At 36.2% G+C, this 236,413-nt stretch overlaps 2 protein-coding genes across 8 annotated transcripts in view; both read left to right on the forward strand.

The window, feature by feature from the left end:
- Positions 1–21,065: 21,065 nt before the first annotated feature.
- Positions 21,066–183,536, forward strand: LOC150083636 (phosphatidylinositol-binding clathrin assembly protein LAP-like). Of its 6 annotated transcripts, XM_090377400.1 has the most exons (19): positions 21,067–21,330; positions 33,203–33,345; positions 45,641–45,716; positions 58,174–58,276; positions 80,036–80,075; positions 87,591–87,647; positions 89,954–90,065; positions 99,807–99,913; positions 109,729–109,770; positions 117,218–117,303; positions 119,388–119,544; positions 141,395–141,436; positions 146,497–146,830; positions 148,469–148,549; positions 158,385–158,595; positions 172,823–172,949; positions 177,163–177,264; positions 181,007–181,208; positions 183,328–183,536. In XM_090377400.1, exons 1-18 carry the CDS (start codon positions 21,201–21,203, stop codon positions 181,199–181,201), a joined length of 2,145 nt encoding a protein of 714 aa, XP_090233526.1. In that variant the 5' UTR covers positions 21,067–21,200; the 3' UTR covers positions 181,202–181,208; positions 183,328–183,536. The 6 variants fall into 6 exon arrangements, with proteins under 6 accessions (XP_090233529.1, XP_090233528.1, XP_090233532.1 ...); XM_090377403.1 differs by lacking the exon at positions 177,163–177,264 and having other exon boundaries at positions 21,066–21,330; XM_090377402.1 differs by lacking the exon at positions 148,469–148,549 and having other exon boundaries at positions 21,066–21,330.
- Positions 183,537–220,660: 37,124 nt separating this feature from the next.
- The window catches only part of LOC150083637 (uncharacterized), a 164,242-nt gene continuing 148,489 nt past the window's right edge, over positions 220,661–236,413 (forward strand). The window contains exon 1 of one of the 2 annotated variants that reach the window (XM_090378095.1): positions 220,661–220,904. The gene's annotated coding sequence lies outside the window, so the exon portion shown is untranslated. Of the gene's footprint in view, positions 220,905–228,074; positions 228,101–236,413 lie in introns of those variants that run through there. The other variant, XM_090378096.1, reaches the window with a different exon arrangement.

Consider the following 236,413-nt stretch of genomic DNA (forward strand, 5'->3'; position numbering starts at 1 on the left):
TGCGTGTAGCACAGCGATATCGTCACCATCCTACCCACACTGGGCGGAAAAGGTCCGGGTTCGAATCCTATCGAATCCTATCGAACTTGAATAGGCTTTTTTCACTCTGTGGCTGAGTCAGTCGGTCTCAGGCGTAGATCGCGTTTCCCCCCCCCACCCAGAAACTCTGGTTTTTTCGTCCAGCAGAACAGACAAATCGAGCAGAGAACACATGTAATTTACAGATATAATACATATATGGGTATATGTAACAAATTACCGGGCGACCCTAATATAATAGGGGTTTTTTTTTTTTTTTTTTTTTTGTAGGTTTTATCCACAGGTACTAACAGTCCCACCAAATGAAGATGGAAGCAGAAGATTTGAATGTCAGAGACCGACCGGACTTTGACGAAATTAAGTCCACTTGGCTTGAGCGTAACTCGAATATCAGTTCCATTAGCGTTTTAGACTCCCAGGTAGCAAGCTGAGCTTGCATACCTCAGAGAATGTCTGTAACAGCCTCAAGGACCAAAATTCGATCGAACATGTGTGGGACGCCTTTAAGCGACGCACTGCACGCCAACAGCCAACTCCTTGGTCACTTGATGAGCTAAGGTCTGCAGTGGAAGAATGGGATTTGTTACCACAGAATCTTATAGACACCCTTATATCGAGCATGGTTCACCGCTGTCAGGCCTGTTTAGCCGTTGGAGAGGATCATACACCGTACTGATATCATGTGACCATATTTTCGAGCATCTTGTATCTACTTCTGTAATGTGATCTTATTGGTAATTCTTATACAACGCCTATAAACGTCCCTTATAGCTGTCCGAAGTTTCTTGCTGTCTCTTCATTTCATCATTATTCAATGGTACATCACCATACCAAATTTTGTCCTGTTTCATCGCAAGCTGCACGAGTTACACCACGTTTTTTATGTGTTCTGTTAATTTTGTCAAGTAGTGTATTTTCAAAGAACGTAACCCTTTTTAAATGATTCTGTGTAACAGTTTGGATAATGGGCTAAAGTAATGTGCGAAGCTATTTTAGATAACCTAAAGATAAAAACGTGGCATACTCCTTAAAAAATATTCACCATCACTGTTCTAATACAATGCCATTGTGCAAAACTTTGAACAAATTGCGAAGCAGGTCGGGATAGCATATGAAAGAAGAAAATGAGACCAGAATAAGGGTATCGTTACCAGCGATCATCATGCCTTTGTTTTGCTAGGCACTCTTTGTTCCTTGTACTTACTGGATAGACAATACCGACTTCATCAATTCCAGCAACACGCTAACCCAGATCACAAATCTCCCTTATAACGATTAGCGCTGAAAATATTTATATTTAATATACTTCACCAACTGGCATCTTTGTAGCTGTTGGACCTGTGTACCACAGATTTTTTTTATTTAATCAAATTATTTTAATTATATTTCTGTGATTCATGCTATCATTATTGTTAATACTGTCTATCTGAGAGGAAAGTTATCTTTATGCTATCAAAATATTCGTGGTGAAAAATATCGGAGTATATTCTAAATTCACACACAATACTGAATGAAAGAAATAAAATTTACACATTTGTAAAAAAAGCTGTTTTCCATCGCTCAAGTCTCCAGAGATTTAAAAATTTCTCCTTTCTTATTCTAGGACGTAAACTTGACTTTCTCAGTCTTTCAAATATATTGTACACAAAACTGCAGATATTCGTATTATGTTACAGGGGTGAAAAGATTTTTCGAAATTTCATTTGTTATTTTTATTATTTATTTATTTTATTATTATTGTTCCTCTTATTATTATTATTATTATTGTTATTATTATTATTATTATTATTATTTCAAACCAAGACTTGACTTTTGGAATAGCAGTACAGGCAATTGTAAGGCCTATAGAGGGCTAATAACGTTCTCTAGTTATTAATCTAATGTAATATGTTTTCTTTATTTATGTACGTATTTTGAATATAAGAATTAATTAAAATATACGATAACTGAGCGCTCATTTTGTTTTCTTAGGAATAATATAATTATAAATATAAATATGTTCGGCAGTTATTAATTCGCATGCACTCAACAAAAAGAATATAAAGTACATGTATAATTGAATTTCTTAGTACTTGCAGTGAAATCGTAATTCTTATTATTCAAATCTAGTTTATATATTTACTTGAAATGAAACTGAATATTTAATATGTAGTTTCAAGTAAATAATTTATTTATTTTGAAAATGAAGAATAAATGAAATCATGATAAAAATACAAATTTCTTCTTACAGCCAATCGCGCGTCTTTGCAAATATGGCTTTCGTATGACGAATTATCCACAAGATAACATAAAAAAATCACTTACAGAATTTTTATATTAGAATATTAATCAACCAATGAATAAATGTGATAGCGAATAATATATATATTATTCTATAATAATAATATATAATATAGATACTATATTTAGCATTAGTACAGGCATATGATGAAAGAAAGCAAGCTTATATAGCATCAGCCAAAAAAAAAAAAAAAAAAACCTTCCCGTTTCACTCATCCATTCACTCCAAAAGTTAGTTTAGTTCAGTCTTGAATTTATTTAAGCTGTCAACTTCCACAACAACAGATGGAAGTTTGTTCCAGCAATCAACTACCCGTAAGGCTAAAGGCAAATTTCCACACATCTATTTTACAACCGTCTTTCTTCATTTGAATTTATGTCCCCTCAGGAGAGTATCTGGGCAAGAGGAAGAATCCCATCAGCATTGAGCTTGCTCAAACCATTCAAGGTCTTATACACCTCAATCAGATCATCTCGCAGGTGCCTAGTCTCCAGACACTGCAATTTGCAGAACTTAAGCCTTTCTTGGTAAGAGCAACTCTTTGTTCCATTCACCAATCTCGTTGCCCTTCTCTGTACTCGCAACCCTACATCTTTCCTAAAGGTTTGCATGCAGTACTCAAGGTACTGCATACAGGTTTGCCGTGCTGAGTGCTGCATACAGGTCCAGACCAGTATGAAGTACCTTTACTTGACCATTGCCTCATACAAAGGGATAATCACCTCCAGTGGCGTAACTATGCCAATGCAGCCAATGCGGTGCATTGGGGGCCACGACCAAAGGGGGGGACACTGCCCTCTTGCCCAAAACAGAAAAAAATTTGAGTAAAGTGTAAGTTTTTTAGTTATGTTTATGATAAAATTTACTATGTCTACGAACAATAATTTTTTTTCATAGCTGCTGCTTCCAGGGCAGTTTTTAAGGTTTTTTACTCTTACCAAAACAAATATTTTCAGGGGAGGAGCCAACGCTAAATTTTGCATTGGGGCCCACTTTTTCTAGTGACGACACTGATCACTTCCTTATCCCTGCTAGCAAAATTCCTATATATCATTGACAAGACCTATGAGCTACTCTTGCAGCCCGTCTGCACTGTTCAGAAAACTTCATATCTGACTGCACATTACCCCCAGGTGTTTTTTTATTCTCCACTAGCCTGAGTGTAGTACCGAATAGTTGGCATGTTACTCTGGGGTTACTGCTACCATATGCAGCACTTTGCATTTGTCAATGTTAAACTTCAGTTGCCACCTCTCAGCCCATCTGCTCAACTTTTCTAGATCCTCTTGCAGTAGCGTACCGTCCTTACTGTTATTAACTTGTTATTAACGTCCTTACTGTCATAATAATAATAATAATAATAATAATAATAATAATAATAATAATATATAAATACTTCCTAATAAACTAAATATTATGAATAAGCTTATAAATCTACTATAGTTTATGATTTTTGTTAGGAAAAGTCATAATGAGAAATACACCTATAAATTTGGCTTACCTATCAGCAATTCGGACATGACTGAGTAAACAGAATGTCCATCATTTGTTCACCTTCTGGGTTTTGTGGTTGCTTCCTTCCTGCTTCTTTTAATTTTGTCAGGAAGCTGCGATATCTGTTTCCTGTTCAGCACAGGCAGTTACACATATGCAGAAGGCGCAGTTAAACGTTAATGAGAGGATTTCGGAAAATTACCATTACTGTGTTTTTCTGCTTATAGCCAATATCACAAAATTTGTTATATTGAAATAAAACGGGGTTAGACGTTTAAGAAATTAATCGATCTCATAGATCAATTAATTTCCTATTCTGCATTACTCTTTCCTTTTCCTCTTCCAACCTAAAGTAGAGTTGCCACCAATTTGGGTTTCACCCTGAGTCTCCAGACTTAAGCATGTAATGTTCGGTCTCTGTATTTTTGTAATATCTCTGGTCGTACAATGGGTGAGGAAAAATAAAATTTCCATTTTATTTTATGGCGATTATATAAATTTTCCTACTTACCCGTGAGGAAATTTTATAATTTATTTATCCCTATTTTGTGTTACACTTGTTGGGAGATAATAGCAAGAAGGGAGGGAGAACATATAAGCCAGAGGCTTTTTAGGGAGTGTTCCCTTTGAAAAAGGTACGAATAACAATATAAACAGATCTGAAATTGTTCAGGTGTTATTCAACAGATAAATCATAAATAAGTTGGACATATTTCTACATTTCATTACAGATACCTTCGAAAACCAACCACGTGTCACGTGGTTTACAACAATTTATTAACAGTAAAAATAATAAATTTCTTTTAAAATTAAAATTCAAAATGCAAGTATAAAATATGCAATATTCAAACAATATTACTAATTTTACAGCAAACTTATCAGAGAATTATTGAGGAAAAATTATAGTTGAGAATTATAGTTGGAAAAAGGCGTGGGTTTGAATCTGCCATTAACGCGAGGAATTTTTATAGACTTTTTTTCCTTTCTTTTCTCTCTCTCTCTCTCTTTACAACGTCGTTGCTGAAACTCGAGTTTTTCATCAAACACAAAAACAGACAAATCGACCACAAAATACATGCCATTTACACCCGCAATACTCTGATGCCTCCATAAGCCTTGGTTGCTTTAGTGCTTATCACAATATACAGTAATGTATATAACTTACGAAATTATTTAATACTTCCATCATATGAGATGGCAATAAAGTTCAGACTGGTGCTGTTGAAGTACCTACGCTACTCACACCCTCATCTGGCCTTGGCAGTTTTTGCTTCTTCACAATGACACTTTTACGCGGTTCTGTGGAGCTGACAGATACACGCTATGTCCACTATGCAATTGCAGTCATGTTCGATGAGCTTAAAAATAAACGGAAGTAGTGTTCTGAGTTGTTGTATTTCGAGTTTCCTCCAACAGATGGCGATATAAAGATTGTCCAGTATGCTGACAGATTGCAAGTAACAACCACTTTAATTAGTAGCGTTAACGTTCTGTGCGGCGATTTGCAACGAAGGAATATCAAATTTTGCTCCAAACTGGGAAAATATGGAGAAACGTACGAAATATTAAAAACTGTTAATGGTGATGAACCGTTAAATCATACCAGTGTGCTTAAATGCTATAAGCGGTTCAAAGACGGACGTGAGAACGTTCGCAATGATCCAAGGAATGGCAATGTGAAGACATTTCTGGCGAAAAATCGTAATATACAGTCAACCACTCTTCCGTTCTTCTCAGCAGCATTCATAGCAATCTGGAATTACAACAATGAGAATTGGGATAACCTGCATGATTTCTGTTCCATTTTTCCTTGGTCAGATTACTATTTTAAATTTTCAACCCTAATTTTTGCTAAGTTCGGGCCATTGAAATTATTCTTGTAGCTTTACCCTTGCTGGTAGCACAATGGTTATAATCACAATAGTCCCTACATCGTATGGAAAAAAGTGTGCGTTCGAATCCCGAGTGACACGAAGAACCTCTGTGCCCTTTTTTCACGATTGAGTTAGAAGGTCTCAAGCAAAGATAGCAACGTTTTTTGATTCTGGAATCCTGGGATTTTCGTCTAGAAAAATTATCAAATCGATTAGAGAACCTACATAGTTTATGGGCATAATACATATGGGTGGAGGAACTCTCTTGAGTAAATCTAATATGAAAATTTTTAACTTTATTCTTGTAGATCACTGTCTTTTAAACTATTTCGAATACGTGCCTCATCTAGTCAACATTCATTTACTGCCCCATTCTAATTCATTGAACTAATTTCTCCCTCTTCTCATTTACCCTTCTATTTCTGTTATTTGGAGCAACTTTCCTTCATGTGTATTTCACGAAAATTATAATCTATAAAAATTCAATTATATTGTATCTTCTGTCTTCTGTCAACAAGTATCTTCTGTCTTTTCGGCCTTTAGCTCAAACACGTTTCAGATACATTTCGTGTTTAGGATTTTTCATTGAAAAGAGACCATTCCACAATTTTTTTGCTGTTTTATTCTGCAAAATTCTTACTTGCACAGTACATAGTATAGGTGTGTTGTATGTGAACATACCCTAGTAGCTCATATAAGCACCTTTCTATTCCCACTGGATGAAAAAAGGGCAGTGTTTGAATACCGTCAATAACACAAGGAATTTTTATAGACTTTTATCACAAGATGCATGAGTAAGCCAGTCTCAGACGAGGATTGCATGGTTTTTTCCCCATGAAACTCGGGTTTTTCGTCCATCAGATATGAAAATCGACCTCAGAACACATGCAACTTACAGACATAATACGAGTATATATACAGCGCAAAATGATCTACGTTACGGATGCTCCTAAATTCAACAACAATGGCAAAAATAACCTATGAATATAATTTAATGTCACAGTCAACTGTCTTGCATCATCTAGGAATAAGAGTTTAATCTCAGTAAAATTCTTGGCCTCCATATGTTGACCATTGCATAAGACAATTTCAGTTTTCTATACATTAGCATTAGCATTTGTAGAGGCAAATGATGCAAGAAAGCAAGCTTATACAGCATCAGCCAAAAACGTAAGCCGTCAACTTCCACAACGACAGATGGAAGTTTGTTCCAGCAATCAACGATCCCCTGACTAAAGGCAAATTTTTGCACATCTATTTCACAACTGTCTTTCCTCAATATGAATTTATGTCCCTTAAGGCGATAAATCTGGGAAAGATAAAGAATTCCATCAGCATTGAGCTTCTCAAACCATTCAAGGCCTTATATGCCTCAATCAGATCATCTCGCAGGTGCCTAGTATCCAGACAGTGCAATTTGCAGAACTTATGCCTTTCTCCGTAAGAGCAATTCTTTGTTCCAATCACTAATCTCGTTGTCCTTCTCTATACTCATTCCAGCAGCTCTATACCTTTCCTAAAATGAGGCCTCCAGACCTGTATGCAGTACTCAAGGTGTGGCCTGACCATTTCCTTATACAATGGGATAATCGCCTCCTTATCCTTGCTAGAAAAATTCCTGTATATTATTGACAAGACACCATGAGCTACTCTAGCAGATTGTCTGCACTGCTCAGAAAATTTCATATCTGACTGCACAATTTCCCTAAGGTCTTTATCATTCTCCCCTTGCTGAGTGTAGTATCATCAGTTGATATGTTACTCTGGGGTTACTGCTACCCATATGCAGTACTTTACATTTGTCAATGTTAAACCTCAGTTGACGCTTCTCAGCCCATCTGCTCAATTTTTCTATATCCTGTTGCAGTAGAGTACTGTCATTGGCAATGCTGCCAACCTTCGTATCATCTGAAAATTTGGATCTTATGCCTGATATACCTTCATCAATATCATTAATAAATACCGAAACAACAATGGTCCCAACACCGAAACCTGAGTAAAAAAAAAAAAAGTAAAGTGCAGCCATTATCAATCCACTGCAGGATGGAAGCCTCCTCAACAATTCATGCTGAGGGAAATGGACCATAAATCTGCCACGCTGGTCCAGTGCGGGTTGACAGATCGACCGTATTCAGCAGTCAGGGGCTTGAACCCCGGTCTACTCAAAGAGCGTGTGCTACTGCACTCCCGCTCTTGCCCACTCGGCTACGGAGGCCGTACTGAGGGTCTCCCCTAATAACATTAGTCCGCGAAGAGCAGTGTCCATTGATTACCACTCTCTGTCTTCTTCCACCCAACCATCCCTTTATCCATAGCCGCAATTTTCCTTTAATGCCATACTGCTCCAACTTGTACAGTAGTGTTCCACGTAACAGTATAAAAAGCTTTCCTGTAATCCAAGTATATGATATCAAATTTATTTTTTTGCATTCAGTTCCTTTATGACCTCATTGTAATATCCAATCAAATTTGTCAGACAAGACTTCCCCTTAATAAATCCATGCTGTATCTGAACTATAACTTTAATATTGTCTAGATGAGTCTGTAATGTTTCTTTAACCAGTGCCTCCATTAATTTCTCCAGATCAGAAGTTAAACTAACAGATCTGTAATTACTTGTGTCACCCTTTGATCTCCCCCCCCCTCTGGAATTGGGGCCACATTCGCACACTCCAGTCCATGGGGACACTCCACTGAGTCCAAGGAAGCTCTCATAATCATGGCTAAGGGTTTGATTACTTCCTTTAATATAACTGGATAGATCCCATCCACCCCAGGTGCCTTTCTTATGTTTAACTTCAACAATTTCTCCTCCACTTTGCTTTCAGTTATTTCAAAATCATTTATCTCCTTACCAGATGATAAACTTCTGGGATTCCCTTCCCTGAATAACTCCTCATGTGTGAATGTAGTTGCAAAATACTCATTCAGTTTGTCAGCTACATCAGCAGGGTCCTCAACAGTCGAACCATCGATATCAAGTGGACCAACACATGCTTGCTTCACAGGTTGGAATTCTGTAACAGTTGCTGTTTCATTCTGCGATAATGTTATTCACTTTTTCCACAGTGACTTTGTCTCTACATGTCGTGGTTGTCCACTACGAGAACAATTGCACGGATTAGCGTGTCCATCTTCTGTGGATGGTATCTCCTTGCCAAACTTTGAAAGACGAATACACGGGAAGATTGCAGTAATGATTTCCCTTAAGATTATTATAAAAACGTGCTTGCATGTTATCTTCTGCATTATCTGTAATCAGGAAAATTGTCATATTCTCAAAACTATGCCTGACTTATTTTCTATTGCTTCTATCTGCACAAAGCATGGATTCGACAGGCAGTTGCCTTAGTTCATTCTGCTCCATTAACTGTGCTGCAGGTGACAGCATTTTAACTATACAGCCTCTCTAGTCTAGTATGCAAATAGAACTAACTTAAATACCAAAAATTCAATAACCTCATGCTGTTTCTGATGAGCTTTCATGGAGGTAGTCATATGGGACTGCTGGTGCAGCAAGATCATTTTGGGAACACTATCATTGGTATAATAAGAACAAGAAGTATATATACTCCGCCTAAAAATTTGGAAATACATCTAATTTTTTCTTAATTTTTAAACTTTTTGTTAAAATAGGACAAAATGGTTTACTAATTTTTATTACAAATATTTTCCATTATGTATAAAATCACAAATTTTAAATAATTATATAATATTTATTATATTATTTATTTTAGAATATATTATTTCAGAATTTCTAGACTATTCCAGAAGGTGTAGATTACTCCTGAATGCGGTAGATCATTGCAGAAAACTCTTGAACGTTATAGACGATTCTAGAATATTCTAGAAATTATGAGTATTGTTTCAATATTACAGAAGATTGTAGATGATCCTAGAGTGGTTTTCAATAATATAAATTGAAGAATAAGAGCTGTAACTAGTAAAAGTGTTGCGTGATAAAGGTAGCAAGAAACAAAGAACTGAGTAGTCAGAAACAGAAGTGTTAATAATACTATATATAAAGAAAGTTATTCCATGATAAGTATTGGAAAAAAAAACTAGGTGTTTCATTTAAAGGAGTACAAACTACCATTCGACGATTCAAGGACACTGGCAGTTTAAAGGACAAACCACGATCACGACGAGCGCGTGTAACAACGGAAGCACAACATGAGACTATAACACTGATTTCTAAATGCAATCAACGACTTACTGCACCTGAAATCCGAGCTGGGTTCAGTACGAACAGAGGAACTCCCGTATCCACATCTACTGTGAAACTGCGTCTTAAACAAGCAGGACTTCATGGTCGTGTAGCGGTCCGAAAATCCTTATTAAAACCTGTCGAAGGAAACGGTCAACTTGGGCTATGAGCCATCAACATTGGACAATTGCAGAGTGGTGAAACGTACTGTCCTGGCGCGGGGAGCACAGACAGTATCGTCACTGTCCTTCCCACACCGGGTGGAAACGGCCCGGGTTCGAATCCCGTCGATGACGCTAGGAACTTTAATGGGCTTTTTTTCACTCCGTGGCTGAGTCAGTCAGTCTCGGGCGTAGCCGGCAAGTTTTTCCACAGAAACTGGGGATTTTTCGTCCAGCAAAAGAGGCAAATCGACCAGAGAACACACGCAATTTACAGACAAAATACATATATGATTATACATTATAAATAATGGGTAGCTCTAATATAATAATTTGATTTGAATTTGACGAAACGTACTATGGGCTAATGAATCCAAATTTGAAATTTTTGGATCTATGCATACAGATTATCTGAGGTGATCAGCTGAAGAAAAATGGTGCCACATTCTTTAGTGCCTACAGCAAAGCACAATGGCTCTTCTATCATGATCAAGAACTGCTTTCATTTTTCTGGAGTGGGTGACATAATCATAATTGAAGGAATTTTAAGAAAAGAAAGCTATAAGAGCACTCTTCAACATTAGCATTAGCATTAGCATTAGCATTAGCATTAGTAGAGGTACACGATGCAAGGAAGAAGCTTATGCAGCTTCAGTCAAAAAAAAAAAGATTTCATCCCTCCATTCGTTCCAAATACCTGTCCAGCTCAGCCTTAAATTTATTTAGGCTATCAACTTCCACAACAAAAGATGGAAGTCTGTTCCACCAATCAACTACCCGCTGGCTAAAGGCAAACTTCCGCACATCTCTCCTACAACTGTCTTTCCTCAATTTGAATTTATACCCTCTCAGGTGATTATTCTGAGCAAGAGAAAGAATCCCATCAGCATTGAGCATGCTCAAACCATTCAAGGCTTTATACACCTCAATCAGATCAGGTGCCTAGTCTCCAAGCACTGTAATCTGCAAAACTTAAGCCTTTCTTCGTAAGAGCAACCCTTCGTTCCATTCACAAATCTTTTTGCCCTTCTCTGTACTCGGTCCAACAGCTCTTTATCATTCTTAAAATGAGGACTCCAGACACGTATGCAGTACTCAAGGTGTGGCCTGACCATTGCCTTATACAAGGGGATAATCACCTTCTTATCCCTGCTAGAAAAAATCCTGTATATCATTTCTGTATACCACTGTCAGTGTATTACCACAGAGTTGATACATTACTCTGGGGTTCCTGCTTTCCATATGTAGTACTTTACATTTGTCAATGTTAAACTTCATTTGTCACCTCTCAGCCCATCTGCTCAACTTTTCTAGATCCCGTTGCAGCAGCATATTGTCGTTAGTGTCATTAACAACTCTGCCAACCTTCGTATCGTCTGCAAACTTGGACATTAAGCCTGATATACCATCATCAATATCATTTATAAATACAGAAAACAACAAGGGACCCAACTCAGAACCCTGAGGGACTCCACTAACATTAATCCACGAAGAGCAGTGTCCATTGATTACCACTCTCTGTCTTCTCCCACTCAACCAGCTCTTTATCCATAACAGCAATTCGCCTCCAATGCCGTACTGCTCCAATTTGTGCAGCAGTCGTCCATGTGTAACAGTATCAAAAGCCTTTCTAAGATCCATATATATGATATCAAAGTTATTCCCTGCATCCAGTTTCTCTGTGACTCCCTCATAGTGGTATCCAATCAAATTGGTCAGACATGACTTCCCCTTAACAAAACCATGCTGTGTCCGAGCTATAACTGAAGTCTTGTCTAGATGATCCTGCAATGCTTCTTTAACCAGTGCCTCCATTAATTTCCTTGGAACAGAAGTTAAACTAACAGGTCTGTAATTACTTCTGGGGCCCTTTGATCCTCCTTTGTGAATTTGGGTCACATTTGCACATCTCCAGTCCATGGGTACCACCCCTGAGTCCAAGGATGCTCTCATAATTATAGCTAAGGATTTGCTTACTTCCTTTGCTGCCTCCTTTAATATAACTGGATAGATCTCATCCACCCCAGGCGGATGAAAATATCTTCAACAATTTCTCCTTCATTTTCCTCTCAGTTATTACAAAATCACTGCCAGAGTTTAATTCACCTCTGGCATTCCCTTCCCCGAATAACTCCTCATGTGTGAATGTAGATGCAAAATACTCATTTAGTTTGTTAGCCACCTGAGTAGGATCATCAACAGTTGAACCATCGATGTCCAGTGGACCAATCTGATTCATCCCCTTCCTTCTAGAGTTTACATAGGTAAAGAACTCTTTGCTGTTTTTCTTTACATCCATAATGCAATATCCTATAGATTTAGATTTTGCGCAAGAAATTTCACATTACACAAGACAATGACCCGATCCACAGCTCTAAGCTTTTCAAGGACTTTCTGGGAACTAAACAACAGGAAGGGGTATTGCAAATTATGGTGTGGCCACCCCAATCGTCTGACTTAAACCCAATAGAGCTTTTATGAGATCATCTAGACTGTCAAGTCCATGAAGTCTCCCCAGCTTGACAAAATTTATTGGAAACCTTGCAGATCACTTGGAATAATGCTAGTCATGACAATGTTATAAAATTAATCGTCAGGATGCCACGTCTGTGTAAGACAGTGATAAAACCGTGTGTAGCATATTTTGATGAAGAATCTGTATTGTTTTTAATATTAGTCAGTCCAAAATTTTTTGCTGTAACTCTTTCGATGCTAAATAAAAATCTTAAAATACTTTGTAGTTTGTTGCGTTTTTTTGTATTAAACCTCATATTGCCATAGTTAATTTCAAAAATATTAACGAAAACTGTTGTCATGCGCTGAGTCCAAATTTTAGGAGGGAGTGTAACTCTGGCATATTGGCAACATTGCTGGAGATATTTTTTGTTTCAATATTTTTGCTGTAAATCTTTCGATGCTTAATAAAAATCTAAAAATAATTTGTAGTTTGTTGTTTTTTTTTTTGTATTAAGCCTCATATTGCCATAGCTAATTTCAAAAAAATTAACGAAAACTATTGTCATGCAGTTGTGAGTCCAAATTTTAGGTGGGAGTGTAACTTTGGGCGTACAGACAACATGGGTTGGAAACCCTCCCCTTGTGTGACAATACCAGGCTTATTGCCTACGGCAACAATGGCGAACGCTTTACGAGAAAATTATGCTCAAAAATGTATATTAACATGTGCATCTCATTCCCTCCTCCTTCTTCCACAAACTGACCATGGATAAGTGTAAACTGTCGACCAGCGTGATTTGTGCCAAAACAGGAATCGTGATTGGCACCTCTGGAAACCCCCCAGAGAAAGTAGTCCCGTCTCTGTACCTGCTTTTTTAACTTAGGTGTTCCCCCCCGCACGTGACAGGAGGGAATCCCACAAATTTTGCTGGCCCACTGAGAGCCGTCTAATTTAGTTAAGGACTTGTAGTAGGCGAAAGTCAGCTGCCATTCACGAACCCCATCAAGTGAAACAACGAAACTCTCGATAATCCGAATCGGCCCGTTAATTCGGATCTCACTAGACGTGGAGGGAAAAGCCGACAAAACTAAAGAAGTCATGCAGCAGAGTCAAAACGACGATCCCATCATCATTGAACAGCAAGAAGTGGAGGACCCCGTTCCGGGGTTCCCAGACAGGGAAAAAGAAAAAATAGGAAGACAATGCCTAAGTTGGAGTGGGGGATGCGCTCCCAGACTGAACCAAAGGAAACACAAGTAAACCCTAGAAGCCAAAAGGATGCCAGCGAATACAAGCAACAAGAGCCACCGCTGGATCCCACATCGCCGGAGGGCAAAGTATACGCAAAATCGCTGTTCCTTAAAGCTGCCCTGGAAACCCTGTTCAAGGAACAAACCAACAGGGTAACCACTGGGGTTGGAGCAAAAATAGTGAACCTATGGAACAAGTTGGATACACTCTTGGTAGAAACATACCCCGAGAGCGAGAGAGTAAATGCAAGACTCCAGGCATACATTGACTGTGGGGAAACCAAATGCTACAGCGTGTACCCACCTACGCCCAAACGCTGAGGAACAACCTGGCACAACCATCAGTTAACATGGCAACGAGGCAGCCCTTACTCAAGACGCAGAACTTGATGGTCCTTCGACCGACCGAAGCGGACACCGCCCAAACAAGCGAAAAGCTCAAGACCATGGTGATGAGGGAATAAAGGAGGACCTAAATCAAGTTGATAAGAAAGACCCGAAATGTCGGGCTTATAATAGAGACTGACTCAATGGAAGATGTCCAAGCAATAATCACAAATCCAAAAGTTGCCATCCTTGGACACTCAGCTGAACCGCCAAGGAGGAAGGAACTCTATCACAATATACGATGTGGACAAAGAAATATCACCCAGCGAACTGACCGTGTAAATAATCACCAGAAACCTCAGAGATATTCCCCCAGAACTGCAGAACCAAAACCTAGTGCAACCCAAGAACTCGACCAACTCAAGAACGGGAACAAAAAAGAACTGGGTCATTGAGCTAGCCCCAGCAGCATGGCAGGTGTCGAAACACCACACAAGGCTATATATTAAATGGGGTTCCCACTGGTTCAGGGAGCACGCAGCCGTACCAAAATGTTTCAGGTGTTGCAAATTTGGTAACACCACACATACATGCAACCAGACAGACCCACCTGCGGCCACTGCTCTTGAAAAGGTCACGAATTCAAAAATTGCCCCAACAAAGACCAGGCCCAACATGCGTCAACTGCAGGTCCTTAAAACTCGAATACTCCCACTCCATCAGGGACCCCAAGTGTCCAACATACTTAAAAGCCAAGAGTTCATTCCAAACCAGAATCGACTATGGAGAGACACAATAAAAGATATAACACCTCCAAGGTTACCATCCTCCAGAAAAACGTGCAAAGGACCAGAGCAGTGCCAGAACAACTTCGAATTAGAGCAGACAAGATTGGCGCAGATATCTTAATACTCAAGAGCCGTATACCCATACAAAACGGGTGCGCCGCTACCCAATGACCTTTAAAATAGTCCAGACTGAGGAAGACACACTGTGGGCTGCAGTTGCGGTGCACAGTCCCAATTACACCGTCACCAAGGTCAGCTAACTATGCACGGTTTAGGCTGCATGTGCCCACATTCTAACTCCATTGGGCCCCCTCTACGCGGTGGCGCTCTACTGCTAACCGCGGGAAGACACTTCCTTCGCCACCAGGTACCTGCAGACGCTACTAGACACGCTTCCGAACCAGAGGATTATTGTTGGAGCGGATGTAAACTACCGTTCTCCGGCCTGGCACAGTCTGACCCCGAACAAACAAGGAGCTGTAAATGGGCAGCTCCTGGAAGACTACCTGACAAATTCACCTTTTGTGGTTCTAAACCAACCCCACCACCTTCCTACATTTTGTAACACTCTGTGGGAGGCCACAATTGATGTCACTGTGGCCACTGGAAACATTGCCAAATACGTCACGGACTGGAAGGTCCAAGAATCTTGGACAACGTCCGACCACAGAGTGATAACCTATGAAATACGACGACCACTAGACAGGACATCAGTACCCAAACAGATGCTAAACTGCTTCGCGGTTCGAAAAGCCAACTGGGATCTCTTCGGGGAGCTGCTTGCATCTGCTGCGGCCCAGCACCTCGCCAATATGAACCTGCAATCTAACCCGAACGACACCAAAATGAGAGTCACCAAGATCTTAACCAGCATTAGCGAAGCTGCAATGAAACGAAAAAAATCTAACACCGGGTGCTGTTCCTTGGTAGACCCCAGATATCCAAAACCTAAGGCACGAGGTGATCAGAAAAAGAAAACAGTTTCAGAGACGGAGGCGTCATGGTCGGCCGCAGAAATTGCAGTTTTGAAGGAAAGCGATAAAGACGCAAGAAACAGGTACACAAACCTAATAACCAAAAGCAATTGTAAGGCCTGGGAGACATTTGTAGGCACAACCAGAAACGCTCAATACCCTGGGGAGTGGTGTACAACATAGGGACAAACAAGCCCCCCCCAGAAGGGAGGTCATCATGACAACAAGGACACTGCAGGGCACCCAGACTACCAAATGCAGCAATCAATAAACTGGACACTATCTTCACGGAACCAGCCATCCCGACCTTACCAGAACAACTGAAAATCTGTGCTGAGAACAATGAATATACTACAAACCGATGTGAACCACTATTTACCCTGGAGGAACTCCGACAGGCTTCAACGATCATACGAAACAATAAATGTCCTGACCCAGACTTACTGGAGGCGGAAATTATTAAAAAGGTAACGGAAATCGCACCGGAACTACTACTGAATCTGTATAACCGCTGCCTTGAATCTGCACCTTCCCAAGGCAATGGGAAGCATGCGAATGTAAATCTCGTCTTGAAAAATCCGGCGAAACCACCTGACTCGCCGAAATTGTATCGACCGATCGCGCTGCTACCAATTATAAGTAAACTGTTTGGGAGATTGCTATACACAAGAATTAGCCAACGCTACCAAACAGCTGGACTTGACATGGCAACCCAATTTGGCTTTAAACCACAATCATCATATACTGTGAAAGCCCTAAGAAATCTACTAAACTCTGCAACCTCATGCGGCAGCAAATATTTTATTGTCATATCAAGTGGTTTTTCTGGTGTATTCGACACCATTTGGTGGCCAAGCGTCCTGGTGAGACTACGGCGAGCCCACATGCCAGAAAACCTCTACCAGACTATCAAATCATATCTTTCACAGAGGACAATAAGCGTCATCACACCTTATGGGAAACTAGATCGACTGGTCCACATGAGCTGCTCCCAGGGCTCTGTTCTTGGCCCCCTGCTGTGGAACATGGTCCTTGATGAGTTCCTGGCCATGAACCTGGGCGAAGTCCACTCCCAGGACTTCGCGGATGACTTAATCTTGACGGTCGCTGACACAGCAAGGCCCAACTAGAGGACAAGGCGAACCAGACCCTGAGGATACTTCAGGAGTGAACACACACTCATCTACTGAAGATATCACCGAGCAAAACTTCCTCGATTTTGCTCAAAGGAACACTAGACCTACGTAGGCACCACAGATCAAAGTGGAAAATAAGACTATCAAGCTAGTAGACCAACTAAAACACCTCAGCCTTATACTTGACTCTAAACTATCATGCAAGTACCACCTGGCATACATCAGAGCAAAGAATAAGAAATACTCTGCACTAGTGACCAGAATCACAAGACGAGATTGGGGGCTCAACAAACGCACCCTGTCACTGTAATATAAAACAACTTTCCTACCAGCAATAACCTACCCTCTTCAGCCTGGTTTCAAAAAGCCGTAATTCGACGCGGACACTGGATGCCACTCAACGGACAGTACTGCTAACCATCACCTGTGTCTGCTGTACCACCAGCACTCCCGCCCTACAGGTATTAACAGGGGCCCTCCCCCCCAGGATTTAGAGGCTATTCGCTGCGGCATCACTCACAGCATTGCAAAAGGACAACCCTGCACTTTCCTTGGCTTTACAGTAAACACAGCTGCGAATCTGAAAGAAGAAAAAATCAGACTACAAAGGCACTTACAGCAGGTATGGCAGGATCGATGGACTGCCACAACCAAAGGTGAAATTACAAAGAAATTTCTGCCCACCATAGACAGGGTGTACCCCAAGCCCCCACCCTGGTTTCAACCGGGCCTCTTCACAACCTATTTGCTGACAGGCCACTGAGCGTTCAATGCGAAATTAGCATCTTTCAGAATCCTAGAGGATTCTGAAAGATGCTAATTGTGGGGAGCAACCCACGTTGCTCCTGTGGGGAGCCAGAAACCTGGACACATATAAACGCTTCAGACTTATGAAAGAGACCACGTATTTCCCAAGACATCTCGAGTCGCAGCTACTAGATTCATGGGAAGAGTACAAAGCACTAACCAAATTCGCGCAGGAGTTGGTTCTCTGGCACAGAACACAAATTGCTGTTCGCAGGGAACCACAATAATAAGGAGAAACTCGTGCAAGAGCTGCTTACCCCTCCAGCACAAAACACAACTGCTGAATATAAGAAACTCTAATAAGGAGGGATCTCGTGGACTCTTAGCAAGGACAGAGACTCCTACCTGATAGAGACGCGGAAATATGACTGATGCGTGTGAGAATACCCACTCGTGCATTGCCTGCAGAAAAATGGATATGCTAACTACTAGACAGGTCGGGACTGTCCCAGGAATGGAACACGAACTTTCACGGCTTGGACACTTCAACTATTGTGATTACATGCAGCTTTGCTGCCGACGCCATAAGGCGATCCTACACCTGTGCTCACTTGCCCAGGGCTTTTACTCCTCTTCCTGGGTGGGGGGAGAGAGAGGGGACGGCTCAGCTGTTTCCTCTCACCCACCCCCTCTTTTCGTCCTGGTGGGGCATGGGCATGCCCCACTGACCTTCTATGGGGTCGCCTTCCCTATTGACCCCATATTTCTGACTTTTCCCCCCAGCCTTCAGTCTCCTCCCCACTCTGACTAAACATCATAGCATATGCCCCACACTACCAAAATTGTAATTGTTCAAATCAAGTCACGCATGCCCTTTTGGCCTCTAATAATCTCTTTAGCGTCTTACCCCGAAAATCGCCGCGTGTTGCATTATTATTATTTTTTTTTCATAGGCCCTAGCCTAGCCGCTGAAATCTCAGGAAACTAGGTGGCAGGGCCTGCCAGAGTAAAGCTTCATAATACCGTGTACCTGGTCTGCCTCCACGGGGACAAATGTGGACAACGTTGGGCCTCAGTAGGGGTACAGCGGCTCAATAGCCAGATGAACAACGATACACAACATTACACTTATACAAAATCCATACACTTTTAAATCTCTGGCCTTCCCAGTGAACTGGTACATCTACAATGAAAGCAATGCAGAGATGGGGGAAACCCCTGGTGCCGTTAGACATCAATGCACTTTACACCTTTGGGTTGCCAGGCAGGCACGTTACCCACCTGGCTAGCCTAGTCGGTACATAGCGCTGTCTGGAACATGGTACTCTCATGGGTAGCAGTGGACATACTCATCGTTCTCGCACACAGGGTGAGAAAGGCTGAGTTCGAATACTGTCAATGGCGCGAGGAATTTTGATAGGCCTTTTTTTTTTTTTTTTTTTAAGTTACTCTCAGTCGTGAGTTGCATGGTCGTTCGTCTAGAAAACAGCATATCGGCCAAAGAATAACGCAGTTACAGACACAATATAATGACGCTCCAGAGCCTTAGTTGCTTTGGCACTTGACATGCACCTAACTTTACAGAAGGAATCGGCAACTTATGGACTGGTACGAAAGGCACCATTCAAAATGGCACCGGAAGACAATTTCATTTAAGCATCCTAACAGGACATTTACGCAAACAAAGCAGGCATGCGCTCGCTTCAGTTTAATTTCATCATAAAGTTCCCTAAATGTATTTCAAACGCCTCCAATCATTTTGTGTGCATGTGAAGCCTTGTGTAAGTGACGTAGCGACAGTGGCGGATTTAGCACTTGAGGAGCCCCAGGCGCAATTCAATTTTGAGCCCCCCCTCTAAATATTTTCGGTACCACTACAGTGTGCATTCTACGCGCACGTTTTTACTATAGCACGCGCTCTAGATTTGGTGTTGCGGTTTTAATCATTTTGGTTGCGCAATTCTTTCATACATATTTTAACTAATGTTTAAATGAAAAAAAGGCACAACTAAGCATTAATGATAATACGTATTCTACTTCAGATTCACTTAGTTCGCATAGATCTTTCATATAATATGTAGGGATATTCGCATAAGAGTTTACTAACTTCTCATATTAAATTATAGTTTTATTCAGTAACGGTAATAATGATGAGTGTAAAAATTAAAAAGGAAACAATTTTATATTTTTTGAGACATGAGATTTGAGGCCCCCGCTATTTACGAGGCCCCAGGCGCGCGCCGCGTGCGCCTGTGCGGAAATCCGCCACTGCGTAGCGGTGCAATGTACCCGGGTATTCGACCTCTAGGATTGGTCCTCGTAATGGATACATGTTCATCCTGTCTGTGTACAATATAGCTTATTTATTTTTATAATAATTTTACTCTGTTTTATTTCTAAAATCTGTAGAAGCATGTGCTGTAGGAGACCCGTGCTGTATTTTTACTTTGCAGATGAAATTGAGAAATTGGGAAGTTGTTAAAGTTAAAATAACAATAACAACAACAAAAAGATGAAAGTACATTGGCTAATTTTAAACCCATAACTGAAATTAATTTAGAATAATTAATAAAAAAAAATTCTGGCTGATGAATTTTTTTTGTTTTCAATTTTTATTTGTAAAGAATTATACTCCTGTCTCAAAGTTTCAGCTGTTATGCCTCTTATATATAATCATTTTTATTATTTTAATGTTATGTCAAATATGCGATATAGAATACAACTATGATGTATAATAAAAACATGAACCAAAAAACGCACCACTTATCGGATATGTAATTAAATATAGTTGATGTTAATATTATTTTATTTTTTCGTTTTGGATATTAGAGCAGTTTGCCAACCGGAAGTACTCTAAACAATCTCAGAGGGTTGCAAATAAATAAGTATAAAATTATTAAAATAAATAACTATACTGTACATTACTATATTAATTTTAACAAGGACTTAATAAAATTATCATATTTAGTGTGTTCAGATAATATAGAGCATTCATTTAGTTTTTATTTTGTTTATTGGCATGCTTTTAAGTAAATTCTGTTCATTTTATATACATAGATCAACCTTGATTTCCTTCAGTTTCAGTTATTATCTTTATATAATTTATATATAGCGAATGAGAACAATTAAAAGCATAGAAAATAAGAATTCAATATTCAGCGATACGTTCAGTACACCGTTTCATCTTTCATAAAACGCTAAGTTGGTATTTTGAGTTACTCTGTATAGGCGTACATGTCCAAAAAAAAAAAAAAAGTTTCAGTATTTCTCTGACGTCACAAACTCACACTTCCGCTGTGTCGCGATGGGGAGGGTAATAAGATTTCAGCAGCTGCCGGTGTGCTGTTTGATGTGACTGTTGAATTGATTGTGTATAAATTGAGGAGGTGAGGGGGGGGAATTTAGAATACAGATGTATGACTAATGACAGACTTTCCAACGTGTAATATAGAAACAGGTAAAATATGGCTGGACAAACGTTGAATGATAGATTAACAGCAGCAAAATATGCTTTGGTTGGGCAAAGCTTGGCACGCGTTGTTTGTAAGGCAACGACAGAAGAAGCAATCGGGCCAAAAAAGAAGCACTTGGATTGTAAGTAGGCTTAACTACAAATACCGATAAAATTATTATTTTATTGGATTAAAGCTATTCATTCTTGTAGGTTATAAGTGACTAAAAATACCCATATACAAGAGAATATTCACAAGTAAACCTTACACCAATTTCGAATACTAGGCTCACCACCTATCTGAAAACGAAGGCTTGTTACAACGAGAACAAGACCTCGTTACACATTTATCTTTCTCGCCTGTACTATTGCATTGTACGGAGAATAAACTTTGAATTTTGATTAAGAAAATTCGTTAGTCTTGATATACGCATTTCGTGTTTAAATAACCATGTAATGCCGACCTCCCAGTATACCAGAAATGTTTCACGTTTATACTATTTGTGTTTCAAATATACCGCATGTAACCATCTTCGGCCTCTCAGTTATGTTTACATAAAAGTATTATAATCATGCTGACTGTTTCTTTTTTTATTTCAAATAGTTGCGTCAGTGGTTTTATTTCACTCCTCTGCAGCTATAACCAGCCACATTTTATTTTGTTTCATACACCTTTCATATATTTCTCACCTGTAATGAAATGAAGTGTAAATTTTCAGTTTCGCTTGTAATTGTTTTCAAAAGTAGAGCTGTGTTGGATCCGTGGCCACCTTTGAATTTGGGAATTATTATTAAAAAAAAAAAAAAAAAGCATACAACAAAAATATTTCCTACATGAACTAACCCACTTTAATGATGCATGTGTCAGCAAGGTTTGGGGAAATTTTTCAGCACAGAATGGTTTCAACTACTAGTGAACAGGGAGGGGGGATACAAAGATCCTTTTGAATGGTTTTGTTCTCGAAGAATCCATTATGTTCTCAAATATCTTATATATTTCTCAGTTTTTTTTTTTTTTTTTTGCAGCAGTGCAAGAGCAAAATATAAAAGTTCTCAAATATAATAAAATATTTGAGTGCATAAAAACATTGTTTCAGAACAAAATAAAATCAAATCCCATAGAAGGACTATTTTGTGGCCACTATAGAGTTCAATATGAGAAATTTCATCTGCAGTGTCATTTGCCATACAATTAGGCCAATGTTCATAAGTATATATCTTCATATGGTGAAGTATGCTATAAATAAAGGATATGCAAAGATGCTGATGTACTGTAAAAACCAATATAGTAGATTGTTATCCCGAGGGTTTGATATTCATCACACAAACTAAAGTGATGAAAATCAAATTTAGCAAGTTAAAGTGATAAAACATAAATACTGTTGTCTAATTGTGCACAAATTTATTTTGACTTAAGTTGATTTCACACTAGATATAATGAATTAATTGTTGGCACATTATCATATTTCAAAATCTCACTACTTATTGTAATTAGTGCTCAGAAAATTCTCCCCCTCAGAGGAAGGGGGAGAATTTTCTGCCTGGTTGGTTGGCTTTTAGGAAAAATATCCCTTTGTACATACCCATTGGTAAACAGTATTATGGGGGAGGGTTCAAATGTGGGTCTGTATCAGGCTCACAAATTCATTTATATTTTATAAAATTATAAAGATAATTTCATAAATGTAAATTATATTTTATGTTGTTTAAAAGAAGTGATTATTATTTCTTTTTTTCAAGGGTTCTTTTCCTTCTACTCTGAGTATAACACCAATTCATTTACATAAAATTTGTGAACACAAGAAAACATATTCTGGTCATAAGTGCATTAAGAGGTTTCTTTTCCATCAGACGTGATTAATAAGTTGGTGCCTGAAAATTAAGTGGCCACTCCTTTTTTTTTTTTTTTTTTTTTTCCTCTATTTTTAAACTTTTTACATAATGGCTTGAAATTTGATATTTGTCCTGTTGTATTGTAGTGCGAAAAATCAATATAACATCATAATGCAGTTTTAAGATCCTGAACATTAGCCAGGCTATAAAACTGCATTACAATAGCACTACTAATTTAAAATCTAATGTTGGGCATTTATAGTCATGCACAGTGGCGTAACTATGTCAATGTGGTGCATTGCACCCACAACCAAAAGGGAGCCTCCTGCCCAAAACAAAAAAAAAAAAAAATTGAGTAAAAATGTAAGTGTTTTTTTTTTTTTTTTTTTTTTTAGTTATGTTTATAATAAAATTTAATGTCTATGAACAATTTTTTTCACAAGAAGCATGTTTATTGTTAGCTAGCTGCACAGCACAAGCGAAACTGCAGTGAATAGAGGTGAAATGGTATTAGCATAGCTGCTGCTTCTAGGGTAGCAGGATTTTTTAATTTTACCAAAACGAATATTTTCAAGGAGGCCCACGCTAAACTTTGCATTGGAGCCCACTTTTTCTAGTGGGCTCCAATTTCTTATTTATAGCTTAAAACTATAAATAAACATGTCACCACTTCTCCACTATCTGTCTAAGCAAAAAGTCAAATAGTTGCAAAGATTGGTGGTGGGGTACCTGACAGGTTTTTGCATGCAATTTCTACACAGAAACTGTAAAAAAATCACTTCAGAAACTATTTCAGTTTAACTGTATTTGGAAATTTAGAAAAAAATTTTCAGATTTTTAATAATCAGTTAATGTAGGAGTATTGTTTTCTGGGGTCACTTGTCAGGTGACTTGCCACCACTGCTGGTTTAAGAAGAATGATGATCTGTTTTAACAGGAGCAGAGAAGAGCAATAAGGTTAGTCAAGGACATAAAGGATACCCTTATGATGGAGAGGGCCTTGCCATTCTGGAAGTAGTTGTTAGTTTACTAAAAAAAGGATTAAGCTTTCTGCTAGAATAAATATGTGAATAACTTCACATCATGAGAACTTTAGTTCTTCAAATTTGAGCGATTGGAAACTGGTCATTTGCAAGAAAACCTGATCGTTTGTTTAAGGCTTTAAATGGATTGTGTTAATTTAATGCTGATGGCATTCTTACTCTTTCTTAGATAACACACATAAGGTGATATAAACTTACATTGAAAAAAGACAGTTGCAAGTTAGATGTGCAAAAATTTACTTTCAGCCAAACATAGTGATTGTTTGTTGGAACAAACTTCTGAGAGGTGTTGCTGAAGTGGGTACTTTGAGTAAATTTAGAGAATTAAATAAATTATTAGATGGGATGGACATATGAGGTGGGTAGACTTTTTTATTTTTTGGCTGATGCTATATAAGCTTTTTTCCTTGCACCCCTAGCCACTACTACTACAAGTATAAAAACAATGGCAGTATCAAATCTGTTCAGTGTGATATTCGCACGGAGAAGATAAACACTAGGAATTTTCCTAGTTGCTGGACTTTGCATATACCAGACCTGAACTCCTCCCCTCACCAATTCACAGATTTAAAGGTACATTTATGGAAATAATTCTGTTTCTTTGTATTCTCTGAAATCTTTCATTCAGTGTCTGCGGTTTATGCCATTTTTTTTCTGACATGCTTTTCGGGAATTGTTGGATGACTGTTTTCCAAACCAGCATGTTAGAAAACCAATAGAGAAAGCAACTCTATCTTATTATCACCAGTGTGCATTAGAAATCTCCAGCTAAAGGAACTATTAGATAGTAGTGATCACAGTGCATTGATGTGGGATACTTAAAGATATTACTACTGACAAAAGTAAAGGAGAAGGATTTTGCTTTTGTAAAGATGACTGCTACGGTCTCAGATAGTTATTTAATTCTGTTAACTAGGATCAACTGATGTTACTAACTGTAAATTCTGAATGAGTAGCATTCAAGGAAATAATCATAGAAACTCCTTAGTTTTTTTTTATACCAGCTAAGAGATATTACTTTAAGGCTTGTACCTAAGTGGATGTCAGATGAACTGATGAGACTAGTGGCAAAGAAGAAGAATGCATAAGGTGCATATAATTATCAGGGAATGCAGACACCTACAGTAAATATAACCTGGTCTGCAGTGAGTCATGAAGGTTTTTAGGCAAGGAAAATAATGCAAAAAAGACAGCAAAGGCTTATGTCAGCACTAGAGGGAGAGGGATGAATCACATTGGTCCATTAGATATGAGTGATATAACTATTGATGATCCTATTCAGATTGCTGACAAACTGAATACATCTTTCACATCTACGTTCATCTCCATGCCTAATCTTTTTGGGATGGGGATGTGGAAAGCATATCAAATTCTAAGAGGGAGCTAAATTACTTTGTGATAATTCAGAGAAAAGTCTAAGAAAAATTGTTGAAACTAAATAATGTACCCAGAATAGATTGGATCTGTCCAGTTATATTAAGAGACAGCAAAAGAGGTAAGCAAACCTTTAGCCATAATTATGAGAGCATCCTTGGATTCAGGAGTGTCTCTACAAATAGATGTGTGACTGTCTCCAAGATTTGTGAATTGAGGAGACAAATGGAATTAAAGGGTGAAGTGAGTAATTACAGACCTGTAACTTGACTCTGTTCTTGGGAAAATGGAGTTACTGGTTAAAGAAGTAATGTAGGCGCATCTAGACAGGAAGGCGGTAATATGGAAATTATTACAGCATGAATTTAAAGGACAGTCTTGTCAGAACAATTTGACTGTATACTACATTTCTGGCCAATAATTAGAAACCTTTTGCTGTTTACATCAACTGATAATTAAATATACAGTATGCAAATGTAAGTTGTCACATGGTATGATCAGAAGTTCGTTGGTATGAGATAATACTATGATTTCCTGGAGCTTTTTAATTGATCTGCTCATGGGAAGGCAGGTGATCTTTCTGATTTTCAGGTAATGTTATTGTTGGAACACATTTAGCAGGAGCCACAATTGAGAAAACAAAAAAATCACTGGTGTTTTGAATTTGACCATCTCAAAAGTGTACAATGTGTGCTAGATGAAAGGAGAATGCAACTCTAAAGGATGAAATGTGGCAGAAAGTTGGTACTCCAAGAACAGAGCCATAGTAATTTAAAGCAAATCTATGTCAGAATAGAAGGTTCAGTGTGTAGCAGATGGCTGAAAAATTCAAGTAAGGCAAAGGGAAGACCCAGGTGTGAAGAGAGCTATGTGGTAGGAGTTGAAGAATCTTTGGAATGTACTTCCAGCAAATATCTTTCTGTTGTATTGGACCAACTTCATTTTGCATGTATCATTTTTACTTGGATTGCAATGGATTCTCTCAAGATGACAATGCAGCTATACACTGCAATAAAATTGTGTATAGTTTGAGGAACATTCCCAAGATTTCCAACATCTTCCTTGGCTGCCCAATTCTCCAGATCTGAATCCAATTAAGAATGTCTAGGATATGTTGAAAAGGCAGTTCCGCTTCATAGTTCTCTATCGACTACAATACAGTGGATCACAAATATACAGATAGAAGAATGGTCAAATCTGGAGCTAAACACTCTCAGACACCTAGTGGAATTGATGCCATCACAAGTATGGACTGTAATTTGGACAAAATTTGGCCTTATTAGATATTGAATAAAGGTTTCTAATTTTTTGTCCAGTGAGTGTATGATACAGTAACTGGATGCAAACAATTTTGGCATCATCTACTTAAATTTTAGAAAATATTTTGTTCCATGTGAAAGACTTCTGTGCAGATTGGAGCAGTGTGGCATTAGGGGCAAGTTATAAAGGGATGGTGAGTGGGAGAAGATGGGGATTATCAGTGGGCACTGCTCTTCTTGGGCTAATCTTATTAGTGGAGATCCCCCCCCCCCTGGGTTTAGTGCTGGACTCATTGTATTTTAAATATTTATAAATGATGTTGAAGGCATAATGTCTAAGTTTGAAAGTGATACAAAGATTGGCACTGTGGATAATGACAGCAATCAGGGTATGCTACTAAACATAAAATTAGTGAAATGATGATTTGAGAAGTGGCAACTGAAGTTTAATATTGACAAATGCAAGGAAGTGGTTAGACCACACCTTGAGTACTGTATGCATGTCCAGAAACTTTATTTTAGAAAGGATGTGGATTTTTTGGAATGGATGCAAAGATGAGCAACAACAGTTAGTGAGGCAAACAGAAGGGTACCTCTTACCAAGAATTATTTTAGTTCTGCAAATTATAGCCTCTGGCTAGCAACCTGATTGAGCCATTGAAGGCCTCGATTGGATTGAATAAGCTAAATGTTGATGACATTCTTACCCTTATGCAAACAGCACTAAGAAGGGGACATAAATTTAAATTGAGGAAGGATACTTGCAGGATATATATATATATATTTTTTTTTGCTGATGCCATATATATTTTAACCTGCTTTCTTGCATCTTTTACTACTATTTATACTAACTTCATCAGTTGAATTCTTTATTTAAGAGGACTGATTTAAATTTTCATATGTGTGCATGAAATTTTGGCCTACTCTTTTTGTATATTTGAAATGCATGTTGTTTTGAGTTTGATTTGCTTGTTTTCAAGAAGAAACTTGGTCAGTTTGGCTTGAAACTAAGATTCAATATTGGGCAAGTGTCAAGAAACAGAAAACCTGTGGAAAAATTCCTGTAAGGCAGTGGCAGGAAATAAATTTCAGTTTATCCTTCCCTGAGAATAAATTTTCTTTATCTAACATATCCTTTTATATGAGTGTTTTTCCAAGGGCCAATCCATTCATATGCTAGCTACTTCTCCATACCTTCTTGTCCATGGCCCTCCTCGTCAATTTCCAATATCTACCATCTCCTCTCAATTCATTTGTCATAGTTTTCCTTAGTCTTCTTGTGAGTGAGCATATTCCTCAACTTTTTTCCTCTATCACAACTTTCATGAATCCTTCACCCCTCATCCAGTCTAATTTCTTTTGTCTTCTGATTATTTCTGGCAGACATCTCTTCTCACCCACTTTAATTTTACACTTCATTCTGTTCTCTTTCACAAACATTTCAAAATTTCCCAATCTAATAATATCTTTCATTCTGAATGTTCATGTGTCTGCTTCATCAAGTACCACATTTCATACCAGACATTGTACCATGTTTTCCTTAAGCACTTGACTTGGTGCATTTTGACCTAAATTGCCAGTGTGTCATAAGTCAAATCATATATCAAAAACCTTAAATCAATTTCTAATCTCCCACATATTTATTCTTCTTCACTTCAAAACATTTTATTTTTTGCCTGTTATTTTTATTTCTATGTTACTCTGCCTTTTCCATCATTAGTCTTCCAAAATACCTATACTCAATCATCTAAGTTTTAGTAAGTTATTTCAGTTAATTAATTTAGTAAGTTATACTAATTAATTTAGTAAGTTATTTACTAAATTAATTAAATTACATACTAAATTAATAATTTAGTAACTTATTTCAATAACTTACTAAATTTAACTTACACCTTAAATAACTTGATTTTGTGATTCTTCCTCCGTTCTACTATTTTTAATAAATTGATAGTAGATTGAAGAAGGGAATATTGACTAGAAAATGAAAGATTAATGAGTTTTAGATTATAGATTTAAGCGAATAAAACCAACAAGTGGGTAATATTACATTACTCAGTTGGTTGTTTTGGGTATTAGTTGTGTTAGTATTATTTCAATATTAATGTCGCTTAATGTTGAAATTGTTAGTTTTTAGTATGTGTATTTTAAGTATGTACAAGAAGAAAAGTTGATTTAATTGATAATTACAGTTTAATAGATGTCAGAAAGGGTATAATTATTTAAGATGTCATTAAAAGATCTTAAGCTGCATCAGTTTCTTGACAAGAACAAATAAGATTTTCACTTTTTTTTTTTTAATCTTACAGCATAATTTGTTTTCTATGTACAGGAATCCTTCCCCAACTGTGGCTCTAAGATAAAATGGTTTTATATCTATATACCTTTTTTTTTTTTTTTTTCCTCTCTCTCTCTCCCCTCTCTCCCCTACATATCTGGTTCGGTCCACTGTTCTTGCTCTTATTTGCTCTTGCCTCCTATATATCACATAGGTGGTTGTAGTAGGCTTTGCTGGGTTTAGGTAGCCTGAGATCCTGATACACATTTTAAAGTTACTTATAAAGTAATCACATGAGTGGTTACTTTATAAGCTGGAACAGGTTGGAATCACAGGGGAAATGCTTAGATGGATAGCAAGGTGGCTTCATGGCAGGAGGCAGAGGGTTGTGATAAATGGTTATTCCTCAGATTGGGTGATATTAGAAGTAGGGTTCCCCAAGGATCAGTATTAGGACCACTGTTTTTGATTTTCATAAATGACATCAATGAAGGGATAGAGGGTGCAATGTCTAAATTTGCAGATGATGTAAAGATTGGTAGAGTAGTTAATGATTGCTGCCCAGCAGAATTCCTTCAGAATGACCTAGCTAGACTTCAGAGATGTGGTCAGAAAAATGGCAGCTATGCTTTAATTCATCAAAGTGTAAAGTATTGCATATGGAGAACAGTAACCCCAAAATAACTTATACACTTGGCAGAGTTGAACTTAAGCCGGTAGTTACCAGAGTTGCAAAAAGGGATTGGGGATTGAAAAAGAAGACCCTCAAGCTGTTTTACAAAGCTGCCTTCCTGCTGATAGCTACCTATGCTTCCAGAGCATGGTACCCCAAAGTTACCATGGCTGTGAATTGCAGAATCCTTGACTATCCATAGAGCCATGCTGCTCACTATAACCCGGGCCTGCAGCACAGTTAGCACCCACTCACTGCAGGTGCTGGCGGGAACCCTACCTTTAGACCTCGAAGGAGCTAAATGTGGAGTATTATATGAACTCTCCATGGGAAGAACCTGTACCTTTGCCGACTTCGATGCAGTTCCTACCACAAACCGTTTGACTGAGAAAAAGACACTTACAAATCACCTCTGCCGACCGGGCTAGCCAGGTGGGTAACGTGCCTGCCTGCCAACCCAAAGGTCGTGGGTTCGAATCCCGCCTTGGGTATGGATCAGAGTAAAAATGCAAAAACTTGGGGAGGTGCATTATGGCCACAGAAGTTGATGTGCCAACAACTAACAAAAAAAAAAAAAAAAAAACAAATCACCTTATGCAGACCTGGCAAACCATTTGGGAGAATTCCTCAAAGGGAGAAGTCACCAACCGATTCTTACCCAACATTGGAAAACTCTACCCAATGGCTCCAGCATGGTTCATGCTGGTACCCTATGTGACCTTCCTGATAACAGGACATGGTGCCTTTAAGGCTAAGCTTATAGCCCTGGGCATTACAGATGATCCTACTTGCTGCCGTGGAGAGTTGGAGAGCTGACACCACCTCATGCATGAATGCCAGCTTATGCATGAGGTGGTGTCATGCATGAATGCCAGCTTTATGATGACCTCCGCTGCCAGCTTATCACCCGGATCACCTTTTTTGCCCAGAGATAGAGAACAACACCTCCTGGACAAGAGGCAGGAATATATTGCCTTCTCAAAGTTCGCTGAAGACTTGTACAGAAGAAGACGGGACCTAAATGCACACTAACCACAAATGGCTAGAAGCCAAAATGTGCATACCATCAAAGATGACCTACCAAGCAACCATGAAGATAGACAAAAAATCTGGATGAAGGACAAATAGCAGCCATTCTGGCAGCCTGATCCAAGCACTAGCCTGAGATAGTGCTTGAGCTTTTTATGTTTTTGTTTTTTTTCTTTCAATACCCCTTCCTGACAGTGGGATGAGATGACCAGTTGCCTCGTCCCCCCTGCTACACCCTACCTTTCCTTCTGGTGAGGCATGGGCATGCCTCACTGATCACCTGGGGGAATCTCCTCTGTCTCCCCCATACTTCTGCCTTTCCCCCCCAATCTTCTGCTTCCCCTCCCCACTCTACTTATACACGACGCAAACACCCTACACACTAAATTTAATCTAGCCCAAAAATAATCTTCGCCCAGTCTTGACCTAATTATCCCACGCACTGTCCTGCTCCTGCCATACGAATGCATGCAAACATCCAAAGTAATTACAACTGCATGGATGTGTATATATTATGTATCACTGTTGTGTATATGTGCATATATATGTATGTTCTTGTATGTGTACATAAGTTTTTTTTTTTTTTTTTTTTTTTTAGGTCCTAGCCACTGAAATCTCAGGAAATTATGCGGCAGGACCTGCCAGAATAACTTAAGTCTACTGGGTTCCTGGTCTACCTCCATGGGGCGAAGGTGGGGTAACACTGGGTTCCAGCAGGGGTCCAGCGGCTAAATGATCAGATGAACAACGCTACACGAACATTACACAGGCACAATACCCACACACTTTTAAACCTCTGGCATTCCCAGCAAACTGGTAGACCCACAAAGAAAGCAACACGGAGATGGGGGAAACTCCTGGTGCCGCATGACAACAATATACCTTAAGCCGGTAGTGGAGGAAAAGGACTTGGGTATTACGATACGGTCAGATATGAAGTTCTCTGAGCATTGTAGACTGGTTGCAAGGTGGGCATATGGTGTTCTATTGATGATTTATCGAACAATTGCTAGTAGAGATAAGGATGTTGTAATCCCATTATATAAGGCTATTGTTGGACCACACTTTGAATACTGTGTTCATATGGAGACCGCACCTAAAGAAGGACATTGTTTTTCTTGAAATGGTCCAAAGATGGATAACTCACCTGGTGAGATCGGCAAAAGGGCCTCCATGTGAAGAAAGACTTCGAATATGTGAGTTGCGAAGCTTGGAAACTAGTCATCTTAGAGGAGACTGATTGAGGTGTTTAATGCTCTGAGAGGCATAAGCAAAATGAATAAGGACAAAATTTTCACAGTTATAAATGATTCTAGAACTAGGGGCCATAATTTCAAGTTACGGGGGGAGTTGTTTAGACTGGATTGCAGGAAGTTTTATTTTAGCCAGCGAGTTATAAATTACTGGAATAAGTTACCTACATGGGTGGTAGAGGCTGACAGTCTGGGGAAATTCAAAGGTCAGCTGGATAATTACTTAAGGGAGGAGGGAAATGCATAGTTTGTCCATTTCCTTTCCTCTTATTAATTTTTATTGTTATTATTTTTTTAATTTTCTCCTTATTATTTGTTTTTATTCTTATTATTTTATTTATTTTTTGTTATTTTATTATTATTTATTTATTATTATTATTATTTTTTTGGCTGGTGCTGCATAAGTCATAGGCTTTCTTGCACCATATGGCCATTACTAATACTAATGAGAACAGTATATTCATTATAATATGTGACTTTTTTATTTTTTAATGCTCCATATCAAGTTAAGGGAACTTGCAAAAATGCAAAACCCAAATAATACTTTATGCACAAATTATTGACCTAGGTTCAGATCACTCATGGTCTATGAAAAATTGTTGGTGGTCCATATGTTTGACAGCCAGCAGATATAGATTTGCATGTTTGTGATTATACATTTTTCCTAGATGGATTTTGGATTTGTTTACCTAATGATTTAAAGATTAGAGCATTTGTTATACAGGAATGCAAATTATTTTACATTTTATTATGTTCTGTAAACATTCAATAAATGAAGATGAATCTATGTATGTGAGCATATCTGGTTCCATTACCTTGTTTTTGACTTGTTTTTTTTTTTATTGCATTTTCAACCTGATCACTATTTTTGTGTTGCATAAATGGAAAATGAAATTTAGTGTTTTTTTTTTATATATTTTATTGGAATAATTACTATTTTTCCCCTCAATCCTTATTTATTATAGAACCTTAGTAGTAATTTTCAGGAACGTACCCCTCCCCATGCTTTGGTTGGTGAGAGATCCTGTATACCACTGTATATAAATTTTGAATGCATTTTTGCATTTCTCAAATTAATTTTCAGAAATATGGAAATTTGTCTGTGTATTCTAATTTGAGAATTATTTTCGTTTCAGTAATGATGTATATGAGAAGTAATGATGATATGAGAATGAAGTAATGTGAGAAGTAATGAAGTAATTCTGTAATGATGTATATGAAAAGTAGTAATAATGTTTAGGTTTATAATTTAGCAGTTTAATTTTTTTCTCCCTAGATCTTTTGCATTGCACAAATGAACCTAATGTGTCAATACCCGAACTGGCAAATTTGTTAATAGAAAGGACTCAGCATTCCTCATGGGTTGTAGTGTTTAAAACTTTGATAACTGTACACCATCTAATGTGCTATGGAAATGAGGTAAGATATTACTTTTTGCATTATTATTATTAAGTTATTTTAAACAAAGAAAACTTATCTTTAAAAAATAATTTATAGTAGAGCTGCATTTATCTGAGTTTTCTTGTGAATTGAGCTTCCTTACATGTTTTTTTTTTTTTTTTTTTGTTTTAACATGGTCTGTTTTTTGTATACCTGTTATAGGTCAATGACCTGGTCTGCAGCATAACTGAGAGATATCAGCAAACTAAGGCCTTCAAATACCAAATGTTAAAGTACAGGGTGCAGCTAAAAAGAAACAATTTTAAATCATTTTATTATTTTAAATACAACAATTTCAGCATTTATTCCCATTCAAAGTACTCTCCAGCCATCCCTATGCACTGCTCCATTTGCAATTTCCAGGATCTAAAACAGCAGCGGAAGTCCTTGGAAGATATCACCTTTAATTGCTGTGTTGTGTTCTTCTGAATGTCTGATAAATCCTCATTGTTTTCCTTTGAGGTGGATTTTAATTTTTGGGAACAGAAAAAAGTTGCACGACGCCAGATCTGGTGAATAAGGTGGATGCTCCAATATTGTAATCTTTTTTCCGTTAAAAATTCTCTCACTGTGACAGAGGAATGACACATTGCATTGTCATAATGCAAAAACTATTTGTCTAACCATAAATGGGGTTATGTCTTTGGAATTTTTTTCACAAAGTTTTCTGAAATTTGCAATGTAGAGTGCCTGATTAACAATCTTATTTGGCAGGACAAATTCAAGATGCAACACCACAACAATCTAAAAAAACTACAAGCATGGACTTGATCTTTGATCGAGACATTCTTGCCATTCTTTAAATGGGAAGAAGAGGGAGTTTGCCACTGCTTGGTTGTGGATCCCCAAAGACCCAAGATTCATCTCCTGTTATCACTGAATCCAAAAAGTTGGACGTTTCGTGAATTTTTTCAAGTTTGCACTGTAAACTTCCACACGTTGGTGCTTCTGATAATCTGTCAAGATGCATGGAACCATTCGTGTGCACACCTTTCTCATGCCCAACTGTTCTGTCAAAATTGTTCTTATTGTTTCTTTGTCAATTTGTAACGGTTCTGCAATTAGTCGAATGCTCATCCAGTGGTCTTAGTGCACAATCTCTTGAATTTTTTTCGTCTGTTGTGAAGTTGGCGGTCTTCTTGTCATCGTGGACATCTTCCCATTCCTCTCTGAACCACTTGTGTCATTTGTATACACACACGACTTACTCGTGGTTTCATCACCGCACACTTTCCGTAACGTCTCCAATGTATTTGCACCATTTTTACAGAGTTTCACTAAAAATTTAATAAAAGTCCTTTGCTCTAAATTATGTTCACTCATTTTTCTGCTAAAAGGTTAAAACGCTGATTCACTTAAAGAGGCACAATTCAATCAAAACTAAGAGATTGCAATGAAAAAAAAAAATTGATCTGTATAGGAAAAAACAAGCTACAACATGATATGAATGTTGTTGACATGCACAATAGTAAAGCATTGGTAAGCAACGATTCTAGTTTCATTTTAGCCACACCTTGTGCATCTTTTCTGCACTGATAGTTACTATCCTTGGAATTATATTAGTGTACTGATGAATATGTTTGAACAATCACTCGCTTTCTATTGCGAGTCAGTATGGTAGTAAACTGTTCTTTATTTTTAATTTGAAGTCATGTTTTTCCAACCTATCTTATAATGATTGGTAAACTAAAGTTTGCTATTTTTAACTATAAAATAAAAGGGAGAGACTATTACACATGAAAATAAAGCTTAGTTTATTTTTGTATTGTTATCAAGCACACATTATCCAAAATCTAGTACAAGAACTTGCCAAACTAATTGTTATAAGTTTACTTGACGCAGCCCAGTGGTCAGGAACGAGAGTGCATAGCACGCATTCCTTGAATGGACCGGGGTTCAAGCCCGTGACTACTAAATACGATAAATATTTGTATTGACGATTTATTGTGAACTCTACTGACTTGGTTGTCGTGCCGGAGTATAAACAGAAAATTTATTTATTTACTTTCTGGGTCAACTGTGTAAATGCCAATAGGTCAAAAGAATTTATTTCTAGACAAAATAAATGTATACGGATTATTTTTGCAGACATTGTCTTTCAGAAATCCTCTCAGAAAATACTTGCAGTGATTCAGATCTGGTGAGTGCATTGATCAAGATCAATCTCATAATGTCCAGAATATCAATTAGAAATGGTCCTGTCATTGAAATGGCCGTTTTAATGTTTCAGGACATTTTCAGCAACCCGATTTCACTTTAAACTTGTACTGCATAGTTAATAAAACTACTATTTTGATAAAAACCTGTTCTCACCAATATGCTGCTCAGTAGTGCACTCCATCTTGCTTACAGGATTTTTTTCATACACGACTAACTAACCAGTAAAAAAAAAATACTTCCATATCTCGTATGTTTAATGATGCTGAACTTTTTTTTTCCCTTTATGCTCCTGTATATTTATCCTGTACTGTTCTATTTGTCTTTGTCAAATATGAAACCTGTTTTCCATATTTGTTTGAATTACCATCTCAAATTATCATCTGGTCTGTCTTAAGTCTGTAATGTTCTGGCCATATTATTTCTTATGTTTCTATCATATTCATGTTAACCTCTTCAAGTCATCTATTACGTCTTGATGTCCTATTTTATGTAGGCTCTTGATGATTCTGCATTCAGAATCAGGTTGGTTTTTTTTACATTGGAGCCAATTACCATTAAAAGCAGTCTGGTGTAGAAGCGTCTCTATTTCATAACAAGAGCCCCCCCCCACATGGTGGAATTGTTAGTTCTACTAACAAATTGCAACCTGTGGAGCCATAGTATCTCTGTTTTATTTGGGAGGCTTTTGGTAGTTGTATTACAGCTAGAATCATTGGAACACAAGGCCCACCTCCTTCCCTACATCATCAAGGTTGAGATACTATTGGCAGGGTATAAGAATATAACAAATCAATTGGTTTTATATAATATTAGATTTAGATCGGTGTTTCCCAACCTTTTTTTTACCATGCCCCACCTAAGTCTTTCTAAAATTCTGATGCCCCCTATGTAACGTTGGAAAACACCGATATATATATATATATATATATATATATATATATATATATATATTTTTTATATTCAAAAATTGAATTATTCCCTAAATGAAGCCTAATTACAACTTGTTCAGGACACGAGACTTAGGTTTTAGGAAGAAATCATTAGGAAATTATTAAGAAAAAAATAGTAAGTAAATTTTCAAAACATATAATAGACATTGTGATATCCAGTCGATTTCTTTTCTTTAGTAACAAATCATTTATGGCACTAAATCCACATTCAGCTAAATATGAAGATGGAAACGGTAACAATAGCTCTCTTGCAAAGTTGGTTGAATTTGGGTATTTAATTTCTGTTTCATCACAAAGCCATGCCATCGCTTCTTTTATATTGAATAAAGTTTTAACTGACTCATCATTTTGCATTTCTGAGAATTCTTCTTGGTACTGCATTGATACATCAGACAAATCCACTAACATTGGTTGCATCATCCAGGTTGGAAAATCAATTTGATTTAAATCAAAAAACCTTTATTTTAAATCATCGGACAGAATTTTCAGATGATCAACAATAACAAATACAGCGGTATCAGTCACTTCACATTTTTGCAGACAACGAAACTGTTCAAACTTTTTTTACAAATATATTTTTGACATAATTTAATAAATGTAATGAAATCAAATGTCTTCGCTTTTGCATCGACGAGAGTTTTATTTGTTCCTTGAAGTTGTTTATTTAATATATTTAGTTTTTCAAAGATATCGGCTAAATAACTCACAAATGCTTTACCTTCGACCGTTAACAGATGCTTCATTTTAGGTTTGTCACTTAAAAAGTCACTAATAGTATCAAATAGTTCCATAAATCTTTTCAAGCAGTTCCCTTTCGAGAGTCACCTTACTTCAGTGTGAAGTAAAAGTCTCAGATGGTCTTCATTTTGTTCTTCACAAAAAAGCTTGAAGAGACACAAGTTTTCCCTATGAATAACACAATACACAAGAAGCATTTCTGAATTCTCATCTTTCATCAATTTTAAGCAGCCATTTTTCTTGCCCATCATATTAGGAGGCTTAAGTTTTGCAAATTACAGAGTCACCGGCGAGTCATAGGCACCGGCGAGGTGATCTGATAGAGGTGTATAAGGCTTTGAATGGTTTGAGCATGCTCAATGCCAATGGGATTCTTCATCTTTCTCAGAATAATCACCTCAGAGGGCATAAATTCAAATTGAGGAAGGACGGATGTCGGATAGATGTGCGGAAATTTGCCTTTGGCCAGCGGGTGGTTGGTTGGTGGAACCGACTTCCATCACTTGTTGTTGAAGTTGATAGCCTAAACAAATTTAAAGCTCAACTGGACAGGTATTTCGAACGAACGGAGGGGTGAAATGGGAGAGGGTTTTTTTTTTTTTGGCTGATGCTGAATAAGCTTGCTTTCTTGCATCATATGCCTATGCTAATGCACCATCTGCAGCGCAAGATGTTATATTTTTCATTGGTATATTATTGTCATCTAAGTAATTTTTTAGCTTATTATATATATCTTTGGAGGTAGTGGTGCTCTCTAATGATTTACAGAATAACATTTCTTCAGCAAAATTACCTTTATCAATATATCTTACATAAGTTATCAGTACGGCTTCACTGTCTCTCAAAGTTGAGTCATCCATTTGCACTGAGAATTTTCTTGTTTTCAGCTTTCCAACAAGTTGTATTTCAATATCTTCACTCATTTCATCTATTCTTCCGCTAATAGTATTGTTATTGAGTGGCATAGCTTTCACGTCTTTGTCATCTTTTTCCAGAACTGTTTTAAGAAATGCTGATATTGATGGTTTGATTAAATTCTCTCCTATAGTATGATTTTTCCCAGATTTAGCAATGAGTAAAGAAATTTCATAACAAGCCTCAAGAGTACGATTGACAGTTGCAGTATGAGCAATAAACAGAGACTTTACCAACAATTCTTCTTTTGTACAAGTTAAGTCATAGTAGGCGGTTGTTTTAAACTCTAGACGAGCAATTTTTGAATTGCCCCCCTGAACAATCAAATTTCCCCCATGTGGGGCGTGGGACCCACGTTGGGAAACACCGATTTAGATCTTCTAGTTTTGTGATAAAGATGTGGAAGAAGACCTAGATACGGTTTAGAAGAATGGGAACAAAATGGAATGATTGTGTGAAACTGAATGGCCAGATCTGAATCAGGAGATGTTAGAAAGAGAAAATGGAAAGACCAGAATGAGATCTAATTATCATCATAGTTTTCAAAAAAAAAAAAAAGATTGAAACCTAACATTTGGTTAAAACAATTTAAGTTTTCATATTAATCATGCTTTGTGTAGTTTAATTTTCAGTTCACTTCTGTTTTGGTTATTATTTATTATTTTCATTTAGAAATCATTGATAATAGGTTTTTATTTGCCTTTAATAATCATTATAAAAGAATGTATTCATATGTAGAGGATGCATTTTTTAAATTTTTTATTCATTTTCATTTATTTGTCTAAATTTCATTCATGCTTCAAAAAAATAAATTATCAAAATTATTTTTTTGAAAAAGGAATTCAAAGCAACATCCCATTCCTTTTTTTTTTATCCAACATGAAAAAATTTTTAATGTGTATTTTCTGTATCCAAGTTGCATTTTAATAAATGGTTAATAAAGAACAAATACTTGTTTTAGGCTAGGGGTGGCCAACGAGTCGATCATGGCTTTAATTTTGGTCAATCACGACGAATTTTAAATATATCATCCCTCGATTTGTGCAGTCAGGTATACTACCAAAATTTGATATTGCGCAGAGGGTTTCACTACCTGTGCCTTATTTTTTTAATTATTTTTTTTTAACGAAGCTTCAAAAATAGGAATGAAGAGCAGATTTTGAAAATTTATTTATTTTTTTTGCATGATTGAAGATTTCATTGAAAGAGAAACAAATTTCACTATTATAACGTAAAATACCACAGAATTCCAGCTGTAGATATTATTGCAAATGCAATAATATCTACAGATTACTATTGCAAATGCAATAATATTGAGTTTACTACCCATTTATAATTAGCTTGCACTAACAGAAAAGTGCAAATTGTTTTATGGTCGTGACCAGAAAAGCTTTAGAGAAATATCACAAAGTCATTCAAAACTGATTCTTATAAGGATATAACCAAACAGTGCAGTGAATGTGTGTTTGTCCTCTTATTTTGGAAACAACTTCATCATTCAGGAATCCTCTTCATCAATTATCCTACCTTAGCTGTTCAGACAGAATATTTTCCCGGTTCGTGCAACTTAGCGTTTTAATCGGTAAGCATTGCTTTTGCTGATTTAATAACTGGACAGTACTTATATGTTAATTTAATAACTTTTGATTTAAAATCAATACTACGAAAAAGAGTAAAACGTATCATTTTCATCAAGAGTGGGAACTAGAATACATTTTTTGTAAGGGTGAAAAAAAATGTTGCTGTTTTATTTGCAATGCTTCCGTGGCTATACCAAAAAACAAAAAAAGGAAATTTAGAAAGGCACTTCACTGCACTCCATCGTAAATACCAATTGGATTTTCTGCCTAATGGTGACCTTAGAAAACCAAATTAAAATAACTTAAATCCATATTATTTGCACAAAAAATTTCTTCATGACACCTAAAGCCTTTTACAATTTGAAGCAGTAACTGCAACATCATTTAAAGTGAGTCATCTTGCAAAAAAATGCAAATCATTTTCTGATGGTCAAATCATCAAAGACTCATTTTTAGAAATAAGATTCTCTTTTTGAAAATTTTAAGAACAAAAATTAAATTAAGTGTCCTTCAAGATCTGCAATTATCTCGAAATACTGTGATGCGAAGCATTGAAAAAATGAATAAACATGTGAATAATTGTGTGCTCGTATTGCTAATTGTCTGTCCTTTTCTTTACAATTTGAATCTACAGATGTCGGTGATACAGCTCAATTGCTCGTTTTGGTTGGTATGTTTTTCGATGATTCTGCCACTAGAGAAGAACTGCTGGGTATGGTTTCGTTAAAAGAAAGAACTAGAGGTCTTGATATCTTTAACTCATTCAAACATTTTATTGAAAAAATTAAATTAAATTACCACTATTTAAGCTTGTAACAGTAACAACAGATGGAGCTAAAGCAATGATGGGGCATCTTAATGGATTCGTCGCATTGCGCCAAAAGGATGATGAATTCCCAGATTTTTTGAGTTACCACTGTATTATCCACTAACAAGTGTTAGTCACCAAAAGATTAATGGATTAAGTCAGCTAAAAGTGTTATGGACATTGCTTTCGAAATTGTGAATTCCATCAGAGGACAATCTCTTCAAAGGAGACTTTTCAGCCGACCGGGCTAGCCGGGTGGGTAAAGTACCTACTTGGCAACCCAAAGGTCGCAGGTTCGAATCCCACCTCGGGCTTGGATCAGAGTAGTGCAAAAACTTTGGGAGGTGCATTATGGCCACAGAAGCTGATGCGCAACAACTAACAAAAAAAAAGAGAGAGATACTTTTCAAAATGCAACTCGATGAAAAAGAACCAGATCTGATATTAAGAGCTGAGTCAGAGTAAGTTTCTACAGAGATTTCGAAATTTGCTGTATGAAATTAAAAAATTTTTTGATCAAAGGGGAGATGATTATCAGCAGCTACAAGATATGGAGTGGTTGTGTGATATGGCTTTTTTGGCAGATTTTACCAGTAAATTAAGTGATCTGAATTTGGAATTACAAGTAAAAACTAAAATGTGGGTGACATGATTAGTAGTATTTCTGCATATAAATATCAATTTTTGGCAATGGCTAAGGATCTCAAAGAAAAAAAAATTCGATCATTTGCAAAAATATCCTGTTTTTGAATTTAATAGTGAGAAATATGTTTCTGAAATTGAGAATGTTGTGGACGATTTTGAAAAAACCAGAATCGGTGATTTTAAAACAATTGGAGACATTGTTCAATATATTTCTTATCCATTTAATGTCCACTTAGATACGAAACAAATTGCAGAAAAAAATCGCTGTGATTTTTCACATGGAGAAAATATTACTTGAAAATGAAATTATTACATTATGAAACGATATCTTTCTAAAAGCCAGATCATCAGAAGAAGACATTTTGGAAATATGTTTGCCGAGAAAAGTACCCAAATGTAAAAAAAAAAAAGCAGTGAACTTTTAAATTCGTGTTTTATAGATGGTTTCATATATCTGTGCGAATCGGCCTTTTCATATTTGAAACAAACAAAGACAAAGAATCGCTGTGCTCTTACGGACTTACATACAGAAGATTCTTTATGGTTGGACTTATCACAGTATATCCCCGATTTTGAAAGCTTGGCAGATGACATGAAGACACAAACTTCGTATAAATCAATTTTAAATATGTACGAATTTAAAATAAAAATTGTGAATTGTTATGAATTGTAAAATTTATAAACAACATTTTTTAATACGTTTTGATTAATTTTTTTAACCTTGTGCAATGAAATTCTCGAGATGGTAGATCGCAGAACATTTTGAAGGAAAAAAGTAGATTGCGTCACAAATTAAGTTGGCCACCCCGGTTTTAGGCCATGGCCGACACAAGTAAAAATGCTGTAGTAAATAAAAATGCTTTGTTTTTATTGAAGCTTTGGATTAAATTTGCAAATAAGCCACAAACCCAAACATTTTCTTGCTTTTTTTTTAGGGAAGAAAAAAAATACATAGATATTTGAGAAAATGTAGTACAGACAGTTCTTGCTTTACAAGGTTTCGGGTTTGAGTTTTTTTTTTCTCCAAGTATCAATAAAATCAAAAATATGAACACTAATTGCAATAAATAAATGCTAAACATTCATAAATACGGCATTTCAAACAGCGCACGTAGCTGTATAGTACAGTGTGTTATGCCTGCATTTTGTTTGTTCAGGCAAAGATGAGGTAAAAAAAAAGAAAAAAAAAAGTAAACTGCAGCAATTATCAATCTACTGCAGGATGGAAGCCTCCTCAACAATTCATGTTGAGGGAAATGGACTATAATCTGCCACGCTGGTCCAGTGCGGGTTGACAAATCGACCATATTTAGCAGTCAGGAGCTTGAACCCCGGTCTACCCAATGAGCGTGTGCTACTGCACTCCCACTCCTGGCCACACGGCTGCGGAGGCCTGCAGAGATAAGGAGGGAGATCCAACTCTTAAAGAATTTTGGAAAGAATTCCATATTTTAGATGCAATCAAAATAACGAAACGAGCGTGAGGCAAAATTACAGTGAAGAACATGAAGCGTGTTTGGAATAAACTCTGTCATCAGTTTATTGATAACTTTGAAGGATTTCAAGAACCAGCAGAGATCGTACAAAATGAAACAGAAGCGGTCTTAAATTTTGCTAACCAATTGCAGATTGAGGTTTCTACAACTGACGTCACTGATCTGCTTTAAGTATACAATGCAGAGCTCTCAAATGAAGACCTCATTGAAATGGCAAAATGTGAAGATGCTGAGGGAGAAGGTTTAAGAGCTGAAACTCCTGTTCGTTCCTTCACTCTCAAGGGGCTTCACAAAGATTTTCGAGTCCCAAGGTTCAAATTTCAAGCACACTGGAAAAGTTGCTATAGACAGTGAGTTGCTACAGATTATGTGAGTGCCGAGCCAAGAATGAGTGATGAACCATCAATGAGTGTGCATTTAGTCAATGATGATGAAGAATAAATATTCTTTAATATTTGTATGGCATAAATAATTTCTTTATTATTATAATTTTCTTGATTTTAAAGGTTGTTTTCATTTCTTAGGATAAATAAATCATTGTTTAAGTATAAAATGTTGTTTTCTTTACCTTTATTTAACATTGCTGTGGTCAAATTTCATTGTTAAGAATGTATCCCCTGTTTTTAACATTACGTCTATGGGAAATAATTTCCCGTTTTTTATGAGGTTTTGCTTTACGAGCACGTGCTATGAATGAATTAACTCGTAAAGTCAGGAGCTACCTGTACTTAATTATATGTATGGTGCTGTAAAGTATCATACTCTCCTGGCCATAAGACACCCTTTTTTTTTTTTCCCCTATAAAATGTTACATAGAACTCCCTTGCTGCTTATAGTCCAAATGTATACTAGGTACACACTGTAGTGTTTTTATTTATAGCCACTGACATTCTTATTTAATAAGCAATTTTGAATTTTTTCAATTACAGTCGATTCCGGTTATTTGGGACACATCGGGACTAGTGCATTTTGGCCCGATTAAGCGGCTGCCCCAATTATCCGAATTGAATTTTAATTCTATTAAACAACGATTCTAATTAGCGAAAATAGGAGGAATATTATCCACAGGTTATAAAAGTAAAGATATATTAAGCACAAATTTACCCTTTATTACCTTACCAATTAAAAAATTAAATGATACATGAAAATCTGAAGAATATACGTGATAATCGGAATAATTAATATGTACTGTAATATGTACATACTAACTAAACTAGTTGACATTTCACTGACATTTGTTGGTAGGGGCTGAAATTTAAAACTGTAAAAAGATAAGCAATCAATAACAAAGAACAGGGCACACACAAATTGCAAGTAACACAACACGCGCAAGTGAGAACGGAGTAACAAATTAGGAAGCTTTAAAAATAGGAATGAAGAGAAGATTCTGAAAATTATTTTTCTTATATGATTAAAGATTCCATGGAAGTGTAAACACATTTTACCATAATAACCCACAGAACTCCAGCTGTCGGTATTATCGCAAATTCAATAAGATAGAGTTTACTGTCTGTTTATGATAGATTGCACTAACAGAAAAGCCCAATAAACAGGTGACTGCTAATTGTTTTTATTGTTTTATGGTTGTGACCTCCAGAAATCCGACCGAACTAAGTGGTACGGTCAGAGACAATCGTAGGGTAATCTCCAGTGCTGAGGTCTCCTGCCCCAATTAAACGGCATTTTGTCCCAATTAAGCGAAGTAAACCCTGGCTATTTTCTCGATTGGTTTTTGCTTTTTAAGATTTGCCCCGATTAACCGGTGGCCCAAATAACCGGAATCCACTGTATATGTAATAACATATTTTTTCCAAAATTTGCCTTTAAAAACATGGGTGTATCTTATTGTCCAGAAAATATGGTAATCATAGACAAGGGCTCAGAATCACAGCCAACAAGAAAAAAATGGTCCCAAAATGAAATAAAATCAAAGGTGGAATGAACAACCATACTAAATTTGAATGATGATTTACAGTGGTAAGGAAAGCAACACACATCCTACTTCAATTTATTTTCCTACAGTCAAAAAATGAAGATTTGTCTTTACAGTACTCTACATATTCATTATCTTGTTTACTTTTGTGAGTGACCCCATTTATTACACAGAGTTATTATTTTCAGCTGTTTCATTAGTCATGTTGGTTTTTTTTTTTTTTTTTTTGGTAGTTGTTGGCGCATCGGCTTCTGTGGCCATATTGCACCTCCCAAGGTTTTTGCAGTACTTTGATCCAAGCCCGAGGCGGGAATCGAACCCGCGACCTTTGGGTTGCCGGGCAGGTACTTTACCCACTCGGCTAGCCCGGTCGGCAGTCATGTTGGTGGTGGTGGCTATAATTGGTTATGGATTATAAGTGAAAACTGGAAATCAGGGTTGAGTAAATTTGTGTATCCCACAAATTTACACAAAAAAAGGGTTTCAATGGGGCAAAAAACAATATTCATGTTTTTTTCCCCCATTGAAACCCTTTTTTTTTTTAAAATTTTTTTGGTGAAAAGTTCTAAACCTCAATAACCAACGAGTGGCCAACGAGTCGATCGCGGATTTAATTTCATTCGATCACTACGAATTTTAAATATACAGTGCACCTCGATTTGTGCACCTTGTGCAATGAAATTTTTGAAATGGTAGATCGCGGCGCATTTTGAAGGAAAAAAGTAGATTGCATCATATTAAGTTGGCCACTCCTGGTTTAAGATATGCAAAAAATTAATTATGCTAATAATAAATAATCTGTGATCTGCATTGCCCTTTAAGCAAAACATGCTCATCTCGAAATTTGATCATTTTTGATTTGTTTACTTAATTAACCTTCTGTGTTCTTTCTTTTTCTAATAGCAGTAGAACTAATAACATTTTTTACATTCATGTATTGCCTATTATTCTATAAACATCATTACATAATTTCACTTTGTGTTTGTACTATGGATGTAAATGTTTCAAAGGTAAAAATACTAAAATATCTTTTTTTTTATCTCTCTCAGAAATTTATTCAGTGCTTGGCAACCTCAAGTTGTGCACTTAACCTTAACAACTTTGTTGACAAAAGTGGTTCCCAAGGTAAAGTAATGTCAGCTTAATGTATTTATTAAGAAAAAGCTTAATATATTTATTGTAGGTGAATTGTTGATTTCTTAGTAATGAAGAAAAATGTTTGTGAAGTTTATTTTATCAACATACAATTTTATTGTATATAAGTTACCGTATAAAAGTGAACATAATTTAGATTTCATGCTAAGTTACGTTCTTTTAAGTGATAAGGTTATAATTTATATTGATCTTTACTTTAAAGTATTTCAGTAATAAACGTTCTGTCTGTCTGTGTGTCTCTCTCTCTCTCTCTCTCTCTCTCAGGTTTAATTTATATACATTTAATCCACTGCAATTCATGAAGGTTCAGACAAATGGCAAGGTTCAGACTTTTTAGGAAAGTAGGCCTATGAGGAACAGTTTGCAAGCAACTCTGTGGAAGCTCCTATATTTTTCCCCTCAGCTAAATTAAAATACAGCAAACCCCCGCTATTCGCGGTATCTGTATTCGCGGTTTCGCGTATTCGCGATCACCGATTTAATATAAAATGAAACCTAAAAAATGTGAATTTTAAAGCGCCGTGAATATTTTCCGCCATAAAAAAACATGGGCGTGGCTAAAATTATCTTTCCCGGTCAAAACAGCGCTCAGTGGGTGGGGGGAGAGGGGTGACAAAATCGCGAGCGTGAATGTTTCTCGCTAATCCTTGTTCAATATGTGTTATGCGCTTGTTATGGAAGGTTTCGTCGTTTGCTTTTAATTTATATGCTTAGAAATTGAATAAATTTATCAATTTATAAATTGATATGCTTAAAAAAGTGATAAATCTACCGTTTTGCAGTGTAAAACAGACTTTTTCGAGTGTGTTAACGGAAGAAAGTGACTTAATTGTGGACAAGTTCTTTCTAACCCCTACAAAAATATGACTACGAATAACAAGAGAAATGTGAAAATATCAAAGAAGGTGATGACATTAGCGAATAAAATTGAGTTATTAGATAAAATTTCTAATGGTGAAAGTGTCTTCTCAGTGGCAAAACATTATAAAATCAATGAGTCAACGGTACAATCAATCAAAAAATCGGAAGAAAAAATCCGCCGTAGTGTCCGTGAAAACCCGCTAATTGCTTCAAAAATTTGCTCTGTAACTTGTGATGTTAAATTAGAAAAAATGGAAAAAGCTTTAAATCTGTGGATAGAAGACCGAACTCAAAATAAAATTCCGTTAAATTCACTCATCATTCGTGAAAACGCAAAACTCCTTATCAACGCTTTAGCGAAACTGGTGATAGCACTGGCGGGATAGGTTGTTTAGCTAGCAAAGACGCTGGTTTGAAAGATTTGTTTGAAATTTCTAATAAATATTACATTTAATATTAAATTGTTTCTTATTTTCATTTCGATGCCATATGCTTGCATTTCACTAGGTACTGTCTATGTACATGGTCATATTATGAAGGTACATATAATACATACATAGACAAAATTTTAGACTAGTTTTTCTTATATATTTCATACTTTGGAACGGAACCCCTTTATTACTATGGAAGCCATAACTCAGTATTCGCGTTTTCGGTATTCGCGGCATTTCTCAGGAACGTAACCCCCGCGAATAGCGGGGGTTTACTGTAATAACAAATACATTTATATAAAATTAATCCTCGCTGCCCTGCAGCTTCAAAAACAACTGATTCAGTTATTTGTGATCTGAGAAGAATTGTTATCCATGAAGTAGCTAGTGAAATTAGTGTGTTTATGGGATATGTCATTCATTTTTAACACAGGTTTTGGGAATACATGTTTCAGCAAAGTTTGTGTCTCACATCCTCACTGGTGATTACAGACAGTAGCAATTTCTCACATATCAAGATCTTTGTCAATGTGCTGCTGCTGCTGGCCCAATTTCATTTCTTCTATCCTTAGTGGTGACAAATGGAATATGGCTGTTACCTGGAAACAAAAGCGTAGACTTCTCAAGGGAAGATTGTCTCTCCAAGGCTCAAAAAAGGAAAACGATCTCAAGCAGATGTATAGATCTTGTTTATTTCATTTTTTTCACTTGCCACTTGCAGAACATTGTTTATATGAATTTTTTCCCTCATGGTCAAACAACAAACCAGGAATACTAAGAAACAGTTCTGTGGTGATGTTTCAGTGCTGCTTGAAGAGACTTGGTGCTTGCATCATTACAGTGCCCCTGCACACTCATTTTTCATTGAAAAATATCTTGTGAAACACTCCATCAGTGCAGTCCCCAATGTTCCATACCCACCATATTTATCTCCTTGTGATTTCCCCCCAAACTTAAAGCTCCCTGAAAGATCAGATTTACAATGATCAAAGATTACTCAGATGATCCAAATGTATTTGAATCATCAACTGGCTTGAGTATTTGCAAGTCATGACCCACTAAGTCTCTGTTTACAAAACCATAAAAGTCATTATGAGATCTTGGTGCCTACAGAATTTACTGCTACAAAATTTTTGTACTTTTATTTATGTTTAGACTTGTGAGCTCTCATGCTGGGAGAGCCCTAGGTATGTGCCTAGTGCCTCTATACATAAAAGTGCCACTGGAGAATGGAGGTTGCTTGTTATTGGGAGGAAGGGGGGGAGAGGGAGTGAGACTCTTGTAGATTCTCTCCCTGCACATCACTGCCATCTTGCTTGTCTGGATCATTATCTGAATAATGATCCAGACATGTTGAATGTCTGTCTCTCACTGCTCTTGGTAATATCTGAAGACTACTTCATGGCCCATTTTATGGTGAAGTTTCCTTCTGTGAAGGGATTGGTTCCCATAGATCTTTGGAAGATATCAGAATTCAACTAATCTTATCATCCACTACAGGAAAACAAACCTTTGTAGTCATTTATAACCTCCTCAAATTTTCTCTGATGCAACCTTTAAGGGTGGGTTGAGTTCATCTATCAATTCTTTTATGATGGCATATCCTTTCTATGAATCTTTCAATGAAAGCTCAGGGTTATTTTCATTGAGTTCTGCAATATGATTGAAAGTTTGTCAGGTGTAATACCTCATCAATACTTAATACCCTGATCTGTGGATTGAAGGAGCAAAGTGGTGTTGGAAGGTGTTTAATATAAATATAATTTAAATCAACAGATTAACTATCACTGCTTACCACCCACATATTATATATACCCTTTGTAATACACTACTATTTTAAAGCAATAGAGTAATGTGCAGTAAACAAAAGCAACCGCTAATTTTTTTGGAGATGGAATGCAATATGATGACACACATGAATGAAGTTCAACAAAGGATTGATGATGAATGTTGACAACCTTACTTTATGTATTCAAAAGCGGTGAGATATCTTGTGAGGAGTTGTAAATTTTGAACTGATTTAAATAAAAAAAAAAAAAAAAAGTCATAGGTGGTCAAGATGGAGTTGATATACCGATTTTGGTTTTATCAACAGCTGAGGCTTAGTGGGTCATGACTTGCCAATACTCAAGCTAGCTGCCTCAAATTATAAGTGGGCATACAGAAGTAAAATATCCAATGGTTTCTAATCATAAACTCATGGGTGGCAAGGTAAAACTGCGTGTAAAAAAAAAAAAAAAAAAACCAAGAATTGGATGGTAGGAATACTGTTCAAAGTGTTAAAAATTCTGTAAACAAGCAGTTCTCAATGTTTTAACTTTAAAAATTTTTTACAGACCACAAGCTTAACAAAAATTTCTCTGCTCTAAATTTTCTCACTTTCTTTTATGCATGTTCACAAATGTATAGCTATTATAAATTGCTCAAAGGCTTATCTTTCTTATTTCAGTGTTTGTGTAATTGTTAAATATGTTTAATTATTTAATACACTTAATTATGGTTACTGGAATTTCAGAACTCTTTTTAACCACCACATTCAGCTTTTTAAAAATACCCCCTTTTTTTTTTAGTAACATGATATAAAAAACTATTGTAGAAAAAGGAATACTAAACATACCATGAAAATAATGCACAAAATTAAATGCAATTGGGGTTATACTTGACAAGGGGCAATTGTACTATTTCGGTCCTGGTATCTTTTGCCTTTTTCTTATGATTTATTTTATTTTGATTATTACTATGATTATACTGATGTAACCTCATTATTGTTAAGGAAATGTTTTCTTACGTGATGTTATTTAAGGTTGGGATCAGATAAGAACCTGAAGGTAATAAATCGGAGCTATATGAGAGATGCTGTAAAGCATGGGTGGCCAACTTAATTTGTGATGCGATCTACATTTTTTCAAAATGTGCCGCAATGTACCATCTCAAGCATTTTATTGCACATGGTTAAAAAAGTTAACCAACACATATTAAAAATGTTGTTTATAAATTTTAAAATTAAATACAATTCAGAATTCAGCGAAGGTAAAGAAAGCCCACACGAGAAGCACGCAAAAGTTCAATAAATTTACCAGTACTTTGCCATAACGGCATTTGTATTGTTGCTTGCTCAGTAAACATACAGTGGGTGTTATAAGTCAGGAGTAGAAATTGAATCCCATGGGAGATTGAAACCCTCCCGAAGTGGAGGGAGTAACCTGACCTTTTTTTTTTAGAATCACTGGTGAACTAGTGGATCAATTGTTTATCAAGAAAAAAAGGGAAAAGGTAACGGAAGCGCACACGAGAAGCATGGCAAACTTCGAAAAAATTTACCGGTGAAACTACATTACGAACAGTTTTTTTATGATGCCAGAACTTTTAATATGACTCTGTTCGTAATTCAATTAGTGATTCTAAAGAAAAAAAGTCAGGTTACCCCCTCCACTTCGGGAGGGTTTCAAGCTCCCGTGGGATTCAACTTCTGCTCCATACCGATAACATCCACCGTCTATTTACCGAGCAAGCAACAATACAAATGCCGTTACGGCAGAGTACTTTTACCAGTAAATTTCATCGAAATCTTGCATGCTTCTCGTGTGGGCTTTCTTTACCTTAACTCAGAATTCTTATTTTAAATTCATATGTATTTAAATTTTTAATTTATGCAAAATTTGTGTCTTCGGTCATCTGCCAAGCTTTCAAAATTGGGGATATACTGTGATAAGGCCAACCGTAAAGAATCTTCTGTATGCAAGTCCGTAAGAGTAGAGTGAGTCTTTGTTTGTTTCAAAAAAGAAAAGGGCGATTCACACATATGTAGAACCAAAACAGGAATTTAAAAGTTCACTGCATTTTTTTACATTTGGGTAATTTTCTCGGCAAACATATTTCCATAAGCCTTTTTTTGATGACCTGGCTTTTAGGAAGATATCGTTTCACAATGGAATAATTTCATTTTCAAGTAATATTTTCTCAATGTGAAAAATTGCAGCAGATTTTTTTTCTGCAGTTTGTTTCGTATCTAAGTCAACATTAAATGGATAAGAAATATATATTTAACAATGTCTTCAATCGTTTTAAAATCACTGAATCTGGTTTCAAAATCATCCACAACTTTCTCAATTTCAGAAACATTTTTTACAGGATATTTTTACAAATGATCTTGCATATTTGCAAAACGATTGAATTTTTTTTCCTTTGAGATCCTGAGCCATTGCCAAAAGTTGATATTTATATGCAGAAATACTACTAATCATGCCACCCACATTTTTATTTTTTCCTTGTAATTCCAAATTCAGATCACTTAATTAGCATTTAGCATTAGTTGTGGTGGCATATGATGCAAGAAAGCAAGCTTTATACAGCATCAGCCAAAAAATAAAGCCTTCCCATTTCACCCATCTGGTCACTCCAAATGTTTGTCTAGTTCAGCCTTAAATTTATTTAAGCTATCAGCTTCCACAACAGATGGAAGTCTGTTCCAGCAATCAATTACCCACTGGCTAAAGGCAAACTTCTGCACATCTATTCTACAACTGTCTTTCCTCAATTTTAATCAATGCTCTCTCAGGTTCTTAATCTGAGCAAGCAGAAGAATCCCATCAGTATTGAGCCTGCTCAAACCATTCAAGACCTTATACACCTCAATCAGATCACCTTGCAGGTGCCTAGTCTCGAAACGCTGCAATTTGCAGAACTTAAGCTTTTCTTCTTAAGAGCACCCCTTTGTTCCCCTCACCAGTCTTGTTGCCCTTCTCTGTACTTGTTCTAGCAACTCTACATCCTTCCTGAAATGGGGCCTCTAGACCTTTATGCAGTACTCATGTTGTGGCCTGACCATTGCCTTATGCAAGGGGATAATCACCTTATCCCTTCTAGCAAAATTCCTATATATCATTGACAAGGCTCCATGAACTGCTCTGGCAGCCCATCTGCACTGCTCAAAGAACTTCATATCTGACTACACAATTATCCCCCAGGTCTTTTTCATTCTCCACTTCCCTGAGTGTAGTACCACATATTTGGTACATTTCTCTTGGGTTACTGCTACCCATATGCAGTACTTTGCATTTCTCAATGTTAAACTTCAGTTGCCACTTCTCAGCCCATCTGTCTAACTTTTCTAGATTCTGTGGCAGTAGCATACTGTCTTTACTGTCATTAACAACCCTGCCAACCTTTGTATCATCTGCAAACTTGGGCATTAATTTACTGGTAAAATCTGCCAAAAAAACCAGATAACACAACCACTCCATATCTTGTAGCTGCTGATAATCATCTTCCCTTTGATCAAGAAATTTTTTAATTTCATTCAGCAAATTTCGAGATCTCTGTGGAAACTTACTCCGACTCAGCCACCTCACATCTGTGTGTAATATCAGATCTGGTTCATTTCCATCGAGTTGCATTTTGAAAAGTCTCCTTTGAAGAGATTGTCCTCTGATGGAATTTACGATTTTGAAAGCTATGTCCATAACACTTTCTTTTAGTATTTAATCTTTTGCTGGCTAACACTTGTTGGTGGTTGATACAGTGGTAACTCAAAAAAATCTGGGAATTCATCATCCTTTTGGCACAATGCGATGAATCCGTTAAGATGCCCCGTCATTGCTTTAGCTTCACCTGTTGTTATTGATATGAGCTTAAATAGTGGTAATTTAATTTTTTCAATAAAATATTTGTGTATTAAATATATCAAGACCTCTAGTTCTTTCTTTTTAACAAAACCATAACCGGGAGTTTTTTTCTAGTGGTAGAATTGTTGAAAACCATACAAATAAAAATAAGCAATTGAGCTGTATCACCGACGTCTGTAAATTCATCAGTTATAAAGAAAAGGACACACAATTAGCAATATAGCATGCAGTTGGGCACTCACATTTTTACTCATGTTTTTGATGTCACATCACAGTATTTCGAGATAATTGCAGATCTTGAGGAGCACTTTTAATTTCATTTTTGTTAAATTATCAAAAAGAGAATCCATTATTTCTAAATATGCATGTTTGAGTTGACAATCAGAAAATGGTTTGCATTTTTTTGCAGAAGATGACTCACTTTAAACGATGTTGCAGTTACTGCTTCAGATTGTAAATGCTTTAGGTGTCGTGAAAAATTTTGTTGTGTGAATAATATGGATTTAAGTTCTTTTAATTTGGTTTTTACCATGGAGTGCATTGAAGCACCTTTCTAAATTTCCTTTTTTGGATGTAGCCATAGAAGCATTGCAAATCAAACAACAACATTTTTTCTTTTATCATTACAAAAAAGTATTCTAGTCCCCACTCTTGATGAAAATGATACATTTTACTCTTTTTCATAGGGTGCCTCCATAGCCAAGTGGGCAGGAGCAGCAGTGCGTAGCATACTTCCTGATTAGACCGGGGTTCAAGCCTGTGACCACCAAATACGGAGGATGCGGAAGGTCAGGGAATGACCACCGTATATCCCTGGAGCAATATGGCCTTAGTTGCTAATGCTTTTAAAAACCAAATAGCAACAACAGTCTTTTTCATAGTATTCATTTTAAATCAAAGGGTATTAAATTAACAGTATAAGTACTGTTCAGTTATTAATATCAAGTAAGCTAAATAAGAATTTTACACACACGCACACACTATGCTCTCCACAATGTAACTGCGTGAATTTTCACTAGACAAGCCTAGTAACTGCACAGAAACAAGAGTAGTCACGTGGTTCAGCAGATTTGTAATAAGCATATGCAGTGGGGCACATAATAATAATAACATTTTAGATTTTGACTAATCTATATTTTATATATATTTAAAATTCATCGTGATTGAGTTGTTGACCACCCATGCTATAAAGCATTCTGTCCAGTCTGCTGCCTTTTGCACAGTGTGTAGTCAAGCATTATCAAGTTGACTCAACCGGAAAGTGAATTTTGCTTAAGTCCATAAAGCTGAACATTATTTTTGGATGTCAAAAATGCACTACTGTTCTGCAAAATTAACGAAAAATTTTTTTTTCTTGCTTCAAAAAATTTTACTTGTTATTTTTCTCCGGAATGTATTTATTTGAACTTTTTGTTCACTTAGTTCAACATCATGGATGACTGCTTTGATTCAGGAGGGAATATACTCATGTCTCTTTTCCTATAACATTTAACGTATGACTGAGAGTATTCTAAAGAATATCCCATTTACACTTTTTTTCCCCTCTCATCTTATCATTTTTGGACTCCATCTGCTTGACACTTTTTGACTAATTTAGTTCAAAGCTGTACCATAAGAAATGCAAATCATTTGGTTAATATCTTTTTTAGTTGTACAATGATTCTCTTTGCTGATGCATTCAACATCAGCAGTGTTAATTGCCTTGATTGCCAACATGGTGTCACAAGAAATGGTGACTTGTAACTGTATTTGTGTGATTGCCATTTTTAATACAACTTCATAACTTCATAATCACATCTGAAAGGAAGTCTGCTCATTTTCATCTAATTTGTTATTAAGTATTTTATAATTGTTTGAAACTATTGTTTCAAACAATTGTCCACTGTTGTTTTGTATATTTATCAATGATATTGATGAAGGTATATCAGGCTTAACGTCGAAGTTTGCAGATGATACAAAGGTTGGCAGGGTTGTTAATGACAGTAATGGCAGTGTGCTACTGCAACAGGATCTAGATAATTTGGGCAGATGGGCTAAGAAGTGGCAACTGAAGTTTAACCTTGACAAATGCAAAGTATTGCATATGGGTAGAAGTAATCCCAGAGAAACGTACCAACTGTGTGGTACTACACTTAAGGTGGTAGAAAATGAAAAAGACCTGGGAGTAATTGTGCAGGCAGATATGAAGTTTTCTGAGCAATGCAGACAGGCTGCCAGGGCAGGTCATGGGGTTTTGTCAATGATATATAGAAATTTTGCTAGCACGGAAAAGGAGGTGATTATCCCTCTGTATAAGGCAATGGTCAGGCCACGTCTTGAGTACTGCTTACAGGTCTGGAGGCCTCATTTTAGGAAGGATCTAGATTTACTTGAGTGTGTACAGAGAAGGACAACAAGATTGGTGAGGGGAATGAAGGGGATCCTCTTACCAAGAGAGAGAGTCTTAAGTTCTGGAAATTGCAGTGGCTGGAGACTAGGCACCTGTGCCTAGGTGATCTGATTGAGGTGTATAAGGCCTTGAATGGGTTGAGCATGCTGAATTCTGATGGGATCCTTCCACTTGTTCAGATTACGAACCTAAGGGGGCATAAATTCAAATTAAGAAAAGACAGATGTAGAATAGATGTGCGGAAATTTGCCTTTAGCCAGCGGGTGGTTGATTGCTGGAACAAACTTCCATCTGTCGTTGTGGAAGTTGATAGGTTGAATAAATTTAAAGAGGAACTGGACAGGCATTTGGAGCGAATGGTGTGGTTTTTTTTTTTTTTTTTTTTTTGGCTGATGCTGCATAAGCTCATACACATGCTTTCTTGCATCACATGCCACTACTACTACTACATTTCCATACAACATCTAGTTTTTCAGTTATGGCATCAGAGACAGTATCTGCCAATTTTATCTCATAGTTTTCATATATATTAACTTATTGTTGGAAAGATGATTTACTTTTCACTTTAGTAACAGGATATTGCCAAATTTAATTAGTTAAGAAAAGGAGGAATTACCTGTCTTGTAGAACACTTCAGTGCTGATACTCTCCATTGTTGAATCAGCTATACAAATAGTTTACATGTATTCCACACCCTCGTAAACAAAATCAATTATTAATTAGTATCTATTAATTAGTTTAAGAAAACTACCATGCTTAAAATGTAACCCTGTATATATTACCTAACTCGTTTAAATATAGTACATTTTGAGTACTAGACATAGATTCCTCCTCCCCACCACCCTGGTTTCTGAACCACAGTTTGATAAATGCTCCGATACACAACGTAAAGTACAAAATGTCTGCTAGTTTCAGTTGCTTAAATACAAATGAAAATTTAAACATACTTGCTATAAATGAGATACTTGGAATTTCTTTTCTCTCTCTGTGTCTTTTTATCTCACCCACATCCATCTTATGTCAGTACTGTAAATTCTTAACTTAACTTGTTGGTATCTTTTTGGGGCACTGACTGAACTTCACATGGTAATGTGGTTTTGCCATGTTTTCTCCTTTCAGCTTCTCCTTCATAATTTGTTGGATACAGATGAAGGATTTAGAGGTTGTGCTTTTATCCTGGAGTTATAGATTCAGATATTTTGTCACATCTATCATAAAAGCAAAGTCTGAAACTCTGTCCTTTCTGGCAACTAAATTAGGATTTCTGGCACTGTACCTTTCATCTCTGCAAACAGGTGCATCTCTTCAAGTTAAAACTTCCATTTCAGGACTTAGCCATCATATCCTCTGAGTGAGAAATTTTGTTTGAAGTGATGGAATTGATCTTAATTTATTGACACTGCAGTATTTATTACAATATTCATCTTTACTGCTTTAGAAAAGGGACTTGCTGGTATCATTGTGTAACACAATGATGTTGACTAATTTTGATGCATGGATTATGTCTGTCTACCCATTCAACTTAAGGTCAATGATTTTCTTCACTACCATAGCCAGTGTTAATCTGCCGTGACCCATTGAATCATACTAAGGTTTAGTTCACTAATTTTAATGATTTGTATAAACAGAACCATTCCTGTGATGGATCCAGTCATGCTAGGTCAGTGCAGCCAGTTCTTCAGTAACATTAAATTTAGATGCATTCCCCCAATATATTGTAAGTTTCCAAGTGAAATGTATTGACATTTTCATTATCACCCAAAGTAATAGAGAAGGCTTCAAATATTTCTTCATTTTTAATCAATGTAAATTAAAGTAACTTGTCAATAAATCTCCAAAGGCGAGAGTTTTTAAAAAAAAAAAAAAGAATAGGTAACACATGTCCAATCAATAAATTTTTGTTAATTTAAACAAAAATATATACATCATTTATGAAACAATAATATATAAATAATAAAGTAATGAAATAAACTTTCTTTTCTCAAAAATAAGTTATATTTTAGATAAAATAAGTGTGGGTGTGAGTGATAGGTTAAGATTTGGGACCTAAAGGTAGTTTTATTTTTCGGACTGTGAACTTTTTTAAAACTGGCTATCATTATTATGTTCGGACATAGGAAATTTCAAGGTCATTAAATTTTTAAGGAACTATAATCAGTCACTGGTAATTCGTAGTAGAATAGTTGTACTACCTAATAGCTTTGGTGTAGAAGTTTTCAGGATACCAAATTGTATTTAAAAATACTCACATGTTGCTGAGTTATACATTATTGGTATTTTCAAGGTCATTTTCAAGGTAATTCTACCGAGTCAGCCATTTGGATGTTTCCAGGAGATAAAAGAACTACAGCAGTGCCACCTGCTTGTTCAATGCTGACTAGAAATTCGACATAAATTGCATAAAATTATTAAATTGTGACGTCACGAGGAAGCTTCATCACTGAATAAGAGCTACTCCTTTATATGACTGCGGCAGGTTTAGTAGATCAGCAGCTTAAATCCCAAGTCCGGATAAATGGTGAGGGTTGACTTCAGGAAGGGCATCCGGTCGTAAAAACTATGCCAAAACCAATAGATGTGTTCCGGTTAAGAAGTTAATCCAACTAGAGGAGAAGAAGAGGATGTAAAGTGTGAATTGGGAACATTGAATGCCGACCCCATATAACTTGGGAAAAGACAAAGAAGAAGAAGAATGAAATAAACTTTCTAGTTTTGTAGAGGTGAGTTGCTTGAATAAATTTAAGAAAGCTTTAGTGAAACTATTGGTAAAAAGGAGCAAATTAAGTGGTTTTTTTTTATTTTTTTATTTTTTTTATACGCTTTGCTTCCTTGCATGGGTAATACTAAATTATACTGATGCTAATACTACATGAATGTTGGTAATACTAATAATAAATGAAGCAATCTTAAGATGATATAGGCACATAGAAAGAATGGGAGAAGGAAAATAACTAAATTGTAGTGGGAATTTAATAGTTTTAAGTGGTGTAATAATAGATTAAGCTAAACTCTTCATTGATGCTAAACATTTTAAAAAATCAGTTTGGTTACAATTTGGAATATTAGTGTTACAGGATTTCTTTTATATATTTAAAAATGTAATTATTTTAAACACTTTTCAGGCTACGATATGTCAACTTTTATACGTCGCTATTCAAAGTACTTGAATACAAAGGCACATTCTTACAGATCCCTTGGCTTCGATTTTTGCAAAGTTAAAAGGGGGTAAGTGCATTTTCTTTGTATAGTGTAAGATCTTTTTAAATATTTAGTTCAATTTTGAATGACCTAGAAATATAACTTTTATTTACAATTGATTTAACAATCCAAACATCTAGTTATCAGGTGAAATGATCGACATTAAGACAAAGTTTCACATTTACCCATTGTAAATAAAACTGAAACTGTGCACATAGGTTATAAGGAAAAGTGATGAAAATGAGCACATATGCACATTATTCTGATATGCAGATGTGTTATTTTAAGTATAGCAGCACAACTACTTCACTCAGTGTGAGATTTTGCATGAATATCACATGCTGAGTAATGTTTCATAGTCTAATGGCACAACTACAGTAGCAGGGGCTTGGCAGGATAGAACTGGGGCAACTGCATTTGGAGGTAGCAAGGGTTCTGGATGCTTGTCCAGATGTGATATACCAATTATGAAGAGTTTTAAGAGAAATTTTTTGAAGAGATGTACAAGGTAATCACCATTGGATTCTCAATATTTGAGACTGAAACTTCTGAATTTTCACCAGCCTCGGCATGGAATATCTCTCACCAAATTGTATTCCATTGGCCCTGGAGATGAATGATTGGGGTCCATATGCAAGACAATCTGTGATTTGGGTCCCTTTTACTTCATCCAGGAGAATCTGTTTCAGCCGACTTCGTTTGGATCCAAAACACACATTTTTCATGAGAATTTGGATTCAGTAAGCTGTAGCCTGATTAGAATAGATCCTTATAAAAACCTATAAACATCCTTATAAATAGATCCTTATAGAAACCTGAGACCAGTTTGAAAACATCCGGAAAAGAGACATCTGTAGAGGTGGTAGTCATCAAGCAGGCAAGCATAATGTACAGTGCATGTATTGAGCTGCAAATCTTCAATAGAGGAACAGTGAATGCAATGACATAGGGATGAAATCCTCGATCCTTCTGATGGACAGTAGTACTTTTCCTTATGGAGTGTGGCTGACAGAATTTCTTAAGTGGCTCCTGAAGCCTCTAGACCTATCCCATTAAACATGTACGGGATGATTTGAGTAAAAAAATTGAGCTTTCAGACTTTTGACAAATTATTCGTGATTCATATTTAAGGGAATTTAACCCTCATTATGCTTTCAAAAAGATCAGCTTATTCAACCTTTATGCTGTTAAGAGAATCTATTAATTTAGAAATGAGATTTGCAGTACTTAAGTGCCCTGAAAAGGGTGATCATGTGTTGGATCATGGAGTTGTTGCTAATTAGTGGGGTTGGCTGACTCTACTGTGCATACTATAATGAAAATTAAGACAAAATAAAGAAGTGTAGTTAGGATATAATTTCATCATCAGCTGCAAAAGTGAATCATTTGTATAAGTTGATAATGTTTGTTTGTTTGTTATTTGGTTTTTAGGAACATTAGCAACTAAGGCCATATTGCTCCGGGAATATGTGGTGGTCATTCCTTGACCTTTCTGCATCCTTCGTATTTGGTGGTGACGGGCTCGAACCCCGGTCTAATCAAAAAGCATGTGCTACGCACTGCTGCTCCTTCCCACCTGGCTACAGAGGCGCCCTAAGTTGATAATGGAGGCCTTGTTAATAATTTGAATTGAAGACCAAACATAACAAACTCCTATTAAGCACAAAGATAATTCAAGCAAAAGCCAAGAGTCTTTTTGAAGATTTAAAAAGTGAATCTTTGTCAACTTAAAGTTTGAAGGCAAGCTCTAGTTTGGTTTGAATGTTTAAAGGAAAAAAAAAAGTAATTCTCAACAACTTGAAATTAACTGGCCAGATATCTAATGCTGATTTTCAGGTAGAAGTGTATCATGAAACTTTGCAAGCTATTTTATAAGGAATATTTATCATTTCAAGTGCAGGTGAAACGTCTCTTTTTTAGAAAAGAATGCCCAGAACTTTCATTTCCTGTGAGGAAAAGTCTGTACCTGGGTTTTAATATGGCAAAAGATAGGCTAACTGTTCTTTTAGGAGCAAATGCTGAAGGGGATTTTAAGTTGAAGGTCATGCTAATTTATCTCAGAGCGAATCCAAGGCCTGAGACATATCCAAAATTTTCAGTGCCTTAAATTACAACTAAAGGATAAAAAGGATAAAAAACCTCTTTTTCCATGGTGATGAAATCAGAATGAGTACGTAACTAAAGATTTTTGAAGAATTGTTTACTTCTACCCTGCTGTAGAGAAATGTCAAGATACAGTGCACAAAGCAGCTTTTGATTCTCAACGCTGGGTGAAACACGTGGACACCCGATTAACTTAAATAAGAAGTCTGATAACACTAGAGCTGAATTTCTCTTAAAAATACAACAGTGTTTCAAGCTCCAACTCATGATTCAAGGCACAGTCTACACATTCCTATAACCTATTTAAAGAAAATGTTAGCCCAGACAATTTGTGGAACAGAAAGTGTTGGCAAGTCAATGCTTCAAGAATTCTTGTGAAATTACAATCAAGCATGCCATTCAACATTGAATTTAGTTTGGTGGAAAAATGTGGCCAGATGGTGTGAATAATTGCAAAGGCTTTGAATAAACAGCCGTAATAACACTGAAGAATGTCACTCATCAAATTGCAACAAAGAAATGGATGAATTTTCACTTTAATGGAAGTGCAGGTATTTATTGAAGAGATGGATCCTGTAGTGAAATGGAGTTTGTATGTTTGCAGGGCCTTGGTTCAATTGATTGAATGTTACAGGGAAATTTAGAGCAGAAGTAGAAGCTTAATCCTGTGCAAAGTACATTGGACATATTTTTTAGAAATAGTTCATTATTGCCACAAGCATGCTTGCCACTAGGGCACACTGATGTGATGCACACATCCAACAAAACCAATGGGGCTGCCCCCAATACAGACTCAATAAATCAATGTAGTAATTTCTTCTTTTTTGGTGGGTAGTGAGTTTTTAATGATTTTTTTTTTTTTTTTGCTATTTTTTATTTTTATAAGAAATCTGTTCTGTATTATAATTTCTGTAAATTTCTGTCTATACATATGCAATTATCACAAAATAATACTTCAGTGGTTGAACTATGGATGAAAAATGTTAGTGACAATTTTAGCATTAGTAAAGGCATATGATGCAAGACAGCAAGCTTATATAGCATCAGCCAAAATAAATCCTAATTTCACCCATCCACTTGCTCCAAATTATTATAATTATTATTGTAAATGAATTCTCTTGATAAATAAAATTGTATTGTATTATTATTATTATTATTATTAGCAGCTATATGGTGCAAGGAAGCCTAAAGCTTATGCTGCACCAGCCAAAAAAAAAAAAAAATTCCCAAGTTACCCTGAAGGAAAGAGGAATCGTCAAGAAAGAGAAGAATGATGATATCCAGCTAATGACCCTGGATGTGCCAAGCTCGTACTCACCAGGTTTGAGCCCCTGGGTTCAAATGTTTTTCTAGTTCTGCCTTGAATCTATTTAAGCTATCAACTTCTACGACAGATGGAAGTTTGTTCTGCAATCAACCACATGCTGGCTAAAGGCAAACTTCTGCATGTCTATCCTACAATTGTCTTTCCTCAATTTGAATTTATGCCCTCTCAGGCAATTATTCTGAGCAAGAGGAAGAATCCCATCAGCATTGAGCATACTCAAACCATTCAAGGCTTTATACACCTCAATCAGATCACCTCATAGGTGCCTAGTCTCCAGAAGCTGCAATTTGCAGAACCTAAGCCTTTCTTTGTAAGAGCAACCCTTTGTTCCATTCACTAATCTTGTTGCCCTTCTCTGCACTCGCTCCAGCAGGTCTACATACTTCGTAAAATGAGGCCTACAGACCTGTATGCAAGGTGTGGCCTGACCATTGCCTTATACAAGGGGATAACCACCTCCTTATCCCTGCTAGAAAAATTCCTGTATATCATTGATTTCTTTTTATGGCTTTGTACATGAAAAAGTTTTGTCAGGAGTGCATCTTATCATTATTACATGTATTCTTAATGAAAACTAATTTTCATTTAGTGCAGACATTTTCTAGAATGTATCTACTCCATTGAATGAGGGATACTATAAGTGTAAAGAAATTCTGAAAAACATCTGAAACATGTAGAGTCTGTATATTTCTTGAGTAAAAGTTACATGTGGGTGCTCAGATTTGTTTTTAGACTACAGGAAGACTTGGATAGCACAGAAGAGCACTTCACAGAAATACTTGGAGTGATAATTTTCCTTTATAAAATGAATACAGTTAAACCCTTGATATTCTTGGAGGATACATTCCTCTTACTGCAGATATCAAAGTGGTTAATGTTGACCACTGCCTTGTAAAGAGGGTTAGGTGAAGTTCCTTACCAAAATCAAGGTGAACATTCATGATAAATAAAAATTAACATCTAATGCTCATACTTATAACAAAAACAAATACCGTGAATGTTTTTTATGAAGAATAAATAAAAAATAAAATGCAAAAAAAATTAACTCATCAATGATGACATTATTGAAAAGATAAGTATCATAGTAATACAAACTGTTGTGTTAATGAGATGTGGAATCATCTGAAAATATTTCTGGGAAAGTGACTTAAGAAGGGTCTGCAGAGGAAGAAGGAGCATTTGAAATATTCTTAAACTTATGGCTTTTGCTTTTCCTTTCATTGTAAATATTTGTAGGTTTCCTGTAAGGGGCTGTATAAGCCTCCAATTTCCTCTTAAATTTTAGACTGCTCATCATAGGGCTATATCAAACACTTCATTAGCCTGGTCTCAGAAAGTTTTAAATTCTGTACAGTGGGATAAACTGACGATGTTACCAACAGTAAATTCTAAGTGGGAAGCATTCAAGAAATTAATCGTGGATGCTACTAAAAGTTTCATACCTATTAAGAAATATTGTTCAATGTTTAGGCCTAAATGGTTATCTAATGAACTAATGAGACTCGTAACAGGGAAGAAAAATGCATGGGATGCATATAAATTATCAAGCGACTCAGAAGCCTATGGCAGGTATAAGCTAGTCTGTAATCACGTCACAAAGGAGTTAGGCAGGCAAAGGCAGATTACAAGAAATCCTTGGCAAAAGATGCTAAGAAAAACAGCAAGGATTTCTTTACTTATTTAAAGTCTAAAAGGAAGGGGATGAATCTGATTGGTCCACTTGACATCGATGGTTTGACTGTTGATGATCCTGCTCAGATAGCAAACAAACTGAATGAGTATTTTGCATCTACATTCACACATGAGGAATTATTAAGGTTTGAAAATGGCAGAAGGTTATCAAATTGTAGCAGGATACTTAATGATTTTGTAATAACTGAGAGCAAAGTGGAGGAGAAATTGTTGAAGTTAAACATAAGAAAAGCACCTGGAGGTGGATGGGATCTATCCAGTTATATTAAAGGAGGCTGCAAAGCAACTAAACAAACCCTTAGCCATAATTATGAGAGCATCCTTGGACTAAGGGGAGGTTCCCACGGACTGGAGATGTGCAAATGTATCCCCAATTCACAAAGGGGGATCGAAGGGTGACACGAGTAATTACAGACCAGTTAGTTTAACTTCTGTTGCGGGTAAAATAATGGAGTCACTGGTTAAAGATGCATTGCAGGATCATCTAGACAAGACTGCAGCAATAATTCAGACACAGCATGGGTTTGTCAAGGGAAAGTCTTGTCTGACAAATCTGATAGGATATTATGATGTGGTTACAAAGGAATTGGATGCAAAAAATAATTTTGATATCATATATTTGGATTTCAGGAAAGCTTTTGACACTGTTGCGCATGAAAGACTTGTACAAATTGGAGCAGAATGGTATTTAGGGTAAGTTGCTACAATGGACAAAAGCATGGTTAAGTGGGAGAAGACAGAGTGGTGATCAATGGGTGCTGCTCTTCGTGGACTAATGTTATTAGTGGAGTCCTACAGGGTTCGGTGTTGGGTCCATTGTTGTTTTGTATATTTATCAATGATATTGATGAAGGTATATCAGGCTTAATGTCGAAGTTTGCAGATTATACAAAGGTTGGCAGGGTTGTTAATGACAGTAATGGCAGTGTGCTACTGCAACAGGATCTAGATAATTTGGGCAGATGGGCTAAGAAGTGGTAACTGAAGTTTAACCTTGACAAATGCAAAGTACTGCATATGGGTAGAAGTAACCCCAGAGAAACATACCAACTGTGTGGTACTACACTTTAAGGTGGTAGAAAATGAAAAAGACCTGGGAGTAATTGTGCAGACAGATATGAAGTTTTCTGAGCAATGGAGACGGGCTGCCAGGGCAGGTCATGGGGTTTTGTCAATGATATATAGGAATTTTGCTAGCAGGGAAAAGGAGGTGATTACTCCTCTGTATAAGGCAATGGTCAGGCCACGCCTTGAGTACTGCATACAGGTCTGGAGGCCTCATTTTAGGAAGGATGTAGATTTGCTTGAGTGTGTACAGAGAAGGGCAACAAGATTGGTGAGGGGAATGAAGGGATCCTCTTACCAAGAGAGAGAGGCTTAAGTTCTGGAAATTGCAGTGGCTGGAGACTAGGCACCTGTGCAGTGATCTGATTGAGGTGTATAAGGCCTTGAATGGGTGGAACACGCTGAATTCTAATGGGATCCTTCCACTTGTTCAGATTACGAACCTAAGGGGGCATAAATTCAAATTAAGAAAAGACGGATGTAGAATAGATGTGCGGAAATTTGCCTTTAGCCAGCGGGTGGTTAATTGCTGGAACAAACTTCCATCTGTCGTTGTGGAAGTTGATAGGTTGAATAAATTTAAGGAGAAACTGGACAGGCATTTGGAGGGAATGGTGTGATATTTTTTTTTTTTTTTTTTGGCTGATGCTGCATAAGCTCATACACATGCCTTCTTGCATCACATGCCACCACTACTACTACATATCCATAATTTTCAGTGCCTTAAATTACAGCTAACGTTCTTTAATTGCATTACTATCTTCTTCCATGTTGCTTTCACTTTGCTTTCTTTGAGATTGTCTAAGTTTTCTTGTCTTACAGTGTACCTTGAGGCTGTCACAAACATTCTCTCAGGTATGACAAGCTGGGCTTGTTACCTGGGAGTCTAAAATGCCAATGGAACTGATTATTCAGTTGACACTCAAGGCAAGTGTACTGAATTTTGGCAAAGTCCAGTTGTTCGGCAACAGCCAAATCCTGTGCTTGCACTTTCATGTTAGTCGGACTGTTAGTAAACCCAGTGTGCAATTCGTGAAATATGGTTCCTTGTAATACTGGAGGTGACCACCCAGGTGTAAACTAACGTAAGCAGGGGTCAAGTTGCCAGTCAGTGGAATGCTGCCTCTTTGTTAAAAGGCTTTGTTAAAATACTAGGTGGTGGATGACTCATCAGCCAGTGTGATACTACCACTGTTTAATGGAGGCTTGAAGTGATGAAACCCATGTTAAGTTTCCAGAACAAAACTCTAGCAATCCCCCATCTCTTCCATCATGTAGTATGATCATTGTCTTTCAAGGTTATGATGGGCATTATGGCAAGATCCAATCTTTTTAGCATTAGCAGAGTCATATGATGCAAGAAAGCAAGCATATACAGCATCAGCCAAAAATAAAACAAAACAACCCTTCCTATTTCACCCAAACATTCAGTCCAAAAGTTTGTCCATTTCTTGAATTTATTTAAGCTATCAACTTCCACAACAACAGATGGTAGTTTGTTCCAGCAATCTGCTGGGTAAAGGCAAATTTCCACACATCTATTCTACAATTGTCTTTCCTCAGTTTGAGTTTATGCCCCCTCAGGTTCATAATCTGATCAAGAGGAAAAATCCCATGAGCATTGAGCCTGCTCAAACCATTTGAGGCCTTATACACCTCAATCAGATCACCTTGCAGATGCCTATTCCCCAAACACTGCAATTTGCAGAACTTAAGCCTTTCTTGGTAAGAGCACCCCTTTGTTCCCCTCACCAGTCTTGTTGCCCTTCTATGTACTTGTTCTAGCAACTCTACATCCTTCCTAAAATGAGGCTTCCAGGCCTGTATGCAGTACTTGGCAATGGTGTGGCCTGACCATTGCCTATACAAGGGGATAATCACCTCCTTATTCCTGCTAGCAAAATTCCTGTATATCATTGACAAGACCCTATCACATGCTCTGGCAGTCTGTCTGCACTGCTCAGAAAACTTCATATCCGACTGCACAGTTATCCCAAGGTCTTTTTCATTTACATTTTGAAGATATAGCTCTAAAATGGAGTTTACAGGCTTGCTGCTAAGTAATCCACCAAACTGTACCTATAGGTAACTTTCTAGGTGGCATCTTTATTAGCTGGTATATAATATCTCTGCTTCTACTCTGCCAAATATTATATTATCCATAATTAAATTAAGTACTATACTTACAGTAACCAATAATTGTCTCGGTTGACCCAATTATTCGGGACAACTGAGACAATTATTGGTTACTGTAAGTATAGTACGAGAGAATTATTAATTATGTAAGTATAGCTGAGATAATTATTCACTGTACGATTCCTTTCACTTCAGAAGTGGTACTTGTTCATATGTCTGCTCTGATATTTCCTGTCAGAGACTTGTTAATTTAGAATCTCCTCTTTTCGATCTTTGTCTTAATTTCTCTACATGGTTCTTTCATATTTACCTGTTACCTCTATCATTCTCCCCACTCCACTAAACACTTGGGAATCTTTGATTTCCTTTCTTTGAAACTTTAGTTTCTCCAGTCCAACTTTTCTAACAGCGAGGTAATTTCTTTGGTGATTTTAATGATCACAACTCTAGCTGGCTTCTATTTTCTAGTCAGGTTGACCTAGCTGGTCGAGGTGCGGAGGCTTTTTTAATTACTAATGACCTCACTAAGATTGTTCATTTACCTATCACAATACTAGACAATCCTAACCACACAGCCAACACTCTTGATCTTTTTCTTGCAAACAACCCTTCTAAATACATGCTTGATGTGAGTGGTCTTTTAGGCACATCAGCTCACAATCTGGTGATGGTCTCTTCTCCGATGGAGCCTTTCTCTTGTGGGTATTCTCAACCTTGTGTTGTTTGTCATTACAGGAATGCAAAATGCGAAATCTGCAAGATTGATTTCTGTTCTTTTCCTTGATTGGATTACTGTTTTAATTCTTCTGATGTCAATGTTTGCTCAGATCGTATCAGTAAGTTCTTCTTGTAGGGATGAAATCCTTTATTCCGCACTCCACCTTAAAATCTCGTCCTTTTTCTAAACCTTGGTTTTCCAATAAATGGTTGTTCAAGATAAGAATATTGCATATTGCAATTGGCTTGCATCCAAATATCTAGAGGTTCATTTTCTCAACCTAGATATTTGGTTTGGAAAATAGCCTACACCAAAGCTCACAAGAGTTGTAAAGCAGTTATTAATCAGTCCAAACTAGATTTTGAATAGGCTAAGAGTAGAAAACTTGCTTCTTGTCCAAACGGTAGTCAAACATTCTGGTCTCTTGCCAAAGCTATTGGCTGTAACTTTTGCCCATCTCTATTCCCACCTCATTTAAAACCTTCTGTTTCCACCTTGGCTAAAGTTAATTGTCTACTTGCTAGTATTCTATTTTTCTTCTAATGCTTGTGTTGATGATATTGGTAAACCACTCCTACCATTCTCAGTACACTCCATTCAGTGCCTCTTGTGATCTTCCATCAAAGGGATATCAGAAGAATTCTAAACAGTCTTGATGCCAAGAAAGTTCCAGGTCCGGTGGCATTTCTCCACTTGTTCTCAAAGCCTGTGTTACGGTTTGTGTATAACCTTTTTGACACTTGCTTATTCTGCTGGTATGTTTATTTCTGCTTGGAAATTTGCTCATGTCCAGCCAGTCCCTAAAGAGAGTGACAAATACTGCACATCCAGTTATCATCCCATTGCACTTACTTCTACTCTTTCCAGAATAATGGAGAAATCCATTAACTGGCAACACCTAAACTATTTAGAAACCCTGCATCTGATCAATGATCGCTGTGGATTTGGTCAGTGTCAATCCACTGGTGATGCACTGGCTTATGTTTTCCCTCTATGGACAAATTTGATGGAAAAGTTTGAAAATCAAGCATTTTCTCTTTGACTGCTCACTATGAGTGATGGTAGACAGCTCTGTCTTCTAAATTCTAAACTAATTCTGATATTCCCCAATGTTCAGTTCTTTCTCCCACTCTTTTCCTCTTATGATCTGCTTCCGTTGACTGGAAATCCTATCCATAGTTTTGCAGATGATAATACATTCTTTTTGCTTTCCAAGGAACCTTTGCCTTGCATGAAGTTTCAACTTCTCAAATATTGACTAGCAGTTCCTTAAATGCTGATATCCAGATAATTTTCCAGTAGGGCAAGGATAACTTAGTTGATTTTCAATCCTTCTAAAACTTAGTACTGTCTTATATCTCACAAAAAGGATTCTTCTGCTCCTATGTCCATTTTTGACAACACTCAGATTTCTAGACCACATGTCTATTAGGAATTACCCCGACTCCTGATCTCTTTTTTGGCATAAGCACATCACAAAATATTGCTTTCTCTGTATCTAAAATACTGGGTTATTCCGTTTTTTTCTCAGTGTTACTTTTCTTCTAAACAGCTACTCATTCTGTATAAATCTCAAATCTAGCCCATCGTGGCATATTGTTCCCACATCTGGGGCAGTGCCCTAAACCAATGTACAGAAATTCAAGTCTAATGTTAACAAGTATCTTCTTTCATTTGTCACCTATCAACCCATTTTTAAACTACAAATTTCCCTCATAAAAATAAATACCTGATATAACTAGACAAAGTATTTCAAAATACTTTGATATAATGCAATATTAGCATAAGGTTCATTTTATGTGCAAATTGAAAACTCCTGTAAGCAGCAACTTGTTATTTTGAAAATGAATATCATTCTGTTAATTTATATTTTTAAAATAATATTCATTACACAAAGGAAATATAGTAATCCATTAATAATTGTGGTTTTGATTATTTGTAATCAGTTTCTCTGCAAGCCTGTGTTGTTTCCAGTATGTATGTATATATACTTATTTGTCCCTACACATTTATGTCAGAGATGAACAGTACATGAAACCCTGATCCAGTCAATTGACATGGTCTCACCACAACATTTAAGTCTTATTACACCTGCTGCACATTTGAAAGAATTCTTGACCAAATACAGAGCAATTGCTCTGTCAGTCAAGTGATTGCTGGAAAAAGTATAATATCACTGATTGTACGACAAATAAAAGAAATCTCTACATGAAATCAAACCATCATCTTCAAATGTGGACTGGAGGAAACTGTTACCTGATGTGGTAAAAGACCTGAAAGGCATCCATTGCAAGGGTGAAAGAAGGCATGCGGATGATCAAAGTTGGTACAATGCTTTTTTTTTCTTTCTTTAATGATATAACTGATATTAGCATTTTTTTAGCATTTTTTAGCATTAGTAGAGGCATTTGATGCAAGAAAGCAAGCTTATGCAGCATCAGCCAAAAAAAAAAAAAAAAAAACCCACTTCCACTTCACCCCTCTGTTCGTTCAAAATACCTGTCCAGCTGAGCCTTAAACTTATTTAGGCTATCAACCTCCACTACAAGGGATGGAAGTCTGTTCCACCAACCAACCACCCGCTGGCTAAAGGCAAATTTCCGCACGTCTATCCTACATCTGTCTTTCCTCAATTTGAATTTATGCCCTCTCAGGTGATTTTTCTGAGCTAGAGGAAGAATCCCATCAGCATTGAGCATGCTTAAACCATTCAAGGCTTTATACACCTCTATCAGATCACCTCGCTGGTGCCTAGTCTCCAGACACTGTAATTTGCAAAACTTAAGCCTTTCTTCGTAAGAGCACCCCTTTGTTCCATTCACTAATCTTGTTGCCCTTCTCTGTACTCGTTCCAGCAGCTCTACATCCTTCTTGAAATGAGGCCTCCAGACCTGTATACAGTACTCTAGGTGTGACCTGACCATCGCCTTATACAATGGAATAATCACCTCCTTATCCCTGCTGGAAAAATTCCTGTATATCATTGACAATACTCCATGAGCTACTCTTGCAGCCCGTCTGCACTGCTCAGAGAACTTCATATCTGCCTGCACAACCACCCCCAAGTCCCTTTCATTCTCTACCACTGTCAGTGTAGTACCACAGAGTTGATACGTTGCTCTGGGGTAGCTGTTTCCCATGTGTAGTACTTTACATTTGTCAATGTTAAACTTCATTTGCCATCTCTCAGCCCATCTGCTCAACCTTTCCAGATCCTGTTGCAGCAGCATAGTGTCAGTAGTGTCCTTGACAGCCCTGCCAACCTTTGTATCGTCTGCAAACTTGGACATTAAGCCCGATATACCATCATCAATATCATTTATAAATACAGAAAACAATAATGGACCCAACACTGAGCCCTGAGGGACTCCACTAATAACATCAGTCCACGATGAGCAGTGTCCATTGATTACCACTCTGTCTTCTCCCCTTCAACCACCCCTTTATCCATAGCAGCAATTTGCCTCCAATGCCACACTGCTCCAATTTTGCAGCAGTCTTCCATGTGCAACAGTATCAAAAGCCTTTCTAAGATCCAAGTATATAATATCAAAGTTATTCCCTGCATCCAGTTCTTTTGTGACTGCATCATAGTGTCCAATCAAGTTGGTCAGGCAAGACTTCCCCTTAACAAAACCATGCTGTGTCTGAGCTATAACTGAAGTCTTGTCTAAATGATCCTGCAGTGCTTCTTTAACCAGTGCCTCCATTAATTTTCCTGGAACAGAAGTTAAGCTCACAGGTCTATAATTACTTGTGTCAGCCTTTGATCCTCCTTTGTGAATTGGGGTCACATTTGCACATCTCCAGTCTATGGGTACCTCTCCCCTGAGTCCAAGGAAGCTCTCATAATTATGGCTAAGGGTTTGCTTACTTCCTTTGCTGCCTCCTTTAATATAACTGGATAGATCCCATCCACCCCGGGTGCCTTTCTTGTGTTTATCTTCAACAGTTTCTCCTCCACTTTACTCCCAGTTATTTCAAGATACTGTAGCTTACTGCTAGAGTTGAATACACCTCTGGCATTCCCCTCGCTGAATAACTCCTCATGTGTGAATGTCAATGCAAAATATTCATTTAGTTTGTTAGCTACCTGAGCAGGATCATCAACACTTGACCCATCAATATCAAGTGGACCAATCTGATTCATCCCCTTCCTTCTAGAGTTTACATAAGTAAAGAACTCTTTGCTGTTTTTCTTTGCATCCCTTGCCAAGGATTTCTCGTAATCTGCCTTCGCCTGCCTAACCTCCTTTGTAACTTGGTTGCATATCAACTTATATCTATCATAGGCTTCTGTGTCGTGTGTTAATTTGTATGTATCCCATGCATTTTTCTTCTCTGCCATATGCCTCATTAGTTCATCTGACATCCATTTTGGCCTAAACCTTGAACAATATTTCTTAGTTGGTATGTAAAGCCTAGTAGCTTCCAAGATAAGTTCTTTGAATACTTCCCATTTTGAATTTGCTGTTGGTAACATCATCAGTTGGTCCCACTGTATAGAATTTAAATACTGTCTCAGTCCATCGTAGTCACCTTTACGGAAGCAATAACCCTTCCCTTTACCCCTAATGGTAGTTACCTCTTTGAGTAAATCCCACTTCAGCACACTGTGATCACTGCCACCTAGTGGTTCATTTATCTGCAGATTCTTAATGCATGAAGAATCACTGCTGATAATCAAATCAAGAGTATTACTCCCTCTAGTTGCCTCCCGAACATGCTGATGTAGAAAACAATCATCCAATAAATCCACAAAAGCCCTGCTAGTGTGTGAGTAACCAGCCCCCAAATTCCAGTCAATATCTGGGAAATTAAAATCTCCCATTATAAGACACTCTGATTTACTGGCCCACTCTATTTCTCTGTACAGTTCCTTATTATACTCATCAGAGTCATTAGGCCTATAGCACACTCCTACTCTCAATTTTGATCTCCCAATGTTTATGTCACACCAAACTGACTCCACACTGCACTGTCCAGCGATGTCGACTGGCTTCACTTCCTTGGTTTTTATGTGTTTCTTAACTAATAGCATAACCCCTCCCCCCTTCCTATCCTGTCTATCCTTTCTGTAGACGTTGTACTCCCCAAATTGCAGTTCTGCATCCCTTATATCTGTGTGACACCACGTCTCTGATATCCCAACAATATCTGCCTTCGATGTTTTGAGCAATACCTCAAATTCATCAAATTTATTTACTAAACTCCTAGCATTGGTGTACATGCAAGTATACCTGCACCTGTTTCTATTCTTAGCTGCCCTAACACAACCCATGTGTTTACTTGTACCGCAGTGGCTCCCAGCAGTCTCTGAAATACCATGCATCTTGTTTTTCAGGCTTCTGCTCATTCTAATAGAAGCAGTGCAAGAATCTCTTTCACCTCTGCCAGTGGCTACTGTCAATCTATTGGTCTTTGTCTCCCCCCAAGCTAGCAGTTTTCCGACCCACCTAACACTGCCTCGATAGCATCAGCAAATATTCTTGCACCCTTTCTATTTAAGTGTATCCCATCCCTGTAGAAGCAATCTCTCCTGTTAACAAGTACAGTCCAGGCTGAAAAAAATTCTACCCCTTGAGCCTTGCACAATCTTTCCAGGGCCGAATTGATCGACAAGGCTCTCATCATATACTCCCTCCTATCGTGTCTGGGCAGAATTGCAGACACTTTCAAATTCAACCCTAATTCTCGGCTTTTGTTCAACAGTGACCTGTACTTGTTAAGTAATTATGCCGGTCTCCTACTCTTAATATTATTAGTGCCAACGTGTACAACTATATCACCTTTTGTGCCCTTAAAAGATGATATTCGCTCTACAACGTCATCAACCTTTGCCCCTGGCAGACATACCCTGGTCCTGTTCCACCTATCTTTTTTACAAAGCATGTTCCCCGTTTCCCTGACAATAGAGTCGCCAACAACTACTAGTTCCTTCGGGACCAGCGCATTCTGCCTTAGGGGTTGTCTCTGTGTCATGCGATGCCCAAGTGCAAGCTCTGGCGTTGATGTGGGCAGCTGAGAGCTTGATGGGCCCCTCAATTTAGTTTCTTCGAGGGCATCCACCCTGTCCTTCAAGCTCTCATATAGGCCCACAAGAACGCCGAGTTGTTGCCGAGATATAATCCCAAACACTAAAGATATTAGAACCTATAGTACTTGCATGGGTTGATAGGTGACATAATGAAAGAAGATACTTGTTGACATTAGACTTGAATTTCTGTACTTGATGTTCCATTGTTTAGGTCACTGCCCCAGACGTGGGAACAATATTCCATGATGGGCTAGATTTGAGATTTATACAGAATGAGTAGCTGTTTAGAAGAAAAGTAACACTGAGAAAAAACGGAATAACCCAGTATTTTAGATGCAGAGAAAGCAATATTTTGTGATGTGCTTATGCCAAAAAAAAAAAAGAAAGTGGTCTTGGGGTAGCACACATGGCCATTGATACTGAAAGGTTGAATCCAAATTTCATTACAAAAATGTAAGGCCTGTTATATTTGTATATTGGCTGTTCATAAAAAATTCAGACTTCGTTTTATGTACGTATTGCCTTTGAAGTGTCAGTGTAATGTAAAGTTAATAAAGATTAATATACATATCTATCTATACATTAAAAAAGTTTTCCTCCTGGTGATATTTATTCGAGCCAATGGGAGAAGAGAGCATTCACCAACGCTCTCTGCTTCCATAACCTTCACCAACCTCGTGCACATGATTCACTGTTTAACGCTTGATGTTCCATTGTAATGTTTTTTGTATATTAATGAATACAGTAAACCTCCACTATTCGCGGGGGTTACGTTCCTGAGAAATGCTGTGAATACCGAAAACGTGAATACTGAGTTATGGCTCCCATAGAAATAAAGGGGTTCCATTCCAAAGTATGAAATATATAAGAAAAACTAGTCTAAGATTTTTTCTGTATATATTATATGTACCTTCATAATATGACTATGTACGTACGGTACATAGTTAAATGCAAGCATATGGCATCGAAATGAAAATAAGAAACAATTTAATATTAAATGTAATATTTATTAAAAATTTCAAACAAATCTTTCAAACCAGCGCCTTTGCTAGCTAAAAAACTTATCCTGCCAGTGCTATCACCAGTTTCGCTAAAGTGTTGATAAAGGAGTTTTGCCTTTTCACGAATGATGAGTGAACTTAATGGAGTTTTATTTTGAGTTCGGTCTTCTATCCACAGATTTAAAGCCTTTTCCATTTTTTTTCTAAATTTAACATTACGAGTTACAGAGCAAATTTTTGAAGCAATTAGCACGTTTTCACGGACACTACGGCGGATTTATTCTTCCGATTTCTTGATTGATCGTACCGTGGACTCATTGATTTTATAATGTTTTTCCACTGAGGAGACACTTTCACCATTAGAAATTTTATCTAATAACTCAATTTTATACACTAATGTCATCACCTTCTTTGATCTTTTCACATTTCCCTTGTTATTCGTAGCCATATTTTTGTACGGGTTAGAAAGAACTTGTCCACAATAAAGTCACTTTCTTCCATTAACACACTCGAAAAAGTCTGTTTTACACTTCAAAACGGTAGATTTATCACTTTTGTAAGCATATCAATTTATTAATTGATAAATTATTCAATTTATAAGCATATAAATTAAAAGCAAACGATGAAACCTTCCATGACAAGTGCATAACACATACTGAACAAGGATTAGTGAGAAACATCCACGCTTGCGATTTTGTCACCCCTCTCCCCCCACTCACCGAGCCCTGTTTTGACCGGGAAAGATAATTTCAGCCACGCCCATGTTTTTTTATGGCGGAAAATGTTCACTGCGCTTTAAAATTCACATTTTCTTTTAGGTTTCATTTTATATTAAATCAGCGACCGCGAAACCATGAATACAGATACCGCGAATAGCGGGGATTTACTGTATTCTATATTTGTAAATACCGTAATTTAGTATTTTGTAAATATTTCAGTTAAATATTTTAGTCCTGCTGTTTCGGATGCAACAATATTCCTCGTGTATTATGGAACCCAAAGCAAAAGGCCTTTTCCTAAGTGATCTATGTAAATGCAGGTAAATAATTACATAGTGATATTGGGTGAAGTCCAATATAGTATACACTGGCAGGATGAAAGCGAGGAAGACGACAATAATTGACAGGTGAAGGCACCTCCCTTTTCTGATTGTTTTGTGTCGTCGAGGAGGGAGGAGGCTTAGCAAAGGTAGGGTATTTATCCCTTCATCTTGCTGTTTTAAAATGGGAAAAAGAGTTCCTGATTAAAAACATCAGAAAATGTGGGGGGGGAACACCTTAGGCATATCAACTTAGGAGGACAGTGGGCGGGGAAAGCAGTGGCATATGCCAATCACTGCTTTGTTTCTGTCAGTTTGTCGAAAAATGGGAGTCACATCTTGTCATCTGTTTTGTTTGCTGCCATGTTGGAGGGTGTACACAATTCTGGAGTTTTACCATGATATTTATTCGACCTCGAATTCTGCGTGCACTACAAATGCACAGGTAAATAATTACATGTCATTTCCTGATTAGATATCGACCAGCATGTTTCTACAGGTGTCTTTTACGTAGAAAAGATTTGACTTCTCTGTATGCCTCTACATTTTATGTAGAAAAGTGTGCACAGGGTGTGTGAGCAAAACCCCCTAGTATATTATTAAAATACAATTGAAGCTCATTAAATGAGGGATTCGGGAAACATAGTATACATCTGCATTATGACATGCTGAGCATACTGGAAGGTAAGTGCTGCACTGACTAATACTCATTGCCCATGTATCTTGTTCACTTTTTGTCTAGTACAAAAATAATGCTATCCTTCTGTATATTTACTATTGATATTTAAAACAAATATAAATTATAGAAATACATTTTAAAACATATATTCATGTGACTTTACCATAAAGACAAACTTGATTACATTTCTGTGACTATTGTAGAAAAAGGAACACTAAATGTACCGTGAAACTAATACAGAAAATCTGTGCTACAGTTAGGGTAATACTTGGCCAGGTGTGATTCTGCTGCTTGAATAGGCGCCTCCGTAGCCAGGTGGGAAAGAGCAGCAGCAGTGCGTAGCACACGCTTCTTGATTAGACCGGGGTTAGAGCCCGTCACCACCAAATACGGAGGATGCGGAAAGGTCAGGGAATGACCACCGCATATCCCAGAGCAATATGGCCTTAGTTGTTAATGCTCCTAAAAACCAAATAACATCTCCAGTGGCCATCAGCACTTGTGAATGCCATAAATTTATTTTTGTGGTTCAGAAGTGCTGATTTGGAGTCTATTTGATTCCATTTATTGTGAAAGTGGTACTCATACTTTAGTGAATGTGAGGGTGCTTGTTTTTGAGTGGGAGTGTCATGCATTTGCACTGCCAAGAGTGAGTGTTGCTCTGTTCATTTCTTAATTTTATGATTTTATTTTTATTTTGGTTATTAGGTACCTTGGTATTTAGGTAGCAGAATTGCACCATGCCAAGTATAAACTTAACTGTAACATTCATTTGCTGTTCATGTGTTTGTTAACTGTGTTCTCGGTCAATTTCTTCATATTAGAGAATAAACTTGATATTACTTGATGGAAGTGATCAGTTCCCCTCCAACTTCATAATTTACTTCAACTTCAGAATAAGCTTTTGACTGGATAAAAGATATCCACTCATATGACAGCAGTATTACTAATTTAAGGATGACCTTCTGCCTTGTTTAACATTCTTTATAGTTTTATTCACTTTTGGCTGACTGTTTCTCTCCTTGGGTAATCTCTGCAGCTTTCCTTTCAGTGTGGAATTTTTCCACTTTTGTCTGTTGTGCTAATGACTCTTTCTGCTGCTGTCAAGAAATTATTCTCCTCAGCAATATTGCAGCAGTAGAAGGGTAAGCATAATTTTAACCATTATTATATCTGAATAGGTTATACAGTGGAATCTTGTTAATACAAAGTTCAAGGGACCTAAATTTTCACGTTTTGTAATAACGCGGTTTGTAGTAACGAGGTCCCCCAAAAGTGTCAATTTTACAGTGTTTTTTTTTTTTTGGTACATAACTGTATATCTAAGAATAATATTAAATAATAATAATATCAAAAATAAATAAATAAAATAATAAAATGAAATAAAAACAAAAGCCTTGTGTCTAACAATACAGTAATAGGAATAACATTTTTTAAAGATTTTATTTTATTTGTAAGATAAACTAAGAGAAAAGCAATATTAATGGAAACGAAAATATTGTACAGTATATATTTTGATATATACAATATTTTAGTATCACAGTAAAAAGAATTAAAATCCTAATATGAAAGGAGACATACAAACCATTAACTTTTAATAAATTAATCTAATTTAAAGAAAGAATCCAATGTTGTTTGCACAGTTTGGCCTATATGCATTTTTAACTACAGCACAGATGTAATAGTTGTTTCTTTATCAACGTTACTGCAAGCCAACACATTCTCTATTATATTCAATGCATTTTGGGCATCTTTTTTTTAGATTGCAGTGTGCATGCTTCTTTACTTTCGCCGTCACTGGTAGGTAACAAAAACATCATTGTATTGTTTGGTACCCAGCAGCTCTTCTGGTGTTGGCATTGCAGTGGCAGCAACTTCTTCATCCACCTTCACAAACTCTTCAAATTCGCCAACAAAATCCATATGCTTCTTCAAATTCCTCCATTCCTCACTGTTGCTATCACATTCATCTGCTGGACCATGTTTTTCGATGATGTTCTCTCCAAAGCCAATCTTTCCGAAGCAGTTGATTATTACACTTGATGTAATACTTTCCCAAACAATGACAAGATTACGGATAGCATCCGAGACATTCCAATTTGGCTGCAAATATTTCCCTCCTATGTTGCGGATCAAGTACTTTATCAGGCGGGCTCTATATGCTCTCTTGAGGTTATAAATAATGCCTTGATCCAGTGGTTGCATTAAACTGGTGGTATTGTAGGTAAAAACAACACCATATATTTTTCAACTTAAGTGTCTTGGCAGAATGTGCTATACAACGGTGTAGAATCATCAAAATGTTCCTTTTTTCTGAAGCCATTCTTCTGTCCAATTTTTGATAACTAATGCTGAAAAATTGACTGTAAGCCAAGCAGTTCTATTGGTCTCATAATCACAGGAAAGTTGGTTAACTGCTTTAAAACATCTTGGCTTGAAAAACTTACCAATCACAAGTGCGGCATAGTTTTGTACTGCCATCTGAATTGCAACATAACAGAACAGTGAATCTTTGTTTACTTAATTTTCTACCATGACAAGACTCTTCTCGAACAGCAAATTATAAAATAAACCTGTCTCGTCAAGATTAAAAATATCCTTTGTCCCATATTTTTCAAGGATGGATGGTACAGAACACAACTGGTCTGTACCCTTTTCTTTGTCTACTAATCCAGACTCACCACAAACATTTTGTGAAACCAAGTTATTCCTGTCTAAATTTTTGGAGCCAGCCACTGCTGCATTTGAAATCGCTAATCCCATGTTGCTGAGCTAGATAATTTGCCTTTTCTTGCAAAGTCAGACCTGATATTGGCAAATTAGATGCAAGTATTTCTTGGTACCACTCAAAGTTTTGTTTCAAGCTCCTCGTGTTTTGCACCACGAATTTGTTTCCTGTTTTTCATCGCTGCTCCAGTGTCACGCACTTCAAGTTTTTTTCGGTATTGTAGATAAAATAGGTAAAGGGATGTTGTATTGCTTTGCAATGTCTGTTTTTCTTCTTTCCATAGGCGCCTCTGTAGCCAGGTGGGCAGGAGCAGCAGTGCATAGCACACGCTTCTTGATTAGACTGGGGTTCGAGCCCGTGACCACTAAATATGGAAGATGCGGAAAGGTCAGGGAATGACCACCGCATATCCCCTGAGCAATATGGCCTTAGTTGCTAATGCTCCTAAAAACCAAATAACAAACAAACAAGCTTCTTTCCATCCTATCAGCCTCTTGTATAATTTTTAGTTTAATTTCCAGGCTTAATTCTGTCCGTCTATGTTTTGTCGCCATAACACTGCTAGATAAGATTTAATATAAACAAATTTTAAATTAAATTAAAGACACAAGTTCTGAAAAAGACATCAGCTCAAATAAAATGGCACAAAAAATAGATTACTGTATACAATAGCAGAAAACTCTTTGAACTGGAGTAACAATTGCAATTGACCTTATTCCCATGGAGAGCGAGGGAGTGCATGTAAACAACTTAGAAAAACTTTTTATTCTTTTGTTTAACAACATCATCCTTCAGAAAGATGTTTTTCGGAGTGCACTTGACATTGTAGCTACCATAAACTGCTTTTGTTTACACAAAACTAATTTCTAACAAGTCAGTGCCATCCTTCGGGATGTAGGGAGCCAGGAGGCCGGGGGCAATAATCGGATTGCTCTGCCAAGATTTGCATTAAACATATACAAAATTACAATATTTGTTTCTCACGGGGTGAAAAAGAACTTTGTAATACATATTAACCGAATTTTGTAAATAACGAATATATTTACATAGAAAAGTCTATCCTTTCATAGGGGAAAGGATATGTAAAAGGATTTTCATATGTGCTTCATATAAACAAGTACTTTGTATAAACTGAGTTTGTATTAACAAGATTTTACTATATAATGAATTGTTTTCTGTTAGGCTTTGATTATAAACTAGATGTGAATTAATCTTTTTATGTCTTGACCATATTAAGCAGTTTAAAATCTTTCTTTTTCAGAAAGGAGGAAGGAGTATTTAAGAATATGAGCACAGATACTGTAAGTTTTTCCTCATGCAATTATTCACAATATGATTATTAGACTATTAATCTTATTTATTATCTGTAACCAGTTTTATGCATACTTTGAAATGCTAGAAAATGCATAGGTAAAGATGTTTGAGTAGTGGGGGAGGGAGAGAGAGAGAGAGAGAGAGAGAGAGAGAGAGAGAGAGAGAGAGAGAGAGAGAGAGAGAGAGAGAGAGAGAGAGAGGTTATTAACAGTGTATGTATCCTCCTATGTCACATGAGGAATTCCCAAAAATTTTTGCATAACTTGAAACCTCTATCCTGGAAATAAATTTTCCTGTAGAAAATCTTTCTCTTCTAATCCATGCACCTCTTATTACAATTTGCATGAACATTTAGTCTATGCTAAGCTGAAATTTTTAATTTTAAATTTGTAATGTATGCTGATATATTGACATCATTATAGAAGGAATTCTGTAACAGCCTATTACTAGTAATAGGCTGGCAGTATGACCTTCACTCTTTTTTTTAGTGTGGCTCAATATCTTTGTTCTCCTCTTGTCACTGTTTTCAGAATAAAGTGATAATCTAGAGAAGTAAAACTGTATATGGCAGATTTATTACAAAGTTGTCTACCATGACTAAACAGTGCATTTCAATTTTTTTAAAACTCTCATAGCAAAAGGGTTCTAGCTCAGCTTGATAGTAAATATTCCTCTTCATTAATTAAGAAGCTTCGGTCTATGTATAAGTTAAGTGCAATAGCATCATTAATACATAGCCAAATCTGAATTAACAGAATATTTGCAAGGCAGCATTGTTTTAAGTTATATCTCATATTGTGAATACCTTCACAATGAGTTGCCATTATATGCACTACTTCGAATAAGTAACGCTTCACCTGAGGAGAAGACTAATGTTATTTATTCTCAGATGGATACCACCACCCACACGGTGCCAGTTTCAGGGCTGTTTGGCCCTCCTTTGGTGGGTAGGTAGGTACCCAAGTGATGCAATGGTGGCAAAACAGTTATGAAGTATAACTCTACAATATGAGAGATGCCTGATGGTGTATGATGTGTTTAGACTATAAAGCGTTTAGCGCACGTAACTTATACATAGTGTAGACTTTTTCGTAGATTGAGGCTTTAGCCCTAAACGTTTTTATAGTCTCAATATGAGATATAACTTAAAACGATGCCGCCTTGTAAATATTCTGTTAATTCAGATTTGGCTATGTATTAATGTGCTATCGCACTTAACTTATACATAGCTTGAGGCTTTAGCCCTGAACGCTTTATAGTTAAGAAGCTTCATTAACAATAGAGGTTTCAATAAATGGCTACATATCAAAAAATCTGATGTGTAACAGTTTGCAGTAACTTTTGTTTTGTAGAATAGTTTGGAATAACTTAGGTAAGGTGTCTCTAACAATAGATAAGGGGTCTCTTTGGCCACATGCTGTCTGCAGAATAATTTCATGTGGCTTGCAGAAACCACTCATTCTTAAAAGTAACAGGTGTCAAAGAGAACAATTTTTAAATATGGCCAAAGCATATACAAAACAAGATTGAGAAACTCTCTTACTAGAATGCAGCCTGGTGGCAATTACATATGAGTATATAGCTCTGCTATTCATTGCCTGTTATCAGCTATCACCTCTTGCTAAATTTAGATGCGTGACATCTTTTCTTGGTAGAAAATGGGTAAGAATTCTTTGTTTGTACAGTGTAACCTGTGCATTATATCCTTTGTTTCCTTTTTGTTAAGAGAATAAAAATACCTCTTACTTGGATTTTGCTGCTGTTAATTGTACCACAAAGGATTTGCTTTTTTGGGATTTTGTATTTTGTAGCAAGATTGCATGTCTTGTTTATTCAGAATACTTTTTACTTGTGAAAAAGTGGGGTGTAATTGGTGTTTTAAATCAGATTTAAAAATAAAGCATGATAAACAGCAAGTGCAACTATGATTTAAACAAGACTGCAGTCTTGAAAGAATCTTTGGGGTTGATTCACCCCCATGTAACTAACAGCGTTTTTGTGCTTCATTTACTCCATCCACACAGCTGAAATACCTAATACCTCTTGTTGAAAATGGTTTCATTGAATTGTTTGCAGAAAATGCTATAAATGTCTTAATTATTGCACAATTAGTAAAATTTCATGATTAAGTTAAACGTAATTATATGAACACTATGATTGACACATATCATGAAGAGATAGTAATTTCACTTTATTGTCATGTGCTTTCCTCCATTCGGTAATACTCTCTGGCTTCACGACATTGATGCATTGTCTGGAATCAAACTTTGTGTGCAGTTCACATTACATGCAGTGAGAACCACTGTTAGTGAGGCACTCCTCCTTGAATCAAAGCATTGATTGAAGAGTGTGGTTTTTAAATTTTAATTTGCTCTCTGACAGGTCTAAAGTGAGTTTTAATTTTCAAAAATAATTAAAAATATGTTTTTAATGTAGAACTTGATTTTTCATATTTGTGTTCAGAAAAGGTTCGGTTTTTTTTTTTTTTTTTGATTTTTCATATTTATAGGTTGGGTTATAGGTGGCATCAAAAAACGAACAATTTAGATTTTTTTTTTCAAAATTTTCATGGTACAGAGGAATTTAGCATTTTCCCACAGCTAATGCAGGGTTAAAAACAGTTGAACTTGATTCTGGTGAAAGTATACTATGAAGTAAGTTTGTTGCATAACGTGTACCTGAATATTTTAAAAACTTGAAAATAAATAGTTATTATAATTAGAAAAATGTAATCATTGTTTAATTTAATGTTGAAGGAATTTATTTATACATGGGTAATGCACACACATCATTTCTGCTACCGAGGTGGTTTTAATGCATCACTTGATTATTTCTCATATTGTGAATACCTTCACAACGAGTTTCCATGGTATTGCACTACCTCGAATAAATAACACTTCACCTATGGGGAAGACTACTTATTCTCGGCAGATACGGTGTATACATTACCCATGCATAAATAAAGTCCTTTATACTCAGGCATTTAGCCAAGAAATATCTTCTAGATTAAACCATGCACACCATCAGGCATCGCTCATAATGTGGAGTTATACTTCATAACTGGGTTGTCACTTCATAACTGGGTTGCAACAACAGGGTACCTGGCCACCCACTGATGAGAAGCCAGTAAGCTTTGAAATGGTGCCGTCTGGGTGGTGGTATCCACCGAGAATAAGTAACATTAGTCTTCACCATAGGTGAACCGTTACTTATTTGAGATAGTGCAATTGGTAGTGCTCATTGTGAAGGTATTCACAATATGAGATATAATCAAGCAATGCATTAAAACTACCTTGGTAGTAGAAATGATGTGTGTGCATTACTCATCCATAAATAAAATAAATTCTTTCATACTCTTAGAAGTTTTATATATGTAATAGTAATAATCGTAATAGTAATGGAGGCATGTGATGGAATAAAGCATGCATATGAGTTATGTAGCATCAACCAAAAAACAAAACATTTTCACACATCCATTCCCAGTAAAAGTTTGTCCGGTTCCTCCTTGGAATTTATTTAAGCTATCAACTTCCTCAACTATGGAGGAAAGTTTGTTCCAGCAATTAACCACCCACTGGCTAAAGGAAAATTTCTGCACATCTATTCAACAACTGTCTTTCCTCAATTTGAATTTATGCCCCCTCAGGCTCGTAATCTGAGCAAGGGGAAGAATCCCATCAGAATTCAGTGTGCTCAACCCATTCAAAGCTGTATACACCTCAATCGGATCACCTTGCAGGTGCCTAGTGTCCAGCTGCTGCAATTTGCAAAACTTAAGCCTTTCTAGGTAGGAGGACCCCTTGGTTCCCCTCACCAACCTTGTTGCCCTTCTCTGGACATGCTCAAGTAACTCTACAACATCATTTCCTAAAATGAGGCCTCCAGACATGTATGCAGTACTCAAGGTGTGGTCTGACAATTGCTTTATACAAAGGGATAATTACCTCCTTTTCCCTACTAGCAAAATTCCTGTATATCATTGATAATACCACATGACCTGCTCCAGCAGCCTGTCTGCATTGCTCAGAAAACTACATATCTAACTGTACAGTCACTCCCAGTTCTTTTTCATTTTCTACCACCCTAAGTGTAGTACCACACAGTTGGTACGTTCCTCTGGGGTTACTTCTACCCATATGCAGTACTTTGCATTTGTCAATGTTAAACTTCAGTTGCCACTTCTCAGCTCACCTTCCCAAAATTTCTAGATCCTGTTGTAGTAGCACACTGTCATTAACAACCCTGCCAACCTTTGTATCATCTGCAAACTTTGATATTAAGACTGATATACCTTCATCAATATCATTGATAAATATACAAAACAGCAGTGGACCCAACACCGAACCCTGGGGTACTCCACTAATAACATTAGTCCACAAAGAGCCGCGTCCATTGATTGCCACTCTGTCTTCTCCCACTCAACTAGCCTTTTGTCCATTGTAGCAACTTACCCTTAATACTATATTGCTCCAATTTGTACAGTAGTCTTCCATGCGCAACAGTGTCAATCTTTCCTGAAATTCAAGTATATGATATCAAAATTATTTTTTGCATCCAGTTCATATATAACCAGATCATAGTGTCTTATCAGATTTTTCAGACAAGATTTCCCCTTAAACCAATGCTGTGTCTGAATTATTACTGCATTCCTTCAATGCATCTTTAACCACGGACTCCATTATTTTACTCGCAACAGAAGTTTAACTAACTGGTCTGCAATTACTTTTGTCACCTCTAGATCCTCCTTTGTGAATTGGGGATACATTTGCACATTTACAGTCTTGGGGACTACTGCTGAGTCCAAGGATGCTCTCATAATTATGGCTAAGGGTTTGCTTACTTCCTTTGCTGCCTCCTTTAATATAACTGGATAGATCCCATCCACCCCCAGGTGCCTTTTTTTTATGTTTAACTTCAACAATTTCACCTCCACTGTGCTCTTTGTTATTACAAAATCATTAAGCACCCTGTTACAGTTTGATAAACCTCTGGCATTTTCCTCCCTTAACGCCTTGTGTGAATGTAGATGCAAAATACTCATTCGGATTATCAGCTATCTGAGCTGGATCATCAATGGTCAAACCATCGATATGAAGTGGACCAATCTGATTCATCCCCTTCCTTCTAGAGTTTATATCTGTAAAGAAGTCCTTGCTGTTTTTCTTAGCATCCTTTGCCAAAGATTGTTTGTAATCTGCCTTTGCTTGCCTAATCTCCTTTGTGACTTGATTACAGACCTTGCTGTTTTTCTTAGCATCCTTTTCCAAAGATTTCTTGTAATCTGCATTTGCTTGCCTAATCTCCTTTGTGATTTGATTACAGATTAGCTTATATCTGCCATAAGCTTCTGTGTTGCCTGATAATTTATATGCATCCCATGCATTTTTATTCTCTGCCACGAGTCTCATTAGTTCATCTGACATCCATTTAGGCCTAACCTTGAACAATATTTCTTAATCAATATTAAAAGCCTAGTATCTTCCACGATTAGTTCCTTGACTGCTTCCCACTTAGAATTTGCTGTTGATAACATCATCAGTTGGTCCCACTGTACAGAATTTAAAAAATTTCTGAGATCACTGTAGTCCCCTCTACGAAAGCAAAAACCCTTCCTTTTACCCCTGATGGTAGTTACATCTTTAAGTAAATCCCACACCAGTACACTTTGATCACTGCCACCTAGTGGTTCCTTTATCTGCAAATTCTTAATGCGCAAATAATCACTGCTGATAACCAGATCAAGAGTATTAATCTCTCTAGTTGCCTCTCTAACGTATCCACAAAAGTCTTGCTAGTGTACAAGTGACCAATCCACAAGTTCCAGTCAATATCTGGAAAGTTAAAATCCCTATAACAAGACATTCTGATTTACTGACCCACTCTATTTCTCTGCACAACTGTTCATTGTATTTATTAGTCATTAGGCCTATAACACACTCCTACTCTCATTTTTACTTTCCCAGTGCTTATGTCACACCAAACTGACTCAACATTGCACTGTCCATCTATGTCAACTGAATGTACTTCCTTAGATTTTATGTTTCTCTTAAGTAACATCATAACCCCTCCTCTCTTCCTATCCTTTCTGTACACATTGTACTCTCTAAATTCCAATTCTGCATTCCTAATATCTGTGTGACACCACGTCTCTGATACCCAACAGTATCCGCCTTTGATGTCTTGACCAGCACTTCAAATTCATCAAGTTTATTTACTGTACTTCTAGCATTGGTGTACATGCACTTATTCTTAGTTACCCTAATGTGCACTCCAGGCTGCTGCTCATTCTAATAGAAGAAATGCAAGGATCACTTTCACCTCTGCCTGCAGCTGCTTTTAACCTTTTAGTTTATGAATCCCCCAAAGCTAGCAGTTTTCCGACCCACCTGACACTGCCCCGATAGCACATCAAACATTCTTGCACCTCTTCTATTTAAGTGAATCCCATCCCATCCCTGTAGAAGCTATCACTCCAGTTAACAAGCACATGCCACACTGAGAAAAAATTGTATCCCACGAGCCTTGCACAATCTTTCCAGGGCCGAATTGATTGGCAAGGCTCTCATCATATACCCCCCCCCCTATCATGTCTGGGCAGAATTTCAGACACTTTCAAATTTAACCCTAACTTAAAACTTTTTTTCAGCATTGACCTATACTTGTTAAGTAAATCTGCAGACCTCCTACTCTTAATGTCATTAGTGCAAACTTGTACAACAATATCACCCTTTGTGCCCTTAAAAGATGATATCTGTTCTACAACATCATCAACTTTTGCCCCTGGCAGACATACCCTGGTCCTTATTGATCCCACAGGCATTTTGTAACCAGAATGATATCCTTTGAGACTCAGGATGTTTACTTTTCTGGTAGCAAAATGCCTATGCTATCAATAAATAACATCCAGTGATTTTCATTTGCTCAAAGATTTCTTATTTATCCATGCTACCATATTTCATGTATGTAATGGCAAGGTCTGTTTTATAGGGATTGTTTTCTTCACATATTTGTGCTAGAATTTAAGTGTTATTGCCCTATTTTCATTGGAAAAGCATTATCACTTTGAATTGCACATATTAAGTTATTATTGGACACTCCTATAGTAGTAATAGCTTAAAATGTGTGCAATTAAAAGTGATAATGCTATCAAAAAATTTTAAAGAAAGTTCATTAATGTATATTATAAGGTTTATTTTTCAGAAAAGCTAATTTCCTCAATTTTATTTTTTTAAAAAATTATGTTCACTCCTCTTGATCCATGATCTATAAACATTAATACTTAAATCAGTTTTGTTTAAAAATTAGTTTTATCAGTAAAGAAACTCTAGATGTTTAAGGCTAAATTTTAGATTTGAATTAGTTATGTATTAATATATTAGACTTAGTTATATATATAACAGAACTGTAACCAGAATGATTATAGTTCAGTTATATAAAAAAACAGTAATTCATATTTCATGTATTTTCCTAAAATTTAAATATTTTCTCTTTAAATTTTTTAGCTTTTAAAAACACTTCCTATGCTTCAGGAATTAATTGATTCTCTTCTCTGTTTTGATGTAAGTATATTTCATTTTAAACTTTATTTACACAAATTTAATTTAAAAAATGAATTAAATGAAAGCTTAATAAATGTATAATGTAGCTCACTCTGCACCCTACAATCTTGTGAAAGAGTCGTGTCCACAGTAATATTCTCTTGCACCAGCAACAAACTGTCAGACACAGTTTTATCCTAGCACAAGTAAATAAGCCAGTGAAAAAGATTAGCAACCTAACCCATCATTGGTAAGTTTATTTTTTGAAATAAATGGGAACAGTGTACATTCTAAATTTTTAGAATGAAATTAGGATTGCTTGTATTTGGCATTGTGCAAAGAAATTAATTTTGTATTGGCTGTCTACAAAATGTTTAAAAACTGTTAAATTGTTTCTCACCCATGCAGAGGTAGATTGGTGACCAGCTTACTGCAAAATATGTGTGGGCATAGTTTTTTTTGACATGCTCACTAGACAGTTAAATTTGAATAAATTTTTAGATTATATTCCAGAATGTCTACATATGGTGAGAGGAGTTTGCAAGATAAAGATTATAAGAACGTTACCATATTTTGTGGTGTCATAGATTCAAACACTCAGTGCGATATGCGGCTACAAGTGGATTAGTGTATAAGATTCAGTTATAAAACTGAATTGGTTAAAGATTTTTTTTTTTTATGTTAAATAAAAGTGTATTTGTTTACTCTGCTCTAATAGTGTGAATTCTGAAGAGAGAATACCAAAAGCATTTCATGATTAATATAAGAATTATCCACCATGTTCAGAACTGAGGGAAAAGAAATTTTAGTGATTTGAAATCAGTTTCCAGCATGGAAATATACATTTACTAAGCTTATAGAGTTACTAAACTTACTAAGCTTTTTAACAAACTTACCAAAGTTTGTTAAAGAAGTATTCATTGCAAATGTTGATCAAGCTTTTGATGGATTTTCAAATAAAGAAAAAATAATGTTAGCAATAAAAATTTTGCAGCTTTCAAAATTACATTTATCAGAAGGGTGGAAGCTGATTTGCATATTAACTGATAAGATCAGCTAATATGCAAATCAGCTTCCACTCTCAATAAATGTATTCCCTTCAACTTGATGAAAAGTAGTCACATAGGTTATTAGCAATCTTGTTGAGAATGGCTTAACAAAATCATCATTCCTGATTTTGTCACAATGAAGATTTTGTCACAAAATCAGGAATGATGCAATTAGGGAGAGAATTCAGGTAATTCAGCTATAAAAGCTCCAGAGTAGGATTGTGAAAGATCCTGTTTGAGATGGCTTGGACACATCAAGAGGATGAACGAGAGTCATTTGTCAAGAAGAATATTTGAATTGCAACTAAAGGACAAAAGACCAAGGGGAAGACCAAGAATGAGGTGGCAGGACATGATAAAAACTGATCTAATTAAGAGAGGAGGAAACTGGAGTGAAATCAACAACGAAGAGAAGTACATGGACAGGACATGGTGGCAAGGCTTCTTACTTCGCCCTCTGGAACAGTGGAACAATTACAAATGATGATGCAAAAAGAGCCTACCCTCTCAAAGTTACCTTCCAATGATGTGTGTAAAAAGGGCCCAACCCTCTCAAAGTTTATATCACACCTTTGTCTAATTCCAGTGATATACAGGAATATTGCTAGCAGTGATTCATCTTCATCTATTCATCTTCTTTTGATAAGGGTTTTAAAATCCCTATCAAAACATGGACTACATTAAATTCCCAAAATTGTGCAGCACTACTTGAATAAAATCCTACTTCAGATTAACTTATCCATCTAAAGCCATTCAAATTTAACTCACTCCCATCTAGATTGGTTGAACTAGTACATAATTGTACTTACCCAGCTGTGGACAGCTAGATGGAGTGGCATGTATCTCATTAATGTGGAATCAAGATCAGCTTATGTTCTACTCAGAGTAGAACATATGAGAGGAAAAGTGAATGATGATTATTAATATCAGTTCACTTTGCTTTGAAATTTATTTATACTGATTTATTTAGTGAATATTTTTATTTATAAAAATATACACTTTTTTAAAAAAAAAAATTCAATATTCAAAAATATTCAATGTGTTTCTTTTGGTTATGCCTCTCTACCCTTCTCAGATTGTTGTTGCATGTCCCCAAAGATGATTGTTTTTTTTATAATTATTATAAATAACCTTTTGGAGATAATTTTTAATCTAATATTAAATTTTATTTGATAGTTTAAAAATTAGCTGTAAAGAATTGTGTGGTTAAAAGATTAATTTTTGTATAAATTCCATCATGAAATTTTGTTTAATCATAATATGCATTTTACTCCCCAGTGTAATCCTGATGACTTGTCCAATGGTGTAATGAATTCTTGCTTCATGTTGCTGTATAGAGATCTAATCCAACTCTTTGCTGCCTATAATGATGGAATAATTAATCTTTTTGGTTAGTAAATATTATTTTTGACATGCTATTTTTTAAAAAATTAATTAATTTATTTAAAGATCTGATTTTAATATGAAGTTTATTGATACAGATATATTGCACAAACAAAATTATTTTCATCTTTAATGTGCATGTTTCTAATACACCATATTGCCAGGAGTAACCAGCAACCTGCATGTTCAAAGAATCTATTATTGATACAGTATTTAATGTGTTGACCTAACTTTTTCCCTAGTACACACTGTATCCTCATTGGTAGAATGTGAACCAATTTTTTGAAAATGGTAAGATTGTATTTTGGTCCATTTCCACAGTTCAGCTACTGATTGCCGGCATGTTTGCCTGGCCCAAAGGCAGCTTTCCAGTTCATCCCAAAGATGTTCAATAAGATTAAGTTCACGGCTCTAAGCAGGCCAATGAAACTTTTTTATTTGCCCATGTTGTTAGTTTACCAGAATTTATTGTTCTAGGAATGGTTAAGTTTAGTTAGTGGTTTAGGCTTGGACCACTAGAAATAGCTCCGGATGGTGACAGCACCTTTTGCCAAACTTCAGAGTTAGGATACACTGGCAAATAATGTTTTCCAGGCATCCACCTGACCCAAACACTGCCATAAAATCAGGAAACCATTTACAGTGATTTTTCACATTATAACACAACTTTCCTACATTCCTGATGCAACTTATGATGAGATGGGTACCACAGGAGTTGATACTGTGATATTTTGTTTGTGCTGCTGCTGCATTTCTTCCTTAAAATCTGATGTTATGCATCTCCTTATATACTGTTTTTGTACTAACATCAGTTCCTGTGGCTTTCTTGAACTCATGAGTGATAGTGTTTGGCGAGGACTGACAGGGTCTATGTACTACCCTTTTGAGCACCTCTGCTCTCTATTTTTGCGATGTATCTGAACAGTTCCCAGATATAGTAGCACTGTTTCCATTTGGTCATTGTCAGCTACTTTATCTAGAGTGTTGCAGCTTTGCTGTAATGTAACAGATTGTCAGCTACTTTATCTAGAGTGTGTTGCAGCTTTGCTGTAATGTAACAGATTGTCAGCTACTTTATCTAGAGTGTTGCAGCTTTGCTGTAATGTAACAGATTCATTGCTAATATGTCATCGTAAGGTGACTCCCAATTGGAAGTTGTTCAAGCTCAACTCATTGAACAGTCTACTGTGTTTTGTTGATGTTTTCATATAGCATGATCATGCTTTATAGCTGTTCATGACATGTGGATGTATAAAGGCTGCCAAATCCTGATCATAAAGGCAGTACTTTAGAGTGTGATTATTTAAGGGGTACACTGAATTTGTCCCACCTAATTTTTCATATTCATTATATCAGGAAAACTCCTTTGAGGGTCAGTAAAACTAACATATGCACTGCTTCCCCACCTCTCAAAAAAAAAAAAAAAAAAAAAAATTCTGGTGTCTAGTAAAACCTTGAATATCTTGACATTCAGATTTGAACAGAAAGAAGTACTTCTGATTATTCAGTTTCATGTGTTTCTTTTCATTGTCTCCCGGGGCGGGAGACATAATGAGAAGGGGCTTCTCAGATTATGTTGCATGTTCAAAGATAATTCGGTTTTTTTTTTTTTTGTTTTTTTTGTTTTTTTTAAATAATTATTATAAAACATTTTAACAAGGTTTTTTTGCCATTATTAATATCTTGAGAGTCTAACGTTAAACTTCATGAAAAAGCAAACAGGCTCAAACTGATATAATCAAAAAGTATAAAAATTTACCCATGCTGATCATTTTGATATGCTGAAATGACAGCACTTTGCTATTCACTCATTCAAGTTTCAGCAAACTGCCAGTAGATAACAGGATAGTGTTCAAGAATAACAGTTGCAAGTTCTGACAATGCTCTCTGGTACTAACAAAATGGCTTTAACTTACATGCTGCATGTGTGAACTATTTTGTGTGGTGTTTCTGGATCATAATACCCAATCCATGTCTCATCACCAGTTATTTTGTGACTAAGAAATTCTTTGCCATGTATCCCAAACCATGTTAACATTTCTGTACACACGTTCATGTGATTTTGTTTCTTAAAGTGTCACAAGTTTGTGCCCACTGGATTCCACAAACTGATCAGAACAAAATCACATGAAACTGTGTGTATGCATTGCATGTGCACTGCTATACAAGGTTGACATTCTCTTGCTTAGGTGATGTAGTGTGATTCTCTCATTTTCATTCAGAATCTCCTGGGCCTTTGCAGTTTGCTTTGGTGTAGTTAGTCCTTGGCTGTCCTGGCCATGGGTTGTCAGCCACAGCTTCTTGACCTTCTTTAATGTACCTGTGCTACTTAAACTGCAGTCTTCTATAAACTCTTGTCTCTGTAAATCTCTGACATTTCTCTCAGTGTTTGCAGCACTCATATCAAGTTGAATACAATAACAGTAATAAAAAAAATGTTGCTCAGTTTTCAGATCTTCCATTATGCAGCTCACAAAACAGTACTTAAGGCCAATTTGCAACTATCAGGTAACATGGAGTTTGTTTACGCATGGGTAGTGCACACACATCATTTCTACTACCAAGATAGTTTTAATGCATTGTTTTAATTATATCTCATATTGTGAATACCTTCACAACGAGTTGCCATGGTATTGCACTACCTTGAATAAGTAATGCTTCACCTATGGAGAAGACTATTGTTACTTATTCTCAGCAGATACCACCACCCAAATGGCACAGTTTCAAGGATTTTTGCTCCTCTTTGGTAGGTGAGTAGGTACCCTTTTGCAGTAGTTGTTTGTTTGTTATTTGGTTTTTTAGGAGCATTAGCAACTAAGGCAATATTGCTCCTGGAATATGCGGTGGTCATTCCCTGACCTTTCCACATCCTCCGTATTTGGTGGCGACGGGCTCGAACCCCGGTCTAATCAAGCAGCGTGTGCTACGCACTGCTGCTCCTTCCCACCTGGCTACGGAGGTGCCTTTTCAATAGTTGACAACCTTGTATTCACAATATTAGATATAATTAAAATGATGCATTAAAACTACCTTGGTAGTAGACGTGCGTGTGCGTGCATGCATAAACAAACTCTTTCATACTCTTAGGCATTTTGCAAAGAAATATCTTTTAGATTAAACCACACACACACACACACACACACACACTCACACACCATCAGGCATCTCTCATAATGTGGAGTTATACTTCATAACTGGGTTGTCACTATCGCAGCAACAGAGTACCTACCCACCACCCATCCACCGAAGAGGAGCCAAAAAGCCTTAACGGTGCTGTCTGGGTGGTGGTATGAATAAGTAACAGTAGTCTTCTCCATAGGTAAAGCGTTACTTATTCGAGGAAGTGTATGGTAGCCACTATTCCCTGAATTAAGTGATCAGTCAAAAAAAAAGTTTAAATTAATTTTGTTAATTGAATTAAAATTCTACATTAATAGCTTAACTTCTGCATCAGAGGTTAATTAAATTTCAAAAGTGGAGTGGAACACCACATATACTCTAATATAGGATCTTGTATGCTGGTATTAAATTTTTAAAATTAAAAGATTTGAAGAAATGAAGAAACTTCATTTTAAATTAAAACATCTTTATTTTTCTTTGTTAAGAATTTAGTGATGATATCTTATTGGAATAATTTAAAAAAAAAGTCTTGTGTGCCACCTTTGCCTTAAGGGCTGTAGATTGTTACTTCTAGTGAAGTAGAATGAATTTTGTCTGTTTCTTTGTTAAGTTCTGCATTAGGATTACTCTGGTTTTGATCAGCATGTTTATGCTGAGGTTTCTGATGATTAAGAAGGGGAAGGGAAAAAAAACGATAGTTGACCCATGTGAGTATCCTAAAACTGTTTTGTTTTGGATATTCCCCTGCACAATCATTTTTTTTGGTGGGGGGAGGCAGTGCACATGCCAGTTTTACTGAACTCAAAGGAGTTTTTCTGATATAATAAATGTGAAAAATTAAGTGGGACATCTTCAGTGTATCCCTGAAGAAGTAACCATTCTCTATAAGGTTTTGTCAGTGCCTGTGTCAAAACATTTTAGTTGTTTAGTGTTGGATACTGAAATAGATCCAGCGAAAACATGATTTCCACTTTCTTTCTTTACAATCTTATTTTTTTCTGATTTGTCTTCATTTGCAAATTTCATGAAGTTATGAAATTTGCATTCCCACTTTCATTTATGAATCATAAATGAAAGAACCTTTAGTTTGATTCAACAAACTGAAGGTCCTTGTTTTCTCATTTCCTTTTTGTTTGATATAAAAATTGACGTACTCTTTTACAGTAACTTATACATTTCCATTCCTATTATATGTTACCCCAGAACGATCAGCTCTCCCTTCTTTCTAGAAGTTTCACAGAGCTGAAGCTTTGCTTTGCTTTTGTTTTACATTTCAGTTCATCGTTATAAGAATTTTATCAATTTGCTATATAATATATGGAAGTAAGATCATATTGTAGAATGAAATTAAGAAATATGTTGTTTAAAGGATCCTTTATGTATTTCATTATTTATGTGAATGAATATTCCATTATGTGCAAATAAATATATATAAGGCTAACATTTGTTTTTTTGGATAAACAATAAAAAAAAGTGCCAGTAGAGTGTCTTCCATGATGTGTTTTTGCCGCTTCTCACTCACTCAGAGGTCTAGATTCAAATCCTGTTGATTTGAGGGATTGTTAAAGATTTCTTTAATTGGGACTGTAGTGAGGCTGATCTCAGGCAGAGGGAATTGGATTTCCCTGTGAGTTTTTTTCAGGTTTCAGGCTGCAAAACATGTAGATAAACCCACTGCAGCAAAAATTCCCAAGGAGAAGCAAGATCACTGGATACATTTGCAATGCATGATAGAAAAGTATTAACTAACCTGTAATGCCTTTAGATACCATTGGGAATATAGTGGATGGATGGACATCAGCCGACCGGGCTAGCCAGGTGGGTCAAGTGCCTGCCTGGCAACCCAAAGGTCGCAGGTTCGATTCCCGCCTCGGGCTTGGATCAAAGTACTGCAAAAACTTTGGGAAGTGCATTATGGCCAAAGAAGCCTATGCGCCAACAACTACAAAAAAAAAAAAAAAAAAAAGATGGACATCAGCACATCTAAGAATATAGATTATTCTAATTTTTTTAAAAATTTGTTTCTTTCAATTGTTTTTGTGTTGAATTAAATGTTTAAAATACACATACAGCAGAACTTGGTTTTAATAAATTTGCAGAATCCTTTTTAATAAATGGAGATATTTCAGGAAATTTAGTACAGCTAGGTCTCGCATAACGCGAGTTCGATTAATGCGATACTCAGTTAACGCTATTTGAAAAATGATACCACTTTTCACTTTACATGATGCAAATTTCCAGTTAACACGATCTTTCTTTTTTTTTTTTTATGCGATAGTTGAAAAAGATTTGAATCGCACGTTAAGCTTACCGCGAGTCGTACGGTCAATAAACAAACGTTTGCCTGCTGCCTGCCTCTGTGTGTTCCATCAATCATTGGAAGAAGACTTGTTTGTCTCCTGCTAATAAAGTCAATGCAGACTTGCATTTAAAAATTCAAATTTTAAAATGAGCCAGATGAAAATGTTACCACGAAGGAGATAACAGTAAAAGAATTAGATGAAATCTTTCGTATCGCATAGAACCTCAAACAAAAGGTTTGATGTTCTCAGCGATATTTATTTCGCCAAGGCCCAGAGAAGATTGTTGTCGGCTATCGGAAATTGATTGATGAAAAGAGAAAGTCAGCACTGTTCAAATATTTCCGCAACAGTAATTTCTTCATTGTGTATTTAATGTCAGAGGTTCCCAAAGTTTCTCGGTTCATGGTGCCTTTAATGTCTCAGTAATTTTTTCAAGGTGCACCCAGACCAAAAGAAATACCTGACAGCTTTGTTTAGTAGTTAGGTCCAAACAACTTAATAAGAAATGCTGAAACTGTGAACTACCTCGAGCTAGTAGTTCGCGTGGTGTCCGACAGATGTCGAGTATCGCTGTTTCCCTCAAAAATTTTAAATATTCCACGGGGCACAATTTAAGAACCGCTGTTTTATGCGATAAACATTTAATTCCATAATTATTTTCATTATCTTTTACATTATATACAGTTAAAAAGTTATTTAAAAGGTATTTTTAAAATTCTTTATGGACATTCCCAGAAGGTCAAGGACCAATTATAATTTTTCCTATTGGTTATTATATTCGATTAACGCGTTTCTGTTTTGTGCGATGCGCTCGTGGGACGAATTAATCGCGGTAATCAAGGCCGGCCTGTAATAGAGGCATGTGATGCAAGAGTGTAAGCTTATGTAGCATCAGCCAAAAAAATAAGTAAAAAAAATTCACACAACCATTCCCTCTAAAAGTTTTCCAGTTCCTCCTTGAATTTATTTAAGCTATCAACTTCCACATTAAACTGGAATTAGACTGGGGTTTGAGCCTGTCACCACCAAATACGGAGGATGTGGAAAGGTCAGGGAATGACCACTGCATATCCCTGGAGCAATATGGCCTTAGTTGCTAATGCTCCTAAAACCAAATAACATCAGAATTCAGCATGCTCAACCCATTCAAGGCCTTGTATACCTCAATCAGATCACCTCGCAGGTGCCTAGTCCCCAGCTGCTACAATTTTCAAAACTTAAGCCTCTCTTGGTAAGAGGATCCCGTCATTCCCCTCACCAATCTTGTTGCCCTTCTCTGTACACGCTCAAGCAAATTTACATCCTTCCTAAAGTGAGGCCTCCAGACCTGTATGCAGTACTCAAGGCATGGCTAGACCATTGCCTTATAGAGGGACAATCACCTCCTTTTCCCTGTTAGCAAAATTCCTGTATATCATTGACAAAAGCCCATGACCTGCTCTTACACCCTATCTGCATTGCTCAGAAAACTTCATATCTGACTGCACAATTACTCCCAGGTCTTTCATTTTCTACCACCCTAAGCATAGTACCACACAGTTGGTATGTTCCTCTGGGCTTACTTCTACCCAATGCAGTACTTTGCATTTCTCAGTGTTAAACTTCAGTTGCCACTTCTCAGCCCATCTGCCACTGCTGTCATTAACAACCCTGCCAACCTTTGTATCATCTGCAAACTTTGACACTAAGCTTGATACACCTTCATCAATATCATCGATAAATATACAAAATAACAGCGGGCCCAACACCGAACCCTGTGGGACTCCACTAATAACATTAGTGTGCCTATGTGACTACTAAATACAGTAAATACCATCTTGTTATATATCTAATAAGATAGTAGGGAGATTCATAAGTATGTTACCACTGTAATATACTTATGGCAATAAAATGCTATAAACTGTAATTCATTTTTTATTTATACTTTTTATGCAATTGCACAGATAATTTAAAAAAGAGAAATAAAAAGTAAAGTGCCACTAGTAAATGTATGAGCCATTAACGTTAATACATCTTTCAACTCAGAGTATGGTGTTTAATGCAGCTACACACATTTCTTTGGGAGTTTTGTTGTCAACAATGGAAATTCTGTCCTTTAAATCATTGGCATCACAAGATTTTGTTGCATACCCTATCCTTCATTATACCACACAGCAAAAAATCACATGGGTGACCTTGGGAGCCAGTTCAGAGGTATATCAATGGCCAATCCAATGACTTTCAAAAGTGATGCCCTAGTGGGCATGTGTGGTGTAGAGGAAATATGGGGGAAAGCTGTTCTGTTGAAAGCGTGTGCTAATATACTGAGAGGTAATTTATTAGAGGTATATTTTTGCAACATGTTGAGGTAATTATCAGCTTTTGCTGTTTCTGCCTGGAAGTAGTATGGTCCAATCACACTCTGGCAAGTAACAGTGCATGAAACATGCACCTTGGAAAAGGTTCCCTCATATTTACATATGTAAAGAAAGGTTTTGAGATCCCCAAATGGTACTGTTGTGTCAGTTCACTTTCTCACAGACATGGAATGTTGCTTCATATGAGAAGGCATTGTTAGCATTAGCAAATCTTTGAAATGCAGTGTTCTGCATTTCAAAGATTTCACAATACCTTAGATGACTTTCTCTTTATTTTCTTTTGATAGTGAATGAAAAATTTGAAAGTGATATCACCATAGGTGCAATTCTTGCATTACAATTTTCCATGCTGTTACATGTGAAAAACCCATTTCCAGACCGAGGAAGTGGATTCAGGTAATGTTGACATTTTTTCTTGGATTTTGTAACCCCTATCAAAAGATCAGTGATAGTCATCTTCATATGACCACTACTTGGCACATTAATAACGGTGCCAGTGGACACAGACTTTTTGGTGATTCTCTTAATAAAGTGTTATATAGAGCCATCAGAACTAACTTATCTGCCCATGTATAAGATGTCTGTAAATTGTGTGTATTCTCCAGTCGATTTGCCTGTTTTGCTGGATGAAAAACTGAGTTTTCAGGGCAAAAACTTTTCTATCCACACTTCAGACAGACTAACTCGCTCACAGAATGAAAAAAGCCCATAAATTCCTTATGTCATTGACTAGATTTGAAACCGGGCCTTTTCTGTCCATTGTGTGGAGGATGGTGATAGTAAATACATTTACAGTGCTACCTGCACAGACTAGATTTTCTGAAAGATTCTCTGTGGAGGGGCGATAAGTACACTTAGATGACTTTAAGTACACTTCCATCCATGCTACCACTTTTCAATGTTCCTGTAATGTAAGTCTGTTGGCCTTTCCCTTCCCCCCCAATTCGCAGCAACAATCTGATACAAAACTCCCATAGGAGTAGTAACATACTTATGAATCGGCCTGTATTTTGATGAATGTTTTCTTCAAGATAAATATTAGCAAGAAATAGTTACAAAACTATGGAATGGCATCGCTACATGCTTACCTGTGTTTCAGTAGAATCGTGATTTAATCAAGATTTCATTTAAAATATAGCACTTTGGGTGTAATCACACATCCGATGAATACAATAATATTTGTTTATATTTGTTGCAAAAAGAGCTAAGTTATAATGATACAACCCATTCTTCGTTTAATTGGATAATATTTTAATGTTTATAAAACATTCCTTTGTTAATATACACAATTTGTTAATAAATATATATATGTCAATTAATCAGTCAAACCTCACAACAATTTTTAAAATTGAGTTCCTCAGAATTATAAATGACAGTTTATGGGGACACTGAACTGTTGTTTTGTGCATGGCCCAGCAAATATCTAAACTGAATTCAATCATATTATGAATTATAGTTATTAAAGGCAGTAGTAAATACTGCCTTTTTTTTATATACAGAAAGTTAATGCTCTGTATTATATGGCTGTCATAGCCACTTGGTGAAACACAAAGATGCATTTTTTTCTATGTATGTTTGAGTTGTATTAGCTAATTTTTCAAGCCTATGTGACTACTAAATACGATAATATTTATATATTTTCTCTATCTGTCACACCTCCTCTGACCCTATTAAGCAAAAACATTATTTATATATATAATTATACATAAATTATGAATTTGTCTTCAACATATTGGTAAATGCACAATGTTAATTTAATTCTGCTCTGACATGAGTATTTATATTTCAAGTGCAGAATGTTATACATTGGTTATTAATATTTTTTTAATAACAATACACCTTACAAATAGCACATGTTATCTCTAAGGCATTTTACTATATTTTAAATTGATAGTAAAATAATTAATTAATGTGATTAGAACTGTAGACGAATATGGGTAATGTTTTGGTCTGAAAATTACATTACAGAAAAGTACTTCACAATGAATAAAAAACATTGTCGTGAGGCCTTGGATGCATATAAAAAATTTATTATCGTCATGGATAAGGTGTCAGAATTCTTAAAAGTTGTTGAGGTAAGAACTGTATTATATAGCCCTCTAATATATAGCTGTAATAAAGATTGATTTTGAGTTTGGATTCCTTTTGCTTTTAGCAGATCTTCCTGTCACTTAAAAAGAGGGAAAATTGCTGCTTTTATGCTTAGGTATAAATGTAAATTATAAAAAATATTAATTGTGAGATAAATTTGTCTTAATACAAATTAACTCAGAATTTTACTTTAAAATCAAAGTATCAATGCAAATAAGTATTACCCTAATATTACTGTGAAGAAATTGTGCATTAATTTGTACAATATACTTGTTCATATCTGAATATCTTTTTAACAAAATCATTTTATGAAGCTGCTAGCTCTTTGAAGACTTATTTACACATTAATTGGGCCTCCTTTGCTACCAACTTGGAAAGTCTAGGTTTCAGCTTTCTCAATGATATAAGGAATTTGAGATATTTTCAAGCAGGGCAGAGTCAGGCAAATTCAAGCAGTAGTTCGGTCAGTTTTTAATTCTTAAAACTGACAAATAAAAACCAGCTTTGGGAAATTTATAGATAATGCACGCACCTCATAGATCTAGTAGCATAGATCCAAATGGTCAATGTAAATTAACAGGGTTCATATATGAGGATTGGCAGAGTGATATTTTGTTGTTTTTTTTTTTTTTGTCAGTTAAAATGGAAACAATTTACTTTTTCAGCCTCCCTCATCTTTTGCACAGTGATTTCCTTTAGATATTTAGAACAGTATTTCCCAGTTGGTATGTGTTGGTGTGTGTGCCGTCACAAGTTTCTGGGTGTGCCATAAAATTCTTTAACGGAAGAAATAGGAGAATGTCATCTAATTTTAGAAATGGAATAGCACTGCTGTATATTATTATTTACTCATTTTTAAGTGTTATCTCTGCTGTTATCTCTTCCAGCAGATGACTGATATATATATATATATAAAGGAATTTGAAAATAACCATCATTTAAGTACTGCTTCTCTTTCCCATCCATAACATCATGCAGTGTGTTCTTCAGTTTCTTTGGTAAATTTAATGTGCTACAAGCTTAAGGTTGCAGAATACTAATATAATGGATTAAGATGCTATGTATGAGGAGTTACTGTAAAGTATTGGCAAAAAAAAAAGATTAAAAAATCGTATGAAATGTAACCCAAATCACTATCTATCTTATTTACCTGTTTGTTCTATTTTTATTTGTTCTAAGTGAAATTCTAAATTTGAGACAAAATTTTGTGAGAAACTTATGAAAGCAGAAAAGTGATCATAGTAGGGATATATTTCCACTTGCAGCAACAGTACTTTCAAAGTTGTTCAGGCTATTTTTTTTTTTTTCTGCTGTCAGCTATGCTAATAGAAGTGTGCATATTGTTTTGTCTGTAAAATTGATTGACTGTTACTTTTTATATTAACTGTAAGCATTTTTATCTTATAAAATGCTCTTTTTCATATGTTTGGCATAATTTTTCTATATGTAGCTATGCTATTTAAAATTTCTTATTGGTGTGTGGTTTACTCAATGAAGGCTTTTGTGTACCCTTTACTCAACTGTTCCACTAATTTCAAGGTTACACACAGTATTCAAATTGAGGCTTCTTTGTTTTCTTTTTCTACAAGTAATTAGCTGCCTAATTTTAGAATTCTTTTGAACATAGAACAATTTTTCTAACTGTTCAGTGTTTGTGCGTTTCTTCGGAGCTTTGATCTCTCCATGTGCCTGCGCACACTTGCACACACTCACTCGCTTACTCTGAGGCTTAGGCTTTCAAAAATCCTTTTCTTTCTTTGAAATTCCATTTTCCACCAGTAATATAGAAGCTTGCACTAACACTTTTCATGGAGCTTTAATTTCAAGGAACATAACTTTTGTGCTCAGACATGCTTTGGAAAGAGCAATCTTATATTTTAAGTTTCCATTTCAATCAGTTATAGAATAAATAGGTTTTTCTCTCTCTCTCTCTCTCTTTTTTTTAACAGATCCTTTTCTCTTTGTATGATACTTTCATATGATGTTTTAAATCAGAAGAGCTGAAAACAATGAGAAATATATTTAACTTTAATGCAGTTTATTTCAGTTTAGCTTTAACAAACTTCTGGTTATATCCTTATATAACTTTGTTTTCATTACACTTTTAGCCCAATTTTAACATTAACTCACTCCATTAAAGCCATCTCTGATTGTGTGTGTGTGTGTGTGTGTGTGTGTGTGTGTGTGTGTGTGTGTGTGTGTGTGTGTGTGTGTGTGTGTGTGTGTGTGTGTGTGTGTGTGTGTGTGTGTGTGTGCTCTCCTAATACCTCATTTGCAGCATACATTTTACAGCCATGATCTTCATTGTTTGGCAAAGAAAATGTTGTTTGAAGGCCAAATACAATTTGACTAATAATACAATTCAATTCATCCATAATATAAATCAGCAAGATAAGTATTTACCATACCTTTTTTCTTTCTTTTTCTAGCAAGTTAAACTTGGTTTTAAGCCTTAATTTAGGTACAACAGTCTTTCATGCAGAATAGCATTCTACACTTTACTGTACTTATTGTTGCTATCGACCATCGGTTCCTGTCAATCAAGAGGTCTAGCTATGAAGGAAAGAGAACAGGACCTTGAAAAATAAACCGTATAGCTTTTATTTTGCTGTAGATACTGTTCAGTTTTATATCCTTCTCATCTGAAGTCCATCTCTGTGTTGATTCTCTCCATTATTTCTTTGTACCACTTCACCTGTGTGAATTACGTTGTGTTGACTGTCCTTGGCTTATGATTGAAAGATTAAAACTGATTTTTTAGTTAAAGCTGACACTGTAAATTTTCTTGTCCTTTGGTCCCTTAGCCATGACATTTGAAGGTTAAAGAATAAATTAGTATTAGACACAAAGTGCAAGAGAGCCACTAGCTTTTGCTGCATAAAATAAAAAAATTAATAAATCAGTAAAAAAGAAAATAACCTGTTTCCCTCCTCACACAGGATAACCATCCAACTGACCTTTGAATTTTCCCATGCTGTCACCTTCAACTATCCCCAGAGGTAACTTATTCTGATAATTAGCAATAGGCTGACTAAAAGAAAACTTTCTACAACCCAATCTAAATCTCTTTCCCTGCTATTTGAATTTATGTCCTCTAGTTCTGTAATTATTTATAACCGTAAAATTCACCTTCATTTATTTTACTCTTCTCTCTGAGCCTTAGACTTCAGTTCAGCACCATATAAGGTACTTGGTTGCCAAGTATTGTAGTCCACATATTCAGTCTTTCCTCATATGGGTGCCTTTTTGCAAATCTCACCATGTGGGTTGCTTGTCTTTGGCCCCTTTAAATCAGCACAATGCCTTTTTTTTTTTCAGGTGCAGTCTCCACACTTGCATATAATATTCCAAGTACAGCCTCTGCAAGCAAATGCTTAATAAATCATCGATAGGACACCATGGACTTTGTTGCTACCTGTCTATACTGCTCAGAGAATTTCATGTCTGACCATATAACTTCCAAATGCTCTTCTTCTGCTGTTTTTAATCCAATCTCACTAATTGTATAAGTTACTTTGGATTTGCATTTCCTGAGCATAAGAACTTGTATTTTGCTGAATTAAAACATAGCTTCCACTTTTCTGACCATCCTCGAAGTCTTCTAAGTCCTGAAGAAGTGTTGCTTAGTGCTGATCATTAACTACCCTACCTGTCTTGACATAATCTGCAAGTTTTGACATCATGCCCTCTGTCCTTTTGTCAGTTTCATTTATGAACAACAGAAACAACTCTGCTTTGAAATATACTGATCTGAAACACTCTTCCTGTTCTGGAAATTTGACATTAGTTGTCTAATGTAAAGCTGCCTTAACAACTACCTCAGACTTATTTTGCCTGATATTGTTGGATGTCATCATTGTTAATAGTATATCTGCTAAAAATGTGTAGCTGTAATGACTTTTGATGAAAAAGATTTTTTTTTTCTTCCATCAAAGTCAACATCCATCCTGGTCTTTAATGCTGTTAATAGGGTTATTAGCTAAGGTAAACTGAACCTAATGACACCTATATTACAACAAAGAATAAAATAAAGCTAAAAGTATAATATTCTGAAGAAAAGAACCAAAGCAACACTCTTTAGGCTCCTCCCTCCCTTGGGGGGAGCCTAAAGAAACACACGCCCACACCCCAAAGAAATATGAGTTCTGTTTCTTTTTGTGGTATTTTTATTTTAGTAATGCTTGTTCTTTGGGGTGTGGAAATTTGTCTCTTTGGGCAAGCAGCCATTGTTCACATCCATGAGAGTTAGTGTTACTTTGGTTCTTTCTTTCTCTTCTTTAGCTTATTATATTTTTATATTTATTTTATTCTTTATTTTTTCATGTGACATAGGGGGTGGTTAGGTTCATAGGAGCAGAATGGCACCTTGCCTACCTGTAATCCTATTAAGAGCATTATCAGCATCCGCTTGGTAACACTATATCATGTGGATGCTGATAACAGGCAGTCGGCTCTGTATTTTAGACTTGAAAAAATATCCACAACAGGTTTTAAATGTCATTAAAATTGGTCTCTAAATGTTTGAGTTATTGGAATGTTTCCTTAAAATTTTGTTTTCAGCTTGTTCAATAAACGTGTTTTTTTTTTTTTTTTTTTTTTTTGCTTTTAAAATTTACATGGAGTGTAGTGTTGTTTCATCTCTTGTTGCAATTAGACTAAATATTGCCACTGGTACAGTTGAATTGGATGTTAAAAGCCACTTAAATATATTATACTTTTTTATATTTTAAAATTTTAGGCCATGAAATATTGTTTGATAATCATTTAGAAGAAAATAGTGTTTGCTTATTTTGTTTTGCATATTTCTTTGTAGAAGATTAAAACAGAGAAGATAATATTGATTCCCAAAGGCAATAGATATGGTAGCTGATTGCATAGTAGCCAGAGCTTTTATATATATAAGAAAATTTTAATACTGTACTACCAATACTCTAGAAAATAATTTAATTTAGTCTATGCATGGTATTAATGCTATTGCTGTGTATATGATTAGTCATTATATGAACATGAATTAGATATTAAGTATAATTTTTTAGATTAATGCATATTATTGGAATTGTGTGATTAGATGAACTGTTAATTGCATTACAGTGGATTAAGTATATATGGTCCTGACTAACATTAGGTGTGCCTAAAGGTGCAATTTAATAACAACTTATTTGCCTATGTTTAATCCAATACTTAAAACTAAAACTTTTTAGTTTTATACTAAAACCAAAAAAAATTAAAAACTAAAACTAATTGTTAGTATTAGAATAAACATAGGCAAATAAGTTGCAACTAAATTGTGCCTTTAGGCATACTGTACCTTGCATTAGTCAGCACCATAAAGACTTAATCTGCCTGTAATGCAATTGAATAATTCATCTAATGTTGCATAATTCCCATAACATGCATTAATCTAAAACTTTTATATATATTTTTCTGTATTTTTTTAAATAAAAATACAAATTTATATTATCATGCTTTTATGGTATTGAACAGTTTTTTTTTTTTTTGATTACTTTTGTTATTTTGCATTATCCTAATTTTGATACTTTGGTACTTATTGGAAATGCTGTTATTTAGGTACCTTTTAAACTGTACTGCATTGAATTAGCAGGGATACTTTGGAAAGCACTTAAAAGTACATACAGATGTGGTGTTTTATGCAAATGGTTATTATATAAAACATGTATGTAAATGGTAAAAAAATATATATATAGGTAACCCTTGTATAACATGGTTGTTTGGTTCCTATAAAATCTCGTGTAATGCAAAACCTTGTTATACAAGACTAAGAACCAGTACAAAAAAAGGGGGGTTCCGTTCCAAAAGCTAACAAATATACACAATTTTTTTTTTTTTTTTTATAACTATCAGAAACTTAATTTTTATAGTAGTAATAACTTAATATTTTAACTTTATTTTTACAATAGTAGTAACTTAAATAGTAATAACTGAACAAACGTCTTGCCTTACAAACTGTGATACTAATTACCAATACTTATTAGTAATGGCCGCATGGTGCAAGAAAGCTTATGGCTTATGCTGCACCAGCCAAAAAAAAAAATAAATAAAAATAAAAAAAATAATAAAAAAATAATAATTAATAATAAAAAAAGGAAATTAAACGCATCATCTTATGCGCTTCCCTTACCCGAAAGTACTATCCAGATGACCTTTGAATTTCCCAAAACTGTCGGCGAACCCATGAAGGCAACTTATCCAGTAATTTATAACTCGCTGGCTAAAATAAAACTTCCTGCAGTCCAATCTAAACATTTCTCCCCGTAACTTGAATTTATGTCCCCTAGTTCTAGCATCATTTATAATCTTGAAAATTTCGTCCTCATTCATTTTACTGATGCCTCTCAGAGCCTTAAACACCTCAATCAAATCTCCTCTAAGGTGTCTAGTTTCCAAACTCTGCAACCCACATATTCGAAGTCTTTCTTCATAAGGATGCCCTTTTGCCAATCTCACCAGGCGAGTTACCCATCTTTGCACCCTTTCAAGAAGCTCAATGTCTTTTTTTTAGGTGTGGTCTGCATACTTGAACACAGTATTCCAAGTGTGGTCTAACATAAGCCTTATATAATGGGATTATCACATCCCTATCTCTACTTGCAAAAGTTCGATAGATCATCGATAGGACACCATGGGCCTTCCTTGCAACCTGTTTACAATGCTCAGAGAATTTCATGTCTGACCGTATCGTAACACCCAAGTCCCTTTCCTCCAGTACTGGGTTTAGTTGAACTCCACCAAGTGAATAAGTTTTTTTGGGATTACTGTTTCCCAAGTGTAATACCTTACACTTTGTTGGATTAAAGCATAGCTGCCATTTTTCTGACCATTCCTGAAGTCTATCTAGGTCTCTCTGAAGAAGCGCAGCTTGACAGTGATCATTAACTACTCTACCAATTTTAACATCATCTGCAAATTTAGACATCACGCCCTCTATCCCTTCATCAATGTCGTTTATGAAAATTAAAAACAACAGTGGTCCTAAAACTGATCCTTGGGGAAACCCACTTCTTACATCAACCCAATCTGAGGAATAGCCATTTATCACAACCCTCTGCCTCCTGCCCTGAAGCCATCCTTCTATCCATCTAAGGATTTTCCCAATGATTCCAACCTGTTCCAGCTTATAAAGCAACCGCTCATGTGGGACTGAGTCAAAAGCTTTGCTGAAATCTAAATAAACAATGTCGAAATTATTCCCTAAATCCAGCTCGTGAGTGACCCTTTCGAAATAGCGAACCAGATTTGTTAAACATGATTTTCCCTTTACAAAACCATGCTGAGTATCCTTGAGAATTTCAATTTGATCTAAATGATCCTGAATTCCACCCTTGATCATTGCCTCCATGATTTTCCCTACTACTGAAATCAGACTGACAGGTCGATAATTTCCAACTTCACTTTTAGAGCCACCCTTATGTATGGGAGATACATTTGCATTTTTCCAATCCAAGGGAATCTCCCCAGAGTCTAGTGATGCTCGCATAATTAGCCTCAATGGTTCATTGCACTCGCTTGCCGCCTCCCTTAAGATTATAGGGTATATTCCATCAACTCCAGGAGCCTTTCTGGTCTGTAGGCTCAAGTTTTTTCATTAAATAATCTTGCGAAATTTCAATATCATTACTTACATATTTTTTAACTTCGCTCCCACAATTTCCCATTGCCACAAATATCGATGCAAAATAACTGTTGAGTTCATCTGCAACGTCAGCTGGTGTATTTATTACTGTCCCCTTTCCCTTACGTAAAGGTCCGATCTGGTTTGTCCTGCTCTTCTTGGCATTTATATATGTGAAGAATTCTTTATCCCCCTCTTTGCTCTGTTTGCTAGTGATTTCTCATAAACTGCCTTTGCCTGTCGAACCTTTTCTGTGGCTCTATTACACATCACCTTGTAGCTGTTATAGGCTTCAGTACTTTTTATTGCTCTGTAACCTTTCCATGCCACCTTTTTCTGCTCAAGTAATGTGGCAACTTCACTATTCATCCAACTTGGAACCATTCTCGTGGAGTATTTTTTTTAATGGTATATACGCATTCAAGGCATCTGTGATTAATGTTTTAAAAGTGTACCACAGTTCAATTGTATTCATTCTCTGCGCGATGTCTACCCAGTTAATAGAGGCCATGTAGTACCTTAAGGCATTGTAATTTCCTTTTCTGAAATTAAAACCCATTCCTTTGCCTTTTACTTCTGCTACCTCTCTCGTCATCATCCACCGTAGAACTCCGTGATCACTTCCTGCTACTGGTTCCTCTACTGTCAGCCCTGTTATGTCATCTGATTCATGTGTGATGATGAGGTCTAGGATATTCTTTTCTCTAGTATTTTCCCTGACATGTTGATACAAATAACAGTCATCTAGTTGATTTAAAAATTTTGTTCCCCATGTCGAGTTTCCTTCCCATTTACTCCAATCAATTAGAGGCAAATTGAAATCACCCATAATAAGGCATTGACGCTTACTTGCCCATTCCATTTGCATGTAGAGGCTTTTGTCATAATCATCACAATCACCTGGTCTGTAGATTACTCCTACTCGCATTATACCTTTGTTTCCAACTCTATACTATACCATACAGACTCTATACTAGCATGTGAAATGTCTGAATCCGGGAGAGCTATCGTCGCACTCAGGCTGCTTCTGATAAGAAGCATTACCCCACCACCCCTTCTATCTACTCGATCCTTCCTAAATACATTACACAAGCTGTACTGGAACTCATCATCCCCAATTTCCGGGTGGCACCATGTCTCTGTAAGCCCTATTATGTCCGCGTTACTTGTTTTAACCAGCAGTTCGAATTCGCTCATTTTATTGACGACACTTCTAACGTTACTGTATAAACAATTAAGATTTACTGTTCTTGTATATTTAACAACCCTAACACAACCCTTGAATTTTTTAGGCTCTCTTCCCTGATATTAGCTACCTGCTCACATGAAACATTTCTGCCCCCAGAACATCTAGATAATACATCCAGTTGGGGTAACAGATAAGAACTCTTAAGGTATGTGCAAGAGTTACTTTGACCAATATTATCAGATAAACGCGTGTCAGTATTACCCACATCCCCCCTAACTAGCAGTTTCCCTGAACCTTTAAGGTATCCTCAGTAATACTGGCAAAAACTTTTGCACCACCTTTGTTTAAGTGTATCCCGTCTCTATGTCAGTAATGTACATTCATTTAATTTTCTTCCTCTTCATTGCTGCTAATCACAATCTCTTTTGCAGCATCTAGATTTTGCGTACCTTCTACTCTCTTTAAGTCACAAACTGCACTCTTCAAAGTCAATTTTTTATGGTCTCAAAGAAGCCAAAGTTCAATAGCACAGCATCTAACCCAGGGATCGCCAACAAAATACAGTGGACCCCACTTTAAATGATATGTGAAAATCGGAAGAATATTTTCCAGTTAGCAAAATAAAAATAAATTTACGCTTACATATATAGCATAATTAAAAATAATTAATTTAAAAATAAATTAATTTTTAAAAATAATTTCTTATAATTTTAATGCAGTGTAGTGATTGCGTATATTAGCTTATAATGTAGAACACTTGAAAATGTCTTTCAGCATTATGTACTTTTAAATATATGTATTTCCTTTGTATATTAATTACCTTTTTTCTTTTCACTTACTAGTTTGACAAACCTCCCTTTTCCAGTGGGGGTTATTAGCTTTAAATTATACCAATGAACTATCTTATTTGTTTAACTTTTGCATTTAATAATTTAATATGTTCTTGTTTTTGTAATTAGAAAATTTTTAAATATTTCTAGAGAGTTGGCATTGATAGAGGAAATATCCCAGATCTAACAAAGGTAAACAGATTAATTTTTATTTTTTTTCATTCCATTTGTCATTCTATTCAGTTATTTCATTAAATAACTTAATGAGAACTGCTTTATTAATGAAGTTTGAATATTTTAAATTAAATTACTTAGAATTTTGAATCAAATTGTTAGAGTCAAATTCTATTGCCAAAATTATATAACAGGTTATGTCTCAAGAATTTTGTGAAAATATAATATAAAATTTATTAATTAAATAATTAGTATTAGCCATGTGGTGCAAGGAAGCCCAAAACTTTTTGCTGTAACAGCTGACAAAAATAAATAAAATAATAAAAAACTATCTGACTCCCTCCTCACTAGGTACATATCAAACTGAGCTTTGAATCGTACCTAATTTTATCTCATCTTATTTCTCAGATGACAGCCTCAGTTACCCAATGGAGTAAACTTCTAATCAACAGCTTGCCGGATAAAAGGGAACTTTCTTACAAGCTAAACCTCTTTCCTCATAATGGTCCCTTGTTCTGGAATCATTTATAACAGTGAAACTTTCACCCTCATTCATTTTACTTTCTCCTCTGTCTTATGCTCTTAGAGGAGACCTCAATTAAGTCTCCTCTAAGGTACTTAGTTATCAAGTACCTGTAGCCCACATATTCAAAGTTTTCCCTTGTATGGTTGTTCTTTTGATGCAAAAGCAGATTTTTTTTTGAAAAATGTTGTCCCAAGACAGTACCCAACAAATTTCCACATTTTTTCATCTTTTATTCTTGCCTTATATAGGCGATTTTCATGCTGAAAAGCCTTTGAGTATCTCCTTCGTAAAACATTCCAGCCTAAAGAAATAAAATCGTATTGACATTACAGTAAAATTACAATTCGTGCTCATGTGCTGGAGGGTTTAGTCTTTTTCTCTTCACGCTTACCAGGTGTCTTGAAAAGAACCATTCTACACGTTCATTACCACCTAAGTGACATAACAGCTTACCACTGAGAAGGTGTGCACGAGTGGATTTCAGGGAGGTAAGCCAACCGGACTTTTCCTAAATATTTTGAAATAGAAAGATATTGGGTCCCTCAGTGTTTTAGACTGAATGTCTGATAACACACAGAATGCCTGTTCCCCTCTAAGCCCCCCCCCCAGAAATTTGTTGGAGAGGCCGTCATCCTGCAGTGGATTAAAAATGGCTGATGATGATGAAGAAAACTACAGTATAATTTCACTGTTCCCCTGGTTGACATCTATATATACAAGGCTTTTTTTTTTTTTTTTTTTTTGTTAATTGAGCCGTTTAAGTTCCACATTTTTCCTAATTCCTGCAGTCTTGAAACTAAAAATGAAAACGAATCTAGATACTTGTTTGAATTTATGTTGTCAGCTTTAGAATTGTCTTAGAGTATGCAGCAGAAAGTTTTCATTGTGAAAAACTACTACAAAAGTAGAAATTCTGCTTAAAATACAGAGAAAATTCTGCTTAGTTTTGTTCGTATAATGCACGTTTAGTGTTTAGTTAGGCAGTTTGAAGAACTGGGTTGCATTTTCAAGCAATGGAAACAATAGGCTTATCCAATGGCAGGCCTGCTAGCTATAGTGGATGATGCCAGACACTCAATAAGGAATCCTAAGAAAAGACTATCCCCACTTCAGTGGGTTATGAAGTTTAACTCTGAAACCAGATTCTAAGAAGATGCTGCAAAGTCTTATACAAGTGATTGTTTTATAAATTTTAAGGCTGAAATGTTTGAAAATAGTACTGTCAAACAGATTTCCTGATGTTTATGATAGCAGTTTTGGTTGGTCTTATGTTGTAGTAGTAGTAATTGAGGCATGTGATGCAAGAAAGAAAGCTTCTGTACCATCAGCCCAACAAAAAAAAAAAAAAAAAAAAACACATTTCACACATCCATTCCCTCTAAATGTTTGTCCACTTTATCCTTGAATCTATTTAAGCTATCAGCTTCCAAAACAACAGATGGATGCTAGTTCCAGCAATCAACTACCTGCTGGCTAAAGTCAAATTTCTGCACACTTTTCTAGATCCTTTTGCAGTAGCACACTGGCATTATAATAACATTAGTCCACGAAGAGCAGCACCCATTGATTACCACCCTCTGTCTTCTCCACTCAACCATCCTTTTATCCATTGTAGCAATTTACCCTTAATACCGTACTGCTCCAATTTGTACAGTAGTCTTCCATGCACAAGTGTCAAAAGCTTTCCTGAAATCCAAGTATATGATATCAAAATTATTTTTTGCATCCAATTCCTTTGTAACCACATCACAGTATTCAATAAAATTTGTCAGACAAATTTTATTGAATTTTGAAACCAGAAACCTGTGAATTTTGAATTTTGAAACCCGTGCTGTGTCTGAATTATTACTGCAGTCTTATCTGGATGATCCTGTAATGCATCTTTAGCCAGTGACTCTTATTATTTTCTCCTGGGACAGAAGTTAAACTAACTGGTCTGTAATTACTCATGTCACCCTTAGATCCCCCTTTGTGAATTTGGGATACATTTGCACATCTCCAGTCCGTGGGGACTTCCCCTGAGTCCAAGAATGCTCTCATAATTATGGCTAAGGGTTTTTTCTTACTTTATTTTCTGCCTCCTTTAATATAACTTGATAGATCACATTCACTACAAGTGCCTTTCTTATGTTTAACTTCAGCAATTTATTTTCTCCTCCACTTTACTCTTGGTAAACTTCTGGCATTTTCCTCTCATAATAACTTCTCATGTGATTTTAGATGCAAAATACTCATTCAGATTATCAGCTATCTGAGCAGAATCATCAACAGTCGAACCATCGATATCAAGTGGACCAATGTGATTCTAGAGTTCTTCTAGAGTTTATATAAGTGAAGTCCTTGCTGTGTTTCTTAGCATCCTTTGCCAAAGATTTCTCGTAATCTGCCTTTGCTTGCCTAATCTCCTTTATGACTTGATTACAGACTAGCTTATATCTGCCATAGGCCTCTGTGTCACCTGATAATTTATATGCATCCTGTGCATTTTTCTTCTCTGTCACGAGTCTCATTAGTTCATCTGACATCCATTTAGGCCTAAACCTTGAACAGTATTTCTTAATCGATATGAAAAGCCTTGTAACATCCACGATTACTTCCCTGAATGCTTCCCATTTAGAATTTGCTTTTGATAACATCAGTTTGTTCCACTGTATACAATTTAAAAACTGTCTGAGACCACCGTAGTCACCTTTACGGAAGCAAAAACCATTCCCTTTACCCCTGATGGTAGTAATATCTTTAAGTAAATCACACATCACTACACTGATCACTGCCACCCAGTGGGTCCTTTATCTGCAAATGCTTGATGCAAGAATAATCACTGCTGATAATCAGATCAAGAGTGTTACTCCTTCTTGTTGCCTCTTTAACATGCTGCTGTAGAAAATCATTCAATAAATCCACAAAAGTCTTGTTAGTGTGCGAGTGAACAATCCGCAAGTTCCAGTCAGTATCTAGGAAGTTAAAATCCCCCATTATTAGACAGTCTGACTTACTGTCACACTATTTCTCCGTACAGTTGTTCGTTGTACTCATCAGTACAACAAACTACTTAACCTTTTTAAGTTTAACCTTTTAGTCTGTGAATCCCCCCCCCTAAGCTAGCAGTTTTCCAACCCATCCTAACACTGCCTCGATAGCATCAGCAGACACTCTTGCACCACTTCTATTTAAGTATATCCCATCCCTGATAAGAGACTGCTTCTCTCCTGTTAACAAGCACAGACTATGCTGAGAAATATTCTATCCCACGAGCCTTGCACAATCTCTCCAGGGCCGAATTGCTTGACAAGGCTCTCATCATGTACTCCCTCCTAATATGTCTGTGCAGAATTGCAGACACTTTCAAATTTAACCCTAACTTGTGACTTTTTTTCAATATTGACCTATACTTGTTAAGTAAGTCTGCATATCTCCTACTGTTAATGTCATTAGTGCCAATGTTTACAATAATATGACCCTTTGTGCCCCTAAAAGGTGATATCTGCTCTACAATGTCATCAACTTTTGCCCCTGGCCCTATTCCACCTTCCCTTTTTACACAATATATTACCTGTCTCTCTGACAATAACTATCTCCTGAGGCACCAGCACATTCTACCGTGGAGACTGCTGCTGTTCAGATGCACAAGAGGGAGCTCTGGCATTGAGTTGGGCAGCTGAGAGCTTGATGGGTCCCCCACTTTAATACCTTCAAGGGCATCTACTTGACTTGATTGCTTGGTTTAAATATATTTGACTTGATTCCTTTTGGAGGCAATTTGTTAGACTCCTTGCACGATAAGAGATAGTATAATTGACAGTCCAGCTGAAATAGCGGCTATGTTGAACAGAAATTTACAACAGTCTACTATTAAAACTGAATTGGTACCATGGATGAATAGTCAAGTTGAGTTGAACTGCTAGAAAAGAAAAGTGACATAAATATCAGCAAAGCACCTATCTGAAAAGGTGCTTTGACTGAGAGAGTACAAAGCCTCAGACCAAAAGGTGGAAAGTGCATCCAACTATTGCCTAATGTAATGAGATTATTAGGTTCAGGGCTATTTTCTTGGACTGGAGAAGTGTCTCCCTAATCCATAGAGGAGAAGCTAAAGAAGTGATGGGCAATTATAGCCCAGTGTGACCTTTGTGGTTAAGGATGCAATACAAGACCACCTCAACATGAATGGTATCCTAAATGGATTTCAGCATGATTTTGCACAGGGGCAATCTTACTTTAATAAATCTGGTAAATTATTATGATGAAGTTATAATACAGTTGGACACAAATAACTTTGACATTAGTAAAGCTTTTGATTTGGTTCCTCATGAAAGGTTAATGTATAAATTAAAACAGGTTGGAATAATAGAAGATCCATCAATAGATTAGGGGTTAGTTGAAGGACATGAGATGGGGTGGTTATAAGTAGGTATTCTTCAGAGTGGATATGGAGTATCAAGTATTGTTCCTTAGGGATTAGTGTTAGTACCTCTCTTGCTTTCTTGTTATTGATGAGGGAAATGATATTGATGAGGGAATTCAGGGAAAGCTGTCAAAGTTTGATGACTGCTTAAAAAGAAAGTTAACGATCAGTGAACAAGCATAGCTTGTTCTGATCATTAACAACCTTCAAAATCAGTTCAAATCTTTCAAGAGGATTTCATTTCAAGTGTTTTGAAAAATGGCTGCTAAAATTAATGCCACCAAATGCAAGATACATGGAGAACAGAAACTCAAGCAGTTTATAGACTAGTGGGATAGGAATTCCACTAGTCTATAAACTTTCTCATCATGTAAAGGATACTTTACATGATGAGAAAGACTTGAGGATTATGATTTAGAAAGACATATATTTAAAATGCAGTGTAAATGGGCATTAAGAGGGGCACATGATATTTTATCTGTTATTTATTGGAATTTTGCAAGTAGAGAAGATGTCATTATCCCTCTTTATAAGATGATGGCATGACCACACTTGGAATATTGTATCCTCTGATGGCCACATCTAAAGAAAGATCACTTCTAGAGAAGCTGAAAAGAAGGGCAACTTGATTAGTAAAGCGCATTAACCATTATTCCTATGAGGACAGCTTAAAAGATGTGGTCTGCAATGCTTAAAGACTGGGGGTGGGGAATTTTATGAGTGTATAAGACCTTGAGGGGATTAGGAAAATGAATGAGGTAGGAATAGGCTAAATGGTGAGTGAAGCAACAACTAAGGGCACAACTATAAAATCTTAGAGTAACAGTAGACTAGATCTTATCAACTTTATCTTTGGGCAGCATGTTGTGGAACGTTGCAATAAGTTGCCTGCAAGTGTGGCTGAGGTAGAGAAGTCAGCAAAATTCAAGGAGAAATTGAACAGGCAGTTGTTGATGACAGGAATGAGAGTTTTTTTTTTTTTTTTTTTTGAAGATGAAAAATGAGCTTGCTTTCTCGCATCATTATGCCATTTTAATGCTGTTCCTACTAATATACTCAGATACTTTTCTAAACTATTCCTTACACATTTGATGATTTGAAAAGAGGCATTCTCAGTATTCACCAAAACTCTATAATTGGTACTGCAGAATTTCAGAAAGAGAAAGCTACATTGAACAAGTTTTGCTTTGAGGACTGTATCTCCTAAGTGTAGAATGACTAAATTTCCAAGGTATGGGATGATTTTTTTTTTTTTTTCTGTATACAACTAAAATGGCTTGTTGAATAAAATATCACCATAGTTCATATCACCATGCACTGAGTTCCTGAATAACTTACCCATTTAATTTGAAATTTATTTTTCAGCCATCTACATTTTCAGTTACTAGGTGTTACCATAGGACTTGCAAGAATGCCAGAACACCTTCCAGTTTTTTTTTTATGCATCAGTAATATCACATATAAGTTAAGTGTCCTCTGTTATCCTGACAAGTGTTCCCATTTCATAAATTTTTTCATTTTGAGCCCTCTATTGTATCCCACAGCATCTTTTGATTATTCAAGTGACTGTTGGAATGTTTAATTAATTAAGCATAGTTAACAAGCGAGAATTTATGACATGTACTTATTTTTGTCTATTTTTTTTTCATCTTATAAAGAGACACAAAGATAGTTCTTGGTAACTGTGTTCATTCTCATTTCATTCCTTGCCCTCCTTCCACATTCAAGTCTTCATTTAGCGATTGCCTCATTGAAATTATAATGTCAAATATGTAGAATTCAGTATAACTAAATTTCATATTATTTGAATGTTGATTGGTTTACAATTGAAAAAAAAAATGTCAGATTCTGTGATCTCTCCTCCCCAGTTTTGTTCTATTTGATCTTTAGTATACACATAGGCCTTTAGTTAGGTAATATTTTTTATAGCAAGAACTAAAAGAACTATAGAATGGGATGAAAAAGTGTTACTTGCATATTTACTAGTAATAATAGGTATTCATCTCTGTTATTACAAAAATGTTAATAAGACTTGATTATAAATTCTTGCCAGTGGGCTATTATAAATGTTGAATTTATTCTGAAAGCATGAAACTGACAAATATAGTACCCAAAGTCATATGCAAAATGTGAATTAATGGAGAGATGCTTAAAACATTACTCCTGAAGGTTGGTTTTTTTTTGTTTTGTTCTGCCTTTGCAGTTGTTACTTTGCTTCACACAACCATACTTGAATCTAGGATGGTGTGAGCACTTTTATGCACACAATACATAACACAATTATTTCATAAAATACTTTAATTTAGTTAGATGTTAATTCCTTACCGATACAAAAAAAAAAGTAAACATAAATATCTTAATACAGTATGTACAGTTATAAGAAGGAAAGACCAGCTGAAACTAGTGAGCAAACTTTTTTAACTGTTTATATTTCATTACATTAACAGCAGATGATAAATGTTTTATTTTTAAAGTTTGATTATTATTATTTTTTTATTTTTTTGTTATTATTATTATTATTTTTTATGTTCTAGGCTCCTAGTAGTCTTCTGGAGGAAATGGAGAATCATCTTACTTTTCTTGAAGGAAAGAAAGGAGTTTCAACTACTGTTTCTTCTAGGTATGCCTAAATACTTTGGAAACAATTGTGGGGGAGGTGTATGAAAGACACTAGCTCCAACAATGCCATTTGTAGATTAGTCATTTGAGAATAACAAAATAATTAATAATAAATTTAAGCAGAATACTTAACATTGATTAATGACTTAATTCCAACTTAACCAAAAATAGGCATAAATAGCTTCAATAAAGTATGTATGGTCATAAGAAGGCAGACCAGCTCTCAAAACTAGTGAAAAACTTTATTGATTAGTTATACATATAATTACAATGAACAATAAGGGAGAAGGAGTGGCAGTTTTGATTACTATTTTAACTTTAGGTGATCTTTTCCTTAATGCTCCTATAACTTTAAGCAGTTTGTCATGTTTTCAATGATTTTGTCTTAGTGAAAATATATTTCAATGTTACACAGCATTTTCTATACAGCATTTCAGTTTTTTGCATCACTTCTTTATAGTGTGATTAGTGTATGAAAGAATATTATGGATAAAGCAATACTAGTTACTCATTTAGAGTGGTCTGAGTTTGAATTGTATCAGACAAGAGGAATTATTTAAGGTTTCTTTAGTCAGGGCTGTAGTTAGCAGATCACAAGCAAAGAGGAAGTTTTTCCATATGGATTACTTTGAACTAAGACAGTAATGTAATTTTTCTTTTATGTTTTTAACAAATATACATTTCTTGTTCAATTTAAAACAGCATGACGTGTTATGTTTTTGTTCTTCAGAAGTTCTGAAAACAAGTTTGTGATTGTACATATTTGAAATTTGGGAAAGTATTAATATAGTAACTTTATTGGCCTTTGTTTCATGTGGACATGCTGTTGTGGAATGAGCTATACACTTCAGTACTTGATAAAAGTCTATCAAGGGTTGTTTCCATTGGTACACATAAGGTACATTTTAAGATAAAGCTTATTGTGATGGAAAAGAAACAGAAAAGTGTGGTCTTATATTTTGTAACATTAATATGAAAGATACCATAACAGCTGTATATATTTTGTTGTCCTATTGTTTGAGTGCAATAAAGATCATTCCTATCCCATCCTGTCTTTATAATCCTGATATGGTTATTCCTTCTTCATTGCTCCAAGTCTCTCCAATCAAGCATGATTTAGATGCTAGTAATGAATGCTAAACATCCTTAATTAATGAAATTCAGAAGTATTAGCCACTTTTTAATTTAGATAGTGAACTGATGAGGTCAGAGTTTGTAAAAATTTTATCCTTTTTTTTTTTACTAATAAACAAATTAAAACAATATTCACATTGTAAAAGTGTGATTTCTTAATTTTTCTTAAACAGTTTTGTGAAGATATCATGGCATTGGCAAATTGTTAGAAAAGCTGTATTGAAAAAAAGGATTGGTTATACTAAAAACCAGTGTAAGAGTTACTTGTAAAGCAAGTTATGTTACCAAAAAAAAAAAAAAAAAGCAATTTTTTTGTTTTTAAATAACATAATTTATTATTAAATAGGCCGCCGTAGCCTAGTGGTCAGGCGTGCGGGTGCATAAGTACACGTGCCTTGAGTGACCGGGGTTCAAGCCCGTGACTGCTGAATGTGGTGCTGTTTCTTGTATTCTGTGTATCTTGTAAACTCCTCTGACCGTTTGGTCATCCCGGAGTATAAACAGAAAATTTATTTATTTATTTATTAATTCACTGTCATCTAATATTAAAAATAGCAAAAGCCTCTTTTTACATAACTCATTCTACTATCTATTGTTAAATGATTATAAAAGGCATTTTAAAACTTAAGAAGTGCAAGTGTATTTAAAAAAACTAACTTTATTCATCCTAAAATGCATTCCAGTTGAAGCATCTCTATTTTTAAACCTAAAAAAAAAAAAAACGATTATAAACTAGCCTCAATTTACCTAATGAAGAAACCTGGAAAGAGAAAGTAAGAAGTAATGATTTCTTTCTATTTTTAATATTAGATTAATAAAACACAGTAACTAGCAGCCATTTTGTTATAATTGTTGTCAGTAATTCACTCTCATTATTTTGTTTTTCATTTGCTCATTATTTTGTATTCAGTAGTGTTTTCTGTTTACACCAGCCACATTATTTCTTTCAAGGAATACTTCTGTACAAAATGCTGTTACAGCATTTTCTACTACAAGTAATGCCTTTTCCAGCCACATTAACAATTCTTATGAGGTGAATGGATTAACTGTAGATGAAAGTTTAAGGAAAGCTGTAGAGGAGGAAGCTGCTGTCATGAATCAACTAAAGGTAATGTGTATTATTATTAATAATAACAAATATTGTAATTAAAACTTAAAGGTTAAAAAAACCTGTATATAAAATTTAGTAACTTGCCAGAGAAGGCTGTTTAATCAGTTGTCACTGAGATAATTAGTTAATTGATTGAATGAAAAACTATTTGCATATGCTCATAAAAAAACAGTTCAACTTGTATGAGAGTGATCACTAATCAAGGAAATTAGATAAGTTAATATGTAATATAAATTTCAGTAAGAACATTACTATATGGGTAAGACTATCAAAAATGAAACAACCAAAATTTAGAGTGTAGCAGTCTGTTGTGTAATTATTGCTTGTCATCAAGGTGGCCAAGTGCCAGCCTTTCCTGCTTCTATAAATTTCCGCAACTGAAATTTTAGTCCTTGTGTGTTTTTTTTTTTTTTTTTTTTTTTTTTTTTAAGGTGGGGAGGGCAGGGGATATCCACACGAGCAGTACTTTGTAATACAGCAAAACCTCTTTAAAGTGTCCACTATAGGGAGGTGTCTTTGCAGAGGTTAGTGTAGCCAGCTTCAGTAATTTACAAAAATGAAATTCACTGTAGCTGATTGCTTACTTAGTTTTTATTATCATTAGTTAACCAATTAATTAGTTAAATAAAACTAATTAGTTAAGTAATTAACAGTAACTGATTAAATTTTAACAAATAACACATCTTTTAGTAAAAATGAATATAAATCGTTTCATTTAGAGAATTTCATTTTGGCAATTTTTATTATTCATTATGAATAATTAGATTGCATACTAGTCCATATTCATTATTTTTTCTGATATAGAATTTTTATAATGAGGATACACCCTCCCATTTTAAATTTCTGCATATAACCCTGTTGCAAACACTAAGAATTTCATTTTTTAAAAAAATTACCATGCAATGAATGTAATGCCTGAAAAATTTTGACCAGTATTCCAAAATAAAATGTACATACACAAACTTTACATGTAGTTGCTTAAGCAGTGTTTGGAGAATTAAGCTTTAACTGTCATGTAGCAGTTAAAAAAAAAAAAAAAATCTACATTATTTTGATCATGGGTAGAGGGACTATAGCCCTATCTGGGCCTGCCACTGCTGCTGAGTGAAAGTGGTATGTAATTGCATTGGAAAATTGTCATCACCCCACTCACTCAAAAAGCTGAACACTGCTGTTTCTAAAGCAGTTATGAAAGTAACTTCAAACATCACATAGTGTTTTTGTTGATATACAGTAATACTGAATGTGTCCACAAACCACCTTTACAAAACAAATGTTATTGTGTGAATAGGGTATGTGACATCTGAAACTACTTCCGGGTGATAAAGGATACTTCAAGTTTCTGATACCAGTTGGAAAATGTGCATGCTGCAATAGATGGTACTGTAATCATGAAATTTACCAACAAAATTCCATCTTCTTGGTCTTGTTGTCGATCAACAGCTTCTATACAAGCTGTAACTTATATGGTTTTATCCTCAGATAATTATAACATGTCACACATTATTGACCCTGACATGTGAAGCTCACAACTGGCATGTCATATGTTTTCCTGAGCTTTGCGTAAAACTTCTTCAAACCAGTTCCACTGTACCCACACTGACTTTTTTTTTTTTTTTTCAGCCAACTATTTGCCAAGAGGACACAAAGGTGTCCTGAATTTTCTGTGCCATTGCAGGATTGCAGATCTACTCAATGTCTCCTTTATAAACTGTGTTTGAAATTTACACGTAATGGCAGTGGCAGATTGCAGCTTGTTAAACCAAAATACTCTCTGTGCTTTTTACTGTTTCATAATTGTGCTATCAACTACATTTCCAGTTGGTGATTAAAAGCACTCAAAGATATCCTCTATCTCTTAATTTTTTTTTTCTCTTTTATTTTTAATTCTGGAAACAGCATTTCTCAAAACAATAAAATTGCCAAATTTTGTGTTTTTTAATGACCAACTGGAAAAGTGGCTCCTCCATAGCCAGGTGGGCAGGAGCAGTAGTGCGTAGCATACGCTTCTTGATTAGACCGGGGTTCAATCCCGTGACCACCAAATACGGAGGATGCGGAAGGTCGGAGGTGGGAAGGAGCAGCAGTGCATAGCACACGTTTCTTGATTAGACCGGGGTTCGAGCCCGTCACCACCAAATGCGGAGGATGCGGAAAGGTCAGGGAATGACCACCGCATATCCCGGAGCAATATGGCCTTAGTTGCTAATGCTCCTAAAAACCAAATAACAAGCGGAAGGTCGGAGAATTACCACCACATATCCCCAGCCCGGATAAAAGGGTTGAGGGTTGGCGTCGGGAAGGGCATCCAGCCGTAAAAATTGCATGCCAAAACAATAAAAAAAAAAATTTTAAAAAAAACACTGACCCCATATATAATGGGAAAAAGCAAGGACAACAAAAAAATAAAAAAAAAAAATGATCAACTTGAATAGTAGATATCCTCAAACAGGCCTATATGGCTGGGAAATTCCATATTCAAAAAATTAATACTCAAACACCAGCCAAGTATTTAATTCTATTCTATTTTATTAAATACTTGGCTGGTGTTTGAGTATTAATTTTCTTGAATATTGAAAAGTAGATGACAGCATAATTACAAAACAGTAACCACGGTGGAATTTACAAACCAACTTCAGAAAGCATGGTGTGTACTCTGATTTAACAAGCTGCAATCAGTCAGCTCAAATAAGTTTGTAAGCTGACCGGGCTAGCCGGATGGGTAAAGTGCCTGCCTAGCAACCCAAAGGTTGCGGGTTCGAATCCCGCCTCGGGCTTGGATCAAAGTACTGCAAAAACCTTGGGAGGTGCATTATGGCCACAGAAGCAGATGTGCCAACAACTACCAAACAAACAACAACATAAGTTGGTAAACATAGCCATCTGCTCTGTGATAATCCATGGCTAATTAGTATTAGTGTATTGACCTTAATCTTCACTTGCCTTCATTGCAAAAAGCCTGTTGACTAATGGAAAAATGCATGTGTATCAGTTACCCTTGATTTCCATCTAGGAAGGTTGAAAATACCAACAAGACACCTATTAAGTATCTGCACCTGAATTAGAGTATCTGTTTAGAGAAGTTGTCTAACATGTAATTTCTAGTATTTCTGACTGCAACCCAAACCTGAGCATTCACAACAAGAGGTGTCCCTTTTAGAGAGGTGTCTGTTTTCACAATGGTTTTAATTTATTACAAGTGACTAGAGGTGGACTGGGTCAAAAATTCTTACCAGGGAAAACTTGCAGCGACCTCATACTAGTATTTATGACCATATTGTTTATGGCCAAAGTCACATCAGCCTCCAACCTCTGGCCCACTGGGGTTTCCCTGGTAAGTCTTATGGCCAGTCCATCTCTGCAAGTGACCCATTGAGTACAGTAAAAAAGAAAAACAAAAACCTACTGCACTCAGAAGTTTGCTACTAGAGAAAATAGTCTTTTACAGGCCTTTGACTCATACTGTGAAGTAATCATGCATTGCTTCTGTTATGTACTTCAAATGAGCAACACTTCTTAATAAAGAGATGGATAATTACAAGTTGACCTAACCTAGATTACTGTTGGGTAAAATTTAAAATACTGCCTTGCATGTGGATTTTTTAAAGAATACTTAACTTGTAGTACTAACATCGATCAGCACATACTCTTAAATATATTTCAATAAAGTCAAATTTTCAAAAATATTTTATTACCAAATTAAATATGAGTAATATAAAGGTTAAAGATAAGGTTCCAGTTTAACATGTTGGTTAGTTTATTTAACTAGCAAATTTTCCTCCCAGCAACACACTTATTTATATCATTTTGTTTTATCAAAGTGAGGGATGGGGACTCTTACAAATGTATTTCAACATACCACATCCGTTACACTGTTTATTCATCAGTTATTGTTATGCTTGTAATATCCTTAATTACAGTGTCAGTTAGCTATTTGCACAAATACATCGTTACTTAATTTTGTATTTAAAAATTAACTCATTAATTTATGATTAACTAACATCAACTTGATTCCTGGTTGAGATTTTGAATGATATATGATTTATCTATGTAGATGCAAAATTTGAGGTCGGTACTGTGAGCAAATATACAAGACTTTTCCTAAAAGTAATGCACACTGCATAAATGCTCCTTGCTCTATGCCCATGTAACTGACATTTATCAGGATGATAATTTGAAGTTTAACCTGAACATTAGAGTGCTTGAAACAAAGTTCCTGCATGGAATGTTTGCACAGACTTTTAAAAATGGATTGTCATATTGCCTCAAGTCAGATTACATTTTAAGATCAAAGATCTTTTATCAAAATTGAAACTTTGAACAGTAACACAAATTTATGAATTATTGTGGAAAGCGTGTGGCGAGTCAACAGTAGATTATAGCACAATTTCACACTGGTCTCAAAGGTTTCATCAAAGCCAGACTAGTGTTGAAAATAAGTCTCGGGTAGACCAAGATCATCTATAGACTACACATTGGCAGCCATTATTATCACTATTTTAAAGGAAGACAGACATATAACCTGTGAAGAAATAGCCAATGAATCTGGAATACCAGAATCATCCATTCACAGAATTTTAAGTGGGGTGCTGTCAGCTGAGCAAAAAGCAAAGTGTAAAGAAATTGTGCAGCAGTTACGCAGACATGGCCAACAAGGTAGAGAGTTTTTAAAATTGCATTGTTGCCATTGATGAGATACGGACATGAGACAATGCATTTTAAAAATTCTCCACCTTTTTGATCATGTGTGAGTAACTGCTGTGCAACTTCTTTACACTTTGAACCTGAATTGACATAAATCAGCTCAGATGGAAATATCCATCTATCTTTGCCACACTTCTGGCATTACTGGCAGTAATCATAGGTGGTCATCATGACCTATAATCATGAGGGCATTATTGCTGCTGATCATTTCCCACTTGAAACATCAATAACTGGAGACAACTGTGCAACATTTCTTCATTATAAATTATGCCTGAAAATTTGTCAGAAGCAATCACATGTTGGAAGCTGGTGTGCTTGAACTCTATGACAACACACTACCTCATCACAGTTTGTACAGCTTATTTTTACCAATTACCTAGTAGGGAAACACTACCTTACCCCCCCATAGTCTTGATATGAGCCTTGTGATTACGATTCATTCCCTAAGCTCAAGGAATTGTTGTGTGGATAAAGATTTCCATCATTAGAAGCACTGAGTGCAGCTGTGATCCATTGCATTACACAGCTTAACTTCAGTAGACAAATAGTATTTAAAAATTACCTGAATGTTGGGAAGCAGTTATAAGGTGTTAATGTAAATTATGTTATAAAATAGATTCATTTTAAATTAACTGATTTTGTGCATTACTTTTGGGAATTACTTTGTGTCTTTATAGAAATTAGCTGCTTTTATCAATATCTTTCTTTCTTTCTTTCTTTTCTATTGCTGTTGAAGAAATGCAGAAGTAGATTATAAAATGGCCAGTCACCAAGACTTTTATCCCAATGATATATAAGTACAGATGAAAATCTTATTAGAAATTTTCACTCAATTAAGAGCATATTTTTACTCCTGAGGAGTAAGTGTTATTCATTTCAGTTTCAAAGCCCATGTTATGACCCATAATATTTTTTATTTATTAATTTACTTCTCTGATAATTTTTTTGATTATACTTTTTTTTTGAGAAATGCTGTTTATTTGACTAAGGAAATTTGCATTGTCAACCTCACAATATGAGAAATGGATTGTATTGGTAAAAGACCTTGGAAAATTTATTTTTTCCCTCTAATGGAAAAATTCATTTTGTAAATACTGCTTAATAAACAAAAGCAGATTGGTTAAGAATACTTATTTCAAACCTGTGACTATTCAGTTATGGCTTTGGAAAAAATTAAGTCATTAAGTCACACAGCATCACTTTGCATGATGTCTAACTAGCTAACTTAACCAGCTTACAGTAACTTCATAGTCCTTGAGATGTGATGCTATTAGCCAACTTTACCAGGACATTATGGCCCATTTTATCAATGTGGCTCTGTCATCTTAATAAATAAAAACATTTTTCTCATATAAATATTAGAAAATTTGATTTTAGGTGATACTGATATATTATTAGTGACTTATACGAGGCTTATATTTTATTTTATCACACAATACAGTTTAAATAAAGTAGTTTTATATCAGTTTTTGATTTATTTATATTTTGATTGATCACAGAAAGAACTTTGGATGTATCCCATACTTCAGTAAGTTTTTTGAGCATTTTGGTTATATATGCATGGTTATATATATTTGATTTGTCATAATATTTTGTAAAAGTTAAACCTTGTTGCATGTGATTTATGGACTAAGGTCATTGTCCATATATATAAAAAAAAAAAAAAAAAACCTATATTTCCCCTTCATATCTGCCCAGTTAACATTACTAGCTTATAGATTTTATATCAGCTGTATATGCTGATATTAACAAAATAGTATTTCATTTCATAATAACTTCGTAGTTAAAGAGCTTATGTCATATGCCAATATCATAAAAAATATGCAGAGGTAAATTAAAAAGTAAAGGTGATTTTTATTTTTTATTAAATCAAGATAATAAAAATTTTGCAAAAATTTTAGTACTACCTTCCCATGTAGTAGTACCAGTAGTGGCAAATGATATGAGAAAGAAAGCTTATATAGCATTAGTCAAAAAAAACCAAAAAAACTCCCCTTGTTTTTCCAAACACTTCTCATGTTGGTCTACAAGCATTCTTAATACTGTTTATAAATATATGTGGTTGTTTGTGAAACCACTTGTGCATCTCTTCTTCGACTTTATCATTTGAAAATCGATGTCTATGTAATGCCTTTTTTTTTGGTGGCCCAAAAGGTGATAGTCTGAAGGGGTGAGATTCAGATTATGGTGGACAAGGGAGAACTTCAAAATGAAGTTTTTGAATCATTTCAACAGTTTCAGCAACTGAATGAGGTCAAGCATTGTCATGCTGCAGTAGACACCTTTTGACATAAAACATCTACATATACTGTGAATGTCAGATTTCAGTTTCTCTTCCAACAGAGCACAATATCTTGTACATTGTGCAAGATATTGTGCTCTGTTATCTCACAATATTGAGTTTCCATATCCTGATGATGTTCCAGAATATACCCATTCAAATTCAAAAACATTGTGATTTTGCTGGAAGATGGTGCACTTTGAATTTTTTGTTTGTTGAAGATGGTATGCATTTCTGTTCTATGTTTTGCTGCATGCTTTCAGACTCATATCTTATTTCCTGTAACAACTTATCGTGGGAATTGTCACCCTTCATCATATTTCTGCAAAAATTGGATACAAACTTCCAAATGCTTCTGTTTTTGCTTGTCTATGAGAAGTTTGGGAATCCATTTTGCACAAACCTTGCAATATTTGAAGTTGTATATGAGCATTGCACAGACCTATGGCTGGCATCCAACCTTTCAGAAACAGCAATCTATTGGTTTTCTTGAATGATAGCATTAACTCGATCAGCATTATTTGCCATTGTTGAAGTTGTCAGATGGTCTGAACAGTTTTTGTTAACCACACCATTCCTAAATCTTTTTACCCATTTGTACACATGTTGACTAATACTTTTCTCCATATTGTACTAACATTTGTCTGTGAATCTTGGAGGGTTTAACTCCTGACAACAAATGTAATAACAGCATATTCTTCACTAATGGTGCAATTGGAAAGCAGAGCCAACATGGTTACACCTCGGTGGTATAAAACAGACTCAACACAGGCAACTGGTGACACATGTAGACATTCTCTCTCTCTAACAATGTTATAGGTATAATCAATGTACCTTTGGAGCACGTTCTGATGTGGGGTGTTATTTTTACCTGTGAATTGCCTTTGCTTGTTGATTTACCCTTGTAGTAATTCTAAGAAATTAAGTTTTCAGAAATAAATGTTTAACCTATGACCAACACAAGGAAAGCAGTAGATGGCTATTTTGTTCTGCATGTTTTACTTAACTCTGCCAGCATCATCTATGATGTGAAAATTTTGCACTGTGCCAACATTTCCTAATTCTCTTATCACATTTGGTTCATCCATACCAGTTAATAGAACTTCTAGCATAATTTCAAATTACTTATAAATTTCAGAAAACAAGGTTAGGAAAAAAAAAAAAAAAAAAATCAGTGCAAAGCAAATACAAAGGTGCTGGAAAGCAAAAAAGACTGAGTTAATTGTACAGACAAATGGCAGAAAAGAATTCTTCTCATAATATATAAAGATGAACATTATACAGTGTTGCCGACCGGGCTAGCCGGGTGGGTAAAGTGCCTACCTGGCAACCCAAAGGTTGCGGATTCGAATCCCGCGACCTTTGGGTTTGACGCTTGGATTAAAGTACTGCAAAAACCTTGGGAGGTGCATTATGGCCACAGAAGCTGATGCGCCAACAACTACCAAAAAAAAAAAAAAAAAATTATACAGTGTTGTCTAAACACCAAATTTACTTTACTGCCTGCATTGTTTTGTATTAGTAGTGACAAATGATGCAAGAAAGCAAGCTTATACAGCATAAGCCAAAAAACAATTTCCATTTCACCTATAAATCCCCTCAGATAGTTTGTCTAGTTCTTGAATTTATTCAAACTATCCACTTCCACAACAATGGATGGAAACTTGTTCTAGCAATCAACAACCCATTGGCTGAGGGCAAACTTTCACACATCTGTTTTGCAACCCTTCTTCCTCAATTTGAATTTATACCCTCTCATGTGCATAGTCTGAGCTAGAGGAAGAATCCCATTGGCATTGAGTTTGCTCATGCTATTCAAAGCCTTAAAAAACCTATCAGATCACCTCACAGGTGTCCAGTGTCCAGATGCTGCAATTTTTGCAAAACTGAAGCCTTTCTTGGTAATAGCACCCCCTTTGTTTCCCTCACTAATCTCATTGCCATTCTCTGTACCATTTCCATCAGCTCTACACCTTTTCTAAAATGAGGCCTCCAGACCTGTATAATACAGTACTCAAGATGTGGCCTGACCATTGCTTTATATATAATCACCTCCTTATCCCTGCTAACAAAATTCTTATATATCATTGACAAAACCTCCTGATCTGTCCTGGCAGCTTGTCTGCAGTGCTTAGAGAACTTCATATCTGACTGTACAATTACTGCCAAGATCCTTTTCATTTTCTGCTACTCTGAGTGTAGTACCACACAGTTGGTACATTACTCTGATATTACCCATATGCAGTACCTTGCATTTGTCAATGCCAAATTTCAATTGCCATTTCTCAGCCCATCTGCCTAAATTTTCTAGATCTTGTTGCAGCAACATACCTTCATTACTGTCATTAACCACCCTGCCAACCTTTGTATCATCGGCAAACTTAGGTATTAAGTCTAATGTAACTTTGTCAATATCATTAGTAAATACAAAAAACAATGGGGCCCAGCACTGAACCCTGTGGGACCCCACCACTAATAGCTACTAATAAAATTTGTTGAAGTTTACACTGATTACTTAACAGCCAGAAATGAAACTTTATCAGCCTTCGAGATGCAGTTTCATCCTGCCATTAGTCATGTGGTCAAGAACGTGGAAATTTGAAAACGTTACTAGCGAAAGTACATGCTTGTCCTTGGTGAACTGAATATGCTAAGAGCAATGTTACAATCGAGCATTTTTAGTGTTGGTGTAGTATACTGCATATTGTTCTTTATTATTGTTTATCAATCTACATTATGTTTAGAAATTATATTAGGTTCTTTGCACAGACCAAAAGGAATGGGTGAACCACATTGTTGGTCCACTATAGAATAGCAGTTGTAGCATTATTTGTAATAGTAAAAGGGGTTGAGGATATTTTACATTGGCATTCACTGAACCAAGTTTTAAATTGATACTAATTTAAATATTGACTGACTGGTTACTGAACAAATAAGCATAAAATGGAATTTAATGAACAAAACATGTCATTTTTTTATATAATTCAAAACAAATCAAATTTCTCATTAAGAATGTGTGTGTACACCAGATATTCTGTGACTGTACAAATCACCATCCACATAGTGTTCCTTGCAAAGTAATAATGCATCACAAAGCACTTCTATATCACTAGAATTGAGATGTGGATATTTGAAACCTGTAGACTAAAAAATTCCTTGAGCATCTTTGCTGGCTTATAAGAATGTCCAGGAGGAGAATAAAGGTAAAGACTACTGGCCTAGGTTGCTTGCTGATTTTTTTTTTTTCTTTTTTGTTTGTTTTGCATGCATTTTATTGACATTTCATGCACCACAATTTTCTGCACTGTTTATATGTGCATGTAAGATATTCACACTTATGCATGCTTACATAGAATGCATCTCCTTTCCAGTAATTCATACTTTTTTGCCTGTTTAAAATTGCCATTGTATGTTATGTAATAAGATAGCTGCATTTAATTTTCATTAATGCAAATAAGTAATTTGAATGTTAAATGAAGTAAAATGCTGTTTAAAATTGTTAACAGAACACTTTAAATGTTCATTAGATTGAAATAAAAAAAAAGTTAACATTAATGAAAAAATTATTTCTGTTTCATTAAATTCATCCCTTCCACTCTTTAGTGTTGCCCCTATTAAGTTTTTTTTCTATTTTAATTGTGAATTAGGGTAAAGTTATTAACATTTAAAAAAATTCGTAAAATGCATAAAAAGTAATATAATATGAGGTGCGATCAAAAAGGTCAGGGAATAACTTACTTTGTACCCTGGAATTGCTTCATTGTAGTGAGTTGTGGCTTGTGGCAACGTGTTCAGTGACTCGTCCAACTACAGTAACACACGAATTACCTGTTTAGCTGCAGTCTGAATGATTGTGCATTGAATAGGTGCTTTATATGTTTTTTTTTTTTTTTGCATTTTAAAATGAGTGATTTTACTGAGCAGTGAATTAAACCTTGTTTCAAACTAGGGTAAAGTCAACAAACTCACAAAATGTTAAAAATGGCTTTTGGAAAAGATGCTGTGTGTTGTTCAGAGACTTTCTGGTGGTTTGTAAAGTTTAGAGGGCTGCTTATCTGTTAAAGATGATCCTTACTCTGGCCAACTTTCAACTTCAAAACCAATGATCTGATCAGAAATGATTGACATTAACTATCTGCAAAGTTTCTAATGAAATTGGCATTTTCCTATGGGACATGTCAATCAATTTTAACACAACATTTGAGAATGTGACATATTTCAGCCAAGTTTGTGCCCTGCATTGACACTGATCACATAGCAGAGTTCTCATGTCAGGATTTTTTTTTAATGTGCTGCTGCTGACTCACTTTGTTTCTTTATCATTACTGGTGACAAATTGTGGGTGTATAGATTTTGTTTCCATATAAAGGCCTAATTCTCTTGGTGGAAGAACTGTCTTCTCTGATGCCCTATAAAGCAAGAGAATCTTAATCATGAGTTTGTTCCACATGGTTAACAGTGAACTATGATTACTACAAACAACCCAAACTACAAAACAGTATGGAGATAGTGGATACTGTTCAGAAAAAACAGCTAGAAAAGTTTGTTTCAGGGAATTGGTGTTTAGATCATTACAGCGCTACTACATATTCAGGCTTTCCATTCACGAATTTGCAAAGCACTCTGTAATTGTGCTCCCCCCTCTCAACTTGTGCCGTACTCATCAGATTTAGCTCCCTGTGATTTTTGTTTTCTAACTTAATGCCTCCATTAAAGGTCACAGATGCAATGATAGGAAATTTATTTAGAAAATGACACAGGAATTATTAGAAAGTCCAAGAGATGCAAATACTTCCAGAAGTGTGAAATTGGTGTATTCGGTGTGAAGGAGTCTACTTCAAAAGAGATCGATTAGAATATTCAGTAAGCTTCATTTCCCTATTATTACTATTATTATTAGCCATAAGGTGCAAGGAAGCCTGAGACTTATGCTGCACCAGCCAAAAAAAAAAATCCCGTGTTACCCTGAGAGAGAGAGAGAGAGAGAGAGAGAGAGAGAGAGAGAGAGTCAGAAGTAGAAGGGAATCACCAAGAAAGAAGAATGATGATATCCAGCTCAGGACCCTGGGTTTGCCAAGCCCATACTCACCAGATGTGAGCCCCTGGGGTATCTGTATAAACTGTAAATCTAGAAAGTGAGAAAACGAATGAAGGTAGTGAGAGTTACCAAATAAATCCAAGTTCAAATATTAAAAGTGCGGATAACTTTGAACAAACTTCTATTCAGCAAACTTCACAGGATTATGATGTTGGAAAATGGCCTGAAAATATGAAATTCATGACAGACTGGCCTTGAAACAAACATGAAATTATAGTTTTCCCATAAACATCAAAAATTACAGAAACAGAAAATTCAATCTGACTTACTACTGTTGAATGCTTCCCAATGGCGAAATATTCATTGCAATTGGTTGGTATATTCTAAATCTAAGGTCGCAGTTTATCGCTATTTTGCAAATTGTTTTCTGAAATATAAATTGCACTAACATATGAAGGTCTCAATGACAGTAAAAATATAAAGTATATTTAGTTAAAGTATAAAGTTAAATGCATATTAGTTCAATCCCCAAATTTTTTTTTTTTTTTTTTTTTGATCACACCTATATATGCACTTGCATTTTTTATTTTTGTGCAGCATGCTAATGGATATTTAGCCCCTTTCTTATTATATATTGCTTTGGTATACTAACTGTGTTGCTCATGTTCAGCAATAGTACAATGTTAGTTTTTTGTTTAGAGAATCTGGTTTCTTGGTGGTGGTAATAATTAAAGCTCAGTTGTTATTATGCATTTAAAAATTAATTGACCTTAGTGTTTTGCAGAAAAAAAGTGAAATACAGTGTTTTTTGATATTAAATATTTTTTCAAATATATATCATTAAAAGATTGTAGTCTGATCACACAGGGTGCACTTAGCTAATATCATGTATTTGTGATTTTAGTTAACAAGTAATGGATTTGTATCCTTCACCTCTGTAAATACTCTCCTGTGTGAATATTATTGTTTAATATGTTTCAACTCTTATGAAACATTAAAATACACTTTATATGTTTAGTGGACAGTTTAATTAGGAAAGCAACCCTAATGCTGATGTGAACATGCTTTGTAGCATTCATGCTTCAGCTTAGGTGATGGTAAAGTTACTCCAGTGTATTTCATCATAAAAACTGGAATACATCCCCTGACACCTAGACAGTAGACTGAAGTAAGTCCCAGAGCAGAGCCATACAATTCTTTGATGTCATCCCACAAAGGCTGTATTGGGTTAATCTTGTGACTGTATGCTAAAAAGTGGGAGAGGTTCTGCCATTCATGGGCTATCGTGTGATGCAGACCTGATTGTATGGTGTGTTCCTTCTGGAAGCAGATTTACCAGGATGGGATGCATCTAGCCCATGATACCTGTAGCAAATCAGTAACATTCACTGATTTGCTACAGGTATTAAGGCTGTATTATCTGATGAAATATCTCACACCATATCACATTTCTCACTAGAATATCTGTGCTGAGCACAGTGGGAACAGCAATTTCCTGTTGATTGTTTCCCATGCTTTTGTTGAAATTCAATCATCAGACCTCTCTTTTCCAGTACTGCAGCATCTGCTGCTTTGCCCACTGCTTGCTTTTATTACTGTTACATGTAGACAACAGCAGTAGTGGTGCACATGCATGCATCATGCAGTCATTCTGACTTTTCCGTTGTAGTATAGACAAAACAGTCTGTATATAGGCTTATGTAGAACTGTTACTGTAGTCCTACAGTTGTATTTGGATGTTATTTTGACTAGCACTGCTTGCCTCTGCCCATTCAAACTTAATGAGACTCTAATACTCTGGACATTGAGGTATTGTGTAAGTTATTTCTGAATTAGTACTGGCAAAATGATGCAAGAATATAAGCTTATACAGCAGCAAAAAAAAAAAAAATAATAATAATAATTACCCACTTAATCTGCTTATCCCTTCTAATAATTTACCCAATCCTATTTAAATTTAATCTACTTCTATAACACTAATTCGAAGTTTATGCCAACAATCACCTCTCTGGCTGAAGGCAAATTTCTGCAATCATCCTTTTTCAGTTTTAAATTTGTTCTCTTATGTGTTTGAGAAAGAGTAAAGATGTTAGTATTTAGTTTACTCATCCCCTTAAGTACTTTATTTATGTCACCTTATGGATGCTTACTTTGCAGACATTGTGATTTATAGAACTCCAGTCTGTTTTGGTAAGAATTTTTTTTTTTTTTGTTTTCAAGTATAATCTAGTTGCTCTTCTTTGCACTGTTTCAAACAGAACTGTCTTTGAAAAAATGAGGTTTCCAAACTTGAATACAGTATTCAAAGTTTGGTTAAGACTTTACTTTATACAGTGAGGTAATCCTTTCTTTTTGTCCCTGCTGATAAAGTTTCTGTATATCATTAATAAGACCCATGAGCTGTTCTAGCAGCCTGTCCACACTGCTCAGAGAACATGCAAACTGTATAATTATCCCTAGGTCTTTTTCATTATCAACTACCTTGAATTTGGTGCTACCCAGATGCGGTACATTTTTTTTTTTCATTTATTTATTAAAGAAGGCAGTCCCAGCCAGCTTTCCTGGCAATCCCACCATCTATCACAATATTGTAGTGGCAAAGAACAGGTAATTTCTAGCATAACATATACCACCACTAGTTGGTTATCATTCCTGATGCATGGAGATGGCCGGGGATCATCTTCCAATGTATGGATGATATCAAAACAGCATCAGTCGCCTGCCAGCATGCTGATAACATAATACACAGCATCAATATAATACCCCCAGTTTGGAGGATATGTCAGTGAAACAGTGTGACATAGCTATTTCATATATCAATGAAACAGCTATGTCACACTAAAACTGACCATGAGTCTGCTGATCTTGATTAGAGTATAAGTCTAACAGTAGAATTCTGGTTATCCAAAACAACTGGGATGGAAAGTTATTCAGATAATCAATTTTAAATTAACTATATTTATAAAAAAAGAAACAGAGAAATTTAATTACAGAAAATTATAGCAATTTACAATTATTTACACATGTACTGTACATGCTTATACAGTTTTAGAGCAAGTGCCACTGTTTTACTGCTTGAAAGATGTTAGCCTCTTTTTCTGCTACGATGGCTGTTGGTTTCAGTGGTATATATTCATTGTCATAACCCCCGCTTTATATTGAATTTCTGCTTATTTAGATATTAGCATTAGTAGAGGCATACAATACAAGAAAGCAAGCTTATGCAGCATCAGCCCAAAAAAACACCCCTCCCATTTCACCCCTCCATTCGTTCCAAATGCCTGTCCAGCTCAACATTAAATTTATTTAGGCTATCAACTTCCACAACAAAAGATGGAAGTCTGTTCCGCCAATCGACTACACACTTGGCTAAAGTCACATTTCCACACATCTTATTCTACAATGATCTTTCCTCAGTCTATGCCCCTCAGGTTCTTAATCTGAGCAAGAATATATATTAGTATTTAATGATGAAACTACTTTCTCATCCAGTCAAAAAAATTAACCTGAATTGTTATGAAAATAATATACAGTGCTGATATGCAGTTAGTGCTTTATATTCAATTCTGGACATTGGTATTAAAGTGTCCATATAAGAGTTCACTGAAATGCATAAAGAAAACCCATGTTTCTGGAAAGTTAAATTGATAGACTATACAAATAAACATTTAAAAAACAAAGCCTATAAAAATCATAAATAAAAAGATTATGAAAAAAAGCTAAGTATTCATGTCTGGGGATAAGGAGGGCTGGCTAGGTAGATTATTCATGTCATCATTTTATAACACAAACCACATTGATGTGATGCATAAAAATTCTTATTTTCAGTTATTTATATAATGGTGAATTTGTATGAAACTTGCTCTTCTTTGCTTCATTCGTAATGCCTTTTATAAGTGAAATTATGATTTTATTATAATCATGTGAACAGTCTCCCCCACCCTTACAGTAAATGTCAGTTTCTTTGATTAAAATGAAGCTAAAAAAATAAAAGATAACTTGTGTTTGGGTAACTGGAATTCTACTGTACCTTACTTTTGTCAACATTAAACTTCAGTTGCCATTTTTCAGTCTGTCATGTAGAATATAGAATCTTGTTTATCTAGACCTCATTGAATTAGTATACCTAGATTAATGTCATTAACTTGCCCACTTTCATATCAAAAGTAAATTGAGATATTAAACTAAAAATACATAGGTATCATTAAGAACAGTAAGAGGTTCAACTCATAACATTAACCCATAAAGAGCAGCTGTCATCTCTAATTACTTTGCCTCCTATCACTTAACTATCCCTATATTCATTCATAGTAGTAACCTGCATTTAATGAAAAATTGATTGAATTTATACAACTTATATTAATTTACAACAAAATTTGAAATCTTACTGAAATCTAAGTATATTAATATCAAAATTATTCTTTTCATGTAGTTCCTCATACTACCTAATCAGATTGGTGAGCATGAACTCCCATTAACAAATCCATGCTTTAATTGCAATGTAGCTCCATACTAATTGAGATGATCTTGCATTGCTTCTTTAATTATTCACTCCATTTTATTCCTTGGCATGGAAGCCAAACTTAGATCTATGATTACTCACTTTATCCTTTGACCCACCAACCACCCTTCTGGTATGTCTTGCACTGACAGGTCATTTTCTGAGCTCTGACCCATTTCTGGTATTCCATAATGTGGTGATGCATGGAGATTCCATGGTCACTGCCACAGTTGAAGTGGATCTACACAGTGCCTCTTTTTTTGTGCACAAAAGCACATGCAATGTGAGAAATGCCCTTCTGCTATCTACACATTGCCTCAAGCCAGTTACATTTGAGTTGGTCTGTGGATCTGCTTGTTTAAGATGGAATCTCTACTGCATATTTATTTATTAAATGGAGTCAAAAGACAAGGAAGCAGAAGAAATTATGGATAAAGGAATATTTTAAATGAAACAAAAATAAATTTCTCAAATTCACAGATGATGGTTGTAATTCCTAAAATAGGAAGTTCATTAGTGTCAAGATATTTTCTACTCTTCAAAGTCTTCTGATGCTGTTTGAAGGTGTAAGGTCTAACACTTGATTTTACTTTTCACTGTTTAGATAACAATTCTATTTTGAACTCAGTTCTTGCAGTACATCTGACTGAAGTTTGTTATAATACCCTTTCAGGTCTGCATTCCACAGCACTTCAGATGATCAGTAGTCCCCTCTGAAATTTAAAGTGATTTTCTTATAAAACAAACATTAAAAAAAAGAATGCTAATACACATGTACTCATAAGTATGATGTAAATGTCTGGCAGGCTAGTTAGATCATGTTGCACTCTTCAATTCAACCACATAGGAGGGATTAAGATCTGAATATAAATTCCTAAAACTAATAAATAATTCAAATCAACTGTATGTTTGATGTTGTTGAAGCACTATGTTCACTTCTGCAATGAAAGTAAAATCATAAGTGAAAAGGGCACAAGTTGTTTCTTTTAGATGATTAATTTTAAAAATTTCACATTTTTGGAAGATATGTTGATTAACTGAACAATTTATATTGTGAATAAATTGGGAATGCAGTTTATAATAAAATGAAAAATAGTGAATAAAAAGTTCACCTTAAATACTACAAACTAGTTGTTCAAACTTGATAATAATCTCCAAATCCCTTGTCTGGTTGAACTGACTGTGCCCCTATATAGGTGATACACAAGACTCCCTCCCTCTTAAGGTGGGATGGTATACACTGCTTAGTGTGCTACAGTTTTGGACAAAATAACGTGTGTCTGATACAGCTGCTACTTGCATTTCTGCATGTGCAGAAATGCTTGAAAAGAGATGTCATGTAGAGATACCTCTAATGGTGACAGTAACAGTCTGTTGTGATATCCACTATACACTACCGTAATTCTTTAATCCTCCATGACATTGGTTTCATCAATTGTTTACAGAGTTCTGGATTTGAATTCTGTCAGAGAATTCAAACAGATCTCAGTTGAAGGAAGTAGGATTTCCCTCATGAGTTATTCTAGGTTTTTTCAGCCAGCATAACATGCAAATTGTCCTATGAACATACACCGGTATAGATATAATACAAAACTAGCCATGTGAACTAGATTACAATTGGAACTGATACACAGATGTATCAAACTTCCAAGAACAAGTTGTTACTTATCCGAAAGTAATACCACATTGTATTTTATGCTTGCAAATGTTCAGTAAATGACTGCAAGCATTACTTTTGAGACTTAGCACAGATTACTGTTTTTTCACACTGTATGGGAAAGCACATGGATTCAAATCACATCAAGATAGGAATTTTTTTAGGCTTTTGTTGAATTAGTTGGTTTCTCTAGAACAGTGGTCTCCAAATTTGGGTGTGCACATCCCTAGGGGTGTGTGAGATAAACTGCAATAAATCAATATTTATTATAAAAACTTTAGTTTTTTGAAACATAAGTGAAAATAAAAATTATAAATGTTTTTTTAATACTCCAATATGCAGCTTTGTTTGTGCGGCTTTATTTGATCATGCCATCAATCGTGCATGTTCCAGTACACGCATTTTATACTTTAACTTCAATTTAATTTTGTTTTGTATTTTTTTATTTGTGATCTTTTAAAATTATATGTGAATTTATAAAGGTGATTTTAGATATGCCTTCCATGTAAATGATTTATAAATAAAAAATATATACATTAAACTTATATATTTAATTTTTTATTCCAGAGATCATTCTAGTACTTTTAAGTAAAATAAGGGTGTGCAACCAAAAAAGTTTGAAGACCACTGCTCTAGAGGTTGCATGGTTTCCTCATGAAAACTCAACTATTTCATTCAGCAAAATAACCATAGAATTGACCATAGAATACATGCAGTTTACAGACTCATGCTGATGTCACATAGCTTTAGTTGCTTTTTCATATATATGTATATATATACACTGGTGTTCAAAGAAAGTGCATCACCCCTTAAAATTGTAATTGCCATCTGAGTAACGTAAGTATATGGCAACAATAGCTTTCTTTCTTCGTGGCGTCAACTGCACATAACTCGCCATCCTGACACGTGTAGGTGATGACATAATATTGCATCAGCTGTTACTTTCAGCTATATAAGCACGCTCTGCAAGAGTTGCAGTCATTCCTTGTGTCAGGATGGCGAGTTATGTGCAGTTGACGCCACGAAGAAAGAAAGCTATTGTTGCTTTACGTGAGGAAGGATGTTCTTTCTGTCATATTGATTATAGGGTGTCTTGTAATCAGTCGATGGTGAGTAGATTTCTTTCCAAACTCAAGAATACTGGTTCTGCTTATAGGAAAAAGGAACCGGATACAAAAGAGTCTCTACGCCAAGACAGGACCGCATTTTGAAGCGCTTATTCCTTAAAAACCGTAAAGCTTTTTTGTCCGAGCTGAAAAGAGAATGGAAAGAACATACAGGAGTGGTAGCAAGTGCAGTAACAGTCAGAAGACGCCTCTTCAAAAATGGACTTGTAGCCCGTCATCCTAAGAAGAAGCCCCTCCTCACAAAAAAAATGAAAACGGCCCAATTAATTTGGTGTAAGGAGCATGTCAAATGGACCCCGAGCAGTGGAAGTACAATTATTTTCTCGGATGAGAAGAAATTCAACCTGCATGGCTCTAATGGGAGACAAATGATTTGCCATAGACGTGGTGATGAATACCATCCAGACTGTCTACAGTGAAATTCCCTACCAGCCAAATGATATGTGGATGAATTTTGTATAGTGGGGGTAGGTCACCTGCAGTTTTTAAAAGGTTCCATAGATGCCAATGGATACTTGGCTATATTGGAAGGCAAATTGCTACCAACCATTTCAACCTGCTAAGTAACTGCATCTTTCTGGACTCTGCCCCTTTTCATTGGGCGAAAAGTGTAAGTAGGCACCTCTGTAGTTACTTTAGCTTCATTTCTGCATTAGAGGTTTGACAGTAATGTGTTTACATTTGTTACACTTGAAAAAATGGTTGGAAGAACGGCCCATTACAACTCTTAGCTGGCCAGGAAACAGCCCAGACCTGAATCCTATAGAGAACTGTTGACATTGAGTGGAATCTGCAGTTGCCAGAAAGAAACCAAAGACCCTTTGTGAACTTCAGGAAGCCATTATTCGTGTTTGGAACCACAAACTATCAGTTGATTAACTTCAGAAATTGATCTTGTCAATGCCTCGACAGTGTGCTGCTGTCATCAGCACCAGAGGCGTTCAACTAAATATTCGTTTGCATCTGGTGAACTTTTCATTTTGTTTTCCATTTAAAATCAAATTTAAAAATTAAAATGATAAACTGAAGCAAATTGAGGGCTTCTGATAACATTTCAGCCATAATTGTCATGTTTATCAAAACTGTTGTATAAAGGTTTCAGATGCTCATTTTGGAATATTTTCAGTGCATCTCTCAAATATTACTTAGCTTTGCCTTAGCTATTAATAAATATCTTTTGTTTATATTTCTATTTGTGATGCTAGTCATTGATGTAACATGCCATTGCAAAAAAAGGGTTAGAAATGTGAAATTCCTAGGTGATGCACTTTCTTTGAACACCAGTGTATATATATAGTGGTTCCATCCATCATTCATAGACTGGAAAATGAAAAGGGATCTATGGAGTGAAGTTTCTTTACATATAATCCCCAGATCTGCCATTTGAAAATTTATATATATATTTTTTTCTTGTTAGTCAATATTATATAAGCTTTGAAATGAAAAGAAAGATGAAAAGGGATCTATGGAGTGAAGTTTCTTTAAGTATAATCTCCTGATCTGCCATTTGAATATTTATATATATTTTTTCTTGTTAGTCAACAATATTATATAAGCTTTAAGATAAAATGTCATTTGTATATTATTATTAGTGAAAAACTTTTTTTGATGAGTAATATGCTATAAGTATTACAAGAATGAAATATTATATTCATAACTGTAGTAGTTATTAAAGAATAACTTCTGTTATGAGCAACCTAAAATTCTTAGTCAGTTATTTCTATTTTTTTTTTTTTTAAATGGTTTTTAGCACTATAGAAATATTTATGTAACAGCAGTAGTTTTTTTTTATTGCAACATCATCACATTGTGTTTTTGATTCATCTGTCACTGTCAACAGAATTGCTCTACTAAGACCACTCTTTACAGTAACAAATGAATAAATAAATAGCAGCTTTTTATGAACATTTCTTACATTTTAAACCTTCTCTCAGAGCATGATAATATGTGGAGGAGGAAAGGTCACCTGATTTCATAAACTCACCTTTGGGAAAGGCATTTTGAAAAGTTTTATAAACAGAATCATCACACTTTGAGACATATGATTGCATATGTCTCAAAGTGTGATGGTTCTGTTTATATCTTGTTTTCTTTTCTTTTTTTCTATTTATAAACAGAAAAAACTTTTTTCTTTTTTTTTTTCCTTTTTTTTTTTCTATTTATATCTTGTTTATATAGTAATAGTCTGTTTACATCAAACTGTGTACATGTATTTCACTTGCTTCTGAAGTGAGAAACACAGCAAAAATAGTCAAGTGAAAACAAACAAAAATAAAATTGGGCTTTTATTTTGTGTAAATAAAAAAACAAACCAGGTTCTCTTATTATGCACTTTAAAATTACTTTCTGGAATGCCTGTGTTAATTTTCTTTGTATCCATCACTATACTCTTTGCATGTGAACTGTTCAGTAAGCCTGTTTTCTTAATTATGCATGAAATGAGTTTTGTTGTGACTTTTTTTTTTTTTTGAAGGGCTAGTATTCTGAGCTCCAATAAAATTTTTTTATAAAGATATTTAAATTCATCTTTCTGCTTTAGTATGAGGCTCTAACATTGGAAGTTCCAGACTGGAACAACATGGTTAGTATGAATTTAATTGTTTTTTAAAGTTATAAAAATATTTATGCTTTTATACATTATATACATATGTTTTTCTCTCTCTCTCTCTCTTTAAAAGTTAAAAATAACACTTGTGTAAGTATTCTTTGCAGGAAATTTTTAATTATAAAAAATAATATACGACAAAATATTGCAAAAGCATCATTACATTGTAAGTATGCATTTTCACTAATTAACAATTAAAAATAACATGTTATATAAGTAATCAGTATAACAAACAACATTTAAGATAACAAAACATTTTTCTTTATAACATCCTGTCTAAGGCTAAATAATCAGGAAAACATCAATATGATAAATTTATATAGAATAATAGAACTGTTCTGTTCTTTTGTACTACCGTAAAAAAGTACTGAAGTCTTATCACAGTTATTGACAAGTTGCTTCATCGAGAGCTATTTTCAGATGAATGTTAAGAGCATCACTTGATCTAACATTTTTATCAGATTTTACTAACATATATATCAGTGGTACTGTTACCTCATATAGGAATATTAGACACTAATATTGATGAAACAGTTGATAAAAGGAAAGTTTGAAGTGAACAGAGCTGGACATCTACCAACCAGGCACTTGTTTCAATTCATTACTGTGTGAACCTACTTTTAGTAGTTTATTTGAAGGAATTTCTTATATTTATTCAAATTGTATTGAAAACTTTGTTTATACAAATATCTGTAACTTTAAGGTGATCTAAGTATATGTGTGGGCGAACTGAACTGATTTCTTCCTTTTCATTTTCTTTCATAAACCTCTTTACCATTCTTTCTGATTTTAGCACCATTGGGGTATTCATAAGGTAGGGAAATGTTCTTTTTTAATTTTCATAGATTTTAAGCCACTTTGGGTGTTATAGGGAGCAATGCAGTCTCCCTGTGCAGAAAGAGGTGCCCTCTTACATGAGCATGTCAAGAAAAAGGTGCAGTGTTATTCCTGTTCAAAAGTAAGAAATGTTAGAGTAGATGTTGTTAAATAGGATAGGAATTGTCCAGATTATTTCTACACAATTCCTATCCTGTGGTGTAGATTAAGATCCCATCACCGAGAAACCTGTCCATAACTTAGATGTGTATGTGAAGGTGTAAATGGCAAAGGTGTAAAAGGTGTTTATTCAGATTCTGCTGTGACAATTTTTGCAAGAAATGGTGAAAGCAGGGATTTAAGGTATTCCTTGAGTGGCATGATGCATAGGTAAACTGCTGTTTGAAGATAAAGCACTCAAAACTTGCATTACTATTATTACATTTATTTCTGAATTGGAAATAAACATAATACCAATGTAGGCTTTGAGTGCTTTTTGTCTTCAAGTAAATGGTGATTTTCCAGACTGAGGCTTTTGGTTTGGAGTGAAAAATTCTTTGAAAAATAATAATACCAATGTAGGCTTGAGTGCTTTTTCATCTTCAAATAAAGGGCGATTCTCCAGACTGAAGCTTTTGGTTTGGAGTGCAAAACTTTTAAACAGAGTAGGCCTGGCTGGCTGTTAGGTCAATCAGACATATACCATCTTTGGAAAAAGGCATAGGGAGGTGTGTGGGTGTTAAGGTTGGTTTTGGTGTTGTCAAGGGGGTGTTAGTAAACAGACTCCATGTTGACACTCCAAAATGTCTTGCCTTCCTGGATTTCTCTTTCCCAACCTCTGATACCACTCTAGGAGATACCTCAGACCCTGTACTACTCCATATATTCCCCCCACCTGCTGCAGTGCCTCTCCCCTCCTCCCATGTACAGGGTTACTTTTACTAGCACTCCCAAAGAATCCAAGGCATACTTTCCACACAGATAGCAGCTGGCTAACGAAATCTGATCCATCAAAAAATTTAAAAATAAATTTGATGGGGAACTAACAGATATATCTGCAAAAGATAAGTGATAGAGGGCCCTGTAGCCCTCTTTAGTTAACTTAGCAAATGCTGTGATTCAGGTTCTTTTTGCTCTTGTAGACTCTTAGTAACCCTCTCTCTCAAGTCTCTCTTCCTCCTGTCATTTGGGCCAGAATGGAGCCCACAAGCTGTCCAGCTTTCATAACTCCCAGTAATAGAAAACAGAGCCACATCTCTCACAGACTTCTAACACAAGTACAGACTGGTCAGAGGCCTCCTCCTATTACTTCACTTGCTGTTGCCACAAGACTGTCATTCACTGTGGGTTATGACCTGTGTGGTAATTCCTAGCCTAAGAATGTGAAACTTCATTGTAGAAAGCCATAACATCCCACCACACACACATACATGCTCTTGTTTACCATACTTCACTTTCACTTTTTTTTTCCAGTTTACCTGTATATAGTTTTATGCTATTATTCAGCCAGTTTTGCTTTCAAAATTTTGATCCAGATTTGTGTGGAATAGTGTTCTTTCTTTTTGTCCTTCCCATGTCTCTCAAGATGTGTACTTCTGTGGCATGCATGATGCCATTTAGTGGTATTACAGTTGGAAGCTCACTGGATTCTGATTGTGAGCATGTTAACAGCTAGTATAGTCAGCATGCTAACAATGAATATGCTATATATACCCCCATGTTTAATCCACTATTGTGAAAACTGTTCTTGAGCTATGTGTGATAATACCTCTTCATTCCCAAACCAGATGCAGGTGCATATGATTTGTATGGTTTTATACTTCATTTCATGTAAGTTTAGTTCTGTCACTGCTGTTATTTGATAACAAATGTATAACAACATATTCATTTATACATTTGGCATATCAAGAATGCAGTTTTTTTCAGATTATAGTTCATTTACATGCTAGGCTTTCATTATATTTTTTACCGTGTTCCACTGAAGCTTATCTAATTCTTCCTAGCCTACACACACAGTTATAATTTAATCCAAAGATTTAAAGCAAGATGTATTGTGTTTTAGACAGATATCTAAACATATGTTTATAGAATACTACTGTGTGTAACCTAACAGAAAACTACGTTCATCACAATTTGATTATAAAGGATATGTAAAACAAACTACATGCTTTGTTAAATAAAAAAAAAATTAATTTTATAACATTTATAACAAAATAGAATACATGGGACTAAATCACTTTTGACATACATTTTTTGTTTTTAAAGGCATTTATAAAAATAAATTTGATGGAGAATTAAAAGATGTATCTGCAAAAGATAAGTGATAATTGCACTGTAGCCCTCTTTAGCTTAGCAAAAGCTGTGATAGCATTCTTTTTGTACTTTGTTTTATCATAGTACTGAGTTGTGCCTATTTTAATAAATGAACAGTTTTTTTTAGAGTGCAAGCTTTTCTTTATGGACAAAACAAGTTGTTAATATGGGAAAAGATATGATAAGGCCAAGAAAATTATTCTAGTTGATGTAAAAGTCCATAAAGTTTTAATATTTGTAAAATAATAACAAGAGGAGTTTACCTCAATACGTAGTACGTAGAACACTTCCGTATGATACTCTCCAGAAATTAAAACGAAAAAATCGAAAAACTTACATTAGAGTAAAAAATAATTAAAAACCAACTTAACATAATTAAAATTAATTTAATGCAATTAAAAATATTAAAAAGAATCTAACAAATTTTCATTCCTGTGATCACGACATACAATCAAAGCATTGTTAGCTTCAAAAAGAAGGAAAATCGTTTTGAATATTTTCATTAGATTCTTTTTAATATTTTTAATTGTGTTAAATTGGTTTTTAATTATTTTTTACTCTAATGTAAGTTTTTCATTTTTTTTTTTCTTTTTTTTTTTTTTTCGTTTTAATTTCTGGAGAGTATCATACGGAAGTGTTCAATGTACTATATTGAGGTAAACTCCTCTTATTATTTTATAAATATTAATATCAACGTAGAACGTATTGAGCATTACAGCTCTGATTCATACTATCTAATCAAGTTTTAATTTAAAAATAAATTCAAAGAAAATAATCATTTATAATCTTGGTAAAAAAATTAACTGATTTTAATTGAAAGTTTTGTACATGTTATCCACTAAATATTAATCTTATTAATGAAATGTAAAACACTTCTGATGTAAATATGTTTATTTTTATTTACAGCAATGTCCTCAACTTTTTTGAATAACAAACACTTTTGGCAGAATATTATATATAGAGTTACATATATGCTGCTGCACTAAAGCTACATATAAACTTTATTTTGTTCATTCACTTTCAGTACTAAAAACAGTTTAATTCATGGCTGGGAACAAAAGAATTCAGATTAATTACATTTTCAAAATTTACTTTTGGTATAGATATAAAATGCATTTTATTTTAAAATGCATCAAAATATCAATGCAGTAAGTGCTCATTTTTGATGGAACATTTTGTGGGACACTTGGGCAATGCTCAAGGAGTACCAGTGCTCTAACACCAGCTTAAAAACAATGATTTAAAGGCAAAGGGTTTTTATCTTTAACTGGGATAAAAACCCTTCTAGTCTAGCTAGGATAAAAACAAGGAGCTTGCAAAAAAACCATAACAACATGTGCATGTGTTTGTTTTTACTTCACCAGTCATTTTAAGGGGGGGGGGAAGGCACTTGTTATCCAAAAAGAAATTTCCAAACCAACTGTATAATGAAAAATCAGGGCTGTGAGCAGCCAAAAAAAAAAAAGAAACAAACTATTAAATTACCATAGCAACAGTGTTTTTTGACATTCATGGTACTATGAAGAATATTTTTATGGTCAGACTTTTCCAGTGAAAAAATTAGGAAGATCAAAAGTGAATATTTTTACTGAGGGAAACTTCACACTTTTGTGATTCTAACAGTTATTTAAGTTCATAACTTTACCATATTTGGTTTATCAGATATACCAAGGTGCCAGTTAGATGCTTGATTCCTTTATCTATAATACTCTTCAACTTTTTATTAAGCCAACCTAAGTCAGTTTCAGTAACCTAATTTTAGTAAATCTTATTTTAACTTGTTTGTTCTTTTCCAGAAGTTGTCATGTACAATAATTGTGTTAATATGCGATTCTTTAATAATATTGGGTAATAATTAAAAATTGAAATAAAGATATTTCAACTTACATGATTTCTTTTGTTATTAGGAACGCCGCATGCGTGAATTGGCTACTCATCAAAAACCCAGTGACACAGCTTCATCACCTACAAACAAAAAGACCCAGCCAGTAAGTTCACAAGTTGCTATACCCTCACCACCCCATTTACCACCCCCTTCATCTGTGGCAACATCAACAGCCATCAGTAGCCCAGCAACAAAATTGAAACCCACAGCTGATCCATTTACTCAAACCCAAGCTGCCACACCTAGTAAAGCAAGTGACGATTTACTTCTTTTAAACAACCCTTTTGCTGAAAGCGCATTTTCTGGTAGTTCAGTGCAACCACCACAATCACTCGGGATTCCACAAGTAACAAATAGTAAGGATTACTTGACTTTCTAATGTTTGCCATAATGTTTTATTTAAAAAATGCTATAATGAAATTTTATAATTGCTTATTCTGTTTTTTCTTTTTTTTTTATGGAAAAGAAAATGAGCATAATTTTAAAAAAATTCATATGGGGCAAGGAAGCCCTCAGCATTTGCTTCACAAGCAAAATAATAACTAAGGAAATAAAATAAAAATAAAGCCCAAATTATGTTTCCATTCCTTATATGGGTGCTAATCCAGCTGACCTTTGAGTTTTCCTAAGTTATCTGCCTCAACTACCCATGGAGGTAACTTATTCCAGTGATCACTTATAACCATGAAAATTTCACCTTCATTCATTTTATTGCCCTCTCTGAGTATTATAGACCTCAGTCAGATCTCTTTAAGGCATCTTATTACCAAACTCTAGCCTACACATTTGAAGACTTCCTCATATGGGGCACCTTTTTGGCTCTGTCTTTGGACATTTTCCAGAAACTCTTGTCTTTTTTTTACTTGTGGTTACCGTACTTAGACACATTACTACAAGTTATGTCTCACCATTGCATTATGATTTCCTATTTCTGTAAACAAATGGTCAACAAATCCATGCCAGCACACCATTGGCCTTTTTTCCACCTGTCTGTACCATATGGTGAACCTCATGTATGCCTGGTTCATTACCTCAAAATCTGGCTTGGTTGCTAGTGTTGCGAGCTGATGAAATTTGAATTTTTTTTTTTTTCTCATTTTACATTGTAAATTATTATAACGGAATAATTTTATGTACCATAATCATTTAGCTAAATTTATTTTTGTATTTTCTAAGTATTTTTAAATAGTTATAACTTAATATACATAAGGAAATTCATAAGGGTTTTTTTTTTTTTTTTGTTTTATATGTTCACTGTCCTGAGATCTCTGTTCATTCACTTTCAGTATTAAAAATAGTTTTTTCTTCATGACTAGTAGCAAAATAATTCATGCACTGAGTTCAGCATCATGGGCTCTTCTGGACTGGGGAAGGCAACATCTTCTCTTGGGCTTTTCTTGTTGCAGCAAAATTATTCAGTCTCTGCCAAAGGGTTTTTCACAAAGATATCTGGTACTTAAAGGCAGTGTTCAGGTGCCCCGCCTTGTTTCTAATTTTTGTCAATGATATTTATTGATGAGGATGTACAGGGAAAGTGGTCATCGTCAGTTTTTTAAATCATCAGTTTTCTGATGATTTTAAAGGTAGGCAATATGTTTAACAGTCAGACAGGCTATGCTATTTCAGAATGACTTGCTTAGTTACATATATGTGAAAATTCAGTTGGTCACAAAGCAAATGTCCTAACACTTTTTATTTCAGCTTGAATTTATAAATTATTGAACTTGTTTTTGTAAATAGTTGAGTTGCTAAATGGTTTTAAATCTAATTAAGAAACTCAAATTTGTGCTTATGTTTTATGTAAAACTTGATTGATTCTAAATTACTTGGTCTGCTTTGAATTAATTAATTGAATTATTGGAAATGGCAAGAGTTGATGGGAATAAAAAAAAAAAAAAAAAAAAAAAAAAGTAATAAAGGCCATCTCATTTTGCTTTCAATATAAATTTCGCTTTAATCCTTAATTGAAGTTTTTTTTTTTTTTTTCCTGTCAGGTCATCAAGCATCAGTTCAGCCTTTTGTATCTGAGAGCTCTTTTGCTGCTGTATTTAATACCACATCAACACCTGTCAGTGGTAAGCCTTACATACTTTAAAAATGTTGCTATTAACACTCAGTTATGCTAATTTTATCGTGGTTAATCTAAATCAAGCTTAATGCTGTACTACAGAATGCATATATGATATGACATGAGATTGCCACTACAGCTTGGTTCCATAATCAATTCCGAATTTTGCTTTTTTTTTTTTTTTTTTTTTTATTAAAACGTAAAAATATTTATCCCAGTTTTATTTTAAATTTAATTATTTCAGAGTTTATTAGCATAAGCAGGATTATACTTGCTAAAATCTGTACAACACTGACCAAAACTGTAACTTGACTTTAATTTAAATCTGTACATAAAATCAATATTTACACTATATACAGCAGATTATACAGGGTGTCTCAAAAATATTGGTACAAACATTTAGGGGAGGTAGGTAACATTTAAAAGAATGTGAATCGCATAGGAACCCATAACCGGAAACGTCACTGTAAGTCGGTACATGGCGCTGTTCATCAGTTTGCGAGAGAGAAAATTTCTGGTTTACTCATTCAAGCAATAGTTGCCGTATGAAGAGCATGCATCGATATACGAACTGTGAGCTGGCAGACATGCACCTAGGTATGGATTAGCAGAGGGCCCACGCGGTATGCGCCCCCATGCGGCACAACATAGCTTCGCAATAAATGTGTGGGCAGGTATGGTCGGTGACTGCTTAGTCGGCCCATACCTGTTACCATCCCGCATGAACTCAGCTAAATATCGTATCTTTCTTGAACAAGTTCTACCAGGGTTACTTGACAATGTTCCAGCAAATGTGAGACGCAACATTTGGTTTCAACATGACAGGGCGCCTGCCCATTATGGAAGGTGTGTTCGTGACCATTTGAACAGGCGTTTTGGGCATCGATGGATTGACCATGGTGGACCTGTTGCCTGGCCCCCACGCTCCCCTGATTTATCAACCCTTGATTTCTTTATGTGGGGCCCCTCAAATCTATTGTCTATGAATCGCCTGTGGAGACGGAAATGGATCTCATGGCGAGACTCTTCTGCGCTGCTGCTACTGTCAAAGAAACTCCAGATGTGTTCGACCGTGTCTGCCAATCCATGCTGCGTCGGTGTCACGCATGCATCGCGTCTCATGGTGGAATCTTCGAGTATCTGTTGTAACATCATGAAATGCATCCATCTCGTACTCCATTGTTAATATTATGTCAAGTAAATGTTTGCCACTAATTACTGTCTTGTGTCATTTCTGCTTCTTGTGCCTCTGCTATTACTTTCCTGTCACGTTTCCGGTTATGGGTTCCTATGCGATTTGCATTCCTTTAGATGTTACTTCCTCCCCTAAACGTTTTTACCAATATTTTTGAGACACCCTGTATATCTATATAAAATAAGATGATGTACTAAAATTTCACGCACTGACCAGAAAAATACAAACCTTTATTCAGTATCGAATCAGGCTACTTTTGTTCTGAATAACAGCAAGTGTGTGGTGCAGTGTATATTCTGTAAGGTGTTTTAGTGTGTTTTGGTCTAATTGTAATTATTCTTCCAGCAAAATATTGCATATCTGCGACAAAGTTGAAGGAAGAGGACTTCATTTCCAAATAACCCTCTCCATCATATCCCACACATTCTCAATAGGTTGAGATCAGGTGAATGTGGGCCCAGGAAAGATGGTAGAAATTGGTCTTGTGTTCCTCTAGTCATTCTGGCATGATGCACTGTTGTATTGTCATCCATAAAGTGGCCATCACCTTTGGGATAAAAGTGTAACATTGCTGGGTGCAATAGATTGATACAAAATTCAGGTACTCTCTGGATGGCATTCGGTCTTTCACTGGTATCAATGGACTCAGTCCGTGCTAACAAAACATTCCCCATACTATTATACCACCTCCCAGATGCTTGTGTTGTCTTAACAAGGCAAGCAGGTTCATTGCTTCACTTCTGGGCTTAGTTGAATTTAGATGTAGTAGTAGTAGTAGTGGCATGTGATGCAAGAAAGCAAATGTACGAGCTTATGCAGCATCAGCCAAAAAAAAAAAAAAAAAATCACACCATTCCCTCCAAATGCCTGTCCAGTTCCTCCTTAAATTTATTCAACCTATCAACTTCCACAACGACAGATGGAAGTTTGTTCCAGCAATTAACCACCCACTGGCTAAAGGCCTATTTTTCAGTACAGTCCTCCTTAGAGTACAATGGCTTTGCTCTTGAAGAATTGTTTTTCTGTCATATTTTTGCCTTTAAGATGTGGAAGAACTGTTTTCTCTCCAATCATTAAAAACCTTTGAGATGGATGCTTTGGAGAAACCAGTTGTCTTTTGTTTCTTGAATCATATCTCCTGTTAAACATGCACCCACAATAAGACCTTTTTCTGAGTTTGATAGATCATGAATTTTCTCCATTCTGATTTGATTACTGCAGTTCAACAGCCTATGTGGTCTTGAGGTAATACATCACCACCCCATGTCAGTTTTCTCTGCATCTATTTGCATTTCTTCCACCCATCTGTCCCTCCAAGAATTTGTCTAGTGCTCCCTTGAATTTATTCAACCCATCCACTTCCACAACAACAGATGGAAGCCTGTTCCAGTAATCAACCACATGTTGGCTGAAGGCAAACTTTAGCACATCTATCGCCGACCAGGCTAGCCGGGTGGGTAAAGTGCCTGCCTGGCAACCCAAAGGTCGCGGGTTCGAATCCCGCATCTGGCTTGGATCAAAGTACTGCAAAAACCTTGGGAGGTGCATTATGGCCACAGAAGCCGATGCGCCAACAACTACCAAAAAAAAAAAAAAAAAAAGCACATCTATCCTGCAACCATCCAAGGCACATTATAGCTATAGCAGCTTATGTGCCATTAAACCTCCATAACAACAACGGTAACCATTAATACAAAGGGTTCATATTTTTTTGGCCAGTGTTTGTGCAGTAAAGTCTCAATGCATGAGATTTTGACAAAAGTTAGTCTTTATCAACAGTTATTTCTGCAATGGCAGTCTCTTAAATACTGAAGAAAGACACACAGTACATGTCTTGCTTCTGTATTTAAGAAGCGATACCCATGTGATCTTATAGTGACATCTGGTGACTTAAGATGCCTATCATTATTTGCATAAAAACAATAGATCTATTGACAGACTTGACTCCCTATTCACTTCTATCTTCCATTATTGAACCATCACACTGTAGCATGGGTCGCTCAAAGGATGAACACAAAACATTAGTCCCTGTTCATGACAAGTCTTGTACTATGGATGTGTATTGCCTGTAACCAGCAGCAGCACAGTTGGTCCTTTTTCATATCCAATAATGAGAGCTATGCCATGGGACTGTATAGTTTATGTTGTGTGTATTCTTTCATTTGTTGGTTGATTTTTATGTAATGTGAAATTTATATTGTCTGGGTTGATGAAAGCAGCACTGTGGAGTTTGCTTATGTATAGGAGAATATCTAGTTTATGCTTTCTGTTATCTGCCTCTGTCATCACTAGCCATTTTTTGTTAATAGTGTTTTTTCTGTAAACTGGAGGATAGTTCCTTATAGGACTCAGTTGTTCAACACAATATTTAAATGATATCTCATTTAACGCAATATTTAAATGATTTTGTAATGTGGAACTTTTTACCATGAAATGGCTAATAACAGTGATAATTGAATTTCCTATATTCAATTCTTTAATCTTGATATGCACTTTTGTTTTGTTTCCAGTTATTACATTAAAAAATTTAAATTTAAGGGAATTGGTTTCTTTTGTTGAGAAAGTTACCAAAAGTGCACACATACATTGCAACACAAGTTTAAGACTATAAATGAGACTATATATATCTCATATCTGTCCTGTCAGGTAGGTTCTGTAGACACCCATTCAAAGTTACTTGTCCATGTGTGATATTTTAGGCAGCTCTGACTGTCAAGCAAGTGATCATGGAAATTTTCTAAGCAGTACATAATGCACTCCATTGCAGAGAGAGTTAGTCTTCTAATTTATACAATTATCTAAAGTAAAGAAGTAAGCCTACTTAACAGTGTGTGTGTGTGTGTGTGTGTGTGTGTGTGTGTGTGTGTGTGTGTGTGTGTGTGTGTGTGTGTGTGTGTGTGTGTGTGTGTGTGTTAACACACTAACCTTTAATATTTCTTTAGAGGTTGATCACTGATGGCACTGCTCTTGCCTCCACATGGCTGGCTTGAAAACTATGAAAGGAAAGCTACCTCCCCAAGGCTAAAAAGAGTATAAAACGAGTAAGGCAAACCTTATTGTCTTTGGGTATTCTTGTAATACACACACTGCCTAATAATATTTTATACAGCAGTCCCTTGTTTTCTGATCATCCATTAACAGAGGAACAAGCCCTTGGGAAAATTTCATCTTTTATCCTAAAAAGGACTAGAAGGGTTGTCAGGATCCCCATGATCAGTAAAGAGATTAAGATCTGGAGGCTTTCTTATAGAGAAAGCTAGTACTAAACACTCAGAACTACTTTTGGAGGCCACCAAATTTGATGGAATATCACTAACAGTAGCTCCACATGCAACCTTCAATTCATCACATAGAGATATATCTCAGTGGGATCTGTTGCATGTTTCCAAGGAAGAAATTTGCTCAGCACTAAGAGATCAAGGAGTAACTATAATAAAATATATGTCAATCAGAAGAAAAGGAGATGTAATCCCAACCAGAAATCTAATTCAGACATTTAATACACCTTTACCTTTAAATGTTAAGCAGAATATTTCCTATCAAGAAACAGTGACACTTGTTCAACGACCCACTATTAAAGTCTAATATGCTTATGTAGTATCAAAACAACAATCAGTATTAACACATATGGAAATAACTATATACCTTTTAGTCTTTAACTACTTGTGTGAAACATTTGGTACATATATTACCACCTGATTTAAAAGAAAAAGAGCAAGCAATTAATACATCAATATGAATTCATTTAGAAGATACTTCCCTCAAACCGATTAATAAGTCTGCTGCCCTTCGGCAACCATCAGAAGGAATCGATAAATTTAAATAATAAAAACAATAATACACTAGAACTGTCAGTGTTAATAAAATCTATATATGCAGGTACTTTTATATAAATATAAACCAGTATGTCTTTGTTTACAAGAAATATATTTTAAATCCAAAGAAAATCCATCCATTCAACAGCACATAGCATTTTGTAAGGATAGAATTGGAGCTGATCAAGCACATAGAGGTGTGGCAGTTATAGTTAATAATTATATGTTAGTCCAACAGACCAGGATTAATACTAACCTAGAAGCAGTAGCAGTCAGGTTATCAGTTGGGGGTACACAGTGTGTATCAACTGCTGCAATCCAGCATTGCTCATAATGACCTTGACAATCTTATCATGCAGTTACCTGTTTCTTTATGCATACTGGGACTTTATTAGTCATAACCTGTCATGAGGGAAGCTCTGAAACTGATGCAACTAGACACTCACAGAACAAATAATACATCAAATCAGAGTTATCTGAACAAAAAACTAAACATTCTCTAGTTCTGTTAGCAACCTCATGGTGAGCTGACCAATATATTCTCAATTTGTATTGAACTCTTATCTGGTCCAAAGTACTGTGGAGCCCCTGTCTATGATTCTGCCAAGAAAGTGCTCTCCGATGGTCAGATACATTTCACCACAGGAACGTTTTGCATGTCTCCAGTACAGAGTTTTTATGTAGAATCCAGTGAACTACCTTTGAACATCAGATGTAAACCACTAGCTCTGCAATATATTTTTAAACCTAAGTACATGTCATCACAGCAAAAACACTTCCTGGAGCAGATTATGGCAGTGATCATCAGCTACTCCACATCATTCTCAAGCTGAAGCTGAAAAAGATCATGAATAAGGTTTCCCCCTAGATGATTGGATGTAGAATATATTCCAAGTTATATGCTTGAAACAGGAATCGTTTTCAAGCTTTATTAGAACTAGATGATGATATGCTGCCTGAGGAAATGTGGGAAAATACAAAAAGCATTATTAAGGATTCAGCAAATAGACACATTAGAGAGAGATCAAAGATCAGAGAACCTTGGATTACAAAAGCCACTTTTAAACTTATTGAACAGAGAAGAACTGTAAAAGCCCAGGGTGTACAAGGAAACGAAGAGTATTAGGAACTAAGCAAAGTCATCAAGCTCTGTTTAAGCCAGGACAAACAGGATTATATCAATTGAAAGTGTAAAGAAATCGAATACCACAACAAACGAAACAACACTAAAAAAGATGTATGATGTAATTAAGTCCTTAAGACAAAAGTTCTTTCCAAAATTGAAAGACTCCAAAGGGGAAATTTTAACAGGAGAACACAATACTGTGAGCAGCTCTTCCGAGCACCTGCTGGCACTAATGATCTGCCACCCCATTTTCAAGAGTGTGATCATGAACCAGTTCCACTGAAGGAAGAAGTCGAAAAAGCCATCAGAGAACTAACATGTGGCAAGTCACCTGGAATTGATGAAATCCCAGTGGAATTAATTAAAGCTACAGGTGTGAAGGGTGCAGAGTTTTTCATAAAATGATTGTAAAAATTTAGGAAACAGGATGGTGACCATCAGATTGGAAGAAATCAATTTTCATCCCCTTACCAAAAAAGATCTGAAAGTTTGCTCAAATAACAGGACTATTAGACTAATTTCTTGTGCTAGCAAGATTCTTCTTAAAATCATATTGAAATTGAAAGAATCTCAAGAAAACTTGAAGAAATGCCAGAAGAACAAGCAGGTTTCAGAAAAGGGTAGAGGAACCAGAGATCAGATCTTAAGCCTACAACTGATTATTGAAAAATGCAAAGAATTCAATGTTCCAGTCGTTTTGTGTTTTATAGATTATGTAAAAGCATTTGATTGTGTTCAACATGAGAAACTATGGGAAACGACTTATTATGGATTTCCCAATCCACATAATTCAGCTGATTAAGCTACTGTGCCAGGAACAGGGAGGAACTGTGAGAATGAACATGGGAAACACGGACTTTTTCACAACAGGTAATGGTATCAGGCAGGGCTGTATTTTGTCACCTCACCTTTTTAATCTTTATGCCGAAGATATCATGCGTGAAGCTTTGGACGATTTAGAGACTGGCATTAAAATTGGAGGACTAAAGATAAACAACCTTCGTTATGCAGATGATACTGTGCTAATTTGTAATTCTAAGGATCATCTTAAAGAAACTCTGAGGAGAGTATTTTGAAGTAAGTAAGAAAAAAAGATTGTTTCTGAATGTGTGTAAAACTAAAATTATGGTGATTGGTGATAATCTCGATTCCAGTAAATTGAAGGTTAATGGGCAAGATATCGAAGAAGTTGATGAATTTGATTACTTAAGATTTATTTATTCTTGATTACTCAAGAATAAATAAAAATAGTGACTGCTCAAATGATGTAAAGAGACAACAGGCAATTGCTAAAACATTAGTCGCTGATCTGATAAAATTATGGAGAGATATTATGATCTGCCCCTAAAGATGAAACTGAGAATCATTGATTCGTTAATTTTTCCAGTTGCCACTTATGGATGTGAAAGATGGAATCTGAAAAGAGTTGACAGGAAGAAAATTGAGGCATTTGAAATGTGGTGTTACGGAAGAATACTGCATATTTCTTACTTGGATTGAAGAACAAATGAGTGGGTATTGAATAAAATTGGCAGGCCTAAAATTCTTCTTCATAGCATCAACAAAAGAAAACTCAAGTTTTTTGGTCATAGAGTAAGAAAGGAAAACTTTGTTGAAGAATATAATGGAAGGAAAAACCGAGGGGAAGAGGTTCAGAGGAAGACCTGCAACTAGGTGGACGGATGGGATCAGTGAACGTCTGGGTATGACACTTTGCAGTGCTGCTCGTATAGCACACGATCAGTGCAGTTGGGGAAATTTGTTGGTGGCCACAACAGCTCCTCAGGGAGCTATGTGACTGGAAGAAGAACATGTCGTACCATCCCACTTGGAAAGTAGTGTTTACATGACATTGGGAAAATCTGTATAATGTATGCCAGAATAGCAACAGACCTTTAGGCATTGAAGTTAAGAGACTCTTTAAAAGACTTGGCATTGAATGTTGACCAAACTGAGTTATCATCAAAACACTTGCTACCACCATGGACTATGTATACTCTTTTGTGATCTTTCCTTTTTGAAATGGAGCAAAAGCATGTTGCCTACCTTAGCTGTTCAACTACCATCACTCCCAATTTTCAGACTATACCAATAAAAAAAAAAAAAAAAAAAAAAAGTCATATGTAGGGTTGACAGCAACTCTTCCTTAAGTAACCATGTCACATCAGATTCCCATGGAATGTAGCATCTTTGCCATAGAATTAGCAGCAATATAACTAGATTTAGAAACAGCTCAATCTAAATGACACTAGAAATATAATACATATGGACTCTGAGTTTACTCCTCACCTTATAGGGCATTTCAATTCATTCTCATATGATTATCTGTTGAATTCAACATATTCTGTGCCCTTTCACAGAGCAAACTGTACAACATTCATTTTTGTTGGATATAAAGCCATACTGGAATAAAAGGGAATGAATTAGCTGATTGGCAGCCAAATCAGCAACCCCCTTCAGAAACCTATTTTACAATTTCATATACAGATTACAAAAGAGTAGTTCAGTTGTACTGCCTTTCAAAATGACAAATTTCCTGAACTGAACAAAATTCCAACAAACTATGAATTAAGCCCATTATTACACCTTGAGTTTCAAGTCTATGGAAGGTACAAAAAGTAGTGATATTAGCACTGCTTAGAATAGGTGTGTTATTTAATACACTCATTTATTTGTTAAAGGCAGATGACCCTTCTACATGTACCTCTTGCAATGTAGTTCCCTCAGTCAAACATATACTGATTGAATGCCTAATTTACAGCAACAGCAAGTTTTTTTTTTTTTTTTTTTTTTTTTTTTTGTAGTTTTCTACGCATAACCTACACTCAAGATATCTGAAGCTAAAGTGTCAGATATCTTCAAATTTTTACAAGCTATTAATATTTGTTTTTTCAATTTACACATATACTACCATATGTATCAGAATGAACTCATTAAAAAAAAAAAAAAAAAAACCCTCAAAACTCATGAACTGCTTAATAAATACCCAAATCAAACCAAACAACTTTTAGGCTGATTCATCCAATCACTCTTACTGTGAAAGGTATTTTGGATGATTGTGGAAACCTCACTTTTTTTCAGACTTAAAATGGCTTTCCTCTGTTTTCAGACTAAGTGTATTAAATTTAAACACTGGTCTAAAACAGAATTTCCCAACTTATGGTCTGCATAACTTATGAAGGTGATCCATGGGACTTGACAGCAAGTTTTTTTTTTTTTTTTTTTTTTGTGGTAGGTAACTGCATTAACGGCGATGGGAAATATAACTAGGCTGTCATAGGCATATCTAAATCTAATGTACACATACATATATTAAGTATAGGTATCTATCATTGTATTGAAACTACAATTATTAATATATTTACATGTATAACTTAGTATTTTTTGTGGTCTATGGCCTCAATTATAAAAGTGGTTTGTGGTTTCCACCTCTGATATAAAAGTGGTCCATATCTGAAAAACAGTTGGGAAACACTGGTCTTAAGGATTTAATTTATGCTTTCTGGCTTTAGAATAAGTAGGTTGGCAGTTCACTTTTAAATTGAAAAGAATTATTTAAAATTAGTTGTAATTTGAAAAAGCAGTAAGACGTATATTTTGTGTAATTTTATTTGAGATGCTTCATACACTTACTTTAATTCCCAGTTCTGAATACCAGTTTTGTGCATTATGCTTGTAAATATTATGTTGCATTTGTTGTTTTCAGTATTTGATGCATATGGAGAGGTGTTACAGCCTACCTCATCATCATCATCGCCGCCGCCGCCACTACCACCACCATCAGATCTAGGAGCATCAACAAAAACAGAATCTCTGACATTGCAAAGCACAGCTAAACTAATAACAAGCGATCTTGACTCCAGTTTGGCAACTCTAGTTGATAATTTGGACATTAATGGTCCAAAGATACCACTGAAGTAAGGATAAAGATTGGCATAGCTAGTGTAATTAAAAGCTTTCTGATTTATTCCTGTATTATGGTTAATAAAACAGAGCTGTAAAGCTTGCATTCTAAGTTGTATGTTAATCTATATAAAAAATTTACCTCAATTTTTAAATATATTTCTGTAGTATTTATTTTATATTTTAAAATTTAGCATGCCTGCCAACTTTTCCAATAAACAGGTGTGCCTTCCATTTTGTAATAAGTTTGTTTTCAGTCAAATTTGCATATTTTTAAAATATGCAGATGTGTTGTTTTTCTTCATTAGTTACGGACCAACCAAATTTAATGATATATACTTAAAAGCTGATGTTAGGTTATGTAGCTCTATTCATCATGTTAAGCCTGAGCAGCCATGTGCTAGGTACATTTGCAACATAAAATTTTAAAAAATATATCTGGACTTTGCATGTCACATGTTTTGACAGGTATGAGATTTTTGCAATAAAGATTTAACTTTAATTTAAATGCTTATTTTTTAATTATTATTATTTATTTTATTTTATTTTTTTCTAAGTAGTATTAATGACCCAAGTGTAGTTTAGCGTGTCATCACTTTACTGGTTATTGAGTAATGATGTTTGTTGTCCAAAGAAAGTTAGGTTAGTTTAAATATGTTAGTGTTTTACAGCTTAAAGAGAAATTGCTTGTGAAAGAAAATTAGGTTACTTTAGCCTTTTTCTGGAGTATGTATATATGTTTTTCATGAAGAAACTCTTCCCAGAGCCAGTCCCTATCAGAAAGCACTCAGAGCCCATACACTTTCAGAAACTAACTACAGAAAAAGATATATTTGTTGACCTATGTGACTGTGCTGTGCTAATTGATTTGCATAAGTTGGAAGGGGCCACTACAGTCAACTTCAACCTGATCATGAAATAGATTTCGCATTAGTCAGTTACAATGTAGAAGATCATTAAAAATAAATAAATGAAGCAGGGAACTTTAGAATACAATTCATTGCATTTTATGATGACATGCATAAGTTACCTGCTGTACCCTAACAGATATTAATTATCATTAACTAATAAACACTGCTTGGACAATGGCTAAACTTGGGTTCAGAGTATTCCAGCCACAACCAGATGTCCATTAAAAAGGTTTGTTTGTTTGTGTTTTTTTTTTTTTTTTAAGTTGGAAGATATGTGCAATTGGATGTAGTCTTGTGAAAATGTGTACATTCTAATAATTCTGGATGTGTAGTGACCACATTTTTAATAAACAATTTAAATTATTTCTTAAAAAATATGCGGTTTTACACAAAAAGATTCTCTCAAAGGTCCAGGCACAACAGTGCCAAATGGAATGATCTACCTGGCTTTCTGTTCTCCAAATGATAGTCCTAGTGTCTTTCTAGGGCTATTCTGACTGCTTAATCCTAACTTTTGTCCATTCCATAATGCCATTTTTATTACATCCTGATGGCTCTCTCTCTCTTTATCTAAAGATTAAGCTGGAAAGCATCTTACTTTTTCTCCACCTCTTGCATTAATGATCTTAGTAAATCTCGTGTTATACTGTGAACACACTATTCAGTTTTTCCCTTAGCCTTCCAACAGACAGAAAAATCCTGAATAGCCTCGATGCCAAGAAGTTTCTGGACAAGTTTCTTCACTTGTTCTTAAAATATGTGCTCCATGGCCAACTCATTTTGTATTGCCTTTTTATTCACTGAGGTTTTCTCCTGCATGAAAATTTTCACATATCTAGTCAAAGTAATGGAGAAAACCACCAAATTCCAACTCTTGCATTATCTGAGTATTGGGAAATGATGCCAGAAAGCAAGCTTATACATCAACCAAAAAAAAAACCACATCAACTGGCTAATTCCTCTTTATATTTATTCAAAATACCCACTTCCACAACACCAGATGGAAGTTTATTCCAACAATCAACTAACCTCTGACTGAAAGAAAATTTCCACACATCTATCCTGCACAGTCCTTCCCCAGTTTAAATTTATGGCTCCTTATGCATGTTGTCTGAGAAGAGGAAGGAGGCAATCAACATTCTGCTTATTCAATCCATCACCTCATTCAGCTCTCACAGGTGCCTAGTTTTCAGATGCTACATTTGCAGGACTCTTTCTGCAACTGTACTTGTTGAACTCTTTCTTGGTAAGAGTACCCTTTTGTTCCCCTCACTAATTTTTTCGCTCTTTTCTGCAGTAGTTCCAACTGATCGACATCCTTCCTAAAATAAGACTTCCAGATCTGCATGCAATACTCAAGCTTTGGCCTTTGTCACTGCTGGAAAAATTCCTGTATATCATTGGCAAACCCCGTGAGTTATCCTGGCTGCCTGTCTGCAGTACTCAAAAAAAATTCATGTCTGACTGAACAGTTATCCTCCAGGTCTTATTCATTCTCTACTATCTTGAGTGTGGCACCGTTGGTATGTTATTTTTAGATTACTGTCCTATGTGCAATATCTTGCATTTGTCAATGTTAAAACTTCAATTGCCACTTCTCAATCCATCTACATAATTTTTCTAGCTCTTGTTGAAGTAAGCTACACTTTACTGTTACCAACCACTGCCAACCCAACCTTTTTATAATTTTATTGTATAATTATAATCTTTGTGTAATGTCAATCTTAGATATTAAGACTTATTATTAATGAATATTGAAAACGACAATTAATAAATATTGGAAATGACAATGGGCCTTGCACTGAACCCTAGGGAAATCCACTAATAACATTTGTCCAAGAAGAGGAGTGGTCATTGAAAACCAGTCTTCTCCCACTCAACCATCCCTTTATCCATAGTCGTAACTTGCCCTTGATGCCACAACTGCTCCAACTTATACAGCAGTCTTTCTTGTAGTTCAGTACCAAAAACGCTTCTGCAGTCTGAGTGTATGATGTTAAAATTACTTTTTACATCTAGTTCTTGTATTACTGTGTCATAGTATCTGATCAAATTGGTCAGACAAGGTTTTTCCATAACAAATCCATGCTGTGATTGCCATGTAACTGCATTGCTGTCTAGATGAACCAGTAATTCCATTATTTCTGGAACAGAAGTCAAGCTTACATGTTTTTAATTACTTTACCCTTTGATCACCCCCCCCATGGAATGGGGAGAAATTCCAATCTGTGCAGACTCCCCCCCCCCAAACTCTCTCAGATACTCCCATAGTTGTGGTCAACCAATGGTTTACTTACCTCTTTTGCTCCTGCTTTTAATATAATTAGATAGATCCCATAAGCTGTAGGTTCCTCATTTACCTTTAGCTTGAGTAATTTAGTAATTTCCCTTCCACCTCCTTTTTAGTTATTACAAAATAACTTATTTCTCGTTTATAACTCAGTAACCTAATACATTTTTTACATCCTCAAAAAATTCCTCATGTGATGTTGGATGTAAAATATGTATTCAGTTTGTCAGCAACCTGAGCAGGATCATTAACTGTTATACCATTCTTATCTTGTTGAACATTTGTGTTTGTTTTTATTTTATTATTTTGTTTCTGTAACTGTAAGCAATGAATGATTACTTACAGTTACAGAAATGAAACTGTAACAGGTTTGTTACAGTTTGTTGGTATCAATGCTTTCCTGTGTGTAAATTTAGAGTTGAGCATTTAAACACTAAATGAATTTGTAGTATGGTTTCAGGGCTGAATTTTGATATCTTACTATCTATGAAGAATACTGTATCTAGTCATTTCTTATTTATGACAGGCTGACTTTTGAATAGCGTATTTGGAACATTTGGGTCAATCTCGATAGAATTACGATATATAAGTGGGGGGTAGTGGAAGGGGTCTATAGCAAAGCACTGTAGTGTTATGGCTGACTAACTTTTCACAGAGCTTTAGGAGGGATCATTCTGTTACAGTGTAGTAGTTTTTCTTTCCTCTAGATTTAGTTTAGAACATAGGTCAGTTTCCAACCAAAATGGCCTGATATTTGTCATTTGTCAATAGGTCATTTGGTGGGAAACATTTGTCAAGAATCCCTGAGAAAATATACAGCAGGAAGTCACAATATTGGAAGGAGTTTTATTTTATTACATAGGTTTTGTAGCTGCTATGTTGCTTTCATTAGATATTGTGATGGTGCTCACTTCAGATTTAGGTTGCTACCCTATAGTGAATTATACTATAGGGAGTGGATTATGGTGCTGTTTGTTTCTCTTTTGGTATTTATGTATGTCTGTTATTGGTGTTCAAAAGGTTTGTTCATAAATTTTAACTTGTTTATCCATGTTGTTTGCTATTGAGCTGTTAAAGTTCTTTTGGACATCCTTATTTTATGTGCCTGTTCCTGTGTGTTGCATCAGAATATTAGCCTTGCCCAACAAATAAGACTGTTATTTACACTTTATTTTAATTGTTGTGCCATCAGTAAAATTTTTTTCTGTACAGGCAGTTCCTGCTTTAAGAGTTCCCGGGTTTAAGGGTTTTTTTTTTTCTTTTCAATTATCAACAGAATCGAAAATATGAACATTAATTGCAAAAAAGAAAAAGAAAAAAAAGTGTGTTAAACATTCATAAATATTGCATTTCAAACCATGTGCATAGCTATACAATACATTGTACCCCGCTTTACTATATTAATCCATTCCAGAGACACCATCATATGAAAATATCATAACGTGAACCCAATAACACTGTTTTTTGGTAATTCGTTCCACGACCTCAGAAGTTGAAATTTTTGCTATATAACTCTCTGAAAGGTCGTTTTTATAGTATAAGTTGCATTAGTTACCAATTCAAATCATTAAAATACACTACACTTTCATCATTATCATATCTTCTGTTATAAGAACCAATTTTGAACGGCTTTGTGATATTTTTCTAAAGCTCATTTCTGGAGGTCACTACCATAAAACAATAAAAACAATTTGTACTTTCTGGTTTATTGGGCTTTTCTGTTACTGCAAGCAATTATAAACTTATAGTAAACTCAATGTTATTGCATTTGCGAAAATACCAATAGCTGGAATTGTGTGGTTTTTTTGCGTTATTATAGTGAAATGTGTTTCTCCTTTACTGAAATCTTCAATCGTATAAAAAACAAATTTTCAGAATATTCTCTTCATTCCTTTTGTTTTTAAGCTTCATAAACTTGTTACTCTGCGCAAATCGTGTTAGTTGCAATTTGTGCGTTCTGTTAAAAAATGCTTATGCATGCTATTGAAATTTATAAAGAAAAGAGAAAACTATTTTGGAAACAAACGACTCTTGAAGAATTTCTGAAGAAGACTACTCCAACAAACCAATGAGTGCCGAGCCAATAATGAGTGATCAACGAGTGTGCATTTAGTCGATGATGATGATATGACTTATAAATGTTAAAGAATGTTTATTCAAACATTCTTTAACATTTGTAAGTCATAAATAATTTCTTTATTATTATAACCTCCAAAATAAGCTTGAAACTCTTGAACAACTCTTGTTGTCCAATATCATGGATATAATTTGTCTATCAGAAACATTGCTTGAACCTGACCAGGAGTCAATAGCCTGTGCTCCGGCCGCTGGATTTTCATTGTTCTTCACATCATGATCTCAATCTAGAAGCGGCAGTGTTGCCATCTTCGTCAAAGATTCCAACCTGAAATTTGTGCATGTCACATCTAGCAACTCCTTATTTTATTAAGCAATACTCATGACTGAAGTTTAATGCCTGTTTAATTGATTTGGCAGCAATCTACATACCCCCAGCTCCAGATATTGCAACAATTGACGATACTACCGGCTGGATAATGAGTAAGCTACACCCTTCTGCTACTCACATTCTCTGCGGCGATTTTAACCTTCCACCTCATCTCAGCCCTCTCCTTCAGCGACTAATGAACAATCTCTGTCCCTTAAAGTTTACGATTATCAATGAGGAGCCAACAAGAGGCACCAATTGCCTCAACTTGATTCTATGTTCTGGAATTTGCAGAGTCGACATTCCACCAGAAACATCCTTCAAATCAGATCACGACCCAATTGCATTTCTTCTTGTTCTGCCTATGCCCAGCTTCAATTGCCATAATACTGTAGAAAAGAAAATCATATTTTCTCCGACTTTTCTGGATCCCAAAAAGTGCCTCGAGGCAGCACAGTCTATTCCATGGCATGTGCTTGATGGATGTGACCCAATTCTCGCAGTTGATCTAATCACAAGATGGATAAATACAGTCACCCTCTATGCATCAGCCAAAACCATACATTTCTTCAAGGCCTAGAGCTTGGTGGACAAAAGATCTAGCGCGCAGTTTCCACAACAAGCAGTACCTTCACAGGCAGTGGAAAAGCTCTGGCAAAATCCAAGATCGAATCCTATACTCCAGAGCAAGAGCTATTTTCAACAGACTCAAGGCAGCAATAAAGAGACACACCGATGCTACCTTGTCTAAAGGAAAGGCACCATACTCATCCAGACAGTCTCATTAATTCAAATCTTGATCTAGATAACTGGATGGACTAGGTTTCAAGATTCAAAGCCAATTCAGCTTCTGCTGAAATTCCTCTCCAAAACGCAACTTGCTCCTACTGATGACCTTTCCATAATTTCCATCACAAGACAGCAACTGATATATGCTATTAACTCCCTGCGTCCATCTAGTACTGCAGGCCGAGATAAGATACTTCATTTGGAGCAAAGTGGAGGAGAAATTGTTGAAGTTAAACATAAGAAAAGCACCTGGGGTGGATGGGATCTATCCAGTTATATTAAAGGAGGCAACAAAGCAACTAGGCAAACCCTTGGCCATAATTATGAGAGCATCCTTGGACTCAGGGGAGGTTCCCACGGACTGGAGATGTGAAAATGTATCCCCAATTCACAAAGGGGAATCGAAGGGTGACACTAGTAATTACAGACCAGTTAGTTTAACTTCTGTTCCTGGTAAAATAATGGAGTCACTGGTAAAAGATGCATTGCAGGATAATCTAGACAAGGCTGCAGCAATAATTCAGACACAGCATGGGTTTGTTAAGGGAAAGTCTTGTCTGACAAATTTGATAGGATATTATGATGTGGTTACAAAAGAACTGAATGCAAAAATAATTTTGATATCATATATTTGGATTTCAGGAAAGCTTTTGACACTGTTGCGCATGGAAGACTATTGTACAAATTGGAGCAGAATGGTATTAAGGGTAAATTGCTACAATGGATAAAAGGATGGTTAAGTGGGAGAAGACAGAGGGTTGATTACAATGAGTGCTGCTCTTCGTGGACTAATTTTATTAGTGGAGTCCCACAGGATTCGGTGTTGGGTCCACTGTTGTTTTGTATATTTATCAATGATATTGATGAAGGTATATCAGGCTTAATGTCGAAGTTTGCAGATGATACAAAGGTTGCCAGGGTTGTTACTGACAGTAATGGCAGTGTGCTACTGCAACAGGATCTAGATGATTTGGGCAGATGGGCTAAGAAGTGGCAACTGAAGTTTAACCTTGACAAATGCAAAGTACTGCATATGGGTAGAAGTAACTCCAGAGAAACGTACCAACTGTGTGGTACTACACTTAAGGTGGTAGAAAATGAAAAAGACCTGGGGGTAATTGTGCAGTCAGATATGAAGTTTTCTGAGCAATGCAGATAGGCTGCCAGGCAAGTCATGGGGTTTTGTCAATGATATATAGGAATTTTGCTAGCAGGGAAAAGGAGGTGATTGTCCCTCTGTATAAGGCAATGGTCAGGCCATGCCTTGAGTACTGCGTACAGGTCTGGAGGCCTCATTTTAGGAAGGATGTAGATTTGCTTGAGCGTGTACAGAGAAGAGCAACAAGATTGGTGAGGGGAATGAAGGGATCCTCTTACAAGAGAGGCTTAAGTTCTGGAAATTGCAGTGGCTGGAGACTAGGCACCTGCACAGTGATCTGATTGAGGTGTATAAAGCCTTGAATGGGTTGAGCATGCTAAATTCTGATGGGATCCTTCCACTTGTTCAGATTACGAACCTAAGGGGGCATAAATTCAAATTAAGAAAGGACAGATGTAGAATAGATGTGTGGAAATTTGCCTTTAGCAGGGGGTGGTTAATTGCTGGAAGAAACTTCCATCTGTCGTTGTGGAAGTTGATAGGTTGAATAAGTTTAAGGAGGAACTGGACAGCCATTTGGAGGGAATGGTGTGTGTGTTTTTTTTTTTTTTTGGCTGATGCTGCATAAGCTTGCTTATGCATAAGCTCATACACTTGCTTTCTTGCATCGCATGCCACTACTACTACTATTTGTATCTGGTCTGTACTTGTTAACAGGAGAGACTGCTTCTACAGGGATGGTATGGGATACCCTTAAATAGAAAGGGCGCAAGAATATTTGCTGATGCTATCGAGGCAGTGTTAGGTAGGTCGGAAAACTACTAGCTTGCGGGATACAAGGACAAATAGTTTAACAGTAGCCGCAGGCAGAGGTGAAGATGATTCTTGCACAACTTCTATTAGAATAAGTAATGACCTGGAGTGAGGGGTGTTGGGGGTTTCAGGAACGGATGGCAGTCATCGTGAAATAGGTGGGTATATGGGATGTGTTAGGGTAACTAAGAATAGGAATAGGTGCATGTATACCAATGCTAGAAGTATAGTAAATAAATTTGATGAATTTGAAGTGTTGGTCAAGACATCAAAGGTGGATATTGTTGGGATAGCAGAGACGTGGTGTCACACAGATATAATGAATGCAGAACTGGAATATGGGGAGTACAATGTGTACAGAAAGGATAGACAGAATAGGAAGGGAGGAGGTGTTATGCTGTTAATTAAGAAAAACATAAAATCAAAAGAAGTGCACCGAGTTGATATAGATGATTAACACCCAGTGCACCCAGTTGATATAGATGATTAACACCCAGTGCACCCAGTTGATATAGTTGATATAGATGATTAACAGTACACTGAGTCAGTTTGGTGTGACATAAGCACTGCGAAAGCAAAAATAAGAGTAGGAGTGTGTTATAGGCCTAATGACTTGAATGAGTACAATGAACAATTGTACAGAGAAATAGTGGGCTAATAAATTAGAATGTCTTATAATGGGGGATTTTAACCTTCCAGATATTGACTGGAACTTGTGGGTTGGTCACTCACACACTAGTCAGACTTTTGTGGATTTATTGGATGATTGTTTTCTGCAGCAGCATGTTCGAGAAGCAACCAGAGAGAGTAATACTCTTGGTCTGATTATCAGCAGTGATCATTCGTGTATTAAGAATTTGCAGATAAAGGAACCACTAGGTGGCAGTGATCACAGTGTACTGATGTGGGATTTACTTAAAGATTTAATTACCATCAGAGGTAAAGGAAAGGGTTTTTGCTTCCGTAAAGGTGAGTACAGTGGGATCAACTGACGATGTTACCAACAGTAAATTCTAAGTAGGAAGCATTCAAGGAATTAATCGTGGATGCTACTAAAAGTTTCATACCTATTAAGAAATATTGTTCAAGGTTTAGGCCTAAATGGTTATCAAATGAACTAATGAGACTCGTAACAGAGAATAAAAATGCATGGGATGCATATAAATTATCAAGTGACTCAGAAGTCTATGGCAGATATAAGCTAGTCTGTTTTCAGGTCACAAAGGAGATTAGGCAGGCGAAAGCAGATTACGAGAAATGCTTGGCAAAAGAGGCTAAGAAAAACAGCAAGGATTTCTTTACTTATATAAACTCTAAAAGGAAGGGGGATGAATCTGATTGGTGAGGGGAATGAAGGCTTAAGTTCTACAAATTGCAGTGGCTGGAGACTAGGCACCTGCGCGGTGATCTGATTGAGGTGTATAAGGCCTTGATGGGTTGAGCACGCTGAATTCTGATGGGATCCTTCCACTTGTTCAGATTACGAACTTAAGGGGGCATAAATTCAAATTAAGAAAAGACAGATGTAGAATAGATGTGCGGAAATTTGCCTTTAGCCAGCGTGGTTAATTGCTGGAACAAACTTCCATCTGTCGTTGTGGAAGTTGATAGGTTAAATAAATTTAAGGAGGAACTGGACAGGCATTTGGAGGGAATGGTGTGATTTTTTTTTTTTTTTTTGGCTGATGCTGCATAAGCTCATACACTTGCTTTCTTGCATCATATGCCACTACCATTATTTCATAATTAAGTGCCTTAGCCCCCTACATCCTAGATGCATTGCTTTCAATCTACAACTCTTCTTTCCACACAAGTTTTCCTGCTCAGTGGAATGAATACTCTGAGTCCACTGCCTAAGGTTAAAGTGCCAACAAGCCTAAAAGATTTCGGACCAATCTCAACTTCTTCCACCCTCCTCAAACTTCTTGAAAAGGTACTCCTTCCAGCATTAAACAAACAGTTGATGCCACAGAAGCCGAAACAGTTCCATTTTGCAGTTGCAAGTAGATCCACCATAACAAACCTTATGGCCGCACAGACACAAACTAAATCTGAATTAGCTATTGTGTACGCCGATATTGAAGCTGCTTTCGACAGCCTAGACATCACAGCCCTTCTCAGACTTCTGCAATTCTTCTTCAGGATTAATGGAGACCTACTAGCTTTCTTCACCGCCTTATTGAGGAATAGAAGTGTCCACTTCACAATGAAGGACTCACTTTACAAGAAAAATCAATGCAGGAGTCCCACAAGGTGGTGTCCTGTCTGGTCTTTTTTCTCAGCCATTCTAATTCCTTTCATGAGTCCCTGTGATTTGATGCTCTAATATATGCCGACAATATAAAGTTTCTTACCTTAATCCCACCATCTGGAAACCCAATGGCAGTTACGTCTTCAAGCACAGAGAACTTGACTGCTCTTTCAACTTACTTGAAGATGTTTGGGTTAAACCCTAACCCTTCAAAATCTGCAATAATGATTTACTCATTGAAACGGCAACCAACAGTAATTCAACCATCAGTTTTGGGTACTCTCATCCCAGTGGTTACCTGCCATAAGGATCTCTGTGTCTATTTTGATCCGAAGCTGAAATTTAACATTCACACAGAATACCTCCGGAAGCACTGGATTTACGCTGGAGAGCGAAGCAACACACTTACTTTATTCCAACAATGCCACAACCACTATCAGATATCTTCAAACCACTGTTTATCTGGTTATTTTATACACTGCTGAAATTTGGGCATCTGCGTCGCCCTCACTTCAAAAACCGGTGTTCTCGTGTGAATACTGGATCCTGAAATGGGCCACAAATAAGCATTGCCGACCCCCTCATTTGAGAACAACTCATATGGCTGAGCAGCTAAATGTACCCAGGCTCCCGAGGTTAATTTACAGCAGGCGTTTAATGACTACAGTAAAAATGTACACAGGAGTGATAAACGGCCCAAACATCTGGGATTTCTGTCAATGGCACAATCCTCTGCCATCCTTGAGGTCAGATCCCACACTAATCCTCAAATACAATAGGTTGAAATTGTGTAGTTGGTTCCTACCTGCCCAGGCACTCCCCAAAATTCAGGTACTGCTCCATCTTGAAGTTAACCTACAGAAAATGGCTACCAACTACAAATACTCTCACATGCTCCTTGAGTGGATTACAACTGTGGAACTGGGATAAATTCCTCCAAACTGGGTTACGACGTTCAGTTCCTCTTTATATATTCCTATTATTATAATTTCATTTTTACATGTTTAATTTTGTGTAACTCATAATTTACCATGTAACTAATTTTTATCAATTTAATCACATATATAATGTAAAACTCCTGGCCATGTCGCCGTGATGAGAATTATTGTTACTAGTACATGTACCGTACTTAGCAGCAATAAAGAAGTTATAATTTGCTTGATTTTACAGGCTATGTTTTCATTTCTTTGGATAAATCAATCATTGTTGAGAACGTAACCCCTATTTTTTAACATTATGTCTATGGGAAATAAATTCCTGCTTTAAGAGTTTTTTTGCTTTACACTTCTGCAGGAGCGCACACTAGGAACGAATTAACTTGTAAAGTTGGGAACTACCTGTAATTACTGTTGTAATTGGTTAAAATCAAAAATGGTTATTGTTATTACATTTTATTATCCTCTTTATGCAAATTACTTCATATTTCTGAACTGGTATTATGGACACTAATTTTTTGCAAAATTAATGTCCATAATACTAGTTCAGAAATATCTCAGCTAACATCAAGAAAGAGCACAATAAGTTAGTATCACTTTTTTTTATGCTTGCACTGTAGTCACACTATCCCACTTTAAAAAATGTTTGGAAAATAATACTTTTTTTACTGGTATTCTTTGTGGATATTCTCTTTTTACAAAAAAGAATAATAATTATTTTCAGTTATTAAATGTATCATTTAATTTCCACTGTGGCATTTTAACATGTCTAAAACATTTCAGTTGTCTTTTTAAAAAAAAAAAAGTTGCTAGACTTCTGCAAGTCATATTTATAAATTGATAAAATTGATAATAAAAAAATTTCATTTTTTTATATATATATAAAAAAAAATTACCCATCCATTAGTCAGTACCGACTAGCTGATGTCCAAATTACTTATTAATAAAACTTGTTTCTGACTGTGGCCAGTATATAAATCTTGTATATTAAAAATGACTATCAGTTACATCTCATTTAAGGCTTTGAATGGTTTGAGCATGCTCAATGCCAATGGGATTCTTCATCTTGCTCAGAATAATCACCTCAGAGGGCATAAATTCAAATTGAGGAAGGACGGATGTCGGATAGATGTGCGGAAATTTGCCTTTGGCCAGCGGGTGGTTGGTTGGTGGAACCGACTTCCATCACTTGTTGTAGAAGTTGATAGCCTAAACAAATTTAAAGCTGAACTGGACAGGTATTTGGAACGAACAGATGGGTGAAATGGGAGTGGGGTTTTTTTTTTTTTTTTTTTTGGCTGATGCTGAATAAGCTTGCTTTCTTGCATCATATGCCTCTACTAATGCTAATGCTAATTTGGACTTTGAATGCAACATGTATATAAGGTGGCTATAATTAGTGCATCACTTTAATTACCAATAGGTGACATATCATCCACAGACAAAATTTAAAGTAGACAGTGTCTAGACAATACAAAAGTACAAGAAAATTGCTTGTGAAGCCAAGGCAAGGGATCACTGTTTTAATAAGAGTTTTACCAACAAAAAAAGAACTTTCATTTGCAGTATCCCAGGTTGACCTTTACAAGGGTGTATTAAAGAGTAATGCTTCTTAGTTTTCCATGCAGTTAATAGTTTCTGGTTAATATGTGCAGAGTACTATTTTTGTGCAGTTGTTTGTTTACAAGTTGCACTCTTTTGAATGCAAGCATTTTTGTTTTGAACATGTGGTTAAAATACTAGTGGAAGTTTGTCAACTTTTGTTCATGTTTTAAACATGAAAGGTATGCATTTCTAAACATTGTTGATACTGGAAATGAATCCTGGAATCACCACCTATGGTCTATAAAACAAGTGCAGTTCAAGGAACTTCACCATGAAACATTTCCATGTCCAAAAAAATAAAAATAATAAATAAAAAATAAAAACTGAAGCATTAGCAAGCAAAGAGATGTTGACATTTTTGGGACTATGGATGCAAGCAAAATATGGATACCAAATTTTTGAAAAAAGCAATTGGTCAATTCAGCCCAGTACACAAGCTGGAAAAAAAAAAAAAAAAAGAAAGAAAGAAAAAAAGAAGAATCAAATAAGTAATGCCTATAAACACAGCAATTTTGCTTCAACACAACAATGTGCAACCTCACTGCAAGAATTTTGTTGCTAAAAACTTCCACATCTTCCCTATAGGCTAGATTTAGCCTCAACATCCCCCCCCCCCCCAATAGAAACATCTCCGGGGCAACAACTATGACTCTAGCGAGGAACTTTGAGTAGCACAAAGAGATTGTTGGCCTCTCAACTACAAGAATTTTACTTGAATGGCATACAAACACTTAAGTGCTAGATGAAATGTATTGAGTTAGGTGGGGCATAGAAAAATGATACATTGAATTAAAGATGATCCTTTATCTCTGAGTAAATTTTTTTCCCTTTGATTTATCTGTTCTTTCAAAAATTAACTTGATACTATGATCATATATGCTTTAATACATCTAAGATGTAGATGTGTCATTAGTCTTATTGCAAGGTTTACTTTATGCAGCATCAAGCCACCGTGGTGTCAGTTTTTGGGACTTTGTATAAGCACCATCTATCTGTATTTCATGGTTTGAGTTACACATTAATTATAACCATTCTGTGTGCATATGTGTATACCTTTAAATTCACCAATATAAATTGATTTCTTCCTTCCTTTATATTACAGAACGAGTACCCACCAGTGGGGATCTCCAAAATCTTCTGTAAAAACAGGAGGAGCAAACTGGACACCTCTGTCTGCAGTTGTCCCAAACCCAATGACTTGGGGAACTTATGGTGCCTATGTCCCTGTGGTATGCTAATTATTTCATTGTATATTTTTTAATCTATAGTACTTATTTCTTTCATGGAATTTATGGAATCGTTAGAAGGGGGATGCCATCATTTTTAAATCCCCCAACTAATGATAAATTGCTACTAGAATTTTGCATATTTTCTATGTAAAAATTTAGTGATACCTCTTGAAGAGATCCTTAGCATTTCGCATTTGATCAAGCATTGCGCTGACAATAAAAAATATTACTAGCTTTTATTTTTAAATAACTGGTTTTTTTTATTGATTAATAATGATTACTGATTTTTAATTTGGTAATAAAATAATTTTGAAAATGACTTCATTAAAAGATATTCAAAAATTTTTGCTGGTAAATTTAGGAGTTTAGTACAGAGCTTTCCAAAGTTGGTATCATGTCGTGTCCTTTTCTTTCACTGTGTATATTTATATAATTGAAGTACAATTATTGATTATTTACATAAATTTATAACATTTATTTCTTCACACGTTTCATACTTGTCTGTGAGCACTAGACACACTTTTGAAAGTTAACAACTGATCTGTTTGATTTCTTAGCCTTGGTTAATTTGGTGCCTAGTAACATACATCTTCCCTGTCTCCTTTTACTTTTGTTTACATTTATTTATTTATTTCGTATGATGTGATCAATACACGAAGGAACCAGTTTTTTTTTCTTGCTTCCTTTGTGTATCGTGGCCAGGATATCCAACCAACCGGTTGGTTCAGCACCATCGTGATATCCAGCCAGAGGTGGGAATCAAACCCGCAACCTTTGGGTTGCCAGGCAGGCACTTTACCTACCCGGCTAGCCCGGTTGGCTTTGTTTACATGTTTTTATCCCAAAAAAAGGAAGTTGAGTATCACCACATTTTGCTCCAACATAATGATATGGAACAAAAAGGGCAGGACACAAAAGTGATTACAAAATTCTGGGTGGGATATTGAATATTATTGGCATGCGCATAATGTGTCGCCATCAAAGTTTGGAAAGCCCAGAGTTAGTGGTGTAGTTATGGGTTTAATATTCTTTTTTTAAAAAAAAAACCATAAGCATTCGTATGTGTAAAGTGAAGCAACTCATTCCAAAATTTATGATATTCTTCCCCACCCTTCCCCTTTATTCATGCCACTATTACCAAAAAATGTCTTGTATGTGGCTTATTTTGAAAATCATATCCTTCACTGAAATGCTGCACTGGTACTTGTTTCCTGCATGTACTATTTGTCATACATAGTAATAAATTTGTGATGAATTGTGAATGAGCAATAACCATAAATGGTTTATATCTGTGTTTTTCGACATTTCTATTATCTCTGATCCTGTTTCTATTGATGATACATACATGCATCCATAAGGACCCACAAATACACATGTATGGCTTATCATTCTGAGTGAAATTGTGAAGTTAATTGGTTTCCAAAGAGTGAAAATCTACTAATCAGACAACAGATGAATACCTGTAACTTTTCATCCAAGTATAATTTTTATTGTTCTTGATTCCAGCAGTAAAAATGACAAATTGTTTTACTGATGTATCTTAGTTATTTTCAGGCTGATGATCTATTGCACAGAAGAAGTAACTGAAGCCTCCACACACATTTTACCTGTTTCCCAATATCATTTCAGTCTGCAGACAGTTGCCATTTTGTCTTAAAAAATATGTGAGAATAGAGTCATATGAAGCAAAAAATTCGGGGACTGAACTAATATTTAGGAAATGAAGCTTATTGCCTATTTGGATGAACCTCTTCTGGATTAGTCTCCTTGACACTGTATACACTGACTCCAGTGCCTCCTGCATTTTCTGGATGCAGTCCTCATAGGCAATTCTTTTGAAAATGCTGTTCGTTACTGTGTTGCATTTTGAATAATTTTCTGAGTTGTTGCAAGTCTGTATTCTGTCAGGGGAAGGGGATAAGATCACTGGGAGCTTAATCCATTATGGCAGATGAAGGACCACAGTAATGGAGTGATTCACAAGAAATTTTTGAATGGAAAGTGCAGAGTATGCAACTGTGTTCGCCTGATGCAGCCTATTCCCCGAGGCCCGCTTCTGTGGTTGTTTTCTCCAAACTGCATTCTGCACCATAGAACTGCTTTGTAGTACTCCTGGTTTGTTGTTTGACTATGTGGAACAAATTCATAATGAGCAGTACTCAGCAAGTTAGAAATAATTGTGATTTTTTGCATTTGATTGTGATGATCTTGTTTTTTTTCTTTTTTCTTTTTTTTTTCTTTTTTTTTTTTTTGGGACTTAGAGAAGGCAGAATCTCCTGTTGATGACTAGGCCCTTCTTTCCAGGGCATACCCATGATTCATCACCAGTAATAATAGAAGAAACAAGGTGTGGTTCAGCAGCAGCAGCATGTTGAAGAATATCCTGACATGTGAGACTCTTCTCTGTGATCATCAGTGAGGATGTGAGAGACAAACTTGGATGAAACATGCTGCACTCTCAAGTCTTGTGTTAATCGATCAACATTTCCCATAAGAAATACCAGTTTCACTAGCAACTTCCCAGATAGGTGTCAGTCACTCCTGATCAGATCACAAACACAAGAGATTGAATCATTGGTTTTAGAAGTTGAAAGGTGTCCTGAGTGAGGTTCATCTTTGACAGACATGTGATCTGTTAAAGATGAACTGGTCACATGTCCATCTTTTGTAGATGATATTATGTATCAAATGATACATAGCATCTTCTCCAAAAGCTGTTTTTCAAATTTTGTGGGTTTTTGCTTCCATTTTTTTCCCCTCATCTAAAAAATAATAAAATTACAAATTCACTCAGTGAAATCACTCATTTAAAATGCATAAAACACCTTCTATTCAACACACTAATTCAGACTGAGTGCAGATGAATGGGTGATTCATGCTTTATTATCATAAAACAGTCTGGCAGAAATTATATTTATAATTCTACAAAGACAACTACTGTGTCCTCTGCAGTGGTATAGTGAGTTTGAAACTGGTCAGTCATTGGAGAGATTTTGGTTTAAATTCCATTTGAGCCTGGATGAACTCTTAAAGAAGGCCTCTTCATTCAGAACTGCAGTTAGATTATCTCAGGTGAAGGGAGCAGGGTTTCTCCAGTTAGTTATTCCTGCTTTTTCAGCTTAATGCAAATTGGGCTGTTAATATACACTTATTGTATAGACATACTCCAATAGAATAAAATGGTGTACTGCAAATAGGCCTGACGTAGCTGAGTGCTCAGGTGTTGAGAGTGCAGTGATTGTGATGATCTTGTTTTTTTTCTTTTTTTTTTAGGACTTAGAGAAGGCAGAATCTCCTGTTGATGACTAGGCCCTTCTTTCCAGGGCATACCCATGATTCATCACCAGTAATAATAGAAGAAACAAGGTTCAAGCTTGTGACTGCTAAATGCAATTAATGATTTATTGTAAATTCCTCTGACTTGTTAATAGTGCCAGAGTATAAACAAGAACTTTTTTTTTTTTTTTTTTTTTACATTCATAGCCAGTTCCCCCCCCACAACCACCAAATGGCCAACAACCAAGGATAATTGTGATTAGATAAGGCTGCAGGTTTCAAACAGTTTGTCAAACATTATTTGCATGCATAACAAATTTTCTATGATAAAAAGCTGATCTTTGTGGTTTGAGCAAAACTACAAGATAAGTGGACTTTCACTTGTTTCGTGTTACTTTCACTTCCATCATCAGCTTGGTCATCATGTGATAATATAATTTCAAAGTTTATCAAAATAAAAGGTTGCAAATATCAGAACAGAACAAAATGTGAGAATCATAAAGAAAACTGTACGTGTGTGCAATTAGTGAGACATTAAAATTGCTTGCCAGATATCCAAGTCTAGTGCCACTGTTTTTATTTGAAGTGAAAAAGATGTTGATACCTATTTAGTAGACCTCACCTGAACATATTTAATAAAAATGTAATAAAATAATAATTGTATAAATATTAACTGCAATTATTATGAAATGTCATTAAATCTCATACATGATGTGTATCAAATATTTCAGATTAACTGAGGATGACTAAGTTAGCCTGTAGTATGCAGTTTTACTCACCTTGATATATTAATAATTTAATTTACTACAACATGGTTCCTTTTTTGCTTCCATTTTTACAAACAAAATATTCAGCATTATAATTGGATCAATATAATAACCACTTCAGTAATCAGAAAGGCTTATTTATTACTGTGAATTTTATTTTTGTTACACAGGGAATTGGAGGAGCTAGTCAGTGGGCACCTGGGGTTGTAGGAGCAACTCCTTATGGATACAGTCCTGTAGTTCCAGCAATGGTTTCCCAATCACAACACGGGGTAAGAAATATTCAATATTTCTGATCCCATTAGCACATTGCAAAACGAGTACTTAAAAAAATAAATAAATAAAAAATAACCTCTTTTAAATATTTCTGAAACCATGATTAATGAGTAGCTTTCATTTAGAATTTTTGAAGACCTCTATTCAAATAATTGTCTTCTCTCAATTAATGCTACTTTCATTAATTGTAAATTGCTATATCAATTAGTTTTTGCAGTTTTGTTTATTAGCACTAAGTTTTTTTCACAAATGTGTTACACCCATGACAGTATAATGAGTTTGCCATTCATCACTCATTTGGAGATATGTTTCAAGTCTAGTTGAAGACTTAAAAGAGGAATTCTTCAAATGCCTCTTCATTCAACACTGTAGTTAGCCAATCTCAGACAAGAATAGGTCCCCACCCATTAGCTATCTTTGGTTTTTTTGCATGTAATGTACAAATCAATCTGCCATTGATACACCCACTTGCTCGCTCACTCATAAAACAGACAAACCCAAATCTGAAGGTATCTTTTGTTGTTTTTTTACCATATAGACAAGGCTGTTAATACCATAAAAGCTTAAATTTATGTGTATTGTGCTTGACACTGTACCAATTTGCAACAGTAGGAACTTGTATAATATCTGGCTTGAGTCTCATGGTATAAATGTGGGAACTGTGATGTTGTGATATGTGACAATCAAAGTGTGCCTCACAGTACATGAATACATTCCAGTATAGACTGAAGTGATGTTATTGTTAGTAGTGTCAATGGAAATATTGTTTTCATAATTAGTTCAAAGCAAAAAAGAAAGTGTTTCTTTTTTTTCTTTGAAATGGCATGAAGTTTTTTTTTTCCTTTTCGTTACAAGTCCATGTGAAAATATAATTTCAAAGCATAAGTGGAGGAGAATGACAAATGATTTCTCCCTTCCTCCAAGAATGAAGAAAAATAAAGAAAAAGAAAAGAATGAAGGCAGCATTGGTTACAGCATCAAATGCAGCTGACAATAATTTCAATAATTTCTCAAGTGCAAGTTTAATTGTTCATTCTTAGTAGTTTTAAATAAAAGCTCAGTCAATATCTTCTGGTTGTGAAAAAAGTATGATACAAGCCAGGGGGATTTTTTTTTTTTTGTTTTGGTGATGCATCAAAAGCCTAACTTTGTTGCATTCTTTTGACCTAAAATAATCCAGTGTTTCAAATTTTAATATTTATTAAAAGTTTTTTATTTTTATTTTTGTATTATTGTTTTCTGTTAAGTAAAGGAATGAGGTTCAGTGCAATTGTTTTCAAATAGTTTAATAATAAAAAAAATATCTTCATGCCATTATTTTTTTGTTTTGCTGCTTTGAGAAACTATGTTCACCCCAATGACAGTGAAAGGTTGGGCTTTTGTTCACTTTTGACATTGTCATCCACAAGTCAACCCCAAATTAATACCTTTTAATTGAATAGCATCACTGAGGTGAATTTTTTATTCATCAAAAACTCAAGACACCACAATTACCGAATGAAGATATTGAATGTAAATGAGCAGCCAAGTGATGTGTAGAAGAAAAAGTGACTGAAAATGTAACAAAAAGTTGTGTATATTAAACCATTAGTACTAGGCTGCAGATCCATTGCAGCAGTTAAGTAATGTAGTTACATTTCAATACACATGTTGAAATAGTTGTTCAATAAAAAATGCTTCACTTGATTATTTTTCTGTCTTGGTTGACTTGTGCATGCCTTACTTTAAAGGTGTATTATGTTCTTTATGCAACCCCTAAAATAGAAGTCTAATGGGCCAAGATTTGTATTTTGAAACTGGACACTCACTGAATTCCACACAGAATTATTAAAATGCAATGTTTTTGAATCAAAGTGTGACTTTTCTTAGCATCATCTTTCTACACATCAACACATAGCAAAGTCAAAGCAAGAGCAATATCAGCTTTGATGGCTTTATAGTTTATATCACAATTTTTCTCCCCCTCCAGCAACACCTTCTAAACAATAGACCAAGGAATATCTGACTCTAAACTTGCATGGGTAATTGACTTAGGACTTCAGTAATGTTGAATATGATCAGATTCTTAACCATCAACTGGTTATACTCCACAGCTTGATACCTCAATCATCGTCTGCGACTAAATCCCTGACATCACTGCCTTGACATCTCTTGGCAGTGATGTCAGGTATTTAGTCGCAGACAATGATTGACATCACTGCCATGAGATTTGTTTGCATGAACACGAAACTGTTTGAATGGAGAACAATTTCTTGTTTAAGTAACCATATGTTATAGGATGCCATAAATATTTCAGTATGTAATTCCTACTTTTTTTTATATAGAAACCCTTATTATACAGGGTGTCCTGCAACTTTGTCGTAACTTAGGGGGATGATTCCTGAGGTAGTTCTGAATGAAAAATGCTGTAAACATGGATCTGACTCTCAACGATTACTGGACAATGGATACTTCAAAGAGTTTTGTATTGAAGTATTATATAACATAGCTTAACCATGGTTGCCTCCTCTGCCATATCCCATCATATTGGGTGTTTGGCTATCACAACACACTTGGAAATCAGCCATTTTTTCACACTTAGTGAACAAGAAATCATCAATCTGAGAAATGTGGCAATTATTACTGATATTCCTGATTGGCATACCATTGGAAAACAGCACCCTCACGGGTAGCACAGTTAGCAGAATCGCTATCCTACCCACACCAGGTGGAAAAGACCTAGGGTAGAGTCCTGTCAATGACGTGAGGAATTTTTAAGGGTCTTTTTCACAATGTGGCAGAGTTAATCAGTCTTAGATGAGGGTGGCATGGTTTTTTTTTTTTTTTTTTTTTTTTTTCAGGAAACTTGGGTTTTTCATCCAGCACACAGAACACACACAATTCAGACAGAGCAATATACAGGGTGATTCACTACTAGTGCGACAAACTTGCAGGAGGCACAAAGATGAATCGGAATCACATAGCATTGCAGGGTCCGAAATGCCTTCGTCATGCAGTAGAGTGGGAGGTCGCGTGAACAGCGATCCTGCTGGAAGTCAGCATTTGCAAACTGTTTCTGTTGAAGAAACCAAGTAGCAAAAGTCCTCCGGAGTGGATAATCCGCAGGCTCTAATGATTGGACGCGTTGCAGATGGTATGAACTCATTTGGTTTGTTGACAGTATCCTCCATACAGTGGATTGGGAAATACCCAATCGTTTGGGTATTTCCCAATCCACTCCCGTTCAACGTCCTCTACCACATGACGAAGGCATTTCGGACCCTGCAATGCTATGTGATTCCGATTCGTCTTTGTGCCCTCTACACCTCCTGCAAGTTTGTCGCACTGGTAGTGAATCACCCTGTATACGGAGCAATATGGCCTTAGTTGCCGATGCTCCTAAAATCCTATTACAATAATAATAATTGGAAAATAGCATGTTCAGGTTACTTCTGTTATGACATAGCAAAATCTATTTGCTTGCTCATATGCTACCAGTGTTCTGGCTTGCATGCTTGCTTTGTGCATTTGCATTAGTGCTCATTTCAAATGTGTATAGGTTCATAACCATTGAGAATCCAACCATGTTCGCAGAATTTTTCACTCAAAATGACCTCTGGAATCACTTGAAGTTATGGCTTAGTCAGGGGCACCTTATATCTGACTTTAATAATATGTGGATATTAAATGACTGATATTGAAACATTTATTTCTAATATTATTAGTGATCATTTTTATTTTCCTATTATTATTTGCCAGACAACAGCAATTTGGCCCACAAGTACAGCTCACGTCACTGTTCCATCTGTAGGATCTCAGCCTGTACAGCAGGCACCTGCAGGCATGATGAGTGGAATAGCAACACAGCCATACTCAACAGTAACTACGAATAGTTCATCCATAGTCAGCCAGCGTCATACCTCATCTGCCAATGACCCATTCGGTGCTCTTTGATTGATGGGTACGTACTGCTGCTGCTTCTTAAGTATAGTGGAAGTGTGCTTCATAAAGTACATTAGACGATAGCAGTAGTTACTTAAATATTTAAGTATTGTTAAAAAGAAATATAATGCAGCCTCAGTATAACATGACTGCCAGGAGAAACTTTAATACCCACATTATAAGTTGTCATAGCTGAAAATAAAATTTATCTAATTTTTTTTTATATTAATACATAGTAACTAAAAGACATGACGTACTAAGCAAGCATTTTTATTGTAAGCAAATTTCATTCCACACTTTTTTTTAAAACTTCTCTTTTGAGAGCAGTTGACTAGATAGAATAAAAGTGTTAAGCTGATAATGCTGTATGATGAAAAAATAATAATAAGCAGCAATGCTCCATGCACTTAAATTATTGATTTATTATAGCAATCGCACATTTTCAAATGAGCCATCATTTATAGGGAAACCAGTTTACACTAGTGCTATAAACAGGCTTCACATGCATAAATTTGGTTTCCATAAGATGTACAAAGGAATTTAGTAACTTCATTGCACTTACTGTTTTCTTTGCAGTTTACATAGTAAACTGCAAAGTAACTAACATAAGTGAATCAAAGGATAATAATCTAATGTATACTGTTGAGTTTTTTCTGTTCAGCATAATCAGAATTCTTATCCTTTTCTCAATCTATGCAAACTAAAAAGCTTAATACAATAAAATTTATCATTTTTAAATATTAATTTATTAGTATTTATAATACTAATAAATCATTTTGTACCACTAAGTATTAGTAGTGCAAAATGATGCTAGAAAACAAACTTATACAGCATCAGCCAAAGTTCGCACGTGCACACTGTTGTTGTTATATGGTTTTTAGGAGCATTAGCAACTAAGGCCAGATTGCTCCGGGAATATGCGGTGGTCATTCCCTGACCTTTCCGCATCCTCCGTATTTGGTGATCACAGGCTCGAACCCTGGTCTAATCAAGAAGCGTGTGCTACGCACTGCTACTCCTGCCCACCTGGCTACGGAGGTGCCATGTGCACACTGACCCTTCTGTTTGTTGTTTGTTTGTTATTTGGATTTTAGGAGCATTAGCAACTAAGGCCATATTGCTCCGGGGATATGCGGTGGTCATTCCCTGACCTTTCCGCATCCTCCGTATTTGGTGGTCACGGGCTCGAACCCCGGTCTAATCAAGAAGCGTGTGCTACGCACTGCTGCTCCTGCCCACCTGGCTACGGAGGCGCCACTGACCCTTCTAATAACATGTCTACTAGTTCCTCCTTAAATTTATTCAAACTGCTCGCTTCCACAACACGAGATGGAATTTTGTTTCAACTTGTACAAACAAATTGTTTGTACAAGTTGACATATTGTACAAACAAATTGTACAATATAAAAAATATATATATATATATATATATATATATATATTTTTTTTTTTTTTTTTTTTTTTTTTCTATATTAATTGCTAAAAGAAGAGGAGCTTAATGGTGTTTTGTGAAAATCTATTTTAGAATCATGGAAGCATATTGTGTAAAGTGGCCAACAGTCATAATGTAAAGATTTTTACTTTAAAAGAAATGATTGCAGCTGTTCAAAAAAAAGAGAGAGAGAGAGAGAGAGAGAGAGAGAGAGAGAGAGAGAGAGAGAGAGAGAGAGAGAGAGAGAGAGAAAAGAAAAGAAGAAGAAGAAGAAAGCCTCTCCACCCCTCAACAGGTATCTCTTGAGTTGTGCGATTAATGCATTCTTGGAAATCAGCATATAAGGCAAAATCATTTTTCTATAGAATACAAAGTAATAAGGTTAGGTTAGGTTCTGGATAAGGTTTTTTCTTCTTCACAAAAACGGTAAAAAATAGTTGAACAATAAGCTGTAATTTTCGAAATTAAACTATATATCTCTGTCTAAGAAAGGGCATTAAAATAGCTTTGAAGTGCCAGCGTATTTGGTAAACATTGCTCTTGTTATTAATGTAATGTTTTAGTATTTTCCCTTTAGCCAATTAAAAAAAAAAAAAACTCTGCATGTTGATGTCAGCACTTTTAACTGTTTATTATTGAGAAACTCCACTTCTATATAGAACTTAATGTAGCAGTCAATATTAATTATTCATTTCTTTTTGTCTAGGAAATGTTTTTATTAAAATCCCAGAATAGTCTGCCAGTTGTGTAAATTGCAGATTTCTTCAACACAAATATGGTGAGAAGAAAATATCAAGCAACAAAATGATTCGAGGGAGGAAAGGCCATCTTCGATTACCGGTGCCATTAATTCAGTCCAGAAAAGCTGAAAGGCTCAGCAGTGTGTTCCTAATGTGTTTTTTTTTTTTTTTTTTTTTTTTTTTAATTTATTTAATGGGTTTATTAATTTTCTGCTTTAAAGTCTATATAATATAATGGCTTTTTTCTCATCCTAATCTAATTACATGCATATGTACATTGTGTAGAATGCAATGAAATGGTATTAAAATTTTGGTGTAAATGAAATCTTAAACAGTAAAAGCCATTTCTGGTTTTGTGCCATGTACTGTTTGTGAAAAGGAGCGAATGAAATTACTCCTAACTCCATGTGGTGCTAGTTGAGCTAGAAATGTATAGAATTGTAAAAATTGTTTGTGTGATAATCATGTATAATTTTTTTTCTAAATTGAAATTTAATGATCTGTATGCTTATTATTTAGTCAGAAGAACGCAGATGTTAAAATTTAATCATATATTATTTGTATAATGAAGAATATAGCACATTCCAGGTTTCTGTTATAGCTCCTGTTGTTGTTGCTCTTCTATTATATATATAAGCATATGGATGGCTGATGATTAAACTGTAGGTTGACTTGAATTGTTATGTTTTTATCATATCATCAGTCAGTTTTCATGGTGTATACATGTGTGCATTTTTGGTCCCTAATAAAGGGTCACATTGTCGCAGATGTGGTGTATTCACTAATTCCAAAAGGGGTATATGTTTTTTTCTTTACCTGAACTTGCATAATATGCTCTTGCAGACTAATATTGATACTTTCCTTTCATTTGTTAATTTCTTCACTATTAAGATTAATATACACTAAATATTTCTCTATTTTTTTTTTCTTTTTTTTTTTTTTTTTTTTTTGCTTCAAATTTTACTTTTGATATTTATTGTGAAAATACAAACCCGGGTGATACTGGATTTAAACTGCTCTAGGTGATGACTTTAGAAATTATATTATTTGTTTTCCCCCTACAATGTCTAGATGAAAAATATACACCTTGTTTCTAGACTTTTTGTTGATTGACACTGCTGAACAGTTGGATTCTATTGTTGATAAAGTGTATAATGACTAGATTTTTTTTGTTGTTGTTAGTTGTTTATGTTAATGGATAAAGAGTTGTCAACAAAAAAAAAAAAAAAAAATCTCAGAACAACTTGTATCAATATTTAAGACTTAGAAAATACAGATCAAGCCATTAAAATGGAATTTGGCTCTCTTCCATTTACTATTGCCAGTAGTCAGAATTTTTTTTTTTTTTTTTTTTTTAAAACCAGAAAGCAGGTCATTGCTCAGTGAAAAATAAAGTTACCAAACATTGTATATAGTGAATTCTTTTTTGAATAATTTGAAGCAAGTATGACTGTGATAAAAGCATAAAAAAATTTCAAAAACACTTGCTTTGCTAGTGATTTGACACTATAGGACTCTGCAACTACTGTCAGTATTTTTTGTTCATGACTTTATTCATGATAATGTCTCCAACTTGATTTCACAACTCAGAGTGCTTAAGTAAAAACAACTGTAAATAAGCAAAATTCTATCAGATATTTTTCTGAACTAGACTGAATCTTGTGTACAATGATCCTGGATATGTTTTCCAACAATATAAATATACAAGGACAGTACTTATGTATATTACAAGATATCCTATGTTCTTTATGATGTATAATCAAATTTTACTTTAATAAAGTTTTAGTTTCTGCTTATTGCGAACCATGGGTAAGTTAGTACATATTAATGTTTAATAATAATACTATTTGCATTATGTTTCATATGTATCACCATTATCGTTTCAGATTAGTGAAATTTTAATATACCTTAATCCAAAAACTGGGTTTAGTAGTCTACAGAGAGGTAAGGGAGTTTTAATGCTTTCTTGCCATCTTAGTTTTAAAAAAAAAAGGTAATAATAAAAAATATACCTAGGAAATTAAATCACCTGAAGATGCTTTCTAAGATGAGTTTCTCGTGTTTAATTAAACATAAATCCATTAAGATAATTAAAAACAGCTATAATGCTCAGTTCTACATTTGTACATTAATATATAAAAATAGAGGAATTTACCTCAATGCTTTTTTGTAGAATACTTCAACACAACACACTCCTGAATTCAATCTAACGTAAAATTATTTCTTAATGGCTTGCTTCCTACCCTCAAAGACATATGAATGGTCCGACGTATCCGCGATCAATAGCTAAGGTCCCCTAACCCAACTACCAACACACAACCCTGAGTGCCAGAAGACATTGTCTAATAATAATATCATTAAAATGATTGCTGTGTATAAAAATTAAAATCATTAAATTAGTTAAAATAATTTAAACCAATTTTGAACAACTTCCTTCCCAAAGCGACCAGCATTTTTCGACAGTCTGTTCTAGTCACAGGATACAAGTAACGTGAAGTAAGTTAGTGGGAATTTCTAAAAAATTGAGATTATTTAATATCTTCTTGCATGTGTGCAAATGACCACGAATCCGATATGAGAAATGGGCAACGTACATTTGACGTCCAATTGAATTCAGGAGTGTGTTGTGTTGAAGCATTAAGGTAAATTCCTCTTTATTTTTATATATAAATCCATTAAATATTGCAAATTTTTAATTGCTCAAATGAGTCCACTAAGACCTAGTCATTTCATATCAGACTGAACAATAGATCTATAACAATTTTTACTGCAAATTATAATCTACAAATGTCTAGTAATTTAATTTTCAATAAATGGAATACTAATGAAGATGCTACAGTACTTCTGTGGTATTACAGAAGGTATTTTACATTTTATACAAAAATCTAGTGGTTGTTAGTGATCCATCATATTGAGAAAAGACTCAAATCAGTATTTACAGGCATTTTTTGAAATATTCTGTTTACTGTTCTTAACCTTCCATCACATGCATCCTCAATTTTAACCAGGACACTTGTGTAACTTCTGAGTGATCCTATTTTTTGTCTTAATTAAAAATTAATTTTTAGCTTTTTTTTTAATGAATTGAAATCAGTGATCTATTAATTACAGCCTCCTAAACCCAGTTAAAAAATATCAAATGGAAACAAAAGAAAGAAACCAATAATAATAACTTTACTGTATTTTCTTTAGAATTTTCAAAATCGTTGATCCCCGAGTTGAAACCAAGATGCTCAGTCTTGCAGATTCAACAGCTCTTTTGTCAGCTGTTTGCATTTAGCCAATTAAATCAAAGCTTTATGGAAAGATTAGACACTGTCACTGGCATATGGTAAATACAAAAAAAAATTTGATGTCTTGTAATTCATAGTATATCAAAATAAACACAAAATTCTGTATAACTAGAGATTACCGGTAGAAAAAGATATATGAGAGGATCACTGGTTAAAGAAGCACTGCAGGATCATCTAGACAAGACTTCAGTTATATCTTGGACACAGCATGGGTTTGTTAAGGGAAAATCTTGGCTGACCAATTTGATTGGATACTATGATGTGTTACAAAGCAGGGAATAACTTTGATATCATATATTTGGATCTTAGAAAGGCTTTTGATACTGTTGCACAGGGAAGACTGCTGCACAAATTGGAGCAGTGTGGCATTGGAGCCAAATTGCTGCTATGAATAAAGGGATGGTTGAGTGGGAGAAGACAGTGGTAATCAATGGACACTGCTCTTCGTGGACTAATGTTATTAGGGGAATCCCTCAGGGTTCAGTGTTGGGTCCATTGTTGTTTTCTGTATTTATAAATGATATTGATGATGGTATATCAGGCTTAATGTCCAAGTTTGCAGATAATACGAAGGCTGACAGAGTTGTTAATAACAGTATACTGCTGCAACAGGATCTAGAAAATATGAGCAGATGAGCTGAGAGGTGGCAAATGAAGTTTAACATTGACAAATGTAAAGTACTACATATGGGAAGCAGTAACCCCAGAGTAACGTATCAACTCTGTGGTACTACACTGACAGTGGTAGAGAATGAAAAGGACCTGGGGGTAATTGTGCAGGTAGATATGAAGTTTTCTGAGTAGTGCAGATGGTCTGCAAGAGTAGCTCATGGTGGTCAATGATATACAGGAATTTTTCTAGCCCAGATAAGGTGATGATGAGGCCTCATTTTAAGAAGGATGTAGAGCTGTTGGAACGAGTACAGAAAAGGGCAACAAGATTAGTGAATGGAACAAAGGATTGCCCTTACGAAGAAAGGCTTACGTTTTGCAGATTACAGTGTTTGGAGACTAGGCACCTGTGAGGTGATCTGATTGAGGTGTATAAATCCTTGAATGGTTTGAGCATGCTCAATGCTGATGGGATTCTTACTCCTCAGAATAATCACCTGAGAGGGCATAAATTCAAATTGAGGAAAGACAGTTGTAGGATAGATTGTAGGAAGTTTGTCTTTAGCCAGCAGGTAGTTGATTGGTGGAACAGACTTCGATCTTTTGTTGTGGAAGTTGATAGCCTAAATAAATTTAAAGCTGAGCTGGACAGATATTTGGAACAAATGGAGGGGTGAAATGAAATCTGAGTTTTTTTTTTTTTTGATTGATGCTGCATAAGCTTGCTTTCTTGCATCATGTGCCTCTACTAATGCTAATTTTATTTCATTTACAAATTTCAAAAATAAAAGTTCTTAGATGCCATGCTATTAGCAGAAATTTGACAATGCTTTTATTTACTTATTCAGAACCAAAATGTTTCCAATTGATATAAATGTTTAAAATTCCCAGTGATATATCACTTACAGAAATTGAAGGTGATGTTAATGTGCCATTAATGAACGAATATATGTGCAAATCTGTATTGCTTTCTCTTAGAAGCTAAAGAGGCTTGTAATACACAGGTTAATATGTAATAGTAAATTAACCATTTAAGTATGTCTGTTCTCTTCACATTATCTTTTATACAGGGTAGCTACCAAAACACATGCTACAAATCCATAACAGTATTAACTGTAATTTCTCAACTAACATCCTATCTTGACAAAACCTACCATACTTATGTGAACAGCATGTATCCTCCGTTTAAAAATTTTGTACCTGCCAACTTTTGATTTTCAGAACAAAAAATTGCAAAACACTTTTACAGTTACAGAAGTAAATTCTGTAAAAGTAAACTTAAGAGTTTACATCTTTTTATGGCTTTCAAATCAAATAAAGAATCAAATCAAAACAAGACATAAGTTTATACTTATGTCTTGTTTTTTTTTATTTTTTTAAATATGACTTGTTTTTGATCATTATCAGCCATTTTCAATCCACTGCAGGATGAAGGCCTCTCCAGCAACTTTCCAGTTCCTTCTGTTTTGTGCAATGGCCACCCATTTATACTCACAAACTCATGAATTTTATCTATCCATATGTGCCGTTGTCTTCCAGGTTTTCTTCTAGCTCCTCTTGGGTACCATTCTGTTATTTTCTTAGTCCATCTGTCATCATGTCTTCGAGCTATGTGTCCTGCCTAAGACCATTTTAGTTCTTTAGTTTTGATAAGAATGTCCTTTACTTGAGTTTGTTGCCTAATCCATGTGTTTCTCTTCTTATTTAAGTCTTATTCCCAATATAATTTGTTCCATTCTTCGCTGTGTAGTTCTCAGCTTCTCTTCCATTCTTTTGGTGAGTGCCCAAGTTTCCATAAGTCATGGTGGGGAGTATACATTGGTTCATTATTTTACGTTTCAGACAAACTAGGATATTGCTCTTCAGTATGTGACTATATTTTCTGAATGCTGTCCATCCAAAATTTATTCTTCTCTTGACTTCCAGCCATTTATCATTATTACAGCTAATAATTTGTCCCAGATAAGTATATGACTCCACCTTTTCAATTACTGCTCCTTCAATCATGTCCCTTTCTGTGGCATACTTGTTCATCATTACTTTTGTTTAGCCATATTCATCTTTAGTCCAAAATCCTTACTAACTGTGCATAACTGATTAAGATTTTCCTCTAATTCTTTGGGATCGTGGCTTATGACCACAATATCATCTGCAAATCGTAAATGGTTTAGGTACTCTCCATTCACATTGACTCCTTTCTGCGACCAGTCTAATCTTCTGAAAGCTTCCTCAAGGGCAGCAGTAAACAGCTTCGGAGATATTGTGTCTCCTTGTCGAACTCCTTTCTCAATTTTAAATTTCCTACTGTCTTTGTCTAGTCTAATAAAGGAGGTAGCATTCTCATATTCTTCAAAATCATAATATATGGGATATCTATGCCTTGTCTTTCCAGTGCCCGAAACATTGCCTTATGCTGTATAGAGTCAAATGCCAGGCATAATGGTGTTTTATATTCATTTGCTTTCTCCATTAGCTGTGATATTACGTGAAGGTGATCCATAGTTGAGAATCCTGTCCTAAAGCCAGCTTGCTCTTTCGGTTGATTCTCATCAAGTATTCTTTCTAATCTGTTAGTAATGACCCTTGTGAACAACTTGTAGATGCGGGATAACAAGCTAATTGGTCTGTAATTTCCAGTTTCTGATTTATCTCTTTTCTTATGCAAGAAAACTATGATTGCATTATTCCACTGCTTAGGCATCACACCTTTTCTAATGCATTTTGTGAAGAGCCTTGCCAGTTTTTGTGTTATCTCTTCCTCTCAATTTTAACAACTCTACAGTAACTTCATCTTACCCCTGGGCTTTCTGATTTTTCATTTTCTTCAACGCATGTTCTACCTCATCAGGAAGAATATCGGGTATGTAGTGTTGCTAATTTGCGATCCATCTTCCCCACTGCTGGCATCATTCTCTTGCTCCTTGTATAATTCTCTATAGCAGGCTTCTACTATTTGAATTATGCCTTCTCTGCTATTTATAAGTACACCATCGCTATTCTTCAGTTTCATTATCATTTGTCTTTCTGTATCACTGATCATGGCTGCTGATTTAAGTCCTTTGTTTTCACTTAATGCTTCTACTTTTCTTGTGTTATATCTTATGTCCTCTCTGGGTCTCTAATGGCTTTGCATAACTCAGTATACTCAATTTTCTCCTTGTCAGTGTTTATCTTGCCCTTCATTTGTTGCCTTTAGTTCATAAGTGTTTCTTGACTAATTTTTTCTTTGGATTTCTTTTTCCCTATCTTGCGCTTTATCACTTTCAGAAAGTTGTAATATTCCTCGTCGATATCTTGGTCCTGAGCAGTCTGCAGAAGCTCAAACTTGTTCTTAAGTTCCAGTACATACTGTTTTTTCTCCTCTTCTGTTATCTCAAAGACCGTATTATTTACTCGAGTCAGTTTTTTCCTTTCCTACATCTGTATCAAGTGTGCATCTTACCATTCTGTGATCACTTCCAGCATTTACCTTATTCAGGATGGTAAGATCATTCACAATATATCTTCTGTTAGTGAGGATGAAGTCTATTTCATTAGTAGTTAATCCATTTGGACTCTTCCATGTCCACTTTCTGTTCACCCTTTTCTTGAAAAAAAGTGTTCATTACCGACAATCCTCGAGATTCTCCAAATTCCACAAGTCTTTCACCTCTTTCATCAATTCCAAAATTTCCTATAGGTCCCCTTTCTGCACTGTTTTACTTTTTCCAACCTTAGCATTGAAGTCCCCCATAATAATAGTGTAGTGGGTTTTCTGCTCAATTTAGAGTTTACATCTTTTTATGACTTTCAAATCAAGTTTATACTTGTATGTCTTGTGTTTTTTTTTTTTTTTTTAATGACTGTTTTTGATATACAGACCTAATTAATGTTGAAGGGAAAATACAAGTGATATGGATATTTATTTAGAGTATACCCAGTATAAAATAAAATAAAATAAAATATAATATATTTTATATTTTATTTTATTTTATTTTATTTTATACTGGGTATACTCTAAATAAATATCTGTTAAACTATGGACCCCAGTACTCCAGGCCCATTTGTCACTACAAGTGATATGGATTTCAGAGCTTTCTTTAGGAGTCCATCTTTTACTTAGAGTAATATGTTATAATTGTGTGTTTGTGAATGGCGAGTTTATAGTTTCTAATGTATTACTGCCCATGCAATAAAAGCAAAAAGCATTATTTCAAGAATTTATGTCAATGTTAATATAGCACATGGGAAAAAATATTTATAGCCATATGAAGTGTGCAAAACATCAGCATAAAGTGCTAGGGTAACTTTTTTTTTTAAATGGAAATGTACAATGTCTTAATTTTCCACAGAATGTGATCACAGAGAATTTACACCCTAGGAATATCAAAAGGAAGTTATTAAAGAATATAGACTTGCTAGGCTACAAGAAAATGTGTTTCTGGTGGCCCAAAGCCACCAGAAATGAAATGAAAAAGTTGCATACTGTGCTGATCTGCTTGAGACCTTTGAACAAACTGGTAAAGACTTTCAAAGGGCTTATCTCTGATTAAACATGGCTACATCATCAAGAGCCTGATCAGAACACCACTTTAAAGAATTCATAACTCACAAATGAAGAAATGAGGGATTTCCAAAAAAATAATGGCTACTTCTTTTTTTTTTTGTAATATAGGGTAATTTTTATTAATTTCTCTAAGCAAGCAATGATTATCAACAAAAATGAATTTTATTCATAAGAAAACTTCGGAGCTGTAAAAAGTAAGATTCTTAGAAAGGAGGGGTGTCCAATAACTTTGCATCAAGATAATATAAGGCCAAACAAAACAAGCAATTTTGGCAAGAACTGTTAAGGTTTTGGTGAGCAGTGATCCAACATCCTGCTTGCTCCTTTTGTTTGATAGATTAAATAAAATCAAATGTGGTTAAAACCTTTTGAAAAGAATAACTTATGACAGGTTCCCAAACTTTCTCGTGTCACGATGCCCTTAGTGTCCCAGTTATTTTTTCATAGTGCCCCTAGGCCAAAAGAAATACCTAACAATTCTGTTTATTAAGTAGTTAGGTCCAAACAATAATGTTGAAGCTGTGAACTACCTGGAGCTAGTAGTTTGCACGTTGTCCATTCGACGGATGTCAAGTATCACTGTGTTTCGCTTGAAAATTCAAAATATCCCGTGGTGCCCCTGTGAGTTCGCTGGGGTATCGTGGCACACAGTTTGGGAACCGCTGACTTATGAAACAAGTGATTTAAAACTCGGAAAACAGACTTTTACCAGTGCTGCTTTCACTGCCTTGGAAAGGATGATGGCAAAATTATTCTGATTCTGACAGGGGGGCTATGCTGTGTGATATATCAATTAATGTTTATCTAAAACCTGCTGATATTAAATTTAAATACAGTTTACAGCTAACTGCATTATTCATTAACTGACCATTGTACAATAGGCTTAAGCAATGTGAATGTAGGAAGGCTTGACTGGAATTGGTTATAATTGTTAATAATTATGTTAATGGGTCCCAAGAGTAACATATCTGTGTAAGTTTGTAGAAGTGTGTTCACCATCAGATATCAGGTTGCTATTATTTATATAATACATTAGCATCTTAAGGGCATACTGTGCTGTGTATTGTATGCACAGGTGTGTTCATGAGGAATTTGTATATTGTGCAGGGCTGAAAAATCCTACTTGCACCTCATAGCCAAATTACTGTGTTGGCAGAATTTTGGTTCATTTCTCCTTCAACACAGTAGTCAATTCAGAAACTGATTGTTGGTGTCAAGAAGCTGACATTCCACTTCATTGCAAAGGTGTTCAGTGGCATTGAGGCTCTGACATGGAATGAATTGGGGCATGCAATACAGTTTTTACAAACCAACATCTTCAAACCAGGCACCATAGACTGTGCAATATGGCACTGTGTGCTGTCATGCTGAAAGAAAACGTCCCTCAATCATAATGCACTTCACTTCAAGGAATGACAATGATCCAAACCACAAAAACAGAGCCAGATGATAACAGCATCTCCACCAAACTTCACATTTGGGATGACATGCTCATAAATAGCATGAGCATGTCCCCATTTATGAGCAAATAACCAAACGGCCATCAAATTGGAAAATGAAACACTGTGACTCATCACTCCATAATAACTTTCCAATGTTCCAGGGACCAATTTCAATTAGTTAAGCACCAGGAAAGCCAATTGTGTGCTGTGCTGTGATGTTTGTTTTGTGTGCTACAGCTCTTTCGTAAAATCTGATGCAGTGAAGCCCCCTGTGTATCGTGCATGTACTAATATCAATTTGTGTGGCCTTCCTAGATGACAGTATTTGATACAGACAGGGGATCTGTCATCTCTGTATCACTTCTGAGCATCCTCCACTCTTTTTCTGCCAGTTTCTGTGGTCTACCTGAACTTCCCAGCTGTAGTAGCACTAAGTCATTTCCATTTGGCGATTACACCAGTCCATAATCTACAATGTTTCAGCTTTAAGAGCAGATTGATTGCCATTTATGGCATTCGATAATGATTCCCAGCTGGAAGTCGTTAAGCTTAATGTCTTGATGTGTATATTGTATTTCACTGATGTGTTTGCTTTTTGCATCAGTGCAATTGCTTTTATACTCATTTCTGAAACAGACAGGTGTGGTACCTTTGGTATATCTGGGTACTTTTGGCAATATGCAGTGTATTCTATATATATATAAATATGTCCCTCCCACCAAAAAAATGTCTTAGTGGTGCATTTTTAGAGGCATATGAATATTTTTACAAACATCCAGTTTTTGCTCCCTTTTTACAGATTGTCCATAAATTAATGGACAGCTGATAACCCTCACTGCAGTTACAGGTGTCTTTCAAGATCCTTTTGATATAAACTGTGATCGTTTTGCTTATAAACTGAAAAAATCAATCATTAAAGAATCAGGTTAATAGAAGAATTTTTCTTATCTGTAACAAAAAATTTATATGTAACCAGGACTAGCACACTAAATGTCAATAATGAATGGGTCAACTTCCACCCCTTCTCACCCACAAAAAAAGAAAAAAAGAACACCTGGAAACTGAAAACAGTATCATTAGGGCCATGTCAAGATTTTTAAGTGTGGATGCAAGAATAAAAGGCCTCTCTCTCTCGCTCAGCATTTCCCAAACTGAGGTCTGCGAAACATTCAGAAGTGGGGTTATCAAGTAATGTGTTTTTATGCATATATGTAGGGATCCTCAGATCTCAGTAGTTTGGGAGCCACATGAATCGGTCATAATAACTGCACTTTGTGACAAGAAGGGACAGCTGTAAATGATACCATGTACCCTACTGCATGGTTATCTGCCTTGTGTGTGAATGAAGGGGTCACTTTCAAGTTATGTAATCACACTAGGGCTTAAAAGGGCTTTTGACAAAAAATCTATAATATCATTGTATATTTTCCAATATAAGGTAAGTAATTTAGCTATTTAATGTAACTAAAATGCCTACTTGTATTTGTATTCGTTATAATACTAAAAGAAAGCAATAATAATACTACAAATAATTTAACCGAGCTCTTTAATATATAGAGAACCATATTTCTCAGCTTTAGAAAGAGTTGAACAGGCATTCCAATAAAATTCTCCAGAATAGGTTCTGACTGGAAACCATATTGATTTAGAAACTACATTGGTGTTCAAGAACCCTTAAAATTGTGATTGTCCGAATAACGTAAGTATATGGCAATATTTCTTACAGATTGCATCAGATAAGATTGACACGCATAGGTGATGACGTAATATTGCATTAGCTGTTACTTTCAGTTATATAAGCACACTCTGCATGAGTTGCATTCTATGTCGGGATGGCGAGTTACGTGCAGTTGATGCCCCGAAGAAAGAGTGCTATTGTTGCTTTACATGAAGGATGTTCTTCCTGTCATATTGCTTATAGAGTGCCTTGTAATCAGTCGATGGTGAGTAAATATTTTTCCAAACTTAAGGTTCTGCTGATAGGAAAAAAGGAACCGGATGCAAATGAGTCTGTACGCCAAAACAGGACTGCGTTTGAAGAGCTTATGCCTTAAAAACCAGAAAGCTTCTTTGTCTGAGCTGAAAAGAGTGGGAAGAACATACAGGAGTGGTAGCAAGTGCAGTAACAGTCAGTAGACGCCTATTCAAAAATGGACTTGTGGCCCATCATCCTAAGAAGAATCCCCTCACACAAAAAATGAAAAAGGCCTGATTAATTTGGTGTAAGGAGCACGTCAAATGGACCCCTGAGCAGTGGAAGTTAGTTATTTTCTCGGATGAGAAGAAATTCAACCTGCATGGCTCTAATGGGAGACAAACGATTCACCATAGACATAGTGAAGAATGCCATCTAGACTGTATGGTATCTACAGTGAAATTCCCTATCAGCCAAATGATATGGGAGTGCATTTCATATCATGGGGTAGGTCACCTGCAGTTTATAAAAGGTTCCATAAATGCCAATAGATACCTGGCTATATTGGAAGGCATATTGGTACCAACCATTAGAGAACATTTCAACCTGCCAAGCAACTGCATCTTTCAGGATGACTTCTCCTTATCATCGGGCAAAAAGTGTAAGTAGGTACTTCTGTAGATACTTTAGCTTCATTTCTCCATTAGAGGTTTGACAGTAATGTGTTTACATTTCAAAATATTTTTGTTTATATTTCTATTTGTGATGCTAGTCATTAATGTAGCATACCATCGCAAAAAGAGAGTTATAAATGTGAAATTCCTAGGTGATGCACTTTCTTTGAACACCAGTGTATAAATTTCTATGAATTCTGCAAAAGCAAATTTTATATAAAAAATATCTCTAAGTAGGGGCTTTTATTTTTATTCATCATTCAACGTTTGTTTTATATAATTATCAATATTTTTTCTTTATTACAGTTTACATTGCATTACAGGGCAGTGTAAATTAGAATACTAATGTACACTGCCCTACGATTAATATCTGGACACCCCTCCATTGATAGTTGGTCATATCCTACCCAAGCAGATGTCAGACACAACTATAAATATGCTCATAGGCCTTTGAAAAGACAGTAGTACAAACTGAGAATGCAAGATGTCATGATCGACAGAGCCAACAGACTTCCGTTGGCTCTGTCGATATAATATTCTGTTGGCTCTGTCGAGCCAACAGAATATTAAAATGGTGCCAAATAAACAATCAGTCTGTACATGACATTTCAGTAGCAATGACTATCCCTAATTCGACGATTGGTGATGTGATCTGTAAATGGAAGTGGTCTGGTGCTGAAACTCACAAAAAGAATAGGAAAACCCTCGTAGTTCATAGAACAAGACAGGATAACTCTGTAAAGGATCATATGCGCAGAATGATTGAAGTTCATTCTGCGCATATGATCCTTTACAGAGTTATCCTGTCAGAGTTATCCTGTCCACAACCTGCTAATTATCCTTCGACTAAAGTCAGATGCTGTCTTCTTGATGTAAGTTCCACTGTTCTTGGACCGTAGACAAGTGAAAAGCTATGCTTTGGGGTGATGGGTCAGTACATGACCTATCAGTCTGATTGTCATGGCAGGGTAAGGTGGATGCCCAGTAAAAGTTACCTGTTGGACTATCATCCCGATAATGAAGTTTGTCAGTGGCTTCATAATGGTCTGGGGCTTTTTTCATGGTTTGGCAGAGGACTATCCGTTGTTTTGGACAAATACATGAATGCTGAGGTCTATCTAGATGTCTTAGGACAACTATGCATTACCTATGTTATGGCAACACACTGGGGTAATCCAATATCTGTATTAGCAGGAAAACACTTCACGTCATTACTGCTAGCATTGTGAGAATGTAAACTTCAAAAAATTCGACTGGCCAGCCCAGAACCCTAACCTCAATCCTACATAGAACTGCTGGGATATATTGGATCGTCGGGTGCGTGTAAGGAGAGACCATCCAAAAAACAGCTGAAGTGGTCGCCGCTTCAAAGGTCAAATTGCAGAAGATATTGGAGGCCATTAACCAAAAACTGATGGGGAGAGTTCCAGGAAACTAGAGGCTATCACAAAAGCTAGAGGTTTTGGTACAAGTCATTAGTTTTCTGAAAATAAAGGTTATTTATACAGGGTGTCTCAAAAATATTGGTACAAACGTTTAGGGGAGGTAGGTAACATCTAAAGGAATGTGAATCGCATAGGAACCCATAAACGGAAATGTCACGGGAAAGTAGTAGCAGAGGCACAAGAAGCAGAAATGACGCAAGACAGTAATTAGTGGCAAACATTTATTTGATATAATATTAACAATGGAGTACGAGATGGATGCATTTCATGATGTTACAACAGATGCTCGAAGGTTCCACCATGAGACGCGATGAATGCGCGACACCGACGCAGCATGGATTGGCGGACACGGTCGAACATACCTGGAGTTTCTTTCACAGTAGCAGCAGCAGCGCAGACGAGTCTCGCCACGAGATCCATTTCCGTCTCCACAGGCGATTCTTACACAGAAAGAAATCAAGGCCAGATAAATCATGTGAGCGTGGGGGCCAGGCAACGGGTCCACCACGGCCAATCCACTGACATCCAAAACGCCTGTTTAAATGGTCACGAACACCTTCCATAATGGACAGGCGCCTTGTCATGTTGAAACCAAATGTTGCATCTCACATTTGCTGGAACATCGTCAAGTAACCCTGGTAGAACTGGTTCAAGAAAGATCCGATATTTATCGGAGTTCATGTGGGATGGTAACAGGTATGAGGCGATTAAGCAGTCACTGACCATACCTACCCACACATTTATTGCGAAGCGATGTTGTGCCGCATGGGGGCACACACCGTGTGGGTTGTCGTGAGCCCACACCGTGTGGATTGTCGTGAGCCCACACATGAGCATTGTGCTGATTGAATAAGCCTTCCCGAGTGAAATAAGCCTCATCCATGAACAAAACATAGGCTGGAAAATTCAAGTCTTGAACACTTTCTTGGAGAAACCACTGCGCAAAAGCCACACGTGCAGGATGATCTTGAGGTAGCAGTAACTGAACCCTTTGGAGATGAAAGGGGTGTAAGGAATCGTCGTGCCAGACATGCTGTACACTGCAACGAGACACTCCTAAGGCAGAGGTAACGGCACGTGTGCTGGTAGTAGGATTATTCTGGACGGCATTCAACACACTTTATTCCATGGCGGGAGTTCGCGTCAAACGTGGTCTGCCCGCACTACTCCTGTTACCTCTTAATGTCCCATAATCGCACAAATTTTGATGCACATGCGAAAACAAACGGTGGTCCAGTACATGTCTGTCTGGAAAGCGTTCTCCATAAATTTGTTGAGCGGCTCATCCATTGCCCTCTGCTAATCCATACGCTACGTGCATGTCTGCCAGCTCACAATTCATATATCGATGCATGCTCTTCGTGTTGTGGCGACTACTGCTTGAATGAGTAAACCAGAAATTTTCCCACTCGCGAACTGATGAACAGCGCCGTGTACCGACTTACGGTGACGGTTCCGGTTATGCGGTTCACATTCCGTTAGATGTTACCTACCTCCCCTACACGTTTGTACCAATATTTTCAGACACCCTGTAGATACACTGAGAATTACCCTGAATTATGACCACCTACCTAACACTTTGTAGGTCATCCTTTTGCCTTCACTACTGCAGCTATCCGACGTAGCTTTGATTCAACAAGATGTCGGAAGCGTTCTTGAGGTATGGCCAACCAAGCTGTGTGTAATGTGGTCAGCAACACAAGTGTGGAGGAGATTGGTGTATCCAGATGCCTGATATGCCTTTCCATAGTGTCCCACAAGTGCTCTATGGGATTGATATCGGGGGGACTTCGAAGGCCAACCGATATGCTGAAAGTCAGAACTGTGTTCCTCAAACCATTCCTGCACAAGTGCCCGATGGCTCGGGGCATTGTCATCTTGGAAGACACCATCGCCATTCGGGAAAAAGTAACATAGTGGGATGTACACAGTCAGCAAGCAGCTAACGATAGCAGAGACCACTGATACATTCTTCCACACATACCAGGGATCCAAGTTCCTGCCAGTAAAACATGCCCCACACCATACAACCGCCTCCACCAGCCTGCACTTTTGGTACCATGCATGATGGATGAAGAGCGTCGTGTTGTTGAGGCCAAATCCGTACATTACCATCCACGGTGTGGAGTAAATAACTTGACTCACCCGACTATCACACCTTCCGATCTTCTAACGTCCAACTTGCATGCTCTTTGCACCAGGCGAGTCTTTTACCCCGATGAAATTTGATTAGGAGAGGATGCCGTAGGGGTTGTCTGCTAGTATAGCCCATACGTACGAGTATGCGACGCATGGTCATGCCAGATATTATTCCGAGTTGGCCCATGTTGTATTAGGTAGTCAATTCTTCAACAGTGCTTCGCCTGTATGAGTCGTCGGACCCAGCACTCACCTCTAACATCAACCTTTTGCTGACCTTTGCAGTTTTGCCGTCGGGTCGTTTGACCATTTTGACGCCAGTCCTGGTACACTTTAACTACGGTAGCTCTCGAACACCCCACCAGTTCAGCCGTTTGGGAAATCGAAGCACCAGCCCGTCGAGCACCCCCAATCTGTCCTTTATCAAAGTCCGATAAATCCTTCCATTTACCCATCATGCTCGGAATTTTACTACCTACTGAACCACTGACACCTTATCTATGCTACGTAGGTCGACTAACTCTGCACTCTCGTACCTCACGTGGTCAACGTGTCACATTGAGCTTTCATAGGGGTGGTCATAATTCAGTGATCACTCAGTGTATGCAGGTATCCAGATGTTAATGGTAGGGCAGTGTAAATAGCATATAACTTCCATCCTGACTGGCATATCTCTCAATTTCAGTGGACGACAGAATGAACTCAGGCCATATCTGCTCAGGGAGAGGAAGGGCAGTGCACATTTCAACCAGTAAATTCAGTGCAACGTAAAGTTATAGAAATTCCCCCTTCCTGGTGGCTGTGTCAGAATATAAAAACAAATTATGCTGAACATCTCGGGTAGAATTCGTTTAAAAAGTTTTTCTTTAAATAGAGAACATAACTGTGTACAATTAAGCTCTGTAACGCACACTTTAACCACAGCAGATCGCAGGGCAAATTTTCCTTGACAGGTGGAAAAGCCCTAGTTCGATGTTTGTCCCAGACCCAGTTCCTGCCCAGATAGAAGGAACTTTTATGGGCTCTTTATACAAAAAAGACCACGAATTTTTATTCTCGAAACTAGGATTTTACATTCTGAAAACAACACGACTAGCTGTAGATACCGACTTCATGGTCGTCATAACAATTCATTGACTAAATAGTTGCTGACTGCATGGTTACACCGAGTCGTGTGTGTGTGTGTGTGTGTGTGTGTGTGTGTGTGTGTGTGTGTGAGAGAGAGAGAGAGAGAGAGAGAGAGAGAGAGAGAGAGAGAGAGAGAGAGAGAGAGAGAGAGAGAGAGAGAGAGAGTTTTCAATGCAGGAAGAGCATCCCTATAAAGACCAAAGGTTGTAAAAGTTTTCATGATATTTGGCCTGGCCATTAATTGTCCATAAAGTTTCAGCAGCAAGAAAGAATAGAATAATTTTCACCAGTACCTTTGGTGAAAGGTACTGATGCAAAGGTCATTCAAGTGGAAACCGCAAAAATTAAAATTTGTACTTCCCAAACAATAAGGAGACAATCGATGTCAACCTTCAATGTATTCCCCATTATGTTCGACACACTTCCTCGAACGCTGCACTAATGGCTGGATTCCTCGAAAAGTTTTGTGGTTGGTGTTGAAGCCATTCTTGCACTGCCATCTTAACCTCTTCATCTGACGAAAAGCGACGTTATCTATTGTGTCTTTTAGTGGCCAAAAAAAGGCGAAATACATGACGCTTATTCTGATTAATACAGAGGATGGAGGAATACTTCATCTCCTGTATCTAATTCTGTACAAGGGCGGTGTAATGGGCGTTATCAGACTGCAAGAGTGCTCCTGAGGATAGCAAATCATGCACGCTTCTTTTGAACTGCTGTCTTTAAGTCGTTCAAAAGCACACCGCACAGTATTTGTTCCAGAATCATTGTTTTTTTTTATCCCAGAAAACTGTGAGTAACGCTTTCCAGACTGATGTTTGGGTACGAACTTTCTTCAGTAGAGGTGGTCTGTATGGCACCACTTGGAACTTGCCTGTTTGATTTCTAGCGTGTAATAGTGCACTCAGACTTCATCTCTGGTTACTGTGTTCTAAGAAGGCATCTCCTTCATGCTCATGCTCCAAGGTATGAAACTCAAAGTAAGTCTTCATTCCTTCAGTTCTTGTGTTAAACTCCTCTGATCATTTGGTCGTCCCGGAGTATAAACAGAAAATTTATTTATTTTATTTATTTTTATGAAAGTAAAACTCCTCGTTAACGATAGTATGCACCTTATTATTATTATTAGCCATATGGTGCACCAAGAAAGAGAAGAATGATAACATCCAGCTCAGGACCCTGGGTATGCCAAGCCCATACTCGCCAACTGAGAGCCCTTTTTTGCACGCCGTGGCAATTTCTTCAATAGTAATGAGACAGTTTCCTCGTATGAGCTCTTCCACTGCCGTTGTGAATTCTGTTGTCACTAAGCTTTGTGCTGTCCAGGTCAAGGAGAATTCTCAACACTTTCAATACCGTTCTTAAACTTATTCACCTACTCGTATACTTGTCGTTGACTTGTGCACGTTTTACTATACTTTGCCAACATTCTGCGATAAATTTGAGCAGATTTTATTCCTTCTGTATTAAAAATCGGATTGCATATTTATCTTGGTGCACAACTTTTAAGGGTCGCACCATCTTGAAAATTGACTGTTTTCACATAACACCAGCAGATGGTGCCACGTGGGTGCTCAGTGTTGCTAAGAGATTTCGATCAATAACCTCAATCAACGGTTTTTGAATAAAATGCATTTTATGTTGCTTCTGTGGTTTTCATTTGAATGACCTTTGTAAATTTATTATGAGTTACCTACAAATGGGTAAGTTCATGCAATTAATTTATTATAATCAATGCCTATAATCGTTTGCCAAGACACTGATCCTATTGCCTTGTTAACTGATGGAATCGTTTGAAATTTCTTGTGGTGAGGAGGTCATTCACAATGCTACTCCATGGACTGTTATTTGATTCCCGGATCGCAATAATGAATCCAAATTCATCCATGATAACAAATCGGCTACCCACTATGGCAAGTTTCGCAATTATCATCTTTTCACATTTGAGCGTCTCCGATTTCTAGTTTGCTTTATAATCTTTTGGTATATTCTTTACTATGTACTGTAATCCAACCTTGTCATTCAAAATAGGGGCATGAAGAGCGTCGATGTTTTCGTGATTGACGCAGTCATGGGCTGTCAATAACTGGGGTTTATCTTTTGTGACTCTATGGTACCCTCTGAATTCAGACACCCTGTTCTTGATGATACTGTATGGTAGCCAATCATCATGTGATGTTGCCATCACATCCTCGTGAATCTGCTTTCCAGACAATCCTTTCAAAAACTGCATTTCATTATAATCAAAAGTGTGATAATTACCACACAAAAAATTATTCGTTTCAGTGGATTTATTCATTATTTTTCAAATAATGAAATACATGGTAGCCAGAAATTTTTCGAATACCCCTCGTATTCTAGCCTGTTGTTCAAGTTTTCAGGAGAAAATGGGGGTGGGGTGGGGGGGGGCATTTTCTATGAAGAGAATTGAACCTCTGAGCTCTTTTTTTTTCTTTTCTTTCTTTTTTTTTTTTTTTTTTTTGTAAAAAAAGGCTTCCGTGGTGGTGTCTTCACTGCAACACAGGACACCACATAAAGTGCTACGCCATTTTTTTTTTTTTCTGGGCTTTTTCGAAATTTTTCTTTTAACTAAAATACACAAAAAGTAAAAAGAGACACGAATAAAAAAATAAAAATAAAAAAAAAATATATATATATATATATATATATTTTTTTTTTTTTTTTACTCCACATACAAAGACGCCCTCATGATACTTGGTGTGTCAATTTGTTGTTCCATTTTATTACGAAAATGTCACAATTCGTATCAAAGCAACAAATCATAACTTCCCCTTGGTCCTCTTTACATTGCCTAATATTCTATTAAAGGGCATTTTTGATTGCTCTATTCCACCCCTCCCCCACTGTTCAGCTATATTTTAAACAAATCAGGTCTATATCCGTAATAAAAAATAAAAAAAAAAAATGCTCACGTAATCTTTTCATAATCATTGCTTGATTGCTTTTCCATTACAGAAGTAGAATTTTTATTATTCCCATTGCACAATGCAGCGTTTCAGTGGGCCTGCGATATTGCGCTAACTTCTACTTCACCTTGGAATTGGACAACAAATTAGACCAATGTCAAACGTATAGGGACAGAAGATATTTATATTAGTGATCATAAAGATAAAAACTAAGTTAAGTACTTATTTCACCTCATTGTTTTACAAGTGCTAATAAAGTGTTAAACAGAAATTTCTTTCAAAAATGTGATAAAAACATAATAAAGAATATAATAAACCGAGTAAGTACAGATAATTCTAAACTGTCTTAAAACACACACGCACCTCTAATAAGACCGTGGTTCTCTCTAATGACATTATGGACCCTTGCCTTTTAATCTGGAAAATTTTTCGCTGACCATCCAGCTTAACAAATTTGCTTCTATGCTGTAAATTATTTCAGTTTTTAAATATTCATAAGAAATTTACGTAAGGAGGGAAACACATAGGTTATTTTCTTTTTTTAATTTTTTATTAGATATTTAATTTTTATATATATATATTTAATTATATTATTATTGTTATTTATTTTTAGTTTCCATTTAATTTTTTATTTTATTTTATTTTTCTATTTGTTTATTTTTATTTTATTTAATCATTATTTATTTTATTTTATTATTTATTTTTTTATTTTGTTTTTGGCTGGAGCAGCAAAAAGCCTTGCTTTCCTTGCACTATATGGCTAATACTGATGCTAATACCATTTAGGACATTTTTCACGAATCATCTCTGGAGTTTCTCGACGGGCCCCCCAAGTGGTCCGCGGACTACAATTTAATAAACGTTGGTCTAAGATAATTATTATAGGGGGAAAAAACTACATTTTATTTTTAAAATAAATTTGAAAACTATTAAAACTATGTCATATTTATATTAAAATAAAACTTTGTTTTTTGGTCTTTTCCTATTCTTGGTAAACCGATTTAACATTCTTCTAGTGTGATTTTTATCTCTTCCGGACTTCCCGTTGTTATTGAATTTATCTTTATTTTACTTCGTCTCTCCATTATTATCATTTGTTTCCTTGCACCATGAATCATCCAAGAGCAATCATACGGTTCGTAAATGATCTTAAGGTAGCATTCTCGTTACACTTAATTAATTATAGACATATGATTTCCTGTTTGCATTTGGGGTAATCCCCGTTCTTCCAATTTACTACCTTCCTAAATATGATTAAAAGAGATAGAACTGTAACAGGAATACCGGATTTAAACGTTCAATGCGGAGAGCTTAACATATTTCGGATCGATTTCGTTTACTCGTATTCTATTCCGTAGTCTAGCTCGCCAGTGAGTCACGGAGACAGGTGAATGCGACGCGACAGGCCACAAAAGACGAGCACCGGAAGTTGCTTCAAAAATAAAAACTTGGCGGAAGTTGGACTAACTATAACTTATTCAGTAATTCCATTTTAAATACCAGCACTTTCCGATTGCACAACACTCAAGAAACCAGTTTTGGAAGTTGCATTAGCTGTTATGGAATGAATATTTATTTTATATATATTTAGTAAAATTACGTTATTTATTTATTTTACACTACACTACATATAATTAATATCTAATTTTTTTTATTATGCAGTTTATGAGTTAGCATCTCTCTTTTGAGCAACCTGTATTTTATTATTAATATATACACACACTGGCCAAAAAAATACGAACCTTTTAATTTTGACAGTCACAGACAGAAAAGGTGCAAAGAAAACTGTGAAATGGGATTATGACGTGTTGCCTCGTTAGGTATAAAGAGAGCACAGGCTGTTCAACTGTAGTAAGCTGAAACCAGAATGGGGAAAATGCGTGATCTAGCAGACTTTGAAAAGGTCTTATAATAGGTGCACATTTAGCAGGAGCAATGATTCAAGAAAAGACAACTGGTTTCTCAAAAGCATCCATGTCAAAGGGTTTTTTTTTTTTTTTTTTTTTTTTTTAATGACTGGAGAGCAAGTCCTCTTGGGTAGCACAGTTGGTTAATAGCCGTCCTTCCAAAACCAGGTGAAAAAGATCCTGGATTCGAATCTCGTCAACGACGCGAGGAATTTTTAAGGGACCTTTTCACAACGTGGCTGAGTTAGTCAGTCTCAGACGAGGGCAGCATGGTTGTTTTCCCAAAAACTCGTGTTTTTCGTCCAGCACATATTATATACAGCGCAATATGGCCTAAGTTACTGATGCGCCTAAAACCATAAAACAACTTACAACTGGAAAGCAAAGTGGTTTTTTCACATCTCAAAGGCATATTATGTGGCAGAAAACAATATATCAAGGGCTAAGCCATCGTACCCTAAAGAGAACTCTATGTAAACAGGACGTCCAGTGAGCAGCAAATAACATCCGAATACAACCAAGCCCATAACCGCCCTATTTCAACCTGAGGAAATTGGGTATTGGCAGTCGCCTGCCTGTTTGGAAGCCACTTGTTTCAGAGAAAAGCAGAAAACTCCGCTTGCGGTGGTGCCGAGAAAGTCGTGATTGGACAATGGAACAATAGAAGAAAGTCATATGGTCAGACGAATCACGATACACTTTGTTTTAAGCTGATAGTAGGCAGGCAGTGTGGCGAGAACCTCACCAAGCGATGGATCCTGCTTGCCTTGTTAAGACAATCCAAGCACCCGGAGGTGGTATCATGATATGGGCAATGTTTTGTTGGCACGGACTGACTCCATTGATACTGGTGGAACGTCGAATGTCATTCAGGGAGTATATGAATTTTGCATCAAACCTACTGCACCCTGCAACATTGCAATTTTATCCCGAAGGTGATGGCCACTTTATGGATGAAAATGCAATAACGTACCGAGCCAGAATCGTGCAAGAATAGTTCAGAGACCATGACAATGATTTCCACCATCTTCCCTGGACCCCACATTCACCTGGTCTTAATCCTATTGAGGACGCATAGGATATGCTGTGGAGAGCTTCCACAGTGAAGTCATCTTCCTTCAACTTCGTCGCAACTAAGCGATATTTTGCTAGAAGAATGGTTGCAATTTGATTAAAATGCACTAAAAAACTTTATAGAATCCATGCCGCACTTGCTGTTGTTCAAAACAAAGGCGGCCCAATTTGATACTGAATAAAGGTCCGTATTTTTTCAGCTAGTGTGTGTAATTAATACTACAATGCTAAGGAACTGATTATGTTAATAATTAATAAACGTAACACTAGCTGTTGTCACTGCAAAATTTTTGTGATCTGTGGTGGGAACATTATAGAGACTAATTGTCTTAGATGGGAACGCATTTTTGAGACATACGTTTTTGAGATATACTATTGATAGCAGTGCAGAATGGTAATCTTGTGCGACCTTGTTCTCGATTTTACAAATTTGGGCGCCTAATGATACTTGAAATCAAGACAGCCTTTAATGAGCTTTGCTAGCGAGTACATATTTGCAGCTGTAATATGTATTTTCCATATTAGTGAAGTCGGCAGAGCTTGGAGCGATGAATCGGCATTGAGATTGTGAGCAGTCATCCAATTAATCAATTGATCCACTTCAGGATCCAACATTCGAACCCACAGAATCTACTGAGTTGTGCATATGGAGCCAGGGACAAATAACAGAAGCATATTTGCTCCACTGACATCAAGGGGCACAGTGTGCGCCCGCCACGAAAACACTCCCCACACCATTTGAACTCCACCCATCAGCCTTCATTGTTAACACTTAACAAGAATGGATCCATAGAGGCGTGCTGTTTTCGCCATATTCTGCTCATAAAATCATCGTCAAACGGCAAGAACCGGGATTCGAAGTTTGGAAGAACGTTCCAGGAAACGTTTTTCCGATCCTCTACTGTCCAAGTGTTGGTCTTCCTGGGCCTACTATAAACACAAATACTTGTTTTTTTTTTTTTTTTTTGGAGTGATCAGTCCGGTCGTAAGCTGTGACGAGGTACAACGAGTTGCGCCTTCTGAAATGCCTGTTTGGTTACCACTGAGTTAATAAATAAATAAATAAATTCTCTGTTTATACTCCGGAACGACCAAACGGTCAGAGGAGCTCACAAGATAGACAGAATACAAGAAACAGCACGGTATTCAGCAGTCACGGGCTTGAACCCCGGTCACTCAAGGTACGTGTACTTATGCACCAGCGCGCCTGACCATTAGGCTACGGCGGCCTGTTATTTGACTGACTGTAGCCTTTCTCTTACCCTACCCTAGTTTTTCTTCCTCTGTTAGCCTCTCACATCAACGAACTATTTCCGACAACAGAATAGTCGTTGGCTGGATCTCATTTGGTCACTGGACCAATCTCGATATATCTCAGCACTGGTGGGTGGGTGACGGAATATGAAAACCCCATGTGGGTTGCAATTTCCGAAATATTCATACCGGAGCAGACTATCACGTTATATTCAAAGTCAATTAAATCTTTCATGTTACACATTCTCTCACTGAACTGCACCTTTTTTTTATTTATTAATTCCCTTTAATTCTACAATGACAACGGTTAATCCAAACATAAATACCCACATTCCAGACTACATACAGGGGAATCACATAGTTAATCAATACACACTCACTTACGTCTAACCGTACAAATGTTGCATATCGTAATTGGCTTGTTTCTAATTCTTCAGTTTCATTTTCTGCCTACACCAAAGCTCTCAACAATTGTAAAGCAGTTATTAATGAGTCCAAACTAGAGTTTGAACAGGCTAAGAGTAGAAAACTTGCTTCTTGCCCTAATGGTAGCCGAGCATTCTGGTCTCTTGCCAAAGCTATTGGCCGCAACTTTTGCCCATCTCTGCTCCCACCTCTGTCCAAACCAGATGGTTCTGCTGTCACTTCAGACAAGGACAAAGCTGACCTGCTAGCATCCCATTTTTCTTCCAGCTCATGTATTAATGAACTTGGTAAAACACCTCCCACCATTCCCAACACGCTCCATTCAATGCCTCCTGTGGTCTTCCGTCAAAAGGATATCAGAAGGATTTTGATGAATCTTGATGCTAAGAAAGCTCCAGGTCCTGATGGTATTTCTCCACTTGTTCTCAAAACCTGTGCTCCTGAACTTACTCCTATTCTTTGCCGCCTTTTTTCACTTTCTTATTCCAAAGGTGTTTTTCCTTCTGCTTGGAAATTTGCTCATATCCAGCCAGTTCCTAAAAAGGGTGACAAATCCCTCCCATCCAATTATCGTCCCATTGCAATTACTTCTACTCTTTCTAAAGTAATGGAGAAATCAATTAACCGCCAACTCTTAAACTACCTAGAAACCTTCCGTCTGATCAACGATCGCCAGTATGGATTCCGTCAATGTCGATCCACTGGTGATATTTTGGCTTATGTTACCCATTTATGGACTAATTCAATGGAAAGGTTCGGTGAACACAAGTAGTTGCTCTTGACATCTCAAAGGCTTTTGATCGTGTTTGACATAAAGGTCTTCTAAACAAGCTTCCATCTCATGGTTTGCTAACTGTTTTTAGTAATTGGTTATCTAGTTTTCTCTCTGATCGCTCACTGAGGGTGATGGTAGATGGCTCTCTGTCTTCTAACTTCTCCACTAATGCTGGTGTCCCCCAAGGTTCAGTTCTTTCCCCCACTCTTTTCCTCTTGTATATTAATGACCTTCTTCCATTGACTGGAAATCCTATCCATAGTTTTGCCGATGATAGCACATTGCATTCAACTTTCCATTTTGAGAAACCTTGTCCTGTTCAATCAGCTTCAACTTCTCGAAAATCTGCTGCCAATTCCTTAAATGCCGATCTTGAGGTAATTCTCCAGTGGGGCAAAGACAACTTAGTTGATTTCAATCCTTCTAAAACTCAGTCTTGTCTTATATCTCGCAAAAAGGATTCTTCTGCTCCTATGCTTATCTTTAGTGACACTCCGATTTCTAGGCAAAATGATATATCTCTTTTGGGGATTACCCTGACTTCTAATCTCTCTTGGCACAAGCACATTACAAATATTGCTTCCTCTGCATCTAAAAAACTTGGTTTTCTCTTTCGCTCTCGGCGTTACTTTTCTTCCAAACAGCTGCTCACTCTGTATAAATCGCAAATCCGTCCTGCCATGGAATATTGTTCCCACATCTGGGGTGGTGCCCCAAAACCTCTCTCAGGCTTCTTGATTCCATCCAGAAGAGGGCAGTTAGGTTAATTAATGATTCATCTCTAACAGAGTCTCTCCACTCGCTGTCTCATAGACGCACTGTTTCTACTGCATGCCTCTTCTACAGATACTTCCATGGGCACTGTTCTTCTGAATTGGCTTCTATAATTCCCACTCTCTCTGTCAAAACAGTCCGAACACTTGCCGCCACCAGCCAACATCCATTTACTGTCCAACTTCAAACCCACAGAACCAACTTTTCATCTTTCTCATTTATTCATTCAACTGCCGTTTTCTGGAACAACCTTCCTTCATACGTATTTCCTGAAAATTACAATCTACAGAAGTTCAAGTCCAATGTTAACAAATATCTTCTTTCGTCTTCTCAACCTCCAACCCAAGCACGGTACTAAGTATTATAGGTTCTAATACCTCTCGTGTTTGGGGTTCACATAAAAAAAAAAAAAAAAAAAAAACCATGGTCATCCGTTGGTGAGCCTTCAGCAGCTCAACATCCCTTGTGGTGCCCGGACGGCCAATATTTTTAAATCGGCCCCATTATACGGAGGAGGGTCGCTGAAGTGCGACACCACACCCCTTTATAGGAGGCAGTAACTGTTGAGACAACAGGTTGGATGTTATCAAACTCCAAGGCTATTGCATTCTTTAAACTAGTATTTCTATTATAATACACTTTCTTCCTTCTATGCAATACCTCAAGTTCCTCTCCTGTTCTCACCACTTGCGCATCTAAAAGGAACAGAGATCCACCTCTGGCACAGTAGGTCCGGTTTGCGAATACTTTCCTCTGTGGTGAAGCATGGTTCATTTCTGACTAGCCATCCTTTCTGCCGGAGTCTATTTTCCACAATGTCCACAATGCCATGTCGTCGCACTCTCAAAGTGCGTGTACGGATGTACCCCTGTGATATGCGGGAGAGCGACTGGACCGCATTGCATCCAGCCCTGCATATTCTCTCCGTACTACGTCCTCTTGATGTTCCGGAGAGGGTAGGAAGAGCATCAATCCTCGTTCTTATGAGATCAATATACGCATGGCTGGACAACAATTTGGTTCCGTCACCCACCCACCATTGCTGAGAGCGGACCTTTCCTGATTCTCATAAACCCAGACCGTCAAAGGACTCGTGTAAGAGGCGGATTCACCGCCCCTTCACTGATGCCTTAGTCTCCAATCTAACTGCCCCATCTTGTTGTAACTTCTGGATGTTTCTCAACTCTACCTTAATATGTGGCAGATTTACAATATGTCTAGTCAAGGCTGAAGGTGAGTACTGGAGCTTCTCCAGCCTATTCTTCTTCAGGAGAGGGACAGTCCATCAATAGGACGGAATCCCCCCCCCCCTCCGAGATATCAGCCTGGATGTAAGCCGAGACGGTATCATGTGGCAGGCGGAGCTATTCTCTGACCGCAGACCTCACTTGGGTATCTAAAGTGTTCAGCCTTCCGGCCATAACTCTGCCCAGAACTAAGCTATGAAACAGCCTTGGTATTACATACGTTCTGAGGAGAAATACCCTTTGCTGTGGCTTCAGCGGAGCTTTCCTCAAACGCTTAAGCATATCTACCAAGAAGGCCCCGGGCCATTGCTCTCCCCCCGGGAGTAAACTCTAAGCAGAGGTAATGCCATGCGGAAGTTATTTCCCCGGTTGGAAGGCGACGGTCACCGGCAAAGAAGCTCCTGTCATCAACCTTCAGCTTCTTGTCTCTCCTCGATGGGACAGTAGTAGTAGTAGCAGTAGTAATAGTAGTTGTTGTAGTTATAATAGTGGCATGTGATGCAAGAAAGCAAGCATATGAGCTTAATGTAGCATCAGGCAAAAAAAAAATTTTACACAACCATTCAATCTATATGTTTGTCCAGTTCCTCCTTAAATTTATTTAACCTATCAACTTCCACAACGCCAGATGGCTGTTTGTTCCAGCAATTAACCACCCACTGGCTAAAGGCAAATTTCCGCACATCTATTCTACATCTGGCTTTTCTCAATTTGAATTTATGCCCCCTTAGGTTCGTAATCTCCTTCCTAAAATGAGGCCTCCAGACCTGTACGCAGTACTCAAGGCGTGGCCTGACCATTGCCTTATACAGAGGAGTAATCATCTCCTTTTCCCTGCTAGCAAAATTCCTATATATCATTGACAAAACCCCATGACCTGCCCTGGCAGCCCGTCTGCATTGCTCAGAAAACTTCATATCTGTCTGCACAATTACTCCCAGGTCTTTTTCATTTTCTACCACCTTAAGTGTAGTACCACACTGTTGGTATGTTTCTCTGGGGTTACTTCTACCTATATGAAGTACTTTGCATTTGTCAAGGTTAAACTTCAGTTGCCACTTCTCAGCCCATCTGCCCAAATTTTCTAGATCCTGTTGCAGTAGCACACTACCATTACTGTCATTAACAACCCTGCCAACCTTTGTATCATCTGCAAACGTCTACACTAAACCTGATATACTTCATCAATATCATTGATAAATATACAAAAAAAAAAAAAAAAAAACAGTGGACCCAACACCAAACCCTGTGGGACTCCACTAATAACATTAGTCCACTAAAAGCAGCACCCATTGATTACCACCCTCTGTCTTCTCCCACTCAACCATCCTTTTATCCATTGTAGCAACTTACCCTTAATACCATTCTGCTCCAATTTGTACAGTAGTCTTCTATACGCAACAGAGTCAAAAACTTTCCTGAAATCCAAGTACTGTATATGATATCAAAATTACTTTTTGCATCCTTTGTAACTACATCAAAGACGTTTAAATATTGGAGTAAACGTTTAGATATTGGAGTAAACATTGGAGCCGAGAAGATGCTGAAGCTACAAGAACGAGATCATCAGCAAACGCCATGACATTGACTTTAAATTTACCTACATCAAAGCCGATGTAGGCAAAGAGATCCCTCACTAATATGTCAATAACAAGATTAAAAAGACAGGTGATAAAGGATCTCCCTTCCGACCGTCATTACTGGGGTGAATAACATGGCACTCACCGGCAAATCTCATCTCAGTTGTACATTTATTTTGAAGACAAATAATTTAAAAAAAAGGCCGGAAAGCCTCAAGAATTGCACCATGGCTCACACTGTCCAAAGCATCTACTGACTTAGTGAAAGCAAATAGTATATGCCTGAAAAAGCCAGAAAAAGTGTAGCGTGTGGTTTGTGAGAGTAGTGCGCGATGTTCTGTTGTTCTGTCTCTGGCTGCTTGGTCGCAGGGCCCCTAGGGGAACCCCATGTTGTCCACTGCCACCACTAGGAGGTGAGCCAGGCTTCCCATTATACTCTGGCTGGCCTCTGCCAGGGTTGACTGAGCTTCCTGATGGAGACCAAGTAAAAAAAAAGAGAGAGCTAGAAGAAGGGGTATAGAAGAAGAGAGGATTGAAAGGGGAATGAATTTGGATGGATTGACGGAGAATAATTAATCCACCCTAGCTTATGCGAAGTAAGGGAAGGAGTGAGGGTTTAAGAGCCACAGGGGACAGGCGCCATGTGTAACTGTCATTGGCACAGTACTTGTTGATCACGCACTGTGGTGAGTGCCAGCAATCCCGCACCTAGATCGGTGCCAGTAGTATATCCTACCCATTTCGGGTTTGCAATAATTTTTAATTCCCACATTCCGAGGAGTGCCAGCATCCCGCACCTTGAATGGTGCCTGCAATAAATCCTACCCAATTCGGATTAACATGGTCCTGTCTGTGTTGGAGAGTTATTCCACGCCAGTCTGGTTTAGTTCTTCGGCTCTGAGTTCTGCAATCTTAGCTCTCCTAAGTGCAAATGTTTGCACGTAGGTGGTTAATGCCTTATAGGTATCTTCCTCGAGTAGCAGAATGAATTCTTGATCGCGAGGGTTCCTCTGTATTGTGGTGAATTTAAGCCTAATTGTCGTAGCTGGGGCACTCGTAAATGAGGTTTCCCCAGGACTCCTCTTCGCCGCAGTGGGAACTTGGATCATTCTCGATTCCCATGGCGGGTTTTTGTTGGAAGGATCCATGCCCGGTGATGAGAGGTCTACTGGCAGTTCAATTGACTTCAGAACCGATAAAATTCTTCATAACATAATCATCCAAATTCTCCAGACTCATTCTATCATCAAGAGCTTGAGCTAATAAAACCTTGAGATAACGAACGATGTTCCAATAATGGTAAGTGCTTGTTTGTTTGTTTTGGTTTTTAGGAGCATTAGCAACTAAGGCCATACTGCTCTGGGACATGAGGTGGTCATTCCCTGACTTTTCCGCATCCTCCGTATTTGGTGGTGCGGGCTCGAACCCCGGTCTAATCAAGAAGCGTGTGCTACGCACTACTGCTCCTTCCCACCTGGGTACGGAGGCGCCATGGTGAGTGCGAATCCACCAACGATTCTAACATTCGGTCATGCCAGAGGTTCTTTTAAGATGTTCATTGGGATACTCTCCCATACTTCCTCCGTCGATGGACTAATAGACCCGACCAAAAGACCATTAAACTCCAACGTGGAAACCTCATTGAGACCATGGGGTGGCGCTGCTCATGAGGGTACATTTTTGGTTACTCCCCTCCAGGCAGAACCAGATGCCTCTCTTAGAATCTGAGGCATATCTTGATTAATATTAATAGTCATTTCAGTCTCCCGATGAATTGGGGACTACCAAGTCCCCCGGTGGTCCAGGGTCCCGTGGTATCAAGTCCTGAGAGCTCCCCGATTGTTCATGGTCTCTTCTTGTTTCAGAAGTCATACATCCCGATTGTCCAGGATGTCTTAATTCCACCGGCGAGCCGGGATCGGTCACAGAGGTGCTCCCCAAAGGTCCAGGGGTATCGTCTAAAGTAATGGAGAACCCCGCTAGTCCAGGGTCTGTAGTGACACCGACACCCCATGGCATATGAATTAAAATATTCGGGTGGCCTAATATAATAGTTGTTTTTTTTTTAAGGACACCCGATGGTCCAAGGTCACCACCTAATAGAATACGTTGCACCAAATTGATATAGGACTCCATCTTCCTTATTCCCTTTATGCATCAACTGTTCGATGGGGAAACTTAGCCTGAAGTTTTTGATTAATATTCTCGGCCCTGATGTTTGAACAATGGAAACTTCCGCGTGAGCTAACATCGCAATCTCTTCAGACTATCTGGCTTTGACCCTTGTGATATTGATTGCAGTATTGGCTTCAATAGGATGTGTGCATACCCCCATCCTATTTTGCATACCCCTACCAGATTTTGTTGTAAAAGTTCTTTCACGATAGTCGCAGGCCCAAGAAATGCTCGGAGGCGGAGCGGCAGGGGGCTCATCATCCCCAGTAGAGGCAGGCAGGAGTGTGGGCGGTGATCTTCGATGACTTGAGACAGGTGGTTGCAAAGTTTTCTCTCTTTCTTTCTTTCTAGTAGCCCAAGCAGGGTAGGTAGCCCCGATTGAGAGGAACATGGTGTCCTATCGATGATCTATCGAACTTTTGCAAGTAGAGATAGGGATGTGATAATCCCTCGTGGTGTGGAGGTAGGGTACTCCGCGCTTGTGACTGATGTTAGTAGCCACTTCGTGGGCAATCTCGATATATCCGAGACATAGTCGTATGTGAAAACTCAATGTGGGTTGCAATTTCCGAAAAATTTATACCGGAGCAGACTATCACTTTATATTCAAGTCAATTATATCTTTCTGGTTACACATTCTCTCAATGAATTGCACACATATATATACAATATCCCTACTTCCCACCTGAACTATATTAGTATTAGTATTAGTAATGGCCGCATGGTGCAAGAAAGCCTATGGCTTATGCTGCACTAGCCAAAAAAAAAAAAAAAAAATCTGAACAAAACAATGATAAAAACAAAACAAAAAAAAAAAAAATAATAATTAATAAAAAAAAAGGAAATTAAACCTATCATCCTATGCGCTTCCCTTACCCGAAAGTACTATCCAGATGACCTTTGAATTTCCCCAAACTGTCGGCCTCTACCACCCATGAAGGCAACTTATTCCAATAATTTATAACTCGCTGGCTAAAATAAAACTTCCTGCAGTCCAATCTAAACATTTCCCCCCGTAACTTGAATTTATGTCCCCTAGTTCTAGCATCATTTATAATCTTGAAAATTTCGTCCTCATTCATTTTACTGATGCCTCTCAGAGCCTTAAACACCTCAATCAAATCTCCTGTAAAGTGTCTAGTTTCCAAACTCTGCAACCCACATATTCGAAATCTTTCTTCATAAGGACGCCCTTTTGCCGATCTCACCATGCGAGTTACCCGTCTTTGCACCCTTTCAAGAAGCTCGATGTCTTTCTTGAGGTGCGGTCTCCATACTTGAACACAGTATTCCAAGTGTGGTCTAACATAAGCCTTATATAATGGGATTATCACGTCCCTATCTCTACTTGCAAAAGTTCGATAGATCATCGATAGGACACCATGGGCCTTCCTTGCAACCTGTTTACAATGCTCAGAGAATTTCATGTCTGACCGTATCGTAACACCCTTTCCTCCAGTACTGGGTTTAGTTGAACTCCACCAAGCGAATAAGTTATTTTGGGATTACTGTTTCCCAGGTGTAATACCTTACACTTTGTTGGATTAAAGCATAGCTGCCATTTTTCTGACCATTCCTGAAGTCTATCTAGGTCTCTCTGAAGAAGACGATATTACTGATGGAGCCCCTCTATTTTATGAGCAGGGCATGAGTACATTATAAAGTTGCAACTCAGTGTGTATCCCTAAGTGTGCTGAAAGCTGTACCAGAAACGAAATTTAGTTCTCTATTTTTATTCAACTCTCTTTTTAGTCTATGTGTCTTTCGTGATCGGATGTATGTCTGATAAGTTGCATATCAATTTTATTTTTTTTTTTTTTGTCAAGTGGAGTGCGGAGCCCAAGCAATCACTCTTTTCGTCTAAGGCCGGTCTTGATTTTAGATGAATCCCCAAAACAACCCACTTGGTTATCAAGGCTTTTATAAAATAAACATGTTGACATAAGCAATACTCTTATGCTTATAATATCCAGAAGTATTTTCCATCGATCACTCGCATACAGTATTAGCCAACTTCTTTGCTATATTTACATACTCAGGTTGATCATCTACTTCGCGGAATGACAGCCATTGACTCAAATGATTTTCGCAAACTTCTGGTAGATGGAAGGAGAGCATGTATCCAAGAATAAGCTGATACAGTTACAAGTTCTGACATGTCTGGTAGTTGTAAAGTGACTTATTAGATGGAAGCGTGAATCGTTCGCTGTTCTGCTCAACATGGCATGAGTGCTACAGAGACTGTGACGACGTGTCAGAGACTTATGGAGCCAGGTGGTTGAAGACAGCAGCAATTTTAAAGTGGCACAGAAGCGTTAAAGAAGGTCGAGAATTTGTGGCTGGCGATTTTTGGCCTGGACAGCCGTGGGCTTTTCACTCAAGAGCAAATTTCGAAGGTCTAGGAGAATCTGGATGAAGACAGGAGGATCTCATTCAGTCAGCTAAGCAGAAGAAATACCAATCTCATATGGCAGTGCATACGTGATTGTTAGAGAGCACCTTAAAATGTTGAAAATCTATGCACCCCCAAACCAAAGCCAGAGTTACTGGGACACAGTTACTCCAGGGTCCCGAAGTTCGCAGGCCCACCATCGGACCAAAGCAATTACTGTAAGAACTAGTTTACAGGGTTCTAATAATTATGTTCCCTGACAACCTAAATACGGTTATTCCGACTTCGCTAAAATATATACAGATCGATCGAAGTCTGAGAGTGGATCGGGTGCAGCAGTGGTACTCCCTGATACTATCATTTCTCTATCTCTTCCAACAGAGTGTAGTAGCTACATGACTGAATTATATGCTTTGAAGCTTGCATTAGAAAATGTCTTCCATATGTCAATTCAAAAGAGCATAATATACACAGACTCGCAAGGTTCCGTATTGGCATTGCAAAACAATTCCCCACCTACTCACCCATTATCAAAGCTCATCAAAACACAGTTGATAAGTCTTAGAGAGCATCAGCAAAAAGGTTATCTTCTGCTGGATACCAGGCCATACCGGAATACCAGGAAATGAAATTTCACTTGATGATTCCAAAAATCCATCCAGCTCAGTCCCAACGAATTCTCTAGTACCGGTCACAGATTATAAAATGAATATACAAAGAATATGTAAAGATCAATGGACTCTTCAGTGGCAAACGCAATTTCATAATAAACTACTCCAATAAAACCTTTACCAAAATTATGGGCTTCTAGCTCCATAGCAAACAGACAAGAAGTAATTCTAGCCAGAGCCAGAATCGGCCATACTCATTTAACCCATCTGTTTCTTTTGTCAGGAAATGGTCCTCCCCAGTGTAGTCAGTCATACACCACTCACAGTCAAACACATACTTCTGGACTGTACTCTATATCAGTGTTTCTCAAAGGGTGTGCCGCGTCACATTAGTGTGCCGCAAAATTTTCCAAGTGTGCCGCGAAATTTAGAAATTTCTTCTTCTATGACTACGTAGGTGTGCCGCGAAATTTTTCTTCTTTGGAAAATGTGCCACGAGAGTAAAAAGATTGAGAAACACTGCTCTATATAATAATATAAGGTATAAGGTATAAGGTATGTTAGTGTCTAACGGCTCCTGGGATTTCTCCCATCTCCGCGGGTGTACATTGTATCGGGGCCAGAGATTTGAAGTGTGTGGGGGTCATGTGCTGTATATTGTGTTGTGCCCTTTGTTCCTCCGGTCTATTAGCCTCCGAGCCCCTAGTGGGACCCGACGTTACCACACCTATATAATAATGCTCGACTAGTGTCTTTCAGTTCTCTGTCAAATTTAAAGGAACCTTTGTCACTTAGCCATATCATAGGGCGAAAAATCAAATCCCGCAGAATTCTTCTCCTTCTTAAAACGAATAGGATTGTAAACCGTTTTTAACTGCTTCTAAATCAACAAACGCAGGCAGTATGTACCACTTCCATAAGTGCAATATGGCCTAAGTAGCCATTGCACTTAAAATCCCAACAACAACAACCTAAATACGGTATCACCCTCAACCCCTGAAATTGAAACCCTCATCCTTTCCTTGAGCACCGAAACTTCTTGGATACTATCCATTTCATAACATTGTAGTGGCTACCTACTTACTATTAGTTCTTGCATTGTGATATCCCTGGTACTGGCCGGATCTTTGGTGATATTCAGGTGAAGGACATTTATAAGCCATCCAAACGGTTTTCAAAAATCTGGTCATCAGTTTTGATTATCTGAAAGAGTGACCTTGGATTACGTCACGACTCACAAGCAATGAGCTCACAGGGAATCACCTGCAGTCATACAATCCTGTATTGTATTTTGACTCGATCTTGTATTGACTATTATTAGTGTAAAAATTACAAAAATATCACAAACATTCAGTACAAGAATGATAATTCATCAAAAAAAGGGGGTATATGATTATAACTACTGTGCTTTTGTGTATGGGTGTGGGTGGGAGGGTGGAAGGACATATCACCGTCTTTCCTCATGGGATGGAAAAAAGTCTCGGTTCAGATCCCGTTATTAACTAAAGCAATTTTTATGGACTTTTTACACAATGTGGAAAATCGTTTTTTCGCCCGAACAGACAAATCGAATCGAATTGAAGAAAACGTGTAATTACAGACACAATATACTGATGCCTCACAGCCTCAGTTGCTTTGGTATTTAACATACCTCACATTTACTATCTTGCAACAGCATATTAAAAAATAGGGAAGCCAGGTATCTGTTTCGTAAGCTTTGCTTTTCATAAAATGGACTCGGTTTTATAATATGAATCATAAAATTAACTAAAATTGTAATATACCAATAACTCCGAGGTGCACAGCGTATTGTATAACTGTTTTACTACATAATTGCTTTATTTCCAGAAGAGGAGTATTGGCAATAACTCTTAAACGATTTTGTTTTATGGTGCAGTTAGGTAGTGAGTAATTTCGTGGAATCCTGCGGATTCAAATGAGCAACAACTCTGAACACGCATACTACCACTCGCAAACTTCCAACATAAAATCATCATTAATGCACATTATTACAGGCCAACAGTGGAACAGCATTCTGACACGCTCTGATCCCTTCGGGGCACTGATTTTATTATCGGCAGTTGTTAATCGAAATTATGAGGGGAGGGTTGGAATCAGTATACCCAAATACACATTCCAGTTTCAAACTTATATAAAATACAATTACGAATTGTTTGCAAAATTTCATATCTTATTTGTAATTCGTTTTTAAATCCTGAGTTACTTCTGTTCTCGTTAATAAAAGCAGTTTACGAGTTTATTCAGCTTTGCCCAATTTCCTGAACTAGTTACTAAACCTTTTTTAATTCCTGTTATTGTAATATTTATCACAGCACGTTATACATTATTTCACAACAGCTGGTCATATGGAATATGAACAGAACAGTCGGTTGAAATAAAAATAAGTTTCATTTTTAACACTATATGTGCTCTTAATTTTTTTTACAATTAGTGTATTCCACATGCTTACCAATATCATAATATAATATTATGCAAATTATGCATGCATTTTATTAGGCATTGATAATTTTTTGTTTTTATAGGCCTAACAAAATACGTAAACAAAACTGGAACTTTTGTTATTTTCAAAATCAAGAGACTGTTTACTTTTACAGCTATTTCTGAAAATATCAGAAATACTATCTTCACACAAGCATCATTCAAATCATCATTCGGCTCCTTTTTTTTTTTTTTTTTATTTCTTTGTTTCTTTTTTCACGTGATAATGCCAAAAAGTCGAAAATGCTCCAAGTTAATTTTCTTTCAAACCTTGAAGTTGGTTCAATACAAATCACAAAAAAAATACATTAAATGGAAAACTGCTGGTATATAGGTGGCGCTGGCCTTTCTGTTTACACCGCCTCTCCCCCTCTCTCTCTCTCTCTGCGGAAACTGCCGTAGCCATGGTCGTAGTCGATTCGACACACCCTAGCGGCAGAATAAAGGCCGTATACTGATACGAATACAGACCGATGTTTGTGTAGAAGCTTGCGTGTGTTCTACTCCTGTTTTCTCTCGCTTGCTTGCTATTAAGAAAGAAGGGGGGAAAAGTTTAGTTTCATTTACACTATTCCCGTGGGCATAAATGCACCTGCTCTTTTTTTAACAGTTCTGCTCCAGCTTTTTTTTTTTATTTCTATAATTTGGAGCGACATTGTGCCTGTTTACTTGTCAGCATATCAAGTACCCCCTGAGGTTGGCTTTACGGTAAGGCAATATTTTCCTATGACCTGTAGCGTAAATTTTATAGATAATGGCATTGATTTTCTCATTATCCCCTAACCCTATCAACGAAACCGATGGAAGTTGTTGTTTGAAACCCTGCTTTTGCCAACCACTAGTGGGACAGGTTATCGATGTGATGCAGTTTCAAGATTTATTTCGTTTATATACCAACGTGTGATTTTTAACTGTGCTGTGGTTCGCTAAATTACCGACTGCGAAACCTAGTCAAGTTCTTAGACTTTCTCATAATTTGTATAATTATTTTTTAAAAGAGCTTTGAACTCATTTCAATTAAGCGCTCAGAATTAACAAAACACAAAAAGCATTTACCTATTTAAAAAATAAGGTTACGACCGACTTTGGGTTTTTAAAAGAATTTAAAATCAAAGATTACAAAGTCAGAAGATTCATAATATTCAGTGAACGTGTATGTATATATTATTATTATTAATTTATTATATTTATTCTTCTTATTTATTTTTTTTGTTTTAAATATTCTTCTTATTTATTTTTTTAAATATCTAGCTCTAATGATTCTGTTTATGTTATCACCCTATTAGGGGACCATTTACAAATTACATAAAACGATTTTTTAACCATATCTCCTTTTCCCGTAATACTTCTGAAATCCAAAGTAGCATTATTTATTTTTTATGAAAAAGAAGCCCTCTGACGTGTACAAACATTCGTGCAATTCTCCTTCCACCGCTATATACGGGGTTAGATAAATGTTATCTACTCCCTTCTTGCCACCTTGCATTTCGTAATTCGAAATGCCCCCCAAGCTGCAAATTACGAAAATTCAGAGTCCAAAAAACGTGCAAAAAAAAAGGAGAAAAGAAAAAAGGGCACTTTGTTATACGAACAAGTACACTTATCTCTAAAATGACAGACTTCCGAAGGGAAAAGTATAAAGATAGATCTGTAAACTAGTTCTAATTGGCCTTATTACAATGTTATAAATTTGCTTGTCATATGATTTAAATAACTTCCGCATACCTACCTCAGGTTCGGAACCGACTGCATTATTATGTAAAGTGTTTCGTATCAGCAGCTAATTTCAGCCCCCACCTCTCCACACCAATGCAAAAATCGAAAAATGGGGCCATTGCCTATTTCAATAAGCAATACAAAAGGTTTTTACACTACACGTCACTTTTGTACACAAATTATGGTGCTAATCAGGCCCAATATGAATATCTGCGGGACTATATAACCTCAATTAGTCTTATTTAAAATAACGAGAGCCACAATTTATGAAAATACAGAATAAAATAAGTTCTAACAAATTAATGAAACCTATTTTATTATCTTTTCAATATGATCAGTAATGGAGACCATTTCAATCTTGTTTCAGGATAGCAGCTCGAAATAAAAATGTCTCTATTAAACTCTTCTGAATTCTGCATGTATATTGTAATTTTGGTTTAAACTGGCAAAATATAAGAAACATTAACGGTAATCAAAGATGATCTCATTAATCTACTTTCCATTTTTAGAAAGTAATTTTTAAAAGGGGGTTGGGGAAGAGGATCTACGGATTCTTAAAACCAGCCAAATAATTCAATAAACATAAATATTTATTAGTAAATCAAATACACCAAAGTATAATCTATTATGTAGCACAGAGTGGAACGGAAAGTAAAATAAAATAAGTGACAGGTTTAATGTTAAATAATAAAACAGAATGTTAAATACATACAGTAAAAAAGGCTTTCGGTTATTATGGTAACCTTTTTGTACTGCATGCATTTAACATATTCTGTTTTACTATTTAACATTAAACCTGTCATTTATTTTATTTTACTTTCCGTTTCACTCTCTGCTACATAATAGATTATACAAAATGAATCCAAAGCGCACAGGCCTCTTCACCAAAGGAAATTTTCATACACATTGAAATATTATCACGGTTAAACACACAATTAATTTTATTAATAACTCGCCTTTTTCAGAAAATTCCAATATAAAATAGGTGTCCTATTGTTTGTAAACTTTTTATGTTGAGAAAAAAATTGATTTTTTTTTTTTGTCAATAAGTACCGTATTTTTGGCATATAAGATTTAACTTTTGTAATATAAAAGCACGCTCTGAATTAGCGCCATCCCATACAACGAAGGTTCACGGCCAACGAAAGGTTTCTGGTTCTTGTTTATAATATAGAATAGAAGAGAGAGATAAACCAGTAGGAGGTAAGACCTTACTTTTATAATTTTTTAAATAATTATTTTTTTCACTGCTTTCCATTATAGAATTAGTACACAGTTTAGATCTAGTAAATTAATGCCTGTAAGTCATTATTAGCCATATGGCGCAAGGAAGCCTGAGGCTTTTGCTGCACCAGGCAAAAAAAAAAAAAAAAAAAAATCTGAGTTATCCTGAGAGAGAGGAAGAGAAGGAAATCACCAAGAAAGAGAAGAATGATGATATCCAGCTCAGAACCCTGGGTGTGCCAAGCCCGTACTCTCCAAATATGAGCGCCCAAGTCAATCTGATGGTTTCAGTACATAAACAGTGGCGAAACTAATATACCACCAGGTCCGTCACCGCCGATGAGATACGAACGGTTGGCTTGGATTAGCTGTTACAGTGCACAGCGGGTTCAGAATTCCTAGTTTCGTTACTGATAAAGAAATATCAAACAAAAGTAACCAAAGGAAAAGTAATGCTTTCGTTGCCTCTCTATTTCAATTCTAAGTTTATGGGGAGAAGTGAGTTAATCTGATACCGAGCAGCTTCATAATTCTATGGAACTTTGATTCTTTTGTAGATAATACTGGCACCATTCTCAATGTTTGGATATTGAAATGTTTCCTGGCTTTACAGAAATGATTTGGATGCAAGATATTCCAAAATAAAGGCACCTTCTTGTGGGAGGGGGAGGTGAATCCATATTGTGAACTGTACTAATGAATGCTGTACTATTCGTTAATATACCACTGCTGTCATACCCTTCTGCCACCTGCCTAAAGATATCTCTTTCCATAAACGATATCTTTATGTGCTTTCGTGCCATATTTAACCCCAGGGACTCACATTTAGTGAGTATGGGCTTGGCACACCCAGGGTCCTGAGCTGGATATCATCATTCTTCTCTTTCTTGGTGATGATTCCCTTCTACTTCTCTCTCTCTCTCTCTCTCTCTCTCTCTCTCTCTCTCTCTCTCTCTCTCTCTCTCAGGGTAATTCAGATTTTTTTTTTTTTTTTTTTTGCCTGGTGCATAATAAGACTCAGACTTCCTTGCACCTTGCATAAGGCTAATAATAAAAATAATATTTAATTCGGTACACACTATTGATCAATGAGTTGCACGACAAATTGGATAACCCTGTATTTTTATATTGTAAAACAGATACCAAGATAGTCCTCAAAGAACAACGATACTGAACATCAGTGGCGAAATTGCTATACCACCAGGTCCGCCATCGCAGGGGGTGGGATAAGAAGGGCCAAGAGGCCCACAAATGGTCCCTGAATCTCGCGCGGGTTGACCCAGAATTCGTATTTCCGGCATTGTTGAACCGGAGAGCACGAACACCATTCCTGTTCATCACACACATCATTTGTCATACCTAATTTCTCAAATATTGGATTTTATTTCCGAGAATTCCGTTTAAAACTTTCCATTTCGACCCATTTTTTTAGGGTGAGTGTTTTATCGAAAGGAGAGGGGAAGAGACATGACTGCAATTCACTGTTCCATTCTTTAGTTTCAAGCCCGACACTTCTGGAGTGTGTGTGTTCGCTTGCGACATGAACTACCCTAAAACCAAGGTCTGTGCCAAGGTCACTCGGATCAGACTTCTTCATAGTGACTGAAGATAAAACGCTTGATAATGTTTTTCTTTTTATATATAATTCAATTGTTGGCTTAAACACTTTGGTTCATATTGGTTTTATAGGGCGTATTCGACAAAAAATAGAACTTGAAGATATCAAATAGAACTGACTAAACTTGATATTATGTAATCCAGTATGCGTACCATCTTAGTAGACGGTAATAAATTGCATGGACGGTTTATTTTATTTTTACCGATTTCCCCACCTTCTCCCCAAAGTCAAATATAACAAACTTCAAATGAAGATGTAGAGCAAGATGTGTGCACATTTCATTTATGCAAGTCATACATACACTTCTATGCAATTATTATTAACAAGAGGATGTATTTCAGATAGCAGTTATCTTTTTTTTTAATGATATTTTTAGTAGTTTCCGATCTATATCAATATATTATTGCTAGGTATTCATATTTTTTGCGATATATATATATATATTTTTTTTTTTTCTGTTTAGAGCGCGATGCCTATTTTAGCTTTGTTGTCAGGAAACAAAAATGACGAGATATTTTACAGTGCTGTAAAATATATGATAAATATCGCCGACAATGTGTGAGTCTCTATCCCCAACTGAAATCAATATGGAAACAAAAAATTGTGCAACTTTGTATCTCAAAATGAAATCAACACTGAAGCAAAATAATTGTTTGTATCCTCACATGAATCCTAATTTGTATCCCCCAACATTTCAGTTATGGGATACAAAAATTATGCAATTTTTGTATCTCCAACTGAAATCAAATGGAAACAAAAAAATTGGGCAAGTTTTATCACCATCGAAACAAAATTACATAAAAAAAAAAAAAAAAGCAGGCAAATGCAGATGATCTTTTGAACCTCTTTGTAGGAATTATGGATCATTAATAGACTCCCTGTATAGTTTAAGGGAGAAAACAGAGAGAATACTCGCTCCTTCATCCAAATGAAATATAATAATATAACATTTATATTATTTATTTAACATATTATTTATATAATTATATAACATTTATATTATTTATTCTTGCTTTCGTTTCGTTTAATCTCATAATTCGCTCGTTCAAACACGTATAAGCGCACACACGTAGACGGATTTTGTACCCTACTGCTATTTCTTCCTTACGTCATTTCTCGCGCGTCTTTCCGCTCTATTTTCTTCGTCCAGACTAGACTGTAACGGCGTTTTTGGTATGGTGGGGATATACGTTGGAAGATGCCTCGCCGATGATGTGGTAAGCTGGCGTAGAAAGCTGAATGCGTGATCAGAATTTTAAACAAATTGAAATGACAGAAATATTTCATATTTTCTCCCATTATAGTGATGTTCAAAATGGTCGGTTTTGATAACTATTGAAGGCAGTTAATATTACAATCAAACAACAATAAACATATTATTTACTAGAATATCCTTGAGGGGAAACTGCCCTTTTATTTAAAAAATGAACAGAGAGAGAGAGAGAGAGAGAGAGAGAGAGAGAGAGAGAGAGAGAGAGAGAGAGAGAGAGGGTTGTTTACCATTGTAATAAATTACAAAATATTTTTCTTATGAGTTTTCACATTAAAATTCTTTTTTGGAATGCGAGTTTATACTGGATAAATATTGTTTAATAATTTTGGATTTATGTCCAATTTCACCCCTTATACCGTATTCAAATCTCGGTTTCAACAATCTTGGAATTTACTAGACAAAACCAAGTCCTAAAGCTTTTATCCGGCTATTTACTTAGCATTATAGATGGTGCAAATTGGACCATACCGCCATCTAGTGCGCATACCCAGAGTAGAACCAGTCCATCTAATTACAGCATTAAATGTTTTGTGTGTCTTCGATTTAACTAACTATCAGCCTGGTGTATTTTATTTGCATCATGAATTCCGGGTAGCCAGAATACAAAGCTACACTTTTTTTTTATAGCTTTCTGATTCATTAACTTCAAAGCAAGAGGTATCTCTGCAAAACTTCACACATAGCGGATGAGTACACATTCTTTTCACATAGCAGATGGCTCTATCTGTTGCTATGGAAACCATGAAGAGAGTGATGTTGTTGAGAGGGGAAAGGAACTTTAGAGACACACGGAAATAATCGTAGTCTGCCCCACATGTCGAACATCGTTTCTGAAGTCTGATCCATTGTTCCAAGTGATGCTGGGACTAAAATTAACTGTCGCCTGGTGTAGCTGTTCTAGCATCTTTATCGCTCTGTCATGGAGAGGTCAACACATACATGATGTGTTCCGTTCCTGTCACGCAATTGTTCTCTTTCGTTACTGCAGGTGATTTGCTGCGCAATAGAGTATTATCTCATTAGGCTACTCTGTGAAAAGCGTCCGAACTTTACATGAAGAAATGGCTCTGGAAACTTCTAGAAAGAAGCATCGAATATCCGGAGATAATAAGACACTCCTTTTTTTTGTCAGGAAGGGAGTGGAGTAGTGAAAACAGGGTGAAAGAACTGCTGTTTTCATGCTTATTTCAGGGTCGGCTGTGAGGTTTTTGGATTGCTCCAATATACAGTTTTTGGTCTAGCTTCTGTTTAACCCTCTTAGAATATTTCATAATGTATCAAGCACAATACTCTACTTAAAATAGGCGCAATTTAATAGTTTAACTTTTTTTGTGTAAAAAAAAAAAAAAAAAAACTGTGGGGACTCTGTCTATAAACAAAGATCAAATTTGCAAACGTGTCCTCAACAAGTTGGTTGTTATTTGGTTTTTAGGAGCATTAGCAACTAAGGCCATATTGCTCCGGTGCGGTGGTCATTCCCTGACCTTTCCGCATCTTCCGTATTTGGTGGTGACGGGCTCGAACCCCGGTCTAATCAAGAAGCGTGTGCTACGCACTGCTGCTCCTTCCCACCTGGCTACGGAGGCGCCTTCAACAAGTTGGGAAGAACGCTATTCATATGGATTCAAAATATTATTTTAAAACATTTCAATGTTTTCAGAGGTCTAAAAATCGAAGTTACACTGCTGAGTATCTTTACTTTGAAATAATTTCCAAATGAAAAACAGAAAACAGTTCAAACCTACTTAATTTAAAAGTGAATATCATCCATGACAATAACACAAAAAGGAAAATAGAGAGAAAAAATTCAAAATATGTTCCAAAAGACCTTGAACGAGAAAGTAAGAAGGAAACATTGTGAAGTCCTTGGCTAATTGATGTCGTTGTCAGATACTGAATGTGTTGCAACTGCCACCTCCTGTAGGCCATGTGGCAAGCTTCCAAAACAAATAGAATCATGGGCAAAGATGTACATTGTGTTTTGTCAAAGAGATAGTTTGTTAACATAAAAATTAAGAAAATAAGTCGGAAGCATGGGGAGGAGGAGGATTGGAACACCTTGCAGAAAACAACGTAAGTATTAGCTTAACGTTTATCAATTGAATTAATTCCACAAGTGGTATTAATAAAAGCTAATTTTCATGGCCACAGTTCAATCTTGCCCTATAATAAGGAATAATATTGGCCGTTTTCCAAAAACTGAGATAAGGTTGCAATAGAAATCACGAGTGCAAACATTGCACATTGCGGATATGAGTTTTCGTCGAAATTAGCTGAAATAACATAGGGAGTTTAGCATGGAGTAGATAATCAAATTCAATGTATTTTTAGTCAGTGTTCAATGCCTTTATGTACTGTTTAATTTTTTGTTATTTGTGTACTAATCGAAAAATGATGTCGAGTTGCACGTGGCTACCATATTCTTTATTCCTTCCATTCATGAGACTTTAACACTGAAGTTACGTGTTATAACTCCAAAAGACAAGTTGGCGAAAAGATCTAGCTCTCAGAGATAGTGGGCATCGAGGTCACAGAATGACGGAAAAGTAGGCACGAAAAATATTTAAAATGAGAACTGTCATGATAAACTCTGCGAACAAGAGGTGGCTAACAAGTATTTTCCCTCACCTAGAAATATTTGAGTTGATATTATGTATAGACACTCCCGCCTAAAAGTTTGGAATCGCAGCGTATGCCAACAGTTTTAGTTATTTTTTTTAATTAACTATGATAACGTAAGGTTATCATAGACGACCAAGTGGGTGAAAAAAAGACGACCAAGTGTTTTAAGATTTTTTTTTTTTATTAAGCATTGAAACATTTACAGCAAAAATATTGAAGTGATTAATAACTATACTGACTTTTCATAAAAATATCTTCCACGAGATTTTACCACCGCCTTACACGTCATTCTGGTGGGTAATTTTATAATACTGTCTTGGCTAACATTATTGCAAGCGATCTGCAAGGTTCCCATAAATTTTGTGACGATGGGCAGACTTCACGGACTTAACGGTCTAGATGATCCCATTGGTTCTATTGGGTTTAAGTTAGGCGATTAGGATTCCTACGCCATAATTTGCAATACTCCCTCCTGTTGTTTAGTTGCTAGAAGTTCTTGCACAGCTTTGAGCTGTGTTTCGGGTGATTGCCTTTGTAATATAAAATTTCTTCCACAAAGTCCAGAGGATATTGCATTATGTTCAAGTATGTTTTTATAGCCTATTTTCTTAAAATTCCTTCAGTTCTGATGATGTCACCCACTTCAGAAAAATAGACGCAGCCCCAGATGATGGAACCACCAATGTGCTTGCCTGTAGACACTAAACAATGTGGCACCATTTTTTTCTTCAGTTGAGTCTCACAAACTCTACTCTTGGATCCAAAAATTCAAAATTTGGATTCATCTGTCCACAGTACGCTTATCCACTCTTCAGTTGTTCACTGTTGATGGCTCTTAGCCCAAGTCAACCGTTTCTTTTTATTTTCCGGTTTTAATAAGGGTTTTCATACCGCTACGCGACCTTGCTTTTTTTGACGAAATTTTACAGTGGATGCAGACATGGGAGTTTTTGTTCTTATTGAAGTTAGTTCGGATTTCAGGTTCAGTAAGTCGTCAACTGCATTTAGAAATCAGCGTTATGGTCTTATCTTGTGCTTCCATTATTACACATTGTGATCGTGATTTGTCCTCTAAACTGCCAATCTTCTTGAATCATCAAATGGTAGTTTGTACTCTTTTAAATGAAACTCTTAGTTTTCTTGCCAATACTTTTCATGGAATAATTTTCTTTATACAGAGTTATAATAGCACTTCTTTTTCAATGCTGGATTCCTTATTTTTTTGCCATGTTTATCATGAAACACACAACGCTTACACCAAACACTCTTTATGAATGAAATATTTATAAGTTACAGCTATTACTCCACAATTTATATTATTGCAAAACACTCTAGAATCATATAAAATCTTCTACAATATTGAAACAATACTCCCACTTTCTAGAATATTCTATAATTTTTACAACATTCGAGAATCTTCTACAATGTTCTACCACACTAAGGAGTCTTCTCCACCTATCTGGAATATTCTAGAAATCTCTTAAATATTATTTTGTTTTTTGATTTTTATACATAATATATAAAATATTTTAATAAAAATTGTGAACAAGTTGGTCCTATTTTAATAAAAAATTTTAAAGTTAAGAAAAATGAAATGTGATTCCAAACTTTTAGGCGGAGTGTATATCCTACCAAGTAATATCCTAGATTACTGAGCTATAACCATGAATACAGTGAGAGGTGGTATGCTGGAGAAGGTTAAAAGTCTGATCCGTTATAAATTTATTCATTTGTAACCAAAGAAACAAAAAAAAAAAAAAATCCAAGAGGAGATGAAAGCTATATGTGGGGGGAGGATTGCTCATCATATAAGACTGAAAAATTTAAAAAAGACAGTTCATGTGTGGGCGAAGTAGTGTACACGATGACCCAGGAGAAGAAATACCCATCTCAGCCACACACTCTGGCATTATGGCTAAAGTGGAACAATTAGTCCTTGAAGACAGACGTATGACTATAAATTTTATATCAGATGAAGTGAACATTAGCAATGGGTATGTTTGCACTATAATGTATGATTTCCTGCACATTCCATGATGCAGGAAATCAAGCAGCCCGATGGGATTCGAGATTATTCACCCTCATCAAAAGCTCCACAAGAAAGAGTGCTCTATATAATTGTTGGAGCTTTGCAGAGAGAATGTTGACGACTTTTTGACCAGAATTGTAAAGATGGCTGAATGGTAAGTATATAACTATGACCCAGAAACAAAACAGATGAGCAAACAGTGGAACGTTGATCTTCCGTTGGTCATATTGCTAGTTTTCTGGGATTCTAAAGGTATCATCCTTACAGATTACCTTCCAAAAAGCAACAGCACCACTGAGGAGTACTACAGAAACCTGCTGGGAAAGTTAAGAGAGGCTAACAAGTTGAAGCGATGCGAGAAGCTATCCAAAGCTATTTGTTTCCTAGCCAACAATACTCTGCTCAAAAGGCTGCTCTCTCAGTAGACTTTGAAAACCTGCGGCACCTACCTTATTGTCCCGACTTCTTTCTCTTCCCTAAAATGAAGAAACCATTACGGGGCCGCATATTTCAGACTGATGAGGTAATTAATGAAGTGGAAGCCTAATTTTCTGCTCCAAGTGAAGAGTTCTATTCAAGAGGCCTGAAAGAAGTGGGAATTGGTGAAATATTTAAGAAAAATTAAGGTCTGAAAGAGCCTCTTGAATAGCAGATGGGGAGCTCTGGAAGATAACTACATGAAGAAGGATGAAATTGCCAGTCAATTGGCGCCTCCGTAGCCAGGTGGGCAGGAGCAGCAGTGCGTAGCACACGCTTCTTGATTAGACCGCAGTTCGAGCCCGTGACCACAAAATACGGAGGATGCGGAAAGGTCAGTTAATGACCACCGCATATTCCCGAAGCAATATAACCTTAGTTGCTAATGCTCCTAAAAACCAAATAACAACAACAGCCAGTCAATTTTCAAATCCCTAACTGAAATATTTCTAGGTGAAGGCAAGTACTTATCGACCGCCTCTCGCATGAGCTTCAAGGCTACTGAGGATAAATACGCTGTAAAGCCAAAAGTATCCGGACACCTTTAGGATTTGAGTATCATTAAGTCATGCGGTACGCTAACATTCTTCCTATATTATGGCGGCAAAGCCATTTTCTGTTTCGGCATGACAATGCACCATGCCATAAATAACAGCCTATTGCGGCTTGGTTTGAAGACATGTGCCAGGTCAGCAGCTATTAGCGGAACTGATCGCTATGTTGAAGGAGGAATGGACCAATATACTGTCTTTCTGTTATGAAAAATTGGTTATGACCTACACAAGGATGCAATGGCACTAAGGTGGGTCGATACGTTATTAAATATTATATCAATAAAAGGCTCTCTAACACATACAAGTGTTAGTTTATTTTTGGCAATTAGTATATACGGAAGTAAAATTTTCCTAAATGCTACGGAAATACTTCTTGTTAACATTGTTCCCTGATGCATGATGGAAAATAAAACAGGTATTTTTTTTTTCTAAGAAAATTTTTAGGGCGTTATTGAAATAGTTGTTAAATTTCATTCCCGTTTTCAAAGTTTGCTCTTTTTCTTGACTATCATTCCGAGTTGTTATTATTCTCTGTGTAATATCATCCTTTATATCTCAACCCCATCACTGCACTAAGCATCTGAAAGCTTCAAGGACAATGTTTATTGAAATGGTGGCCGTTATAGGGATTTTAAAGAAAGGTTACAGCTCCCGCGTTCTGAAAGAAAAATAATGTAAAGAGATGGTGTAGGAAATACCAGATTGAACAACTTTGGAATAAATATTGAAAAACTTGAAAGAGAACGTTTTTACATTCTGTCTGTGTACGATATGATTATATTTCAATTCTTTTTTACAAAATTCTTTATCTCTGTTTTACTATTCTTCCTACGCAAGTTTTATACAGGCTGCATTAACGGGATTTATTTTTCTCTCGTGCTCCTTGTCCTCAGACTTTTTATGTATTTTACGTTTTCTCCCTCTCCGTCTACTTGAAGGATTCTGGAACACAGAGCAGACAGCTTTGATGCTCGCGACTGCCCATCATGCTCTAATTCCCTCATCAATGAAAATCTGATTTATTCGGCGTGTGGTAATTTGTTTATCTTACTCTGCATCGACTTTTATTTTTGAAAGGGTTTCTGGCGATTTACAGAAAACTCGATGTAGCAGAAAACTCGATATTCAAAGTTTTTTTTATTATTATTATTCTTAAAAAGGTCAATAAGATGCTGGTATTTAGTTTAACGTTATCTGTTTATGGCGATTTCTTCTCCAAAAGAGATTACTGCTGCCTTAGACATGTGGTTAGGGCTTCATTATTTCTAAGATCAAAATCGAATTACTTCAAATCCCTGACAAGTGAGAGTCATGCATGCGAAATTATTCTACTAGCTTTAGATAGGAGACCTTCGAGGCGAGCACAGTGGCTACGAACGCTCTCTGTTAACACTGCATGGAAAACACTTAGATTCGAATCCCTCGAAACGAAAGGAATTTTTGTGGGCTTCTTTTGAACTGTGGCCGAATAATCGGTCATGGAAGAGGAGCGCATCTGTCCACCAAGAAACTCGGGTTATTTATTTATTTTTTTAATCTTGTAAAGTTTAAAAAACACAAGCAATTTACGCATAAGGTACAGTTTTCATGACATCATTATAGGATGTAGTGAGCACATAATCTCTATAGATGAGTCTTCATACATTCCGTGAAACATGCAATAATAAGTTTCTTTGGTTGGTTTGCGTTTTTCTGCAGGGTTTTCTCTTTAGTTTTATTCAACTTTTTTTTCTTTTTTGTCTATAATTTAAATGGATACGATTATTCTAGCAGCTCCTGCGTAGCGTTTGTAATATCTGAGGCTATTCCGCTCAGTTTTTGACATAGGAGAGCAGTCCTCGATGCTTCAACATACTTTGTTGAACTGATCTTTAGAGCAAGGTGGGATTTACTGGATTTCGCTGATTGATCAATTAGATGTTATTTACTCTCATATGACGTCATCTGCCCTTCCTTTTTTTCCTGTAGATTCTGATCGACAGGGCAGTAATACGAGTGACCAGGGACTGGCAGAAGTTGCGGAACATGATTCTGTTAATAAACGCATCAAGTAAGTTAATCTGCACAAATACATCAGTCTGGGACCACTTCTTTTTCTTTCTTTTTTTGAAATTTTTTGTTTTCCTAATCATGGCTTTAAAAGTCAGGCGCGTTAGTAAATAGTAATAATTCATGACTTATGCATGAATTACACTTCTACTAGTCCCATTTTAATGAAATGTGGGAAGCGTCGACAAATCGTACTGAAAGAGCAAAATATAAAATTTCATGAAAATCCATCCACTGACAGCCAAGTTATTACATGCGGACGAACAGACAAAGAAATAATAATTTCCGGATTTATATTGGTCCAATTTCAAATAAATTTGGGATGACTCTACGTCTTCCTAAAAGAACCAAATACAAAAGTTTGTGGCAATCCCTTTGCTAGCAAACGAATTATTACATGCCAGTGTAAGTACGGACATGGTGCGTACAATACGCGCTTTACGCATATATGCTAACGCCCCTAAGAAACAGTGTAACAGTGTATTAATTAACAGTTATTTCTTATTTTATTTTTAAATCCCTGATTTCTTCATAAGCTGGATTTTTTCAATTCGAAATTCAAATTGTTTTCTGTCTATTCATCTTCAAAGCTGTGTAGCTAATTATAGCTAACCTGTATTAAGTTAGTTTCGAATATTTTTTAATGTAATTTCTACTGTTCCAGCAGGCATGCGTAGTAGCTTAGCCAGCACAATATATCGTCGTCCACTACTCGTTTGGAGAGATCTGGATTCGACTCTCGTCGATTAAGGGAGGAACTTTTAAGACCTTCAACCAAGGCTGTAGTTAGACGAGTTTCCTCCGTGAGTTATTCTGGATTTTTCATCCCGCAGAACATGTAAATCGTCCCGCGAACAAAAAACCTTACAGATATGTTAAAATAATAATTAACCGTTAAAATAATAATTTTAATCTGCGGTTTTCGGCTAAATTTTAGACAATTTGATAGAAACAGACTTATATTAATGCATTTAATGGATTTTCTCTTTAAAATAACAGATTTTCTGATAAATGACCTTTGTCTAAGAGGCAGCAATGCAATTACGATTATTATCCAATCACAGAGCCCGCATCTGTATGTGGAGACGTTCGTAATCGATTAGTCTACCATGCCACACGTGGAGAATTAATGGGTAATATTTCTGTATTATATGAGTTAAAACATTATCTTGAGCTAGGTTAGAAAAAGTATAAACTTAGGCAGACATTTAATATACTGTATGCCATATCGGGATATCATTAATATTTATAGAAGACCAGGATTTAAATAATTTCTAAAATTTAGTACATAGAACAATGGAAAAAATCTATGATATTAATGACAAATAAGGAATTATTTTACGATAGCTAAAAATGGGGGGGGGGGAAGCTGGTATTAAATTTAAAAAACATATCCAGGACCGCGACAAGGCATGAGTTAATGGCCAATCGCCCCAGGCACAAAAATAAAAAAAAAAAAATTAATTCTTGGGGGCAAGTAGGAACTGTTTGTCAATGATGGTAAATTAGCTAGGCACGTCCTTGCTTATATCCTTGATATTAAATATAAAAAAAAATTTAGTTATCCGCAGATTTTTATAATATACAGTAATGTGCTTAAAAATAATTTTCAGAGGATAGCAACCTATCACAAGTGAAAAGTCCAACTGTACACAAATTAAAATAAAACGGTACACAAATTAAAATAAAAAAATATTAAAATAACATCTATTGGTCAGTTTTTTGTTCTAGCAAGTACCAAAAGACGGTAATATGTAAGCATTATCACAAACTGTATTTGGGTCCTCAAATAATGGCACTCTTTCTGAATACTCCTTTAACTGACTGTTTTCATTACGGTTTTCAGTCCTTAATGTTGAGTCCTCATTCCTTTCCACTCACCACGCTCAAACTATTGTAAAGAGGAAAACAACAGGCGGTTCAATCACTCATTTCACTTCTCATTCCATGCTAACACAGTGGAAAAGGGATAAAAGCAGGACCCTAAGCCGCCTATTGTTTTCCTACTATAATACCTGAACCATATGTTAAAACGAGTCTATCATGAAATGTCCCTCTGGGAGTAATAATTTGTTTGGAACCAGAACAGACTGCCTGTCACTTGTGTCTGTAGTCTTCAACCCCAATTTTCACCATATGACAGCCCTCGTGGGTAGTACACTTAATATAATCACTTTCCTCTCTACACAGTAGAAAAGCCCAGAGTTCAAATCCCGTCAATGACGCGAGAAATTTTTATGGATCTTTTTCAAAACGTGGCCGAGTCAGTCAGTCAGTCTCAGGCGAGGGTAGCATGGATCCTTCCCCCCCCCCCTCCGGAAACTCGGGTATTTTGTCCAGCAAATCGACCACAGAATACACGCAATTTACATATATTATATACGGTTCAATATGGTCTAAATTGCTCGTGCGCCTAAAGCCCTACAACAGGATCAACATATGGCGCAAGCATATTGGAAAAAGTGGTTCCCTTCATGCAAAGGGAACCACCTACCCCTATACATAGTCAAACTTTAAAGTCATAGCGTTGGATGTTTTTCACTTCCGATGTTAAAGATATTAGAGGTTAATTATAGAAATAAAATCTGTGTAATTCATAATAGAATTACACAGATTTTATTCTATTATGAATTACATTTTATTTTATTCTATTTA

Source organism: Mastigoproctus giganteus, chromosome 7 (genome assembly GCF_048544385.1).
Source record: "Mastigoproctus giganteus isolate SK-2022 chromosome 7, ASM4854438v1, whole genome shotgun sequence".
Taxonomy (NCBI): Eukaryota; Metazoa; Arthropoda; class Arachnida; order Uropygi; family Thelyphonidae; genus Mastigoproctus; species Mastigoproctus giganteus.

Bases quoted from the DNA above. Each gene is read 5' to 3' on its own strand.
- LOC150083636 (XM_090377400.1), top strand. From the start codon at position 21,201: ATGGCTGGACAAACGTTGAATGATAGATTAACAGCAGCAAAATATGCT. The intron at 99,914-109,728 runs GTAAGAACTGTA...AAATATTTCTAG, and splicing joins AATTCTTAAAAGTTGTTGAG to AGAGTTGGCATTGATAGAGG. The intron at 172,950-177,162 runs GTATGCTAATTA...TTTGTTACACAG, and splicing joins ATGGTGCCTATGTCCCTGTG to GGAATTGGAGGAGCTAGTCA.